Source organism: Mustela putorius, unplaced genomic scaffold (assembly GCF_011764305.1).
Source record: "Mustela putorius furo isolate JIRA1106 unplaced genomic scaffold, ASM1176430v1.1 tig00000174_pilon_pilon_pilon, whole genome shotgun sequence".
Taxonomy (NCBI): Eukaryota; Metazoa; Chordata; class Mammalia; order Carnivora; family Mustelidae; genus Mustela; species Mustela putorius.
This window is the reverse complement of record NW_025421304.1, coordinates 24,217,838-24,506,195: the sequence shown is the minus strand read 5'-3', so window position 1 is coordinate 24,506,195 and position 288,358 is coordinate 24,217,838. Positions and strand designations below refer to the sequence as shown.

Below are 288,358 nucleotides of genomic sequence, written 5' to 3'. Positions count from 1 at the left end.
AGCTTCATGTGGGAAGGAGCCATTCTCCATCACACACCCAGTGCCTCCCACAGTAGATATGGAAACTGAGGCCAGGGACAATGAATGAAGTCACCCAGGGATACCCATCCTGAAAGGGCTGGCTCTGCAACGGGACATGAGCAGTCATGTGCAAGCTCCTCCTCACCTTCTTGACGGATGACATTTGCCACCCAGAATCCATACAAGGAACCAATGAGATGTTATATATGCCAAGGACTTTGCAAACTGTGTCTTGGGAAGATGTTATTTTCTATAAACTGGGAAGGTGAAGCCAGACCACCTTTCAACATCCTTAAAGTACACAGGGGTTTATTTGAATCATAAGCAAAAGTGAGCAGTCACTATGGAGGTCAAGAAGAGCCAATTAAATATATTTAGCCCTAGAAACTAATGAGTGGTAAGACCCTACAGGGGCTCTACAGATGCTCAGGGAGCTCAGCAATGCTTTGAATTCTCTGAAATTGAGAGAAGATTTCCTGTGGTCTAGACAAGCTTGTTCCATGCCAGGCCCTGCAGCCAGGTGACAGTGGATTTCTGCTTCCCCATTTCCATTATGCGATACTAGGGGGTATCCGGGAAAATTCTTTTGTTTTCCATAGTCAGTAGGGTTGTAATTATTATTGGATTACTGCAATTTAAGACCCACACCAAGTGTCTTCTTCTTTCCCCCAGATTTTGACACCTGATAAATCATGGGCACCTGTTTTTCTCAACTTTTTTGAGATGTCTCAAGAGATTTGGGGCTCAGATTCTTTGGTTAGGGGTAATATCTGGTAAATGGGAGGGGGTGACTTCAAGCCTTTCTTGGTTCACACTTTGTTAGAAAGAAAAGTAACAACTATTCCTCATGCATAGTATATTAGGTATATAAGGCATAATATTTTATATCAGATATATGAGGTATAACTAGAATTATAAATGTTGATGTTCACTGTGAGAAATAATTTGCTTGTGGTATTGTGTAAGGATCCCAACAGCCCTCATGAGAGATGTATTATTGTTAACCCCATTTTAGAAATGAGGACTCTGAGGCTCAAGGAGATACAGTAACTCACCCAAGGCTAGAGTGCTAACAGAAATCAAAGATGGTAACTAAGGCTTGGCTGACTCTAGATGTTGAAGCTGACATTGCTATCTGCCACACTATTTCTATCTCTATTAGACTCTGAGCTTTTCAGATGATGAACTTCCTAGTTAATTCCTTCTTTCTCTCTTTCTTTTTTTGGGGTCTTCCATTGCCACTCCAGACTACCACCACCTCTCAGTGGGCATACTATAAAATCCCTAACTTGTCTCCCTTCTCCTCCAATCCAGTCCCCTCTATTTTCTCAAAGGTTTGCTCTAGCTTCAAACTATTTTAATGGGAAATGACGCTTCCCAATACATGCCTGTGAACATTAAGCACTGCTTTCTTTAATGCATGTGTGGTTTTTCTCTCAGGGATTAGGGCCACTCTCAAGACTCCTGGTTCTCAGCTCTGATTCAGCAGATCTGCTCTCTCCTATGCTACTCTCACCGGGCCTTGCTCATCTCCCCTCCCTGAGAACTCTTCCTTCCAGGAGCCTCGGACCAGGATTTCCTCTTCCCAGGTAAAACCACTGATTCTCAGATCGTATGGGGTCTGAAATGGATTGGGAAGTATCATAAGGATGTTCTCCACAGCTAAAAGCCTCACCAATAGGAAATTTAATGCCTCCCCAAACAGCGCATTTTCTCTGGCCACACCAATGTATACAAACATTCACGCATAGCCAGCAGTTTTTTTTTTAATGTTCTTGGTGTGCTAGCCACTCCGCAAACACTGTAGATACTTTAAATCCTCCCCAAACCCTGCAAGTAAGTTTGAATAAACCCACTTTACAGAAAAGGAAATTGAGACTCAAAGAGGCAAAGTGAGTTGGCCAAGATCCCAGGGTTAAGTGGCAGTGCCTGGAACCAAACCTGGGTCTAGAACATGCTCCCCATTCTGAAATGCTTTCCAAATAAACTGTAACCTCACACTATGCAGCATTCCTAGGAAAGGCTCTGCATTTTTGTGCTTTCCATAGCTCCTTTTGCTGACCGCAGTATGCACTGCATGGTCTTTGGTTTTGCCTCCTCAGTAAGACAAACCTTCTTTGAGAACAGAACCTTTTCCATACCTGTTTGCAATAAGCACAGGGCCTAACCAAAGTAGATAAAAATATCTGTTTATCTGGTACATGTGAGACGAGCACTGAGGTTATCTTGATCCATCCATGCTACCTGGATTATGTCTTCCAACCCTTGCAGTAGGTACGAGATTACCTTTACCTCATAGATGATGAAACTGAAGCTCAGACTTCTTCCCATGGCATGAAGACTTCATGTGCCTGTCAGATCATCACAGAACTTGCCTTGTACTAGCGTGACCTGGGTCAACCAGAAGGCCACTCACCTCTTCTTTGACATTCACTTTCAACTGTCCTTGAGAACAGGGTTCAGTCCACGCAATCTGAGGAAGACCTGGACTTGGTTGTATTGAGCAATGTGACTCTAGGTTTAAGGGCAAGTTACATGTGTACATTTCCCCTTTCCCTCCTACTTAGCATTCCCTATGCTTTTTCTCCTAACTACCGAGTTGGGCACACTCTTGCTCCTCCTGAGCCAAATACTAAGTCACATATGGATAGACTTAAACACTGCAAAAATCCTATAAGGCAAATATTACATATTTGGAAACTAAGGCTCAGATAAAAGTGGGTTGTCCAAGGTCACACAGCTAGTGCCAAATGAAACTTGATTCAAATCTGGACATGTTGACTTCTAACAATATTAACTTCCCATAATGTTCTTCTTTTTTTTTTTTTTTTTTTAAGATTTTATTTATTTGTTTGACAGACAGAGATCACAAGGAGGTGGAAAGGCAGACAGAGAGGAGGAAGCAGGCTCCCTGCCGAGCAGAGAGCCCAATGCGGGGCTCGATTCCAGGACCCTGGGATCATGACCTGAGCCAAAGGCAGAGGCTTTAACCCACTGAGCCACCCAGGCACCCCTCCAATGATGTTCTTTAATGCATTTCTTTTCCTCCTGTCCCTGCTGCCTTCCAGAAATATCATACAAATTAGGTTTGAGAAACCCCATCAGGACTTTCTATCTCTGGTTAAGATAAGCAGATCTCTGAACCTGGATTCAAGTCTGAGATTTGCTACTATTAGAATGTGAGTGTCCAGTGAAGGCTGGTTTCCCTTGGTTCAGATTCCACGGACAAATAATTTAATAGCTACAATAGATTAGAAAAGTCCCTATTTGATCCTTACAACAGTCCTGTGAAATAGCGGTTATTATTCTTATTTTATAAATCAAATCAAATAAAAATAACTGGGTGGCAGTTATCAGAGTACCCTCCTCCCAGCATTGCTGTTTCTACTAATGAGATAATAAATAGGGATGTGTTTTACACACGGAATGGGGAGTGCAGATATTGCTGTTATACAGAAACTGTAATTGAACGAGTGGATGTTTGTGACCTTGACTTTGTCTTTCAACATCTTAATTAGAATGTGTTCAGAGGCAATGCAATGCTGGGACACAAATAGGACCCAGGGGATGTGGGTGTGTGTAGGATGGGTCCTAGGGAAGCCACTGCAGAAGACAGGGCACAGGACACAGACTGCAGCCCCCTGAGTGCAGGAGTCAGTTGTCCTTTCTGACAACGAGACGGGGATGCTAGCGTCTGTGCTGGGAGCCCTGTCTCCATCTACCCAGGTCTGGCTTGGGCATGGTTCAAAGGAATAGCTCCTGAATCTCTGCAGAAACGACTTGGCTTTCACTTATGCATGAGAAACCAATGAGCCTTCCTGGGGTATTTTTCTTACAGATTTCCAAGCCTGGCTATTGGCTTTCTGTCACTTCTTTCAGGCCTGATTAACACAGTATAAAATTGAGGGGTTTTCAGCCATTCTTCAAAGAGGAAGAATCAGTTTTCTTTGCTTTCATTCTGAAATAAGCAATTGCATTACCTCCATCTGAATGGAGGCCGGGGACGCAAGGAGGTGGGATCAATACACGGTGTGGAGGGAGGCAGACACGGAAGGACCGATGAACATGGCACACCACTTGGGCAGAGCTGCTGAGTCCTTGACCCAAGGGAATATCAGAGGGGACAGTCAGTGACTTCTCTGAAGCAAAACACTGGCACTGGCCCTGGAAGATGGGGTTTATAACCACAGTGATTGCTAACATCTACTGGGCACGTACAATGTGCTGCACTAAGTGGCGTGAATATCTCATTTAATCCTCACAAAAACCCTGCACGGTAGGCACTGCCACTGTGCCAACTTCATAGTTGATGGAAACTGAGACTTGGAGAGGTTAGTGAATTGCCTGAGGTAGCACGACTGGTGAGGGAAAGCTGTATTAAATCCCAGGCCATCAAAGCCAGAGCTCTTCTCTTGATCAACACACTCTAATGCGTCCAGGGTCGAAGCCAGAGGAACTTCCTAATTGGGCCTATTAGCTCAGCCTATCATTCTGGGAGACAGATGGAGGAGATCTTGAAGACTCAATAAAAGTGTCTTCCTTGGGGGCCAAGAAGCCGTCTTTCGCACTGATGAAAGTCTAAATTCAGAAGTCCCCAGAGGGGTTAGTGTGGTGTGGGGGAAGTAGCACAGAGAGATGGAGGGTTCAACGTGCATCCCAGCTGTTTCCCACCTTGGGACTATGAACCAGGAACCTGATCTCTCAGAGCCCATACTTTCTGAGCTGTGGGATGAGGGTGGTGATACCCATCTGTCAGCAAGGGGCCTGGCCCATTATAGGTAACTAATATCTATTGGCCCCCTTCCTTCTTTCTGGGGGCCCAGATCCCCTGGGGCCTCTGAATATGTCTATGAGTCCACCTTCCACTTTCCATTTTCCCAAAAACTTGGCAAAACACTGCACTCATACAAACAACCTATGGGGAGCCAGACTTGAAGCTGAGGTTCATTGCTCTGGGTTGTGAACTATATTCTGCTGAAGAGAAACTCCACTTAGCAGGAAGAAAGTCTTATGAGGAGATATTTCAGCAGGAAAATGCATTCAGCTTTCCAGCATCAAATTTATGGGCATATAGTAGGAAAGATAAGATTCTTGGTGAAAAGTTTTGTGAACTCCTACATTGGATTCATCTCATTTATCATAGATCAGTGTCCTCCAGCCCTTCCCACCTCCCCCAGCCCCCACCTTCTTTGGACATGCTGCTTTTCTGCAGAATGCCCGTGTGAGACTCACAGTAGTTACCTGACTGCCTCCTTGCGCCGCTGTAGCCATCCTGCCTCCTTAGACCAGACATAAGAAAACCCACCTATGAAGTAAATGACCTTAGAAACCTTACCATTTCTGTGACTTAAATACAAATAAATTGATCAGTTTGTCTAAAATGGTCAACATGGTAGCAAAGAGAAGATTAACTAAGCTCTGAGCATTGACTGAATTAATCTTTTGTGAAGGTTGGCAAGACAGGGTTGACACAGTCCTAAGACAGATGACCTCTGCCCCATACCCAAGTTTCATCACCTCATGCCTACATCTACAGAGGCAGTTCTCAACACTAAAAGCATATTAGGATCACCTGGAAAGCTCTGACAAATCCCCATATTCAAGCCTCTCACCAGATCACATAAATCACAGTCTAAGGATGGGACTCAAGCATCTGTATTTTTGTTTATCTTCCCAATGACACCGATGCATTGCTAAGGTTGAAAACTGCTATTTTCTGGGGGGAAAAGGACTAGAATGATTCAGAGGAAAGGTGTTTATCCTAAACCCCTCACTCACCCTTTTCCCATGACTGTGCTATGGAATTCCCTGACAACACCAACTCTGTTAAGAACCTTGATGGAATTTTCATGTGACTTCATTTCTGAGGTCTGGGTGTTTCAGGATGAGAGCCAGCTGGTCAATGATGTGTGTGTTCACTGACAACAATTCAGCAGCGTTTCTTGGTGTGTTTTAGCTCAAAAGGCTGAAAGATAAAGACCTCACATTAAACTAAGGGGTCTTGCTCTGTCTCCTTCAATCTCCCCAGGCTGATAAATAATGGATAATGAAGAACGGTGCTATTACATGCATAAAGCACTTGGCATCTGCCTCCAAGACAGCACTTTCCATCTAATCTGAGGTCCAGTTCAGCATAAAATCTGTTTGGTGGTAAGGCCAAGCCCCTTTGGAGGGTTCTTTGATACTGCCAAGTTATTCAGTGGAAAAGGGAAAGAACTCAACTCTTGAATCAATCACAGTGTTGGTTTCTAAAGGCCAAAGGGATAGGTTAGCATAGATGGAGTTTCTCTCCCTCGGTAAGAGCAAGACGTGTGGAATCTATCTAGTTTTGAGGGGCAGACCAGCCAAGCTTCTCATAGAGTCCCATCTAAAATTGAGCTCCCTAGAGCTCTGGTATTGTGTTTCTCTCTTTATCTCATCCGTCACAACCATCAAAGCCTGCATGCTTAATTGTTTGTCTCCTTCCGCTGAAGTATAAACTTCACAAAGATGTTACCATTTCTGCTCTGTATCACTTTTGCCTAAAACACTCCTGGCATATAGTAGGTACTCACATACTGGTTGAATGGACGCTGAAGGTGCAGTGTGTAACACCTGCTTTACATCTGTTTCAGAACATGTTTTGGTTCATTAGCTATACATTCTGTATAACTCTTGGGGAATTTAGGTCCTTTGAAAGGTGAACAGGCAGCATGGAGTTGGAGGCGATATTTCCTCTTCATTAGAAATGCCATCTGGGGAACCATGTAAAACTCCCACTTGAGCACAGAGCTGTGCAGCCTTGGAGAAGTCACACCCTCAGCTTTCTGAATAGAGGGATTCCATTCCAACTGCTCTGATCATATCAATGCTTCAGTGAGACAATGCACGGCATGTAGCAGGGGGTTTTTCTACATGGTGGCATAAACTGATATGGGAGAAATAATCAAACATGTGAAATCTCAAATGCAGTGTGGGCTCTTGGGTCAATTACTTAGCTTCTCTGGGTCTCAGTTTCCTCATTTAAAAAATAACCATGTTTAAATGGCTACTTTATTAGAATTTCTGTAAACACAGTGTTTCACAAAGTATGTCCCAGAGAACTAACTGGTCTAACTCACACAGAGAATTAACTGGTCCAATGCCTTATGGATAAAAGGCTCTGTTTGCAAATAGGTTTAAAAAGCACCACACATTCAATGCTTTTTGACAAAGATTCAGCAACAAGTATTTTGATACTTATGTATCTTATGTGACTACGTATATAGATACCTCTACTTATGTATCACAGAGGATACACCAGTGAACTGAAAAGACTTAAATTCCTGCTCTCATGGGATTCATATGTTACTGAACCGAAGGAGAAAATAAACAAAATAAACGAGAAAATACGTGGTGTGGCAGATGATAGCAAATGCTATGGTAAAGAAAAATACAGCAAAGAAAGGAGTTGGAAGGCTCTGATTGGCTCGCATGGTTCCCAAACTCACCCTTAGACAAACTGCTGTTGCAGAAATCTCATGGGCTCTGTGACTGGCCAGGTATGGTCATGCTAAGCTCAGGAGACAAAGTCAGGTTTCAGAAGGAGGCAGGGGACCAAATTTACACGGAAGACATCACCACCTGGCCACTAGACCCCTCATGGAGGACAAATTTTTTTTTTTAATCAAATAAGAATTCTGAAAAATGCTGCAGTGAATAAATATATATCTTCACTTAATTCAGTAGTTCTCCAGTCCAGTTAACCACATGTTTTCATGTAGTATCTATTAATGCTGACAGGACACACTTTGATAAACATCGAGCTGTAAATGTATATGTATATATACATGTATGTAAATGTAAATGTATATGATTTCATCAATCCTCCCTGTATAGTTCATAGTATTATTAGTAAATCTAGATTCTAAATTCTTAAATTTTTAAAGAACTTTCTAGACTGGAAGAACTTTATCTCCCTTTTTATCTCCTTTCCTGAAAGTACGTGTTGGTACAAGTGTCTTTCCTCAAACATAGAAGTTTGAAGGAATTAGCTTCTAAAGGAGATCTACCTCAATGGTTTAGCAAAAGATGTGCAAAGGATAAAATGAATGAATCAGGAATACCTCGTTTTGATATAAGAAGAAACCTTCCAAACTACCTGGTCAAATTAGTCTAGTTTGATGAGAAACTCTCACGATGTTTTATAGAAATGTTTGTGAAATCACAGCCCTGTAAAATGTCATGTCATCTTCCTTGTGACTTTGGGAAATGTCATGAAGCAAGCTATACCAGTAGGGTTCTTAATGCTTCCAATAAAAGTTTCTCATGGAGAGGCAAACAGATATTTACAATTGCTGTTGAGCCACAGGTCACAAAACATAAAGCAGCTGGTTGAATGACAGAAGCAGAAGACCCCAAATTATTCACAGCAGCTGTCCACGTCCATGAACAAGGTCCAGAACTGACCCCATTATCAAGCCACTGATTCATTCCAGCAAGTCATTTCACCCTTTAAGGACACTGGATTCTCTCTCAGTGGACACCAGGATAAGAGTAATGACTCCTGAGGTTTAGGAAAAAAGGTCAGTGAATTTGTTGACTGAGGGACCACTACCAATCTTTTCCTTCAAACAATTTTTTTTAAATAGTTCTGGTTTTCTTTCACTTTAAAATCCAAAGCACAGACATTTATAGAATATTAAAATGTAGCAAGAAAAAGTATGCATAATTTCTCAGCTGAGAAATAACCATTATTAAACTTCTGGTGACACGTTAACTTTTACATGCTTCTCTTTATGGTTTTGTGAAATACACAAATGAGTGTACAGTGTGTATTGTGCATTGGCAAATAGGCAGTTCTGTGTGCTGATTTATCTTAGCTTTACATTATAAATATTGCCCCATGTCATCACAAAGTCTTCTCATGTATCATTTTAATGGCTATATAATAGTCCATGTATTAAATGCACTGTAATTTATTAAATGTTCTATTATAAATAGGAGATGTATGCTGTACCCGTATCCTGATGTTTTGCCACTATAAATAAAACTGATGTAAAGATTTGCACACAGGACTTCAGAAAATATAATATTTAGGAATGATGGGAATTTTAGAATGAAACATATGGGCTAATTGCTGATTTTCCAAGTAACAGAGTTTAGAAAGCCAGTGTTTCCATAGTTATGTCTACTGCTGATGCAACACAGAAATCTGCTTAGATCCTGAGGAAGGGTTTTCTTTACATTGTTGGAGGGAGAAAATTTCAAGAGGTTAAAAAGTAGAAATTACTACTATTTCCACCAAAACAGGAAAAAAGCAGCCATCAAACAAAATCATTGGGAGGGATCAAAACATTGGCATCATTGCAAGGAAAAAACTGACAACTGATGAAGGCAACTGGTAGCGTTCAACTCTCAGAAGTCTTGAAGGCCCTCTAAAAAACAGAAAAGAGGGGTGCCTGGGTGGCTCAGTGGGTTAATCCTCTGCCTTCTGTTCAGGCCTTGATCTCGGGGTCCTGGGATCAAGCCCTGAATCGGGCTCTCCGCTCAGCGGGGAGCACGCATCCCCCTCTCTCTCTGCCTGCCTCTCTACCTACTTGTGCTTTCCCTCTGTCAAAAAAAATAAATAAATAAAATCTTAAAAAAAAAAATCTCAATACCTTAAATAAATAAATAACACAAAAGAGACAGGCTAAAGAAGGGGCAGGAGTAATCACTCCCCGAACGATAGGCTTCTTCACCTCTTTGATCTGTTTTTCCAGAGAGGTTAAGAATGTAGTATATACCCAATGATACTGGAGACTTTGTGATACATAGAGCAATAGAATATAATCGTTCGTATGTGTGTGTATGTTATACATGTACACATATTCTTTTTCATTTTTCCTCAGTAGGTGTCTATTAAGACTTTAGTAAAAAGAGGAGTGCAGGGTGCCTGGGTGGCTCAGTGGGTGAGGCTTCCATCCTTGGCTCAGGTCATGATCTCAGGGTCCTGGGATCAAGCCCCACACCGGGCTCTCTGCTCAGCAGGGAGCCTGCTTCGCTCTCTCTCTCTGCCTGCCTCTCTGCCTACTTGTGATCTCTGTCAAATAAATAAATAAAATCTTAAAAAAAAAAAAAAAAAAAGAAGAGTGCAATTCTTTTGTTGATTACCCAAGTGCAGTGGTGGAGTTGCTAATCCTGCCATAACATACACTTGTTCAAAGACAAAGCTGGCATTCCTAAACAAGTCACACAGACAGATCTCCTGGGGAATGTGCACTGTGCTAAACTTTGCCACAGTAGATCATTATGCTGGTTTTTTAAGCAAATGGAATCTGTCCAGTTAGCTATTTGGTTTTCTGGCATGTCCCACATCTTACCAAGGAAGCGATGGCCTTTTTAGTCTCTACATCTTCAATGAATACTACACACCTTTTTAAGCTTTTCTGCATCATTCACCTGGTGGTTTAAAACACTGTCATTGAGGTCTGGATCACTCACCCACCGTTTCCAATTTAGCCAGAGTGGAACCGGTTAATTATTTTGGAGAAACAATTCCCAGATTTTTCTTTTTCTTTCTCTTTCTTTCTTTCTTTTTTTTTTTTTTTTTTCCAGCTAGGATATTTTTTCCCCTAGTGGGAGTGATTTTTGATGGGTGGTCGAACATTTGACTGTGCACTAAAATCTAATTTTATTCCCTGCTGTTGTGGTAACGTAAGCTTCATTCCCCCGTACTGAGGATGGAAGGCGTCAGAGTGGCGACCTAGCCAATTTCCCATTGATCCTATCCTCATCAATGGGACAGAGTGGGGAGGGAGAACTGACCTACAGAAACCTTTGGCTCAGTGCCCTCAGAAGTCAGGGTGTTAGTTTTCAGCCTCCGCCAGACACCGTGGCCAAGGCCAAGGGTGCTCCATCAAATCTATCCATTTCAATTAAAGGCTAGAGAGTTGGGAAGTAAAATAATCAATTTTGCAAGCGGAACTCAATCATCCTGTCGACACGTTATCTTTGCTCCGGATATACTTGTGCAGGATATGTTTAATATGACTCTCACGGTATTATTCACTGATGACACTTCTGGTTAGAGATTGATCAAAGCTACTTTGTAAAAGTTATCAAGCTAAGGAAAAATGGCAACATTTTTTATGGGTGTGTGTGTGTGTGTAATACAGGTGCATATGTGGTATACAAAATGTCTTTTTGCCAAAGAGTTTATCTGCCATTGAAAATTGCCACATCAAATTTAGCCCTTGTCAGCTAAATTGTTACTTAATGTATATCTAATGCTTCAAATTTGTTGATTAACACATACCCCACAAAGACACAGACTTTTACTAATGCCCTTTCCTTCAACAGTGATGCTCTCAACCATGATTATCCCTCAGTGCAATGCTTTAGTCATTTATTGAGCAACTAGGATGTACCAGGCAGTGCATCTGGAGATATCCATATATTATCTGGTTGGATCCTTAAATGTCTGGAATAGACATAAATTCTACCAGGTAATTGGGCTCAACTTATTTATGTATCCCATTCTATTGTAATTAATTTTTATATTGTTCTTGTTGAGAAGGGATCAATTCAGTGAAAGCAAGGACTGGGTCTACCGTATTTACCACCCTCTAGCATCTAGAAGTGTGTGTCTATTGTTAGACAACAGACAAAACATAGTTACAAAAAGTGACCTCTGAGAGAAGGAATGCAAATGATATTAGCCCTACAACTACAAGAAGTTTACTGCATGGAGGATCTCCAGGCCATAGTAATGGAAGAGGGAACTCAAAAGCAGTCTTGGCCTCTCTGAGTGAAGGAATCAGAACTGAGAGTTTGGAGAGGCCAAGATGGATAGGATTTACAAGGCAGTATTTAAGAGGACTAAAGAGGAAATGAATGCATGGAGATAAGGGGTATACAAAGAGAGCTCTGGAGACATACGGAGGGTCCTCCATAAGTCTCCATCTGATTATTGATCAGTTCATGCATGTGAGGACATGTCCAGAGGCTGGCGAAAGAGCCACCTGGAAAGAACAGTTGTAACAAACCCCGCAGTTCACACGGGGCTAGAAACAGATTGTGCTTTCATGAGCCAGAGTAAAAAATAAGAATAATAATAAGAAAAACCCTTGAGAATATGTGTTGCATTGAATACACGGAAAGAATACCACCTCAGTCTTGGGGCAAAGTAGCTGCACAGTAGAAATATTGCTCTGCACCTACTTAACAAAGCTGAAAAGCAAACCTTGAAAGTATGAAACTGTTTTCAAACAAATTATCTGTATCCTCAGAACAATGCTTAAATATATTTAAAGAAATACAAAATTTTCCTGCACCGGATAAAATAAAATTCACAGTGCCATCCTTCTACTAATAAATTAATAGGCATGCAAAGAAGCAGAAAAAATATCATTCGTAATGAAGAACAAAATCAACTCACAGAAACAGGGATTACACAGATGACAGAAATAATAAAGTCATTAAAATAGGTATAATAAATATATTTCATATGTTCAAGAAAGTAAAGAAGAATATGAACATATTCAGAAAGATATCGAAAATATAAAAAGACCCAAATTGAACTTGTAGTGATAAAACTGCATGAAGTATTTGAAGTTAACATCAGATTAAACACTGAAGAGGTTAATGAACTTGAAGACGAAGTCATAGGTGGTATCCACTTACCAACGACAGAACTGAACTACTTCAAGTGGCTTAATATACAGGTAATTGTAATCCCTGAAAAAGTAGGGGGGTCATTTAAAGAGATAGTGACTAAAATTTTTCCAAATTTGAATAGTACTTTTAACCCCAAATTTAAGAAAGTTGTATGAACCACAAATATAAAAATCATGAAGAATATTATACCAAGGCCATTGTATTCAAATTTCTTAAAGATAAGGAAAAAAACCTTAAAGCATACACGGAGTGGGGGAGAAAGGGCACTGTGTCTAGAGAAGAACAAAAGTAAGAATGAAAACGGAAACAGGCAAGCTAGAAAACAATAGAGTAATGCCGGGAAATTACTTGTTAGGGCAGGGGAGGCAGGGTGTGTCAACCAAGAAGGCTAGATCAGGTGAAGGTATCTTCGAAAAATGAAGGCAACACGAAGCCACTTTCAGAGAGACAAAATAGTCCATCAACAGCAAATCTGCAGTATATGAAATGTTAAAGGTATTCCTTCAAACGGAAGAAATATGCCAGATGGAAATGGGGAACCACAGAAAGGGATGAAAGAACTCCTAAAATGAAGACTATCTGGGTACATATCAAAGTTGCTTTCACTTATTTTTAAAAATCTCTTTAAAATGTTTGATTTTTTAAAGCAAATTAAAAAAAATATTATGTGGCTTATAAATACACAGCAATTTTTATCTTACTTTGTTTTTCCTTTCATAGAAGGGAGACAAACCATAGGAGAGTCTTACTTGCAGGGAACAAACTGAGGGTTGCTAGAGGGGAGGCTGGTGGGGGATGGGGTAACCGGGTGATGGGCATTAAGGGGGGCACCTAATGTAACAAACCCTGGGTATTATATGCAACTGATGAATCACTAAATTCTACCTCTGAAACTAATGGTACACTATATGTGAACTACATGGGATTTAAATTAAAAAAAAAAAAAAAACCTACAACTGCAAAATGTAAGGCAATCATAACACAAAGGCAAGGAAAGAGAAAACAGAAGAATACTTTTTTTAAGATAAAAGATAACCACTATAAACATTAAACCAGCCACTACAGAGAAAATACAAAGGGCTATTGCCAATAAGCAAATAAAAATATCTGAATATGTAAATATATTCAGTTCAATAACTCACTGTAGGCTCCCTGTTTCTGTGCCTGTTCAAATGTCATCTCTATCCGTTTCTGCTCCACAATACCTGGCAAACTCCTACTCATCTTCAAGAATCAGCTTAGTTAACACCTACTCTGGTGAGCCTCCAATGACCTCTACAGCATGCATACTTTTAGAAAAATAATTATGTAATGACTTAGTATTGTTTGTTTCCATGCTAACTCCTTACTAGACTTTAAGTTCTTAAGAGCAGAGGTGATTCATTTTCATCCTCATATCCAGCAAAATGGTGTAACTCTCCCCACAACAGGTCCTTAGCAAACATTTATTGAATGGATGAAGAGACTACAGTCCATGCTTTTATTATCTCTAAATGACCGTTTTGAGTCTTGCCATCCAAAGCAGATTTAACTTGCTAGCTCCTGATGACCTCCTTAATTCTAAAATAATCTTTTGGAAGACTGACAACTCAGGTTAAATAATATGTATTCTTATTACTCCTGAGATCATCAAATATTTCTAGCAAAATATTAAGACTAGCTCCAAGGAGAGCTCATGTGTTATCTAGTTCCAAGAAAAATCCAAGATGTCTTTGACATGTTCTATGAGCCCCTTTCCTATCAATAGTCTGCAAGGTTCCACTCACATGATTCCTTTTCATAAAGTCTTTCCAGTTTCCCAAAATAGAAATTATCTTTGGCTTCTTCTGAACTCCCTTGGTTACCTGCATATCTATTTGACCATCAGTTATAATATTTTTGGATATAAACTGATTCTGTGTGCTTAACTCTCTTCCTAGACTATGAGTTCCTTCAATTTTATTCATCTGTCCGTCCTTCTCTGGACCCTATTGACAAATTTAACATAAGTTCAATTGCTGTCCAAAAAAATGAATGAAGGATTCAGAACACAATATGCACAATTTGATAAAGTTTGTCATAACTCTATGGAACAGTGGGGATCGACTGAACTAAGATTTATACAGGGCGAAACTGAGGCTTAGAGAAAAATGGCAACAAAGTATCTCTGCAAAATTTTTTTTTTATCATTCATCTATAATTCTATACCAACTTTATGAAATTTTAGGACATACTTTACTTGAGATTTCCTAAAAAGAGACCAAAATTCTATTTTTACTTTTGTTTTCTTCTTTAAAAATACTTCTGGAAATACCGTTAGAGAGCTATACTGTTTATCAATTCCCAGGTCATTCCGTTATTCATTCACTTACATATTCTTTTTTTTTTAAGATTTTATTTATTTATTTGACAGGCAGAGATCTCAAGTAGGCAGAGAGGTATGTAGAGAGAAAGAGGAGGAAGCAGGCTCCCTACTGAGCAGAGACCCTGAGATCATGACCTGAGCTGAAGGCAGAGGCTTTAACCCACTGAGCCACCCAGGCGCCCCTCACATATTCTTTCCATACATGTTCACTGAGGGTTTTCTAAGTGCAAGTCATGGTACCACCAAAGGATGAAGAGACAAAGATCAATAAAATCACCATCTCTGCCCTGAATGTGCTTCTGGTGATGGAAAAGAGGGACATAAACAAAATAGTGGTTTCAAACACGTACAGATTTAAAGATATAGGTATGGGGAAGGGATGCCTATCCAAAAAAAAAAAAGTGAGGGGCAGAATGGGTGGGGGCAAGCACAGAGGAGAGAAGGGGATATACAGTAGTAGAACAAATACAACAGGACAGTATCGAGAGAGATGTACCTGCAAATGTAAGTAAATGACAAACAACAACAAAATTCAACTTTATTCTGAAGACAGAGAATCACTGAAGTGTTTTAAGAGAATGACATGTTTATATTTGCATTAACAGAATGTCAGTGAATTGTAGAGTGGGTGTGTTGGAGAGAGAAGGAATCCAATGAGAAAGATAATGAGCTTGCACTGGGATTCATTTTCCTTACCTAGAGAATGAGATGAAAGCAACAGAGGATTCCCAAGGCTAATAATCTATGATTTTCTAAACGCGGTGTCTCTCCTTTGACACGGTCTGAGGGATCTCGGGTATGGCACTTGCCTCTAAATCTCATCATCTCTAAAATGAGGAATTTGGGCAAGGCAATCTCCGAGGTCTCCTTTCACACAAATAACCCATGATCTTAAGACCATTTTCTTTCTTTCTCTCAGGTGATAACAGAAGTGTCAGAGTGTATAAAACAATGCTCAATAATTTTGCAATGGAAAAAAATACAGGAAGATTGCACTCAGATGTCTACTCATCTCCAGCAATTAGAAAGTAATTACACTGCAAGTTTTTAAAAAGTCTCTCCAAACTTGATAGCTCAGCAGAAATTATTAATTGAAACTAAAAATAAACATGTGATCCTCCTCGTGTTCCCCTTTTCTTCTACCCCAGTGTGATATCCCCAGTGAGCCCCTCCCCATCTCAGCAAGTAAGAAAATATACAACGACCCTTCCGTTATTGATTCTTTATTAGAATCATGTGTCTTGCTTGAACAGAAAACTCTGCGGGTGACTGAGGGCTCCCGGTGCCCACTGGGTAATTAAGCCCAGGATTATGAAAGTTGGAATTGCTTACTCCTGCCCTGGAGCTCCTAGAAGACCATCGCAGCTGACCCTAAATGCACATGGTAGATACATCATTTGCCAATGGAAAAGAAAATATAAATTGGGACTCAGAAGTCCAGGCTGCAGAGGGAGGATACCTTGGTTTTCCAGCCAGCTCCACCTCTAAGAGTATGATCATGGGAAAGCTCACAGACCTGTATAAAACTCAATCACTCCTCTAAAATAGTGATAATAGTGACAATACCCACATCATTTGGTGAGTAGAAAATAAGACACTTAGCTCCCTGTTTAATACTGGAAACTACCTCCTTCTGCAATTGTGCCCTCTCACTCAGCTCAACTTTTTCTTCTTAGTGTGACACTGACCGCCTTCCATCATATACCATATAATGCACTTATGTATTATTTTTATGCTTATTTCTCTTTTTCAAAAAAAGATGTATGTCGTTATGTGGGAGAGAGAAAAAGAGACGGCTGGAAGAGGGCGGAGGGAGAGAGTCCTAGGCAGATTCCACACCGAGTAGAGAGCTCGATGCAGGGCTTGATCTCACAACCTTGAGATCATGACCTAAGCCAAAAGCAAAAGTCGGGCACTTAACTGACAACACCACCCCGGTGTCCCAATGCTTACTTATTTCTCCACCACCGTGAAGAATATGCAATCCATGAGGGCAGAACTCTTTGCTTTGTCTGATGATTATCCTAAATGCCCCAAATGTTTCCTGGCACATAGTAGGCACTTGATAAACATAAACAGTTGCTTAATTAATTGATTAACAGTGACTTTGGAAACTAACATATGATGAATGTTAGATTAATTTATTGTCATTGATATCATCATCAAATTCTATGTAATTTGGTATTTTTTGCACTTATCAAGAATTGCCTTATTGAATCTTATTTTATTTGCCCACCATTAATAGCATCTGTGGTTACATTTGGAAGAGATGATGAAATCAGATTTGGTTCCTCTGGACTCAGCATGGTTGATTGCCTACTCTGCCAGGCACTTTGCCACATGCTGAGGAGATGAAGAAAGGGAGAGCTAATTCCCAGCCTTGGAAGCCTACAAACACGGTGGTGATTATTATCTTGCAATTAATGAACTAAATCTGAGGCCTCTAATGAATTCCTTCCTTATCTAATTATATCACCTGTGATGCACACACACACACACACAGATAAATGGCCTTTCCTCTCCTTCTCCAACCCAGGAACTTCAAGGAGAACCTAGGGCAACTTCCATGGCAGGAATAAACAGGGGCTGTTAATTCTCAAATAGGGAAGGACTTGCACAAAGAAATTCTGGCTCAGTAGGTCTGAGATGGGGGCCAGAAATCTATATTTTTAAATACATCTCCAGTGATCCTTTCTCCGTGGGGCTGCAGACTACACATGGAGAAACAGTGAGGTAGATGGTGTATTTCATCTGGGAAACAGTTGTCAGAGAAGGTGATAGTTTTGGGATTCTGGGTATAGTGCTAGGAATCATGAGTAATGTTTGTCAAGGGATAGTGGAACTGAAATATGCATCATAGCTGTCAACAGTGGCCATGGCTAAGGAAGTGACTGCAAATAAAAGGGGGAGAATCCAGAAATTTTTAAGAGACCCAGGGTGATCTTCTTAGGGGGACAAACTTGCTCTGAACATCAACTTAGGAAACAGTAGACTTGCTGCAGAGAACCATCTTGTCACCCTGTAGCTCCTTTCCTTTACTCGGGGCTTTCCAAGAATTAGAGGCATGGCCTAGGGTAAACTGAGGCAACAGATGGTCATTGGCCTGGCTTTCTGTCTGTCTGATTGTATTTTTAGTCTCTCTCTTTCTCTATTGATTGATTGATTGGTTGGTCTATTTGAGGCGCTAAGGGCAGAAATGGGCCCTTTAAAGATAGACACTGATGAGGACTAGGCAGACTTTCCTCTAAAAACTCCATATACAAAAGGAATACAGGTAGATAGAAGTTTAATACTATCTGCATTACACACTTGACTTGAGAGATGTTCAGGACTCCAGATGCTCAATATTCTCACCTGACATTTTAAAAAAGAGAGAGAGAAGTATATAAAAGAGAATGGTTCTTGTATCAGGAACATACCCAAGAGAGCCCAGTGGCTCTCAGGAAAGGAGATAGAGCTTATTAAGAAAAGAACATAACCCTTTCGTAGAGAATCCAGCAGAAGAACCCTGAACCAAGACACTGAACTGGGAGTCTCGGTTTCCCTCCCCAAAATTAAATTTGCTATTATCCCACAGTGTGGTCTTAAGAGGCATCTATTTATAATCCTATCAGAGTCCTTAACCCCCATCTTCTCAGGTGGAGTCTTAGAGTAGACCACAGAGCGGTGTCAGCCTCATATCATTATAGTATTTGATGAACTTGTGAAGAAACCATGTGCGTGAGATTTCTCCCTGCGATATACTGAACAGAGAAAACTCCAGGTGTTCACATAAAATTCACATGTTTCATTTCTGAAAAGCTCTGTCAGGCCCTCCATAGCCAGCCAGAATCAGAGCTCACTCACAGCTGCAGGATGGTTTTATTTTACTGTCTCCCTCTCAACTCCCCTCTCCAACCCAGCATGGACCACCAACAAAGCCTTCTTGTCATAACTTCCCTTGTGCACAAATCGAAAAACTTGATGGGCCACATGCCATTCAAGACCATGTTGCTGTTTCTCAAGAAGAAAAAAGGGGTGTTGCTTCTTTCCCTCCGTAGGGATGACAGTCTTCAGTCAGACCTGAATCTGGTAACTGTTCAAGAGAACAGTTACTTTTCCAGCATTTTCTATGTGACATCCACGACAGTTGTCCATTCTCTTTTTTCACAAAGATCCTGTGATATTGGTTATTTTTGAGGAGGCAGGCTTATAAAGGAGATATTTGTGAAATTGGTGCAAATGGCCTTGGATTCTCACCTCTGGAAGACGAGGTCACAGGTTAACTTACCTGGACAAGTATTTCTTTGTCCTACTGATCGCCGAGTCAGGTTCTGGTATACTGTTTGCTTTCACCCATTTTGTGATTGGTGGAAGTGAAAGTGTCACCGGTGATAATTACAATTCTCTTTTGTCTTGGAATGGTCTGTCTTTACCTTTTCCCATTTTGATATGGAAGAATAATACAACTGAAACAGTTGTTTGTTCAAGTGTTGCTGGTCTGTGGGAAGAGCACTGAATAAGAGGGAGTCAATCATCATCATCTTGGGGGCAGGGGGGATAGTCTCAGAAATGTCTGAGTTCATCTGAAAGTATGTGAGTGCTTACAGGTCAATGTCTGTACTGTATATCACAAGATTCCTGAATTAATTATGCTACAATAAAAAGATCAGATCACTGAAGACAGAGATCTTCAGATTATGAATGAAGGTTGCATTATAACTCTCCGACCCATCTCAGGAATGGTCCAACTTCTTCTTCCTTTTTTTTAAAAGAGTTTATTTATTTATTTGGCATACACAGAAAAAGAGAGAGAGAGAGAGAGAAGGGGAAGCAGGCTCCCCGCTGTGCAGAGAGCCCGATGTAGGGCTCAATCCCAAGACCCTGAGATCATGACCCCTGGTGAAGGCACAGGCTTAACTCACTGAACCACACAGGAGTCCCTAGGAATGGTCCAACTTCTTGCCACAAATTGGAATTGCTATGTGTTGGAAGAGAGCCAAAATCAGAGGAATGGTATGCAAATCTTACACTGGGACAAAGGATTTTGGACTTTAGAAAAGTATACTCCTTTGAGTCAGGGTTAAACTACACATGGCCTGCTTCCCCGTCACCAGTAGGCATCCATGAGGCTAATAAATTTGTTCCAGGTTCTATGAGCCCAGAGCATCCCTGATTCAGAACCAAAAACACATTTAATTATTGCTATTGACATTTTTTTAACAACTTCCATAAGTACTGTAGCTGAAATAAAAAAATACACTACCGTGATATATGTTTATATGATTCCAAATAAAATACCTAATATACAAGAGACTTTTTCTTAAGATAGATCTGGATCTCAACATAAATGAGATTCTTTTTACTTCTTAATGACACTGGGGCATAGGCTACTACGGGAAATAGAACAGCATTAAGACTTGGTTGCTAAGCCTGTCATCGGTCTTTATGAATGGGGAGGGGGGGAGTCTTGGGAAATTTCCATTAACACTCAAGAGGGCAAATAACATCAATCAAATCTGTCCCCCAGAGGAAATATTCAAATAAAACAATTTTCAGGTAAAAATGTTTGAATTTGATAAAACAACAGTAAAGTTTTAAAATAGCAGCTATTTTGCTAGAGTGGCTATAGCCAGAATTTGGCAATTCTCTCACTGTTGGACACACGGAAATCCAACAAAATAAAATTAACTTTATTTTTAATCAAAGTGAATAAAGATGTAGGAATTTAGGGGCTGACTCAGTCAAAGGAAAGTTTCTTGAGGTGATGGCTGATTGAGGAAGAAAAATGTTGTTGAGAAGAAAATGCAGCATCTCTCATTTATGAAACAGCTCACCTCTTCCCTCAGGACTCATGCTGCATCTGATTTGTAGTTTTAAACCAGAACATATATAGGAACCCTCCTAGGTGAAACCTGGACATAAATATAAGGCAGCTACACTGGTGTTGGGAGGAGCAGAAACAGCAGTAGCAGCAATGGTCACACTAATAATGGCAGCAGCGGTTGTAGTAACAGTAGTAAGCGGTTGTAGTAACAGTAGTAACATTGGCGATGGTAATAGCATAGGTACCGCTTCTACTGTGAAACCAGGGTGGGCAAACTGGGAGGCTACCTTCTGTGTCTCTCCCATTGTACAGCCCAAGTAAACTAGTCAGGAGAAGACAGAGGGCTTATCTAAGATCTTAAAAGAAGTAAACAAAACACCCAGGGAGATAATTCAAATTTTATAATTCAAATTTTATAATGTCTTAAAAGACATTAAAAATAGAGCTAGCTGCCCTACAACCAAACAATGGCACTACTAGGTATTTACACCAAAGATACAGATATAGTGAAAAGAAAGAGCACAGGCACCCCAATGTTCATAGCAGCAATGTCCATGATAGCCCTTCAACAGATGAATGGATAAAGAAGATGTGGTCCTGGGCGCCTGGGTGGCTCAGTGGGTTAAAGCCTCTGCCTTCGGCTCAGGTCATGATCCCAGGTCCTGGGGCCGAGTCCCGCAACAGGCTCTATGCTCAGCAGGGAGCCTGCTTCTCCCCATCTCTCTGCCTGCCTCTCTACCTGCTTCTCTGCCTGCCTCTCTGCTTACTTGTGATCTCTATCTGTCAAATAAATAAATAAAATCTTAAAAAAAATCTTAAAAAAAAAAAGAAGAAGATATGGCCCATATCTACAATGGAATATTCCTCAGCCATCAGAAAGAATAAATACCCACCATTTGCATCAACATGGATGGAACTGGAGGGGATTATGCTAAGTGACTTAAGACCAACAGAGAAAGACAATTATTCACATGGTTTCACTCATATGTGGAACATAAGGAATAGAAGAAAGACCACAGGGAAAGAGAGGGAAAACGAAATGGGAAGAAATCAGAGAGGGAGACAAACCATGAGAGTCGCTGGACTCTGGGAAACAAACCGAGGGTTACAGAAGGGAAGCAGGTAGAAGGATGTGGTGATTGGGTGATGGGCATTAAGGGGGGCATGTGATGTGATGAGCACTGGGTGTTATAGGCAACTCATGAATCACTGAACACTACATCAAAAACTAATGATGTACTATACGTTGGCTAATTGAACATAATAAGAAAAAAACAGAACATAAATTTATGATTCTCAAAGCTGTTCAAGAGGTAGGAAATTTGGAAGTCATGGCAGTCTTTGTGGAGCACTGAGACATATTATGTAGCTATGCCTTCATATAAACTAAGAACACTCCTAGCAAGAAACCATGATTTGTGCTCTTTACTGACAATGTATGCAGTAGGTGGGGTGGGGGGAGGGGAGCTGCTAACATATCCTAATTAACAGTTCCTGAGTCTACATTAACATTTTTTTCCTTAGTGGGCATTTATTTGGACTTTTTTTGTTTTTTTTTAAGGAGGCCATAGGACAAAGGAGGTAGAATATTTAAACAAGAATATTTTGAGAGGTGGCAGTGGGAAGGGTTATTTAAGTGTCAAAAGAATCTCATGTGTCCATATGCGTTTCCAATGAAAGATACATCTCCAGCTTGGGTCCAATCTTAAAATTACCCTTTAAGTAAAGCTTTGGAGCTATTGCTGGAAAAAGAATCTAGAGACCTGAGAATCCAGAGTTCTCAAATGTGAGAAAGAAATCCTTAAGACTGAAATAAGAGAGAACAGACATTTCCCAAGAGGGCTATGTGGCAGCAGTCTTGTCTGCCAAGGATAGTGTTAGGAGTTAGTTGGACAGTTAGGTAGTCAGGGCTGGGATCCCCAGTAAGAAAACATGGTGTCAGGACAGGTAAAATAAAGCAGCACTGATATCCTGTTTCATACCTTAGACAGGACCGTACTAACATTCTGCTTTGCAGCCTTTGCAGAAATGACTTCTGCAAAATGTCCTAAAATAAGGCAATTAACTACAAAGCATTTTTCACTACCACAGGCAAGGGCAGTTTAAACATTAGCCCCCAGATGTCAGCCAAGAAAGACCATCAGCACAGAGACATTAATAGGTAGACAGATATGTGACCAAAGCCTCAGCACACCCTGGTTGCTTAAAGAGTTCATAAAAACCCCTAAACATAGAAATTCTGACAGTAGTGCTCTCAGGTCTCTTCCCTCTTTGGGAGCTTTGTACTATTGCTCAATAAACTCTGCTTTCCTACCTACCACTTTTCATCCAGTATAACTCTTCATTCTCCAAAGCAGCATGACCAAGAACTGCAGGCACTAAAGGCCGAGAAATCCTGCAACAATAGTAGAGGGCTAAAAAATAAAGGTTGGTTGAAGAAGTCAACCTTTGCATCACCAACTAACATGGGCTAGGATCACCTGGAATATACAGAAGGGAATCCTTAGAAGATTCCTTAAGGACAACCTAAGGAGATCAATCTTCCGACTTCTGTTTTATGCAATTCCGTGATAAAAAGAGATTAGAAATCAGTATGAGAAATCTCCAGAATGCCATTGGTAGCATATTGTATATAATTATGCCTCAGTTAACAGTGTATTATACAGTGTGTCATTCCTGATATGGTTCCAGCATTCTCTGCTAATCCTATCATCTCTATGAAATCTTGAATTAGAGTTCCTCCACTGATTATCATAAATAGGGAGTTAGGCTAAGGGGACATTAACTGACCATCAAAGTCAAGATCCACGTGTGCGGACTGATAGACTCCACACTGACAAAATGTGTAGCGGCTCATTCTTAAATGTGTAATACTGTGATGATACAGTGTTGCCAGCAGATAGGCAACAGCAGATGCAAACATTTAAAGGGAAAAAAATAATGGAAGGGAACAAGGAAAAGAAATCCATTATTTTCCCCTGTAATTTTTACAGGAAAAAAAAATCATTATTCCTCTATATTAGCTCTAGATCACAGGATCTGAGAATTGTATGACAAAATATTATTTGGAGACAACTTTCTAGATTATCAAAGTATCTTCCGCCAGCTCTTCTCCTAGTCCCTTAAACCACAGCTGCCTTTTTCTCCTCCCCACTGCTCTAACACCTTACATTCCCTTCCCTTGTCCACCTTCCACAACCCATTGACTTATAGCTGGTTAACTCCCCTGATCACCGTGGTCCAAGCCCTCAACCTCCCCCAAACCAATTCTCCCACCCTTATCCTCCCAAGAATCAGACCTTACTAGAATAAAGTTGCTTTCATGCTTTTGGGGAAAACAAAACAACAACAACAACAACAACAACAACAAAGTTAAAACAAAACAAAACAAAACAAAATCCACTAGGTGCCTATCATCTTTAAGGATAGCCCCTACATTCAAGCATTTGAATAAAGATTTCCTTTGCAACCTTGCCAAATGAGGAAAGGTCCCCTTCATGCTTTGTTTTAATGGGTACGGCAGACAGAAAAAGTAGAGGTTCCACCATTATAAAATGTGCTGGGGTTGCCTACAAAGACTATCAGTGACCTTTGGGGCAGAACAATGATATGGAGCAAATTTTAGTACTGTAATTCTGCCCCAGGCACTGCCGGAGTCTGCAGCAGAAGCCTCATGCTCAGAGCTAACTCTACTATTTGGCCTCAGGAAAAGTTTCCTGGCCAAGTTGAAACCCCTGGAGACTAGGAGTGTATAATTTAAGCACTAATATAAGCTAAGAGGGAAAGCAACAATACTAGTGCTCCCATAATGGAAAGATCATTATTTTTAGGTTTGTATAGAAAGCAGAGCCGGCAGCTGTGAGAGAAAATGTACCCTTTGAAAAGAACCTACCATTGTTATATTTAAGCTGTTGGGATACAGCTTTTGACTCAGAGGCAATTGTCATCTGCTCAGAATTACCCCATGAACAGTCACAGGCTTAATGCTTTCGAAAGTAGCAATATACAAACAAAAGACTGAGGCCAGGACTGAGAAGTGTTTTATGACCCATTAGTTCTTTTGTCTGCTAAAGAATTTGTTGCCATACTAAGAGCAGATGGAGAATGATAATGCCACCTTTTAAAGAGCGGAAATTTAGTTTTTTGCTCATAAATATTTACCTGGCAGGATAACAGAGAGGTTAAGTACTTGGTCAAACAGACATCATTTAAAATATTAGGTCTGCTACTCACAACCGTGTGGTTGTCAATAAGTTCCTTACTTTTCTCAGTTTCCAGTTATTTATATGATAACAAATGGACATAATAATAGCATGTCTCAGAGAGATGAGGCATAAAGTTTCATTCACTTTACATATAGTCATTGGCAGCTACTAGTATCAGGTGCTAGAAGTACAACAGACAACAAGACAGAAACAAGATCCCTGCCCTCTTAGAACCTTATGATCTAGTCAATCAGATGAGAAAATAATGTGTCACTGAGCACGGTGCCAGGAGGAAAGCAGAGATATGTATCTACATGATAGGGTTTATTCAATGGTAACATCTCACTATAAAGTTCATTGTGCTTGGGGGTTAAGCTGAGCAGCCTTGGTCCCAGTTCTACTCCAGAAGAATGACTTGGCAGTGTATACTGCCAATGACTTGGCAGTGCCTGGGGCAGAATTACAGTACTAAAGTACTGTAAAGTACAGTACTTGGCCCTGTAAAGTGTCTGAATTTGTTTCCTTGTCTGCAGATTAGGGGCAGAATCTATCTCCCAGGGTTGGGGTAAGGATGAAATGAGGTACCATAGTTTCAGGCATTCAGGAGAAGTTTTTGAATCAGAAACCATCAGACTGAGATACTGACAAATTGATAATGGCAGAAGAGGATTGAATATCTGAGTCTGAAAGCCAGTGAAACAGCTGGCCAATTGTGGCCTTCGTACTACCTGATTACCCTTTATTAACAGCTGCTATATTCCACGTATCACACTGTGGGCTGTGCAGGAGGCAGAAGTGAAAAACACGGCTCTCCAGCTGGGGGATGAGGGAGAGGCAGTCTCATGGGGAAGACAGAGAAGTAAGTAGCTAATTCTGAGACTGGGAGAATTCAGTGGGTGTTGCAGGATAGAAATGAGTGGAGGGGTATGGGAGGCACTGGGATATAGTCATGTCTGACTCCCAGGAAGGATATCTGCCATGCAAGTGAGCAGACCTTTAGAGCAGTGAGTACATTATAAACATAGTTATTCATCATTCTGCAATCATGGATACCTAACTGGGGGGACACTTATTGTCACATATGCATGCCACACTAAACAGGGGGAGAGGACACCCCTCCCCCCAAAAAAAGCATCTATGCGGAATCCACTGGAGGCAAGGCACTGGGCCAGGTGCATTAAACACCTCCCTTGATCCTTCCAACAATTCTGTGAGGGACATGTTTCTGTACTACATTTTAAAGGTATGGAAACTGAGATGTAGAGGGTATAATTCACTTGAGCAAGATCAAATAATCAGTAAAAGACAATGCAATGTATGTATACCCAGATCTTACTGACGGAAATGTTTTTTCCCCCCTAGTATATATCGATGCTCCTCACTGGTCATATATAGACTACAGTTTTCCTTGGGGGAAAAAAGGAATGTATAAACAAAAAAATTGATTCAAAGTGTCATCCAAGAGCAATGCACTATATATGTCAAAGGTTCAAAATAACCCACAGAATTTTCCAGGTGAGTAATTTACCAAAGAAAGTGAGGTGTGTTTCAGAGCCAGTATTCAAATTGTTTTTATGCTGATTTTTGCTTGATCCCTTCACAGGATATAATAGAACATGACCATATGCCATAGACTTCTAAAGGGCATGAGTATACACCTTGATTTTGACTAGGAACCCAGGACATGATTTTGAAATCACTATGGTGGTTAATGAGCATGTTAAAAGGGTTATATCATCTGGAACTGTTCATGAATTACAATATAATTGAGTCAGTTGGTACACATTACGGAAACATGGATTCAGGGAGAGAATCAAGGTAACTAAATAAACAATGTGTGGCCAAGGATCAGGGTCTTAGAAGAGGAGACTAAGTTGTCCCTTGAGAGGTCAACTCACCAAATTCATGAGATTAGTCATCCCAAGTAATTTTCTTTATGACAGATTTATCTAAATTCAACAGTAAGAACAGATGTGCTTAGAAATTCAGTCAAGGCTTGGCAGGACGTAAAAGAATTCTGTAGCTTGGTCAATGGTACTATTAAATCTGATGTTATGTATGTTCAAAAAAAAAAAAAAAAGAGGAGGGTATTTTCTGTATCCAGGAAGAATAATGAGAGAACAACATTTTGTCAATATTGATTCAGTGTTGTCCAGGAAAAGAGACACTAAATATAGCACTACTCATATTCTGGACCCCAAGGAGAGTTCAAGAGATGTCTCGTCTACCCTGAGATGCAAGATATCCTAACATCCTTTTTTGATCTAATTTTTGTTCACAATGAAATAACTGCAAAATGATGTGGATTACTTAGAATTACTGATGTATATATTCTGATTATTTGCAAGGTACAACCTGCAAATATATCATTCTAAAATTAAGATAATTTTATTTTTTTATTTTTATTTTTAATTTTACAAAAAAAAGATAAATATATCTTTGTATATTAAGTGTGAATTATTCCCAAGTGGTCACTTAACCTCTGAGTTCCTTGGCATTGTTTCTGAACTAATGATGCTTTGGCAAGACTCTGGGTCATTATGGTTACACTCAAGCCTACAGCCCAGAAATAACTTGTCTGGACATCTGACCAGCACCTTTAGTGTTAAGATTCTAATTTAAACCCATGTGAGTATCAAAATATCACATTTTCTTTTTTTAATGTAGAAAGTTATTCCCTGTGCCTTAAGCTGGAAGATAGTAGGTGTAGCTCTTTCCCCCTCCCCCAATCCTATTTGGGTGGCTCTTGCTAGGTGACATTCAGCAGTCATACTGCCTTCCTTATATTAAAAGGTACAGAAATGAGGAAGACAAAAGGACCTCTCATCAAGTACTAAACTAGGTGGAGGGAACCATTCATACATTCATACATTAATTTATTTATACTTGCATTTATCCATTCATACACACATTTAAAAAATATACATTGAGCATCTACTATGTGCTACGCTCTGAAGATCCTGAGGTGATCAAAACAGACAAGTTCTCTGACTTCGTGATTCAATGACAAAAGAAACAATGTGGTCCCTACTTTATACAGAGTGGTAATGAAAGGCTTCTATATTAAGGCAACATTTAAGCAAAGACTAAAAGATATGAAGAAATGAGCTACATGAAAAAGGAAAAGGAAAAGAGTATTCCTAGAAGAAGGAAATATCAAATGTAAGGGTATGTTGAGCATGGTCAAGGAACAATGTGGAGTGAAATGAAAATATGTAAGAACAGTAGGAGGTAATTTTAAAGAGTTAAAGGGGACAGGATTATGTAGGACTTTGTAGGTCATGATGAAGACTTTAGTTTTTCCTTGAAGTAAAAGAGAAACTAGTAGAGGCATTTAAATAGAGGAGTAATGTGATGTGACATTTTACAAAGATTATTCTAACTGCTGTGTGGAGAACAGGTTGTTGGAAAGCAAGGTGAACATAAAGATACCACAGAAAAACTGCATTCAATGCTGTGAGAATGACTGTAATCCAGTCATTTGGAACAATTAATTGTGGAACAATTAATCCATGTAGAGAAATCTGTGCCTGTCTTCAGAAGCTAAGCCCATGGGCCCAGGGATAATTTCTGCTGGTTAGAGGGCTGGCCTTCAAGAGGAAAAAAAAAATAGTGGCACATGATCTACGGAAAGAACACCAGTAGAACATTTGCCTGGACTCTACCTGAGGTTCAATAAGTTACCATTTTCCAAAAGAGATTTTATTTATTTATTTGAGAGATGGCAAGAGAGCCACATGAGTGGAGGGAGGGGCAGAGGCAGAGGGGGAAGCAAGTTCTCTGCTGAGCAGGGAGTCCAGTGCAGAGCTCCACCAGGATCATCACCTGAGTTAAAGACTTAACTGACTAAGCCACCGAGGTATCCCCAAGTTATCACTTTTAAGCAAGGTAGGAATAAAAAAGAATAACAATTCAGTCTAGTACACAAAAGGAAACTCAAGTGACTCACTTCTTACCATATTCCTAAGCCCACTCTAGTCAGGGAACAATGTAAATGTCCTCAAGTGGTAAGGAAAAAATGGAGATTCTAAGCTGTCTTTACTAACTGAGAAACTAACTGAGAAAAAGGGAAAGAAACGGTGGGAATCTGGAGTGTCCTTCTTGGGGCTACATTTTAATTTTTTTCCAAAGGTTGAAATGGAAAACTCACTACCATCTTTGGGAGAGAAAGGACATGGCATTAAGAATAGTGTTGGCAGAGGCCAGCTAAGATGCCAACATTTGTGAATACAGTGGCCTTGAAGATGGTACAGATGCAGGAGCATCTGTGATATGGAAAGAAGATGGTGAGAACACCTCAGTACTAGAACAGTGACTCAAGGTACCACAAATACAACCAAGAAAGAGACAGTCAGCAAAATCCTGACTGGAGACCCTGAGGCCATTATTTTCTGTAGTCACTGCCAGATAGTGGACAAGGCACAAGCTGGAATGCAGGTGGGGAGAGTAAGAAATGCACGGGGAGAAGATTAACAAGTGGACCAGATACTGATGGGAATTGGGAGAAGTGGGGTTTGTAGTCTAAAAGAGAGGTGATGGTAGTGGGTGTATCAGTCGCCTCTCAATGATCAGGTAACATATCACAGGTGCATACAATTCTTCCTTCTATCTCCAAGTTGGAAAAAAAATACACTGTGTTGGGACTTACCTAAATGTTAAACTAACAAAAGACATACTTGCTCCATAATCTACCTCGGCTTTATTTTTCCATTCTAACTTGTGTTGTTCTAAAACAGATGCATGAAAAGGTCTGTGTTGTAATAAATGTGGCACGTATCAACTCCTACTAGGAGTTGGAAAGGAGGAAAAAGTACAAGGCATTATGAATAAATCTTGCCATGAAAGGAACTCTGATTCTTAGATAAGATGTAGTGCCATGGAGAAAGAACTGTGCTTGTCATTGCTGGAAAAAGTAAGAATGCAAGCCTGGTGTCTGTAGGGTAGCTGAAACCAGAGTTCTTGGGGGAGAAAGAGTCTGGGAAATAAGATGCATGTGAGAGGAAGGACTTTGAAAAACTCTCTCATCTACCAGGTAATGGAGAAGGCCAAGCATATGTTTGGGCCAGAAACAGGCTCAGAAAAAATCCAAACACTCCACACTTTCACCTTTAGCTGACCCTTAGACTCTGCATGAGTACGGAGACTGAGGCAGAGTTGTAAAAAGTCCATCTAAGCATTGGAAGTGCCCCAAGACAGAGTCAATCTAAAGACTAGGAATGTGTCTATTTTCTTTTTTCTTTCTTTCTTTTTTCCCCCCAGTTGTTTAAGGAAACTCTGTCAAAACACTGGATGACTGGTAAGTAAGTGGAATACAGAATTTAATGGGCATGCATGACAACTAATACAGAATTTACAAAAAGAGTTTAGAAATTCACTAGACAAAATAAACCAAAAACAAAACAAAACAAAACAAAACAAACAAACAAAAACACCCACAGCAAACAGCTACAATAAACCGAGGGGAGATGGAATATCTGATTTCTAGACGTTCCATATTTTTTTAAGATTTTATTTATTTATTTGACAGACAGAGATCACAAGTAGGCAAAGAGGCAGGCAGAGAGAGAGAGGAGGAAGCAGGCTCTCCACAGAGCAGAGAGCCCGATGTGGGGCTTGATCCCCAGGACCCTGGGATCATGACCTGAGCCGAAGGCAGAGGTATTAACCCACTGAGCCACCCAGGCGCCTCAAGGTCCACATTTTATTATTCAATATATCTGGTTTCAACAACAATAAAAATGATGCATGCAAAGATAAAAGAAACTATGGCCCATTCCCACATAAAAAATAAATTAATAGGAACTCTTAAAGATACGGTTTCCCAAAAACTAATAGGTAAGTGGGCAAATAAACTGTGGTAAATCTGCATCGTGTAATATTAGTCAACATTAAAAGGAAATGAACAATCAAGCCAGAAAAATACATAGATCAATCTAAATACATGTTACTAGGTAAAGAAGACAGTCTGAAAGGGCTATATATTATATAAGTCCAATTATATTATGTTGTTTAAAAAGCAAAGCCATAGAGACAGTAAAAAACCCGTGTTTGTGAAGGGAGTGCATGAAAGGGAGAGGATAGAGTGGGTGAAGAACAGGATATTTTACAGTGATGAAATTCTTCTAGGTAATACTGTAATGATGGATATATGACCCTAAGCATTTGTCAAAACTGAGAGAATTCCACAGCACAGAGTGAACCTTAACATATGTAAATTTTAAAAATATTGCTTAGGAGCACATAGGATCCCCGAAATGAAATGCATAATGTGATAAAAGAATCTAACCATTTTATAAATTTATGAAATAACCACATCTGAGTGGAGAAAAGGATGATAATTACATGACTCCAGAACTGAGTAGAGTCCAGAAAGTAAAGGCAAATGGAGGTGTACATAAATACTGTATTCTCATAAATAAGCTTGTTTTCAAGGGGGAGGGCTTATTAATTTTCACACCATCAGATCAACTCCTGGAATTGGACCCTTAAGTAAATCATGCTGAATGGTAGCAGCCAGGGTTCTCACTGTTGAGTGGGAGGTTACACAGAAGCAAAAGGAAGAGGTCAGAATGATCTATGTGGTAATAGCGTATAGTTAGAGATATCAGTAGGAATTCATGCTTAGCTTAATATAGATGCAGCTGGTTTTACATAGAAATATTTATAGATATGTGTATATACACAGTTTTAGTATATAGAATTACATTCCCCCTAGTCTGTCTAAGAGAGTCTAGATTCAATGACACCCCAGTGACAATGAGCACACTGAACTCACAGATGTTGGTTTCTAATACCATTCTCCAACTAAAGGAAACAAAAAGTGTTGGTAAAATGGATTATTTTCAGACAAGACCAGAAAATATACAAGAAGAAGTTGTGTCATCTTTAATGCAAGAAAGTAAGGAAGTGCTGAAGATAAATATCAGTAATGTCAAGGGGACACAGGGGCCAACTGAAAGAGCTCCCAATGGCCAAAGCTGCAACAATTTGAATAACAAGACAAAGTAGTATTGAATTAAAATTAAGAGTATGAGGTAAAAAACTGATGAATCCATACTGATACAAATAAATAATTGAATAAATAAGTCGATGTGGGAAAAGAAACAAATCTTCCATGAAAAAGAATTCCAAATAATTTATGTAGGGGTTCCAAACACATGGAGGTAGAACAAAGCTCCCCATTTCTTTAGTGTGGGTTGTACACAGAATCTTCCACCCAAAGTCTATAGGATGGAAAGGTAGATATAAAGAAGAATAACTTTACAGCACAGACACTTGACAAGCACCATCCCAGCCAGGTGACCAAAATTAATATCAACAGTAATAAGTCATCTTGATAGCATGTATGTGGTCTTGATATGATGAGAGGAAAATGGCACTTTACATCTGTAGTCTTCCTCCCCCAAACACATAACTTCAGTCCAATCATGAGGAAGACATCAGACAATTCTCAATGGACCAGCATTTTAGAAAGTGTCTGAATAGTACTTCTCAAAAATACCAAGATTATAAAAAACAAGGAAATTCTGAGAAACCATCATAGCTAAGAAAAAGAAGCCTGCAGAGAAACAATAATGATATAACATGGTATCCTAAGTGATCCTGGGACACATAAAAGGCATAGGCAAATAAGGAAATCTGAATAAAATGTGGACTTTAATTAATAAAACAGTATTACTTCATTAACTGTTACAAATGCACCATACTAATGCAAGATGTGCATTTTAAGGAAAACTGGTTGTGGCATCTAAGGGAACCCTCAATACTATCTTCACAAATTTTTGGTACATCTAAAATTGTTCTAAAATGAAAAAAAAATTATGCATAAAAAGAACAATGACTAAAATCATTTCCTATTTCCCATAAGTGCCTTTTCCTATTTATTTTACATGTACTTACATAATCTGTTTTTCAGTTATTACATATATATATATGCATTCACTCTTGTTACTAAAAACCTTTTATTTAAAACACTGCAATTATAGCAAAAATATGAATGAAGGTACCAGAATTTACTTAGTCTCTATTACTGTACATTAAAGTATTTTTAAAAATCTTTACTTATAAAACACATCTTCCACATAGTGGAGAAATTCAAGGATTAGATATGGGTGGTTTTTTCCCACTGATTTTCAAAGATGAGTATCAGCGATGTGACCGTCTCAAGGGCAGACAGCAGAAAAGAGTGGGATATGCTAAACACATTGTTTCTCACATTTTCACATACATAAGCTGGCCTACAGATCTTGTTAGTTAAAATGTGGATTCCAGTTCAGTAGATCTGGGGTGAGAGCTGAGGTTCTGCATTTCCAATAAGCTCCCAGAAGATGCTCTTGCTGCTGGGCCTGGGACCCCACTACGCATGGCCAGGCAGCAAATAGCACTTGCCTGGATTCAGGTGAGCTGGATTGTCTGCTTTAGCATTTCTCTTTTCTCTTTCCTGTGTGACCTTCAAAAATCACATGCCTTCTGAGAAGCATATGCCCCCTCTCCCTGCTCCTCCGACCTTGTTCCACTTTCCTCCCTCGGTTGTTGTAATTTAGATCATGAATGTAAAAGTTCTCTGTGAACTAGGAAATACCTAGTATAAGTGTGTTTGTACTCTCTTTCTCTCTCTCTCCCACTGGAAAACTCACTGTGGTAAAGTCCCCCACACTGTACATTACTAAAGTGTCTCAATCACAAAAATGGCAACATTAGCAAGTAAGACATGCATGAAATGGCTGCAGCACCATTAAGGTTCTTACAGCTCTCGTTGCCAGGAGTCAGACCGTTTAATCCTCATTAGGACCGATACCATTAACGGAAGGAGTTAGGAGACATAAGTGGCTATAAAACCTGAGCCTTGTTTTCAAGGAAATTGACATTCTTAGCAGAGCTGGGCAGGGTACGGGTTGTTAGGGATGGTGGAATCATCATTAAGCAAGAGCAAGTCAATCACACTGAAGACGGCAGGCAAACCTTATGTTTTCCCAGAAACGGATGCTCTCAGCAGCATATTCCCATCAGGGGCCCACGAAAACACTCTATCCAAAATAAACAGGCATGTTGGGGTTTGCGTCTCTGTCCCTGGGATGTGAACATGGAGTTGTCAAGTCACGTGAGATCCAAGAGCTATAGATTCTATGCAAACAGAGCCAGTGTAACCTCACAATAAAGGAAATATGCTTTATTTCTTTTACTTAGTTGACTGAAAATAAACCAAATAAGGTAAGATTTTATCTTATTATGAAGACTTTGCCAACACTGATAGATGGACGGCTGGGTGGATGGATGGGTGGATGGATGGATGGATGGATGGATGGATAGATGGATGCATAAATGGGTTAATAAATAAGCAGAAAACTAAGCAAGTGAATAAGTGAAAGAGTGACTGAATAGGCATTTGACAGACCCAATCATTTGGGACTTGGTGAATAATGTGATTACATTTTTAACATGCCAGAAACGCCATTAAACCCAAGATTTTAACTAGTATATGAAGAGTGCAGGCAGAAAGCAGGCAAATCGGATGTACAGAAAGCAGGCAAATCGGATGTACCTATGTGTAGATTGTGAAACTGGGAAAGAAAAGACAAAACAACAAAAACATCGATTGAAGAATCTGTGAGGGCAGGAACCAAGGCTATCCTACCCATGACTGCGTGACCAATATTAAGCATAATTCTTCACATATAATGGGAGCTTGATTAATACTGTTGAATGAATGAATGTACAGGTGACTGCAGCAATTGCTCTAAAACTTTAAAGTGTATGAGAATAGGGGTGCATGGGTGGCTCAGTCAGTTAAGTGTCCCACTTTTGATTTCACCTCAGGTCATGATCTCAGGGTCGTGAGATCAAACACTGCACTGGGCTCCACACTGGGTGTGGAGCAAGCTTAAGATTCTCTCTCTCCCTCTTTCTGTGCCCCTCCCCCTGTTCTTGTGCATTCTCTCTCTCAAAATAAAATAAAAATAAATATAGTATATGAGAATCACTTGTAGAATACACTCAAAGCCTCCATTTCCAAAAATTCTGATTCTGATTCTATCTGGGGTACTTACTTCTTCAATAATTATCCTTAAATGACTCAGATACAGGTGAGTCTCACTGAGAAACCCCAATCAATTCTTTATGAAAAGTTATTTCCAGATGGCCCCAAAGAGGCAGATGTGCCACATGGCATTCTGATACGGACATTTTCATAGCTCAATAGTGAAACTAGATCTTTGATTCACGTTTAAGACTTTGCCTCTGGAATGCTAAATTTGCCAGCCCATTGGCTAAATAGACATTTCTGTAAAGAAGTTATACTGCAGGGTACCTGGGTGGCTCAGTGGGTTAAAGCCTCTGCTTTCAGCTCAGGTCATGATCTCAGGGACCTGGGATCAAGCCCTTCATCGGGCTCTCTACTCCGTGGGGAGCCTGCCTCCCTCCTCTCACTGCCTACTTGTGATCTTTCTCTGTAAAATAAATAAATAAAATATTTTAAAAGAAGAATAAGAAGGAGGAGTAGGAGTAGGAGGAAGAGGAGGAGGAGAAGAAGTTACACTGCAAACTACACTGTATGTTCGAAGATTTCTGTGTCCCAACCTTTTCCAAAATATCAGTTAGTACATATGTTACTAACCATGGATTGACATTAGAACCATCTGATGGAGGCATTTGAAAAAGACCAAGACCTGATGTACACTGTAAGCCAGCAAAGTCACCAATCTGGAGACAGGACTTAGGGATCAGTATGTATACTGGTGTCCTTGATACAACCAGCTTGAAGGTCTGCACCTTTTCTATATCTGCACCACTTTCAGTGTAATAGCTCCTTTTATCTTTTTCCCCACCATTGGTTGTTTTATTTTCTGAATTCTCCTGGATTAGAAGTATTTTATGTCCTGAATTCTGGTTAAAAACAAGGGAAAAGACGACCACTGCATTAAAATGAACTGGAGCAGAAATAAACTGGGAAAGAATTCATTTTTGAAAATTGTAGTTTCATATCATTTACTTTTATTTAATAATTTAGTTTGGCAAAGCCATGGCATGTTCCACTATCATGCAGCTTGGATCTGGGAGGTGGAAAAATTTTGCAAAGCCAATGAGTGACCACTGCTATCTTCCTAGCGTGCCCCTTGAAATGACCATAAGGCCGGGGCTGCTATCCTCAAGTGGGAGAGGATAATTCATGGAGGCATAACCTCCCTTTATTAATTAAAATACATATGTGCTTTATATATCTTCTACCTTGCCCCAAAACAGATTAAGGAAGTTTAAATGCAGTGCAGTATATAAAGAAGACATACATTTGGCAGTAGTCAAAGACACTGAAACAGAGACAAAGGCATGTCCATGCAATGAAGCCAAATATGAACCCACACCAGGATTCATTTCTCCCAGGCTTCGTGGAGGCTCCCAGGACCTCCCCGGCACCCTCAGCCGGTGTGGTCCTCTCCTGATGCTGACTTCATCATGCCATCTCTACCTCTCCCCGGTGACACACCACACCCATTTCCCTGCCTAACATCTGTGCTGCTGTAATATTCCTACAGCTTCTGATGCATCCGAATCTCCTGGAGGGCTTATTAAAACCCAAATTGCTGGGCTCTTCCCCCTCAGTTTCTCATTCAGTAGGTCCATGGTAGGGCCTAAGAATTGGCCCTTCCCATAAATTTCCAGGTGTTGCTGATGCTGCTGGTCTGAGGACCACATTGAGGTCCACTGCTCATATGGTCATCAAAGCATGTGTTCTTCAGATGAAGAGAAACTATTTTTCTTGTGTATAAGGCCCTGGGGTCTTGGCTTCTACCTTCTTCTTTAGGTTTGTTTAGCATCACCATCTCTTAACTCTGTAAGCTCCTACCCCAGTGCCCTTCACCCAGTATCTTAACTGAACCATACTCCCTTTGGGGACAAGCCCTCTGAACATGCAGTTCTTTTTCACCATCAGTCTCATTGCACAACCCCTTCCCACTGCCATCTTCAACATACTAACTGTCCTGTTAACTTATGTGTCATTTCCACAGGAAATCCCTTAGTTTAAATCAGATTTTCTTCTTTAATGGTCCTACAGAACCCTATCCCTTTCCTGTACAATACTTACTTCGATTGATAATTATACATTCATGAGTATGATATATGGATTAATGTCTTTCTCCTCCTCTCTACTCCAAGCACCATGAGAGTGGGAGCCCTGTTTTTTTTTTTTTTTTTTTTTATGTGCACTCAATTATCTTTAGATGCTAGCACACTACTTGGGATTAAGGCAATCCATTTATTTTTAATGGAGTAAGATTTCATACATTTGCTAAAATTGACCTCACATTTAGCTCTAACTTTTCAGCCACAATGTGAAAAAAATATCCAACAACACATGAATTATGCAATTCACAGTCTTCCTCCACATTACGCTGGAGTTTGCAAGGAAATCAAATGTTCCGAATGATCACAGCCATCTCTGATTCTCAAACTAGGGTGGGAATTACATGTAACCCAAACATTCTGGTCAGCTTAAAGTAACAAAACATGCATTGGCATCATCCCAACTACAACCCCATTCATCGGGGTCTTCGCTCCTGCCCTTCACTCATTTCCCAGAGCGGGGCAGGGGAAGACTTCCAGAACATGCCACGGTGGTGACAGCTGGACAGAAGGTGATCCTCTGCAGGTACACTGCTGATGGTAGATGGTCCAGCTTAATCTAGAGTTGATTTAAGAGTCCTCAGAGGAGTAGATGGACTCTATATACTCCAGGCCATACTCCAGGAACATTGTTTCTCTTGCCAAACCTTTGAAAAATATTGGACATCACCAATGTGCTTAAGATTTTACTCCCTGGAAAGGCAGTGGAGGTTATTTTGATCATGTTCCATTAAAAAGTAGAATCCTCTGTTTAATAAACCAGCCCAGATGAGAAGCCTCAACTTCAGACAGGCTGTCCAGGCTGCCTGAGGTAGTCCGGGTTACATCTATGATCATTTTATTTCTCATATTCTGGCCTACCTGATCTGTAAGCCTAAAACTTGCAGGCTCTAAGTGTGTTGCAATAAACTTCAAGGGAGGCACAAAAACTCATATAGTGGGAAGAATCTGGGCCGAACCTGGATAATGGTAACTTGGGTTCAAATCCTGCCTGTGCATGATGGCTGGCTTGATTAAATGACGTAAGCCATTTCTTTCCTTTTTTTTATGAATTTTTTTTAATTTTTTTATTAACATATAATGTATTATTAGCCTCAGGGGTACAGGTCTGTGAATTGCCAGGTTTACACACTTCACAGCACTCACCATAGCACATACCTTCCCCAATGTCCACAACCCCACTACCCTCACCCAACCCCCCTCCCCACCCCTCTGCCCCCAGCAGCCCTCAGTTGGTTACATAAGCCATTTCTAAAACCTGGTTTCCTCACCTGGAAACATTACGTATCCTTTTGAAAGATGAAGAATAAAGAAGCTAATGTATGTAAAGTGCCCAGCTTAGGAAGTATAAAGAAGCTATTTTTGTTGTTTTCCATGACAACATGGATAATAGCTTAATCAGCTATTATTTTAATAAACCCAAAGCCTGACATACCACCACAAAGTGATGTCACAAGAATTTTTCATTTGTGAAGCAAAACAGAATTGAGGCTAAGCCTGGCTACCGGCCTTTGTTCTCATTCCCTCTAAAGCCTTGAGAAAAGACCCAATGGATGCTTTTTAAAATACTAAAATAGAAAAAAGTCATGATTCCCCAGGGCCTAGTGGATAATGAGGCCAAAAAGGATCAGGCTGCCTACCGCTCACAGACCGGAGGCAGCAGAGCAGGCACCGGGGGCCCACCTCAGGGACTTTTGTTTGCAGCAGAGCCCGACAACTGAGGGTGCTCACAGACACCTTGTAATTCAGGTATTAACCTGGCATGTTCAGCTGCCAGATCCTCTCCCCAGTGGTTTCTGCAAAGAGTTTTAAGTTTGTCAGCTCATTTTTCACTTGCAGCATCTAACTCTGGAGATGGCAAATGGTCTTGGGCTGCCCCCAACTCTGTGTAGCGCACACAACATTTTTTAACAGACTCTTCCATTTTTCATATTGCTTGGAGCACCATAGTTAAGCAACACTCACTGGGCATCAGGAGACATGGTTTCGAGTTGACTCTGCCCCCAAAAGAACATTCAAGGAGAGGGAACGGCGTGTGCAAAGCTGTAGGGGCAACCAAAGGGACCTGGGGTATGTATAAAGCATTCAGAAACTCAGTGTGGCTGGAACCTTTGCAGTACTTAAGGTGGTGATGGAGACTAAGGTCACGCAGGGATGCTGGGAACAGACACTAAAGAGTCCTTCTTGTTCTAGGGTTCTTCTTCTCATAAGCCACAAGACATTGGAATGTGTAGGAGAGACATGGAGATGTTGGCACAATCAGATCAAGTTTATGAAATGTCACTCTCACTCGGGCAAGCTCTGTGAGGGGGTAGAAAAGATAATGTAGACAGAAGTAGACAAAACAGGATGTTTCGAAGTAGTTGTTGAAGTAACCCAGATTTTAAAATTTAATGTCCATACATTTTTTCCTTATGTACACATCTTAACCACCCCCTAGCTGTACACAAGCATGCATGTGTGCACACACCAGCACGAGTACACACACGAGTGTGCGCACTGTTTAAACAGAGAAATCAGTGAGGATATAAAACAGTCATTAAACTGAGGATGTGATCTGAATGTGGTACCAACTGGATGTGGGGAGAAATGGGGGGAACGATCAGGCTTTTCCTTTGCTGACTTCGTATGACTGGGTGGGTAAGGAAATTATCATGAGGGAAGCTTTAAACAAATGCCTTTCCCTCAAGGGCCTTGGTTTTACCGTTTGTAAGATGAGCAGATTGGAAGACAGCACTTCATTGGGGGTAGAGGGAGAAAGTGTGACGTCTGCTGCAACCACAGTGTCACTGAAGAGAGCCTGGTCAGCAAGCAACAGCGGCATTTTGGAAGGAAGTTGGTGATTTGAATCTACAGCATGAAGTCCTATATGCAAATGTTTTAAAAACCAGGGTTAGGGGCACCTGAATGGCTCAGTGGGCTACGCCTCTGTCTTTGGCTCAGGTTGTGATCCCAGAGTCCTGGGATCAAGCCTCGCGTCGGGCTCTCTGCTCGGCAGGGAGCCTGCTTCCACCTCTCTCTCTGACTGCCTCTCTGCCTGCTTGTGATCTCTGTTTGCCAAATAAATAAATAAATAAAATCTTTTTAAAAAATTAATTAATTAATTAATTAATTAAATAAAACCAGGGTTAATGTTTCAGGGGACATTGCATCCTTGGATCCTAGGGTACGAATTCTGCTTGATGAAATAATTCTATAACGTGAGAGAGAGAAACCTGCCTTCTCCGTGAACCTGGGCATTTTAAAGGAAGACTCAACCACTCTTCCAAAATGGTGAGTTCTCTGCAGCAAGCATCCATGAGCTGGTTCTCTGGCCTTAGATAGTTTAAATAAATTGCCTCAGCCTTTATTTCCTTGACTCTAAATGGGGCTACTAAGACTGACTTCGTCACACTTTAGTGAGGACAGGATGAGAGAAAGTTAGTAAAATGAGCACCACACCATTTGATATATACAAGAAGTCACTTGAAGTTACTCTTTCCATCCTTCTGTTCAGAGGATACAGTCTCATGTCATGGAATTTCTGAGGATGTAGAGTCAAATAGCCCTGTAGTCTATGGGGACCATAGTTCACATTCTTATGAACCTCAGTAATTAAGTTCCTCAGCCTCAGTTCTCTCATTCATAAAATGGAGCTAGGAGTAGTTACTTTACATGGTTGATGTAGCACAGGCAATAATCTGTTTTTATTTACCTTTGTTTAATGTATGATCACAATAAATTGTATTAGTTGTTACTGAATGAGCTTCAACAGGAAGTTGGGCATGCTTACGAAGGCTTGCTAAGACAAGAACCAAGCCAGGAGAGAAAGAACTGGAACATTCCCTTTAACTGAGTTAATTGGTAATGAGTATGTAGGGGACATACATTTCAAATCTCTAAAATCACTAGGAAAGAAGCAATGTCTAAATACTCTTCTTTTTTGTACAATTTATTATTTAAGAAGATTATAACAAATTCACAGCAAACAACATATCTGAAACACTATGGCACTGATGAGACACCTCAGCAAATATAGTTCTAGATTTTGAGAGAAATAGAAAAAGTAGAAATAAGAATACATAACCTGGGGATGCCTGAGTGGCTCAGATGGTTGAGTGGCTGCCTTCGGCTCGGGTCATGATCCCGGGGTCCTGGGATCGAATCCCACATTGGGCTCCTTTCTCAGCAGGGAGCCTGCTTCTTTCTCTGCCTCTGCCTGCCTCTCTGTCTACTTGTGATCTCTCTTTCTCTGGCAAATAAATAAATAAATCAAAAAAAAAAAAAAAGAATACATAACCTGCTTCCCAGGAAACATAACCTACAAGGAGGTAGGAGTTTGATCAGATTTTAAAGTAATAGGCACATTTGTAGCAATGCACAGAACCCACTTCTTAGCTTTCTTTCTTTTCCTTAGGTGACCAATGCTTGCCTTTGCAAGAATTCCTCAGTTAGGAATACACCCAACAATTCTGACTAAAGAGTTTAAAGCACAGAGTTAACAGAAGATTGCGCTCTCCAAGAAAAGCTCACTCAGAATCACAAAAAGACCCTGAACATCTACAAAACATGGGCCTCCAGTGAGGGAAGCAGAATGCATTTTCTATTTCTAAACAAACTTTAATATTTTTCATCTGGAGTTATTTCTATACTGTCAGCAGAAAAAAATCTTTGCATGTGGTTGTGTATTTATGAGTGAGTTTTATCTCTAAACAGATTTGTAACTAAAAACAGAAATATCTTTTTATGGGAGACAGCTGGTGGGGAGATTAAAGATACACATGGAGAGAGAGGGGGCTCAAATTAACAAACATTCCTAGACATAGAATGTCTGCGAGTATTAGGAATCTTTTAACTTATGACCTCAAAAAAAAAAAAAAAAATCTAATACCCATCAGTTTCCCAGGATAGGTTTCAGCTTATTTGGCATTTAAAGAAAAAAAAAAAAATCTTGGTAAGCCTAATACAGATCTGTAACTCTACAAAATCTCAAGGAATCATAGATAACCTATAAATACTATGTGAACATAAAATTCCTAAATATGCAGCTCCATTTATGGGATTCAGGGAAAAAAAAATTAACCAGTCAAATCAGGCCAATTCTGGGCTTACTTTCTCCCTCTCAGAATACAAAAAAGATGTGCTTCTGAAATTTTGGATTTGATCTCCACATTTCAAGCATCTGCCACATGTTTGTGCTGGAAGTGTACCGGCATTGCAATAAAACCATCCTTGGGTTTATTTCCCAAAGGGCAGTGGCAAACATGAATTTTCAAACCTTATAATTGAAGCTGGGTGAAACCCTTTGAATTTTGCAAACCATTCCCCCAAATTGGATTTACAATTATCAATGATCAAAACAAATCCAGTTATTTTCATCCTAGTCTAGGAATGACTTTTCAAATAAATGGCCAGAACTCAGGCTGGCTTTATGGGAGGCTCTTGTCATTGTTCCAGGGACACGGGTGGTAGAAGGTTTGAGAGTAATTCCTTCCATGGGGTGAGTTCCATGGCCCAACTCATGTGCTTTAAGCTGACTTAATTTTTGCAATTGTCTGAACAAGACCAAGGCATAGAGTTGGCTGCCCTCAATTTTTTTTTTTTTTAAGATTTTATTTGTTTGAGAGAGAGAGAGAGGGTGAAAGAGCACAAGCAGGGAGAGAGGGAGAGGGAGAAGCAGACTTCCCGCTGAGCAGGGAGCCTGATGTGGGACTCAATCCCAGGACCCTGGGATCATGACCTGAGCAGAAGACAGACGCTTAACCATCTGAGCCACCCAGGCGCCCCTGCCATCAATGATTTTAAAAAAGTAAAACTGAGGTTGCAATCATCATGGTTGGCTGATATAGGAAAAAATTATGCACAACCCATTTCCCACCCTTCCTCCAGTCTAGCTGGGTGTTTCTCAAAATTCCATTATTAAAATTGAAGTACATGTTTAACTTGTTTGAAAAATAAATCTATGCCTCTCTCATACATGGAAAACCACTATTGACTGCTACCAGTGGAAGGTCATATACAAAATAAATACATTAAAAGTAAAACAGTGTTAAAAACTGTTCCTTCCTGAATCAGCTCAGTCTGCTCCCTATACTTTTGTGGCGGTTGTTCAAAGCAACTCTTTTTTTTTTTTTTTGTAAAGAAGGCTCCAAGCCCAGTGTGGAGCTTGAACTCATGACCCTGATATTCAGACCTGAGCTGAGATCAAGAGTCAGATGTTTAATTGACTGAGCACCCACGGTATCCCGAGAGGACAGCAACTTTTAATAAATGTTAAGAACAAATTACCAGTGGGGAGCCTGGGTGGCTCAGTCAGGTGAGCATTTGACTTCCACTCAGGCCATGATCTCAGGATCCTGGGATCAAGCCCTGTGTTGGGCTCTGCACTCAGCAAGGAGTCTGCTTGTTCCTTTCCCTCTGCCCCTTCACCCACTCGAGGTCTCTCTCTCTCTCTCTCTCTCAAATAAATAAAAAATATCTCTTAGAAAAATACCAATAAAGCTGTTGAATGGGTTGATGGATTACTGCAAAAGTTATACTTTGACACCTTGTAATATTTACTGGCATGTGGTAATACTCCATGAACTATCAACTCTTCTTTCCTTCCTTCCTCCCTTCTCTTCCTTCTTCCTCTCTCCTTCCTTTCCTTTTCTTTTCTCTTTTCCTCTTTCTTTCTTTCTTTCTTTCTTTCTTTCTTTCTTTCTTTCAGAAGGCTCCATGCCCAGAATGGAGTCCAATATTGGGCTCAAACTCACAGTCATGAGATCAAGAGCTGAGCCAAGATCAAGAGTGGGACACGTAACTGACAGAGCCACCCAGGTGCCCCGAACAATCATCTTCAATACAATCAGTGGCTTCTATTCTGTGCCTGGGGAAATCACTAGGGGACAGCTGCTACTACTATACAGAACTCACTCATTTGATAAAGTACAACTCTTAAAGATCTTAGTAGTCATTAGCCCCTGGGAGTAGATAAAATTGAGATTCTTGATTTCTTGCAGCCCATCAACCCTGCCTGCTTCACCTTCTTAATTCTACTGCTGAAGCCTTCCTTTGTTCTTACATAGCTCCATACTTTTATATACTGTACATGGCTTCCGCGACCTAGAAGACTCTCCTCAAGGCAGCCCTTCCCCCCACAAACATGACTTCAATGGGCTTAGAAAACTTCCACTCACCCACCGGAAACTTTAGAAGACAAACTGATGATAGATATATATGCTACATTTAAAGGACTTCATTAATCAGGAATCATTTCTTTTTAAAAATATTTATTTATTAATTTGAGAGAGACATAGAGAATGAGTGTGGGGAGATGCAGACAGAGAATCCCAAACAGACTCCACGCTGAGGGTGAAGCCTGATGCGGGGCTCAATCCCAGGACCCTGAGATCATGACCTGAGCCAAAACCAAGAGCTTAACCGACGGAACCACTCAGGTGCCCCTAATCAGAAATATTTTCTTGAAGAAATGAAAATGTGAGTGATTATTTTAGCATTGTTTGAAAAACCAAAAATGGAAGTAATGGCAATATCCATAAACCTAAGACTAGCTAAATAACCATGCTTCTGCCATAGAACATAATATTTTGAAGTGGTTAAATAGAAGGGAGCTATCTGTACACATACATGGGAAGATAGCCACCTAGTTTATATAATTTGCTGAGTGTCTCCTTGCTTTTTACCTGAATTGATCAATTCACTCACTGAATCAAAATCACTAAGGAACAGCAGTATTACCCCATATGATAGATGAGGAACTTAGCATATAAGAAGGTGAAGTCATTTGCCCAAGGTCACCCTGTTAGTGAAGAGGCATGATTTAATCCTGGGAATTTTAATGCCCTACATAGTTCTTCTAAATTTGGGGCTGATTGTAGGTCTTAAAGAATGTACATCAAATTGTTAACTTCATTTCCTTGGAAGGCAGTAGCATATTCATACGGGACATCTCTGCATTCCCAACAGAGCAAGGGGAGTTTTTTCTCATTGCCTAATTGGCTGATGTCACTAGGCCCTACTTAGAGGGGAGAGACATGAAAGGGGACATTCCTATTGATGTTCTGGGTCCAAATATCAGGCTCATAGTGTAACTCTGCGAGCCCCACCGTCTGGGACAACTTGCTACGGCAGAACTGGATTCTCACAATCACACACTTATGGATCTCACCTGGGCTCACTAGCTCCCAGTCACGATTCCCCACCACTTCCTGCCTCCTTGACCCCTCATCTTGGCAGTGCTTGTACCTCACTGTTTCGTTTTTACCTCTTTTAAGATGCGGGGTTCTCCTTAAGGTTTTCAGAATATCAGAGTTCAACTTGTCCCCACTTTTTGTGGTGGGGAGATTTCTATCTCTAGAGTAATGCTGAGCTTGCGCTATTGTCCCCAATTCAGGATAGGTGTCACTGAAGGTGATGTCAGCCTGTGGTTTTAATCTTTGGATGCCATCTGTCCTTTTTTTTAAAGCAAAGTCTTTTTATTTCAAAGTGAATAATCTCCCCCAATTTATCTTCTTTGTATGATTTGAAAAAAAAAAAGAGTCTGGTACATGAACCTCTGATACATGGGAGTTTGAGTTTGTGCATGACATAGTTGAAAGAACCCTGGGTTGAGTCTTTGTCTGAGCACTGCAACTGATTGACTCTGTACCATCTGTCTTTTGAAGGTGAAGCAGATAGATATATTCTAGGGAGCTGTTGATGAAATCACTGAGACAGGGGCTGGCTTATCTGAAAGTACATTATAACAACTATTCGCAAATTTATTTTGATAACCTCTCTTCGAAAAGAAAGCTCTGGGCAGTATGACAAGCATCATGAAGTACCACTTTCTTACTGACAATAACCTAATTATTACTATCATGGTTATTATTCCACAGAGGTTTATTTGCAAACTTTAAGTGGCAGGTATTTTTTGTGTGGTTTTCTGCCGGATATCAGGTGTTCCTTTCACTGTCTTGGCTAATAATACCTATAAACAAAGTTGGTAATGAGCCTGCCATTCTCTGAACATTCCCATGATACAGAGTGCCAAAAGATGACTGAAGGTCAAGGGACTGAATTAGGGCCACAAGGTCAGCATCCCTGCTGGACTGGATATAGGGCAAACATTACTATGTTCTTCACATTCATAATCTCTCATACTCTCAAGAAAACGTCAAGGTAAACATAATGAACCCATTTCAGAGACTGAGATATTAAAGATTTGGGAGGTCATGTGATTTGACCAAAGTCATCAGTAAGCGGCAGAACCTATTTCAGACAAACATCTTTCTGATCTATCACCCCAACATATTGTCTGATTCCAATTTCCACAGACAAACCACAAACTTGATTTGGTAGCTTGCCATCTTTGAAAGGAGCTCCTTTGAGAAATCTGAATGCCAAGGAAATTCCTCTTTAATTTTTGGGTTGTGGCTACCATAAAAGGGCGGGACATACGGGTAGGAGTTTGCTTTTCTCTCTCCCAACCACAGCTATGCACTTCGGGAGCTCCCAAACATCGACACTGTGCTGTATCAGCCCGCAGCTGTGGGATGTCTTCCAGAAAAGACGTTTATTTTCACTGACCCTTACTCTCCCATGCTTTAGTTTTGTTTCATTTTTTATGGGCTTAAGTGTGAACAATCACCATCCACATGAAATATTCCAGCTGCTTCTGGAGCCCTTTGGAGTCTAAATTCTGAAAGCCATCGTCTGCCTGCCCTTTTGCCCTTACCCTTCTGTCTCTGAAGGAAGAACCCTAAGGACAGGAACAAGCCTGGGTGGGAAAATATAATCCAAAGACTCCTGGACCCTTGGCAGCTGAGAGGGACTAGCTATTAGGATGATCAGAAGACACAGAAAGCCCTTCCCATCTGCTCCTGTTTATTTCCCTACTGGTCCTCTTGTGAATTTCAAAACTTGCTTCTAAGTGATTCTCATTTGGTCCCAAGCAAAAGGCCCCAATACTTCTGTCAGGAGCTACAAATTTCCATCTGATGAGAAGGGAATGAGATATATTGGATACATTCCCAGTGTGTGGTATTGCATTATGCACTTTAATAAAATTTTTTGAAAATGGAGATAAAATTCACATTGCATGAAATTCACCATTTTCACCATTTTCAAGCATCCAGTGAAGTGTTTTCCAGAACACTCAAATGTTGTGCTCCATCTGATTTCGGAATTTTTCCTTCACATCATCATCCCACTGAATCCCATCAACAATACTGTGAAGCAGATGTTCCGTTTACACCTGACAGATGAGGAAATGGAGACTGAGACCTTAAGTGACAAAGGTTACAAAGGTGTGAAGTGATGGAACTGGGATGTACATACCAGAGTTCCTTACTTCAAAACTTGACCTCAGCCTATTCACCAGACGCTGCTCATAGCAAGGTTACTGTCTACATGGAGATGTTTAATCACCATTAAAAGCTATGTTTTGCTTCTTCTAAGAAACCCAGAAAATCAGATGGAGGAGAAATAGTTGGTGGCATCAAGCTTAAAATCCTATCAGGGAAAAATGAGATACCAGAAGATGGCAATCTGTAACATAGGATGGGCTTAGGAGGATTATGACTTTGACATAAACAATGCAGAGGGTATAAATGAAAAAACCCCAAAAAAGAAAACCCAGAAAGAGTTCCCACCAGAAAGACTACACTTGTGTTGGATCAGTATCTCACTATCTCCACCTTAGTCATATATGCAGATCTCTTCCGTATATGTTACCCTGATGGATAAACAGTCTATACTTTTATCCACATATCAGTAGTTTAGCCAAGAAACTAAGCAGTTTGTATAGGGCAAGGCCAGGTGAGTATAGTTGGGGACCACTGGTTGGGAAGAGTGACTCCAAGTGTGAGGAGAGGTCATGCCAGATGTGTGACCACTTAGCACTGGGGGAGCATGAACCCAGGAAGGAAAGACAAGCAGCAGGAGAGACTCAAACATGGAGGGCTCTGATGTCTTACATCCCAAATGCTGTAGGCAAAACCACAGAAGAGAGGGAAACCTGCACAGCCCCTGAGGCCACACCCAAACTTCTTTTACTTGAGCAACAGGAATCCCAGATGCTTCCCCCTCTGTGTGGGTAACACTTTGTCTCTCAGAGATGCTACCCCTTCATTTCAGAGCTTGGTCCACATGCGAGTAATTATCATCTCCTCTTCTCATGGGGCTGGAGGTGAAAACTGAAGGTGGTCTTCCAGAAGGACTTTCATCTCCCTTTGGATCTAGAGGACTGGCTTCAAGATCAGAGTTATGACTTTCTCCTCACTCCTGGTCAGGAAATTCCCTGGGTTCTTAATCTCCAAGTTTATGCTGGTTTGGGATTTGAGGTTTATATCTGAGCAGTCACCCTCAACTCTGTTTCCTCAATGGTTCCACCTTTAATTACATACACACTTTTTAAATCCCTTACTCTAAAACCACTGTACTTCCCAATTCAAAGCAAAATATTTAAAAACACTCTCTTGAAGAATCAACATAGTAAAGATATTAATTCTTCCAAAATTTATCTATAGGATTAATGCAATTCCTATCAGAATCCGAGCAGATTTGTTTGGAGTTCTGTTTGTTTGTTTGTAGATAGAGACATAGAGAAACTTATTCAAAAATTTATATGGAAAGGTAAAGGACTTAAAACAGGTAAAATAATTGTGAAAAAGAAGAAAAAAGGAGTCATCCTATCTGGTGTTAGGGTAATTATATGGCCACAGTAATCCAGACAGTGTGATACGGGCAGTGGATAAGAAAGAGCAAGGGAACAGAACAGAGAACCCCAATACAGATAGACCTCTATAAATATACCCAAATGATTTTTGATGAAGGAACAAAAGGAGAGCCTTTTTCACAATATGGTACTGGGGCAACTGGACATCCACAGGAAAAACAAACCCAAACAAACAAAAACCTTGACCTAAACTTACAACTTGTATAAAAATTAAATCAAAACAAATCACAAAATTAAATGAAAAATGCAAAACAATAAAACTTTTAGGGAAAAAAAGGAAAACAGAATAAAATAATCAGGATCTATGATTATATTTTAAAAAAGTATTTAGACATGACACTAAAAGCATAAGCTCTGAGAAGAAAGTACAATAAATTAGACTTCATCCTTCATCAAGATTTTTAAAATTTGGCCTACAAAGACCCCAATAAAAATATGAAGAGACAAGCTACTAGGGGAAAATATTTGCAAAACATATACTGGCAAAGGACTAATTTTTAGACTAAAAGAGAATTCTTGAAACCCAAGAGGGGAAAAAAAAAACCTAACAAAAGCAATTCATTAGAAAATGCATGAAAGACATGAAGAGATTTCACCAAAGAGGATATGCTGATGGTGAATAAATACATGAAAAGATGTTCAATGTCACTAGCTAATTGGGAAATGCAAATTAAAATCACAATGAGATATCATTACACACCCATCAGAATGATTAAAATTTCCTGCAAAATTAAATATTCAACTAATTTATATAACTCAGCAATTACACTCTGACATTTATCCTAGAGAAATGAAAAGTTCACATAAAACTCTACATGAATGTTCACAGAAGATCTACTCATAATAGACAAAACCTATAAACAACCCAAATGTTCTCCAACAGGTGAATGGTTAAGCATACTGTGGCACACCTCCCCTAAATACTATGCAGCAATGAAAAAGGAATGAACTATTGTTACACATCACAGCTGGGATGGATCTCAGGAGAATTATGCTGAATGACAACAGCCAATCTCAAAATGGTCCATACTATGTAATTCCATTTATATAACATTCTTATAATAACAAAATTACAGAAATAAAGAACAGATTAGTAGTTGCCAGGCTTTAGGATTGGGGTGGGGGATGGGCAGGCATAGGTGTAAAGGAATAAGAAAGAAGCCTAATATGATGGAAAAATGTTGCATCTTGATTCGACTGTGGTGGTGGTTATGCAAATCCACACACATGATGAAACTGTATAGACCTTTATTCACACACACAAAGTGGTACCTGGATGATAAGGAAAACCTGAATAAACTCTGTGAATTTATCCAAGACCATTTCCTTACATTGACCATTGTACATAGTTATACAAGGTGCCACCATTACAGGAAAGTGGGCAAAGGATATATGGGACCTTCCCGTACATTCTCTGACAACTTCCTGTGGGTCCATGATGACCTCAAAATAAAAGGTAAAAAATAAAAATTCCCAGGAGCAAAATTTCTCTACAAATTGATTCCCATTTTTACCTCCAATGGAGAAACTTGCCTCCTATGTTTCTTTCTCTCCTTAATTCTATCACTTACTGTCTCGTTTCCCTCCAACCAATTCATTCTAATTATTTTCCTGGAGATCTCTGGCAAGGAGTTAGTCTGTTCTCTGTCTACCAGAGGGATTTGAACATGCAGTGCATATTCACCAAACTCTGTCCTGAAGAATGTTAATTTGATTAAAGATATTTGAGTAGGAAAATGGATAACGGAATCTGTTATTCTAATAATTTCTAAAATGTGGAGTGAAACAACTTGCTTTACGACTAAATTTCTGAGAGTCTTTAATAAGGTGATTTACTTCATGAGTCTCTAAGAATGTCAGAGCTCGAAGTAATCCCCTAAGTATCTTTCCACAGAAGCTTTCTTTCAAGGAGCTAATTCATGGGGCTGGTGTTCCATATGAGACCACTTTTGGAAATTCTGCTATGCAGCATATATCCCCAACACCCCTATATGCCCCAATGCACTTACACATCATTCTGTTTATGCACTCTTTCTATGACCTTTGTGCTTCTTCATGATTCATGCTATCGGTTCCATTAAAGTCTCTCTAAAGTCTCATTATATTTCTTCCTCGCGACCTCCCATCCTGTTTCCCAAACTATAACCTTTATTGTTTCATGAGATTCAGTATTCAGATGCACATCTTTTTATTCTGTTTGCTCCATGTTGGTGTCAGATTTCATGGTTTCATTTATCTTCATGGGGTGGCTTTAAATTTGTCTCATTAGTGATACCCTGCTTCTCTAATACCCACTCACATATCCAACCAACAAGTGGACATCTCCATTTCAGTGCTGTGAAAAAAAAAAAAAAAACCCTCCAAACCAACTTATTCAAAGATGAACTGCAATTTCCCAATCATGTTTGTTACATACTGAATGTCTGTATCTCCCCAAAATCCCTATGTTAAATCTCTAATCTCCAATATAATATTTGGAGGTGACACCTTTGGGAAGTAATTAGGTTTAGATGAGCTCATGAGGGTAGGCCCCCCATGATGGGATTAGTGTCCTTATAAGAAGAGGAAGACAGACCAGAGCGCTCACTCTCTCTACCATGTAAGGAACAGCAGGAAAGTAGCCATCTTTGATCCAGAAGAGGAACCCTGCCAGGAGTAGAATCAACTGGCACTTTGATCTTAGACTTCCCAGCATCCAGAACTGTGAGAAATGAATGTCTGCTGTTTAAGATGCTGTGGTGTTTTTGTTGTTGTTGTTGTTGTTGTTGTTTTTTTTTTATAGTGGCCAGAGCTAAGCTTCTACGATTCTTCTCAGTTTCCTCATTTCAGGAAAAGCCACCTCCACCAGCCATTCATCTAAATGAGATATCTGGAAGTGCTTCTGGACCCCTACTGCCCCCCTCTTCAAATCAGAGTATTAGAACTAGTATTTATGGAGCACCAGTACTTTCCAAGTGAATGAGGCAGTAATTACCCATCCCCTTAAGGAAAACATGACTTAGATATTAAGTGCATACTAAAACAGAAGTAATCGCCTTATGTCATAAACCCCTGTCAAACGCTAAAACCCTGAGTCTTTTCATAGCCCCATTCCATTTCCTTTAAACTTCATCTTCCCACCACCTCTAATATCATTCTCCCCCTTCTATTTCCGCTGCAGTTCCTCATGGTTTCTTTCTTAAACACCTGCAACAATTTCCTTAGCTGGCTTTTCACCTCCAGTCTTTCCCTTCTCTATTTCATATTTCACACCACCACCGGATTTTCATGATTTTCAGAAACATTTATTGGCTTCTATCAGACACTGAATTGTTTATAATTTTTAACCTGGAATTTTAAAATTTTAAATGACTTACAATATGTTTCACCTTCTATCTCCATCTGTACATGTAAAATTGCACGATTTCTCTCTCTCTCTCTCTTTCTCTCTCTCTCTCTCTTTTTATCAAGCCCTCCCCTTTCTAACTACTTATTTATATCTATGCTTTTGGTTTACACATTTATTTACTGGTGTCAGAATCTCTAGATTGGAAGCCCTGGATCCTACTCCTAGTCTTTATCTCACTTAATCTTTTAACAAATTGTACAAAATAACCTGAAGAGCTGTTACGAACATATGTAGAGAGGAAAACAGATGGGAAAGAGTGTGGTAGCAAGAAGAGATTAATGTGAATTCAAGTCACTGCCCACATTCAATCTAGAAGGAGCTTTAGAAGTGAGTGGAAGGATGGATGCGTTGATAACAAGCATACATGGAGAGGTGGCAGATCACAGCGTGTGTTACAGAATGAGCCTCAAATATGTGAAAAAAAAAACACAAAAAACAAAAAACAAAAAAAATTACTTAACTTTCTACATCACCCAGCCCGAGATACCAAGCAGGGAGAACTGCCTTTGGTAATCTACTGATGAAGGTATGAAGGTCCTAATGCTTCCCAACCCCTAATTTTCAAATTCCCCCTCATTTCTGCCACCTTTGGAGTAAGACTTGCTTCCACACGAAACAAAAAGATACATTGAAAGACCATAAAACCAAGGGCAGGATATATTTCTCTGCCTCACGAGTGGATTTCCTACAGATTTTAGTTTCCTTATCAGTAAACTGAAGAAGCTGGGTAAAATAATGTAGAAGGCTCACCCTCACCCTGATATGCTGATTCTCTGGGCTTCTGGCTAGGACTCAGCTGTTAGGGAAGCTTTTTGCTCATGTAGCGTCTACTAGATTGACCATAGAGTATCGGGAATCATTTCCTGCATGGGCAGGATGGGACTGTGGAGTCTCGGTAGATCACCTGTATCTATCAGACCTTCCTTTGGGCAGCCCACCGATCTGCTTCATTTCTACTGCAGGTGTGGTCCCCTAAGATGGGAACTTTATTATGGGGCACTCTTGGGATCATCACCAGGGGAAGGGTAGGGAAGAAAGCAGAACTGAACAGATGGAGAAGTCAAGCGCATTGTGGTCTCAACAAAGGATTTCAGTGACTTCATTCAAGTGCAGCTCCAAAACCTGGAAGTTTGGAATGGAGGGATAGGACTTAAAAACATGGTGTTAACCAGACCCTGGTTACAGGCTGCTCCGGTGAAGCAAAGCAGTACTCTTTAGCCGAGACACTTCCAGAAGAGGGCTGGCTGCTGAAAACTGCCAGGGACACTTTCAGTAACTGAGTCACAGGCTCTTTAATCCTAAAAGAGGATCTGGATGGCCCAGTATAATGAAGGATTCTGTTCCCGGGTAAAACATGGTACCTGGAAATCAGTAATGCCAGGTAAACATATAGGTAGGCTTTGTGCTGGCAGCGGTGTTTTATTTTATTTTATTTATTTATTTTTATTTTTTTATTTTTTTGGCAGCGGTGTTTTAGAGAGTAGTTGGAATTCCTGTCTCTTTCTCACTGTGGAGAGAATGATCTGGCACTAGTTACAATTACTTACAGATCCTTCAATATGCTCATTGCCATGGCCATCGGTAGAATCATTTACTGGCTGGCCTGTAACCTCTTTTTCCCAGTTTTTTGTTTTTTGTTTTTTGTTTTGCCTGGCTAATTTTATTTTTCAATTCTCAGGTCACATTTTGGTCCCGAAATAATCATTTTTCACTCTTTTCTGAATTGGATAGCCACTGCTCTTTTGGATGGATTGATTAAAATAGTTGGAACCACGTAAGTGTGACTTTATGGGTAAACAATTTGATGGGATAAATGGTGAAAATGGATGGATTTATGGATGAGTGAATGGATGTACAGGTATCCTCCACTTTTTGAGAGTTTGCTTTCTGTCACATTCATTTTATGAGAGTGCTACATTAGTCCGCATTTTTGCTAACTAAAAGAAAATTGAAATTGAAAATTGAAGCATTCAGCGTTTCCTTGCAGTGGACCATGATGGAAGCTGCATACCTCGAGCAGTGAGAGTGGCCCTGCCAAGCGCCTTCCCCAGAAACCACACTCAACATCTGAGCATCCAGCCACCAGAGCTTTGAACTGTGTCTGCGGCTATCTGTGCTTTATATCCATTTATTTTGAATATCCATTAGCAAGCTGTGTCTTAAGGTATCAGAAAAGCCTAAGAGAGGTTATTTTGGGGGTCCGGAAATGCTAAAACTTTTCCCATATGAATTAGTGGTAATTAGTTCCTTGCTTCATGCCAATTTGGCTTATGAAGGATGCTGAAGGAAGCCTCTGCTTTCAGACAGTATGGGATGCTCTCACCTGATGAAAAACAATACTCTCTGGCCAGCTATCTTGAATTCCTCCCTCTGTTCCTTCTTTTGCAAGACCGAGGAGAAAGAATGAGGTTAAAACTGGAACTTTGGCTAGAAAGAAGAGAAGAAAGTAAAATAAGGTACACCAGTGCCAAAGGGGATCAGTCCTGCTGGGGTCAAGTACACCATGCTCGGGTTCATCTGTTTCTCCGTCCATGCAGCTGTCTCCACCTCTGATTTCCTAGCCTCTGCTCTGGTTCCGCCCAAATCCCACCCATAGTTCCTGATCCAAAAGAATCCTCCTATACTATTCTTTCAACAACCTACCTTATTCTCTGAACCAATTTAATACTCTCTGTCTTAAATAACAGAACTTTAGGTTAAAAAAAAATTTACTGATCACTTATCCTGAGGGAGGAGTGTGTAATGACTTCAAGATTAAAGAAGAATGGCCCAAACTCAGTTCTCATAAGAAATCTATTTTCCGTGGGTGCCTGGGTGGATCTGTCAGTTAAACTTATCAAGTCTTCGTTTCAGTTCAGGTCATGACCTCAGGGCCCTGGGATGAAGCCCCACATTGATCCCCACATCAGGCTCCACACTCAGTGGGGGAGTCTGCTTGAGGATTCTCTCCCTCTGCCCCTCCCCCAGTCTCTCTCTAAAATAAATTAAAACATATTTTTAAAAATTTGTTTTTGTTTTTTAACGTAGTCAGTAACAGTACAATAAGATATTGCCATAGAAGGTGTAAGACGTGTTGACAGCAGGTATATAGTAAATTCTCACTAAATTTTTTAAAATAAATGAATGAATAAAAAGGCTTGCATTTTAACAAACCATCCGGAATGGGTGAATAAAGTTATGATTCAGGAAGACCAGGTTGTCTGACATGAGATCCTGAAACAGGATAATGGCAGAAAAGTCAGAGAACTAGCTGGATAGTTAAGAAAATAGTGCCCTACTGAGGACCACACACACAGCCATATCCGGAATCTATCATCAGTGCATGTTGTGTCAATGCATAAATGATGACAAGGTTTGCACCCCGTCACATCCAAAGCGGTAAATCCACAAATTTAAAGAGTTTGTTTCCTTTTTCTCACTATTTTAAGCTTTCATCTTGAATTTTCACATTTCTCCTTTCCCTCAGTTTGTAGCAAATGCATGTGTTGTACCATTTAAATAAGAGAGCATTTTATATAGCTTTCCTTTCACATTTAGATAATCAGTCATTCCCCCCAAACATATCTATATTAACACATGTTGTAAACCAATTTGTAGCTAGCCTTATACCAAACACATATGAAAGGTGAATTTTAGCAGTTTGCCGATGAAATAAAACAGGTTGAAATCTGAGTTGTCAAACTGCCATTTTTTGGTTCAGGATTGACCAACTGAGGGAGTGCAGGCCTTCTCCTAAGCTCAGGGTTGCACGGTCAAGCACCTCATTTCTTGCCAATTTGTTTTAGACACACAGTTTTGAATTTTGGATTCAAGCATACTCTCACTGGGCTCGGGTTATAAAAGACAACTCATTTTGCCCCCAAAAAACTGTTTTTTTTTTTCACTCCTTGTGCTTTTGTTCATAGGCTTCTTCAGTGACAAATGCTTTCTGTAACACTTCTACCCTATTGCTATTCCAGATTTCCAACGTGAGAATTAGCCATTGTCTTCTCTGTCTAGCATACATCATATTAATACATGTTGTTATTAATGTTTGGCACAAAGGATATGTTTGACAAACATCTATTGAATTAAATAAATGCAGAGCCAGAAGAGAAAATAAAAGACCAGGAAAGGAATGCATTTATAAAATTTCAATGGATGCACACTTCATATTTTTGCATTTTGTTGTATATAAATCTTTACATGAAAAATAATCTATAAATAAATCTATATATATATAAATGTATATATAGATCTATAAATAAATATTAAGCTCTAGTTAGTCATGTGCATACTGAAGTAGTTAGGGGACATGTATAGGTGTTTACTATCTCCTTAAAATGTGTAAAGAAATAGATGGATTGGGGGCACCTGGCTGGCTCAGTGGGTTAAGCCTCTTACTTAAAGACTAAAAAGATAGTGTCTATGGCTCCATTTCACAGAGGAGGCAGTTAAGGCAGTTAAGGAGAGTTTGTAGCATAGGTGAGGTATGAGGTCAGTGAATTAGTTTGTGAATTAGGTGCTCTTCCCAAGGCACTAGCTGCCTTTGGCTTTCAGTCTTGGTTCCCAGTATTGCAGTGCTTTCTCCATTTCCCTTATTTATTAGTCTGTTCTGAACTCTGAAGTTGGAAGGAAGATATATGTGATTTCCAGAGCTTCATTCTCACTCCTCAAATGTATCCTTAATTTATTTCCTGGAAATCCAAATAAATAAAATAATATATATATGAATGATGTAATGGCTTCAGGCCAGAGCTCCCTGTGATCTTGCTACAAATCTTGGGTGGGTTGTTTCCATAAACTGTCCCTGCCCATGCTTCAAAAACACATATCATCCATTATCAATCTCTCAACTTAGGAGTTGTGTTATCATCTCAGATTGATGCATAAATTTTGGGGTAAGAGTGAAGAGAGAGACCACTTGGGTGACCTTTCATGGTTTCTTTCTCCCATTTTGTGAAGATTCTTTTTTTCCTATCCTGTGGCACAACATTGTTATGTGAACCATACTGAGTGCTTAAAAATAAGTTAATGAAAAAAATTGAGTTAATGCTGATTGTCAGAGTCAGCAGGGATCATACTGATTAGTTAATATTTCTATATTCTTTGGTTAATCTTTTCCTTTCACCTTGCTTTTTATCCCCAACATTTTATTATAAGATTTTTTAAGTATACAACAAAGTTGAAGGAATTTTATAGTCAACACCCACATACCTACTACCTAGTTTCCATCATGAACATTTTATTTGCTTTGTAAATCACGTATGCTATCCATCCCTCTGTCCAGCAGCAATTCATCTATTTTTTTTTTTATTTTTTAAAATTTATTTGTTTGGCAGAGACAGAGAGATCACAAGTAGGCAGAGAGGCGGGCAGAGAGAAGCAGGCAGGCAGGCAGAGAACCCGATGCGGGGCTTGATCCCAGTACCCTGAGATCATGACCTGAGCTGAAGGCAGAGGCTTTAACCCACTGAGCCACCCAGGCGCCCCCCATAGACAGTATCTGTTCTTCTTATGGACTTCCTGCTAAAGATGGTGGGCCAGACGTGTTGGTTTGCTTCTGATCCCTAAAAGTTCATTAATATCAGTAAAGCCAAAAAAGTCTAAAAGGGCAAAGAGAACAAAGGAGGAAAGCAAAAAAGAAAAGAAAAATGGAAACAAAGTTTAGAAGGCAGAAAACGCAGGAAAGAGGGAAAACTGACAAGAATGCAAGTAGCAGGGGGAGCGAAGGGACGCAAGCCACTCGGTCTGAGGATGGGAGCGGGTTCCGAAAACAGATGCTGCGTTTGTCTCAGAAGACGCGATGGGTTGCGAGACAACTTAAGAAGCTTCTTGAATGTCTTTATGAGGTTGCTCAGATCCCCAGGTAACCTCTTCCACTCTGTGGGACCAGGTAGCCACCATCCCCCAACTCCAGTAGAAGACTGTGAGGTCAATACTTAGAGAAAGTGAATCAGAAATGCCAAGCTCAGGCCACGAGACCCAGATGAGGATATAAATGTGACCACATACCAAAAAAAAAAAAAAGACAGAGATGAAGTGATTGTCTACAGACTGAAAGGGGGGGGAGGGCTCTGCCTCAAACCCCCTTTCCTTTTTCGGACTTCTGTGATTCTCCTGAGTAATTTTAGGATTGTAGGAGGGGTGAGGGTTCTTTACTGGGAAGACTTAACCAGCTCAATATAAAGGGAAAGATAGATGTAGTGATGGATGGATGGATGGATGGATGGATGGATGGATGAAGTGGGGATGCACGGATGCATGGCTGGATGAAGGGAGGGAGAGAAGAAAGGATGATAGAAGAGAGGGAGGGGTGAATGGAAGGAGGGAGGGGGAATATATACAAAAGAGAGAAATATATAAAGATTGTTTCCGAATGTGGAGAGAGGGAGAGGGAAATGGAATGTTTGACAAGGGGGAACTGGATCTCATCTTCGCCCTAGGAAGTCAACCTAAAGATGAAAACGAGACATCTTAAGTAAGAGCGTATTATTTAGAAGTCTAAAGACAAATACTTCATGAAAACAAGCAAGGGATTTGAGAGCAGCCATTTCTGGTTAGAAGACATAATCTTGGGGAGAGTTGGGGCAAAAAAATCTTAATTTTTGTTATCTATGTTATGTTATGATTGGGTAGCATTTATGCAGATATTTCACTTTGACAAAAATCTATTTAGCATAAGGTTTAGGGCTTATCAATAACAGATTATTGCATATGGGGACAGTGGGGTCCTAGTAGTGAAGATGTAAGCTCTCAGCTAGCTTGTCTGGATTCCTAGTCTGACTCCATTCCTTACAAGACGTGTGGCCTTGGGCAACTTATATACATTCTCATTGTCTTAATGCTCCTGTTTGTAAAATAAAAACAATTTAATAATAAAATATAGGATGTATTTTATAGCTCTGTTTTGGGGATTAGAGAAAATAATTTTGGTGGATTAGAGAAAATAATTTTGGTGAATTAGCACAGTTTCCAGTAGGTAAGAAGTATAGAGTCATTATTATGTGGAGCCATTTAAGAATGATGTTTACACGTAAAAAGGTATAGTAATTAATGAAGGGATACTAAAGTCTATACTGAAAAGTTTGCTGTATTTTTTTAAAAATGGGATAATCCTGGAAATACAGCAACATGTAAACAATGATTTTCTCTTTGTCATGTTTTCTGAACTTTCAAAATATTCTATAGTGAACACATCTCACTTTTTTATAACCAGAAATAAAACCTTGATTTTAAAATGCAAATGAGATCTGGAAGATAAATCTGGCTGTCGTAGGGAGAAATGATGTGAAGATTAAATGAGAAATAGTAACATCTGGTGCATCCAGACAAGATATTGGCTTTGTCCAAAGGTAATATTCTGAAAACAAGGCGACTTAAGCTATTTTGTCCAGTCTAAGCTCCAACTGTGGTCTGGGTCCTGGCAACACATATACCCACCTCCACCAATATCTGGAGCAATTCCTTTATTCATATGTTTGCAAAATTGATAAAAAAAAATTAGTCAAAAATTACTTAGGGGTGCCTGGGTGTCTCCAGTGGTTGGATGATAGGACTCTTAGTTTCAGCTCAGGTCCTGATCTTAGGTTCATGGGATCAGGCACCGTGACTGCGTCCACACTAATCTCAGAGTTTGCTTGTCCCTCTCCTTTCCCTTCTGCCTGTCCTCCTCCAGCGCTCATGCATGCTTTCTCTCTCTCAAATAAATAAATTAAATCTTTTTTAAAAAATTAGTTAAACCATTACTCTTAAGTACTGCTATATATCCATGTTTAACAAGGAGAAAACAATTTAAAAGTATTTATTGATTGGACAGTTAAAGACTCTTAAGAACTGCATATAGCTTACTATATCATTATCTAAAGTGCAATTATGTAAAACACACTAAGAGTTGCTGATTGTATTCCTGATACAAAATTTTCATTCCCTATTCATTAGGGAACTAGTCAATCCTGTTAACAACACTGTCATGGGGCAATCATATTTGCTGAATGTTAACACCTTACTGGACATAGGGTTCGCATGTACCTTTTCCCTTTCAGTAGGTTGCCTTTTCATTCGGGTGATGGTTTCCTTTGCTGTGCAGAAGCTTTTAAGTTTGATGTAGTCCTATTAATTTTTGCTTTTGTTTCCCATGCCTTTGGAGTCAGATCCACAAAGACAGCACTAAGACCAATGTCAAAGAGCTTACCACTTATGTTTTCTTCTAGGAACTTCATGGTTTCAGGTCTTACGTTGAAGTCTATAATGCATTTTGAGGTAATTTTTGTATATGGTACAGGATGATGGCCTACTTTCATTTTTTAGCATGTGGCTGTCCTGTTTTCCGAACACTTACTATATGTTCTTGGTTCCTCTGTCATAGATTATTTGTACATATATATGTGAGTTTATTTCTAGGCTCTCAAGTTTTCCATTGACCTGTATATCTGTTTTTCTACACCATACAATTTGGATTACTATAGTTTTATACTACAATTTAAAATCAGGTAGCATGGTATCTCCAGCTTTGTTCTTTCTCAAGTTTGGCTCGGTTATTTGGGATCCTTTGTGGTTCCATACAAATTTTGTAATTATTTGTTCTAGTTCTGTGATGTATGCCATCACAAATTTGATAGAATTTGCTTTCGATCTGTAGATCATTTTGGGTAGTATGGATATTTTAAGAATATTAATTCTTCTAGTCCATGAGCATTGAGCACCTTTCCATTAATTTGTGTCTTCTTCAATATGCTTCATTAATGTCAAAATTTTCAGTATACCCATCTGTTACCTCCTTGGTTAAGTTTACTCCTGGGTGTTTTATTCTTTTTGATGCAACTGTAAAGGGGGGCAGTTTCCCTAATTTCTCTCTGTTGCTTCATTATTGGTGTATAGAAATTCCACCGTTTTGTGTATATTGGTTTTGTATCCTGATGCTTTACAGAATTCATTTATTAGCTCTACATGTTTTTTGGTGGATCTTCTGGACCTCTTTCCTTGTGAAGCTCTAGCTCTGTTGATTTGCTTCTATTTACTCTTCTTTGTCCTTTTCACATTGATCTGCATTCAGCTGGACACTCTATTGTATTAGAGCCCTTGTACTATTATATATAACATTCCTGGCTTTAGCGAATGTTCCCATTAATGTTCACTTTATGTAACTTAACATTGTAAAGGAAACTTTCTTCCCTCTAAAATATATGCCAGATGTTTTCACTGACTCATCCATTCGTCTATTTTGTCAACAAATAAATACTGAGAATATACTAAGCCCCTGATGTTCTCTGATGAACAAAAAATAAATCCTGACCTCAGGAAGCTTGAAGCTTAGTAGAGGCAAGTTATTTTACTTTACAACCAAAAAGGGGTGAGGCATGCCTCAAGAGAGATAAATACAGGTTGCTTGAAGACATGCCTAAGGAAGCACCTGATTCAGACAGGGTGAGTCAGGGTGGACTTCTTGGGGAAGGAAAAATGTGTATTACCTTCTGTCCCACCTCTCTTAAGTGGAATGCTTTTCATTCTTCCCAGCTCATGCTACATTTTAGCCCTCTGTTCTTCCTGGGACAGGCACAGTTTTCTGATATGAATGTGAGTTATAAATGGGTCTTCCATTGGTCTGAAAAATGATCTTCCTAACACATCAGTATCATCAAATAAGCCCTACATTTATAACAACTCAGGGTCTTCTGTTTAACTGTTTCTCATTCAATGACTCTAAGCAAAATTTTGATTTCCCTAAGGACTTACAAGCACGTCTGTCTTAATGTTTGAACGCAAGTGTTCATGCTGTTTCTCATATAGTAGGTATTCCATGAAGGTTGGTCACATAAGTGAATAAATGAATGGACCACAGAAGACAGTCAATGTCCATTCATCTTTCTCATGAAAGGGCCAGATGAAGTGACTGTCAAGTCCTATTTTAGCTCAGGAATGCAAGTGAATCCTTTCAGGAGAATGTTGGACCCTCTGGGCTTTCCTTTAACTTGCCATCAGGTGCTTCAAAGAAAATACTTCAAAGAGTAAATCAAGGGCTTTAGAATCAAATGCTTATAAACCAAAGGTATGGCAGAATGGACACAGGCCCTGAGTCAAACAGACCTGGGTTCTTATCCTGATGCTGCCAGTTACTAATTGTAAAGCCCCAGTTCGGTTCAGTCCCACTCCCTGGCTCTAGCTTGTATCATTTCCAGAAGAGAGATAGCAACGGTGTGCGTGATATATAGAAGGCACTCAAGACATGTTTGTTGAATGAACAAATTCCACAGAAAACTAAATGAAATAACCTATCTATATCACCTAACATTAATGTTATTAATGTTCAGGTGTTCATTTCCTCCTTCCATGCATTTTGTAATCAAATACAAGTAAATAGGATAACGGCAGGGATGAGAAGTCCTCGGATGTCGAAAAAAAAAAAAGTATGCATCATGTCAAATTTTTATGGGAATGAAACCGCAAGACTTTCCTACTTTCCCATGGAATTTAAATAGAAAAGAACAAGCGAAACGAGACGAGCAATTTATTAATCCATTTCACAATGGGCCCATATTACATTATCTTTAGGGTCCTTTAACAAACAAAAATTAATTTCTAGACCCACAAGTTGTTGGCACATTGATAGACTCCTTAATTACAGAGTCTTTGGTTTAGAAAATAATGATTGATTATTTTAGACTGTATTTCACTTAGTTATGGATGAGACCCTGAGTATTTGCACAGAGAAATTATTTCAAAGTTATTATGATTAATAAGTGTTATAGACAGGATGTCTGAGTTATTGCAAAATCTGAGACAATGAAAATAATTTTCTAGAGTATCTGAAAGGGTTGTTCTGAGGTAGATGACAGGAAATTGGGAAAATGAATTGTGCTTCTGTTTATTTATTCCACAAATATTTACTTGATACTTTCTAAATACCAAACCCTGTTTTGGACACGGACGATACAAAGTTAAACGAGGCATGATTCCTGCCCCAAGAAGATCACAGGAGAATGGAGAAAACCAAACTCCAAACAAATAAATGCAATGTGACGACAGAAGGGCTCTGATGGGAGTTTGGAGAGGGGTATCCAATGGGCAATTTTATCTGATATGCTAAACATACAAACACCACCTCACAAAGATGGCATTCCAACGCTGGAGAGATGAAGAAGGCCTTCCTGGGTGATGAATAAGGGCAAGCAAGGTGTGCCAGATTGATGAAACAGCACGAGTAAGGGTATTGTTATGCTTAGAGACCACGTCCAGGGACTTGGCTATGAAGTGGAGAATACCAACCAGTGAATGGCAAGGATGAGGCTTAGGGAGATAAACTGTCCAGTGGCAGTTTGAAAACAAGTAAGGAAAATATTCACGTCACATTTTAAAGAGACCATTCTGTGCCAACATGAAGCCTGAAAATGGGTAACACTGGCTCCATGAGGCTCTTTGAGAAGCAACATGGATACGAAGGAGAAGGACAATGCTGGGATCCAAATGGCAGTGGAATACAGTAAAGGTAGGGATGACCCTCAGGTTTCTGACTGAGGGTACCTGGTGTTGGGTAGGGAGTGAGGTCATTCATGGAGGTATGGAACTCAGGAACAAAAATAAATTTGATGAACTGGATAGATTTCAAAAAGCAGACCACACGGATCTGAACTACAGATGTTTTCTGTTCATTTGAGATAACTCTTAACTAGATGTGATAAAGTATTTGGTGCAGGAAAGTCTTTGTTTTCAAAGTAGCGATTCAGGTTCTCCCCAACCCTCTTGTTATCATAATGCTAAACAACATGCAATGCTTGATGTTTGGGCATTACCAATGGAATACGGAAGGAAAGAGGGTCAGGTCATTTTTGTGGCGGCTGTTCTTTCTTTGGTATTCACCATATGTTGTAAAAAGGAAAGAGACTCCTCCCTGAGTCACAAGGCAAGGATGTCAAAGGAGATCTGGCCAGGGTTGAAGAAAAATACAGAAACTCATGGACTCTCTGAAGCTTGGTTCCAAGCCCATGATGATGTTCTTAGCTAAATAGGAATAAAAATTATAGGAGAGTACGATCTAACTCCAGAGTGACTTATGTGACGTCCAACTTCTCTCTGTGAGTAGTCCTTGAGATGTCGTTCTATTTGTATTTTGTCTGTCCCTTTTGTGTTCATCTGCATCAAATCCCTTGGCAGGAGGAGCTCAAGGAAGGAACAGGGATAAGAGAAATAAGATGACGCTAGATGGCCAGTTAAAGGGCACACCAAGACAAATATGGTGAAAACAAGCTTAACTTCTGTGTGTAAAGATAGTGCCAGGAATTGTGAAAAAGCAAAAATTCAGAGAGGGGACTATAAAGCCCTGGGCAGACAGAGTCTTGTTATTTTTACTTCCAACCTTTTGGGGCAGTACCCCTTAGACCAAATTCTCCTGGAGAAGCAGCCTTGTGTCCTGGGACCTCCCAAATGGGTTGGAACACTAGCTCAGCCACTTGCTACCTATACAATCTGGGGACAAATTATTAAATCTCTCTGATTTTTACTTAGTAATACATTCTTTCATTCATGGAGGCAGGGCAACACAATTGCCATGTATTAGGCAGTGATTAAATGAAAGTGAATTCACATTTTACAGGTGAGGAAACTAAAATACATAGAGAGGTTACAGGGGGTTCACAGTAAAGACTTGACCCTGAGTCCGCTGATAGTGACCACAAGTATTTTCCATAGGAGACGGTATAGGAAGACATTATTCTGCTTCACAGGAACTCGATTTGGTTCTTTGGAATCACATCAGCATTTTCCCTCTGTTCTTAGATCTATTTAGGGTTATGGGTCTTCAATAGTAACTTGGGCAAAAATATTTGAGTTATTTATCAACTCTCCACTTTGCTTAGGCTCAGCTCTGGCCTAAGGGAGTCAAACCAGGAGCCTCGCTCACCAATGAAGCCCATCAATCATTCAATCCATCCTTGTCCCCAACCCACAGAGAAGAGCTGGAGTTGCTAAAGGGAAATTTGCTATCATTTAGGGAACAGCCAGTGCATAAATATGGTCATTCAAAAATGCATGCCTTTAAAAAAGAAATTGTTTTGCAATAAAAAGAAGTAATGATTATCAGGGCAAGAACCATGAAACAGCAGATTGGAAATAAAATATGCTTTTATTAAGTCTCCATTTCTGTGTGTCAGGAAGAGAAATAAAGAACAGAATACAGAGCTAGGGGCTGAGAAAATACTGCCAAGGGTGGAGTCTAATGACTGTGAAACAAAGACCCAGCTTTGGAGAGAATTAAATATGTTGGTGAAATCAGAATGGATTTTCAAGTTCTCCACTGACCTTACACGCAACACTTCTTCATTTCCTGACTTTCAAGCTCAAGATGGACTCTTTATTTTTTTTTCTTTCTTTTTTCTAATCTCTCTTGATTTCATTTTAAGAAGTACTTAGCCATTGTCAGGCTCAAATAAATCCTCTGATTCATTAGGATTCATTGAGATTTTATAATATGGTATTTTAAATAATACTGCAATTAACATTCTTTGTGCTCTGTGTTTTTATTCTCCGATAATCTTTCTTTTGTCTCACCTCCATGTGCTGCCTTGAAGCTATCCTAGTCAATTTCATATATATGAAATTATACACACACACACACAGACATATGCAGTTTTGCTGGTAGGTTGTTGAGGCTGGAGTGTGACTGCTTTTATTTTGTAGGTCATTGCAATGTCATAGTCACATTGAAATCTTTAGTAAATTGTGCTTTAAGCTCAGAGAAAAGTACAAAAATGTTAATTTTCCTTCTCTCCTATCATTAAAAAACCCCTCATTTTTAGCATCTTGATGAATTTATAAATCAGGCTTTAAGGTTTTATTAAATTTCAGGTAACAGTAAATTAAAATCTCATTCACAGATGCTTCATTAATTTCATTTGTTACCAATAAATGCATCTACATTTCTTGATACATTTGAATGTGTCCTATAAATATATATTAACAATGAATTCCCAGCAAGAAATATAACACATTGTTGTGTAAAGCATATTATAATGACAAGTATTTTTAAAGTATGTGTTTAATACATAATTCAAATTATCAAAATGTGGGTGTATAAATCATAGCAGAGTTTAGAAATGAACTTTTCAAATTTGTATATGTAAATTTTTAGCAAGAATCTTCCTATTTTTCTTGTGAATGTGTGGGTTTGAATAATTACTTGATAGGCATCCACACATATTAATGGTTTCTAAGCATGTCATAATTAATCTGTCTTCCTAAATGTAGTGCGGAGATATTTTTTTCTTTAAATTGCCTTAGCGGCTGCCATGAAAATGCTCCAGCTTATGTCTACCCAATATCCTAGCCCTAGACAGAATATTCTCCTCTTGGTTCAATGAGCAGTTCAGACACTAGGTAATGTGGGTCATTATTTTTGCCTTTGTGTGATTCAGATTGAGCACTCAAGAACTCAGAATTAAGACTGAAGAATTAAAGAACCAGAAACATCTAAGCCATCTTCTCTCCCTGGATACTGTTGCTTTGAATATTTATTCTGAGGGTGTCAAAAATAAGTATCATCTGCAGGGAAGGGGGCTGACATTGGCTCTAAGTAGATGAGATGAGTTCGATCTAGTCACAGGGGATTAAATCTGAACCTCTGAGTGAGTGAGACTGACCCAATTTGAGAAGTGTCTCTGACCAGCTCAAAGTATCCTAACATGAGGAAGACAGGCTAGAGGTAGTGAGTTCCCACTACTGTTAAGTACTGATGTAAAGGCAAGGAAACTACTTGACAGGGAAGGCGGTTTCCTCTAGTTGCCCATAAAAGGTTCTTACGATTTGGTTATTTTATGATTCATTCCTGAGCCCAAAGTCTTCAGAGGAAGGACGGTAACTCTCATGGACTCTTAACAGGTCAAATAGTTTTTTGGTCACCTAAGTTGGTTTTATCCTCTGTGGAATACATGTGGAGTCTGGTACCTCAAGATCTTAGACTCTTGAAGCAGAGAGCTTCCAGACATGTTTTCGGCAAAGACACATCAAGTTAAAGAAACTGGTGTTGAAGGATAGAGAGTAAAAATGATTTAATTAAAATTACAAAGTGAACAAAGGTAAAGCCTTGTTAGGGGCTGAATTTTGTCCCCAGAGATTCTTATGGTAAAGTCATAACCTTCAGCCCCTCAGAATGTCACCTTATTTGGAAACAGGGTCACTGTTTCCAAATTAGTTGGAACATAATTAGTTAAGTTGAAGACATAATTAGTTAAGTTGAAGTCATTAGGATAGCTCCTAATCCAATATGACTGATGTCCTTTAAAAAGAAAAAAAAAAAAAAAGGAAATTCTGAACACCAGGAGAATATCATGTGGAGATTGAAGGTATGTTGCCACAAGTCAGAGAATTACTAGAAACCAGGAAAGTGTCCCAGAATACATCCTTTCCTAGCATCCTGAGATGGAGCATGGCCTTGCCAAATCTTGATCAGACTTAATGGCTTGACCTCTCTTGTAGAATATATCCAGTTCCCACTCAAGTTTGGAGACAGATCAAGAACAGACTTTCTTTTCACCTACAATGATATCCTTTTTTAGTATTTGGACATCTCTTTGAAAACAACACCGTTTATTACTACTTTCCTGAGATACAAAGGTTGAAGTACATCTTTCCTTATTTTCTTGGTTCACATAGCAGACACTGCCTGGCTAAGGAATATGAGCTTTCCCCACTAAGAACAATTCCTGACCTGTGGGGTATATAAACAATGGTGGCTCTGCTACCTGGGTCCCTCTGGACTTTTGTTTATGTTTTGATTGATTTGCAAAACACTTCGACACTTCAGTGACCTAAACCCTTCCCATTGTCAATTCTAGAAAGTAGGCAAGGAGGCTGGTATTTCTATTTCATATTAAAAATGGCCTCACTCATAGAAATGCTAAGTGAACTGCTTATGATCACACAGTAAACTAATGACAGAGTAGGGACCAGTGTATTGGCATTTTGTGCCAAATGATTTTCATCCAGTAGATATCTGCACATGTTTCAATCTTCTCCTTTAATATTTCAAATTGTTTGTTTTCTTTGATACAGGACTCTGCAATACCTATCGTGTCTGGCTTTTGGAGAGGGTTCAATATCTTGGCCTCACTGCCTTCTGGTCTTGCTGTGTGACTCACAAGGTGAATGAAATATGATGAGAAATAACATGTGTACATGCCAGCAGAAACTGCTTTTTTTTTTTCTTAAGATTTATCTATTTTTTTTGAGAGATAGAGCACACATAAGTAGGGAGAGAGGTACATGGAAAGTGGAAGAAGACTCCCTTCTGAGCACAGAGCCTGACACAGGGCTTGATCTCACAAACCTGAGATCATGATCTGAGACAAAACCAAGAATTGGATACTCAACCAACTGAGCCACCCAGGTGCCCCTGTAAGCAGGAACTTCTAAGTCATTGTGCAGTCACAACATGCACGCTCTCTCTGGCATGAGTGGTGATATTCCGAAGAAAAACCTCTCTTAGCTTGAGTTCTGGCATAAAAATATCATGGTGCAGGCCACATCCAACACAAGAAGGTCATATCATGGCAATAATCCTTGGCTGCAAACTATTGAGATCTGTGGGTATTCCCTTAGCATAACACAATGTGAGCTACCTGACAAATATAGACTTCAAAGAAGTTGCCTTCTCTATCCTGCCTCTGGAGGGAAGAAATGGTTTTACTGTTATTTAAAAATCAATAGAGTAAAAATAGAGACTGAATGTATTAGGTAGAATTAATTTATGATGTGCTCTAATATATTAACACAGATAGATTAAATCCCTGAGTGTGATAAGACCTAAAACCAATTGAATATCTACGATGTTTCTAATAAGCACATATTTATGCCTCATTTTCGCTAACATTCTCATGTCAACCCTGAGATGCGGTGTGGCGGAAGACAGAAAGTTTGATCAATTCTTTCCTTTCCTACACCACGCCTTCGCAATGTAACACAGCAGGTCCTCCATATGATGTAAGAGCAAGGAAGTTCTTTTTTTTTTTTTTTAAAATCACATTTCCTTCTTTTGAAAATGTGAAAATTACATCTCAAAGAGAGGAGGATGTTTATTTAAGGTTCCTTATTGAAGGTATGTGAGAGAGGCAGTATTAAGCCCCAGTATTCTCAACATCAGTCCTAGCATAACCGACTACTTCAGTAGAAAGAACTTTCTAGACAAGTGTTGGGTTTGTGTCATCTCCCTCTCATCTTTAACAGCATTAATCAAAAGTTTGTCCATGTATAGAATGCTGAATTTCTCCTATTTTGTACAAAAATTTACTTTTCAACCTTTTTCATGATTGGTATCATCAGGGCCTAAATTATAGACCCATTTTATGATATGCAAAAAAAAAAAAAAAAAGGAGCCCAGGATCTTAAACCAAAGTTGGAGCAGAAAACGCTGAGACAGGATTCGAGGGAATTCTCAGTCATAAGGACATCTGTGAAGGTAAGTGTGTACATCTGGAACTAGTCAATCAAAAACACGAAGTATAAGAGACCAGAGACAAAGGTTAAAGGTAAAAATCTAGCTGTGTTCTCTGAGGATCCAAACAGCCATCACACCTCCCCCCCACCAAACATCCTTATCTGTGGATGTGGACACAGGTCCTGACCTGGCCTGGCCAGCCAGAGGTGGGAGATGTGACATCAGCAATTCAGGGGTAAGGGAAGTGAGGAGGCTGTGGATTTGTCGTGGTAGCAATTAAAAGGTCACTAGAGAAGGTGGTGTCTTGCAACTGGCCTCACAGAAAACTACAAAATAATCCAAGAAGTGAGCACAAGCTGTAGCACCAGTCATCGCCGCAGGTTTGAGCAGGAAGATGATGAGAAGCACCTGTCCTCACATCTCAGAGAAGGGAAAAACAGTACATGTGAAAACATGAGAGAACTGTTTAAAAAAAAAAAAAATGCCCAGAGCAACTGCAGAAGTGGTCTGACATCAATCACTGTTGATATTTTGGTGCGTGTGGTGGCGGGGGTGGGGGGGGCGGGAAGGGAGGGAATCAACTTAAAACTTGAACTATTTCAGGGGCACCTGGGTGGCTCAGTGGGTTAAAGCCTCTGCCTTCGGCTCGGGTCATGATCTCGGGGACCTGGGATCAAACCCTGCATCGGGCTCTCTGCTCGGCGGAGAGTCTGCTCCCTCCTCCTCCTCTCTCTCTCTCTCTCTCTGCCTGCCTCTCTGCCTACAGGTGATCTCTGTCTGTCAAATAAATAAATAAAATATTTAAAACAAAACAAAACAAAACTTGAACTATTTCAACAAGAACGAAAAGCAAACAACAGGGAATAACCTGTAGTGACCAGGAGAGAAGAAGGCAGAAATTCAGGAGAGCAATAGATAGGTCTTAGATTTAAGAACATCATGGATGAGCCCATGTGTATGCTGGCATACAGGTGGACAGGACCGCCTGTGAGGGCACGGGGTGCCAGAGGGTGGGGAAGGATGAGCTAATATTTTAATACAGTTAGGCCTGTGACCTGGTGATTATCACCACTTGTCCCTGGACCTCTTCTTGCTAAAATCACAATTCTTTCTAGACTAGCCCCTCTGGAAGATCTGTATGATCTGATATAATGAAAAAAAAAAAAAGGCATTTGCAGGAATCCTTCCAGCCTCCTGTGGTTTCTCATTCTAATGAAGCTCACCTACAGTCCCTAAGTAAAATCCTAATGACTGAGGCCTTTAGACTCTCTCTTTGAACATTTTAAAGCTTTGCTGAACTGTCTGAAAATTCATTATACTTTATTTGACTTCCTTTTATTGGACAGAAATGAGGAGTCCCTGATGGAATTCTGGAATCAACATATTTCAGGAACTGTGCACAGCAAAGAAGAAGAGAATCTTTAAAAAATGATGCTCTTCTGGAAGGCAGTTAAGTTTTTATACACACTTGTATGTTCACACACACACAAGCATAGGTATACACATCATATTCACGTGGGTATCACTTGTGACATGGTTATGTATTTCCAGGGAAGCCAACTTAGCACACCTTGACAATAAAATCTACTCATCTTTAAAATATCTTTAAAATAAAGCATGCATGGGAAAAGGAAAAAAAAAAACTCAAAAAGAAAGCAATTCAAAAGGGTGATAGAACAGAAAGTAGTAGTTAATTATGATTTATAAACTTATTAACTTGCTAAGCATTGTAACGAACCAAAGAACAAATTTAATTTTAAGTAACATTAAAGAAGCAAAGTTGCTTAGATGAAAACACAAACCAAGAAAATGTATTTAAAGACTAAGAAATCACATTTTTTAAGGAAATAGCCCAAATGTCACCTTTTAATTCAGCTTTCATCCATTTAACATGAACAGAACTAGAACTAATAAAGAATAATAACAACTCAACATTTCCTAGATAATTGTTATTAAGTATAATAATGTGTTTTTTCTTCCTTTGACACAACTTGGGTATTACTTGTAAAAACAAATTACCATGGCAGTTTATAGGTTTGAATTCTAATGTTCTTTATGTACCTACTGTGTACAAATCATGGTCTACCAGTCTATATATTACATATATACAATTAAGCAGAAGAAAGCATCATATCCTCTACTTTGGAAGCAAAACAAAACACCAGTAAAATAATATAGAAACTTTGATATTATAGAAATCACTTGCATAACATGTGATGGCAAAGATAACTTATTACATTTGATTACGTAATATCATACCTAAATTACATTATAACTTTGAACTTCCTTGTTTTGCTCACTAGCATGTGAAACCAGAAGAAAACTGTAGTAGAAAATAAGACAGAGGGCGCCTGGGTGGCTCAGTGGGTTAAGCCGCTGCCTTCGGCTCAGGTCATGATCTCAGGGTCCTGGGATCGAGTCCCGCATCAGGCTCTCTGCTCAGTGGGGAGCCTGCTTCCTGCTTCCTCCTCTCTCTTTCTCTCTGCCTGCCTCTCTGCCTACTTGTGATCTCTCTCTGTCAAATAAATAAATAAAATCTTTAAAAAAAAAAAAGAAAATAAGACAGAAGTTACTTCTTTAGGCATATTCCACTTGCTAGTGATTTAGCACCTGGGAAGTGATTCTTTTTCTATCCAGTCACTCCGATTTTAACGTGAATTGATGATCAGACATAAAGAGAATAAGGATGTCTCTTTATTACTTAATAGTTTTAAGGAGCTAAAAACTTTACATACCCTCACCCTTCATTTAATGAATACTTTTGGAGAAAGCCCAGAGGTTTAGGCTCACTTCCTCATTTTTTTGTTATTGTTGTTTGTTTGTTTATTTGTTGAATTTGAACTCCCCAGGCAGAGGTTATCTGTGACCACACTGAATCTAGCTCTTTCTTTTTCTCTGTTGTTGTTTTTGACATAATAAAATTGTACATGTGCGTACTGAGTACTTATTCTATGTCAGACACTGTGTAAAGGGTTTTATAGAGATAATCTATTTCCTCCAAAAAATAAACACACACACACACACACAAAAAAACCATTCATTGATGGAGGAACTAAGTGTTAGAGACTTTAAGAAGCCTTCCTAAACTCATCAGGCTGCACTGATGTTGCTGGAAATGGATCTCAAGCAGCCTAACTCCATATTGTGTTCTTAAATCTCATTCTGGTACTGCAGGAGGACCCATTTGGTGGATGGGTGGATGGCTGCTGAATGAATCAGTTGGTTGTTTTGTCCACTGGTTTACATGTTGTTCCCAAAAGACTGGGAGCTTCTTGAAAGTACAAATGATTATCTATTAATTTATTCTAGAAGCACTGATGATCTACTACATTCTAGACACTTCTCTGACTTACCAAGCTATACGAAGGAATAAAATAGAAAAGAAAAAAACAAAAAAAACACCACAACATACTGGAGTCTACTTTCTGGTGGGCAAAGAAAGACAAAAACAACTTTATAAATAGATAGTGTGCTTGGTATTATAAAGTTCTATGGAGAGAAATAACCCATGATGTGGGATAGAGAGTACTAGTGATTAGAAGGTAGAGGACCCATCATATAAATGGCCATTAGATGGCTTCATAATAATAAGGTTTTACTAACTGCAGACAAAAGACCAGTTATTGCAAAGGCCATGAAGCTCTATGAACTATGAATATGAACTACGCAGGTGGGGTCAGCAGTTTAAGATGAGGAAGGGCTCCATCAGATAGAACCTGAAGGCCATTTTAAAATCTTTTATTTATGTATACAGTGCCTGATACAGTTACCATTCAACAGACTTACTTTATAATTAAAAAAAAGACTTGACCTTGACATTGACTATTGTCATTTATGGTCATTCATTGTCTCACTGATATAGAATCATCATCAGATATATGAGAGGGCTGGTAATGGATTCCTCAACCTCCACAAAACTGATTTTTAAGTTTCATAAGTAAATTCATGTTAGTATAAAAATCTATTCTTTAATGATTAATAAAATAATTAATCTTTAATCAAGATCAATAAAGTCCTAGAGAGAGATGACACTAGACCAATCATAGATGAACTAGAATATGCTCATGACTATGGTTTTTAAGAATCTGGTTATTGGGCGCCTGGGTGGCTCAGTGGGTTAAGCCGCTGCCTTCGGCTCAGGTCATGATCTCAGGGTTCTGGGATCAAGTCCCGCATCGGGCTCTCTGCTCAGCAAGGAGCCTGCTTCCTTCTCTCTCTCTCTGCCTGCCTTTCTGCCTACTTGTGATCTCTCTCTGCCAAATAAAAAAAATCTTAAAAAAAGAAGAATCTGGTTATTTATGGGTTAATTTAAAGTGTTATATGAGGAATAAAGCTTAACTTATTGACATAGGCTACTACAACATCCACAGCAAAAGGATATGTGAGGGAGAGAGAGAAGTAAAAGAAGAAAAATGATAAGAAATGATTTTCCTAAGAACAGAACCTTGACTTTGGAATGAGTCAAATCTGGGTTTAAACCCCAATCCCTCCATTTGGACATAAGATGACAGGCTGCCTACTACAGACACTCCCATCCCCTTTCGTCCTTGCTCACTTGATCTTGTCTCTATTACCCTATAAATGAGCAGGGTCTCAGGGAGACTGAGCCCACCTCAACTTCATGATCTGATTCTTTCTTGGTCTAAGGTCACACCATGATGGTTTCATGTATCTTGCCAGTTCAAATGTTTAGGTGTGTGTAGGTGTAAGAACTAGATGAATCTATAGTCAGGATCTGGAAGGGTTTCTAGAAAAGTTTTCCTTGATCTTATAGAAGAATATTCCCTTAACTCAGTCTCCAAAGAGGGTCAGCTTCATGTGCCACGCTGCCTTATTTGGACAAGCTACAAGTTAAGGGTAGAAAAATGTGAATGTGGTGGAAACCTAGTCCACTGGGATGATGCTGAGCCCTTGAACTAAACTGTCTTGGACTTGAAACAACAATAATGTCATTAAGCCACTTTCAGATGGGTTTTTTGTTTATTGCAACTGAAAGGTGATTAAGTAATAAAATTCACAACTTATCTAGTAAATCTTATCCACCAGATACTAACCTGATTAACCATGCTAGGAGTGAGGGTACAATGGTAATAAAGTTTTAGTTTCTTAGACCTCCCATGATCAACATATATGAACTAATTCCTCATCAACAACTCTGTTTTCTCTTATCTTATGTAGGTTTTCCCAAAGGGTTTTCACCAACATACTATATGTTTACTTTTCACATGCCATATTCCTCATTATATGGAGAACAAGGTAGTGATTTGGTTGATTTTGTTCACTCTTGTGCCTAGAACTATATCAACAATGTCATAGTCTCTACACAAATGTCTACTGGGAGAATAAATGAATGAAGGTATTAATAACCTATGGTCATACAGAACACATACACAAATAGTTACATTATAAATGAGCAAATTTAGCATTTGTATGCATTTCTGTATTATCTTTTCCTACATACTCATGTATCTTTTTTTACTTTTTAAGATTTTATTTATTTATTTGACAGAGAGAGGGGGGGGAGAGAGAGCGAGAGAGAGAGAGCATGCATAAGGCAGGGAAGCAGCAGGGAGAGGGCAAGGAGCCCAACATATTCCCAGGACCTTGGGATCATGACCTGAGCTGAAGGCAAACGTTAAACCAACTGAGACACGTAGGCACCCCATTTGTTTTTGTATTAATTTGTCTTAGAGAGTGGAAATACTATACTCATTTTATATTCTAAATTAATTCTTAAAGCCAAATCATCTTTATACATGATTTTAAGTTTTTTACATGAGTCTGTGATAGTAGGGTAACCTTCCGTCCAAAAGATGAGTCAAATTTTACTTATCTATCTGCCCATTACTGGACATCAGGTTCTTTCTACATTTTCTTCATGTTTCTTATTAATAAGATGAAAAGCATTTGTATCAAGTAATTTTTTTATTGTTTCAAATACTGTCCTTGGGGGGGGGCACCTGGGTGGCTCAGTGGGTTAAGCCTCTGCCTTCGGCTCAGGTCAGGATCTCAGGGTCCTGGGACTGAGTCCCGCATTGGGCTCTCTGCTCAGCAGGGAGCCTGCTTCCTGCTCTCTCTCTCTCTCTGCCTGCCTCTCTGCCTACTTGTGATCTCTGTCAAATAAATTAATTAATTACAAAAAAATAATGTCCTTGGGATTGGGTGAAAACAGAAGGGAGGGTGGGTTTGAGTTTTCTGAGTGAGATTTTAAAGACTGGTTATATAGCCTTGCAGAAGGGTTAAGCTTAAATATACTCCAACACTGGGTTTCCTTGGCCAGCCTTTAATGTCATACTGATGTAAATGCATTGCCTTGATAAACTCTTTTCTTTTATTACTAGTGCACTGATTGATTTCTCCATTCCTAGCCATTTCTAGAAACACATGTTTTGGTCTTATCTCTGATGCTCCAGAAATAGTGATTTAAAATATATATATTTATGGGGCTCCTGGGTAGCTCAGTGGGTTAAGCCTCTGCCTTCAGCTCAGGTCATGATCTTGGGGTCTTGGGATCAAGCCCTGCATCAGGCTCTCTGCTCAGCCCGGAGCCTGCTTCTCTCTCTCTGCCTGCTTGTGATCTCTGTCTGTCAAATAAATAAATAAAATCTTTAAAATATATTATATATATATTTCTTAAAGGAGTTGGAGCACCCATATTTTGGCGGTCAGTGAGACTCACATGCTTTTCCCTATGGAAAAGGTATAATGTGGAGTAACTTTACTATTTTTAGTACCATTCTCCTTCTCAAAGAATTTAACCATTTATATCAGTCTTTCCATGCCCTGCTTTCTCTCTGCCAGATCAGTTAATATGAGTGTTCATACTGGGTCTTGTTATTTAAGAAAGTGACTTGCATACTAGGGTTTGGGGCTTCTCTTTGTCCCCATGTCAATGTGGGAATCACTGTGCTTTTTTTTTTTTTTTAAGATTTTTATTTATTTATTTATTTAACAGAAATTCCAAATAGAGAGGCAGAGAGAGAGAGAGAGAGAAGGGGAAGCAGGCTCCCTGCTGAGCAAAGAGCCTGATGTGGGGCCCGATCTCAGGACCCTGAGATCATGACCTGAGCCGAAGGCAGAGGCTTAACCCATTGAGCCACCCAGGCGCCCCTCACTGTGCTATTTTAAAGGGAGCACAGACTGAGTTAGTTGGCCACAGATGCAAACACCAGCTCTTAAACACACTAACTCTGTGACTTCAGGTACATTAATTAGTTGGCCTGAATCCAGCTTCCTCAGCTACAACAAAAGTAGAACAATTCATATCTCCCCAGGTTGTGGTCAAGATAGAATGACAGCTTAGTGGGAAGGCACATAAAGTTCCTGGTAAACTGCAGAGATATTAGCTTTCCTTCTCTTTCTTGAACAACCTGCAGAGTATTTCTGTTTGCCATCCATTCCGGTTTCTTGTTGTCATTATGGGAGTTTCTGTCTAAGACTGTACAAAACTACACTGTCAAACTTGAGAGGGCACATGGACTGCTTTTGCCAATGAAATGTAGATAAAGTGATATTTTGTTTCTGAGCAAGAGCACTTTGGTCCCTCATGCTTCGCTATACTCTAGGTCACGATGATGGTAAGATCCCACCATTAGCATGCGGTGCAGAATGAAGGTGACAGAGAATCGAGCTACATCTGACCTTGAAAGAACATGCAATATACGAGAGAACAACAAACATCTATTTTTTAAGTCACTAGGGTTGAGGTACATTTATTACCACAGACTACTCTGACCACCCACCCCATAAAAAAAAAAAAAAAAAAAGGACCTATTATGGTGAGGTGAGGGAAAAAGCAAGCAAACACACGAAAAGTAAACAAAAAAGCCATACTAACTTAAAACCAAAGTAAGAACAAAGCTCTTTGTGAGTTATGAAAATTATTTATAGATGCTATTTGCCCTCAAAGAGATCACAGTCCATTATTCAGCCTATGCTGTTATAAATTATCTCTTTTCCCTTCACACAAGGGAAGATGTTCTCTGACCTGGAAACATGAGGAAGATGTCAAAAAATGTCCTTCTGCCGGAAGAGTATGCAGCGAGGACGGATTTTCCTCATTGTATCCCCATCTCACTCTACATATAGCCCAAAGTGACTGGCTCACTGCACTGTCTGTTATTGTAGAAAGACAAAAAGCAATTCCATGAGCTATTTTAGTTTTCCTAATGGAAAAACTAGATGCTACAGATGAAAGAGTTATTAGAAAAATAAGTCTTAGCTTTCCTATAAAAGCACCCGAAATGTGTGGCACGTCTCGGCCAGTCCATCAGCACTGTGAAGGTGTACATTAACAGACAGGATCTCTAATCAAAATCTATCTTATATTTAAATACCCCTTTTTCCCTAGAAAGTAGTCAAAGGAGAAAGAGGAGACAGAAAAGACACTTAAGGTTGAGTGAACATGTTTCAGCCCGATTTCTGATGCACCCTCTTTGCAAAGAGAAGCCTTGTGGCTGGAAGTCAGCCAGGCCACTCACCCCACTCCATTTTCTCTCCTCCCTTTCCTGACATTAGGGCTCCTCGTCTCCATTCTCAAGTTCTGCTTTTGATCATGTGCCTCCCTGTTCCTGATCCTTGTCATTTCTTCTTCTTTTGTTCAAGCTTAATGGTGATAAAATACATGTAACATAAATTGTACTGCCTTAATTATTTTTAAAGTGTACAGATCAGTAGTGTTAAGTGTGTTAACACAGTTGTGCAACCAATCTCTAGCACCTTTTCATCTGGCAAAATGAAAACTCTCTACCCATTAAATAACGACCCCCCATTCCTTCTCTCCATTCCCTGGTGGTTGTCATGCTTCCTTCCTGTCTCTGAGACTCTGGCTACTCTTGACATGGTGCATATGTGAAATCACACAAATATTTGTCTTTCCATGACTGACTTCGCTTAGTATGATGTCCTCAAGTTCTATCTATATCACAGCAGGTATCAGAATTTCCTTCCTTTTTAAGGCTGACTGATATTCCTCTGCGTGTGTGTGTGTGTGTGTGTGTGTGTGTACACACCGCATTTGGCTTACTTATTCATCAGCTGATGGGCATTTGGTTGCTTCCATCTTTTGGCTACTGTAAATAATGCCACTATGTCCATGGAAGTGCCATTTCTTCTTACTTTGCACTTTGTGCAAAACCTCAGCACAAGATAAAATGAGTTTTCTTTTCTACCCCCAGTCGCATTTGGGCAGGAAAAAAAGAGCAAAGCTGGAAGTGGAAGGAGCTGGGGCATGTGTCTTGGAGATAAAGTCTAAAACATTCCAAAGAAAATCTCAGCAATCAAGGCCCATGGTATTTCAATGTGCTCTTTTAAAATATCAAAATGAATGCAAAAAATCTGTGATAGACAAAGTATAAAAATTATAAGTAAAGAACGGAACAAGAGGGTGCCTGGGTGGCTCAGTGGGTTAACCCTCTGTCTTTGGCTCAGGTCATGATCTCAGAGTCCTGTGATGGAGCCCCACATTGGGCTTTCTGCTCAGCGTTCTCCCACCTGCCTCTCTGACTACTTGTGATCTCTCTCTGTCAAATAAATAAATAAATTCTTTAAAAAAAAAAAAAGGAACGGAACAAGAATGATACATCCACAAACTGTACACAGCCGTATTAGGAACGAAAGCAGAAGAAAAAATTAGTAACACCAATCCTGACTTTATTTAAAATCCTCCATTATGTTAATAATGGAAATTTGCATCATTATGTTTTAATTATGCATCAAAACATTATTTACCTTGATTACTGAGCTTTTTGGTACCTCCTTTAGATAGTGTGATACCAGTGAGAAGAGCCTCACTTTCCACAGCCTAGCCCCAGCCCTGTCAAACAGATGAAACTCATGTTCTTATGTTCCCCCTTGGCTTTATAAAACCAGATCAGGCCAAGCAGTTGCTCCTTTATTACCATCTTTCTTAAATCTGAGAAACAAGCCGGGCTCCATGGTGTAAGTTATCATCAATCTGGCCCATGATCTTGTCAAATACATCATTTTTTGAAACACCCCTTTTGCTGAAAACAAATTTTTCATGGCCAAATTAGTTTTGTAAATGATCAGTCGAACAGAGCCAAACAGATATTACTTGAGAATGTTAGGTATACACATGCTGGATGTGCTGGTGTGTACTGGAGTGACAGACATATTATGAGTCTGAGGTAGCTGGAGCCTGCAGTATTTTCATATTTAAGCAAGAAAGCACGATTTTCAAGGGCAATCCAACTCAGACATCCAGGGAAATGCCTCCACAATCTTGGGGAAGGGATTGCAGTAAGCTCTCTTGGAGAAGATGCACACACCTTATGAAAAGGGAAACTGGCAACAGGCATGCTGACACCGCCTAGAGAATGGTGTCACAACCAAAAGTTGAAAAGAGCTCACGTGCCACTCCGGGAAAATAAAGTTTACACTGCGTGATTTAATATCCACCTGTTAGATAGCACCCAGCTTCGTGAAGAATAGAATAGGAGAAAGATGAGTTATTATTCACAATTCTTTCATAGAAGACATACTTCCACTGACAAAAAAGCACCATTTCACTAATTTCATTTTAACTTACATAAGATCATTATTTAGAGGTGAAAGACAGGGCCAAAGCTGGCTTTCCAACAAGGTAGGAAAAAAAAACTGAGAGTGATTAATTTGAAGGCATGGAAAAAGGCTTCTCTTTCAGCGTTGCAATGGTGAAATCCATTTCTCTGGGTGAGACAATGAAGAGGAGTTTCCTTTTATTAGATACTGGCAGACAGTGGTCTTAAAGACATCCCATTATAAAGAGCAGACAAGGTTTACTGGTTGCTCCCCATATGCCAGACCCTACATTAAGCACTTATGTGGACTATCATTTTTAACATGTATGACATCCCATGAGGTAGAAACTATAATTACCCCCATTTGACTCAAGAGGAAGTTAGGTTCAGTGAGGTTAAGTCATTTACCAAACTCACATATTTAGAAGATGATGGAGCTTGGATCAGAAGCCAGGCTGGATCAGAAGCCACGCTGACTTAAGTTGTTCCATAACCACTGAGGCTAGAACCTCAAAACCTTTGCCTTCAAAGTATCAGCAGACTTGAAAGAGGGCATGTCTAGTGATGAGCACTGAGTATTGTACACAACTAATGAATCATTTAACTCTACATCAAAAACTAATGGCATCCAGCTGACAGCAAGTTCAGGTTGGAATCCAACTATTCTGGCTAGGACCAATGTAAATAATGCTATCTTAAAGGAATGAAAGAGGAACCAATGGAAGTGGGGGCAGAACTGCAAGCATCAGTATAAATAGCTTCTCATTTTTCATGAGCAGAGTGGTCAAAGAGAAGACAAGGAAAAGTACTCCATGCCAAGGTAGAGTTATCATGGTAAAGGTATCACTTCCTAGGAATACAGAAGACTAAATCTACTTCAACTGCATCAAATCCACAAGCCTCTAGAGAAAGAAACTTAAAGGTGAATGATTCTCAAAACTTGTCTGTGCCAAAGACATTGACTCTACTTGGAAAACCTATGTTCTCCTCCATGTTTTTCCATTCCCTTCCAAGAGGGTCATGTGATTAGTTCTGACCACTGAATTTGGCAAAGACTTAGGAGCTAGAGCATGACCTTCAGCTTTTCTTGCTTCCTGCAAGGGGATAAACATTTCGATGACAAAGCTAAAGATAGAGGAGCTTGGATTGTTATTGCAAAGAGAACATTTTCTGAATAATATTCCATTGTATGTATATACTGCATCTTCTTTATCCATTCATCCACTGATGGATACTTAGTTGTTTCCATATCTTGACTATTGTGACCAATGCTACAATAAACATGGTAGTGCACCTCTCTCTTCAAGATCCTGTTTTCATTTCCTTTGAATAAGTTACCAGAAGTGGAATTGCTAAAATACTTCTATTTTTAATTTTTTTGAGGAAAACTCCATACTGTTTTCCTAAGTAGCTGGAGCCAGTACACTCCCACCACCAGGGCATGAGGGTTCTCTACATCCTCATGAAATCTAAAAGAGCCAAACTCATAGATATGGAGAGCAGAATAGTGGTTACCAGAGGCTGGGAGGTGGGAGAAATATGGGAATGGGGGTGGTCAAAGGATACAAACTTCTAAGTTATAAGATAAATAAGTTCTGGGGAATCTAAAGATGAGAGTGATTATAGATAATAATACTGTATTATATTCTTGAAAGTTGCAGAGAGTAGATGTTAAATGTTCGCAACACACACACACACACACACACACACACACACACACACACACACATTATAGGTCCACATTCCAGTCTACTAAATCAAACTTCCAAAGATGTAGCTTGAATCTCTATCTTTACAAAACCAGGGTATTCTAATGATTATCAGTTTTGAAAAACAGTGTCAGAAATACTGTCAGACACAATCCCATTCAGCCTTCCAAACTGTTTTCTCTCTAAAAGCATACCATAATCAAAAGAAAAAGAAACAAAGGAAATCCACAGATATTGAAGCTTAGTCTCGGGTGCCCCAGCATAGTATGGCAAGGAGCAGGATTTGATGACCAATTTTGCTATTTACTACTGGTGTGGCCTTGGCAAATTATTTAATTCTTCTAAATCTACTTTTTTTTTTTTAATCTAGAAATTGGAGCTAAAAATGGCATAGTTGCCTTTTTTTTTTTACAACAGTTTCTACCACATATCTATTTTTTGAGTATGTGGGGTTCTTTTATAATTATTTTTTATTATTATGTTTGGTTAGCCAGCATATAGTACATCATTAGTTTTTGATGTAGTGCTAAACGATTCATTAGTTGTGTGTAATACCCAGTACTCATCACCAGACATGCCCTCCTTAATACCCATCACCCGGTTACCTCATCCCCCCGCCCCCCTTTTTCCTGTAACTCTCAGTTTGGTTGATGGCAGCAATGTCCACAATAGGCAAACTGTGGAAGGAACTGAGGTGCCCTTCAAAAGACGAATGGATAAAGAAGATGTGATTCATATTTATGATAGACTATTACTCAGCCATCAAAAAGGATGAATACCCACTATTTGCATCAACATGGATGGAACTGGGGTGCTTATGTCTCTCTCAAGCAGAGAAAGACAATTACCATATGGTTTCACTAACATGTGAAACATAAGAAATAGCATAGAGGACCACAGGGCAAGAGAAGGAAAATTGAATGGGAAAAAATGAGAAAGGGAGACAAACCATGAGAGATTCTGGACTCTGGGAAGCACAGTTTTCTTCTTGATTGAAGTACTGGCTACACAAATGTGTACATTTGCCAAAACGTATGAAATAATACACCTAAGGTGTGTACAAGACTGAATGTAAGTCTTACAGTAATAAATAGTAAAAGTAAAAATAGAAACAGTACCTATTTGGCAGAGACATTGTAAGAATTATATCAGATAGCCACAGAGAACACTTAACATGATATCTGGCATCTTTTATTTTTTTAGTTATTTTTTTTTCACAGATTTTTATATATTTAACTAACAGAGAGATAGAGAGCATAAGTAAGCAGAGTGGCAGGCAGAGGGAGAGAGAGAAGCAGGCTCTCTGCTGAGCAGGGAGCCTGATGCGGGCGGGGCTCAATCCCAGGACCCTGAGATCATGACCTGAGCCAAATGTAGAGGCTTTAACCACTGAGCCACCCAGGCACCCCATATCTGGCATCTTTTAGATATCTGGCTACTATTAGAACATTTTTTTCTATTATTTTTCATGTACCATTATCAGAAGGTCTTCCTAAGTTACACATACCTAAAGCCATGGTAGATTTGGTAAGTTGTAAAGAGAGCTCAGACTACGTTAGATTGTGAATTGTGTTATCAAAGTATGTTTCTTCACGTTTTAAGTACATAATTTTTCTTTACCAAAACTATTTCATGAAACAAATTTCATATTACTTTGTGAGTTTCTTACAGAATGTTTTGGATTCCAACCTCAGCTTATTCATGATTTAGAATTTTGCAAATGGTGCATGCTCCAACACACAATATATATTTTGTTATGCCTTTGCTCTAATTAATCAAGCAAAAAATGAGTATTATATTTCCTAATGACAACTTTCTGCTGCAAAGAAAAACCTTGCCACAGTGTTAATACATCTATATGGTCGCCTAAATCAAAATGTACAATCCTTAATTCTAATTTCAAGCTTTAATTGCTATGGGCCATAATAATAAAGGATTTTTGTAAAAAAATACATTGTGTGTAGGCTTTCTCTTTAAGAAAAGCAACACAGTATAATGATAGATGACACACAGAAAACCACACGATAAAAAGTATCAAGCATTGCAAATGTGTTTGGAGAGAGAGAGATTAAGTTGCTACAAATTTTAATTTTCTGGAATCCAAGAAAATACACTTAACAATGACAGATTTTAAGGCACAAGTTTTCGTTGTAAGAAATGTATAAAATGTAATATAAACTCTTCCATTGGGAGGACCCCAGGAAATATCTGATTGTTTATTGAGCTTCTATTCTATGCTTTGTTCTAATCTTGAAATTCTAGGGATGATGAAAATGGGAAAAGCAAGCCGCCTTGCCCAAGCAACATATACTTTGTGTAGGGAATGTTGCTTATAGTTGGGGTTTTCATAAATTGCCAGTCTCCTGTCTCTGGAACTCAGAACAATAGCAGCAAGAACAACAAGCTGAGATTAAAACCCTTAAAATAGAACAACTGATAAATATGATCATCACAAAGAGACAAATGACTCCTGGACAACAGAATGATCTGGCTGTATCAAGACTGCTTACACTAATGTATCTGAAGAAAAGTATGGCTATCAAAAGCAAGAGGAGCAGATGAGACAGAGTTACAAAGTATCCCAGCAAGGTATGGGGCAGGAGGTGGGAAAGACAGGGCCTCTGTCCCCTTTGACAGGGATAGTTCTTTTTTTTTTTTTTTTTTTAAGATTTTATTTATTTGTCAGAGACAGAGGGAGAGAGAGCGAGCAAGCACAGGCAGACAGAGAGGCAGGCAGAGGCAGAGGGAGAAGCAGGCTCCCTGCCCAGCAAGGAGCCCGATGTGGGACTCGATCCCAGGACCCTGGGATCATGACCTGAGCAGAAGGCAGCTGCTTAACCAACTGAGCCACCCAGGCGTCCCGACAGGGATAGTTCTATTACAGGAAAGGCAAACAGCCCACAAGTCTGAGGCCACTGGCAAGTTGGATGGACCGTCCCTGTGCTCCCCTTCATTTGTGAGGCTTCCCAGATCGGTAATTATAACAAATCTTTCCAGGCCATTCCTAACACACATACACACTTTTCTTAGTCTTCTCACTATTACCAACTTCATTCACATGTTTAGTTTCTTATGAGCACTTGATATAAGCTGGCTTTCCCATAAGACAATAATAAATATATGTTGAGTATGTACTAATTCCATATGGTTTACATTTTGTTTTTGTTTAATCCTCTTAACAGCCCCCAAACTAGGTATCATTACCCTAACATTATGTGCAACCCAAATATCTTCTCCTCCTTTAGTTTATAAGGTGCAGGGAAAGAATGCAGACTCATAACTCAGTTCCTTTAAATACTCCCCCCCAAAAGAATCCAGTGTCATAAAAGCATTATCAAACATGATAAACCTTACTGAAGGTGTTTGGCAGGAAAATAAGAAGACTTAGATTGCATCTACACAGGGGGAAAAAAAATCTCCATTACACATTCTTCTTCTCTGTAGTCACTTCCTAGTTTTGATACAAGGGGTACAACCTGCATGTGAGATGTAGCAGCTGGGTATAATTTATATCTACCTTGACTCTGACTCTCAATTTTTCACCTCTCAACAATTCAAGATGTTTAATCAAAACAAACCAAAACAAAAATCTGGAGCTCTGCTGTCCTTGAGAAAGTAATTTGGGAACCGTTTTTCTCCACTGAACATTTTCTTGCGTTCGCTATTCATTCCACATATTATTTAGTTGTTCAGAATGGATATGGAACTCCTTTTAGGAGAAATTCTGCTGAATGAGGTTGTCTTCATTGCTTTGCAACTAGTTGGGATTGTGAGCTTCTGTTTTGTCCAGATCTCCTCCACTTAACATCCAGATAACTCAAGTGTTAGGTAAGTACAATAAATGGTCCGATCAATCATCATCTCTGGAACTCGGACAAGACTGAATTCTTGGACTTGCAAAGCTGAAGGTCAAAGTCAAAGTTAGTTTGCCCTGTGAAGTCACGTGAAGATCTATAGTTAGTATCTCCCCAGTGGTACTGCAACTGACCATGTACATCTCCTTGCACTGACACAGGAAAGAAAAGGAGTCACATAGAACATGATTCTGAATCTAATTTTTTAAAATATTTTATTTATTTATTTACTAGAGGTCACAAGTAGGCAGGGAGGCAGGCAGTGGGTGAAGCAGGCTCTCCGATGAGCAGAGAGCCCAATAGGGGGCTCGATCCCAGGACCCTGGGAATAGGACCCGAGCCAAAGGCAGAGGCCTTAACTCACTGAGCCACCCAGGTGCCCACTGAATCTAATTTTTTGATGCAGAGGATAGCTTCTCTAGGAGCTTGAAAGAAAACCCCAAGAATCAGAGAAGTGAATACCAACTTCCTAGTGGTAGTAGCGCTTGAAAGATGGTGAGCAAAAGTGCGACGCTTGTGGGAAAATAGGCACAAGCATGTTCCCTACATTGATCCCAATGAGGCTGGCTATTTGTCTGAATCAGCTCATCCATCATGGGTTCTCTAAGTACCTTGGGGGAAGAAACTATCAAAATTGTTTAGAGCCATTTGTCTTTGGATATAGGCTTAATTTTATTATTCTTGATATACTGATAATAACTCAAAATATTATCTTTGATCTTCCAATCCTATTCAAGTTCTTCTTCTTACCTTACCTCAGGCCCTCTTGATTTCCCTTCTCAAGAAGATGCGTATGAGCCACGCACATCAATTGATCTGTTCTCATGCAATTGTGAGGGAGGTCTTCCTATGAAGGTGTCCACAGAATCCAATGGATTAATTTGAAGAAAAGAATCAGCAGATGGGCTGTCACTGATAATTGTAATCTATACAACCGGCAATGTATAGTTGACACACAAGAAATTACACATTTCAGGAGCAGAGTATCATCTTTTCCCAAAGTAAGTCTGAGTTAACCCTAACATTACTACATATTATTCCCTCCTTTGATCTCCTCTGTTCTGTTCTTTCCTCCCTTTTCTTCCCCTCCCCCACCTAAAACAAAGAGACAACAGAGTTGGAGATCAGACACACAATGGTCGGAGGGTTATTATCTGGCTAACCCTGTAAAGACTGCTTCATCTCCTAGAGCCTCAGTGCCCTACAACTGCAAAATGAAATGGGTAACATTGCCCCTTCAGGATTGCTTGAAAGTTAAGTGACATGGTGTATGCAAAATGCAAAGTGTCTAGCACAAGGACTATGCACTGTTACATAGTAGCTACTCTCCAGAGGGCACCTATTATTAGAGGACTACGAGTAGTAATTGCAATAGTAGCAGGACTATGAGTAGTAATTGCAATAGTAGCAATAGTTTTAACATTAATAGAAATAAACTTTTGTTCAAGGCATATGGGATTCTAACTAGACCTGTAACAATTTCTATGAAAATTTGTACTGGAAAGAGATGGTGGTGCTGTAATAGTCTTCCCTACTTAGAGCACAAGTTCCCTGTGAAATGTGAGAATTTCTGTCAGATGGTCATACACTCTGATTTCCTCTGCCTGAAATGAACCAAAGCTCTCTATTCCGAAGAGCACAACATCTAGTGGCAGAGACCTTTTCTGGCCAGAAATCCTTCCGGAAACTGAGCAGCATTCATGCTCCCTCTCCAAAGCCGCCATCCGTTAGTCTCAGTTTTGTACCCCCTGGGGCCAAGCAAAATAAATCTAATCACTCTTCTTTATGACAGCACTTCAGATATTTGAACAAAGTGATCATGTACCCCCAGAGCATTCTCTTCTCCAAAGTATACATTCTCAAATATTTCTTGATGTGGCTCACATTTCAGGCCCTTCAGTGTCCCGATTGTCATTGTGACATCCAGGACTGAAAACACGAACAGAGTCTGTGGCAGAACACCAAGGGCAGCAAAGCACCTGTTACCTGTGCTGGGTGTTTATCAGTGTGGCTGGCAGTTTCTTTGTGTTAAAACTCATCATGTGTTTGATGAAGTAAAATATCCAGATCTATGATGTGTGCATGTTTGCATAGGGAAGTTGTTATGTATTTTTGTACACATTCCTCCCTCCCTGTCTCTTTTTCTCTCCCTCTCTTTCTGTGTCCCTCTCTTCTTCCCCACCTCCAGTAGAAAAGATCCTTTTAGGCAGTTTCAATTTCGCATTCATGTTATGAGAATTAGATCAGTCTACGTGTAAAGTACTTAGAACAGTGCTGACCTATGTAAGCAAGAAATCAATGCGAGATATTATTCTTATTTTATCTTCACATGCACTGTGACAGGTTCTAGAGATATGCATATATCTGGGGATATGTACCCCCAAATCAAGTACAAAAAAAATGGCTGCTACCCTTAATGAATAAGAGCGTTGGGAGGATTTTGATTTTTTTTTTATAAATTATCAAATACTATATCAGAATTAGGCACATGGTACACAGAACATAAAGGAAGGATATTAAATTAATACTGTTGGCAGGAGAGAGGGAGGGGCAGGGAGAATCAGGAAAATATTTCTGGAGGGTAGGACACTTGAGCAGAAGATTTTCAAATAATGTATTGGAATTACCTGAAGCATGCCTGGGAAAGCTTGTTCTAAGCAGGGGGAAGGGAGTATACAAAGACAACGATGCTATGGGCATTTGGAGATGTGCAGAGTTTGACAGGTTTTCATGCATTTGACTTCAGGATATAGGTGCATTATAAGGTGTTAAATGTCCAGTTTCTAGGAAGTCTTCATCCTATCAGACTGAAGGCTTGTCAGTTTCCATCTGAGAAATGCCCACAGGGGCTGGAATGAGAAAGCTACAGGAGGACCCCCAAGCCCCGCAATGTCTAAGTTGTATAAACGCAGACCTACAGCTTATCACGTAGCACTGTAGTCTCCCAAAATGGGTGTAATAAGATTGAGCCATAATATGGGGAAGGCACCTCCTTTCTACTAACTGATTAGGATGCTACAGCCTTCACTGCTGTGAATATTTTCCGTTTATAACATGATATTTAAAACAGATATTGGCCAAATAAAACCTATAAGTATTCTAGAAGCCACACAACTAACAAATGGAAAGTAAAAGATGTTTATCGTGGAAAAGCAATTACTGGGTGTTGGCATGAGGGCGAGGGGTAGGGTTAGGAGGAAGAGGATAGAGAGAGGACTACAATTTTCAGCTGCTTTCCTGCTTTGAAATCATAGCCCCATTTAAGTGATGGTTTGGCTAAATCTCTCTATGTCTTCTACCAGAATCTTCTGTAAATACGCAAACTTCTGGCTGAAAAAAAGATACCCGTACTTCATTTTATACATCTGCCACATCCAAAACAGTTTTATCTGATGATTGATCATTTTTGTAGTACATCTTCCCATGTTTGCTTCCGTGACTCATCTGACTTAAAGGAATTAGACTGTCTGGGCGCATTTTCCCCCTTCCGTTGATGTAAGCAAAGCTATAGGAGAAGAGCACTTCACACTGCAAATACACATGGTAAATTCTGCTTCTTTTGATAAACATTTCTTAGTCAATCAAGACTTGCTTGTACTAAGGACTAAATGATGAGTATATGTCACAAAGCAGAGAACTATTAATGCAATTTGAAACAGTTAATGGATTCTGCTTTTACTATTTTTCCTTCGTAGTCTATACCAAAATCTCTTTTGAGGAGCTGGCATGACATGTGGGATTTTTTTTTTTTTTCCTTCCTCCTCTCTGTCATTCCTCTTCCCAGCCATCCTTCTTCAAACATCATCTTTGGCACGAAAGGTTAGCACACGTTTATTGAACACCTACCATATGCTTGCATGCTTGAGATACAATGAGGAAGTATCAATAATTATTGGTCTCTAGATACCTCTCAGGGAGAGATGGGAGTGAGACAAGCAAACAGGGGATCGTGACAAGGATCAAATTATACACTGGATTCTCTGGGGCAGGGAAAGGTCAGGGGATATTTTCCAAAATGTGTGATCCCTAAGCTCGGTTCTGAAAAACGTAAGATAATAAGGAATAGAAGGCAAAGGAGTGGCGGCAGGGGTGGGGGGAGCAGAGGGAGAAACACATTCACTGAATATTTACTATTTTTTAGGCACCGTGAATTATCACCTTTCTAACTTAAAATACTTCTCTGAAGTAGGTACAGACATCGTTACAACTTTATAGATGTGGAAACTGACGCTCACAGAGGTAGAAGATTTGCCCACAGCCCATAACCAGGATTCAAACGTGGGCAGCTTGATTTCCAAGCTCATTCTCTGTGCTGAGGAATTGTGCTCCCTCTCCTGAGAAGAGCATGGAAGGAGAAAACTGGGGCAAGCAATGGTGTGGACATATTAGGTAAGAAAGAAACCTGCTGACAATCCCTGGATGCCATGAATAGCAAAGAATTGTTGATAAATGGCCCTACATCGCAACATGAGAGAATCTGACCTCTGCACTGAGCAGTGGGGGTAACTTGAATGCCTCTGTGTATCTTCTGGCCATTACCACTGCCCCAGGTCCTGTTTCACCTGGGTCTCAGGACAGGCCTCCAACTGCACAGAGTCAATATAAATGTATCTTTGGGCATAGTTTTGAAAAACTGTGCCTGGAGTGACCATCAGCAGTAATCATGGGCTTGCTTTTAGAGAGAAATAGAAATGCAGACATCATTCGGGCAAGCCTCCTGATTCTGGACAAAAAAGAAATGGCTCAGAGCTCAGAGTGAGGCAGGTATTTATCTAAAGCTAGAGTTCAGAACCCAGGACTTCTGCTCACAGCAGAGTGATTTACAGTCTTCGCTAAATAAACATCAGGGGGCACTGCCTTCCTGACCCCGGAGGGTATTTGTAGGCACAGGAAAGGAGAGCAGCCTAGTACCCAAAAAGGGCTCATAAAAACTGCAGGCTGGGGAATCTTGTTTCCCACACCTGGTCTCATGCTCACACACCTGGTCATCCCACAGACTTCTCCTATTCAATAACAAGCACCCATATCCACCCAATTGGTTGAGTCAGTCACATGAGAGCGATCCTTGACATCTTTCTCATCATCTTTCTCACCTGCCATGACCAATTCAACATAAAGTCCTGCTTGCATTTCCAAAACACACCTTGTGCATGCATCCCTCTTTGTTGCTGCTGCATATTCCAAGCCAGCAGCCCCCTCCCCTGTTTAACTGCAGTGGATTGCCATGGCCATGCATTCATTCTTGTTTTCAATGGCTCACAGCCAAAACACTCTTCGTCAACAAATACAATCAGATCACCCCTGCTTTAAAAAACAAACAAACAAACAAACAAACAAAAAAACACCCACATTGCCCATTGCATTTGGGGTACAGTTTCCTTGTCTACAAAGCCCTGGATTATTCATCTCTGTGCACTTCCTCAGAGTACATTAAACATCAGGCTTACAAATCTCTTTTAGGTTCCCAAATGCCCCAAATCCCATCTTGCCTCAATGCTCTTACACAATCTACTCCTTCCATGGAATGTTCTCTCCCTACTCTTAACTTTTCTGCATATTTTAATTTTCAGCTGAAAAAGAATACCTTTAACAAAAGCTTCACTTACCTCCCCTTACAATCTCTTCCATATAAATTAGTTCCCCAATGATATTCCCTTGCAGACTCTGAGCAATTACATCACATTTAATTATTCATTTATTAGCAAACTGTGTGACTTGGAGTAAGCCGTTCAATTCTCTGCGCTTTCTCGTCCTTGCCTATAAAATGGGCATACTTTGTAGAATAGTTATCAGGACTGGAATTAAAGCACTTAATAGGCATTCAATGAATAGCTGTGAAAAGAGTTATTCTTAAATTCCATTCATAGCCCAAAACAATACTCTGTACAATGGAAAATCAATCACAGCTTAAGACCCAGGACTAAGATTAGAATAGAGACTCTTCTGGAATACTGCCTCCAAGAAGAAAACTCTGAAACCATCTGTGTATATGCCTCCTGTGCATTCCATTTTGATCTACCTGTGCTCGATGGAAACACCACTATTAGCTCTTAGCCACAAAGGGGCCACTGAAAGAGGAGAAAAAAACATACACAACTGGAGAAAACACTGAAATACAGCTTACACTGTGTAAGTTCATCTGTCTTAAGCTGAAGACACCAAGGAAAGATTTTTGTAAAAAGCTTTCTGCATTGGGTAACAATGATTTCTGCCTCTCCCTTCCCAACACCGACAGTCAACATTCCCAAGTTCATAAAAATTGGAACACAGAGCTCTCTTAAATCCTGTTGTCCAAATCGTAGACTATTTGCAAAGCAAGCCAGTACCAATCTTGAATAACATTTCCAATGGTTCTCCTGGAGCACAAACACATTTAAATGCGTCTATTCACAAGTTTAAAAAAGAATGTAAATGTATGCACATAGGAACATTGAAATAGCCTTCTGTGAGGCCGTTTAATAAGCCAATCTCTTAGTCCACACAGCAAACAAACCAGAATTAGAAATCAGAAGCAGAACTGTCCTTATGCATACCTGTAATTCATTTTAGGAAGTTCATACATTCCAGAAAAGTTGTCTGTATACCACCATTTTGGAAATTGGATTATATTTTTAAAAGCACTAAAGGAGGTGGCTGTTTTAACTAGCATTCAAATGAAACCTTCGTTAAAGTGAAGAATTATTTTTTTGTAATGTGAATAACTGGCATCATTAAATTCACTTTGTAAACAAGGGACACTTGTACCATGTTTAGATTCAAGCAGAGGATCCATCTGCTCTTGGTTTTGGGATTCATTCATTCAGTTAGCATTTTTCATGTATTTGCTATTCATGTATTCATTCTACAAATATTTACTGAGTGCTTACCATATGCCTGGCACTGTATTAGATGCTGAAGATACAGGAATGAACAAGAGAGTTGATATCCTTCGCCCTCCGGAATCTTGTACCCTAGTGGGGCAAGGTGATGATAAACATAAATAAAAGTACACAATACAATCTCAAGTAGATATATATGTCACAAATAAGAACAAAGTAGTCAGGGCGCCTGGGTGGCTCAGTGAGTTAAATCCTCTGCCTTCCGCTCAGGTCATGGTCCCAGGGTCCTGGGATTTAGCTTTGCATCGGGCTCTCTGCTCAGCGGGGAGCCTGCTTCCCTTCCTCTCTCTCTGGCTGCCTCTGTGCCTACCTGTGATCTCTGTCTGTCAAATAAATAAATAAAATCTTAAAAAAAAAAAAAAAAGAAGAACAAAGAAGTCTCAGGGGAGAGAAAGGGATGGACTGCTGGGGACTGGAATGTTGGGTGGGTGCTTCTGCTGATGGAAGAGCCAGGGACAGAGCCTACTTAAATAGGCAAAATGAGGGAGCAAGCCCGGAAAAAGACTTAGGGCAGGGTGCTTCAGGCAGAAGAAGGAACAGCAAATGTAAAGGTCCTGAATCTGGAGTATATTTGCGTTTGAACAATAGCAAAAGGTAAAGTGTGGCTTGAGTGATCCAGGGAAAGGTAGAAGGATCAGCCAGGTACTCAGGAATCACCTGAGTGCACCTGATGCGCCTTCTTGACTACAGATGGGGGTACGCATGAGGCAACTGTTTTCTGTACCAGGAGGAAAGGAACTGAAGACTCAAAATCCACAGATTTCTGCCCACCATGGAAGGGAAGGTTCTCTAAATAAATTAAACACGTGTATATCTTTGTTTCTGTATCCTCCTAATTCTGCTCTTACTTTCTCTGCCTCTATTACCCTTCCTCCCTCTCTCCCTTCCTTCCTTTCACTGTTTCATAACTACGTATTTCGTACCTATTGTGGTCCAGGCAATGTGCCTAGGGATCGGATGGATGCCCTCTGCCCTGGGCTTAGAGAAAAGCTCTCCCTTTCCCCCACACACTCCCCATTCATATCAGAACTGGAATCTGTTGCATGAGCTTCTCCACTGGGATAACTTGTGAGTCAAACACACAGAGGTTGGAATCCCAGCTCCAGTATGTACCTGCCGTATTATATTAGGCAGTGCATATAATTTTCCTGTTGTCTCGATTCTTTCATCTGCAAAATAAGGATAATAACTTTGATGGAATGTTTTAATAATTTCTAGTTTTATTTATAAGCGGGTGATTATTACTACACTACTATTTCTGGTTTTTTCTGCCTTTACAACTTGAACCTCAAAGTTAAAGGAAGGACATTATTACAAGGTTTGGTATGGGGCTGAAACTGTCTTCTGTCTCTTCTAATGTTCTAGAATATTGTACACTTGATTATAGGATATAACCCATGGGACCTGATAACCCAAGATGACCCAGCCTGGAAGGAGGCTAGAAAGCTGTTTGTGCCTATGGGAGATTGTGTTAATGGCCCCAACTTTCATCCTTCCCTGTATCTACACCCCTTGCCATAGAACTTTGAAGTTCCTCTCACTAAAAAAGCAGATTATATATTTCCACCCCTTTTCTTTTGATCTGGCCACGCGGTATGCTTTAGCCAATAAAAGCATAGGCAGAAGGGACAGTTTCCAGTTTTAAGCCCCAAGGGGCCATCCATATTTCTGCATGACAGCATGTGTAGCTGCCATTGCCATGAGAATATACCCAAACTAGTCCCAAAAGGAGGATAAGAAATGCAGGGAGCTGAGCAGTAAACCTGACTTAGCCAAGTCTGGACCAGGCAACCCCAGCCAACCCATAGAAGAGAACAAATAATTGTTATTTTAAGCCACTGGATACTATAACCTAGTATTATTATGGAGACATTTGATATACTATCTTAATTTAATCAAAATATGTTTTTAACAAACTATCAATTTATCATATTTACTGAACTTCTATATTTAATATATCAGGTGCTGAGGATACAGGCCTAAATCAGAAGGATATCATCCCTGCCCTTGGGGAACTTAGAGTCTAAGTGAGGGAGGAAAACAAAGAAATGTTACTGGTCAGAGTTGAAAAGGGTCTGTTTCAGAGAAGGGGGTTGCCTGGAGTCAGGGTTTAGCCTGGTTGACTACTCCTAGTGGTGAAAAGGGGAACTGCATCTATGAGATGCTCTCCCTATAATGAAGTGTAGGACTTAAAAAACGCCAGAATGTCAGCTCTGGAAGGATCCTCCCCTGAACTTATCTTGGGTGAGCTCTCCTTTACAGCTCGGCTCAGAGAAAGGCAGTGAGTTACTCAGGGTAACTCACAGAATTTGTGGCAAATCCAGGACAGGGCCCCTGTCCCCAGGGTAGGCACATCTAATTCTAATACGACCTCAGATGGGTCTTACAGTGTCAGTAAACTTTGTACTGCCATAAAACTCTTGGCCAGATGTTCTACTACTAACACCATTTAAAATAAGATTAATATCCGTGACTATTATAATTCATAATTGTAATATGACTCCTTTCTTGCTCAGGGCATTTAAGGTATGATACTAACCAGACCTCCTAATTAATAACAGTAATTAACACCTTTCATTTATTGAGTCTCTGCTCTAAGCACAGTCTTGATGGCTTTAGATATGTGGGTACATTTAATCCCTGCAACAATCTAGGCACAGATAATAAACCCCATTTTATAGAATTGGAAAGTGAATCTCTTGGAGATAAAGTCAAGTCAAATCATACAGCTAATAAGAGGCAGAACCAAGAATCAGACACAGATCAAAGGCCTGTGGTTTTTCTACTTTGCTCTGCAGACCCAGCTGTGGCCACCTTGATCTGAAATGTTGGTTCACAAAAGGCACTCCTGCTCCATCTTTCTCAATGTTTTCCCTTTGCCTAGAGAAGGCATGATTGGAGCCCACTGATAAAATCACCTCCCCTCTTCGATCTTGCCTCACTTTTTACACCTTATACCGAGGGATGCCTCTGGAGCAAGAAGCTTTGAGAAGACCTGGGGAAGCCTGGAGCTTCTAAGTGGAAACAAGGAACTGACTCAGCAGGGCCTGGCTATCTTCAGAGTCTGAGGAGAGGCACATCAAAGGGAGGAGAGCCTGGTACCTTTGATGAAGGAACCAACAGGAAATTATTAGCCTCATGCTGACAAGGACAAAGACAGGCAAAGGGCCATTTGGGCCTCATCTATGTCTGGACTGGAAGAGGCAGGAAGCTTAAGGGGCTGTTGAATCCTGGCCCCAGAGCAAGGTGATGAACGCTGGCTTCCTCCCTTGAAGAACAAGGTGAAGGAAAGGTGAGGCAAGTTAAGATAAACACCCAAACTTCTGGCTGCCCAGATGAACTGAATCTTTTAATTTAAGCTGTCAGTGGGTTCTTTCTTCTCTCTCTCTCTTTTCCTTTTTTAATCTAAACTGTAATCACACAATACTCCACCCAAGTGCTTGATATGGATTTCTAAGGCAGATCCTAACATAGTCATAAAAAAAAAAATCCCCTCTGAAATGTGCACTTTGTACTGTGTCTATGTGTAGGTGTGTTTAAAATGTCACAAACTGGAATACCTAACTCTAGCTCCCAGGAATTAATCACTTAGAAGAGTGAAAGGGGGAAATTAACTTGCTTTAACACTTACAAGACTCTCCAAAGCAGGCGCCAAAATAGAACTTACTGAATAGACGTATGGTTATCTTTCTATAAGAACTAAAACTCTTAAAAAAATTTTTTTTCTCTAAAATTGCCTTGCAAAATCCCCCCGCCCCAAGTTAGGGCTCAAATGCAGGTCACAGACTCTCACAGATGCCTCATAGGGAATAAAGGTATAAAAGGTTTGGGGGGAGGGTGGAAGGTGGCCTTTTTTAAAGTAACAATTCATTGGATTTTAGTTAAATGTGTAAATTTGTGCAACCACCACCACCATCTGATTTTAGAACATTTTCAACACCAAACAAAGTTCCCTTATGCCCATCTGTAGTCAATTCCTATTCATACGCTGAGCCAGGACAACCACTGATCTGCTTTCTGTCTCTATAAATATGCTTTTTCTGGACATTTATATAAAGGCATCATACAATATGTGGTTTTGTATCTGGCTTTTAGCATGTTTTTAAAATTCATTCATAATGTAACACACATCGGTATTTCTCTTCTTTTTAATGCTGAATACTATTCCATTTTGTGGATATACCACATTTGTTTATTTGGCAGTTGATGAGTATATGGGGTTATTTCCAAATTTTGGCTATTAGGGATAACGCTACTATGAACCTCAGATACATAGCTTTGTGTGGATGTTTTCCACTCTCTTGAGTAGAATTACAGGCCCAGAATTGCTGGGGCACAATATTGCATAGGGCTACGGACCACTGCTAGATACTAGGTTTCAAACTGATTCAGATAAGCTATGAAAGTAGAAATCCACCAAATTCTTACCTTACCTTTAAAATCAGCTGATATTATCTTTCATGATTGGGATGGCCTAAAACAAGTCCTCCCCAAAACAAATAACAAACAAACAAAAACAAACGAACAGAAAATGAAGGGCAAATTTCCATCTAATACCAAATCTCATGTGCCCAGGCTCCTCCTGTTGAACATGCCTCTAAAACGGAATTAACTGAGGGTGGTTTGTTTGTTTGTTTGTTTTTCCTCATGGATCAACAGATGCCCTCTCCATCACAGATGCTGGTCATCTCTGTGTACGTGTAATTAGACTGATGATGGTTTCGCGGTCCCTTTTATGCCCAAGCGGAAATGATGAGAAAATCCTGACAATAGTAATGGAACAAACGCAAAATCCAGGCAGCTCTGAAGGAGAGTACAACTTCTCTCCGGTGTAGGTGTAACTTCATTCATCAGCGAGGGGGCGCGGTGTGAGGACCCCATCACCGTCGCTATGCCCCGCCAGAGCGAGGGGACCTGCGGCGACCGCCTAGGACTCACTGAAAAGTTTTAGGGCTTAGGGCACCCGGGAATGGCAGATGAAAAGACATCACCAGAGGCGCTGAGAGGAAGCTAGAGAGCAGAAGGACTCAGGTCAGGGTCCAGCCTGAGGAGGTGGCCGAGGCTGGTACCACGTGCGACTCACCCGCGCGCTCCGCGGAAGCGCTGGGCCTCCTTGGCCTTGCCAGTCGCTCGCACCTGGTGTGAGGGCGGCGGCGGAGCGCGCTGTCCAGTGTCCAGAGGCCTGTCACCTTGAGGCCTCTGAGGTCTGAGGGTTGAGGGGAGCAGAGGAGCAAAGGCACCAGGCAGTGCAAAGCTAGGACCCCCTTCCCCAGCGGAGGAACGCGCAAACTAAAGGCCACGGCCGCACGACGGACGCCGGACGCGAGCTGCCGGGGCCGGGGGATCCCGGACGCCGCGAAGACGGCGGGCGCGCCGAGGGGGAGGGGCGGCGTGCCCCGAGAGCCCGCCCCGCCCACCGCCCCCGCGCACGCTGCGGGGCGCGGAGCAAACCCACCCAGCCTCGGGCGCTCGCAGCCCGCGGTGTGGCCGCGGCCTTTAGACTGCCCGTTCCGACGCTGGGCGGGCTTAGGTCGCTCCTCCGCCTCGCCCGGCGTTCCGCTGCCTTTCCCTTTCGTGGACCGTCCGAGTCTTTCTTACTCATCCCCGTTTTCCGTTAACTCCTCGGCTTCACGCCCGTCGCCGCGCTCTCCCTCCGCGCCCTGCTTACCCTGCCCTATGCCGGCCCGTCACCTCTCCACCAGTTCCCCATCCTGATCCCCGTCCCTCCTGGAAATTCCTTTCCCCCGTTTTCCCTTGGCGTCTTCATTGTCTTTCCGCCTTTTCTTTTTCCACCACCTCCCTACCCTGGAAACTTGTTCCAGCCAGGGATCCCACCGGGTCACAGGCGCCTCCCTCCACCACCAGGCCCGCGGAGTGTGTGGGTGCCCCCGCCGCTTCGGGTACCACGAGCGTCCCGCCCAGTCCCCGGCGTGATTCCGAGGCCTTGACCCCGGCTGCCTTTTCTTGCGGCGACTCCGCGAGGGCAGGAAGAGGCCCGGCGCTCTCTCCCTCTAACGGGTCCTCCTCGAGGGATAAAAGAGAGGACTGGGGGAGGATGCAGGCCCAGCACCCTCAGGCCCTCTCGCCCCCAGAGCCGCACTTCCCGCAGAGTCGCGGCGGGTGTGCGATGAGGGGGCCCTGAGGCAACAAGTGACGCTGCCTGCGGGGGCCGCTGGTACCTGCCTGAGGCGGGGGCCCCGGCACCCTCGGGGGTGGGTGGCGGGAGCGAGACCGGCTCTGGCGAAAGGTTCCCTGCGCCCCACTCCTCACAAGGCGGGGGTGGGGGGAACGAGAGAAGAGAGAGACGTGGCTCTTCCCAAGTCCGAAGTCTCCCTCCCCAGGTTTCCCTACCCGTGCCCCGAGCAGAGTTTGCGAGAAATGGGGGAGACACAGGGCAAAAGCCGCCGACGTGGAGGGATTTTCGGAAGGTGGGGTGCTAGAGTGAGGAAAGACAATTCCCGATTGCCTCCCCCGCTTGGGCGATGCTTTCTTCCAACCCACCATCCAGGCCTCCCGGGCAAGGGCCCAGCCTGGCCAGCTGGAGCGGATTTGGGCGAAGGAGGAAAAAGGGGCTCCCAACCCCTCCCCGGTTTTCCTCCGCCGCCCTCCCTGATTGGCTGTGCGTCCCTGGAGCCTAACTTCAGTCGCTCCAGACTCTCTGAGCCCCAAGGGAGCCAGAGTGCAGCGACCCGGGCCCGGCCGCGAATCCAGGGGTCGGCATCCGTGGGGCCCCCGGGGGGAGGGGCGCGGACGGGGTCGGCCCCCGCAGCCTCCTCCAGGCCCAGCTTGCCGCGTCTCGCGGCCTCGGCTCCTCTCCGCCCCCCGCCCTTTCCTTCCCTCCCAGCAGCGGCCTCCCTCCTCCTCCGGCCCCCCCCACCCCGCCCGCCACCTCCCCCCGGTTTCTCATTCCTGCCACTAGCGCGCTCGGCGGCTCATTCCGCGGCCGCCGCCAGCCGAGGGGAGCGTCGCGAGCAGATGCCGCGGGGGCCGCTCGCAGCCGCCGCCGACTTGTGAATGGGACCCGGACTGGGGCCGGGGCTGATACCGCTGCGCTCGTTTTGTGCCAGGGACCGACGGCCCGGAGCTGGCGCCCACCTTCCAGGGCCCCAGGTGAGGCTTGCCGCCAGTCCCTTCCTTTCGACTGAATGGGGCTTCTTTTGGGGGGGGGGGTGTCTCTGGATGAGCATGTCTGGGGGTGGGGGGAAGGAGGTCTGACTGGAGAAGATTTCACTAATGCAACGCAGAAACGGGAGGGGGGCGGAGGTAAGAAGATTTGTTTAAAAATCAAAAAAGGAGAAGGGAGCCAGCCAGCTGTGGGCGCGGGCGGCGCGGAGAGCAGAGGCGCCAGATGTGCGCTCCAACCTCTCCCCCGCTTCGGCCTCCTCTGGGGTCTGCGCGGAGGCCGCGGGAGAGGGGCTTTGCGCGGGGCTGGGGCAGAGGCTGCAGAGCTGCGCTCCGGGCGCGCCGGCTGCCCGCGGTCGGGTCTCTGGGGAAAGTCGCCCCCCGCGCGGAGCCGGCCCGCCGGCCCGCGCTGCACCTCTTTCCGAAAGCGGCGACGTGACCGAGCTCTGCAGGGTTCCTACCCCTTCTCCCGGTCCCCGCCGAGCGCTCCCCGGGCTCAGCCCTCCTTGCGCGACCGCCGGGGGAAAACGGGAAGCACCCGGCTCGGATCGGCTGTGGCCCCGCACTTTAATAGGCGATCTTTGGGTCCGCTGACTGCGGCTGAGGGGCGGCCGACTGCGGTGCGCGCTCCGGCTCTCCGGCCGGAGTCTGCTCGGGAGCTCCGGGGACCGCCTGTTACCTCCCGCCAGCCCAACGGAAGGTCCGCGCGCGGCTCAGACTCGGACTCGGCTTGCCTGGGGCTTGCGAAGCCTGCCAGGGTCAACGTTAACTTTGCGAACCAAGCCGTGCCCTAAGCCTGCGCCTCCTCCCGGAGCGCGCCAAGCCTCTCCCGCTCCCCGCACGCACGGCCCTCCTCCCTTAGCTTTGCCCGGAACGCTAGCCGGCAGGACGGGAAGGGCGGCGAGGAGAGCACCCTTTCCCCGCTCGAGCCGGGCAGAGCTGTAAGGAGGGCCCGCTTCGCTATGTGAAGAAAGGAGTCCCCGCAGAAAGTGGGGTCGGGGAGGGCCCCCCGGTCACGCTTCCTTATCCTTTTCTCGCCAAGGCCCAGCTTTCGCTTGGGCGGGAGGGTGTGTGTGTGTGTGTGTGTGTGTGTGTGTGTGTTGGGGGTGGGGGGTGCACAACACGCCTCCCTTTCCCGGGTGAGAGGTTTTCTAGATGCTCGAAAAAGCCCTGTTGCTTTTGCTGATAATGCAGCAGGAATTTCATGGGCCATCGCGCTGCTATTAAGAAATTGCATCTTTTAATTATTTAATAATGCCATCCCTGCATGAGGACGGATTGTCCCTAAGGGATGGGGGTGGAGGGTTGTTCCTGAAACCCTGCTGTTGGGGTCTAGATCTGTCAAAAGTCTTCCCTCGTGTTTCCCCCAAAAGAAATCTTGTTCAGGTGGTTCTGAAATCTTGCTCGGGTGGTTCTGAAATCGTGCCTGCCTTGTCTTCCCCTTCGGATCTTTCTTAGCAGGTTAATATGAAGCAGGGAGTAAGTTTTCCTTTTAATCAGAGGGAAGACGCGATGATTAATCTGGCAAGAGGGTGGATCAATTCTTTATCACTTGGGCTTGCAGCAGACATCGATGGTTTTGCGGGGTGTCTGGCTTTCCGGGGAATGGGACTGTAGACGTGGTCTCAGGGGCGAGGATCAACCAGCATCGCATCAGCGCATTTGCCAGGCTGGGCTCTGAGTGCTGGATCCTAACACCATGGGAGAGGAGAAGGGGCTGACCTTCATTTCATTAATCCCGGAATTATTTTTCCTATATACCCGAAATGCAGACACCAGAACACAGAAGTAGTCGCAGCCCAACCCTAGCTGCAGGGAGCCTGGTCTCCTTCTAGCAGAAGGAAGGAATAAAAGTTGCAAAACAAAGGGACAGAGTTGTTTGTGGTCCATACCAGACAGATCCTGAAGCTCCTGGTCACTAAAGTTCCTTACTCCTAAGCTCTGATTCCAAGTTTTAGAGTTGGCCAGTGGGCCCTGGAATTCAAACCTCCATGCAAAACTGAAATCCTGCCTAGTACAAAGAAATGTGAGTACATTTCAAGTACAGACTAGGGAATGGCATCTTACAGGCCAGGAAAATTGGCTTGAGTGGGAATTATCTTTAGATCTTACTTTTGAAACATTGCAAATTAATGCCTTAAAAATGGGTTGCAGCCAGGCTTTATGATTAGTAACAATTATTACGATCATTTTTGTTGTAATTTCAGAGTCTGCATAAGCTGGCCATTTTATTACATTGTTTAAAAAAAGGGATTCCCCCCCCCACACACACACACCCCTGGAGTTAGGGGATAGGGAGGGAGAATGAATAGAACTAAAACTGGATCATCTGTTGAGGCCCAAACATGTAGATTTACTCAAACTGGGCTTATTGCTTACTAGAAAGAATAGGATTTTAAAATAGTTCTAATTGAAGCAGTGGACCATCTTGATAACACTTCAGAACTTCCATTATGTTCAGCATTCTTATCAGAACACCAGACAGTAAAATTACTAGAAACCTAAATTCTATTTTCAATTAAGATGCAATCTTGTTAATTTGAGAATTAAAAAAAAAAAAAGTCACAGTTCTATTTTTGCAGGGGTGGCAGTGGATGTGTATATTTGTTTATTTGTGAGAGGAGGGGGGGCAGGTTTGGAGACCCATGCCATGATTTGGGGGAATACAGATCAATTTCATGCTCCTTTAATGGACTTGTCTTCATAATTCATGGTTTTTCTTCCTCTTTGAATAGAATTACATGGCTGCCTTGTAAAGATTCTGGTTTTGGGGACCCTCATATGGGAAACGCCATGACTTTGACCTCAAGGCTTGATTTACAATGCCAGAACTACACTCCCATGAGCTTAGTGTGTCTCGGAACCTTGCCTGTGAATGTCTGTGACTTATGAAGTTGACAGTTCACATAAACTTTGATCTGTGATATTCAGATCTATTTTTAGAAACATCTAAAGGAGATCCGCAGGTTTGATTTTAATTTTCCTCCATTTTCAATACATTTATGTAGGCAAATGTTCAAGAAGTATAACCATTTTGTTTATTTATTTTCAATATTGGTTTTTTTCACTTTGATCATAGACGTACCTTATCATTAATAATGATAAAACACTGATCTATGGACTTTGAAAGTAGGTAGCAAACATTTTCTCTTAAACTGTTAAGTTTGCCGAATGCCTGAATTCCGTAGTCTTTTTCCTAGAAAATCTGAGCACTGTGTAAATTCACCAGCCAATGATTTAAGGGATTGAAATGTGGTTGGGATTTTTTTTTTTCCTCCCTCTTATGAAATTAGTCATTGTTTCAGAAAAAAAGTTACCTAGTTCGTTAGGAGCCTCCATTCTAGATCTTCCAAGCATTTGGGTTGTCAACCTTTCCAATCCAATGTTATTCCTCCTAGAACATGTAAAGATCTTTGGTCTGTGTGAGCTAGGGGAGAAACGTCAACAGGTATGTTAAAAAGGAAAAAAAAAAGTAAAGCTGGAGAAAGTTGGACAAATTCTGGCACACCAGTAGTACTAAGAATCCATGAGGAGTCCATCAGGATTACTGTGATAGCCATCCACAGCCTCTTCTATGGGCAGGAAGAACTAAAGAAAACACTCGAGGAGGATAATTAGACATCTTTCTGCTATAATTTTACCCTGACATTGAGAGCCTTGTGCCTCTCTGGAAATGGGCTCCTTCGCGGAAGATTGCACTTCTGGCCACTAGAGGGCAATGGCGCCCTTCTCCAACTTTCTGCATGGGGCCCATCTGCTTTTGAGGGCACCATGAAAAGCGGTTTTGTTACCACCAGCCTTGTCTGGCCCTCTCAGGAGAGACCGAATTCAATCTAGCTATGGTTCAGGCTACCGCCTGAGCAGTTTGTCAGGATTAACATCTTTCTAGTTGGTGAATCTGTTACCTTCAGCCTCTCCTTCCCACCTTGCAGTTTACTAGAAAGTTGGAAAATCTCCTAACTCGAGATTCTCTGAGCAAGAGATGACGAGGAAAGGGGGTGGGGGGAGGTCTGGGCTGAATGAGACACTAGGTCAGCTCTCACTGAGGCTGTGATCTTGGAGGATTTTCTGGCCTTTTTTTTTTTTTTTTTTTCTCCCTGCCAGAAAGAGCATCATTTGAGACTCTGAGGGGAAGCGAATGAATAAAGAAGGGAAATATTAGTGAGATTGCTGTGGTAGCATTGCCTGTTCTTTCAAGAGGTTTTGAAGAGTCTGCAAGACATTTCCAATTTGAAAAAAAAAAAAAAGAATAATGTTTTGATCTTTGGTAAACACTTTGGGGCATGGGGATTTAATAGAACCATAAATGTTTTACTCTTACCTTTAAACCATTCTTGATATTGCTGTAAAAAAAAAAACAACCCTAAATTTAGCAGAGAGTAAAATTTAATTCAAGATTGGTCCTCATGCACTAGAGTTTAATCATTTGACTTTTTTTTTCCCCTCAGTGATATGGAAATTACTGCTTATGATTAAATTGCATATTTCAGGCTGCACGAATTTATATTTGTTACTGTTGGATAGTGTCATTATGAAAGTTCAGAAGAATAATGTAAAAAAAAAAAAAAAACCACTAGCGCTATATTATAATTAAGAGGAAAGCTCTATTAAAAAAATAAGTACTGTCTTAAGTGGATTCTTATTTGTATTTTTTTTAACTGAATACAATTGCCTCCCTGGTGAGTCAGCAGTGCAGTTCCTTGCAGCTCCAAGTGTGTTGGAATGCAAGGGGCCGTTGATGAAGAAGGAATCAATGCAAATGGATTATGGGAAGGAGTATTAAGTAACTCAGTGGAAAGTAAGACAAAGTGTTTTGTAAACCAATGCTCACTCACCACCGGACAGTTTATTTAACTGAAAAAAAAAGAAAGTGCTTTTAAATTGTAAGTGCTTGTGAATAATGCATGTTTGTTAGAACTGGAGGCAAAATTTCATGGTTATTTGGTTTAATTAGTCATCAGACGGTTGCAGAGGTCCAGAATTCTTATTGAGATAAATCATCGTTCTCGTGGTCTGTCAGGTGAAAGTTTTGGTTCAGGCAGAGAATCTGGTATGCCAGGATATTAAGTGAGATAGGAGGATGAGAGGGGGAGGAGGAAAAGAGGTAAGGGAAGCGGGGGGCAGGGGGGGAGTGTGAGAGAGGCTAATGGTGCTGTTGCTGATGGTGGGGCAGAGACTGCTGTCCCTATTCCTTTATCTCCACTCCTGGAGACCCATATGAGGTCCTGAATCCAGAAAGCTGGCATAAACAGCTTTACAGGCCACCGCGAACCGTGGCCCGGGTCTTAAATTCTATTACTTTCTGGCCCTGAGAACTCCTCACAGTACCCTGTGAATTTTTCTTGAACTTTTCTGGTTTTTGCAGGTGAAGAAAAACCTTCCTTCACTTCCTCCACGAATCCCCTTCCTTGCCAGAAATCCACATGACGTGGTCCTCTGCACTAGCATGATTTCACTCATTAAGAATTTGCAGGAATTTCTGGAAGATACTGGCTTTGGGTGTGGTGTCTTCCACGCTATGATGATTACCTAACATAGCAACGGGGGAGCGATGGAGGCTGCTCCCTGGTTTTAGTTTTAGATGCATGAGATCTCTTTTCCGCCACCATTAGGCTCCACCAGTGAGTGCAAACAGTGAGAATTTGGAGTTGCGTCCCTGCCACCGGTGGTGTTTATTCTGTGTAAGAACCAGCACGGATGCCAGCATGGGTAGGCGTATAGTGCTGTGCAAACCATTCCCAGCATGAATCTCTGGGAACGTGTTACCTGTAATTCCATCCTGAACACTCAGGCTACTTCCATCATCCCCGAGCCTGAGGCTTGGCCCAACGACTCAGACAGCAAGACATGAGGGTGAGGAGCGTGCAACAGCAGAACAAGATCTTGTCTTTGGTTAGCATTTTGATATTTTGTTCATCATCACGGACTTTCTCCATTCAACATGGTTTTTAAAATACCGCATTACAGTATTATTCATGTTAGTTACTGAGTTTTTTGGCAAGCCCTTACATTTCGTGCCCAAGGACCGTGCCTCACCTGACTCACCCTAATTCCAGCCGTGCCCAGTCCTTGGATCCTTCTCGGCTCCATCTCCAGGGCTTAGAGGCTATGGGACCGAGATTAAGGAACATCACATTTCTAAGACTCAGACGCCTCATCTGTTGCAATGGAAACCGTAATAATACTCATGTCCTAGAATTGTTGTGACGATAAAGTAAGAATGGAGTGCAGTGCCTGGTTCATGATAAGCCCTCACCAAACACTCAGTCCTTTCGTCCTCTCAGACCTGGGATTTGGTTTTAGAGACTAATGGTGGCAGGTAGCAGTTCTTCCTTATAATTACTACCGCAAAATCCTACACTGAAGATTCCCTTTACATGGAGGCCTCTCCCAATTAGGGATGAATTGTTTATTAGTGCCTCCCTCTTTTTGAATTATTTCATAAGTTTAAGTGATCCGTCCCTCTTCCATTTAAAATATTCAAGAGGCAGTTGAGATTTTAGAGATAATTATGGCTTTTGAAAAGTGCTTGCCTCCTTCTCCTACCTTTGCATTTTCTGTCTGTTCATTCTACATACGGGTTGCCTGATAAGTTGCCCTGAAGTAATATCTTACTGGGAAAGTTTGCTAAGCGTGTGATGTTGAGATATTCATCACAGGGTCTGCTTTCATTTAAAAGGGGCTCATTACTATTCCAGACTAGCTTAAATGATAATTAGCCCCATGATAAATCGTCTCCATTTCAAGCATATTCCTGTTTGTTTTTCAGGTTAAAGTAGTTTGGGAATTTAAGGGGGTTGAGCAGTGACCATTCTGACTGATGAAGAGACTGCGGCCGGAGAAGCCGTTGCCTGCCTGTGGTCTTCCTAAGGTCCAGGCCAAAGCACAGTGATTTGGTACAGCCTTGACAATGACAGAACCCCCTCATCCATTGCCCCTGCCCCCTGCCCCAGCCCTTAATGGTTTTCCAACTGTTTTCACACTCAGTGGCACCATCAGCCTGGGCTTTCCAAGGCTCCTGGACCTTCCGGGTTGTCCTGCTGTGTCCCATCTGTAGCCTTCTTGTGTCATGTGTTTCTACCCCAGGCCCCAAATCCCTCCTGGGTATCCCTTGCAAGGAAAGGAAACATCTCCCTGTGTTTGCCTTGAAAACGGAAGGGAGAAGAGCCAACTTGTTGATTTCCTACCATGTGCCAGGTCTGTACCTGAGACCTCATTTATTCTACGCACTCACCCTGTGGGGAGGGTATGAGCATCTCTGTTGTGCACATGGGAAAACTGACTCTTGGGAGGGTTCTGGTCCCTTGTTTAAGCTCCTGGGGCTTGAGGAAGGAAAGCTGGGTTCCCCAGTATGTTCCGAATGCACATGCCTAGAAGCTTTCTGCTGTGTGTGCAAGCTGGGGCTCCCCTAGATTTCTAGAGAAAAACAGCTGGAGCGAGACCTGAGCTGACTGCTCGGACCCCGTGCCCCTATCTACAAAAGGAACTTCTGGGATCTTCTGGTCTAACTATTCTTTCTGCCTGTTTTCTATTTGTCATTAATCCTGCAGCTTCGTAGATGACCTGATGACAGCCTGCTAACTACCTCTTAGGGAACCCATCACGCTAGCCATGACTACTAACTCTGTTCATTAAAACTCCCCATCACAGGAGGACGTGAAATACCCCTCTTTTGTAACTTTCTCCCAATAGTTACTCTTTGCCCCTGCTCTCCATCACTATTTCCTCCTCCTGACAGCCCTGCAAATATTTGAAAATCAGTATCAGATAATATTTAAAATCTAGGATTTATTGTACATTTAGCTAGTTTCAGACACTGGGCTAAGAACATTCTATATAATATGAGACTTACCCATAGTGACTCTCTGAACGGGTAAGATTATTGCTAGGCTCTTACAAAGAAAAACAAAACAAAACAAAAACCTGAAAAAAACCCTGAATTCCCAGTGTTCTGCAAAGTAATTGAAAAACATAGGCCCAGAGCCTTTCATTAAAATAGGTGACAGAGAACTTGGACCTACTACTTCCTGAGTGAGGAGTAGACATTCTACTTTACCAAGTAAGAATCAGATGTGTGATGTCATTGGATTTATCAGCTATTCTGGCCAACCTTCAGTTAGAGATAAGGGTCCAAGGACCTAGAGAGGAGCCACGATTTGCCGAAGATCACATGTTCATTTAGGGCAGATAAAGCAAGAACTGGGCAAGCTTGGCTCTTAACTCAGTCTCTTAGCAGTGTCCACATGCAATTTTTTTTTAGACTAGTTTTACTGGTGGTCTGATTTTTATTTAAACCTATCACTAGGTCCATTATCTATCTGCCTGTCTATCTGTCTATCTATCTATCTATCCATCCATCCACAGAAAGATATAACCTCTTATGTCATTAGGCAGTTAAGTTATGACGGCTATAAATGGGACTTTCCGTGAATCTCTGTTTGGAAGTCATAGTCAACCAATCCAATGCCATTTGATAGATAATATTTTGAAAACTGTAGCACTTGACCTTGGCCTTCAGGCCTGTCCTACCTTGTAGTCCCTATCATTACTATCTCCATCCTATGTGTGCCTCAATAACAAAGGAGAGTGGCATCTTATCTTGTCACCTCTGGCAAGCGTTCATAGGGCTCCCTGGCAGGGTGTGGCTTGAACTTGATCCCAAACCCATTTCTTTTTCAACTACTTTAATGAAAAGCTCTGGGCTGGGCACATAGAAATAGTCAAGTCCTAAGGCCTTCCCTCCGGGAGCTGCTATACCAGTGGTACCAAACATACTATGTTCAAGGCTGCAAACATTTAGTGCAGCAAAGGAAGTACACATAAGTGGGGCCACAGGGCCGATGAGTCCCAAGCAGTGCGGTGATCCAGGGTGGTCTGGGGAAGGAAGGCATTTGTGGCTACCATGTACTGATGATGGTGGGGCATCCTTAGTGATACAGGGTGCATTACCCCTAGTGCAAATCATCTAGGCATGGGGAACTTTCCTATTAGAAAGACTTCCTTCTATGGAGCCAAACTGTCTCTCCAGAGGTCACATTCTTTGATACAAGCCTTTGATGCTACGCAGAATGGATGGAGTTCTCCCACATTGGTTACCCAGTATTTACTGTCTTCCAGGATGTCTTCTCCCCAGTTTTCACATCTCCAGCGTGAACACCTTATTCATGTTTGCTTCAGCCCTCTGCGGAGGGAAGGACTGAAGACAAAATTCCAGGCAGCTAAACACTAGACTATACCCTTCTTTCCCCACGCTTCTTTTATTGCAGCCCGAGGCTACATCACATTAGCTTTTATTGCCAGTCACATCACCCAGAGGACTTATGCTCCATAGTTTGTTTGTTTATTTGTTTTTCCTTATGTGCTGCTGTTAAGTCACATTTCCCCACCTGTCCCTGTGCACCTAAGACATGACAGGCACCTTCCGCCGTTGTTAGCACGGGATCCGGAGTCAGACTGCCCTGCTGCAAACGCTGGCCTTGTCCCTTCTTAGCTGTGCAAATCATTTTAGCCATTCCTCCGCTTCCCCATCCAAACGCTGGGTTAGTAATAGCTACCTTATACCGGGGCTCGGGTAGCAAACACTATTAATACATACACATGCTTAGACCAGTGCACAGAACGTGATTGCTGTCACTGGTGTCTCAGTTCTATGAGTTGCTTTACTTAGTTACCAACCTCGCTTGGTAAAAACAAAACAACAGCCGCAGTAAAAATAACAGTAAAGGAGCAGGGGCAGGAACTTTTTAAATAAGACACTCCCTTTTCAGTGATTCAACAGCCTAGAATACACTATTCTACATGTTAGTCGTTCCTGGGCATGCGTATCTGTCATCTGGTTTGCTTGTTTGCTTGGCTGCAGAGCAGTGGGACCCCCTCCTGTGTCTGGAGAACAGCTCACAGTAAGACTCTCCGTAGAGAGAAGAACCCTCCTTCCGCTCCAGAGGCCTGAAGGACCAGAGTGGCTTCCCTGGCCCTCCTGGAAACTAGAACACAGATTCAGCACTAACTTCCCCGTGTGTTTTACATCTGGATTCAGTATCATATATATATATATATATATATATATATATATATACACACACACACACATATATATATATATATATATATATGCAGACATGAATGCATACAGACGCAAAACCACTGGCCATGAAGCACTCACTCTGAGTGCTGTGGCTGTGGTTGCACCAGTCTCTGATTTCTGGGGCCACCGGGGTGGTAGAGCAAAGCTGTAACAGCCCGTGTCCAGCAGAGACAACTTTGGGGTCCTCACCCACCTGTTCCATGGGAGTGTCTTATCTGTGATCTGGCTGTCTCAGGCTCTTGGCATTCCTCTCCATTTTCCGAGCCTGCTTCTCTAGCCTTCCCGGAAGAATGGTGCTACCCTAAGTCCGTTTCTGAACTGAGAACTGAAAGAACTGAACTAAGAACTAAGCACTGAACTAAGAAACCCAAAAGGCTTCGTTTCCCTGCTCATTTTGCAAGACTATTGTGAGAAATCTTACCCACGGCAGTACTGAGTGGGGTATCTGGCTTTTGAGCTCCTTTTGAATGAAGGGAATGTTGATAATTAGATGCTAGGGTGTGAGGGTAGAACAGAGGCAGCCTTTATTAAACATTGAATAGTTTAATTTGGGCAAGAAGTAGGCAAAATTTCAGGACCTAGGCTGAAGCCTACTGATATAGCTTAGTAGATGGATTTCTGTGGGAAGCTGTGGCAGACAGCACAATAGCTAGTCACGTGGACGGCCAAAGATCTGTTGGAAGGGACGGGGCAGGTTGTGTGGGCAAGTGGCCCGTGGATGCTGGCCACGGAACCAATGCTAAATTCCCAGAGAATATTATCCAGAGGAAGCTAAAGCCAGATATAGGGACAAGAATCCAAATTGGTTCCCCAACCCAGTGGCAGCCAGGTAGTGAGGTGTATGCGAAATTCAGAGCCAAACATCTTGGAGAAGGCAGGAAGGAAAACATAACTCTCCAAGCATTCACGGGAGTGTCAAAGATGCCCCCCATAAAAATGGGCTAGTCTCCCTAAGTCATATCCTAGCTTCTGGAGGGGACAGCTCCCACGCTGTCCTGGCAGCATGGGCTCTGTGTTGACCCAAGGAGACAATGATCACATGGCAGTTGTCAGTGCTTACAGCTGGGCGATTTGGGGCAGGAAGGACACACAGATATAAGCTGTCTCTGCAGTTCGCCTCATACCATCCCAGGACAACTTTCCTCACCGACCTTTGTCAGAAATCAGCGTCACCCCGTCTGGGTGGCTCGGTCAGTTAAGTGTCTGTCTTCGGCTCCGCTTAGGATCCCAGGATCCTGGGATCCAGCCCCAAAGTTACCAGGCTCTCTGTTCAGCCGAAGTCTATTTCTCCCTCTCCTCCCTGCTCCTGCTCTGTCTTTGTCTGTCTCTCTCTCTCTCAAATAAATACATTTTTTAAAAAACAAAAAAGAGAAAGAAATCAGCATCACCTTTCAGGGAGGGAAGCCTTCGGAGCAAGCTCAGAATTTCAGATCTGTCTAATGGGCCAGGTAGTGGAACACAGAATGACTTTGATTTTGTGGCTGATGAACCACTGGCCACACCTGACTCTGTTATCACCAAGCTGCCTGGGACTCTTGGAGCCATGCATTTCAATTTCCATGGGATGCTCCCTGATGGGTCACCATGGACACCCATCCAGACCAAAAACCACAGATGCCTAACCGAACAGGTGAAGCTGGGTGGGCACCTGTGTTAGTAGGTATCAACTTTCTTTCTTTTTTTTTTTTTTTTTAAAGATTTTTATTTATTTATTTGATAGACAGAGATCACAAGTAGGCAGAGAGGCAGGCAGAGAGAGAGGGGGAAGCAGGCTCCCCGCTGAGCAGAGAGCCCAATGTGGGGCTCGATCCCAGGACCCTGAGATCATGACCTGAGCTGAAGGCCGAGGCTTAAACCACTGAGCCACCCAGGCGCCCTAGGTATCAACTTTCTATTCTCTATAAAAGCATGCATATTTTAAGGTTTTAAATATTTAAGCACATATTTAAAGGTACTATAAAATATTTTATTGACAATAGCAGCAAAACTGTATTTGAAATCCAAACCCAAGCTGAAAAATCAGAGGTTATTTCTGCAAACAGTTCCAATTCACAACCTTTTGACCTAAAGCACCCCAGCAGTGACGGGAGACTGTTCTTGAACCGGCTTGCTCCCCTACCGACTTCATATATGGACACGGCTGTGGTGTTAAGATACAGTTGTCATTGTTCTATTATTCTTGGGAACCTAAGAAGCAGTATATAAATGAAGTGTCACTATTAGTATTATTATCTTAGAGTAAAAATTGCAATGTAGCAGTTAAAGCTGGGCACACTTGCCTTCGAAATAATGCATGGATGATTCTTGTGTTTTATTCATCGCTGCTGCTCTAGCAAACATCGCAAAGAATCTTCAACTTCAGCAAATCTCAGCAGTGCCTTTGGAAGCATTAGTCAGGAGACTAATGTAGCCAAAGAGGCTGTGTCTTTGACGTGAAGGATGGGTCCCGTGGAATTATTTCAGCTGCCCTCTCCCACCAGCCCCGCTGCTGTCGAGCCTTGCATTACAAGCCAGAGAGGCCCCCAGTTTTCACTTAGAGAGTCATGCCTCGTGTCCTTTTCTTATTGGCTGTGTAACATTTTATTTCTCACGAACGGAGAAGGATCGCCTGTCAGCAAGTTTGCTGCCAATTGCTGACGAATTTCCCCTAATAGGCTGCCAGGTGATTCCCTCCCTCCAGGCCGACGAGCTTAGTGCCATCTGACGTTGCTGATGGATAGCTACGGGAGCTTGGGCAAGCCAATTAACCTCGGTTTCCTCATCTGTAAAGTGGCCTTCGGGGTCCTTTCTAAAACGGTCTGACTCTCATATCTTCCACAAATCCTTTGGCAAGGTGCTTTTTGACTGTCAAATCTCAGCATTCTAGAGAAAGCCATGCGAACAGAAACACAGGAGGTGAGAGCACAGACCAGGTTTGCCCAAGCACAGTATGCCAGCAAGTGATAGCGGACAGAGTCTGCCTGCGGGGTAGTAAGTTCAGGACTCTGTGGAGTACACTGAATGCCGAATTCAGGGCTTTGGACTTCAATCCCTAGCCCCTAGGGAGCCTCTGAAGGGTTTGGAGTAGGGGAGTGATGTGTTGAATGCATTATTAAATGATTTCTGGAACAGCATGGAGAATTACTGAAAGAAGGAACAGAGACCCTAAAGAGGGAGGCCAGCAGGATGGGGGTTACAGCAGAGATGATGAAGCGGGGATTAGGGACTAGGGTGGGGCAGCATTCTCACAATCGCTGTTGTGCACTGAGCACAACACTGTATGCACATCCTGCGCAGCGATCCCCATGAATTACCTCAGTCTGTCCTCACTACAACCTCAGGGAGGCGGAAGCTATAATTATGCTCATTTATAAAACATAGAAACCAAGACTCAGGATAGTTAAGCCACTTTCCCCAGTGTTGTGTGGTTTATAAGTGGACAAGCAGGGATTTGAACAGATATTCCATGTTCTCCACGGCTCTGTTGTAGGGACACCGAGGTAAGAGACTTTGAGCGGTTCAGGAGACTTGCTGCTGATGATTGATGAGGAGTGGGGATGGATACTTGGTGACGTGCAGACAGAGTGCCCTGCACTTGACCTTCCAGGGCTTACCTCTTCCCATCTTCCCAAGCTCATAAACAGGAGATCCCACAGATAAATCGTTGCAAAGGATTTGAACTCAATTGACTGAAAGAACTAGAAAGCTTTTCCTGTGGTTCTTCTAATAGGATTGATGGGTGCTTGGCTTTCTCCCGATCCGGGGATGATTTGAGGATGACACAGAGTGTTATGTTTTCTGTCATGGGCTCATCATACAACTTATATACTTGAAAAGATGGGTTACACAGAAAACAAGTTATACTTCTAAAATCCATGTTTTCTTTTGAAATTTTGGTTCCTTTCCAGTCCTGGCATAGATGAAGATGCCCCAGTAGTGTCATTTTGAAACAATTATTTTGCACCCAGGATTTACAGGGGGGTGATTCTAGGGGCTGTTGAGAGAAAGCCCATAAAGCCAGTCTTCGTCCATCAGTGGGCACTCGCCACTTCCTGTCACGTGACTCCATGACCTGGTGAAATGTATGGCAAAGGTGAGAGAAGAGAGTCACATTGTATCTGTACTGATGCATATGAATAAGGACCCGGGCTTCTGAGAGATAAAAGAATTACCTACACCAGAATATAAGAGGCTGAAAGTTTGTCAGTCTAAGCTAGAACTTAAGAACAAATGAAATTGCAGACACCAACATAGCAAAGTCTGGTTCAGAGAGACTAAGGCCGTGGGGACTTTGTGCTTGGTATTTCTTTATCTTCTCTAATATGCTGGGAGTAGTTTCATTTCTGTATCCTCTTGATCTAGCCTTTACCCATTCCTTCTTTTTTAACCAAATCACTGTGAGACAAGAGATGGAAACTAGCTTCCCTTGTCCAGACTCAAGTTCTCTCTATGGTAAAAAAAAAAAAAAAAGGTTATAATGGAAAATTGCCTCCCCATAGGAGAGATCTGGAAGAACAACTGTGTTCTGTCTTAATAGTAAGGAAAAATAAATAAATAAATAAATAAAAAGAAAGAAAGAATTAAAAAAACAAACAAACAATGAAAAACATCTCTCTCTACCCAGCTTGACCGAGAGAATACATGTATTATTCTCTTCCTAACCCAGCTCCTGGGGTTCAGATTTTTACTTGGACAATGAAAACCAAGTTGTTGATAGGCTGTTGGGAACTCAGGACTTCTTTCTTCATTCTGGCCAAGAACCTCCAAAACCTGTCCCCTGACTCATTTAAATGAGTGGTTGTAAAAACAAAGGCAAGTAAGAAAAGCTTTGTGGATAAGAATGTGAATTGATTAAATTCATGGAAATAGCATCACTCTTCAAGGATTGCCTGTCTTTGCTGAATGTTGAAAATATTGATACTATCTCCAGTATTGTTTCCCCTATTTTTACATTTGCATGGGAAATGATTTGATTAACATTTTCTCTGAAGAGGGTTTCCTTCCGAGCAAGGTACATTGATGGTATCAGTTTGGCCCATGGAGCAGGCCTACCTTACCCCCCCAAAGGCTGATTTGGATGCAAAACAGAGCTATTTTGGAAACTAACATTACCTGTATTGTTGAGTCTTTTTTTGAGGCTCTGTTGGGTTTGCTACAGGAGAGCATTGAGGATGCCATTCACGTGGCGTGCATTGTGCTAATACGACTTTAATTTTCATGTCAAATTGGACAAGAAATGAGTTTGTCAAAAATAATCAAGCCTATTACAGAGGTGCCAGGTTGGAGAGTTACTGAGATGTGACTATTACTCTGTGACGTGACCTTGTGTTGTGGGGATGTGTAGATGGAGGTCATCTGGCTGGCTGGACCCAGGTACTCCCCTTGGGAAACTCCTAGGGAACATTCCTCGACACGGCTCAGCTGGTTAGGAATATTCCCGAATCTTCACAATGACGTGGCTTTTGGCTCTGTCTCATTCCCAGTGCCCTGCGGGGCTCCTTACAAAATCAAAACCAGACCAAAAATGCTTTTTTTTTTTTTAAAGATTTTATTTATTTATTTGACAGCAAGAGATCACAAGTAGGCAGAGAGGCAGGCAGAGAGAGAGAAGGAAGCAGGCTCCTACTGAGCAGAGAGCCCGATGCGGGGCTCGATCCCAGGACCCTGAGATCACGACCCGAGCTGAAGGCAGAGACTTAGCCCACTGAGCCACCCAGGCACCCCCCAAAAATATAAATAGTTCAATCTCTATGAAATTTATGCTTTACCATAAATGAAAGATAATGTGACTTGAGGCTAGGTCCACATAGGTGGGCCCAGAAATCCAACTGAGTGTGAGGAAGCACGGGGAAGAAAATATAGAAGGGATTCCATATACGGAGCCTGTAGGAACTGATTTTAAGCCTTTTAGTTATCTATGAGGCCAGAATCCTTTTGACTTCACATTTCGTAGGGGAATTTTGAATCTATTTCCCCAGAACACTCAACAATTCTCCCGGACTCCAGGATTCTACCAATATGTCCAAGTTTCCCGAGTCCATTTAGGTTCCTCTTCACCTGTTAGGGTCTTTCTTTGGAGCTGAGGGGGCACAGAATGCCTTGAACACTATATCCTGTCAGCGCTCTGTTGTGCCTTTCAACAATAGACGTGGATGTTTCCTGTGGCTTTGGCGTGTGCTTTAAATTCACTGTCTCAGGGGCGGTTGGGTGGCTCAGTCAGGTAAGCAGCTGTCTCTTGACTTCAGCTCCAGGCAGGATCTCAGGGTCTTGGGATGGAGCCTCAAGGACTGCTCCGTGCTCAGTGGGGCGTCTGCTAGAGATTGTCCCTCTTCCTCTGCCCCTCCCCCAACTTGCTCACTTGCTCGCTCTCTCTCTCAAAGAAATAAATAAATCTTTTTAAAAATCCCTTTATAAAATTCACTGTTTCACTCAGATCTCATGACAGCAGTGAAACCTGATCTGAGTGACTAAAAATTCAAGAGCTGAAGGGGTTCAGACTAAAAGCTTTCAGATTCCACCGCCACCAGTTTGGAGCAGTGTGGCCAGGCGTCTCTATGAGTTCTTTTTGCTTCAGTTTCCTTATCGGCACCACAGGCATGACAAGGACACGTGCAAAGCCCAGTGAGTACTTGATAAATGTCAGCGACAACCCTGTGAGTGAGACGTGTATTTTTATTTCTGCTCTGCAGAGAGGAAGCGAAGGTGCACTGAGTTTGCACGTCTTACCCTGGTTATAGAGCCAGGAGCGACAGCGTGGACTTTGTATCCAAGTTCAAAGGCTCTGAACCCTTTGTTTTGCTCTGTTCCTTCCACTCAAGTTTACTAAGCTATTGTTTCTCTATTGTTTCTCTCTTCCACACCAAAACCTCTCCCTGTCTTTTTTTTTTTTTTTTTAATTTATTTATTTTAGAAAGAGAGAGAATGTATGAGCAGGGGGAAGGAGAGGAGTAGAGGGAGAAGGACAAGCTGATCTCAGAGCCTGAGGCGGGCTCAATCCCACAACCTAGAGACCATGACCTGAGCCAAAATCAGGAGTCAGACGCTCCATGGACTGAGCCACTCAGGTGTCCCCGGCCTCCCCTAGATTTGAAGAAAACTAGTTTTCCATCACTTGTGAAGATTTCATGCTTTCCTTTTAAAGAAATTGACATAAATAGTGGTCTCTTTCCCAGGATGAATCATATTTGCGTAACTGTGAAGATGTTAAGAACTCAATTTTCTTCAACAAATCCTTTGTTTTTAAGCTTTTACATGTTTATAATTGAAATTCCAGGAGGATAGCTCTTCAGGCAAATGTCCTTGAGACATGGGACACAAGCCTTAGCTGTGAGCTGTATCTGTAATTTTAACTTTTCTCATAGTCCAGTTAAAAAAGTAAAAAGGAAATAGGTGACAACGTGAATGATGCGGTTTATTTAAGCCAATATATCCAAAATATTATGACATGCAATCAATATAAAATTATTAATGTGCTATTTCTCATCCTTTTTTTATACGAAGTCTTTGAAATCTTGTATGTGTGTATGAGTAACACATCTCAGTTGGGGTGAGGCACATTTCAAGTTCTCAGTAGCCACCTGCCCTTAGTTAGATACTGTATAGATACTGCAAGTTGTGATTTTTCTAAGGACAATTTATACAACGAACAATATTTTAAAAGACTTATTTATTTCGGAGAGCGGGGAGAGGGAAGGGCAGAGGGAGAAAGAGAGACTCTGCAGCCATCTCTGAGCTGAGCACAGAGCCCAGTGCAGGGCTCGATTCCAGGGCCCCAAGATCGTGAGCTGAGCCAAAACCAAGAGTGGGACACCTCACTGACTGAGCCCCCCAGTGGAGCACCACTGTGCCCCGGTCTCAGGACCTTCTAAACCACAGCAGCAGGACCCACCTTCTTGGGTTCATTGCAGCTCTTCTGAATCTCCCAAAGCTGGACCTAATCAAAGGGCCCACAGAAAGGGGATGACCAGAACAGGGTCATTCTTATCAACAATCAAAGGTAATCATGACTTTCAAAGGTCCGAGTGAGCTAGCACGGACATAAGCTTCAGACCTGGCAACCTGACTTTCAGATGTGGGACACCTGTGAGTAGAGATGGCCCTGAAGCAAAATACATAACACTAAAAATGTGTTGTCCCTCCATCCACTAAGCAAATATGCATGGGACACTGATAAATTAATTAGGCTGGAAATAGAAGGGTGGCCGCGGTAGACAGCTTCCACTCTTACAGACCTTATAGTTTAGTTTGAGGGAGTAGAGAATAAAATACAAACAAATGAACAAACTATTTTTCAGTAGTGGTAAGTGTGATCTTTTACTGATGAGGTAAAAAGTCTTTTACACATGACAATGCGATGTGTTAGGAAGTAACTGGCATTTGAGGATGACAGTCACTCTCTCTGGCCATCCCAGCTGAGAACTGCTGGTACAAATGGGGATGATGCTTGTGAAGATATTTACCATTATTGGGGCCTACAACGTGATGACTAGGAAAGGAAGAAAGAAGAAGGAAAAAGAAAAAAATAAATGAGGAATAAAAATGACAAGGAAGGAAGGGGGCACCTGGGTGGCTCAGGCGTTAGGCGGCTGTCCTTGGTTCAGGTCATGATCCAAGGGTCCTGGGATAGAGGCCTACATTGGGCTTCCTGCTCAGGGCAAGTCTGCTTCTCCCTCTCCCGCTCCCCTTGCTTGTGTTCCCTCTCTGTGTGTGTCTCTCTGTGTCAAATAAATAAATAAAATCTGAAACAGAAATGACAAAGAAGGGAGAGATAAGAGAGGGAAAAAACAGGACAACGTTTTGGCTGACACGTTTTGTAAGTGATGACAGGACATCCCAATAACTATCCTGAGAGAGAGCTGGATGAGAGTTGGATCCCCTAAAATTGAAAGTGAGCTCCAAAGAGGGAAAGGACCTTGACCAGCATCACAGGTGAGTTCAGGACTCTTCCAAGAGCAGAATCTGGGCCTCTGGTATGTCACGGTACCTCCTTGTTCACACCCAGGTCTCCTGGTGGACTTTCATTGCCTTTATTCCAGGGAAGGTCCTCCTTAGTGAGAATGTGTTAGGAAAGTTGTGTGCATCTCTCAGAGGTTCTGAGAAATCAGTGAATGTGTAGAACAAGCTTGTATACGTCAATGGTTGGAATAAATAAAATTATTAGAACATAATTCCTTTGGTTAATGGATAGAAGCTTGGGGATGATGCCTAATAGAATATAGCCCCCACACATCTGACGGATGCTTTGCAGGGGAAAGTGATCAGATTCTCACTTGTGACCCAAAAACAAACAAACAAAAAAAGTGATGAAACATCCATCTCAGGAAGAGATATTTACATTAAATGCGTTGATAGGAGATATAGGCTGTCCGTGGAAGGACTTTTCTCAGGGGGCGTTAAACATAGGAATTTGTCTACCCATCTGGGGTCTCCCGATAAATGCCAGTCTGGCGGGAGGTTCCTCTGGTTGTCCTCTCACTTCAACTGCCCCCAAATTCAGTCTCTTAGTTTTTCTTAAGATGCTTCTCTGTCTCAGAAAAAGAGAAACTTTTTTCTGAGTTACCTCAGTTGGACACCCGTCTCAGCCTTTTCTGTCAAATATTGGAGATTCTTAGTGCTGTTTTCTTTAGTCTTTTATTCCAGACATCTTCTCTTCTGTCACGCTTTTTCACTGGGATGATTCACAGACTTCATAGCTTCACCTCCTGTCCTAACGCTGGCGAATCCCCAGACCGCATTCCGAACTTAACTTAGCAAACTTTTAAATATGATCATTTCCCTGTATTCCATATTCCAGTGATATCAACGTTATCCACCAACGTAGCCAAGCAGAGGCAAATGAAAATACAAACACAAGTCCAAGGTGCCTCATTTCTGAGACCTCACGTCTTGTCTACGGCCAATTACTATTGATCTGTTTTCGGACTCCTCTCAAAATAAGGACATTTTTCTGATTTTGCTATTGTCCTGGTTTCATCCTTTGTCATTTCTCTTGTGACTTTGAAGATTCATCATTCTCTTACCTCCTTGCTTCCTGCCTTTGATCAGAGCCCCATGACCTCCTTTAGCCCCAACACTTATAGCTTCTTTAATACTTGGCACATAGCAGGTTGCAGTGGCTACAGGTTACAGAAATCTAGCCCAGAAGAGTTTGAGAGAAAGAAGTTTTGGGCTGTGTAATTGGGAAGTTCATGAGAGGTCTAGCTTCTGGCTGGACTAGATACAGGGCTTCACAGTTCCGAGAAATCTGTCCTACGTTTCCACATGCTGGAAACTTGGAGTCTTAGTCTCAGACTCTGTTGCTACTGAGGGGTTTTCCCACATGATAAAAACAATGACATGACCACCACCGGTGGTCTCAGAACATGCTTATACTTGAGGTTTGCAGAAGCAGGAAAGAGCTGTCCCTCTTTCTCCATATCAGAAAATTCCAAGGAAGGACTGAGACTGCCTTGAGCCCCATGCCAATTTCTGAGGCCATTTTCTCTCTCCTGTGAATACTCATAAGGACTCAACTTGGGCCATGTGTTCATCCTTGTGGCTGCCAGTGGGGTTGGGACAGAACACAAAGCCCCTTTAAGACATAGAAGCTCAGAATTGTTATTGGATAGACAGACAGATGAATGGATCAATGAAATGGTATTTGGCCTCCCTAAACCTTTACTGTGTTTTAGTCCACATATGTCTGCATTTATGCTCTTTCCTCTCTCTGGGAGAAGAGACGCATATCATCTTGCAGTTTAGGGTTCATTTTGGTACAGCTGTCTATGTGTTGGTTCTCAGTGGCTGTGGATTCCATGAAGCCTAAACCAGGATACCATCTCACAATTCACGGTACCCAAGGATGGTTGAGTAAAAGAGTAAGTTACTGAACATATAAATGAGTGAATGAGAAAATAGAGGGTTACAAGGCATTTCTGTAATGTTGGGCATTCTGCTCAATACATCCTTTAGAATCAAAGTTTTCAAAGTGACCTTGAAGGGCATTTGATTTATTTACATTTGATATTCATTTTATAGTTTTAAAGAGATTTAGGTGCTGATATTTAGAGAGATTTAAGGATTACCCTTAAAATTGCATGACATAATGATAGTGGCATCAGGAATAGGGCATCAACCCTTTTAACTCCTAGTGAGGTGCACTTTCTATTACACAAATCTCTCTTCTCAACTGATATATGTTAGATAGGCACCTACCTTAGCCTATGTCCAAAGGAGATGCTCTAGGGGATAGTAAAAATGAAAAGACGGAGCACCAATTTTCCAGCAGCTCCCAGCTGAATGAGGGCAATTTAGTCAACGTCCAACAGCATGACTGTCACCTATCCAGAGAGGGACTGTCATTCGGGCCTGCTGCCTCGATATTTTCTTGCTATCCGAGGAGGACTTCAGTATTTCGTGTAACTGGACAACCAAAGTTGTCTTACAGAACATCGGAGGATATGTCAGCTCTGGTATGTTTGTCTGCCAGTGTCTCGTGTCCAGGGAACTTAAGCATAACAAGAAGAACGTCATGGCACCTGGGGATGCATTGCATTTCTCAGATTCTCTGAAGAGACCGCCCTGGCCAGGTTGGTTCTTCCAGCAGTGGCTTTGCCCCATTTCCTGGCCGTCTCTTCTACATTTGATCTCTTTTGACAACATTTCTTTTCTCCATTGAGTCAGACAAGCTGAGTTTTCAGGTTCGAAGGAAAAAAAACCATACGGGTTGCCATTCTTCTACTGATATTCCAAACGATCCTTCTTGGAGTTTGGAGGGCTCACCTGCTACCTCGTGATGATTTCTGGTTAGATTATTATTCTAGCACAGCTTCGTTCCATGGGAAAAATCACATAAGAAACGAGTATACAGACTCATATTCTGAATTTGCTCTTATGATTTAAAAGTTATGCCTCAATTTCACCAACCGAAAGTCCTCAGTAGTTAAAAAGGAGAGCTGTCAGGGGCTTCCTGTGGAGGGCAGGGGGGGCTCTCAGTGTTTTGTTCCTTGTTATAGGGCTGATAACACGGTCATGATCCCTTAGTAAAAATACACAGAACTATGCTCTTCTATATCTATTTTTTTTTAATATTTAAGAAAAATTTAAAAAGTAAAAGCAAAAAAAAATTAATAGTAATATTTATACCCCTAGAGAACAGGGATTATAAGCCTGGGATGATTTTTTTCCACCAGGGAGTATTTGTCAAGATCTGAGACATCTTTGGTTGTCACCACAGGGTAGGGGTGTGCTATTGGTATCTAGTGAGAGAGGCTACGGATGTGGCTAAACATCCTAGAATAATACACAGAGCAGCACGCCCTGCCCCAAACAAATAATTATCTGGCCCATTAGTGCTGACATTCAGAAGCCCTGCCCTAGAGAGTGGAGATCCATCTGAAAGATTAATTTATTCTGAAGGGCCATAGCAAGCACCATTCATAGAAACTTGTATGGTAGATTATATCTTTCTTTCACAGTTGAGGAAACTGAGGCTCATAGAAACCAATCCGTCCAGAGTCATTCATTTAAGAACCCAAGAAACCAGAACCTTCCTCTTTACACCAGTATATTCTGTTGCCTAATATCACTTCTCCAGCGCAAAAATCATAATTTGAAAACTGACACATACTTCTCTCCACAACTAAGATGCTTTTTGTGTAGGACAATCAGATAAAGGCATTAATGAAAAGAGACTTTACAGAGATAGCATTGATATGATCTTCTGCAACAATGGCTTTGTAATAAACTACTATGAATTACTTTTTCCAAGAACTTGTAAAAAAATGTGCAAACTGGAAAGCATCGTGTTCTTGTTATTGAACCAGCTGAAATTTGACCTTTGCACATAAGTAAGAAGACTGTCATTCAGGGGAGTTTCAATGCATTTCTGGCTGCTATCAGGAGATTGCCGAACCTCTTCTCTTCCCCGGAGTATGAAGTTGTCTGGAGTTTCCTATCTGTCAATGCCGATGTACACATCGTCTATCAGTCAGGATGCACTGAGGGTAACAGAACGAGGAGGATACACGTGTATTCGGAGACTTATTGGAAGGTGAACTGGCTCAAACCATTGCGAGGGTTGGCAAGGTACATCAGAGGTTCACAGGACAGGTGGGCAGGAAAGACAGACAGGAGCCTGAGGATGGGAGCCGTAGCTGCCGTCCACAGGTGGATCTTCCTCTTTCTTAGAGTAAATTCACTTCTGCTCGGAAGGGTTTTCCGCTGGTTGAGTCAGGCCCACCCAGACTATGGAGAATAATGTTCACTTAAAGTAAACGGGATTATAGACTTTAGTGACATCTACAAAATATCCCAATTAGTGTTGTATAACGGGACTAACACCTAACCAAGTCGACATGTAAAGCTGATCACCATGCACAGTGAGTATAATCTTTTTGAAGCCAGAAGTTATTTTAGATGGTGTAGTTCAGTTCTCAGAAAGTAGGAGTGTGAAGGAATGTAAACTACACTATTTCTCCGAACAGCGTGAAGATATGGTGGGCCCGCTCCATCTCGCTATATCTCATCTATTCTCTGTATTTGGAGACACTTTTCCTCCCCCCCCCCCCCCCCTTTTTTTTTTTTTTTTTTTGACAGAGAGAGATCATAAGTAGGCAGAGAAGAGGCAGGCTGAGAGAGAGAGGGAAGCAGGCTCCCAGCCAAGCAGAGAGCCCGATGTGTGGCTCAGTCCCAGGACCCTGAGATCATGACCCGAGCCAAAGGCAGAGGCTTAAACCACTGAGCCACCCAGGTGCTCCTAGAGACATCTTTGTCTTCAACCCATTACTTGTGATTTGGTCTTGAGCCTCGCTCTGACATCACACTGAGAAGAAATACAGCAGACTGGAAAGAGCTGGGAGTAAGGCAGATGGGGACTCGGACCGCAGCTCTCTTCTGTAGGAGCTCTGTGAATGTGTGTATTACTTAATCACACTACAGATGACAGTAATAGACTGCCTCTCATGTTCTGGGGAGATTTGCTGGAGAAACACACAGTGGGCGGTAATATAGGTGCATGGATGTATAAATATATGTGCATATATGTACAGACACACATTTGTGCTGTAGTTACTTTAGCAACATCCATGTATCCAACAAAATATCTACCATGTAATAGCCACGGTGGTAGGTACCAGGCACACAGAGGTAAAGCTATCATAGTCCTTACCTTCAAAGTCCTAATAGTCTGGAGGAGAAAGATATAATTAAATTGGTAATTTCAATGTGTTCTGATACATGCTATAATGTATACACATTTAGAAACATTAAAAAGGCCCCTTGAATGTTGAATAACTGAAAGCAAAATTAATTAGCTAGAAAACTGTTCTTTGAATATATGTTCCTTTGGATAGATGTTAGGACCAACTCTTCCTTCATAAGAAATTACTATTTGTTAGGGTTTAACTAAAGGTCTGGGCAGAGAGCCAGGAGAAAGGTGATTGGATTCCCAGCGGTTGGCCACATGAAGAGTTCAAACACTATGGCCTATTTACTTGTCCATTTATTTATGGCCTTTCCGGTTCTCAGGAGGTGTTGAAGTGGCCTTCATAAATACCAGCAATGTGCTAAGATTTCAACAAAGGAAAGATTTAAAGAAATTAGGATGAAGGAAAATTAAGTAAGGTTGAAAGATAGAACAAGGGACTTCCCTGAAGAGCACACCATTATTTATGACACAGAGCACTGTTTCTTAGTAACCAAGCAACTGGAGAAACATCAAGAGTTATATACAACCACCACAAAATAATAATACAGTAGTGTCCAGATGAGACAAAATATTTTTTGACTTTGAGACCAGTAGAATTTCTCCCAAAGAGCCTTATAAAGAGACCAGTGCCTTTAACAATTACCCAACCAAAACTAAAAAGCTGCACATGCACATGGTGCATATTTACTTACATATGGTTATATATGGATAGATATATAGGTGCATCTCTAGAGTTGCTTAGTACACCCATCCAGCTCAGTGGTTAAGAATCTTAGTCAGTGACATTGCCACGGGATTTGTAGGGTCATGTCTCAGTTCAGGCTCTCCCCTACCTTCCTCTCTGTGTTCTCCATGGCTTTTTGCCAGGAGCCAAGGTGATATGGACTACAAATAGAAAAATAATAACCCAGTGAACCAAGGCTGCTGAATGTTCCAGAACCGCACTACGCTCAGAGCCACCGAGAAGCCCTGAGTTCTGGGCACCTGTCAGTTGCTTCCTGGAGTAGCTTCAGACAAGAACTTTTTCCTCTGTGTTCACCTACCTGGGAGTGGGTCACTGGGCTTTGAAGAGTCTTGGGGCCTCAGAAGTAAATACTGAGCAGGTACAACATCTGAGATGGGTTTTGGCCTTTAATCTCCCATGAACTCTTGATAAAAGAGAAACTGCTGTCATTACTGGAAGTTTGATGAATCTGTAAAAGATACATCACATTACTACAGAAATGACATTAACACAGGATTCTATTCATTTATTTCTTTCCTTCTAATTACCTTCTCTCAAGGTGAGAAGGAACAACTGTCCACTGCAAAATCGTGGTTCATGGGTCTCTGCATGAATGAGATCTGTGATCTGAACTGTTACAAGAGGACTCGGGAAGTGCACCTTTGAACTTGGTGAATGGACACCTGGCACCTGGTCTGGGCTTTGCCACGTGGCTTTGGCCATGTTCCTCAGCTCCTGTATCCTAGGTGTCTCTATCAGTAGGAAGAGGATAATAATAGCGGCCCTTCTTTACTAAGGTTGATGTGTCTATGGCTGCATAAAAGTATTATTATACTTAGATATAAATCTTAGATATACTTAGATATAAAGGGGTCAGGCAGTACCAAAGACAAAGAAGAGAGACCCTATCAGTTGGGTTCAAAGTATTTTTTTCTCTGTGGGCTCAGTGGGAGTGAGGGCCTCCTTCTCTGCTCTGGGCTCAGAGATGGCTGTCATTAGGCAGCTTAGTAGGAACTCTGGCCTGGGAGTTGGAAATTGAAAAATTCACATCCAGATTCCGTCATTTTACATAAACTTTGAACACATAACTATCCCTCTTGGGACATCTGTTTACATATTTTTTTTTAAGTAATGAAGTTAAACTTGGTGACCTCTAAGAACCTTTCCAGCTCTGAGGGACTACAGTGTACCATTTACAGTGCTGTGGAATAGGGACTTCTGAGTGAAAACGACAAACCCAGTCATCTGTAAGCATTCTGTTGGAAGAGGCAGAGGGCATCCGTGATGGGACAGTCTCAGACTGGAGTAGTTGTAAGGAAATGAACAGAGTTGAGTAACAGAAGAAGAGGTGAAAAGCATCTTTCTTGCGAAAGAGAGGTGAAATGGGTCATTCCCTCAGGAATATTTCTCAGAGGAGATGACATTATTTGATCTTCCTCTTTATTCTTACAGAGTAAACAGTTAAAATGACATCTGAAAGAACTTTATCCTCTGCCAATCCATCTCAGCGTTAGTGGTGGAAGACAGAATGGCTTTAGGAGAAGGTTTCCTGTCTTAATTTATTTTTTTATTTTTTTATTTTTTTTTGGAATGTGTGAGGTATAAATAAAGGAAAGTGAATAGAGAAGGATCTTTACAACTAGAGCAGGAGAATGAATGAATGTTTGCTGAGCACCTACTAGGTGCCTGACCTTAAGCAAAGAGCTGAGACTAGGGTGTTTAATTATCTAGACTCTTCCTGAAGAGAAGCCTAGCCTGGAGGGAGAAGAAGCATATAGAAATAAATATCTCTCTTCCATGGTAACAGTGGTGGTGGGAAGGATTCAGGATAATTCAGGACATTGGTAATGGGGCTGGTTTGAATAAGTATGAAGCAGTTCACAAAAAATGCTAAGGATGAGTGTTTAGGTGAAAAATAAACCACCAAAATTATTTTGAAATAATGATGTCATTTCTGCTGACATTTCTGCTGAATATTTTACAATACTCATCTCACTTTTTTTAAATTAATACTAAAGAAATATCTTAAAATGTTAAAATAACTACATGTATCAAGTATTCAGCATAGGAAAGAAAGAAAGAGAAAGAAAGAAAAGAGAAGAATTCTTAAATATCTAACAAAAGAGATTGGTTAAATAAATATGGTATGTTTTTATGATGGACTATAATTGTCACTGGACATAATAACAAAGAATCTGTTGCTACATGGACATATGCTTAGGATAAAATGTTAAGAGGTGCAAAGTAAGCCACTGATTTATCTATTCAGTGTGATTTCAACTTTCTCCACACACAGCAGAGGATGGAAGGGTATGACTCTGAAATAGCAATCATGGAGGGATGATATGATTAATTATTTTCGTTTAGTTTTAAATTTTATTCTTTTTTTATTTTTCATTACCGCACATTCGTACTTGAGAAAGAAGCACATTGAAAACTGTTGCAGATCTGGGGGTATTTGATGAAGAATGGAAGCGCGGTTCCTTCTAGTTCAGTCTGTTTCTGATGAATTAGTTATTATTCCTCTGGAGTCGAAGCTAAACCTTGAGTTTAAAAATAAACCTTACATTTTGTCTTTAATTCAAAGCTTTTGCGATGCTGCAATTCATTTTTACTGTCCACAGTTTTTTTTTTTTTTTCCCCTTTCGACATTTAAATGAAGCAAGAATAGAAAGCATATGTGAGTTTAGAAAACCTGGTTTTGTTGTGTATTTCTGCTGGCACTCAGGAAGAGCTACAGAAAAGGACGGAAGGTCTTTTGAAAATAAAAAGGACCTTAGCAGAGTCATTTCATGGCTGAGAGCTCTAAAGGCTTAAAGATGAGGGGTGATTTGCCCATGGTCATGTGACTGGTTTAGAGGGGACATTAAGCATCATCACAGTGCAGATGGGGAGAATAAGACTAAGAAGAATTTGGCTCAAGATTTGTTGTTGTTTGGCTTGTGATGGTGGTGATGGTGAGATGGTGATGACAGTATGTAGGAAGCAGAAGGAGGGATAGGGCTCATGCTCAGTTCAAAGCTACAGTATGGTCATTGTAAGAGTGTAGAACATTCAGGATATATTCTTTGAATAGTGGAAACACAACGTCAGAAAGGAAATTATAAACCTGATACCAAATCAGGTGGAACTTGAAGTCTGGGATTTAAGCTCTACTATTCTGTGAGAACTCAGAACATGTCAATTTTCCGAATAGAAGTGTTTCTTTCCATATCTAAATTTTAAAATTCATTGTGCATATGTTCTGCGATTTAAAAGTAACAGTCTTTTCCATTTCTCTCATTCTGTTGCAGATTGCAATCCTACCATGTCATCAAAAAGTTATTTAGTGACAACTTATGGGAAGCCAAAAAGTTTCCTATAATTTGCATATATTTTCCACATTTGGAATGTTAGTGATTAAGTTTTTTTGTGTTCACTTAAAATAATATATTATTATTGAAAATAAATATAATAATAAATGCAAAATGTTGGCTCTAACGGCATATGCTAAACACTTGCACCGTGCAGCACAGCATATGCTTAGTTCTTCATTAAGAGATTTTAAAATAACTCGTATTTAGCAAGAATACATTATCTTTTATTCAGAATTAATTATATGCTGTTTTGTGTACCATAATTTAAAGTGCTACCCACTTCTAATATGTAATACGCAAAAGAAACTATGGTTACAATTCATTAGAATTGGCTTCTTTCCTTTGCAATTTAGTGGCATAATGAATACATAGAGCTGAAATGCTATTTGTTACTTGAATCAAAAGTTACATGAAGTGCTGATAACTAACAGTTACAAATCCTTCATTTTTTTTTAAGTCACAGCATGCCTCAGGAGAATGGACTAAGTCATGGGAGTAATTCATGCATAATTAGTTATTTTACCATGTTTTGATAGTTTTAAGAACAAATTTCTAGAAAGGCGATTGGAAGGAGAAGGGAGAGGAACATGTAGACATCATTTTTGTATTATGAAAACACTGTGTTACTTAATTGTTCGGTATGCCCAGACAGACAGCACTTTGAAAGCGAACTCTGACTTTGTGCAAAGGTTTTGATTCTAGGTGTCTGTTAAATCAAGGTAACATACCTTCTTAAAAACGAAACCCCTGTCTCAAAAAATGACCTGGAGATGTGTTAGTTGTCTGGTTAAGTGTGTATACCCTTTATCTGATCATCTTCTATCTCAACTATGTTTTTTTTTTTAAGATTTTATTTATTTATTTGACAGAGATCACAAGCAGGCAGAGAGGCAGGCAGAGAGAGAGGAAGGGAAGCAGGCTCCCTGCTGAGCAGAGAGCCTGACGTGGGACTCGATCCCAGGACCCTGTGACCATGACCTGAGCCATAGGCAGGGGCCTTAACCCACTGAGCCACCCAGGCACCCCTCTCAACTATGTTTTTAGTGCCTTGAGATGTTAATCCTAGCTGGAGTAATACTGCTCTTGATTGGGAGCCTGGTGTTGGGAGTCCAACTTTCTTAGCTTAGGGAAGGCTATTACTTGGGCTGCATGCAACTGGCTTATACTGCCACTTTAAGCCTTATTTTTTACCAAGAATTTCAATAAGGGAAGGCCATTTGAATGATACGTTACCTTAACTAAGCAGAATGAAAGGACAAACACAGCCAAAGTGCATCAAAAGTGAAAATGAAAATTCTTAAATGCAGTTTCCATTTTTGAACTATATGATGACATCTTGATTTTTTCATTAAAAGTGACAGAACCTTGAATAACAATACTAATATTCATGCTGACCAGGGTAGAATGAGATGAGTGCTCTAATACTTTGCTGATGGGATTATAAATCAATACCAGAGGGCATTTGGCAATGCTTTTCTTGAATCGAACCATTTTCCGACCCTTTGTCTTTGTCGTTTTACCTCTGGATATCTAGCCTAGGAAACACTCAGAAACACAAAAATTGAATCATGAAAACGTGTTCTTCCAGGTGATTTCTTATAGTATATTAATTGTACCTTGATAAAGCTATAAAAATGACTCCACTTTTTTTTAACTTACTGGAATTAAACATAAAAACATGCTAAATGACTACCCCTCCGAGGAGATCTTTAAATAGTGACAGTTCAATCATACAACCTAAATTTGAGAAGTCATTCATCAGATTTAGGAAGAAAAGTCTCAATAACGGGGGAAAACCACTTGCGTTATCTATCATCAGGTGCGTGATAAAAAATAGCATGTTAATCACAATCTCTCCTTTGACATTTTTTTGAATGGTTAAAATAATTAAAAGGTAATAAATCAGCATGGTAACTAATGATAGTTATGATAGGGTGATAAGATTGTCCATTTATTATCCTGCCATTTGTTTATGTAGTCGGTCAACTTTCTGCAGTTTATTTAAAGCCCCTACCTTTTCAAAATGCTCTTCCTTGAGGATTAATTACTACTAGAAATCAGGAAAAAAGGCATTAATCAGTGTCAAAGGGAGGAGACCTCACACACAGATATCGTAGCTATGTGGAAAGACGGCACTGCACACTTTCTAGGAGATGAAACAGTAGTCCAAGATTGTCCTTACCTGGCCAAAGGATCCAATTAAACAGGACTGGTGAAATTCACCAACCTCATTCTCTCAGTCATGGTGATTATGGGTCAACCCTGAGGACACAATGTGGAACAGGCTGCATCAGAAACAACCCACCTAATGCCAACGATTTACATAAACTCTAAATTTCTTCACGTTTAGCCAGCAGCGGGGCTTTTCATTTCCATCATTTCTATCCACTGTAATCAAAGTGTTAAGAGCTTGGAATACAGAATTTGCACACTACGGCTGCATGTGGTGGGTGATTGGCGTTAATAATCCGGCCCTCACTGTTCGATACCTTAGCATGGTCAGGCCCTCAGTTCTAGTTCAGGATGCAGAAGTGTTTCCTGCAACTTGTTAACACAATTACACAGTCCTCTGAATTACAGCAAACATTTCTTATACAAAGTCACTTGCCTAGTGTCTATGGTAGCTGACACTTCATAATTCCTAAGGGAAGATATGAAGTATTAGACTAAATTCCCTGGTTTCTGAAAGGAAGGGAAAGTGATTAAGACATCGAAATTGCTCCGGCTACGGTGCTGTCGTTGTTGGAGGAAGAGATACTGTGTCAGGTGCAAAATGTAATAGCTCTGATTACCCAGTACCTATCTTCTGGGACATTTCCAATTCACACCTAACTCTGAAGGCTGCTCTAAATCGAAAGATTCCAGAGTATGCTGGTCTAGGATTTTCTTTCATCTCAAATGATCTCATTTTTTCTCATTTAAAATTCACTCTGAAGATCCTAAAGTCGAATATTTGACTTAGATGTTTCCATGAAAAAAAAAATTAATGCACTTTCTCTCTCTTATAGTCTGTTGTGGGATATCTAAGCATATGCTATTCTGTGGGATACCCAATCTCCAGACAGAACCCTGGCTTTCAAAGCCAGGGGTCATGGGTCATACCTCCTTTCATGCTCTGGGACTTGTCTGTGTGTTACAAGGTTTTGCAAGGGGTGGTCTGCACACCATCTGCTTCCACGTTACCTGGGGGCCTCCTTCCTTCAAATGAAGTGTCCACAGCCTTCGCCCAGGCCCACACAGCTGCAGGTGGGCTCTGAGAAGCAACATTTATAACAAGCTTCCAAGTAATGGGGAAGCCTGCTGAAGACTGACAAAGTGTTGCGTTAGCTTGCTTTCCTTTTCAGAAAGCCTCCACCCTCACTCCCATTCTTTACTTCTTAACAGTTTTCTTGGCAGAGGATCGTGAATTCGCCGCAGCAAGAATGAATAGCCACCCTAATATCCCGGAGCCAACAGGAGTCTAGACTTGACATTCAAGCTGTGCTCCCTTAACCTGCGGCATCAGACATCACCTCGGGGTGCTGTTAGAAATGCATTTTCGGAGGGGCGCCTGGGTGGCTCAGTGGGTTAAAGCCTCTGCCTTTGGCTCAGGTCATGGTCCCAGGGTCCTGGGATCAAGCCCCACATCGGGGGGGGGTCTCTGCTCAGTGGGGAGCCTGCTTCCTCATCTCTCTCTCTCTCTCTCTCTCTGCCTGCCTCTCTGCCTGCTTGTGATCTCTATCTGTCAAATAAATAAATAAAATCTTTAAAGAAAAAGAAATGCATTTTCAGAGCGGCGCCTGGGTGGCTCAATGGGTTAAGCCTCTGCCTTCGGCTCAGGTCATGATCTTGGGGTCCTGAGATCGAGCCCCACATCGGGCTCTCTGCTCAGCAGGGACCTGCTTCCTCCTCTCTCTCTGTCTGCCTCTCTGCCTACTTGTGATCTCTTTCTCTGTCAAATAAATAAAATCTTAAAAAAAAAAAAGAAAGAAATGCATTTTGAGAGACCCACCCTGTGACTTTCTGAATCAGAAACAATGGGTGTGGTTATACGAAGCCGGCCAGTGATTCCGATGGTTTGTAAATCTTGAGAACCGCTGGTCTCAAGAGTTGGTTTTTAGTCTCCAGTGCCCGGTAGCCACATACCTTCACTTACACAGGTCATTCACCTTCCCGGTTTCTATAAAGGATGAGACAGCTCTTTCCTGCAGACCATAGTTCCTTTTAGAGCATCTCACATACTGAGAGATCCAGAAATCCAGAAGAGATTTTTGACTCCATGTCCCAGGCAAATGATGCCTTTAAAACAGGTAATGGTCTTACCAGGGAGATAATGGTTTGGTCTTTTAAAAGCAGCATCAAAATAGCATGACAAGACCTACTGGGCTTTACACTGGATGACAGGCTCCTGTGTTAAAGCTAGTTCGGTTGAATCTTGGTTTTGACATTCACCAGCTGTGTGGCTTTTGGGAAAGCTAAAGATTATCTGGGAGCTTCACTTTTCGTATGTGAGAAAGAGTATAATGATATTTTCACAGAGTGATTTGGAGCATTAAATGAGGCACTGGAAGGAAAGTGCTATGCTGAGGGCCTGGTAATCAGCAAATGCCCCAAGAATGTTGTAAGACATGTAACCATGGATATGCATTGTAGTCTCTGGACCTTTAGTTCCCTCATTTTAAATTGAGAGTAATTGTCATGCCTCAAAGTGGTGAGTTTCAGCCATAAACTGGAACTTAGTGTATCTCTGCAGCTACAGAATCTGAGGTTTTCCTATGAAAGACGAAAGGATGGAGAGTGGCCTCTGTGGATCCCCAGCCTCCGGGACTGGTTTTAGCACCTGTTCAGCTCTTGATGAATAGATTACGTAAGCAATTATGCAAGCTAGTTTCAGAATTCAGTGCTACGGTCTTTGGCTAATATTCTCAACAAACCCAATGAGGAAGTCCAAGTTACTTATCTCATTTTACAGAAGCAGCACCTCTAGCTCGGAGAGCTGGAGTAAATTGACTACAGTGGCACTGGGTGACAACTCGGGTTATCTGACTTCGGGGCTCCTCTGCTTAATTATTCCGCCATGGTGTTTTAACCTCCGTGTGACTCCGGCTGGTAATCTCTAGCAATAAGCAGCAGGGATGGGCAAGGTTAGAAATAATTTTTTGAAGCACCTGCGGAAAACACAGGAAAGTAAATTATGAACTTAGATGAATCAGCAACCTTTGTTTTTGTTTTTTTTTCTTAATTCAATAGCTATAAGCTAATTAACTCCTCGCCAAAGTGAGGAGAGAGATGCTTTTTATTTTGTTGCTAATAGTATTTTAAACTATGTTCTTGTTAGATATAATACAGAAAGCACATAAAAACAATTGTGCAGCTGAGTACATTATTGTCAGGTGAAAACTTTTGAATTCCCTCCTTTCCACCCCCGAATCCAGGAGGTAGAACCTTGCCAGACACGCCCGAAACTCCCAGGGCCTTTCCTCTGAATGAACCTGACCATTTCCCTCACCTCCCCATTGCCAGTGCATACAGCAGCTCCAAACACTATCATTTATTCTTGCCTGTTTTTCTTTTTTTTATCTTCAGAGAGACCTTTTGAGTTTTTTTAATCTTTAAGTGTCCCTCACCCCAGTCATTGAAGAAATGGAATAATTTATCCTATAAGAAGGGTTTCTCAACCTCAGCACTGTTGACATTTTGAGAAGGATCATTTTTTTTGTTGCTGTGGCAGTTTTGTGTTTTGTAGGTTTTCTAGCAGCCTCCCTGGTCTGTACGCACCAGATACCCAGTCATGACAACCAAAAATGTCTCCAGACACTCTCAAATGTCCCCAAGGGGCTAAAATCGCCTCTAACAGAGAACCATTGCTATAGAGTTTCCTTCCATCCTTTTAATTTTCTGAAACTGGATCCTGCATGAGAGTCTTAATTAATCAGATTCGGATTCAATTTTTGCATTTGTTTTATTTATTCATCGCCAAGACTGCTTCCTAAAGGTGGTGTGCACGTCCCTCTGGAGGCCCATTATTTCAGCGATTTCTCTGTTTTGCGGTGTTAGCCACCACTGATGCCCGGTGTCTAGATCCTTCTAAGGGGTGACAGTGTGTTGTTGACCCGCCAGTTCTGTGAGCCCTTTGCCGTTGAGTTGACAGAATATTGGTATCAAGGGAAGCCTGCCTCAGCCATGTTTGGGTTTCCAGAATGGTTCAAGTGGGGAAAGTTTCCCCTTTTCCTAGGATATCTTTAATCTAACAGCCAGCCTTTTCCATTCTTGTCCTGCAGAGAGCCACTCTTCTCAGCTTTCAAGACCCAGGTTTTCAAATGAGTCAGGACTCGTGTGGCTCCTTGGCTCCATTTCATGGAGTCTGTCACTCCTGGACTACTCAGGCTGTGTATGAAACTTACCAGGTGGGGGATAATAATGGGTTATCGTGGATTCCCATGTCCCTTCTCCCCCACTAGTCAGTGAGTGAGGGAAGCAAGACTGTCTCTCACTGTTCCTTTATTTCACTGCCTAGATTTGAAGCAGGCATCCTGGCACCTTGGAAAGAGCACTGGCTTTGCAGTGAGACAAACCTGGACCCGAACTCTAAATCTGAAAACTATCTGCTGGGTAATTGAAGTCTTTGGGCTTCAGTGTCTTCACTGTCAAAACAGAAAAAGTAAGGTCCACAGAATTGTCTTTAAGGATCGAGTCATTTGGAAACAGTGCCCATGGGAGACATGTTCAATACACACTTACAATGTTCTTTCCTGTTATAATAGTAGCTTCTATTAAAGAAGTACTTGCTGTGTGCCGTCCTCTACCATGTAGGGCCCCTTGTGTGTCTTCTCATTTGATCTACCTGCAGTGCCCATATCCTGTTGTACAGGTAAAGAAAATGAGGCTTACAGAGGTTAAGTGACCTGTCAAAAATTTCCAAGCTGATGTGGGTTGGCTCTAGACTGAAAGTCAGACCTTCCTGATGCCAAAATTCTTTCTATTATTTCCTAAGCATTCTGCCTTTAATTGAGTGTTAATGTTTGAATGAATGAATGAATGAATGAATGACTAAATTAATGGATATAAGCAGATAACACCAGAAGTTTATTAGCAAAGAATTCCTTCCTCCCAGAGGGCCTTATTTCTCCCGGAATTCAATTCAATGTGGACTTTGCATTTCACATTTGGGTTGGGGCAAGAAAGAGTAGAGCCATGACTTTGTTGTGGAATTGGGTGGTGGGCGGTGGGACGGGGAGGGGGGGGGGAGTGGAATGTCAGGCATCCATTCCGACTTCTCCGACCATCCAGGGGTGTGGTCTGCATGTTCCTCACCTGTGCTCAGACACTGCTTGGCCCTGCTTTTCTAACCAGTTGTTCCCCTCTCATGATGAGGGACTCACCAGTCTACCCTGCCCTATGGGCTGTACAGCACCATGGACAGGGCTCAGGTCCTGGTCCCATCTTTTCTTCCTCTCTACATAGCAATCACTTGTTAAAGTGTGAGAGTCCTAGTGAGCACCTGGGCAGACAGAGCTCAGGTGAGTCCCCCATCAGGGTGCCATTGGGAGTTTACCTGATGTAGCTCAGGAAGCTGAATTCTTGAAAAGGATGTGGGTGGACCAGCAGCTCTGGAGTTTACCTTAAGGGGTGGGGAAGGTGAGAGACTGTTATTTAGGTGAGCCCCGGCTGAAATGGGAAGCGGTAACACCAGAGAAGCACTGGGCATGGGACCTGGACTCGAGTGGGTTGCCAGCACCTTCTCTTTCTTTTGCTCGTCTCCCTCTCTGTGTAGGTTTTGTAGGACATTTCCTTGAATCCATTCTTTGTCTCTCCACAAGTCACATCTATGTTTTCAGTGGCTTTCAGAACACGTCTATAGCACACACAACTATTTGAAATCAATACCTTTTGTCTCAGAATATATTCAGGGTGAAGATTTTTGAGTGATATTGATGTCTCTATGGTTTGAAGAATACAAAAAAAAATATTCAGGTTCCCTTTGGGGTGTTCTGGATTTTGATACCGACCAATCACATTCTATAGTGATAGATAACCGAAGTAACCCACCATTTGATAGGCTCTGTTGCATCGCAGTCAACAGTAGATCCTGCCTCTCTTGTGTGAAAGCCATCCTGTCATTACCACTACACAGAATGGTTCATCCTTGGAATACCATTAAATTTTTATACCCATTTGCAGAATATGTGGCTTGATGGGTCAATTTAAATATTTAAAAGAAATATTGAAATTTTGAATATAGAGAGGTATATATCTGCACTATTATCCAATATTAACTAGATTCAATATATATATACACTATAAATATATGCATTTTAATATCTAAAAGCAAATCATTTGAGAGATTGCTGTAGTAAGAAAATACAATGCACTACAATCCAGCAAAGATTTACTGAGTCATGATTCTAGCCCAGGTCCTGCCATTCCATAAAATGCTGTAGATACAAAGATGAATAAAGTAGGACACCTGCCCTAATGAAGGTCATGGTACATCAGGGAGCCAGGCAAGCGAAGAAACACTCATTAAGGGGGAAAAAAAAATCACAGAGAAACGAATGGACAAATTAAACTGCCAACTTTTGTATATCAAAAATACCATAAGCAAAATTATGACTAAAGAGGACATAGGGGAGATCCTCAAAAGAAATAGGACCTAAAGAAGTATTCTAGTATTTGAATAAAGAACTCTTATAAAGGGATGAGAAAAATACCATTGCCTCATGAGGAATTCAGCTGTGTTACTATTCAAAGAAAGAGAAATCCAGACAATATTGCCTTTTCACCTGTAAAAATAAATAAATAAATAAATAAATAAATAAAATATCGGTGGGTAAAGGGATTGTTACCATGAGGGGACAGAGAGAAGTTAATGGACATTCTATTACCATGCTGGTAGGCTGTGTGAATTAAAATATCTCTCCTGGAATTAATCTGCAAAATGTACATAGAGGTTAAAATCTCACCCCTTTGGACCCAGTAATTTTGCTTCTAAGCAACCATTTTAAGAGAATGAGCGAGTTTATGGACAGAGATTAATGTATAATTATGTTTGCTGCATTGTTACTTATACTAGAAATTTTTAAACTACCAAGTAGCCCAATAGTTGGGGACTGAATGGTTATTTAGTTTATTGTACATCTGACAGGCCACTATGCTACCATGAGAAGCAGGATCCCTAAAGAATGTTTAGTAGAGGCAAAGTTAGAAGCAATAAAAGAAAGATCTCAATGGTGTAAAAACAAGAGAAAAATAGTGGGAGGAAATGTTTATTTTCTCATTTAAGCATTTCATTTCCCAAAATTTTGACACCCAGTATGCATTATCTGATAATTAGAAAAATATCAATAAGTAAGACCTAAGAATTGTATGGGTAATCATAACGAAATGTGCAGTCAGAATTATAAAAAGCAAAGAAAGGTTTCCAGGAGATTGATCAATTAATTCCACTTGACGAGTCAGGCAGAGAAAGCCGGAGAGAAGCGATGGGTTTTAAGGACTGAGATAAAATTTGCCTCATGGATCAGGGAAAGAAGGTCCTTCTGTTTCGCACTGTGCAAATGATGGCATAAACATAACATAAACATACCTGTCAGGATGAAAGGATGAGATTGATCTGGGGTGACTGAACCGTGCACTCGGCAGGGCAGAGGGCTCCGCTGAATCAAGGAAGGTGAGAGACTCCAGGCTGTGAAGGGCTTTCCATTTTCAGGCCATGCTAAGGAGTGTAAGCATCAAAACCTAATCACGGAATCTGGGAGACTCACGCCCGAATGCTGATTGGAAAACACAGACCCACAAATACATGGACGCCTCATACCCAGGGTGAGATAGATTTCCCTTCAAGTATCAATGTCAAAGCATGCATATAAATATATATATATATATATATATATATACAAATAGATATTCAGAAAGCATCTTGGGGCAAAACTGCTGTTTCCTCTATGATAAAATTCAAAGAAAACTGTGGTAGGGAAAAAAATTACCTATTTACAAATACTATTTTTTTTTCTTAGGGTTCATTCTTTCCTGTCCTTCAAGGCTTCCTACCCTTGAATAAATCTGTCGGAGAGGGTTTTCTGATCAACCTCCTATAATAGCTGTTCCTTTCTGGTTTGTTATCTATTAGTAATCACTAATGTAATTATAAGCTTCATGCAGACAGTGAGATTTATCGTATATGTCATTACAGCCCCAGCTCCTGGTATACAAGGCAGGCTCATTAGTAGTTGCTGCCTGAATAAATATCACAATGTCTCCGTGCATCGAAGGCTTTGCCAACATTCATACGGTTGATGACAATATCTGCAACTTCACATGACCGGAGCATTCTTCATTTTTCAGGAATAGCATAGGCATATTATACTGGGCTGATGTCACTTTTCCCTTACAAGCCGGTATTCATTTTGAGATCATTGCTAGGATAGTGACTACATTGCTTGAGCTCAGGAGTCAGCAGCTCTGAGTTCTACCGAAGCCTCTGCCCCCAGTTCCCCAAATGGTGTTAGTTCTGTTTGGTTCCTTCAGCTTCCCCCTTCCCCCGCCACCCTGGCCCTGTACAATGAGAAGCTGCACTCAGTCTGAGTTGCTGATTCCAGGATCCCCCTGCCCCTCCCCCACCAGGAACCTCTATTTCTTACCTGCTTCACGACTATGCAAAGTTAAGCAGAAAGCAGCACCTGATAAATGCTTGATGACTTATTGATCCAAATGCCTATTAGACTAGAATTATTTATATTTTGAGATGGATAACACCATTGTAAAATGTTTCTGGAAAACAAAACATCAGTTTCTCCCAGCGTGATGGGAAATTTTTTTTTTTTTTCCAACTGTGTTTAAATAGGGAAATCCATGGTTTCCTTGGGGATTCTATGCCTTTCTTTCTTTTTTAAAGAATTTATTTATTTGACAGAGAGTGAGAGAAGGAGAGAGAGCACAAGCAGGGGGAGGAGCAGAGGGAGAGGGGGAAGCAGGCTCCCTGCTTAGCAGGGGACTCGATCCCAGGACCCTGAGATCATGACCTGAGCTGAAGGCAGAGGCTTAATCCACTGAGCCACCCAGGTGCCTCATTCTATGCCTTTCTTAGGCATAATGGCATAACATAAAGTATTGTCTTCACTGATGCTAATAATGGAGATGGTTTATCACTACTGATATGTTAAATGTGTCTGCTGCCCCCAGGAACATTAATGCATCACATGTGTCAAGCATAGGACAGAGGCTGTGAGCTCAATAAATACACACATGCTGACACAACAGTAGTGATCTGAGGACTGTTTCTCTATGCAGAAAAACAGCAGAGTGAGAGCAAGAAACTGTAAGGTCTTGAGGACAAACACCATCGCAGATTTAGCTTTCTCGATCTGACTCAGCGTCAGGGAGAGTGGTTTGACTTTTCATCTATTGTCCGGATACATATAAGAAAGAAATGTGCAGAAGAATGAACGAACGATGCCATAATTTGCTTTCAGTCCTAATGGCTCTCCTGGGGGTGGGGGAGGGAAGGCTAGAGCAAGTGATCACAGTCTGAGAATCCGAGGATCATCATAATTGCCACTTTCTGCTTCGGAAACACTTAAACGAAACATCTCCGTGTTTCCGTATCTGTGAATGAAGCTGCCGTGGGTGTTAAGCACACAGAGAACGTACAGATGCGTTTCTGGCTAACGTAAATTGAAGCAAAAGTATCTGAAAAGAGTCCACTTTATCCCTGATAGGCAGAGGTAAGATGCTGCAAAGTCTTGAGGATGAACAGAATAACAAACTCTGTGATGTTAAAGCTCTTTTATACATCCCATCAAATATTTGTGAAACTTGATATGGCTGAGTTCTGTAGCTGTGTCATGGCTTAATATTTAATTTAAAAGGATTTCCTCCTTTAAGCATATTGTGTTGATTGTAAAACCTGCACAGTTCCTCTTAAGGTATCTCATAATTTGCTTCTGCCTTGTCTTGACGACATGGAACATGTTAGGAGAGTATGTGGGTGAGACGTAGCCTTCGTTAATTTTCTTTTTTCTTTTGTCTTTTCTCAATTGTCATTGTGCTTTTGCATTAGACTACAGCTTGTACTACTGCTTATATAATTAGACCGGGCAATATCCTCATTTCCATTATTCTTTTTACATTAAATCTTGACTTTTCTGCCTTTTAATTTTATATATATATATATATATATATATATATATATTCCACGCCCCCCGAGTCAAGAGAGGAGGATGCACACCTACAATGAGATTCTATGTGCTGCCAGACTCTTCGCTCCATCATCTCATTTTATCCATGCGTAATCATCGATAAAAATGCTTATACCCATTTTTTTTTCTCAAATAAGAAAAACTGACATTTAGAGAGATTAAATGATTTCCAGGTGTTCGGAGGTTGGAAAGGTAGTCGGAGGTTACACCTGCTGGCTTCTTTACTTCGTCGTGACCTTTGCACGGAGTATTTGCTTAGGCATGAACGCCTCCGGGACTTTCCCCCACTGAGAAATAACGCAGTACAGTGAGAAGTGTACGGAATGCACAGTCTGGAGGGTATGGGTTCCATTTATGTCTGAGAATGCCCTTTGTGCCTGTTGCCAGGTGCTTAGACTCATAAGTCTCAGCTGTCCCTCAGAAAAAATGGAGGGCACCAGAACTCTTTCCAGATGTCTATAGGATTAGAAATACCACAGATCCCCAGGATGGGCTGGATCAGCGAGAGCTGTTCCTGTCTCTTTTTCTCCAGCCGTTCTCTATTTTTACAGGCTGGGAGCCATTGATGGAGGTTATTGATGGCTTCTCCAGGTGAAGAAGCAGCTCAGCGAGCCTCAGAGAGGGAGGGTTTTCTTTTTCGGTCTGCCGGCGTCACCCTGTGAAAGAGAAAAGAACAAGCAAAGACAGCCAGGCCTTTCAAGCTGGGATGCAGGAATTGGAAGAGGGGTTTGTAGGAGATAAATCAAAGGAAATTGTCGAGAATTGGTACAAACGAAATTTGAGCTTAACAAGTGCTGGAGTGGTGAGGCAGGATTTGTGCTCCTTTTGCTGAAACACAATTACTCTACCTCACAGGGGAAGGGAGCTCTTTTGCAGACTGTCAGAGGCACTGGGCCACTAATTGCCTTCTACCCGGGACCAGAGACTCCTAGCCCTTCCCTGATGCAGAGCGCTAGGCAGTTGCTGTCAGTCCCACTTCTTTCTTCTCACACTTCCTTTAACAAAAATCAGAGGTCCTGTGTGTTGAGTCCCACCCATAAACCAGGGGCAGGGTACACGAGGTGCTTGATGACACAGAAGAGGGCTGATTACAAATAAGGGTACATCCCTGGAGCTTATTAATGTCCAACTTCCTAGGTGCTATTTTGGGGACTTTGGGAAAAGTACTGTTATTGTTCATGCATCATATGTTTGTATATATGAATTATCTTACAACAGCATTTCACCCTCCTTAGGGACCTTTCTTTAAACCAACTTTCATGATAGCCCCAAGAATAAGACCTAATCGTCTCCATTTTATAGAAGTGACAGCTTAGAGACCGCTTATTCAGAGAGGTTCAACATCTGCTCCTAGGTCACACAGCTCATCCATTCAATGCCATGTCGTCTACACTGGCCTTGTGGCAGCGACTCCTAGTCCAGGGACAGTATCCTGGGGGCATCGGGCTGTGTCCATGTCATCAAAACAGATAAATCTCCAGGGATGCATTGCTTGTTCGAGGTAGATTCTCCCGAAATACTCTTTTGCTATCCCGTGAAAGGCAGTGATTCAAAGATCCTTGCCAAGGGATCATCATAAATCCTGTTTAGACAGAGAAATCCCTAGAGGAAGAAGGCTTCTTTGCAGTGGCCCACAGCCTGGAGCAATAGTGTCCAGAAGAGGAAAATTTGCAACAATGCTTGAATGGGAGCCGAGGGGCTTGTTTACATGGGCAATGGCGCAGATGTCCTGTAAGTGGGATTTGATGAAGAGTCCCCCCTGCCCCACATGGAGAGTGGGGAGAGGGCTTTCAGACAGCGTTGTCTAAGAGGCCACTGTCATATGTGGATTCTTGTGATCCTCTGCCCGAGTGGTTATTTCTCTTTCAGAGATCAGCAAGCCTGTCTCATGTTCTGCCCCTACTGCAGTGAAAAGTCAAGGCCTGGCTGATAGCCATTTGGTTCAGCCCTCTTTCCCCTTCCCTTTATCTCTCCTGCATGGCCGTCCGGCAATGCTCACCCCCACGTCATGGCGAGTTGAGCAGATTTCCAGCCACCCAAAGCTAGGGTCCGCCATGTGGAGGACATGGGGCGGTGGGTTGCAAGGGGGGGGGAGGAGGAGATTGCACACGTGCGCACGTCTACAGGGGTGCTCAGTCCCTTTCTAAGAAGACCCCTAGGGACATGCATTTTAATAAAAAAAAAACATTAACCATTTCTTCCACCCAAGGATGGAAGAGGATTTACTCATTCCCTAATAATTTTTGCAGCATTCTGTACAATAATCAGGAAAAGTTTATAAAGAAAAATACCCTTTTGAGCACACACACACACACACACACACACACTCTAAGAAAGGCTTGGACCTCGAAATAGGAGGGAAAATTACAAACAAGGAGCCATCATGGGAGCTTCTTATTAATGCTCAACTTCTCCGGTGCTTGTTTGGACTTTGGGAAGAGTTCTTTTGGATGTATCTTCCATGAGTCAGTATGGCTAGTCTCAGAGCAACAATCCCGTAAGGTAGAGACCATTAGGATCACATTCCAGATAGAGAAACCAGGGTTCAGAGAGATGAAGTCACTTGCCTGAGGTAGCATAGCTAGTAAGTGATGGAACCTTCTCCCGAACCTCGGGTCCCTAGAGTCCAAAGCTCTGTGCGCTTGGTTGTCTCTTGGAGTTTCACTGAATGAGCATGGAAGATGGGTGATTCAGGTGTTTTGAACCAGAGCTGTTTTATTCCCCCAAACTTGTTTCTTCTGGAGCCTGGGTGTTTTTGCAGTGGTGACCAGTGCACAGCCCCATCCTGCCCCAGCTCTCCCATCCACGCAGAGGAACAAGGGAAACAGAAAGTTAAATAAACTCCCCAAAAGGCACTCCCTGGGAGTCAATGGGTATTTGCTTTATTCTAGTTGTTTGATTTAGAACAAAACAAAACAACAAATGTTCTCTGCCTCTGGGTCCAAGGATTTAGCTGGGGATTTAACAACAGCAGTTCCCATGAATAATGAAAACAGTTTCTGGGTTGTCTGCAAACAACCGGGACATTAAAGGGACACACCAAAACGAAACTCAGGTGTTTGCTTCTTCTTGCCAGTGTGGCAAGGCTCAGCAGCCTCTTGGGCATCCCCTGGGCACTGGGCATCACCTGGAGATGCAGGACCTCAGCTGGAGCAGAATCTGTGCTCTCATAAGGCCCCCCAGTCCTAAGAGTGGGAGCAGACTCTCTAAGGAATGCTGGAAAAGAGGAGGACTTTCCTCCCAGCCAGGACCAGGGCCAATATGAGGTGAGTGATTCATTCTGGGTCCAAAATGTAAGAGTGCCCAATAAGGCAGTCATCAGCATAATCGGTATTTAATGTAATATTTTAAAAATAAATTTTGAGGGTTTGTTTGTGTTTTTTGTTTTGTTTTTTTATTTGTTTGTTTTTTGTTTGTTTGTTTTTGTTAAGATACTTAAGAGATCTGCAGTCTTCTCCTTTCTGGTTCCTTGATGGGGAGAGAGCAGGAGAAACTACTGGAGGCGGTCTGGGAGCTTTGGTGTTCTTTTCTCTCAATAGTCTAAATTTTCAGCAAGTGAACTTGCATGGAATTGTTTCCATTTTGATCTGCATCCCTCTATTTCTATTATTGGATTTTCAACAACTGTAATTGTACGCAAGGCATGTTGCTTTATAACCTGAACGTTTAGGCTCCAAGTTCAGTTCAGCCTCCGAACATACCTCATGCTAATGATGATGTTAATGATCAAAGCAGGTAGCATTTATCGAGGGCTTGCTAGATAGATGCTAAGTGTGTTACAGGCATTAACTTCTTTAATTTTTACAAGAACTGTATGAGGGAGGTACTGTTTTAATCTCTCATTTTAGTAATGAGGAGATGGAAGTGTACCCAGAAGTGAGATAACTTGTCTAAGGGTAGAAGGAGGTAGACATCCAATCCAGACGACTTGCTGCCAGAGTCTACCCTGCTTACAATCTGCAGTAGAATAGTGTAAAATGAATTTACATGCTATTCGAAGTTCTGAAGCAAATTTATGCACACTTTTTTCTTCAATGGGTATTAGGTTGCCAAGTTTTTTTAATTCCGAAAATCTGCCCCTTTTACATTTTTTATGTTAAAATGCTCTTTAAAACAATGAAATGAGAGTTGATCCATGATGGTAGCTGCCTTTGAGAAATATCCATGAAGTTTCTGTTGCAGTTTTCTTTTTAACTGGGCCAGGAGGGGAGAAGAGCAGAGGCTGTCAGTTCTAGGGAAAACACGCATCCCGGGATCCTCGCTGTTGGGCCGGGAACACCTGGGAGTGCAGTTGGGCGACTTTGGTTGGTCCCGCCCTGTCCCTGTCTTTGCTTCTGATCTGTGGGCTGTGCGGCAGTCCCTGCATGGGCCTCTCCGGGCTGCTGTCCGTGTGGCACTCATTAGCAGTGGGTGTGTGTCTCACCACAGTGGCCCATTCACAGGCCTGTCAGCAGTGCTAGGGAGCGGGCCGTCCCTCTGGCTGTCCTGGGAGGCCACTGCTCTGGGCTGTCCGGGACAAAGCAAGGCTGTACCCTCTCATGGCCCCACAGCATCAGCTGTTCTCCCAGGAGATGCTCTAAGATCAAAGAAGAAAGCAGGCGTTTGGGTATGGCCTATTGTCACCCTGGATCCTGCCTCTCAAGGAAGACCGGAGGCGGCAGCAGCTGCTCAGTGACCTTCGTGACGGTGGAGTGAGTAGGCACTGGATTTAACAAGCCTGGCTTCTCCATCTGCCAGCCTAAGGCAGGTGCCAGAGACACCGCCTAGCCCAGACAAGGCATGGGGATGGTGACAGAGAGATCCCAGCAATGTGCACTGGCTCTTGGGGACACAGCGTTTGGTCTGGTGGTGTGGTTTTATTTCTGTCTTGCCTGGGTTCTGGCCCTCCGTTCCCGGGTGCGCATTTGCCGTTTCTGTGCTCGCACTCGGGTCCATCTCCATCCCATTCAGGGGTTGCTTTTAATTCTGGCTTGGTCGCTGCTTCCAGAACCGTGGCTCAGCAGCTTGGCATGGACCGTTGAGCCTATCTTAGGAGTTTCTGAGAGTTTGTTCTGGTCCATCTGAGAGAAATAGCGTGGACTGGGTCCCGCTGCCAGATTGTGGAGGCTGGGGACACGTGCTTGGGGCACTATTTCCATCTTCCGTCTTTGTCTCATCTCCTCCTCATTAAATCTTTTAGGTCTGTGGAGTTGACTACCAATTGGTGCCTGACCTAGTTCCAGAGAACCACGGCGTCACCCCTTGCTCATCATAATAAAGAGATTATACCAGTTCACTGTGATTCAAATTGGGCTCTGTTATTTTAGAGTCATTTCTACCTTCTTGGACTAAGGGTATGGGCATGCAGATGTGTGTGTGTGTGTATGTGTGTGTTGTGGCAGTTGCCTAAATGAAGGCTGACATTTTCTGTTGCTATATTGGGACTCTGCTTTTGGACAACAGTGCTGTGGTCTTGCATGGAATAGTTAATGGGCTTGCTGGTTTCCCTGAATTGATCCTCTTTCATTTTCTCCTTGGAGCACTTTCTCTGGAGCAAGGTTCTCACGTCTTCTGCTCTTGGTGTCAGCTCTGTTTGCCTCTTTTCTGCCAAAGGGCACCACGGAGTTACTCAAAGGACCTTTTGAACTGTTCGTTCAATGAATGAAGCGCTCATTTGGGACAGTTACTGGGACAGTGCATGCTTCCAACTGGTCCCCGCTGCCCCATGGCTGGGCCATGACTCAGGCATCTGGCTTTTGCCTCTGCTGATCTCAGAAGCCATGTGGGAGGTTGGTTTTGTTGGCGTGTCCCAGAGTCTGTGACCTTTTCATCATCATTTTACTTTGCATTTTGAAAGATACTCCCCCCAAACAAGCTGTATTTATAAAGTAATAACCGATCTGTGTTCTCACTTTTAATTAATCATATGTACATAATTGCCAATCAGAGCTTCTAATCAGTATGAGTTAATCAGTGTTAACATTTATTTATTTTACTAAGCACCTTCTATGTGACTGACCTATGCCAGGTGCTGGAAACAGAAAACTGAACAAGATTCGGGCTTGGCAGGGGCTTCCAGTAGGTACTATTCTTGTTAACTTATCATTTTAGTTTGGTTAAAATATATGAGCCCCTCTGTGTGTTTGGAGTGGTACGGAGTGCCTCGCAAATATCATCTTGACTGACCTGTGAGTTAAGTTTCACAGGTGCCACTTTTCAGATGGGGAAACTAATCCTTGTAGAGTTGAGTCCCTTGCTCAAAGACATACATTTAATATATATGTATATTTAAGGAGTCTTCCCCCCAGGGTGGAGCCCCATGCAGGGCTTAAACTCATGACCCTGAGATTAAGACCTGACCTGAGATCAATAGTCAGACACTTAACCAACTGAGCCACCCAGGTGCCCTGAGATACATTTAATTAAAATCAGAGGCAGGATTTGAACCCAGGATTGTGAGACCCCAAAACCTTCCCATGGAGATTATAGTCACAACTTCTTGCTTCCTTCCACCTCTTTCCTTCTGGACAGGTATTAGCTTTTGTGGGCAGGAGAGTGCCCTATGTCCTTACCCACGCTTTCTGGTTTCTGGCTTAGTGTCCCCCTACCCCTGCCCCTGATTTTGCTGAGATATAATTCACATATAATGCAACGACTTGATATACATGTATTTTATGAAATCATCACCGCCATCAGTTTAGTGAACATCAATCCCCTCCCGTAGTTACACATTTTTTCTCTTGTGATGAGAATCTCTTGTAAGATTTACTCTCTAAGCACCTTTTAAGTATACAATACATTACTGGTTGAAGTCTCTGTTTATAGCTTAGTTTGATGCCTATGAAAATGTGGAGTACAGAGGAGCGTGTGCCCCCTAGAATAATGGAACTTTGAGCTTTCTAAGGCATTCGGCTGACTCACTTCCTGATTGTTTCGGTTGGAGAACTGAGGCTCTGAGCAGCTGGGAGATTTGGTCCTGGCGTAAGAGCTTGGGCTTGAACTCAGCACCCCTGACGTGCAGGCTAGTTGTGTTCTTTACAGCCCTTTCTTTGATTCCTGGCTAATTTATTGTGGGCTAGGTGGCAAATCTCAAGGGATGTTCCTTGTAACTGTATCCAGGCTTGAGGTAAGAGCAGCCAGAATTAGGTGATGATGTCAGCTCATTAAGGCAAGGGTCTAGTTTTGTTCATCACTGGGTTTCGAATCCCCAGCACGGCCCCAGGAATACTGTGGGTGGTCAGTGGGTATGCCTTGGATGAAGGAACTGGGAGAGATGAAGGGGCCTGGGCCTCCAGGATAACCAGCTCATGTTACCCATTTGGTAGCTGCTGACCTTCCTTCTTGGATTCTCCTGCACCAGAGGAGATTTTAGAATCAAATTGATGGTATCAGTATTTCAGTTGGCACGTCAATGATTTAGTCATTTTGTATCATAAACTGTTTTTCTCTTCCAATTTTGGAATAAATTAACTGCTTCTTTTGCATCTTGAAGCAGAGTAGTCTTCTAGTGTTTGCTTTTTTGTTTCGCTTTTGGGGGTTTTTGGTTTTCGACGTGGGGAGTGGTTTGGCTATATAGGAACGTGGGGCAGGTGCTCAGTCACCACAGCACAGGTTCACCTTGGGGGTGGCTGGCTCAGAAATTTACCCTGCAAAAGAGATGCTTCTGGCTGCATGATGAGAATTTATAAAAGTAAAAATTTGTGTCCAGGGCTGATAATTCTTTTTTTAAAAGAAATTATGTAAGCAATGAGGAAGAAGTAAGGAGAAAAATCACCCACGGTTCATCCACTCTGACTCACTGTCATTTTTTCCGTCCCTTCCAGTACTCAACTTGGGGATATTTTTGTGTTATTGTCACTGGAATAAAGATTTTCTTTCCTAATGAACGAAATTGAAATGTCCAACATATTTTTCCACATTGCTTTACAATTTACGTAATTGTGACTTCGGGAAAGAACTGCTGTCCCATGCAGGGCGTGCCCTGTCTTATACACTTTCCTATTACAACAGGGCACTTTTGACTTTACAGGAATAGCGGGATATGATTTTTGCAGGGAATATGCATGAAAAACAGAGTTGGATTGTAAGATTGGCCATAGCTGGAAGGCCCTATGCTTCTATCATAAAGTTATTCCATAAGAGTCTGTTCCCCCAGCTCTAGTGCCCTATTTCCCTAATGAATAAAGGATGCTTGAAATATGCACATAGAGAAACCTGGAATTAATCAATATCATGACTTTTTTTTTTTGTAATTTAAATAATTAGGATGAATTTAGGAAGCAAGCCTCTTCCCTCATTGGGAGAAGCGTTTTCCTCATTTCTGAAACTAGGTGGTGTTGAACCAGAAGGCAGGGCAACAAAAACCTTACAAATGTGACAGCTTAAGGAAAGTGAACCTGGTCTTTCAAGTTTCTTCCTGGTGGGGGGGAGAACAGGAAAGGCAGAAAACTGTTGAAAGGGAATCTCTGTGCTCCCTGGCAGGTCAACTCTTGTTAGGATTAGTCCTTTAATGAGGTCACCGCGTTTGAGGGGTGGCCTCAGCAGAAAGGGGCTGGTAATGAGCCGACTTGGAAGAGAAAGGCTGTGAGAGCTTTCATGAACTCTGCTTGCATCACAATTTGGCAAGGTCACGGGAGAGAATCTTCTTGAGGCCACTAAAAATAGATATAGTCTCGGAGATCCAACTGGGCTGCCATCTCTCTTTGTCTGCTCTTTAGTCACATCTTATTTGGGGAGATCTCTTCCTTCTCCACGCCCACCTACCTCCTTCGTAACTCTACATTTGCTTTAGATCAGCTGCCAGAACCCATGTGCCGGGGAGGACAGGGGAGGCAGGACATTCCGGGACCTCCTGCTCACCTGGCTGCTTTACCTTGTGCTTATATCCACTCTCCTTCCCTCTCTTCTTCCTTATCCCTCCCTCCTTCCCTCTGTTTTACCCTAACCTGGCCCCTCAATCCCATTCCTTTCTCTCTGCAAGGAGACGGCACTTACAAATACTCTACCTGTCACAACTAAATACGTGAGAGGAAGAATGAATGAATGAAGGGTCAGATTTCCAAGAAGGCCGAGTTCCAGTGAGAGATCAGTGGAGCTAGGAAGGCTTCTGCCTCCCTTGACAGCATATCCCACTACTGCTCTACTGTCCTCTTCCCACACTCTGGTACCCCAGCCCCTCGTATGCCATCCCTTCACTTCACCTGTGTGTTCTGTCACTGTCTAGCCGTCTGTCTGTAGTGGTATACATCTGTCCATATCTTAATGTGCACCTCTGTTCACATGAGTTTCTGTAAGAATTCAAAGGAGCCGTTTAACTCTTAGATTGACTAGTTCTATTTTCCTCTGTCTTGATTCTGTAGATTTCATTCAGATTTTTGTAAATAAAATCTGACCCCAAACCCTAATATGTATAAAGTGGATAAAACATAGCTGTGGACTGAGAAGAAGTAGGAAGACGGTGGGGATCCCAGAACCTCCCCATCCTGGCCTCACTTACCATAGTTCCTGCCGTCACCTCTGGGGTACCCGGGAAGACTGTCTTGGGATCTGTGATGTCCCTCCATCTTCAAGACTGGGTCTCTGTGGTTAAGGTTTGCTGTAAATGCAGACGATTGCATAGTAAGTGCTCTAGGAGCTGTAACCAATGTGAAGACAGACTTTCTGCTTTTCACCAGCTCATGGGGATTGGGGTGGCAGGCAAATGGCTGGGAACACGATTCCCTAGAACCACAAGGTGTCGGGGGCCTTGAGGCCTGAGGGACTGATGATGATCGTAAGCTGCCATGTTGCCTCTCATCCTATCAAACCCTGAGCATCCACTCTGAGCTGGCCTGTGTGCGCTGACTGAGGAAAAAGTCATGATCCATCTCTGTTTCATTAACCTTTTTAAATTTTCTGTGTCCTGTATCACTAGTTGGCTGTTTATTCTTCTGTTCATTTTCTAACGCTACCGCGGGATGAACACTCTGCAGGGAAAGCAACCCTGTCTCCTACTCTAATGACTTCACCTGTATCTGGCACGTAGTAGATGCGCAAGAAACATTGATTGACCTGATGAGTGGTTGATAAGAGATGATGCTGTGATGATTTGAGAGAGAGAGAGAGGGAGTGTGTGTGTGTGTGTGTGTGTGTGTGTGTGTGTGATGTTGAAAAAAGAAGGTGGGTTATTGGGAGGAAATAACTTGGCCAGGGCCTTAAAGGACAGGGAACATTCTTGAAGAAGAGAAGGAGAATGTGCATTCTGTGCAAAGGCAAAAGTAGGAGCAAAAAGTTGGGAGGTGTGAGGCATTATGGTAAGTTGAGCAAAAGTCATTCTGGGAAGAAGCTGCTCCAGGTGAGGCTGAAGGCCTGCTGGCTCCTTACTGAAGGTCCGGCCCTGGGGGAAAGGAAAGTGATGAAAAGGGACAGAAGTCAGAGTGTAGTCGGGGGTACCTGGGTTTTCACCCTGACAAGGGGGTACCTGGCTTGTTACCCATTCTCTGTGTCTCAGGTCTCCCCACTTTCCCATAGAGGTGATGGATGTTACCATTTGAGCAGAGGACCCAGAACAAAGCAAGGCTTGGTTATTATCCAACGCAGAGGAGACCAGACCCAGGAGCCCTTCAGTGTTTTGAAATCTGGGGCAGGCCAAGCAGACCCGTGGTTCAGAGAAAGCACGGAGCAGCATGTGGAGGATGGGCTGTCCCCATGTCCTCCTGGGAAGAAGATGTTTCTCACCCCTCCCCCACCTCCTTCCCTCACCTGCTGGAGACTCAGAATCCTCACTGTGCTGGTGCTGCTGGAAGCTGCCATCTATTCTGGTTCTACGATGTGTACACTAAGGGTGTGTGTCAGCTGCCAGAGGCAAGGTCAGGGTGGTGGGAACCATGGGCTGAGGAACTGTCTGGCATCAGTCTCTGGAATGGAACTGAAGACCAGTTTTGTCTTCGTGGGCTCAGAATCCCTGTGCCTGGTTGTGTGTTCTTGTCCCATTGTGTGACACAGCCCCAAGAGGGATATGACTTCTTTGCCCGAGCTCTGCGTATGAACCTTCATTCAGATCACGATTTCACGCCGTCATTGCTCCTTTCCTCACTTTTACTATGGAAGGCGGTGCTTCATGTTTCCGTAGTGTCTACATCTTGGCAGGCAGCCCCTTCAACTTCCTTTGGAATAAAACTGGGTATTTGTAAAATGAGTGCATTGAATGATAGGGAGAGTCCAGAGGTAGAGTCTGTGCCCTGTGGGTTTTCAACCTAGTTTCTTTTCCATGAAGACCTAGATTCCTGGAGAGCTACTAGACTCTGCTCCTGCCTCTGTCACCAGGACTGGACTGACCTTAGTCACTTCCTTTGAATTTCATTTCTGCCTTTGGGAGAGGGTCAGAGTCCTTCCTCACAGTTTTGACCACACCTGCCCAGCACGAGGTATGGGGCGGATGCTGCAGAGACATGCGCTGCCGGAGCAGGGTCTGCTGGGCTCTCCTCTTCCCACTTGGGGCCTCAGCATCTCCATCTGTAAAATAATCATTGAGTCATTCATGGTTTTCTTCAAAATATTGAGGAACCACCCACACAGTTATTTACTTAATATTTTCTTTTGATTCTGTTTTTCTTAAATATTTTTGAAGCAAGCTATCCTTGATGATAGACTAGCACTGCTTTTGATAAATGGAGAGTAGCCCCAAAATTGATATAGCTAAAAGAAACAGTATAATTGAATCTTCTCTGAACCTGAGATTACCTTTTCTAAAAAGAGAGGTTTGTTCGGGAATTACTATAAATGGAGACTCTCTTTGTGGAGATCTGGATTGAAAGAGAATTGCCTACATCCTGACTCATAGTCATTTAATGCCAAAAATAATTGTAGTAATTTGTGGGAATCCTATCATGTCAGGCACTACACTTATTTCTTTAATATTTCTTTATATCAAATCCTTATAGCTGAAAACTGATAAATTTTTGATCCTGGTGATGCTGACTAATAATATTTAATGAAAAGTAAATTTGTGCCAGCAACAACAGCATAATTTGTGCACATTATCTCATGGGTCCAAAGAATGTCTATTTTATAGGTAAGAGTCCTAGCAATAAAACTGGTTCCCAAGTGGGAATGTGCCTGCCGGACCTGAATTCCACCCCCCGGTAGAGGCTATGCTTACTTCCATCTAACTCCCTTGCTTGGCTCTCCCTCCATTTGATTACTGACATAACCACTTGGTTTGGCCCCTGGACAGGATGTTCTGTCTTTCTGCGAGGTGACCAGATCATCTGGTCAAGGATTATGAAGCCTAGCTGTATCTGCTTATAGCCACCCCAGCAGCTAAAGGGAGACCCCTAAAGGGAGACTATATCCTGACAGTCTTCTGCACATGAAGCGTCCTCATAGAGATGGTCTTCATTATGGTGCCAGGTTGGGCCCATAAAAGACCATTAGAGAGGGAATAGTTCCTAGAGATCCCTCTAGCTCAGGGATCCCCTGGGGTGCTCTGAGTTCTGCAGGAGGATGGCAGGCTGCTTTCAGTGAGGGAACTGATTATTCCGATTATAGAATTCTGTAGACTCAGAAAAGGAAAGAAACTTAGTGACCATCAAATCCAACCCAGTACCTGATGTCAAACTTGATTTTGTAAGTTGTCAGGTAAGAAACATGTTTAAAGTATTTCCAGAGATGAGCAACCACGAAGTGAATTGTGTGTATGTGTGGGTGTGTGGGTGTGTAGCTTTACACATTTACAGTATCAGACAATTACAGATATCAAAGCCAAGAAGGTATTAAAAAAAAAAAAAAAAAACCTGCTCCAAAATCCAGCCTGGTTTTCTTGGATGAAGTCATAAGATAGACATTTTCTTTTAAAGATTTTATTTATTTATTTGACAAAGATCACAAATAGGCAAAGAGGCAGCCAGAGAAAGAAGAAGGGAAGCAGGCTCCCTGCTGAGCAGAGAGCCCGATGTGGGGCTCGATCCCAGGACCCTGGGATCATGACCTGAGCTGAAGGCAGAGGCTTTAACCCACTGAGACACCCAGGTACCCTAAGATAGACATTTAATAAGTGAACATTTCAATGGAAGATGTCCCAGAGCCTCCGATTCAAGTACTATTAATAGGACATTTGCCTGTCACTTCCCTACCATGGACCCAAACCCAGTCTAGAAAGATGACCCAACTCTACACAGCTGTTGATAATGCTATTTTTGTCATTATTCTTGGTTCTTATCAATGGAATTAGTAAAAGTAGACTTTATTTGTAATTATTTGAGTAGTAAAAAAAAAAAAAAAAGATGAAAACAAAAGAAGGCAAGATGTGGAACCTTGAGGGTACATGTGCATCTAGGAGTCTGGGAGGTGAGTTCTGGGGGAACAGCCTAGATAAAGCTTTCTGTGGGGATGCTGATTTCTTGATATTGGCAGGTGAGTTTTCCCCAGATCTTCAGGAATGTCCAAATTTGTGCATACAAGTGAAGAATTTTATTCCGCCAATAAAGAGCAGCAAGCTATAACTGAGACATTTTAATGGCCTGCTTCCCCTGCCACCCCTGAATGAATCCGCTGAACTTAATGAGGCACAGTGAGGAAGCAGAGTGCCTAGACTCACTCGCTGGCTCGTGTCAGCCCCTCTGTAGCCAAATTCGCATTTGTGCCTGAAGAAAATTCTAAGTCATCACCCACTGTGGGCCTTCCGAAACGCTCGTACATAGGTAAGACCTTGGGATCTGGGACACAGTTCTTCATTCCCTAGCTCGACTGTTCCAAAGCTAACTGGGCGCCCTTAATGTGCCCCTTGTAGCAATAGATATGCAACGGGCAAGAAAACACACAGGCTTTTTCCTTTGTGATGCTTAGGAATGTTATCCGTGTGTCCACTTTCTATCTTAAGGATCAGGGTCTCCGAAGAGGTAAATAGCATTCTTTTTCCTTAGCTTAATTGTACATTGCAAAAGGGCAATCTGGCTTGATTTGGAGGAAACTTGTTTTTGTTTCTTGCCAAGCAAAATGGCCCCAGAGAGAATGCTCTCCTATTATAACGTAACCCGTTCCCATGGCTGTGGACAGCGGGGCTTGCTTTCTTCCCTTGAGAGGTAATAGCAGATTGTGACTCCTTCCATCAATCAGCAAAAACTGCTCTGTGTGTGTGTGTGTGTGTGTGTGTGTGTATGTGTGAATATTTCTTTGACTCTATGATTAAGGCATTTTTCAAATGCGTTGATTTCTTGGCTATATGGAAGTTCCCCAATGTTGATAATCCATGAGTTATTAATTCTTAGACCTTCAGTTACATACTGTTCATCATTTCTTTGGAGGGGTCTCGTCCGTGGTTGCCCTTTCTCTCTCGCTCTCTCTCTCCCTGGATAATTCAGTAGTCTGGTAAAGTGATCTAGTCACTGGTCACTTAAAAAAAAGAAAAAAATCACTGGACTACTTCTCTAAATTAGTGCTCTAATTTACGTCTGCAGAGAACAACTGAGTATGGCTCTTGGATGAATTGCTTTGGTTTAAACTCTTATGTCCAAATCCTGGCTTCAGTGCTTTACAGCTCTGTGAATGAGGGCAAATTTACTCCACCTTTCTTATCGATTTCCTAGTTATGAAATAAAGAAAATCATAGTACCTGATGTATAAGATTGTTTCATATATGTGTATATATATATGTATATATATATATATTTGTATTTCATATATATATATGTGTGTGTGTGTGTGTGTGTGTGTGTGTGTGTGTGTATACACACTTAGCCCAGGACCTAGCACATGACAACCTCTCAGTAAACGTTAGAAATCATCTTTGCTGGCTTGGATTAACTTGTGTCTACAGAACACCTGGCTCCCAGGGGTATAAAAGAGCTGAAATAGTTCGCATCGTGTGTACATGACTATAACCGTGCCCTTAAATCCTCAAAGATGATTAAATGCTTCACTTGGCATCTGAAGTATTTGGGAAATATCGATCACATTTTTCAAACTCAGTTCTTACACAAACACATGGATTTACCATCAGTCAGTCAGGAAGAACCTATTGGTTACCCAGTCTTGTTAATAGCCAATTGTTTGCAAAATGATAATCTATTTTTAGGTATAGATATTAACTGCTTTAGAAAACTAACAAAAACAGCTCAAGGCTGCGTCATTTGGGCCAAGTGAGGACATCATTACAGTCCTTAAAAAAAAATTACAAATTATACAAATATACAAAATATATCTACTTGGTGTACTTTGACACCAAGTAGATAAAACAGATAGATTTTCATTTTAAAAATTTTAAAAATACAGTTTTATGGTTGTTCTCCATTTAACCAGTACCATTCATCTATTTGTCCAATAAGCCAGGCTCTGTAGAGGGTTGGCCTGCTACTGACCCAGGCCAGACAAAAATGAGTGTAAGATATTACATCTCATCTTTCTGTCTTCGAGAAGCTCAATGTTTCCTTGGATGCAACATTGGAGGGGGCAGACAGACATCATAAAAAGGAGCTCTCCCTGGGGGAAGAAATGGAGAGGAACAGAGGTGCACGGCCTGCTGAGATCAGGGAAGAGCAAGCCTTACCTGGGCAGGAGATAAGGCTGGGAGCAGACCAGGGAGAAAAGCAGAAGCTGTGTTAACCAGCACAGACCTCTCCTGACCCGACAGGGAACCATTTAGAGTTTCCATATTGTCAGATTTTCGTTTCTTTTCTTCTTCTTCTTCTTTTTTTTTTTTTTAAACGTAAAGATTGTTGTCCTTCTAGGAAGTGCTTCCATCAAGAAAGGAGTTTCTGTTTTTTCGTGTGCATTGCTGTCAAAGGCTGAGATATGTATTCGTTCACAACAAGAAGATAGATAAGCAAAATAAACTGCAGGAAGAGACATAAAGGTTCTGGGCATTTGTGAATGCAGGCACTCTGCTTGCTTTGTTTATCCCAGCGATTCTTTCTAGAACTTTACCCGCTGGCTGTAACGGACATCCCGGAAACCTTCCCGAAGCTGGGTTGTGTTTATTTTTGCTTGCTTGACACCTCTCCTTCCCCTCAAAAGGTTAAAATGTAAAATTGCTGGCATTCTAGGGCAAAATAAAATATACTCTCTTGAAGAAAGCCTCTTTATTTTACTTCTATTGTCAGTGTTCTCAGGTTCTATAACAGTATATAAACAGACCCCATGTATATTTGTGACTTTTATGGTAGATGTGCTTAGATTTCCCCCTTATTCTGAGGTTTTATTCCTTTTTTATTCAGGAAAGAAACCACCAAGGCATAGCGGGAAGGCAGAGCCTTAGGATCTGGGGAAACCTATGTTTGAATTCTTATTTTATTATTAGCTAGCTTTGGTGCATTGGGTAAGCTTTGGTTCCTTCTCTTCTAGGAGGCAGGAACCAAGTAAAACAAGCCCCTGCCAGGGCTGTGGGCAAGACTAATGAAAAGAAAATTGCATGTAGAAGCACCAAGGCCATGTATATGGGGGGTATGTAGTAGGTGGCCAATAAAACCGGAGCTTCCAGCATCAACGACTGTTGCTATGTTAACGGAGAGAAATCGAAAGGACCGACCACATCATTTGGGCAAGAAATAGGGATAAAATGTAGAGTAGCAGGAGGCTTGCTCATATGCTAGATGACAGTTTGTTTATTCATTTCCCAACGATATTACAAAGGCTGTGAATATTTATTTAGTTCTGCTCCCAATAGTCCTTCTAATAGGGAATTATTTGGGTACAACGAAAGACATTTGTAAATGCGGCTGATAAGACTGGCATTGGACAAGGAGTGTTTTGTTGGACACAAGAATTCTATTGTCCCCGGCTTCAGTTGTCAAGTGCCCGGAGAACCCAGAATTTATGGTGGTAGCACAATGGTCCTTTCAGGGCCCAGCGAAAGAGCTGTGAGATCCCGCTCCCCGGCTTTTCAGGGCTTCTAATCTTTTTATCGGGCCTGGACAATGCCGGATTCAGCCGCTGCCTGAGCCTCCTAACTGTCCATTGGCCGCCAGGTATTGTGCGGTAATTACCATGGTGACAATGGACTCTCTCTACGCCCGTCCATCGGCGCTTTGGAAAAACGGTGAAGGTTGTCACTTTGTATTAGGGGCCTCCAAAGGCATGGCTTACTTAGAAAAACTGCTAAAGAGAAATAAAGATAATCGTGTTAAGAGTTTGATTTAAAGGGCCGCTGTGTCAAATCCATTTGGAGCCCAGGACGTCTTTTCGGATGTTTTCTTGGACTTACGGTCAGACGTGGGGGGTCATCCCCGTGCAGGCGGTGCAGAGTCGGACCCTGGAGATTTTGCAGGAAGGCATGAGCTATGGGAAGCTGAGAGCCCTTCACATTCAGCCGGAGCAGAAGTCCAAGCTGAGCCCGTGAACTTTGAGGGATCCCCGGATTTCTTTGAGGCATAGCTTCTTCATCTGAAAAAGACTGGCAGGGGAAATGCTTACAGATTAATACTCAGTATGTGTGATATATGATAGATACCGAATACATGAATACAAGCTCTGAATAGACGCTTGTACTTCTCCCAGAGGGCGTTGTGAATAGCAAATATACCATAGAAAGTAAAACTAAGTTTTAAATCAGGCACAATTTGTACCTTCGCAATCACAGCTACTGATTATTGAGTGCCCACCCCAAGTGGGGGTAGTGCGTTTATTATCACTGTTCTTGACAGTCATCCCGCAAAATAGTTGTTCTTACCCCCATTTTCTAGTGAGGAAACAGAGACTCAGGGAATTCGTGCTTGCCCCAAGTCAGACTAGCTCGGAAGGTGCCAAGCATGGATTTTACATCGAATGTCCCCTCACGTTCGATAGCTGACTGCTCCTCACCCACCCTCATTTCTTTCCAAAAAAAAAATTCAAAATCTACAAACCTGTGTTACAAGATGTGTTTCACCATATGGTTTGGAAACTTTGGCAATAACAGGAGAGAGAAACACCCTTGATGACTATTAATTGGGTGTGATCATCCCATCAGCAATGTCAGGGACACGTGACATGTACCATAGGAAGAAGCCCCTGTTCTAGCTGGCCCTGACTCCAGGGTGCCCGGAGTCAGCGACCAGCTGCTGCCCCTTCTCCCAGCCACAGAGCAAGAAACAGACACAGCAACATCACCAAAATGACGCGGTCTTTCCAGTACAACAGAAAAGCATATGGTCTTTGCTTGACTTCTTTGCCGCAACATGGCAGTCCTAGAAACCTGGTATTTCATTCGTTTATTTAATAGTAATCTATTTAATCATAGTTTGTTTCTGTCTGCTCCATACCAAAGTACTGGAAATTCCCTGTTGTATTGTTTAAGCAAATAAGCAATTTGCTGAGTGCCTGGGTGGCTCAGTTGGTTAAGCGACTGCCTTTGGCTCAGGTCATGATCCTGGAGTCCCCGCCCCCCACCCCCACATTGGGCTCCCTGCTCAGCAGGGCAGACTTCTCCCTCTGACCTGCCATGCTCATGCTCTCTCTCTCTCTCCCCCTCTCTCTCCTCCTGACTCTCAAATAAATAAATATATATTTTTTAAAAAGTAAAATATTTCTCGGCTAATGTATTAGAGGGATAGGCATGATTTACCCCAGGAAGCAGGTCTCACTCTGGGCTCTTAAATCTGGCAGGAGAGGAGTCTCGGTTTGCTCGCTGGTGATCCAGTCCGGTCAGGCTGTTTCCTTGCTCTGGGCACTGGGCACTTATGGCTTAGCTGGCTTCTTCATCTGTAAAATGGAGCTGTCACTGTGTCCTTGGGCTTCCCTGCTCCCCTCAGTGACAGCTCTTTCCCTTTTCACCTGCCCCCCCATCCCCTACCCCATGCTCTACCTACCCCAGCATTGCATGCACAGAAGTGTCCCAGGATCCTGTTGATAGGGTCACTGAGGTGGGGACTGTTCTCATTGAACACACGTAAACTTTCAGCCCCGACCCTCCCTGAACCCAAGAACCACACGTGGTTGTTGTCCCTGTTCTCTGAACAACGATCTTAGCCCATGGCTGGCCTGGCTGAAGTCCACATTCTTGAAGATGACCCGTCCATGTACATTGACAAGCCAAGGCACTTGATTTGGAGCAGAGATCCTCAGAGAAGGGACAGCAGTGTGACTCGGGAGCCCAAGGGAAGCCTATGGACTTGCGTGTACTAAGCGCTCAGAGCTCAGCAGGAGATACCTGCCACAATCACACCCCCGCCCTTCCCTGGCTTTTCTCCTTGCTCTTTAGAGGCTCATTGAGGATTTCTCCATCCTGCTTGATACCCTGGGCTTCACAGTGTTCTTTCCCGTGATTTCTCGATCTCACTGCAGTCATCGATGGCATGATGTGTCTATACCCCTGGGAGGCTCAGTGCAGCACTAGAGAGAGCTGGTAGAAGGCATGACTTATACTGGGAGCAGCCCAGTCATGGCACACAGGCCTTGAGAAAGGAAGGGGAGACTCTGAGAGTAGGTAGGGGTAGATGCCATGGGGCTAGGTTGGATTTCCATGGCTCAGAAGGGAACACAGGATTCCAGGTCTTGGGGAGTCATGAGAGAAGAGGGAAGATGAACATTCCAAGCAGGAACCCCAGTGCAGAAAGAGAAGACGGGCAACATACACGCACAGAGCCCTCAGACCCAACAAGCTCTCTTCCCATCCACTCTGCTGAAAGCACAGAAACGGCTAAGATTCCTTATGTCATTGTTTTCTTTTCTAAGAAGAACGGTGCAGTTGTATACCAACATTTTCCACAGAACCTACCTCAAATGTTTGCAGTCATCGGAATGCATAGACAATTCACCCAGTTCTTTTTGCTTTCCTTCCAAAGCTCTTAATTGTCTATGCGGGCTTTTGGTGAAAGGAGTTTTATAGGGGATATTTTGCAGGGAGGTAAACAATTCGAGGCAAAGTGGGAGTTCAATTAATTTTTATGGATTTGAGAACTTTGAAAAGCACACTGGCTACAACAGCTACGGCTGTGTCATTAACTGACTGGATACCGGGGAATGCAGAGAGAGGGAGCACAGGCTCTCATGCCTGCACTGCTGAATTTAGGTCTCACCTTGGCTGTTATTGGCTACACACCTTGGGCAGAAGTCTTAGCCTTTGAATAGTGGGGTGAGATACCCAGGTGGGCTTATGACAACCAGAGTGGTGATAGACATTGGTGAGGCCGGGGACAGATGTCTGTTCCATTTACGGCGTACTAGATATCCCCTGCTGAGTAGCATACTGTCCCCAATTTAGCAGGTTATCACAATTCACCATTACCTTTTATAGTTGAGTTTAGTGAAATCATCTGGGTGGTTTTAACGTGGGGTCTCTCACGCTGTGTAGTCAGATGGCTGATCGCAGGAAGGTCTGACTGAGTTGGATGTCCAAAATGGCATCTTTGCTCACCATCTGGCACCTCAGCTTGGGTGCCTGGAAGAGAGAGGTATGGCGGGGCATGTCTCTTTCTATCCATGCAGCTTCTCCACATGGCTGCCTGGAGCTGTCTCACAGTATGCTGGTCTAGAGTGTTCAGACTTGACATGACAGCTGACTTCTCCCAGACGAAGCCTTCCAAGAGCACAAGACAGGCTACAAGGTTTCTTACGACTCAGCTTCTGAAATCACAGTGTCCCTTTGCTTTGTTTCATTGGTGACCCAAGGACAGCTCAGATCCACATAGAAAGAGACCTGGGGCATGGATATCTGGGGAGTATGGTTCATTTGGGAGGGAGTCATTTTTGGAGACTAGTTCAACATGTAATATGGTTGCAAAGTAGGGTTCTTCATCAATTATGTGTTCTATGACTTGTCCATGTGGATTTTTCTCTGACTCCACGTTCATCTGGGAATAGCCCCATAGCTATTCTGTCCTCAACATCCTGGGCATAGCACATAGTAGGACATTTTCTTGTTTTTTCTAGTCACCAAATCAAGATGTGATGGGCACATTTGAGATTTATAATTTATTTCAGTCCTTCGCCAAGAAGGGTTTTTGCTTCCTGCTGTTGTTGGTGGTGTTTGTGGAAGGCATGGTGTGTGAGGAGGAGCTGTCTGAGGGAACCAAGATGAGATGAGGAAAAGTGTATTTGGAAACAAAAAGGAAGCATAATAAATAAAGTCAAATAAGAAGCTATCTCAGTTATTTCTTTTAAATATTTTATTTATTTGAGAGAGAGAGAAAGCAAGCAGGGGAAGGAACAGAGAGAGGGGGCGGGGGAAGGGGACAGAATTCCAAGTAGACACCCCTGAGCGCAGAGCCTGACATGGGGCTCAGTCTCACAACCCTGAGGTCATGACTTGAGCTGAAACCAAGTCAGACGCTTAACTGACTGAGTGACCCAGGTGCCCCAGAAGGTGTTTCATTTCTTAATGCAAGCTGGGTTGATCCTAGAAGGTAGAAGCCCTAGAGATGAAGGACGTTCAAGAAATCCTTTACGCCGTTGTGTTAGAGCGGTGCCAACTACCGTGTTCCCTGGTTCAGTGCCTCAGTTTTTGAAGGCGACAGCTGTTCAGACCCTCCGTATTCCTCTCTTCATTCACTGAACAGATCTACATTGAACAGCTGCTCTGGGCTAGGAAATGTGTTAGACACTTTGGGAGATATGAAGATGAATCAGACCAGAATCCAGGCAGAACACAGCCCCCACGCAGAAATCCAGAGTGTGCTGTGGTGCGGGAGGGGGCGGAGAGAAATGTAGTCTTGATGAAGAATTGAGGCTCTGTCAGCCCAGGGCTCAGCTCTGCTGGTGTAGGGATGACATCTCCTATCACCGCCACCACCCCTGTCACTCTTTGCCCTTGAGACTGTCATTCCATAAGGCTCTGGCAGCTGCAGAACAGTGTTCTCCCTTGCAGAGGGAAGGTACCTACTTTGGACTTAGAATGAGTGTTTTCTCAGAAACTGGCTCCAAGAGTTGACATCCCCACTACGGGTTTGAATGTGACATCCGTAGAGTGGTGCAAGAAGTTGGATGGATGGCTGCTTTATCTTTTTATCAAAATACCAAAAACACATATATAGTGAGTCACATCACCTTTTGGTAGCTCTAAACCCATGGCAAGTTTTTTCCACTTTTCACACAAGTGTGACAATTAGTTTACATCTCTCTCTCCACGTCTGGACTATTCTCCTCTAAGGGAGATGTCTATCTACACAACTGTGTGTCCCCAGTATCTAGGAGTCTAGGAGTGTGTCATTTCATTGACTCATGTTACCTCTGTTTAATAGCAATCCTTTTTCTTTTTGCAGAAATCCCTATATTTTCGGCTCAGCGACCCCGGGGTGCTTGTTCCAGTTGTCCTTTGTTGAGTGACCAATCAGATGGGTGGAGTGTGTTATAGAAATTGGCAGCAGGTATCCAATGGGTGAAGAAGGTAAGATGGAGCTACTTGACTATACAATGACTGTAGGCATGAAGTGACCGCCAACTGGCCCCTCCCTCCAACCTGCCTTTGCTTAAATCTGCACTAAATGGAAAGCAGCGTCTGAGAAGGAAGTTGGCCTACTGATTTGGGCTTTGAGGGATGTGATTATTCCCTGTTGTTCTTGGATTCTCTTTACTGAACACCTGTTATGTACCAGTACAAGGTTGATCATTTTTGTTGTTGTTTGGGTTTTTGAGGGGGAGGGATGACTATAGAAAAGTCAGAGGAGAAAGAAGGAACTGAAAGGCATTCTTTAGCAAAGACTCAGCTGGGAGGACTAAGATAATTGACATGTTGCCTTTTCCTCCTTTTCTTCTTTTGAAGAGAATTCTATAAATAAGAACAAGGTGACTTATATCCCATGGCCAGGAGGCTGAACCTTTCAGACCTCAAAAGGCAGACTGCAAGATCATAAGCCAAAAGGCTGATTTCAGCTGTGAGGCCCACTCTGCCACTCATATGCCCTGAGATTAATGAGCTCTTTTCTGGGCCACAGGGTAGTTGGACCTAGGGTCATTAACAGTTCTAAAATTTTAGGATTTTATGACTCCATTGATCTCCTCTATCTTCTCAGTAGTAACTAGAGCTATTTTTATAGGCCACCCAAATATCCAGATAGAAACGCAAGAATCAATTCTAGGGGCATGACTCCCTACATTTTAGGGTTCTAGATCCATCTGTCCATAGGTCTATGGCTCCTCTCCATGGGGTAGTCCACCAGGAGCCTTAAATGCAGAGGCCAAGTACAACTCATGGTTTTCTCCTCTCAACCCTCACTTTGTCCTGTGTGTCAAATTTCAGGGTAGCATCAAAACTCAGTGGGATCAGAAACATAGAAGGGGTGCCACACGTCTCTCAATCAGACGTGAAACTGCCAATGGCAGTTTATTCCTGTTGATTCCTACTGGTGCTACTCTGATGATCTCTGAAATTACTTTTTTTATTTCTCTCTTCCCCACTTACTGTCATCCTCCAAACATTAGCCTGATCCTCTTTCTCCAAAGTTATCACAATTGCCGCCTGACAGGTCATTTTGTCTCTGGGGTTACTTCTTCTCCAGCATGATATGCCTTCCATACAAATACTAAAGAGTGTCCCTACATCCAGGAAGTATGTTACTTTCCCCCTTAATCTTTTTGGTGTCAGAGATCTGATTCCTTAGTAAGTGTCTAGGACCCCTTCAGGGATAAGGCCACTATTTTGCTGTCCAGACTCATTTCTCAGCCATTCTCTCTGCAAACCCAGCCCTGCCTAGACACATCCATTGTGGGATCCACTATAGGGCACACCTGTCACTTCCCCAATGCCCCATGGTCGCACTCTCTCTTCACAAGCCAACTCTTACTCACTTATATCTTAGCTTGGACTTCACTATCTTTAAGGAATTCTCTCCAATCCCTGAAAACTGAGCTATGGGTGTTTCCTAGACAACACATGGGTAGTCAGAGGTTATGTGATCTATTGTGATTTCGACAGAGGGTTGTAACTGTTTATTTAATTACATATCTTCCCGGCTAGACCTGGAGGTTCTAGCCCTGGAGGGCAGGGCTTATTTGGGGGAGCACTGTATTCCTAGTTGCAACCACTGTATCTGGCCAAAGTAGGTTCTCAAAACATAGTTATCAAACATATCAATAGCGACTTTTAAGTATATTTTGAATAGAATATGAGAAGGGGAGCTAATGTTACAACAGAGAAAAGTCATAATAATGGCAGTGCTTAGTACACATCAGGGTACTTATTGAGTGCTTAGTACACATCAGGGAAATAAGATATTGAAAGGCATCACATCCCACAATCCTTGCAAAAACCTAGTGTAGTGGGTACTCTAAATGTCCAAGATTTGCTAAGTGAGAAAACTGAGTCTTAGAAAATATAGGTAACTCGTCTATGGCCATATTGGCATAATTTTTACTCTCGGAAATTTTTATCTTTGAGAAGTCTGATTTTAGCTAAAGCTGATAGATTTAACCACTCCCCTCTTTTCTCTTAGCCCTGAATGAATCTGCTCTGTTAGGGACCAAAAAACAAACCAACAAGTCAGTACCTGTCCAGGAGGCAGGCCTTTTCCCCTGCCTCCCACACAAGCTTCTGTGACAGATGTGGTTGTCCCCTGTGACTAGACTCGTAAATCTTTGGTGATTTTCCAGGTGTTGTACCCTCCCATGTGAATGTGAATCTGTTTGAGAACACAATTTCAATTCGGGGAGCTCCCCGAACTCTTTCTCCGGTGCTCTGGTCCATGCTTGTTACAGAATAAACCGATGAATGAGAACGCTCTTCAGGGAGCAGAGCGGCACATCCCTTCAGAGACACCCATAAGATCTGGAGTGTCTGACTGGTTCCTCTCAAATTAGCATATTTTGCACTCATTTGCTCTGAAGCCTGGTTCAGCAGATGAGACGCAGCTCTCCTGTAGACATGTCTGAGAGTGACGATCATCTCATTGCTGCCAAGCCAAATGGGTCTCTTCATTTCATTAGCCTTGTGAATTCTTCAGTAGAACACGCGACTGACATTTCCTATTTTTCTAGATAATAGGGACAATTAGAATGAGGTATCAATGAAGCAGAGTCAGAAGCTAAATAGAAAGTACTTGGATTTATCTTCTAGGAAACATGTTAGTTTTGTTATTTTTTTTTTCCTACTTAGAAATTAAGAATGCCTAGTTAGAAGAGTCCTGCATAGCTTTTTCCAAGGAGGAGAAGAAAAACTATTCTAATGCTTCTAACACCCTTGAAACACACACACACAGCATGGTACAGACAGAATGGCTGTTTGATCTTTCAGGCAAATATTCTTTTTTTTCCAGAGAGGTTTTTTTTGTTGTTGGCTTTTTTTTTTGTTTTGTTTTTTGTTTTTTGTTTTTCCCCTTGAATAAAGGGAAGACTTGTTCATGATTATACTGTAAGGTTTTGGAAGAACAAAACAAAATTAACCAACAACTTAGGCTGCAGACTCAGATTCTTGATTCCCCCTTCAGTTCACAATAACAGCGTTTCTTTTCTTCTTCTTCTTCTTCTTCTTCTTTTTCTTAAAGAATTTATGTATTTATCTGACAAACAGCGAAAGATTGTATGCACAATCAGGGGGAGCGGCAGAGGGAGAGAGAGAAGCAGGCTCCCAGCTGAGCGTAGAGCCTGACATGGGGCTTGATTGCAGGAGGCTCAATCCCAGGACCCTGGTATCAGGACCCCAGCCAAAGGCAAATGCTTACCCCACGGAAACACCCGGTGCTCCAAGGGCCGCGTTTTTGGAAAGTACCTTGGTGTGCGGTTCACACAGCAAGAGTCAGAAGGGCACTTCCCTTTTCCTTGAGGAGCTAACAGTCAAGTTGCTCTGTATAAAGTGTTCAAAATCCAAACAAGAAGGAAAAAGAGAGTGATGGGGTAGAGAAGAGAGAAAAAAAGAGAGAGAGGCTTTTAACAAATGGTAGGGAAGTTGTTCAGGCTCGCAAGATCAGCTCTCCGGCTGACCTCCGGGGAGATCCATTCGAACTCTGTCCCTGGCACACATTTCCCTTGGGTCCATCCGCAGCACAGGGGAGGACGTGCCTGGGTTAGCCACAGACTACGGCTTCTCAGCCTTGCTGCCTCACTGGGCTTTTAGAGTAGGGCACTGGGGCACAGATAGGAATGTCTTCAAGTGAAAAAGATTTGCCCTTATATTCATAGAATCTTCCACACATGGTGATTCTGCTGAGTGATCATGGGCAGGGGCCAGTGGTCCCAAGTCACCCAATATCTTTTATTTGCATAAAAATCAATCCCAAAAAGCCACTTTGAAGGGGAGGGGTGCAGCTCATCTATGCTGAAGTCTCCAGCGAGCTCTGCTTTGTCGCTGACAGTCTGAAATGCTGGCAGCCTGTCTTCCAACCCCCTAGCCTGCTGGGTCTGTCTGTGAATGCACATTTCCTATTTCGGGATGTAGGCCACTGTGGAGAAAGAGGCCAAGTATCTGTCTTTAGCTGGTGTCACTTGGATAAAAAAAATAGACACTCAGTCCACTCGCTGACTCCTCTGCAGATCGTCGGTGTGTATAATGTGACTGGCAGTCCCGCTGTCGATGAAGAATTACAGGAAGCTGGGCAGCACGAGGGCCCTATCTTTGCCCGAATCCGTATCGAAGACACACACGGCAGCCATAGTGGTGGCTCTTTCATCTCACTTTATTTAACTAATGATGAACAACACGCAGAGGCCACTCCCGTTAAGAACAGTGAGAGCGGAGACTGAACGCGCATGTCCGCGCTTTCCATCCATGATCAGGCTGGACGCCACCAGAACTTTGAGTGGTGTGTGCAGTCATCATAGTTCTTTCATAGATGCGGACCCTGAGGTTCGGGGAGAGTACAGTCAGCCTGCTGAGGGACATGTGACTAGCAATGGATAGAGCCAGGGTCTCTCCTCTGAGCCCTGACTCTCCTGGGTCTTCTGTTTTGCCTTCCAGTCTTAGCGAAGTTTGAGGGCAATCTATTAGAATTTTTTTAGTATGGCCATGTCCTAAATCTCCACTCGGCTTATAAGGAAGTCCTAGCAGCTTCTGGCGAATGCACTAGTACGCAGCTCGGTGTGTAACACTGAGCGAGAGCTAACACGTCGGGAGAAGCGAAGAGAGTGCTGGGTCTGTTCACTTCCCAGCCATCTCTCGAGAACTGTTCTTGTTTTAGTCATTGAACGAGATACTGGAGCTAACACCGTGGGCCAAGTGTACACCCGTCTGGGGTTACAGTAGTGGAACTGAAGTCATGCCTTTGAAGGCCCTTCCTTCTTGTGATGGAGCCAAGCTGGCTGACAAACAACCATGGTGCTCGCTCCTTCTAGACAGGTCTAGGCTTCCATAGGACTACAGGGGTGGGGGCCTGACTCTGATAGAGGAAATCAGGAGAAGCTTCAGTGGGGAGGTGACCTGTGTATGTAGACACAAAGCATGAGTAGGAGGTTACCGGAAAAGATCAGGAAGTATGTTGCAGTCCAGAAGTTGGAAAGAAAGAGAGAGAGCAGTATGGAAGTTCTCGAGCCACTCTTTGTCGTGACTGGGTGGTTTGTTTGTTTTCTTATTTATTATCTGTAAGTCAATAAGACAGTTAAATAGATGAAGAGGGTATGAAATTCAGAAGGTGATAAAAGTTCTACAGAGAATTCAGACTCCTTCAGTGCCTATCATCTCATCCATGAATTTCCTGCCACGGAGGCAACTACTATTTTTGGATTCCTACGTGACTGTCCAGAGATTTTCTGGATAGTTACAACCACACATATCCACAGAGTCACTTACTCCACATCTGTACGTGGGTATCTAACTATAGACACTGTTTTGCACACTGTCCTAGAAAAAGAAAACTTCAGTAAGTGTTTTCCCTTATTCGTTTTACTCACGCTCCTCGGATTTTAAACTTTTTTAAATTAAGAAAAATTACAAACCTGCAGAAAGTTGTAAAAATAATACAATGACTTCTTATAAACCCTTCATCGGAAATGACTGATTTTTTTAAATCATTTTGCCATGCTCCATGCAATGATTGTACAGATTTAATCCGTAATTAAGGTACAGCCTGGATGTCAGTTACCCAGAGAGCTCCAGAGCCCTTCCTTCCTGAGACAACCCAGGTACACGCTGAAATCTAGAACATATCCACTCCATGTCAGTTGCTCTGATGTGCCAAGAGCAGCAAATCCCCCTTCAGGATAAGGATGTCTGGAAGGGCCCTTCTTTGCGCTGCTTGATACCCACCTTGTGCTCAGTTTGGGGAAAGGTTTTGCCCTGTCTTGTCAAGTGCTCCCTCGGCAAGAGGTGAGTGTCTCTCGGGCCGGGGAGCATGCGTTCCCCACTTACCTTCTGGACCCAGTGGTCCAGGGTGGGAACACACAGCCCTGGTAAAATCTGATCACTTCATTTCCGACAACCGGCCATTCAGATAGTGACTCTTCTGTTCTATTTGTCAGCTTCAACAGGGCCACCCCAAAGGCTGGTGTAGGATTCCCTCCTTTCAAAGATCAAAGCTCCTGAGCACTGCTCAAATTATCTCTGCGTTTCCTCTGGGCATCTCATGGCAAGGGAGGGTTTGTATTCTACATGAGAGGGACTTTGAACGCTGTAACGGGCAGGAAGTAACCCAAGAAGACAGTGTGGAATGGCTTTGCAGTCAAGGGCTCTGGGCCTAGGAGGATCGTTTTCAAGTATCCATTCATTCACTCATCAAATAATGACTGAAAGCCTTCGTGGTACTCTTTCATGCTTTGTGGCAAGACCTGTGCATACTCTTTGCAGACTGTGATGGTCATCTGTGGGGTGGCGGACATACAGACATACCGCAGCTGAAGAAAGCCGGCAAACCTGAAAGGGATGGGGTAGAATCTCTAAGGAGTGGCTTCCTGCTCATCCACCCATTCATTCATACATTAAACACGTTATTTATTGACTGTTTGCTCTGTCCTAATTCCAACATGTGCCCCTGTGAATAAGACCATTGTTGTTCCTATTTTAATGGAACTCATATGCCGGAGGTGGGGGGGCTGGGAGGTTGTCCTCTTGACCTCCCTCTAAGTCTACCTATTTCCTTATGTTCCATCAGGGAGATTCAGCTGCTCCCACTGTTTCAGGACAAAAAAATCAGGCCATTGCCTGTCAGCCCTTCCTGGCCTCATGTGATTCTGAAGCCAGAGAATCACCATTTCCTCCGGAGGCTACTAACCCAAATTACCCTGTGCCCTGTGGGGGACTCAGAGCTCAAGGAAGTTTGAGAGTGCAGAGGAGGAAAGGTAACAAGCCATACTAAAATCTGCCACCAATTAATTGTGTCTGCTGAGGATCTAGACGGCTGTAGCCTGACACCTGGCAGATGCCTCTATTTGGAAGCTTTAGAAAAATTGTGGAGGGGCCAGTGAGTTCATCTTTTCAAGAGGCTCTGAATTTTAGACTCTAAGTACATATTCCAAATGCTGTTAGGTTGCCACAGCAACAGTTCTTATACATTTTTTTTTATAAAGAAAATAAATTGTAAAAATTCCAGCCATAGACTTGGAAGGAAGGGCAGGGTGAGAAGGTGCCTCTCTAAATGAATGTCTAGTAAGTTTCCCCAAGAACTGTGTTCCTGTCCTTAACAGGTACTGTTTGGGACCTCCCAGAACTCCCCAGTTTCACTTCAGAATCTCCACTTGAAAAATGGACCCAGGAGGATTGTTACTCATTGTCCCTACCCCGTTTACATCAGGCTTTGGGCAAAGAAAGCAAAAGCCTTGATCGCTAGCGTGGTTTCATTGGCCTCAAGGGTTGGAGCGGAACCTGCAAAGGCAGTCCGGGCTCACAGGGGACCGGCCAGAGCGGCAGGCACTCCAGCTCCTAGGAGCTCATCCAGCTCTACGCCTGCTTCCCCAGTTTTCTCCTCCAAGCTGCTGCAGGATTTCTCCAAAATCCAAATCATATCAAGTTGCTTAAGTCTAAAACCTTAAGCTTCAGAAGACCACTGGTCCCTTGCAGGATAACTTAAGCTTCAGAAAAGCATGGTCCCTCGCAGGATAAATTGTAAGACTGCCAGGATCCAGCCTCCACTCCCTGTCGCCTCCTGGAGCCCCCGTGTCACCCCCCCCTTACCCTCCTTCCAGTCCACAGCTTACTGCTGGCAGCCCAGCACCTCACTGGGACGCTTCCCTCCCGATTCCTTTGCACAAGTTTTCCTTCTCTGCCCCCATTTCTCTGGTTGTGCAGAGAAGAATTGTCTTTGGATGACGTTCCCTGGCCCCGGGAAACAGGTCACTTCTTTCCCCTGAGTGCCTTGGCCCCTTGGGGGTCTCAACATGCCTTCCATGGGCCCCAGGCACCTTCACCTTCAAGATCTCCTTTTACCATAAAAAATATATATATTCTATGACTGCTTTGGTATAAAGATGAATATAATCTTTTACCCTGAAAATCCAATTAATTTCCCTTCTGACTTTAAAAGAAATTACAACTGGTATGTGAGGATATGGAGCAAAGGGAACCCTTGGTGGGATATAAATGGAGGTCCCTCAGAAAATTAACAATAGAACTAAGCTATGATCCATTAATTCCACTCCTGGGTATTTACCCAAAGGGAACAAAAATGCTACCTTGAATAGATAGATGTGCCCCCATGTTCATTGCAGCATTATTTACAATAGCCAGGACATGGAAGCAGCCTGAATGTCCATAGACAGTCAAGACAATGTGTTGCGCACAGAGACACACACACGATGGAATATTACTCAGCCACAAAAAAGGAAATCTTGCCATTTGCACCAAATGGATGGACCTTGAGGGCATTATGCTAAAAGAAATATGTCAGAGAAAGACAAATACCATATGATCTCACTTATATGTAGAGTCATAAGGGGGAAAAAAAAAAACAAGTAAAACCAAATTCATAGGTGCAGAGAACAGATTGGTGAGGGTGGGAGGGGGTGGGAGGTGGGCAAAATCGGTGGAAGGCAACCCAAAGGTAGAAAGTTCCCTTAGTATAAAATAAATAAGCCCAGGCTATGCAATGTACAGCACAGTGACTATAGTTAGTAATATTGTATTGCATATTTGAAAGTTCTTGAAAGTTCTCATCCCAAGAAAAAAAAATACAGCTGTGTGTAGTGACAGATGTTAAGCAGATTTAGTGTGGTGATCATTATCCTATATAAAAAAATATCAATTATTATATTGTACACCTGGAACTAATATAATGTTATATGTCAATTATACCTCAATTAAAAAAAAAAAAAAGCAGGCACAAAAACGTTCCTGTGAGTCCCTAAAGTGTTAGGGACCCCAGGCATAGTGCCTAATGGAGAAGTCGGTGCGGCATTCCTCTGTGACCTCATTGCTATTTGACTATCTACAAGTCTGCAGGATCTTTGAGGCTAGAATCTGGATGTTTAATGCCAGGTCTTCTATCACAGTGTGTGGGGTATGTGTGCACACTTGCTGAACAGGCCTTCGGAGGAAGGAGACGTGGTCTCCGTCCTCCTGGACCCTGTGCCGCTCAGAGTTTTGACTGACGTTCCCAGATAAGACAGGGCCCACTGTCTCAAGTCCATTTTCAAAAGGGACAACATCTTCTCTTCCCACCATCTGTACAGCCCTTCCTTGTGCTCCCCACATCGACCCTGTGCATGGACGGTCTCCGTCTTACTCTCTGGGAGAATAAATAGAGGCTCAGAGAGCTTACAGCAGAGTCTAGGACACAGAGCTGTCTCCTGCTCAGGGTCCCACCCAGTGTGTGGTGCGAACCACAATGCTAAGCCTCCTTTTCCCCGAGGACACCTGCCGTTGCCCTCACACTGCAGACTTTCCAATCCAAACTACCGCCCCTTCCTTTCCCATACCGGGACCTGTAAGACACAGTGGATCTCAGCGTAGGTAGAGAATCCACGCTGCGGTGCCCTCCCCTGTCTTCTCTTCCCTGGAGGACTGGTAGTCCCAGCTAGTGACATACTGTTGGTAGAGAACCTGCAGCTCTCAGCCCCTTCTGGACTTGCCTCACGTGGCCATTCCGGCCAAGATCATAGCCCCTCCTGGGGAAGCCCACATCTGATGACTGAATCAGTAGGGGTTTGGCCATTGTGATTCTGCTCAAGATCATTACAAAGGGCCTTCCTAGCCCAGAGCACCGCGCAGGGTTACCTGAGGCTGTGGCCAGCCCCCACGCTCCCCCAACTCACCTTCTCCCTCTGCCCACTCCTGCTTCCCTTCCCTCATATTCTTCTCGAGGGCAGCCCAGAATGAGCATCCCCACATGAAACCCCATCTCAGAGAACTTAACTTGCCAGAAACTCTATGGAATATTTTGCAGCAAGCCCTCTCATTGTCTGCATGAATACACCAGATTCATTTGTGCCTTCATTGTTTTCACCGAATGTGTATTCACTGGATGCTTAGCACCAGCTCAGCACCAAGATACAGTAGGAAGCAAGACAGAAAAGGACCTCTCGTGACATGGAACTCAAATTACTTCGACTCTGAAGACAGATTTTAATCCTGTTTCTGCACTGAAATCGTGCTTCTGCCAGAGCTTTCTGGCTGCCCCTGAGCTTAGGTGGAGGACAAGAGAAGTTTCCCATTGAGCTCTGCTGATTGCTGTGCGGAATAAATCCTGCTTGCAAGAATGTGGGAATGGCCTTCTCTTTATCCACGATCAGACTCCTCCGCTCCCTTCGCTTGGCCCTTTCAGAGGGCCCGGAGTGAGGTCTAGGTGAGGGGCAGGAGCTGGAACAGGAGAACTGGGGCTGCGGTGGCCGCCCAGGGTATCGAGAGGGAGGTCAGAGATGCACACGAGAAGGCCTGCAGGAATCAAGGTCAGGACCAGGAGCTGAATTGAAAAGATGGAGGGGAGGCAGGGCTGGGTTTAATTTGCAGCCGAGTGGAGTCAGGGCTTGGAGAGTGATCACCATTGCCCTTTATCATTCCTTAAAAATAGCTCATGACCTCCATCTCAATCAGAACAAAACGCAGACCCTAACCGCGCTACAGTGCTGCCCCTAGTGCTCCCTCCCTACCTCTGTGTCCCTGCCTGGTCCACTCAGCTACGCTGCGTACTTGCTGTCCCTTGAACTGGCTCAGCCCTTTCCAGCCTGCAGGGCTTGGCCCTTTGTGTCCGCGGAGTCCGAGTCTCTTCCCATGCCTGGCCCCTTGTCATCATTCAGGACCCAGATTGAATCTACTACTCACCGCACCCCCGTCAACCCCCACCTACCGGAGGCTGTTCCCCACGCCGGCACCTCACCTGCCACCCACGCCCACTCATTCCATATTTCATCGTTCTGTCTAATCCTTTAAAACAGCCATCACCATCTGTGAATGCTTTTTTCTTTCGTGGGTTTTCTTTTTTACCGTCCTTTTTCTCAATGAGATTCTCAGCCCCAGTGTTTCACAGACGTCGTCTGTGGGGTCCCCGCCATGGCCTCAACACCAAGCGGGGCCGTTCACACTAGTCGCCGTTCAGGCAGTATTTCTTTTCTTTTAAAGATTATTTATTTATTTATTTGACAGACAGAGATCACAAGTAGGCAGAGAGGCAGGCAGAGAGAGAAAGAGGAGGAAGCAGGCTCCCTGCAGAGCAGAAAGCCCGATGTGGAGCTCAATCCCAGGACCCTGGGATCATGACCTAAGCTGAAGACAGAGGCTTTAACCCACTGAGCCACCCAGGGCGCCCCTCAGGCAGTATTTCTTAAGTGAAGGACAAAGTTCCAAATGTTTCCTTGATGGGTTAACAGGAATATAACGGTCAGGGTGTCTGTTTTCAACGGAGGGGTGGCGCGTGGTTTCCTCCATGCTGCTGAGTTGAACAGAATTTTCAGACACATCTCTCTTCCCCTCATTCTCTCTCTGTGTCCCTCCTGGGCCATCCGTCGGATTTGAGTGACGTCCGTTCCTGGAGCACTCCACTCTTGGGAGGCCAACAGCTGCATAATGGCTTCCCCGTGTGTGCATCTGTGCATTAACACAGGCCTTTTGGGCCTGCTCCGGCTTGCCTGACCCATCTCCCATCAGGAGAGAATGTGCATCCGTAATACTCTGGAAAATTAGGGCTGACATGTAGTTCGGTACCCAAAGTGGTTTCACTCAAGCAAACACAGAGAATAATAGCCAGGCACTTAAATGCTTGAGCAGGTATCAATCAGAAGAACATTCCAATAATCCATGTTTATAAAGCTCGTTAGTATGAATTTTTGAAATAGCACTTACTCCGCGTCCTTCTTGACAAATGGTATTTGTCGCCATTGAGATAGTTTATTTCAATTATGCGCCGGTGTTGGAGGGAGAAGCTTTGTGACAATAACACGGCAGAAGACGTTCTTCCTGTGCTTCTATCACTATTCCCGTTGCTAAACTCGACTGGACAGTTCATTAAGATGAAAAATTAACAGCACATGCTTTGGGGAGAATAATCATGGAACATGACAGCTTGCGGAGGCTTCGGCATTCGGGGAAGCGCAGAGATGACAAACACGCTGGTCTTCAGAAGAAGTGAAGATTGGCCAATCAGTCAGAAGCCACGTGTTTACCAAGCACCTCCACCTGAGCAGAGGAGCTGGGGGAACAGAAAATGCAGGAATCCTGGCCTTTGAACTCCACGAATATACCATCTATTTGGAAGGGCTGGAAAGAGTCCAGCTGTCAATCTGGGAGCCCCCGAGGAGTACACATCAAACGCCTGACACTTTGGTGCTGATTACAAGTCCAGGAGTAATGCAGTGTGGGCCTCCGAGATTTCAAAGAGCTTGAAGAAGTGCAAGATGTTGATTAGCAAACTATGTTCTAAATAGAGCAGCTGCTCGTGGCTAGGAGTTTGTGTCTAGGGGGTGATGAAGATGTTCTAGATCTAGGCTGTGGTGGACTGATGCTCAACTCTGCAGAAACACTAAAAGAAATCCTGAATCGCTCACTTTCAAAACGTCGACTTTATGATATCTGAATTTTATCTCAAGCAAACTGTTATTTTTTTAAGGAGCCTACAAATTCTGCACGGCTAAACTCCAGTAAATTTGTTATATGCTCAGAGAATTGGGCTTAGTTCAAATAGATGAAGGGGGTGAGGCTGATTAACATCGGTAGGAAGGAAGGATGTACCCGTTTTACAGATGAGGAAATGAAGAGTCAGACCAGTTCATGACTTGACCGTGAAGCCATACAGCTGGCAAGTAATGGGGCTGGGACCTCACCTCCCAGACTTTTTGGCTCCAGAGCTCAGATGCTTCTCACCCCACTTTGCTGGGGCCCAGAAAAAAACAGATTCTAGAATAAAGTCATAACATGAGTGGCAGCAAAGATAAGACAGTTTTGCCTCAGGAAAAGGATCCTCCCCCTTTTCTCTGTCATCAGTTCTTACAGCATCCCTATCTGAGATGATCAGGAATGGGTGTGCCTGCAGCTGTGGAGGTGGGGTGCATCTCAGGAGAAAAGGGGGCGCTGAGTGAGGAGCACTGCACCGCCCCTCCCCCCGCTTCCAGGCATTCAAAGTGCCCCTGCCTCCGCTCGGGTCTCTGTCTCTCCCTGGACTTGTACGTGTCTCCCTTTTCTCCAATGCAAGCCAAATGTCTAAATGAGACCATAGCAGTGTGGGATCCATGGATGTTTAGTGGCAAGGCTTGGAATTAGGTATCCTGTCCGTTAAGGAGAGACATAAATGCTGTTTCTTTACTCCTCTGTGGAAGGAGCAGATGCACTTTTCTATTGTAAAGCACATGTCTAGATTAAAGCCACTTAAGTCATTATCTCCCCTGTAGTTAATAAGAGAGCTTTTGATGTCATTCTCAGCTTACTAGTGTAAATAATGGGTCAAATTCTCATCCTGTTGGACAGGATGGAAATCTGACTCAAGATTTGTAAATACTGCTGCATTTAATTCATTTTCACGGGGACATTTGCTTCCCCAGCAGACAGTGGAATAACAGCATCCTGGGAAACAGCCTGTGCAGGAATCAGGATGCATTAACCTAAGCAGTGAGATCAAAACAAAAGCTCTGTTTGCCATCTCCCGCCAGAGCCCAAATCCCGGCAGTCCCTGCTGTTTGGCTGCATTCAGGAAGCATAAATAAAATTAGATCCTCACGCAGTAAGGAGGAACGGGATTTACAAAAGGGAAGTCTTAAGCAGCTGACATCCTCTTTTCCCATTGACTTTTTTTTTTCCTTAGCTCTAAAGGAGTTCGAAGAACAGTAAAATAATGATAGTAATAATAACAACAATCATACTAATTAAAGATTAAGACTTCCTGCAATATATCCTTGCCTATTTCAGAGTATCTGCTCTTTGCCCTCAATGAAGGTTGACTCCGAAGTGGGAATGCCTGGGTTCTGATCTTGTTTCTGCCTGCTACTTGCCAGGCAAGTGACAGCTGTTGTGCTCATTTGGCTTATTTGTCAACAAAGGGGTGATTATAATACCACCCAATGATCAGTGTCTACTCCATAGGGATTTTGTGACAACCGAAGAGGGTATAACCTCTGATGCACTGAGACCAACGCATGTCACCCCGAAAGGTTCCCCAGACACGACTCCGGGTGGTGGTGATGGTAATGTGTGAGTCTGTACAATTCCAAATAACCAGGTGTTTCCAAGAGTGGGGCTGTGTAAACAGAGGTTCTCAGCAATTGATGGAATCCAGAAACAGAGGTTCTCAGCAATTGATGGAATCCAGGTGAAAGCCAGATTTTTCTGGCCTGCGTGTGCCTGCAGTCTTATGGGGGAGAGCCGACTTCCTGCTGAGCTGACCCTGGGACCAGCTAGTTAAGGCGGCAACCGGCAGGCCTTCCCCCTCCGGGCACGCTGGCCCCCATGGGCAGGGTCCTTGCTTCTCCTTGCAGAAGGGCCGAGCTGTGCAAATGCCCCCACGAAATACAGTGTGTGAGTCAGGAGCAGAGTTGCGGAAAGAGACAGCCAGCCCGGTTGGGATTTTAGTTCTGCTTCTACCTGTGCCCTTGAATGAAACAGCTACTCTCTCATGCTCATGATTTTGTTGTTGTTGTTTTAATGCAACAGGAGACTGTGACTCTCTTGACTCTCACCGGGTTGAGGAAGGCTTTGCATTTTTAAGTTGTGACATTGCACTGGTCCCCCTCCTTCTCCAGCACATGATAGCACAAGCCATGGAGTCACGCTGGGTGCATCGTTTCTGCGGCCCGTGAGCTGGCTGCCGTGACTCTGGCCAGGTGATGTGACCCCAGGATGCTTCAGCTTGCTCATCTGGTAAATGGGTGCATTTACCATTGGCTATTGCTGTTGTAACAGACTACCACAAACTTGGTGGCTGAAAACAATACAACTCTATTATCTGAGAGTTTGGGACATCAGAAGTCCAGACAGGGTCCTATGGGTTGAAACCAGGTCAACAGGGCTGGTTCCTTCCTGGAGGTCCTAGAGGAGAATCTTATTTCTCATCTTTTTCCCGAGTCTCAAGGCTTCCTGCATCCATCCCTTAACTAATGGCTTCTTCCTCTCTCTTTAAAGCCCATCATGCCACCCTCTGCTTCTCTCACCACATCTCTTTCTCTGTCCCTCCTGCCTCTGTCGTGGAAGGACCCTGTGATTACGTGGGGCCCAAGCTACTCTGCCCATCTCAAGGCCCTTAATTTGACCACAGAGGCCTCTTTGCCATACAAGTTGGGCCCACGAATACTGAGAACTAGTACACGAACATCTCTGGGGAAAGGACATTATTCCTACTCATGGGCCTGTTGAAAAAAATCAAATAAGAGAATGCATGTAAAATGTTGAGCGCAGGTTCCTAACCCAACAAATGTTTATGCTCCTCATCAGACGTAGTGATATTGCCATAGGCTTACTCACCTCCAGGAGCCAGCCGGGGATGACCGCAGTTGGAAATGCCACAGTTCTTCTCTCTGGTGGAAGCCGTATCCCTGTTTGGCAATGGCTGGAGGCTTCCACTCACGAGTCCGGAAAGGAAGCCCGTCTGCCAAGACGGGTTTGTTGGCAGAGCACGTCCTGCAGCAGGGCTAGCTTGGCCGAGGCGAGCCTCCTAAGTATCAGCTTCCTTATTTGTAAACTGAGGTGAGGACGAAAGGCTTGACTTGGGGGTTTTTCCACTGAAGATCTATGAATGACAATAATTGAGCACAGGTGAATCCAAGAAAAAATAAAAGGGCAAGTTGGTTGATGTTAAGCTATGTTTACTGGCTTTTCAGGGAAAACAGCCCATTGCAAAATAGCAGCCTTGGAGACAACTCTCACCCTCTCCAGCCGTGAGCCTTGATGAAGGTTCCTAACTGTGGGTGCTCCCGGCCAAGGCTAGGCTCTGCCATGACATTTCGGGGAGCCTGGCACCGGCCGCATCCTGTAATGAATGCAGCAGCAGATAAGCGAGGGTCTGAGCTCAGGATTCAGGGGGGCCTGAATTCTTCTATGTCAAAGTCACGTTGTTCATGGATCAAGGATTGAAGAGGAGAAACGTGGAAAAGGGAAGACGCCTACTGTGTGCCGGCACGTCTTCGTGTCATTTAATCCCACCACTTTGCCTTGTGCAGGGGAGCATTTTATCTCCATTTTTCAAACGAGAAAACAGAGCCCGAGAAAGATTGAATAATTTGCCTGATGCCTCACAGCTGGTAAGTGGCACGAGGAAAGGGAAATTGAATTAATACTTCACATCTAAAACGGAGCTTCTAGGCTGTCACAGCAGGCCCTGCCTCCGCCTGAACGAGCAGGTCTGCTCTCCACGGGATGGGCCAAGTGGCAGGCCACGGGGCAGCCCCTGAGCCTGCCCACCGCCCCACAATGGGCCGAAAGCTAAGGCCATGGCATACTGTGTGTCAGCGTTTTCTCTTTCACCCAAAATTTTTACAAAAAGCATCACCATCTGTCCAGCCTTCTTCTTTGTGGCTCCGTCTTCCTATCTCAAATTCAAACTTTTCCTAGTTATTTTGGGCAGAGGTGAATGATGGATGTTCGCAGAGTGAGACCTAAGCATCCCAGTGGTCCCTCTTCCCTTCATAGTTAACCTTCCGCGGGTGCCAGACCCAACCTGTGGCTCTGACTGTCTTCACCCAGGATGCCTCTGGAGCTGTTTTGGGGAGGCGGCGGGGGCGGGGGTGGTGGTGCCTGTGTTTTGAATCATTTTAGAAATGGCAAGAGTATGTCTGGGGAGACTATTGGAAGCTTGTCAAACACACCCAGAGACAAGGTGAGTGTGAGGAGATGATGCCACCAAACGTGGGTTTGTGGCTCAAATGAGTTGGAGCTGAAGTTCTCCTGGAACTCAGAAGCTTCTCCATCAGGAGTTTTGGATGCTGGGGTTCAGGTGTTTGCAGCAGAATCAAATCTCATTAATTGCAAACCACAGTTCCTCGGAGCGGGGAGCATAGGTAACTTAAAAGCAGGTGCAGTAATAGATCCAACGCCTCCGTGAGTCCCAAGCGGAAGGAAGCCAAGCCTTGCATCAAGTACACATTGCATTTCTAACCTGGGGCGAGCCACGGTGAAAGTCAAGAGGCTCTGGGAGCAGAGAAAAAAACAAAACAAAACTCCATAGCTTTTTTTTTTCCTCCAAGAGAAAGGTTGTACTCATGAGGCAGGACACCTTCAAATTAAATTATTAAACGTTAAACCTCTGAGACCAGATGGTCAGCAGGTCTCTCGAGTTGTTTGACCTTGAGGGAGTGACTTCTCACAGCCTTGGTGTCTTCATCTCTAACCCCATTGGGCTGTGCGCCGATTAGCTAAATAAAGCCAGCAGAGCAGAGTGCTCAGCTTGGTGCTGAGCACGGAATAAGCAGACAGTACCTGGGAGCTACCCCTATCATGGGCTGCTGTTAATCAGCTATGTCCTTCTGAAGGCGAAGCATCCGACCGGAGGCTGAATTGGGGTTGATTTTGGAGCTTTCCACTCCCTGTTGGAAACTGTGTTCCCCACCAGGGATTTTTTTTTTTTTTTTTCCTTTCCTGGGGTAGGGTTTTCAGGCTAAGCCCTCCTCTCAAGACTGCAGCCTTCAGGTGTACTAGCATCTCCGAGCATTAAAGAGTATGACTTATTCCTTCATTCCCCATCAATAAAATGAGGGTAATAATAACCCTTACCTCTGTGGGCTGATGTGTAAAATGAGCTAATGTTTGTGAAAGCCCTTTGTAAATTACAAAGGGCGATAAAGTATGAATTATTATTGTGATTGCTCTATTCCAGGCAATTCATAAACAATGCAGAAAATTAAGGATGCGTACTACTGGCATTCAAAAAGCATTTAAGCCTTTTTAAGTATATAGCTATAAACTATCAGCAGATGGGTTTGACAATATGGTCTTGAATCCGATTTAAATATTGGTAACCGCCCACCGAGAGTGACTTTCTAGCTGGGACAGTGCAGAGGTGCGAGCAGGCAGTGGGGCACCATGGTTAGCTGTAAGAGCTCTGGTCTCACCAGGCTCAGGTACCAGCAGCTGATGCCCTTTGTGACTTTGCCTTGAGTTACCAAAGGTCTTCTGATCCTCACTTCCCTCTTGCGTAAAATAGAGATACTAATACCTGCCTCACTGCGTTGTGCTGAACAGTCAGTAAGATACTGACCACGAAGCCTTGGATGTATTACCTAGTGCAGGGGACCTGGAAACTTCCTAATTGAGTCCCCTTGCTGCTCTGATGGACAGATGTTCTCTCTTGCCCCTTAGGCCCCTCGTTGAAATGCTAATCAGGGTTAGAGTCTCTGCCCTCAGCTGGGCTCCCCACAGGCTCCCTGAGATCACTGCCACCTCACTCAGCTCAGCAGCCCACCTCCCAGTGCCTTACTTGCTGCTGACCTTCAGGCCACCAAGGTCAGCTCCGACAGGGCCAGATCTCTGCAGATTCCGGTGCCTGCTCCTGATAACCATCTGTGTGGTGGGGGGTGCATGGGGCCAGGGAAGACCGTGTCTTCAAGCCAGTGTGAACACCCAGGCCATGTCCGTCCAATGCTCCGGGGCCTGTCTGGCCTCTAAGGACCTTATGTTACCTGCCGACTCTGTTCGGACAGTCAGGTATAGCCCTGTCCACGTTGCTTCAGCAATAATCAGAGAAATGTAAAATTGACCTTAACACTATTCAGTTCTAGAGGCCAAGATTTTGAAGCTGATAATAATAATGGGTAGTATTTATTGACTACTCGCTATTCACCACACACGGTATCCAGCTCATCACAAGAAATGTATGGAATCCTCACAAGGCAAGGAGGAGTGTGCTGTACTAGTACCACCAGTTTTTCAGATGAGGCCACAAGAGGAGGAAGAGCCAAGGTTAGCTTTCAACCCAGGGTTCCTGGTGGCGCCAGTGGGACCAGCTTGCTGGGACAAGTGTCCTGGAAGCAGGGTGTCAGAGAGGAACGGAGAAATCACCCAGTTCAGAATGCACTGTGCCTTGCCCCACCCATGTTAGTGTCCTGGGGCTTCCAGAGGAACAGAAGGCCACAAACTAGGTGGCTTAAACAACCGAAATTTACTGAATCACAATTCTGGAGGCCAGAAGTCCAAAATCAAGGTGTGGGCTGAGTCGACCTGTTCTGAGAGCTGCGAGGGAGAATCTGCATTCCTCCTAGTTTCCGATATCCTCTGACATTCCTTGGTTTATAAATGGTGCCCCCGCCTCATGTCCATATTCCCCTGTTTGTAAGGACACCAGTGAGACTGACGTAGAGCCCAGCCTAATGATTTCATCTTAACTTCATCATTTGCAAAAACCGTGCTTCTAAATAAGGGCACTTTCACGGGGACTGGAGTTAGGACTTCAGCATCTTTTGGGGAGACATCATTCGATGATAATCCTTTCCCAGCTCTGCTTCCCAGGTGCCCAATATCACAGCACCTGCTGAAGATAAGGTGATGGGCGGCACACACATGATCCCCATTGTAACGGAGCTTTGGTGATGTTCTCCAGCAGAATTTCTACCGCGAGCCTCTCTGGTACTGCGGCGAAACCTCTTATCGGCAATTCCAAATGGCTCCTCTGAGGGGACAAGAGAAGGTAGCTTCATCACTCTGAGTAAATCTCAAGACAGCGTAATTAGAGACCAAAAGTCATCTTTGATTAACTTTATTTGCATGTGCACATCTCTAATTCATCCACTGCTTTGCAAAGTGACGTGGGATTTCTTGAAGTCTAAAACTGTTTGTTTGTTCTATTTTTTCCTCGTTTACTGGTGGGTGTCACCCTAGGCCTCCCAGACCAAGTGCCGCAAGCAGGGTGATTTTACCAGGGTGCGCCACGCCTTAGATGGAAGAATGATTCGCCTGTGCTCTGTTTAATTAAGCCTCACTTAATGGGCAAACGTTTTCTTTAACAAGCTTGCTGTCACCTCTTCCGTTCTTTAAGGCAGTTCCCATCAGGGGGAAAAAAGAGAGAGAAAGGAAAAAATTTCTCATTTGCTCGAACTCGATTGGTCTAAGGAAAAATGTGGCTGTCGAGAAGGTGCCTAATTGCCACTGTGATCGTGCACTTATTCTCTATTTAGTCTCAGGCTTCTTATTGAAACGCTAATCAGGGTTAGGTCTCACCTCTTGATGAATGATTTTGTAAAAACTTGATATTCCTCCGCTTAGCTGGGAACGTCTGCGTGCAAGTGTAATGCCACTCCGACTGAATGGGGAGATAACTAATGCCCTTAATTTTGCAAAGATGGCTCTGATTTGGTACATACAGTGCAGATCAGGGGAAATCAGAATGAAATTAATTTCCTTCTTTGCATAGACACCACCTCGGTTATCTCGGGAGCGACTTTGCCTTCGCCGTTGTCGCTGGGGATGATCTGGAGAATGCTTGGCACGTGTGCGTGGGCTTATTTCCTATAGCTGGGGTCAAATCTAGGTTATGCCATTATATCTGATGTCAGAACGTGAGGGCTTAAGTTCTCTGATTTTGTTGCATTCGTCAAGTAGGAGATATTACACGAGACCATGGTAGGGAGTGTCATTCTTGTTCATGTTCTCACATTATAGGTACACAGTGTTTATTCCTTTCTCTTTATTCCCTGCCCCTCCCCCACCCTCTTTATTCCATGCCCCTCCCCCACCCACCGGCCCTTGAAAGTGGGACACAGGTTGTTGTTTGGAGGTTCTCCCCCACTCCCCGCCGCCCACCCACAGCAGTCACGCGCTCATTCTGAACCTGAGTCTTGGGCTGCTTCTCGGTTCTAAGGCTTCACACATCCTGTTGGAGAACGCATGACTGAAGCAGATAGCCACTCATTTGGACAGCTGCGGACATGTGGCTATTTCTGCACGGAGTGGCAACCGAGTCGCTACTGACTTTCCGACTTTGCAGGCAGCCGGGCAGGTGTGAATCCAAGCACTGGCCGGAGAGTGGACGTTATTATTCATTATTATGTAAGTGCTGTTTGTTATGTGTGTAGATGCGGTCTACACGAGGAAGCCGGCCTACATGTCCTGCCCCACCATTTCCCCTTTCTTGAGCGGCTTCTGCATTTTTACTGTCTCAAATTCCTGTTGTTACATGAACACAGACTCTGATTTCTTGTCTGAGAGGCTGGCTACTGTCGCTCCTATTGGCTCGATTGCTGTTCTTACACTGGGCACATCTCATCGGTTCTGACACATCCCTTCACAGCTTCATTTAGGTTTATCAAGTACATCTTGTCTTCCCCGAGCGTCCACGTCCCTGGACCCTGTTTTATGTGAGTCTCCACTGAGCTCTTTCAGCAACTCATACCCACATCAAAGCACCTTTCATGACATGTTTACTATTTTCTGGGCTGCCTCCCAGCCTGCCACCCACCGTGACTCTCCGGGAATCGTGAGCACCGTGGTGGGGTCTTCCTGCCATTGCCTCTTCTTGGCTCAGTATCGGCTTCCCACCTCATGCTCTGGGTGTGTTTGGTGGATGCATTTAAACCACTTTTTTTTTTTCTTTGCGTGCCTGTGAACAAACATCCATAAGAGTTGCATTCTTGAAAGCTGCCTCTATGGTACGTGCTCCTAATATAAATGATCCTGACCCCAAGATTTGGGGATTGGTTGTTTTCTGAGAACTAGTGTCAACTCAGGATGAAAGAGAACATTATTCCTAATTCCTTGATCAATTAGTACTGCAGATAATCCTCTCATCCCTAGGCCTTTTTTACTTTTTTACACAGTAGGTCATCCGTCAATATCCAAGGGCATATTCCATCTTCTCCAGGGAAATCAAAGATCCTTCCTTGGTTCTCTCTGACCTCAGTTATACTGATTTAAGAGTTTCCAAACTGTCAACATTTCCCCAAATGTGATCTCTTCTGCCCAATGATGATGTTTTCCTAAGGACGAGGCAAGAGCATTTTGAGTTCACATAGAAGATATTTGGAGAAGATTCTGGGATTTTAGAAAAAAATGACTTGAGGCTTGGAGATTGGCTTGCCTCATCCAGTATTTAATTTTTACAAATGACTTTCCACTTTATCAGACAAACCCATGACTTCCAGTTAAATGTGGATTTCAGATTTTTAAAAAAATAATCATTTTAGTATAAGTGTGTCCCTCCAAATTCTATGGAACATGATTTTACTCATGAGAATGAGTGCTGTTTATCTGAGATGCAAATTTAATTGGGTGTCCTGTATTTTTATTTGTTAGACCTGGCACCTCTGGGTCCCACAAAAGTAAATGACGTGGCCATTATGATTTAATAGACTTGACATTGTGGGAATGATAGGGTTTGAAACGCACAGACTTTCTGAGTCTCAAATGAGTATTCAGTCCTAAGTCATATGATTAGGAGTGGAAATTGTTCTACTTTAGTGCAAAGGGCTTTTTGCAAGCTTGAGATGACTATTCCTAAAAATCCATCTCATCTCAGCAAAGCAAGCATTGGTTCAACATGGGGTACAACCCAAGAGAAATGAGCCATATGAAGACAGGGAACTTGCAAAGTCTTCTTGTCACTTCATTGCACCACAGCCTGACTGTAAATGCCTGGTGAGTTCCCAGGAAGGCTAGGTTCTCTCTTAAAAATGCAGGGATTTTTTGCTGTATAGGATATCAAGAAAGTGACCAAGGACCTGTTTGGAGGAGATTCAAAGCCACACGATGGTATAAAGGCACACAATGTAAAGTATCCATTAGCTAGCATTCATGATGTCCACTTATCTTCAATATAAACTTTCAATTCCCCATACAACTAGGGAACTGATGGAACTTTCTTTAGCCAGGTATAAGTGAAATAATTTTCACTATTCTACTATAATCTGAATTTCTCCTTTTTCTTGTGATTTTCATTTCCAAAACGGCTTCACTGGGGGAAAAAAAAATCACATTTTTATTACATTTTGCAGGGGAAAAAATGTCTTTTTATGCACACATTTCAATATCTGTACCAAGTTTGTGATTTGTAATTATTTGAAGAAGGCTTTGCTTCTCTTAAATATTCCTAATGAAATGTCTTTGTGTTGTTGTTGTTGTTGTTTGGGGTTTTTTGGTCTTTTTTTTTTTCTTTCTTATGACTCCAGAAACACTTTTTTCCCAGCTTTTGATTTGGGTCTTATTGGTGTTTCACTTTGAATTTTCCCAAAGCAATGCCTCTATCCCCTTCTCCTGCCCCAAACCCTCTACTTTGCTTACTTTATGGTAGCATCAATTTTTAGTTTGAAAAGTCATTCTGTTTTTTGTGGGGGAACACAGTCACCATGATACAACCTTGCTTACCACTTAAACCTTTGCTTCTCAGCCATAAGATCTTCATGTTGACCCAGGCCCTGAAGGTTGGGCATCTGTTGGAGCCCATGTATAAACTAGGAAAAGACTGACGTAAGAAAAGGATGTAGATTATATATCAACCAAAGTTTCACTTAGTTCCCTCCGAACAGGACAAAGCAGGATTTGGCAGCACCTTACCAAGAGTCCGCCCTAAGTTCCTTTGGAATATCTTCGTTGCGAAGTGAGGAAGGGAAGGGAGGTGCGGCATAAGCATGTGGGAGTGTGTTGGAGGTTGTGTAGCTAGAACAGCTCCAAAGCAGTAGAAACTATTAAGAGTCCTTGATCTGGGTTGGTGCAAAGTGCGTCCATCTGGAGAAGGAGCACAGTCACTGACAGAGATAACTTAGATATAGGCAGGAGGCAAGATCATTTACGGTCTCCTCTGTCCAGAGAGAAGTGGGACCTCAAGCAGGAGGTAAACATGCTAGAGTCAGGAGCAGACCCCAGGGAGAAAATTCTGGCATGGTTTTGGTGGAACCTCAGAACCCTTGGCAGTCCAGTTGGGATTCTCAGCAAAATCTTGGGGAAGATGAGATGGAGAATGTCGTACAAAATGAGATACAAAGTTGGCTTCAGAGGAGGGTTGGGGTGGAAGCTATGGTACTTTCCTCCCATTTCTATTGTGCAGAAATCTACCCATCTTCTATCCAGATCTAGATCTGTTCTCCTTTATGAAGTGGCCACGCCATTCTGAGTGTATCTTGACACCTCTTCATGTTTATAGTTATCATTGATTTTAACGAGCTAACTGAATCTGGATCTGTTAGTTATTTTCTGAGTGTGTCCATTTGTCAGATCAGCTAATGCTCAAATTTGGAATCTCTCTCTGACCCCTTCCTTGTGATTGCTGGCTAGGCTTGATTAGATTGCTGGATTTTAGATCCAAAAATGCCTACGTGTGGTACAGATGGAGGATTCGAACTAAGACCTTGGGGGTGCACAGGGCCCATGACTGGGATACCCAATATCATGGTTGTATTAAGAAGCAGGAACAGGTTCTGATCCAGGAGACCAAGCCATATTTCTGAGGCCTCATGGGCCATCATCCTTGAGATGCAAGAGTGGGCATTTCCATCACGGATGTCTTGCCAAAAAGGTAATAAGTCCTTGATGGCAAAGTTCATGATGGAGCAATTGCTTTATTATTCCTTGTTCATCTGCTCCTTGGTTAAATGAGGCAGTTGTGATCTAAAGGCCTTTCCCTTACTGAGCGAATCTAGAGAGCGCTTTCTCCAATGGTACCACGGATTGTGAATTTGCCCTTCCAGTAAAATCCTTTTGGGAAGAGGTGCTTAGCTGATCCATGTAAGATGACTGAGAGCAATGGCAAAACTTATCCCTGGCTGCACATTCTTCTCCTTATGGAGACGAGCTGGCCTGGGGAAAGGTCCATTAGGACTGAATCACACTGGTGCTCTATAAACCGATTAAAGTTTTATATTACTTTGCTTGTTTATGTAATTCTATAAACATACAAATGAACAAAGACAAGCTAGTGTCACCTCCTTTCCTGTTGAAAACAGGATTGAGTCTCCTTCACAGTGCAGGTACTGAATTGACCAGCGGCGTGTGTCGTGGTTGGGTGACAGCCACTCTTCCTGTCACAGAGCAATTCCGGGCTTCACTTTCATGCCCTCGGATGAAATATTGACATGTGGGACTTGTCTCTGCCACCGTGTAACTCCTCCTTCCCTGAGCGACATACCCACTCTTTCCAACAACCATTAGCTCATGAGATCTCACAGAGCTACCTCATGTTGATCTGGCTCCTTTGTTAGAAGATATTTATTGTCTGGCTGCCTTCCCACGGTTCCCTGCATCATTTGCTTTTTATTAATCATTAGCACCTCCTTTGGAAGCTGAGGCAGTGAAAGATGCAGAGGAAAATTTTGTTCTCTTGTGGAAAACATTATGAGGGAAACGTTTGAAAATCATGCTTCATTCATTCGAGGACTATTTGGAAGAGTGTGGCAAGGCTGGGGAGCATCGGGGTGAAGGCAAATCCTCGAAGGAAACATCAGAGGAGCTGGTGATGGTTGAACCTTCAGTGAAACACCCACTTCCTAAAACTCCCAGTACTTATGTGTTTCTTGTGGGCAAAGAACATGTTTCACTAAATTCACAGCATTTAAGTACTGCAGAAAATCCTAGGCTCCACAAATATTTTTTAAATGGTTGCTGTGTGGAATAAAATCTAGCTGAGTTCTGACTATCCACACTCTCCCACCAAAAATTTTAAAAATAAAAAAAAAATGTAAAAAAAAATTAAGACCTCCATAGGAAAATTACAGAGAAGTTCAACATAAAGGCAGATAGGCAGGGCCTTCCAAATGGACTATATATGGCTTCAAGCCCCCTTTTCGGGGTGAACTGGTCATAGGAACTAAAGTGAGTGTTCTGAAAGTGAAGTGCCCCCCCCCCGCCGGCCATTGTTTCCTTATCTGGACAATGGACGCGATGACACAAAACTCCAGAGGATGCTGGTGGGGGGCGGGGGAACAGATCATAAAGAAAGCATGGGAAGCACTTGGCACCGTGCCTGCCACACACTAGGTGTTCAGGTATGCCCTTCCCCAACAAGCAGAGGTTAAGAGGAGAATGGGTGCTTTGCCAGGATGGCCTCCTGGAACTTCTCCAGCCAGGAAAGCCCAAGCCATCTCATGTGACCCGTTCCTGGCAGCTCTGACCACACTTCCCATAGTGTTCCATTCCTGTCCCCTATTCCAGATTATTGAAAGACCCTGTATCTGCAGAAGGCCTTCTGGCCTGGATCCCTACAGGGTCTGGGACTCTAGTCTATTTTCACAGCTTTTCTTGTTGAATCGGCCGTCCCTCCTCTCGCCACCACACACACCGTCCCTCAGCTGAGGAGCTACATCCGGGATCCGCATCCTCACAAGTCAGCATCACAGAATCCTTGTGGGTCCAGAAGCCAACAGAGAGGGTACCCAGGTGCAAGAAAGGAACCCATTTGCAGCATCTGACAGCTTGTATCCCCATCAGAGAAAAGGGATGTAATCGCATTTCCTTCCTGGAACATTAAGAGGTCATTTGCGTTTATCTACAACTACATTACATTACTAAAGTCTAAAAGGCCGAGCTTGAAAAATGACCCAAAGAAATGGAAGTTGCCGCTCCTGTCGGCGTTTTATGGTCTCCCTCCTCACCAGGGCAGTGGATGTTATGTTTTTACAAAGAGCTTCCCTACCTATTATCTCTTTCCACCCTTCCATTAACTTGGGAGCCAGCGAGGTCAGGCATCTTTCTACTATTTTTGTCATAAGAGAAAACAGACTCAGGGAGGTGAAGTGAGTTGTCCGTTGTCAGTGGCCCCACGGTTCCCTGAGCTGCACACCGTGGCCCCCCCAACCCAGGAGATCATGGGCCCTGAAGCAGGAATTTCCTAACCCGCTCATGGGCTGAAACAGTGAGTCTGTTAGGTATCAAGGTCTCAGAAGTGGTTTCTTTTCTTCCTTTGTTTTTTTGAATGCAGCTGAACTGCTTTTCTAGGACACATTTTGCTTAATTCGGCTGGGCTTCTGTTTGCTGGGGGATATCGGGCCAGGAGGTTCAGCTGGCCCTGCCTGTTGCAGCCCATTTCCTCTTAATTTGGGGGGCATTCTGCTGGTTGTCTTTGAAGAGTCATCCATCCTATCCAGCCCTTGGTTTTACCAATAGGAAAACAGAATTCTAGACCACGGGACATTGCACAGTGAGTTTGTGGCTGACCTAGGAATGCCTAGTGCAGTGTTCTTTGTATACCTTCATTCGCTCATCATACCAGGTGACGATGTTTTAGAGACTAAGACCAACACAGACTAATAGAACTCTTTTCTATGAGAGAAATGACCACGGAACCCTTGACATGGGGCTAGTATATTGAGGCAGTAAATTTTTAATTTTATTTCATTTAAATTAATTTAAATTTTAAAAAACCATATGTCTAGGTTGCCACCATTCTGGATAGTGTCGCTCTAGACCAATGGTTCTCACCTTAAATATACCACAACCACCTAAGGAATTTCAAAAATGGCAATTCCTGGTTTTCAGTTATTTTGCTTGGTGTTAAATAAGGCCTGGCTATGGGATTTTTAAGACCCCCCACTACATCTACTATGCAGTCAAGTTCTAGGGACACTAGTCTAAATGTTAAGCTTCATAAAGGACTGCGGCCCTATCAGCTATATGCATAATTATACTCCGTGCTGAGGAGTCAGGTATGTTCCAAATCTTAGAGAACTTCATATATCTTAGGGAAGAGGAAAGCATAATCAAGAACAAAAGATATTAGAAGTGCCCTTATTAAATTTCTTAAAAGGCCAATATCATCCCAAGGAGTGGAAATGGTCACTTCTACCTGGGCAAGGGAGAAGAGGCACTCTCTATGGTAATGATTTTGGTAATGAATTATAAATAAGATACATATTTTTTTCCAGAAATGCATTTATAGTAGTAGATGTTTCTGCCAGGCAAGTCAAAACTCACGTCTGTAATTCACAATAGGATTAACCTGGGATTATGGAAAATCTAATTAAGTGAACCATATTATCTGAGACCCACAAAAGACACTTAACGTTGCCTTTGAAAGTCCTGTCTGCCTGAAAGTGTTCAGCATATGCTTCAGAAAATGCTCTGCACATGTACAAGGCACTTGACTGGTTTGCTGTATCCCATTACTTTTCTTTTATGCTCAACTTTTTTAAAAATCCCATTACTTTTGATAAATGACATTAATACATCTGAAAAGACAGAATCGGGCTTCAAAGATTGGATTATTTGAAACTACAATGAGATCATTATGAGGCTATTGTTGGTGTCTGCTTTCTAAAAATAAAGGGAGGTAAGAAAATCCGTGGCATATGTAAAGATGCCCCCCAACATAAATAAATAAATAAATAAATGTGGCAGTTTAGTCTACTCTTACCATGATAACATGGTTTGGGGAGGTACGTTAGAAAGAGACCTTTAGAAGCCCACCCACACTCTGGTAAGAGTCAAGCTTCCAGTAATTGAAAGCAGCTTGACTTTCTGCATTCCTCACTTCTGTTCGGAGGCTGATTACCCTGGTCGGATGCATGTGGACCACCGTGGACTGGGGTCACAGGCTGGAGGTCGCAGAATTCTGAAGTCTCGGTAGTGGTGATTTGAGGCACTCTCTCCCCTTATTTTAGTTTTAGTAATTATTTCAGAAAAACCACATCAAGCCCTTGTCAGTTATTAAGACCACCTTGGGATAATTCCTCCTCTTCTTGTTTATACTTAAAAAAAAAAAAAATTCTTTGTGGAAAGTGGTTCCTTGCAGATTCTGGCAATAATATGCAGATTGTTTTCCTTCTTCCCGTTCTCCACTGACAGTCCTTAAAGAGAGCTCCCAGGTCCTTATTTATGAATGCCTTTTCCCTTATAGAATATGGACGGTTGTTTACACAGAAGTCGTTGGCAAGGGAGAACTGCTTTTACTCTGTGTTTGGGGAGCAAGAGGGCAGGGTAGATGCTGTATAAATTATCTTCCGCTCCATGCTTTCTCTTTCTTGTTTCCTCTACAGAGTGAGGGCTTTAGGTTTTGTGCACTTTGTTTTGGTTATTTTTTTTTTCTATTTTGCACAAGCTGCTTGTCATTTCTGTATCTCTTTCCCTATTTGTCCACTGAAGAAAGAATAAGAGAGGAAGGTCTAAGGGAGGGTTTCATGTAGTTCTGAGACTCTAGCCATGAATAATACAGCAGAATGCCCAAACTGGAAACAGAAAGGGTAACACGGATAATACCTACTCTTGGAAGAACTCAGAAACTTAGCTCTACCCTGACACTTTTCATTGGAGCCTCCGTCCATTGGCTTCACAAGCTTTAACCCACTTAAAACCAAAGGCATGTGCTTTATCCCCAAACCAGCTCCTCTCCTCCTGAAGCCAGGAGCAGCAGTTTCATCTTCAGACTCTGGCCTCACGCTCTGCCCTTCTTGGGTTGTCCACTTCCCTAGGCCCTACACATGTACATAGTTTCCAGAAGGGCACCTTTACCTCTACCAGAGGCTTATATTTCCTATTTAGAGCCATGTTATCTCTCTCCCTGAGTGACTGCAATGAATCCAGGAAGTCTCTGTTGACCACATCCCCTTCTCTCCAGATATGCTAGAATCCTCTACTGTGCTGTCCTAAATGGTAGCCAGTAGCCATGTAAGGCTATCAAGCTTTCGAAATGTGGCTAGTCCAAACAGAGATGTGCTGTAAGTTTAAAATATGCACTGGGTTTCGAGGTCTTAGGACCAAACAAAAACAAAAACAAAAACAAACAAACAAAAAAAAACTGGTGTGTGTGTGTGTTTGTGTGTGTATGTGCAATATCTCCATAATCCATATATTTATTACATATTAAACTGATACTATTTGGGGCATACTGAATTAAATAAAAAATATTGTTAAAATAAATGTACCCATTCTTTAAAACTTTTAAAAATGTGGTATCTAGATTTGGCTCGGGTCATGATCTCAGGGTCTGGGATTGAGTCCCGCATCGGACTCTCTGCTCAGCGGGGAGCCTGCTTCCTCCTCTCTCTCTGCCTGCCTCTCTGCCTACTTGTGATCTCTGTCTGTCAAATAAATAATTTTTTTTTAAATGTGGCATCTAGATAGAATTATACATGCAACTCCCATTATATTTCTATTGGAAAATACTGGTCTGCTTTATCTCATTTCCCTCATTCACTCGTGTCGTATGTAACAATTCCTGTTCTAAGTATTATTTTGTTTAACTCCTCCTGATGGACAGCCTCTCAGAGCCTTCCATTAGGCTTGCATGTTATTGCATGTGGTATGTGTATGGTATGTCATATCCCTGTATCCAGGGCTTATAGTACATATTTATGTATTCTTGTTGAAGGAACAGAACTCCTCATTTATCCTCTTGATCACCTGCAGTGTGCCAGACCATGTCAAGTCCATACAAGAGTCTCTCCATGCATCATCTCCTTTCATTTTAACTCTCCCTCTGAGAGTGCTTCTCTTGTTCTCACATTTTCAACATGGCGGCATGGAGATTCGTGGAGGCCGAGTCATACACCTAAGGAAAAAGCCCTAGCTCTTGAGCTCTAACGCTCTAATCCCTCTGACTGTTGAGCCCATGCTGTTAACAATTGCGTCAGAACTCCCAGTTCTCATGCTACTTTCTCCTGTATACCTTCGACAGTTTGGATTCCATCAATCTCTAGATCTGAGTTTTTGTGGATTCCCATTGCCCATTGGGTGAGTTCTGATTTCTAAAGTTGGGATCAAAGCCTGTCACATTGACAGGGGTCTGTATTGCCTAGTCCCAGAGAACATCACTGCCGTTATATCTCATGAAAGTGTAGCCTCCTGGTGTGCGTGGAGCAGTCCTGCCAGCTAGGACCCAGACTTTTTTTTTTTAATATTTTATTCATTTGACAGAGAGAAATCACAAGTAGGCAGAGAGGCAGGCAGAGAGAGAAGGGGAAGCAGGCTCTCCATTCGGGGCTCGATTCCAGGACCCTGGGATCATGACCCAAGCTGAAGGCAGAGGCTTTAACCCACTGAGCCACCCAGGCACCCCAGGACCTGACTTTTTAAATTAGGTGCAGCCTCCCTCTAGGGAAGGTTGCTCTGTCTCAGCACAGCATAGGCTCAACAGGCTCCAGTAGACACGAAAGACCTTGATAGGCTTGATAGGCTATTGTTAGCCTCCCATTTTATGGGAAGGTGAAAGTCTCAGGAAGAAGATTTTTTTTCTAAGGTTACATAACTGTTCAATGACAGAATCTTTGCTAGAACACAGGTGTCTTGACTTTTGTTGTGAAAGTCTCCCTATGGCTCCAGTGTTTCTTGGATATTCAGAAATGAAGAAGGCATTTTCTATGTATGAACAAATGACCTCCACAGCTAGAGTACTTCATCCTTTATCAGAAGAACCACCAAACATTTTCCTATTGATTATTGTGGTTTACTAGGTTTGCTGTCTTGAGGGTAAAAGAAAGCATTCAAGTTGGCTCACTTATAGGAGACCTATTGTCATTTGATGTATGGAAACTGAGAAGCAGGAGATCAGTATGGTGGGCCCCATGGAGACAGCAGGTGGAGGGCAGTCCTTCATTGCCAAGATTTTCAGAGAACCAGGCCACATGTCGTGCTGTTTACCTGGCTTGGGGACAGAGGCGATGTTTGTTTCTGTTTGGTTACTAACTTGCTTGCTCATAACCTTGATTTCACCAAATCTTTGGCCACGGAGGATGACTACTCCATCCCCCAGGCAGCCCATCACCTTCCTGTTTCAGTTACCCCTCTCACGGAAACACGCTTCCTGTTTTCTTTCATTCAAGTTCCCAAGTGGATCTTGTGCGCTCAGCTTGTCCTTATGAGCCAGATGACACAGTTTAAAACAATCACTGATCAATTTAAGGTTTGGTTATTGCTGAACTAGATGCAGTTCAATCAGCCGTGGTTCAGGATGAGAATGGAAGCTTTACATGGTGGAGATTGCAGAGATGATAGGTGTTTACATGGAAGAAGCAGGAGTGGGCAAGGACCAGAGGACTGGAGTGATACGGTACACATTCAATCTGCAGAGATGTGCTCCCCATTTCCTCGGTGCTGGGTACCTAAGTCCCGCTTGCCCCGATCCCATTATCCCATTATTCATCTGCTTAGAAGACTGTCTCACCGTTGTTGGAGTACAGTCTCCGTACAGAACAGAGATACACAGCAGTCTGTGTATCCCTGGGGTCCAACCCAGGTCTGGCACTGTGAAAAGTTATTGCTGAATGAAGGAACTGCAAATGAAGCGAGCTTTACAGATATTTACTGCTCTGAGACAAAGGGAAATTTACATACAGGCCTCTGATACCACAAATGAAGTTCCATCATGTTGAGCATCTGTTTATCATTGCCATTTGTGGCCTAATTTTCCCTCAGGTGTTTTAGATCATGCAAAAAAAAAAAAAAAAAAAAAAAGAAAAGAAATCTTTCTCTTTTCACGCATTCATATACAGTGTTTATTCACAGTCTGAGATGACACAGCTGACATGATTTCCTGTATGTGTTGATATATTTTATTCATCCTAATGATTAACATTTTAAAATATTACAGTGAGAAAAAGACTGTCTTAAGGATTGAGTAGAGCACAAAAAAATAACTTCTTCATTGCACACGTTGTATTTAATCATCTTATTAATTATTTGAAGAGATAAATAAATAATCATGGAATGATTCTACATGTTTGGGGCCTGGGAACTGAGTTGGATTCCAATGACACTTTGTGGCCATGAGAGCCTGAAAACATAGAGGCTGATTTTACATACTTGAAAAATAAATGAAATTCATATCTAACAAAGATTATTTTCAATATCGAATACAATTTTGCAGCTGAGATGATCCTCGAAGATGGATCATGCCCTCTCCTTATATCGAAGATGAGGGGAACATGGGCTCCCAGAGTTTGGGAGTCCGGTAAAGCAAAAACATGGGTTCTGTTGTCACATAACTTGAATTTGAATAGCAGCCTTGCTAGTGATTTAGGATGTACCCTTGGGTGATTTACTCAACCATTCTGAGCCTCACTTTCCTTGTAGATAAAATCTGGGTGATATTTACATATAAGTTGTGGTAAAGATACAATTAAATAATAAGTACCAAGCCCTAAATATACTGCCCACCACTAGAAAGATCAAGCACTGGGTCAAGGATAATCTCTACCATCAATACCTAAGGTCATGTAGCCTGTAAGTGACAGGACCAGGATTTGGACACAGGTCTGCCCAACAGGAGGCAGTGAATGATCTTTTTCACTTTCAAAGCTGACACTCACGTGGTTCTCTATTTCTCTAGAAGAAGAGAATCAGACTTACATTGCAGCAGTTTTAAAATTTCCACTCACCCTAGAGAACGTTATGGTCACTGATAAGGGGTCCTATTGGCCACATACTTTGACATTTGAATTTAGTATCAGAGCTGGAACAACAAGACCCTTTTGCAGTCTTGCCTGTGTGTTTTGCACCTGAGCAGAAGTGATTATTACTGCAAGCTTATGCTTTGCTCCAAAGTGTAGAAATCAGGGAAGAAGAAATATGATTCAAAGTTCTTATAATACTTCCTCTCCCCATTCTCTGTGATTTCCACAGACATGGCATAATTCCTGTGATTTGATTTGAAACTAGAGACCAGCTCAGTGCTGAGTGATGAGATCTGAACGGGGAATAAAATATGCTTGAATTAATTTGCATAATAGAATCCGATTGGTTACAAAGCTGTGTTTGTTGAAGTGGAGAGCAGAGCCCACAAGCTCCCCCACAAGGGGACACTGCGCATGCAGAATGTGGAGTTTCGAGTTCTGGTGCGGGCCTCGATAATATTCTTAATGTAATGATAACCTGTCTTTAACTGTAAATTAGCTCCCTGGAAATGAAAAGAACAGGTCAGTCTGTCTGATCCTTCCAGCTCTGTGGGGAGGAGAAAGCTGAAAAACCAAAGCCACTTGCTTTCTGCTAAGCGCTTTCCTCTTTCTTTCTCTACCCGATAACAATTTCCAGCAGGAGTCCAAATATACTTAAACACCCGTATATGTCATTTTCTTTCACGGAGACAAAAGCAGGCACAGCAAGAGGGTTTTATGCTCAAGGCGCAATAGCTTATGACGGGCTATCTGCTCTCAAGATAGAGGGGCGAGCCTTCCACTTAGAGCTGGTGGTTTTGCAAATCCATTTTCCTGTCATGTTATTACTCCTGTGACTTTCAACAACATTTATTTTTCCTTCCAAGCAATATGCTCCCACTGTAAAATAAAGTCCGCCTATATGTTTTAGTGGAACCCCAACGCTTAGACATCCTGGCATACCGCTAGAAAGTGCTTTAATGGAAGGATTGTTTGAGAGTTGCCTCGGGAGTTTTTATTGAAACCAATTAGAACATTGATATATTTCTCTAATTATGACCAATGTCAAGGTCTTCATAGGAGGGCTGCCTCCTATTAATTTTCATGTGTGTTCCCTGCAAACTCTTTACTGTTGAATACATCAATCAGATCTCTAGATTTTAGAAACATTTCTTTAAAAAAAAAAGAAAAAGAATCTTTCTGAACACATTTTTGAAACATATACATTTAGAAATTCTGAAGCAGGGCGTTTAAAAATAAAAAGCGAAGATTAACTTTTGTGTCATGTGTTGTTTAAAGGCCTGGTTGTACTGTGCTGTTGATGGACTGATGTAATCACTTCCTGTTCATCTTCCCTTCGGTCTCTGCTATAAAATGTGTTTTATCCTTTTTCTGGTTTGGTTTTTAGTATTTTAGTCACCACCAGTGCCACTAAAACTTAAATTGCTATCATTTTAAGACTGTTACATGTGTGTCAGGATATGTGTCTATATTAGCTCTACAGTCTTCTCTTAGAAAGGCAATATGGCACAGCACTCCAGGGGAGGAGGATAGAGGTCTTGGAGCCAAATATCTAGGGTTCATGTCCCAGATCTTCCACTTGCTGGGTCTGTAACCATGGACGAGTTATTTAATCTCGCTATGCCTCAGACTGCTTACCTATAAAATAGGAATAGCAATAATACTACTTGTGTAGGGTTATTGTGAAAATTGGATGACTCACCTCATGGAAAGCATTTAGAAGAGTATTAGGCAGATCATAACCATGGATGAATATTAACTATTATTACTATTTTTACCAGCCATACTATTATATACCAAGTTCTAATGTTGGTTTACTTCAGGTGCCTTCTAGGTTACAATACCCATATCGTAGTAACCGTACCATTTCCTTATGAACTCAGGCAGAAACAAATGGAAGGAGTTGGTATTGTTCACTGATTAAGAACACAGACACCAGAGCCAGATGGCATGGGTTCAAATTTCAGCTCTGCGATTTCCCAGAAGCATAGCCTTGCACAAATTGCTTCGTTTATCTGGGCCCCAGCTTCCTCAACCTTTATAATAAGAATATTGATAGTACCTATTCATGTTTGTTATAGAAATAAATAGCTGAATTATTATTTGTAAAGTTATTAGAAGAGTAGTTAGAAAAAGCTTTTGCTAAGTGAATTTTCATTCTGAAAGTAATTTTTTAAAATTATGTCTTAAAATTCATCTTATACATACCTGAGGCTAATCATTAAAGTAACATTACATATTACATGTAGTTGTATAAATACTTCCAAATAATGGGTCCAGTGAGTTCCTTTTAAAAGCAAGTTGGTTTTTCTTTTTCCAAGAAAAGAGAATAGATAATTTCATCTTTTCAGTAATGCTTTCATTGTTTTTTGGGTCATGGAAACTCTTAAATTCATTAGTATCAAGCTAGAATTTTTTTATCAAGGGAAAAAAGTTGTCATCTAGTTTTAACACTTCTGGTGTCAGAAATAATTGTGCTTTACAGCAAAATGGCAGCCAGAAGAAAGAGGTGCAGAAATATGAACTTTAATTAAACCCTTTCTTTCAAATACACTTCACAGTTTATATGCAAGAATAATTTATCACCATGTGAATGAACACTTAATACTTGGCATGGTGTAAAATGGGCAGGGATCTTGTCACACCATATGGTCTTTGCTGTTTCTTCTTCTTGAGATTCTTTGGTGGCAGTATCAAGTTTGCACTTGAAGTATGGGGTTCAAATAATACATTCAACTTTTACTGATGGCTTGCTTTCAAAAGCTCAGCATTGGACCTATAATCGTGTGTAACATATAATCCCAATCATAAAGATCATCCAGTTTAGTAAAGAGATGGTGTATGAATCAAAAGAAATTCCCAACAGCCTCTCGCTGGCGTTCCAACCATCAATATGAAGCTGGGAGCCATTTGTAGACATGTCACCCAATGGCTTCATTTTGGAGAGAATGTACCAATACAGAAATGACGAGGTCCCATGACAAGCTATTGGCAGATTCTTGACCATATATCTTGCTTCCTGACTTAAGCCGAGGGATCTTCCTGCTGCTTCACATTGACTCATTTTAGGATCTGACTCCTCCTGGGGTCCCCCTCTGTGTTTTTTTCACACAATCAGTTTGGATAGCAGGCAACAGCGTTTCATGTATTATTGCATCCCCGAGTCTGAGGATGAAGCCATTCAATGACGATGCCATCTGTTTAATCTCTCTCTCTTCTACACAGTCTTTTCCATACCCTGAGATGTCTGTCTACACCAAATATTGGACTCCCTATTCCTTGAAAAGAGACTAACATCAAAGACTGTACTGGGGGCAGTGACGGACACCTGAACTTATCTGCACATTTGTGGCCTCCCTAGACACATTTTGCCATATGACAAAGGAAGTAGAAAGGGTTGGGTTGGTGAAGTCAAAGGCCATCAGAAGGAAAAATGTTCTGCTCCAACAGATTAGAATTTCACCAAGTCTAGACTACTAAGACCAGATGGCTCTGGCATCCCCATGTAACTCTTACTTCTCAGTTCCTCTCTGAGAGAAAGTGCCTTTTCTGGGCATCTCCATCTGTAAGGCCAAAGCACCTCCTTCTACTGAGTGAGACTGAGGGCTTGAATTGTGGCACTCTAGGAAGAGAGGAAGAAACTCAGACTGCGTCCATGCAGCCTTATATGAGTGCAGCAATTCTTGTCATACCCATAGCTCAGATGAGAGCATACCTAGAGGCTCAGAATGCCTGACTGGCGGGCCTAACATCACCTATATTATAAGATATAGAAGCAGTGTTCCAACCCAGGTCTCTCTGATCTCTAAATCTAGGTACATTCCACTATGCCAAGATTCATACTCCTTCCTTTATGTTCACCTCCCTCCCCCCACCACCACATTCATACTAGATAGCTAGGAATTAAATGATTTTGTTTTCTACAATGCTCAAGAAGCTCACCAGTTTCATTTAGACTCACCAGTGCTGAATTGAAGTGTCATCCTCAGTATCAGAATGTTATGCTCTGTGCCCAGCACTCTTCTGAGCTGTCTCCCATCGATAGTAGGCATGGTAATGGGGATTGCCGGGTTCTGGGAGCTAGACCTCCAGTGGGAGTCTGGATGGCACACCAAGAGAAAAGGATAATAGTTCAGAAGAAATTGCAGGGTGCTAACCAATTCAGAAGAGGGGAACAAGCAAGGGAAGTTCCATAGGGGATAATTAAGTTTCCAGCAGCAGCAAGACTAAGTTTAGTAAAGAAGTCCAGGAACCCAAGGCAGAAATTAAAGACCAGAGTAACTGTAGGTTAGAAACCTACAAGGCGCATGGAAGGCCCATCGTTATACTGATGAGTAGGTGAGCCGTGGCTGGGAGCCAGGAACAAGACCTTTAGATCAGTAGGTGGGGTATGCTCTTTTATTTTGCATTTCATGGCTGGAAAAAGCTTGTAAAGTTTCTGTTTTAAGACTGCCAAGTTAAGGAGCTATCTTCAGGCTCTTGGGTGGGCCTTTGATCAAACAAGAGCCAATGGGATTATTTGTTAAGTCACAGCATAGCATTCACTGATCCACCAGGAGGACTTGGTCTGTTATTTCACTGACAAGTGTCTTAGTGAGCATAAGTGTTTTCTTGGGATCCGTCCCAGCCTCCTTTCTCTGGCAGGGTCCATTGCTGCTTTTCTCCTCCTTACACCATTCAGTCATGCTGACCAGTATGGGGACGTGCTGTGCATTATGAGGACCTCTGGACTTTGGAGCATGCTGTTCCCTCTGCATGGTCATCCCATCCACTCCCTTCTGATCACAGTAACTCTGACTTTAGGCTGCAGCACAGCCATCCCACATTCAGGGAATCTCCCATAACTGTCCCCACTCTCTTCCCTGTCCTCCCTTAATCCCCATCAGTTAGATGTTCTTCTCCTGGATGCCCGTAATGCCCTAAGTTCCTCTAGGGATGGAAACGTACCCTAGTACAAGTATGATCAATAACGATAACCGATAAATATGGAGAACTTGCTGTGTACAAGACACTGTACTAAGGGATTTAGAGGCATTAATCATTTAATCCCTGTGTCGACATTTCAGAGAGCACGATTAGCATCCCCATTTCGTAAAGGAGCAAGCTGAGCTCAAGGAGCTGTCATCTTACCCCAAACCCCTAGTAAGGGAGTCAGTCAGGGGTAAAGCGGACACTGAGACCTTGGAGCTGAATTCCACAGCACACAGAGCGCACACATTTATCCTCATATAGACCTCGAGGGTCATCTTTGTGTAAGAGTTTATCCCACCTGCGACACCTGAAGTTGCGAAAGCAGGGACAATTTCTTGCTCAGCCCGCCCCCTGCTCCCCCAGGTGTGGTCCACTCTTTGATGGAGTGGGGTTGAAATGAATTGGGGACATAGCCTGCGGCTAATCTGACCTTTCTCTCTTCCCGCAGAAGCCTACTGGGGAAGTGGGCAGCCCTGACGTGATGTACTCAGTGAGCAGAGACATTCCATTCCAAGAGAGGTCTGCGTGACGCGTCCGGGAGGCCGCCATCGGCCAGGCCCGCCACGGGGTTGCTGAGAGGGGCGACAGCCGCATTCTCCTGTGCCTACCACGTAACCAAAAATGAAGGAGCACTACTGTTTACAAGCCGCCCTGGTGTGCCTGGGCGTGCTGTGCCACAGCCAGGCCCTCACCACCGAGCGGCGGGGCCACCTGCGACCCTTGTTCCACGGGCACCATGAGAAGGGCAAGGAGGGGCAGGTGCTGCAGCGTTCCAAGCGAGGCTGGGTCTGGAACCAGTTCTTCGTGATAGAGGAGTACACCGGGCCTGACCCTGTGCTCGTGGGCAGGGTAAGGCTGCTGCTCTGCAGTGCTTATTTCTCCCTCTCACCAGTCCAGCAGGAGGGTCTGGTCAAGAAAGAAAATTCCTGGGGGAGAGGGGGCACTAATGACCTTCAATAAGAACCATGAAATCATTGTTCAAACATATTTCAGCCTTTCCGCCCCCATTCATAGACTTATCCATATTAAGAACACTTGTGTTTTCCACTTAATATACCATTAAACTCCATTTTTAATGACTGTGCAGTAGTCCACTGAGTTGAAACCATTATTTATTTACTCATTCTCCCAACGGAGGGCATTTGGCTGACCACACACCCTACCTCCAAGGTGGATGCCCCTTCCTTGTGCTCTGAGAACCCGCCCTGCTCTTTGTGAGAGCTTTCCCTTCTGAATTACACGGGTCTATTTCCCTGTCTCCCTCCCTGGACCTGACCAGTGTCATTCTGTGTCCTGAGGTCCTGGTACTAAGCCCAGTTTTGGGAAGGCCTTGGTCAATATTTGATGAAACGGATGTGTCTTAAGAATGGGTGGGATTTTATGTGCTTTAGCTCAGGGATGGCAACACCCAGTTAGGATGATCTGAGTGTCCTCCCAGTATTTAAGACTGCATTCTCTGTGTACCCCCTCCAAAAAGGGGCAAAGGGTAGGCATTCTGAAATATGTTAAAAAATATATTGCCTGTTATCATTTATTTTTAAGTGTGCAGCCATCTTTCACAGGATAATGGTGTTAAGAACAAAGAGATAGGTGTTCATCTGCATAAGAATGAAAGCCCACTGTGCTCTGGGGAAGAGCTAGGCCAATGGTAACCTGGATAAAATATTCTGATCTTGAAAGAGTTCAGAGACTAGTGGAAGAGACACACCTACCTAAGTGATTAAAACACACACACACACATGCGCGCGCGCACAGAGAACAGGATAATGAAGAAATTCAACAGAAATTATTACACATTTACATGGGAATGTTTGGAAAGGATGGAGGAAAGTTTCATAGAGAACATGGTAGTGACCTGTGACTTGAAAGAGGACTCGGAGTTATCCCGTGAAGGGAGCAAAGGCCAAGGGTAGCTCTGAGGCGAGCTAATTTCTAAGCCTCCTATATTCCAAGGAGTTATTTCAGTTGTTCTTTAACATGCGAACAGCAATGCATATTTATGTAATTGACATATTTGGAAGAGGTTCATATTAGCATCTCAATAATGTTGTTCCGGGTTGGGAAAGTGCCTTTTCAATGCCAGACATACCAAAAGAATTTCATTCATGTATACCCAAAAATGGAAAGACTATACCCAAAATAGAAGTCGTCTGGGGGAAATGGGAACCCAGGGAAATAATTGGCATGTGAATTCCCTACATGAGGAGATGGGCTCTGTGCCCAGAGAGGAAGACGAGACTTCAGTCATGGTGGGGGCCGTTGCAGCCTGAACAACATGGGGAGCTGTGCGTGAATTGTTCTGAGGATATAGAACCTCCCCGCCTTAGGGACTATCTCAGTGGGGAACAGTGTGTGTGTGTTAGGGTGCGGGACTGAGAAGAGACAGGACCTGGAGAACCTTTTCCTTATCACTGTGGAGCAAGCGGTTGACATGCCCACTAAAAGGGGAATATAGGGCAAAACATGGAGAAAAGTAAGCAGTGAATGATCTTTATATATAGGCACATGGGATTGAGTGTGAGATGTCAGATTGGATGGGGGAAGAGACAAAAGGGGCTGGATCCTGTGGATCTTCCTCTTGAGATACTGTGGATATATAGTTCCCTGAGAACAGAGGGAGTAGACTCGATGACCTTTGATTTGACGACATTCAAGGTTGAGCGCTTTACGCTGCTCTGAAAAAGTAGATTTTGGCAGGCAATGGACTTTCAGATTTCTTGCAGGAAACACAGTCTGTGTCATGCTGTGCTCTGCAGAGGGGGAAGCCATCAGTCTTTGGCATCAGGAATTGGCTATATATGCCTCGGCAACTGGATCCCCTGATAGGATTGAATGGTTTCCCAAACTGCTTTTTGTGTGGAACCTAATAAATATCATTGTCAGTTGTATAGGTCATCTTTGTTGGAGAGAGAAAAAGGAGAAATTTATATTCAACTTACAAATCTGAAAACAAAATAGAGGAAAAATAATGAGCACTATGGTTTTACTTTTTTTTTTCTTTCAGTTATTTGGTTGATCATGAACTAGAATCTGTAATTCTCAAGAAACTCGGCCAAACTCACATGTAATCCATGAAAGCCCCTGGAAACTTCCCTTCTAGACACTCCTATTAAAATAAGCATTGATTTCCTTGTTTCTCATTCACAAGACCAAGGCCCTAACTTATGCCAGGTCTGAGGCAGACAAAAGAAACAAATAACAGTCTGTGGGGGTTGGGGAGGAAGCCAGGGGAACCACGTCAGGGATCCTGCCCTCACTGTGGAAATTGTATGAAGACTGGGGCAATCCTGTTCATCCTTTGGAGGTCACTCAATAGCTTCATATTTTACTCACAACTATTCACGAGAAATGCAGTAACCATCATTTCATGACAATATGTAGCTGGTTATGAATAAGAAGTTCTGAAAGAAAGTTTTTTTTTTCTTTTAATTTTTCTGAGACACACTGTGAACTAAAATCAAAATAGTCTTCCTGATTTGTGCCTACAGGTACCCCCCCTTCCCTCACCACCCCTGAACTGAAGTACTTGGGTGTTTCACTGAGCCACGGACTGCAGATCAATTAGATACTTTTTGAGAAATTGAAATAACACATTTTTTAAAACAGTGTATTGAACCTTGCTTTGTGATTCTGAACAAGCTCTCTGGACCTTGGTTTCATAACAGTAATATTAAAATGGCATTAATAATAATATTAAAATGACATTTACTTATAATATCAGTACTAAAATGTCATTGATAATAAGAACTATTATTATTATTAGAACATTATTATTATTATTATCATCATCATCATCATCAGTGCCTTTTGAATAAAGCTTTCTGATTTATACTGAGGTTTCTTACATAGTAGGTAGAACCATGGGTTTTTTAGCCCTTCGGCTATACTTGAAGCCCACAGAAATGGTAAAAGCAATGTTTATCTCTTCCGACAAATGGCATAATGAGGGCAGAGGAACTCAAATTAAGATGGAAGCTTTAGACATTGAAGTTATATTAAGAGAAAGTGAGGAATTAATTGCTACAGAAAAATCAGATGTGGTCTTTGGGTGAGATCCACACAGAACAGAATCAAGCAAGGCACGGGATGGGTAGTCAGGACCAGCCAAGTGTGGATTTAGGCAAGTACCATCATGTCTCTGGGCTTTGTCAAAGGAAGCAGAAAGAACCTAAACATGTTTAAAGTTCTCTCTATTGCCTAAGAAGTTGCATTCCTATGAATCTATCCTACCCACACAATGCCTGTGATCAGAATGGGAGCTTCCTCCCAGCAGCCATGTCCCCAGACCCTCATACCTCATGCTCCTCACAGAGGGTCTTCTGGAATGGTCTGATCAAGGAATTGCTTGTAGCAACAGAAGCCTGGAAGCAACCTCTGTGACCTTTGGCAGAGGACAGCTAAAACGAGGTGATAACATCCACCCAGTGGGTGAGGTCGATCTGCATGTATCTGTGTGAAAGACCACCTGAATTTACTTTTATAGGAAAACACCAGAGGTGGAGAGTGACGTGTGCACTATAGCACTTTATTGCATAAAAATAAACCGGGACATTTATGTATCTCACTGTACAGATATTCTAGCATATGTGTAAAATATATCTTAGAGGATTCACAGGAAACTGGTAACAACTGTTGTGTGTGAGCAGAGAAATTGAGGGAGTGGGAATCAGAACTGAGAAGACTTACTTATGGCATAAATGTTTGTGTTTTTAAATTTTTTATGTTATGTACATATTTCTTTCAAAATAAGTCTATTAATATAGATGCATATGTATATATATTTTGTTTGGGTGATATTTGTGCGAATGTGTGCGTCTATTTTGTATGGGTGTGTATTTGTGAGGAAAGCATGAATCTTAGAATTTAAAAAACTCAGGGTTCAAGTTCGAACGCTGGGTTCACTGCACCCAACTGTGTGACCTTGGCCAAGGCAAGTATCTTCTCTCAGATTCCATTGCTTCATCTGTAGAAGTGGGTGACAGCATCTCCTTCTCACAGTGTATGTGAGTGTGTGCACATCTGTGTGAGTGTGTGTGGAAGGTACTACAGCAAACAGTGTGCAAGTGAGACTCTGTCTCCCCATGGCCTCCCTCATGGAATTAAAAATCTCGATTTCTCTTTTCCTAGCTTCATTCCGATATTGACTCTGGTGATGGGAACATTAAATACATTCTCTCAGGTGAAGGAGCCGGAACCATTTTTGTGATTGATGACAAATCAGGGAACATTCATGCCACCAAGACATTGGACCGAGAGGAGAGAGCCCAGTACACGCTCATGGCACAGGCGGTGGACAGGGACACCAACCGGCCACTGGAGCCACCATCGGAGTTCATTGTCAAGGTCCAAGACATCAATGACAACCCTCCTGAGTTCCTGCATGAGACCTACCATGCGAATGTGCCTGAGAGGTCCAACGTGGGTGCGTACGGCTGGGGAGACCTGCTCCATCTACAAGTCTGGGTTCCTGTGGGTGGCAGGGGCTGGTGCCTGCTCTCCGGAAAGTCGAATTTATACTGCCTCTTCTGTGGCATAATGACAAAAAAAAAAAAAAAAATGTTATCTGTGTAGTTGAAGTTTCAAATATTTAAAACAGACCTGAGATTTTAAAACCTAAACTTCTAGGGGCGCCTGGGTGGCTCAGTGGGTTGAGCCACTGCCTTCGGCTCAGGTCATGATCTCGGGGTCCTGGGATCAAGTCCCGCATCGGGCTCTCTGTGCTCAGCAGGGAACCTGCTTCCCTCTCTCTCTCTCTGCTTGCCTCTCTGCCTGCCTCTCTGCCTACTTGTGATCTCTGTCTGTCAAATAAATAAAGAAAATCTTAAGAAAACAAACAAACAAAAAAAAAACCCCTAAACTTCTAAAACATAAAGAAGTGTGTCGGAGTGGCAAGAACATGACGGCATCCAGGGAATCCTGGCTCTGACCCTCATTGGCTGTGTGACCTGGATCCAGTTCTATCTCTCTTTCTGTAAAATGTCCCTTTTGTAAAATGGAAAGACAATTTCTAGTCTTGCTGGATTAGAGGCAACGTAGTTCAATCACTAGCTCACACTGATGTCTGTTGCAGTCACGATCATGTTAATATTTGTTGCATGTAGACATCATGCTAATTAATGATTTCCATGGTGTTCTTGCATTTCATTTTTGCTATGATTCATCTTTACAGTGAGGTATGTCTTATTTGACATATCTTACAGAGGGGAAACCCAACCCAGAAATAGGTTAACTGATTTATCCAAGGTTATCTGAGCTATTAAGTGGCTCCAGAATACACAATGAGTCATGACATGCTGTCACGATCTGTTAGAATAATTTACAAGTGGATGTGTATTTTCATCAGGCCTAAAGACATGCTGCATTGTTAAAGGATATTTCTCTGATGGATTTCTTCAGGTGGCTACCTTCTCCTGGCAGTAACTTTTGTTTGGTTTTATAGAATGCATGCCGTTGTGGTCTGTTGGGAAACATGCCTCATACTGAGAAGGGTTTATGTTTCAGACAGTGATCAGGGCTGCTCTGATCAGGGAATGAGTCTGGTTATATGAATCAAAGACTTTAAAGCCTGAATGGACTTAAGAATCATCTGGGCCAAACTGCCCATTTTACAGATGAGAAAACCAAGCAACAAAAATAGGTACTAACCTGCCCAAAATAGTTAAGAGATGGAAGTGACCCCAAACCCCTAAGCTCTTTCCACTTTGCATGTAGAATTTGGGATTAAAAAAAAAAAAAGTCTCTTTTTTTCTCCTCTGGATAAAGTCAGACTTTTCTCACATTTTATGAAGGTCAGGCTTCATTTTTTGTTTCTCTTCCCTGGCCAAGACCAGTCCTTTAGTCTCACGGTATTTGCCTAGGAATTTTAAGGAGAAAAAAGCAGACATGAACCAAATCATTCAATAAGAGACAGTAGCATCAGCAACTGAGCCAGAAGGAAGGCCTGTCATTCAAGCAACACTCCAGAGGAATCTACATTGTCCTCACCTCCAGGAGCCTGCTGATGCTTCAGGCTAACACCCAGACCTTCTGTCACGGCTTATAAGAGTAGAGTCTGCTGTCAGTGCTGTGGAGGTGGCCCTCACCAGCCAGAGGAACCTAGGCAACCGGTCACGTCTTTCTCAGTTTTCATTTGATCATCTATAAAGAGAGGATAATGTAAACTGCATTGAGGGTTAAGTAAAATAGATGGAAAATACAAGGAGTCGTAATGGATTTAGTGGAGTTCCAGAAGCAAATGGAGCATAGAGATTTAATAATTTCCTTAGCTCAACCACAATAGTAGAGAATAGAGCCTACTCTCCTTTCAAAACCCTCAAAGAGTGCCTGATTGTATGGAAAGAGTTCAGAAAACTCGTTTGCACAAAATAATGAATTACATAAAAATAATTAAGGAAAAGGAAGAATGACTTATACACCATATACAAATGGCTGACAATCGTAAATTAAAGGGTTGACAGAGGCTGTGTGAATGGGATCCCAAGCCTCCCACCCAGAACCTAGCCCCTGTGCCAAAAATATCAGAGAAACCGTGGGTTTGGTTGGTTGCTGGATGGGCATTTAATTCCTGACTCTGGTCATAATAATCCACTTTGCAAAATAGATGGTAACATTTCCGACTTCTCACATCCAGTTTCTCAAAATGCAGTAGATGTAAGCATGAGGAGCTGAGGTAGGCTGGCAGAACACATGGAATGTGCCGGAAACAGTGCTTGGAGCAGAAGCATTAAATGCCTTTTCTCTTCCTCTGGCCCTGCACCCCGTTCTGCAGTCCACACTGTGTGCCCTCAAGCCCTTGTGACCATCAGGGAAGAGAGGCTCTGCTGGGAGCAACAGAATTCCATCCTCACTCCTTTCCCTGGTTCCTTCGGAACCACCCAGGTGTATGGGTGGTTTCTGTTAAATGACTACCAGACCCGTTAGAGGTGGGAAGATGCAATTTTCATGTCACCAGGGAACGACATTCTGTACAATATTTATAGCCATAAATTAATTAAAATGTAGTATTAGGAGCTATTTTATTACATGCAAAGCAACAATAAAATGATGTATTTATTGCTCTGCTACAGATGGAAGACTGCTCTCTGTCCTTTTATGAAAAGCAATTCATCATTAATTATCCTTTATTATACTCTTTGGGAGGATTTTTATTTAATTATTTGATATACTGAACATTTCAATTGCATGGGTCTTAGAATGTTTTCGCAGTAATGTTATTATTTTAACTACTAAGCATAGCACAATGTACTTGGAATTTAGAAAGTTCCCTTTGAAGCTACGGAAGGTTTTTGTTTGTTTGTTTGTTTGTTTGTTTTTAAAGAAGACAAGTGGGAAGGAAGAAAAGGAGGAACAGAAAAAGATTATTTTACATCTCAACCCCGGAAAAGCAAGCATGTTACATAGTTGCTGGGCTTTTCTTTGTTTTTAATTTTAAGATGAAACTTTGTAAATTAGAATATAATTCAAAACGCTGAGAGAGTGTTGCTAATGAATTTATTTCATTTTTAAGGGACATCGGTCATCCAGGTGACCGCTTCAGATGCTGATGATCCTACCTATGGAAACAGCGCCAAGTTAGTATACAGCATCCTGGAAGGACAACCCTACTTTTCAGTAGAAGCACAGACAGGTAGCGTGCAATGTCGTTGTGATCCGTGACACACTGTGGGTGACCAGTCCGGCCCTACTTCCGAAACCAGCAGAATCTCAGTCTCCTCACCTATGAGAAAGGCCACCTCACAGGGTTGTTGAGAGGTGTAGACGCTATGTGTGCACGTGCCTGGGTGTGGTTAGTTTCCAATGAACCTTATTTATTATTGTTTTGGCCTCTGTGTCACCATGCCACAATAATAAATATAATCTTAAAATACAACTTTTATATTAAAATCGTATCTTAAAAGTCAATTAAATTTAAGGGCTTCTCTTAAAATACTTGAATTTTATCATAATTATCAACAAAGGATCCCAGGGAGGACACCATAGAACTTGAGGGCTGATCTGAAAACTGGTAGTTCTCAAAGCTTGTTTCGAAGCCCGCCACGCAGGACGGTGGGAATGGGTGTTAATAATGTTCCAGTGTGTTTGGGACATAGCACATTCCCTCCACTGTGCTTACGGATTCCCAAGAGGTCTTTCCAGGAAGAAGGCTCTGCATGGCTCTTACAGGAAACAAATGGCAAACCAAAAGAGTGAAAAAATACAATCACCCAAACCAAGTGGTTTCACTTCATTTATTCTGAACTTTATTCCAGGATCCTTTTATTAGAATAAACTCTGCAATCCTGTGAAAATTCTAGTCTACAATAATCCCCTAAACTGCTTTCTTCTGCTTTTTCTATAATATACCCTGTATATTTGAAAGATATTTATTTACAAATAATCCACATTTGTTGGTATACTTAAATTTATATGAAATATATATTAATATGTATACACAGAGCCTGTCAATCAGATATTTTGTCCATTTATTATATATGATTTCCAGTGACCTATATAATTATTTATCTGTAGCCACGTTGCTTCAGAGCATGGCTTATGCAGCTTCTTGCTATGATTCCATCCAAGGCATTTGCTCTTTATCCTTTCCAGATTAACCAAGGATAAATGTAGGATTTCATCCAGATTTTTGAAATGTTGAACACTAGTGGAGGAATTCCCAGTTGCAACTTTCATTTTTCCCAAGGACTCATAGTTAGAAATCATCAATTTGAACCTACCAAAGTATCTAACAGATCAGGAAAACGAGACTCAGTGTGTTCAAGGGTGTTGCTGAAAAATATAGACATCAGGGCTGAGAGACGGACAAGGGTGCTCTCTTTCTATTTCCACTGTAAATGTTACCGCATCTACAGAGAGGAAAAGCTTGCACCTGTTCCCGAGAGATTCAAGTGAGCATGGTTTTCATACAGATGGTGTGCTGATATCCAGAGATCATGTAGAATTCATTCGCTTAGCACCGTTGTCAGTGATGGGTGTCAGTACTCTAAATATTTGTATAAGCATTGTGTGTATTTTTAACTCATTTCGCTCTCTCTTCTAAAATTTAATAATTACATCTTAACATATTGCATGGAATACATGCTACCTACTTTTAACCTAAAGCCTAAGAATTGTATACTGGGAACAGACGTTCAGAAGATTCTGCTAGCATTTCAAAAATGTGGGTCTAGTCATGGGTCTATTCATGGATATCCATGCAACGGGCCCTCAAATATTTCAACCTTTAGGATTTTGAAGTGTTGTGCCTTTTTTTGTTTTAGTGTTGTTCTCAATGAACATATGTGATGTTTCCTGCTCGCCTGTCCAGGTATCATCAGAACGGCCCTTCCCAACATGGACAGGGAAGCCAAGGAGGAGTACCACGTGGTGATCCAGGCCAAGGACATGGGTGGACACATGGGTGGACTCTCAGGGACAACCAAAGTGACGATCACACTGACTGATGTCAATGACAACCCACCAAAGTTTCCACAGAGTAAGTAGGTGGGCTTGGCTTGCATGTTTTAATGGGGCCACAGACAGCCCTTCTCTGACCCCTTCCGGCTTTACTCAGCTTTCAAGAAGAGATCTGTAAGAATGGAGTCTCTTTATCATTCATGCAAAAAATGGAAACAAAAGCACTACAATAGCAACATAAAAAAGTGAAGGTGCAATAGACGTAGTCAGAGGAAAAGGAGACCTAAAAAGTTCTATGACCCTGGAAACAGAAAATCTATTTTGCTGGCTTTTTCACTAGATACTGGCTATGCAATCTAGTAATTCATTAACCTCTCTCTGTCTCAGTGTTCTCATATCTAATCTGGAGGTAATGAGAAAACTGAATGAGTTATCTTGCTTTAAAACAGACTGCCCCAAACTTTGGGGTTTAAAACAATAATAATAATTTTTTGTCATGAGTCTGCAATTTGGGCAAAACTTGGAGGAGACCCCTTGTCTTTGTTTCCATGGCATCAGGTGAGGATGGCTTGCTGAGGCTAGAGGACCCATTTCCAAGGACGCTCACTTATGTGGCTGATGAGATGGTGTTGATTTCTCTCCATGGGTAGCTCACCAAGGATTGGCTCCGATAGGTTCTGAAAGCGAGAGCCCCAAGGATATCAAGCAGAACCTGTATTGCCTCTTGGGACCTAACTTTAGAAATCACATGCCACCATCTCCACTGTAATCATAAGACTGCCCAAATTTAAGGAGAGTTCTTGTAGACCCCATTGTTCAATGGAAAGACAGTCAAAGTCATGTTGAAGGAAAAGCACTTGGGATGGGAGATATGGCTTTGACCATTTTTAGAGAATACAGTCTTCCACAGGTCTTAATTAATAGAATGTTGTTAGAACTAAGTAGGCTAGTTAAAACCTTATGGTATCTGGCATAAGTTGTTATAATTAAGTTGTTATTATTATCTGGGGGATTGTGATCGTTCTACAAAATTGATGATTGCTAAGGGAAATAAAAGAAGAAACGATTTTGTAAGATTATTAATTATCATAATTACAACAACTACCATCATTTAATGAAGACTTACTACTGTGGAGTATCTCTATAAGAGCCTACATTTTACAGATAAAACTGAATTCTGTGACCAGTATAATAAGTTGCCCAAAGAATGTAGCAAAGCCATCCCCAAAACAAAAAATATCCAGTTAAAAATAGTCAGAAAACAGGAACAGAAGACATACAGATTGCCAATAGACATGTGAAAAGATGCTGAACATCACCCACCATCTAAGAAACACAAATCAAAACCACAATGAAGTATCACCTTACATCTGTCAGAACACCTAAAATCAAAAACACAAAAAACAGCAGGTACTGGTGAGGGTGTGGACAAAGGGGAACCCTCTTGCACTATTGGTGGGAATGCAAACTAGTAAAACCACTGTGGAAAGCAGTATGGAGGTTCCTCAAAAAACTAAAAATAGAACTATGCTATGATCCAGTAACCGCACTCAGGGCATATACCCTTCAAAATATAAAATCACTAACTCAAAGGGATACAAACACCCCTATGTTTATAGTACCACATTGGTCACTACAGTAGCCGAATTATGGAAGCAGCATGAGTGTCCATCAATAGATGAATGGATTAGAAAAATGTGGCACTCCTATATACAATGGAATATAATTTAACCACAAAAAGGATGACTCTTGCCATTTGCACCAATATGAAAGGATCTACAGAGTGTAATGCTAAGTGAAATAAGTCAGAGAAATGCAAATACTGTATCATCTCACTCGTGGAATTTACTAAATAAAACAAACTAGTAAAAGAAAATAAAGAGAGAAACCAAGAAACATATTCTTAAGTCTAGAGAACAAATTGATGGTTACCAGAGGGGAGGTGGGGGGAGGGCATGGCTAAAATAGGTGATGGAGATTATTCTGCACTTATTCTGATGAGCACTGAGTGATGTTTGGAATTGTTGAAACACTATATTGTACACTTAAAACTAATACAACACTGCATGTTGACTATACTGGAATCAAAATTAAAGATGTAATCAAATTTTAAAAAATTAAAAATTAAAAAAACAAACAAACAAGAAAGTAGCAAAGCCAGAGCTTGAACATAAATCTGTTTATGTATATATAGATAGAGACAAAAGTACAGTGTGTTGTAATGTTGCTGATGCTGCTAGTACTTGGGGGAATCATCACTAGATTAGGAGAGTATCTGGTAGAGCTTGGGAGTTTATTGTCAGAGAGATGGCACTTTTTACAAACTGGGGAACAAGGCAGGGAAACAACTATGGCCCCAGGAAGGCACCACGGTCATTCAGAGGAATCCAAAGACGAGGGTCTGTGCAAGGGAGATACTGAGATAGAATTACAAGGCCATAAACAGTTCTCATAGGGTCCCAGACGAGATGAAGAAAGACTGCTTTACCTGGTCAGGCACAAGGTTCAGCACCCCAATAAGCTTAAATCTCCTATGGCATTCTAACAGACTACATGCTCCATATCTACACTACAAAATTGTTTGGCAGGTGGAAGGAAAAAGCAAACATGACTATTAGCAGGCAGCCGTGAATGCCCTTGCTCACATGTGACGATATAGGAAAGTTCCATCACTTTGGTACAGATACTAATTTCATTGGCATGAATTCAAATCAGTTTTGCAGAAAATCGGATCAGAACAGGTTTCCGTAAACCTTCCTGTGAATTGGTAGTTACCTTCTAAGACTTATCAACGAAGACTACACTTTCCACTTGTCTTTGACTATCAGATTATGATGTAATTAAGGAGCATATGGGTCAACCTGAAAGCATTCAAAACCACATTATATAGATAAATATAGACAAGAGTACTGGAACAGATAAAATCCATGAAAGGAAACCTAAAACGTATTTAAGTAATTTGTCCAAAACCACTCAACTTGGAAGTGGTAGGTTTGGAAAGGTTTGCAACCCTTGTTTCTCTGTCTTGTTTCACACACAATATTTTTAAAATATGAAAATGCAGATAAGATCATCTCAAATCCGGCTTCTCTACTGAAAACCTTCCAGTGGCTTCCACCACATTTAAACAAAACCTGAAATCTTTCCCATCTCCTGCAAAGACCTTTTTACATAGATGAGCCCTAGCCTACCTCTGTGCCCTCACCTTTTACAGAAAGCTCCAGCAGCACTCCATCTTGCTTCTGTATGTCTTCAGCATGTGCCCACTTCAGGGTTTTTGCCATTTGTTTTTTTTTTTGCTTTGTCTATAATTTTTATCCCCAGAGATTCGCATGATTGATTGCTAACTCTCTTCAAGGGAGTTCAGATGCCTTCTTCTGAGAGATGTCTTCTCTGACCGACTAATTCTAAATCAATCTCAATTCTCCTTCTTTCTTCTTCTCACACAGACACTGAGTGTCTGTGTACACACTCAAACATACACATCACACATTCATATGCACACTCACACTCATACATGTATATGTATACCAGATGCTCACACACAGCCAGACATGCATTCACACATGCACCAGCCCCCTCACAAACCATCACACACACACACTGTCTCATTACCCTCTACCGCTTACACTACTTTATTTTTCTCCCTGGCAATGATATAGATAGATAGATATACATTTGCTTCTTTTCCTCTTCAGTGTGCCTCAGTAAGGGAAGAAACTTGATGATTTCATTCACCACTGAGTCTCCAGGGGCTAGAGCTGCACCTGGCACGCATCAGGTTCCCAATAAATATTAAATAAATATATATGGACAGCCCACACTGTGGGAAACTTTCCCGATAAGGCAGTGTTTATTGATCAAACGGTGAGGAAGGTGATGTAAGAGGAAAGTCAACTAGAGAGTTAGAAGAGTCATAGCCTTGAAGGATAAAATTTGCTTTTGATTTTTTAAAAAATATGGAGCTATAAGTTTGTTTTTGTTTTTGTTTTTTTAAGAGAAGGATGTGTTTCTGGGTACTTGGAAGTGCCTTGAAATTAACTTGTAGACCATCCTGAAGACATGAAAAGAAGTCTTTGCTCTTTGAACATATAAAGACATACGCGGTCCTCCATCACTTCCTGATGGGAAATGTAGCTGAGTATTGTTTTCCTTTCTCACATGTGGCAGGTGACCCCACCACATCACCCTGGACCCCGACACTGTTTCATCCTCCTTTGTAGAACACATTTCTTTGACAAGCCGTCCGTGTGGGATCTTCCTTCCCATCCATTCACTTCTTTCATGTTTTCAATCAATAGAGAGTTCAATTTCAAACCCTTTGAGAAATTTATTGGGATTCAATGAAATCTAAAGTCGTACCAGCTGCCAAATAAAAGAGAAAATAAAAATAGATGTCTTCTTCTTCTAGGCGTATACCAGATGTCTGTGTCAGAAGCGGCTGTCCCCGGGGAGGAAGTAGGACGAGTAAAGGCAAAAGACCCAGACATTGGAGAAAATGGCTTAGTCACATACAATATTGTTGATGGAGACGGTATGGACTTGTTTGAGATCACGACGGACTATGAGACACAGGAGGGTGTGGTCAAACTGAAAAAGGTGAGTTAGAGTGAGGCCGCAGGTATGTGAGCAGGCCAGCCAACCCTGCCAAGGCAACACTGCAGGGAACGCAGAGAAACGAGAGTATGGACAACAGGGGGCTGACGCGATACTGCAATTCAACTCCCAGTTCTGGGCCATAACAGAACTATATCCCCTTCTGTTACTGCAGAGGGAGCTAACAAAGGGGCTGTGGCTGTTGCCAACTGCCTGGGAGTTTTTCTGTGAGTTGGCACCATTTTCACACAGAAGGGTAGATAGCTAGATAAATCTAGATTTTGGACAAACATCCCTGGGCACATAAGGGGTTCCTCCTTTGACTCTGCCAAGCTAACTCTGTTCATACTGGCGGCTCAGAGGCATTTCCCATCTGAAGCATCCAGGGGCCACGGCCTTGCTGGGCCCTCTGAGAAACTGGAGCCAATCCTCTGCTTGATTTTCTCTCAAAACTGAGCCTGAGAAACAGCAGCGATAGACCTTCCCCCACAGTCAGCTGAATGGTCCCTAAAAATGTGTCTTGGAATTGACTCACAGCAAAGAGGAGTTTATTGTTTGTCCTCATTTTATTTTAAAAATCTAAAATGTACTCAGCACTCAATATAGGCTAAATGAAGTCTGTGCATCTTACAAACATTTCTTCTTCAAGAAAAATCATATAAAGTAGATAGTATTGTCCCCATGGGCAATAGTACCTCAATTTAATTATGTGGAGCCTGGGACTCAGACGGATTAAATAATTTGATCTTATCATAGTCACACAGAGCAGGTCATGGACATGAAATTCAGACCTAGGGCATTCCGGAACAACGTCCTACTCGAGACATTTTGGAAACAGCTGGGCCAGAAAAGGATTATAAAGAAGCCAGATAAGATTCAGTTTCAAGTGAAGAAATAGTTACGATATTTTCTAAAATGGTTTTTCCCCCCTGATTTACCACTTGAGAAATCAACACCTCTCTATCATCAAAGTGTATGGAGCATTAAATCTGAATTAGATGATGGGATTACCTTGGTTTTAATCAAGCATTCATTTTCAACTTGGTTTTGTAGCATGAATATTAAGCTCCTTGGTGTGATGGGAAAGATTGGACTGTAACACTGATAAAAAATTAATTTAGAGAATCAATAAAGAGGCCAGTAGCTGGAGAGCAGGCAGGAGTAGGGTCGGGGAAATTCCTGGAGGAATCTTTTAGTTAGGGAATCGGAGAGAGATGTGCTCTCGGAAGCTGACTTTTCGCAATACTTGCAAACACTTTTGGGTTTGGGGAATATTCTATGGGTCACGAAACAAAGAGAAGGCAGAAGGTGACTCTTTCGTAAAAGAATATGGAAGTTGAGGTAAACTTTGGATACTTGGAAAAGTCAACATTAGTGACAAGGAACTAGTGGCCGTGGCAGCCTAATCATCGACCACAGAGGGCTGGGGCAATCCCTCCCTCTGGTTTTCCTCTAGAAAAGTAGCTGAGTGACTTGTGTGTTAGCACAGAGCTGTCAACTTCCCTTGTTAATTAATATTACTATCCCTTCTGCTTGACACTGATATATGAGCACTGACATCAGCAATTCCTGCTTCCCACCCTTTGCTGTTCAAGTAATTGGGTGGTTGGTTATGCTAAGGTTGTCACCTGTTTTCAATGTATTCATGGTATAAACACGTACTGTGTCTCTAAGATCCTGAAACATTTAAATCACCCCATGGAACTCACACATCACAAATGAGCTCTCTGCATATGATTAATTTGCACATTTCCCCCCAATTCAGGGTGTTTAATTCCAGGTGAAGGAATAATTTTCTATAAAGCACTGAAGTCTAGGTTTAGGGCACATGTTATGTTATTTATTGGTAAAAGAATATTTCTGTTATTTCATTGGTAAAAGAATATTTGCTGGAACTTGTAGCACAAAGTTCCAATGTCCACCAGGAAAGAAAAGAATTTTGAGGGGTCAATGTAACTGTATAAAATGATGGAGCCTATGGAAGTCATTATATATGATTTAATAATATAAGAGAGTACAAAAAGAGATCATGGATGTATTTTTCTCTTAAAATATTCTTTAATATGGTATTTTTACTCATTTCTTAATTCATTCACTCATTTTTCTACCAAGAGTTATTGAGATCTTATTCTTTTAAGCAGGCCCCTTGTGAGAGGCTGGACAACTAAAGGTGAAGAGATGGAGTCCTGGCTATAGGGAGTTCACAATTTAACAGGACAGTTAAGTGAAAAGATAGTTGAAATAGAGTAGGTTTTCTCAGCCTGGCTGGGTGTATTAACATTTCAGGACCAACGCTTCTTTGTTGTCCAGGGCTGTTCTGGACATTGTAGGAGAGTAAGCAGCATCCCAGGCCTCTCCTTGCTAGATGTAAGCACACAGACTAGTGCACCCCACCTGTTGTGATGATTTAAAAATAGCTCTAGACATTGCCTCATATCCCTGGCATGAGGTAGAGCAAAATCGCTCCCCAGTTGAAAACCAACCATAATAAAGTGTCATAAAATCTATGAATATGGGTCATGAATGACTTTTTATACAAGTAAGAATTTACTCCTAGAGAAGTAGGAGTTTACCAGATAGATAAGGAGAGGAAGCCACACCACCCCCCACGCCCTCCCGCCCAATAAAAAAAGAGAATTCCTGAGGGTTTAGTACTGTTAAAAAACAGGACGCATTTAAGAAACTTGAATAAGTTCAGTCTTGAGAGTTTGGGCTGGATACTGTGGGACGGATTGAAACACTGTTGTTGGGATCCAAGAGAGAAATTACAAAGAAATGAAGAAGGCAGAACAGGTTAGGGTGAAGAATTTAAGAGATATTTAGGAGGTAGAGTCATTCATGTATCAAATAGCTTAGGAAGCAATACATATTTCTTGAGTATTGACTGTGTCAGACACAGTAAGTGTCAGGGGTGTAATGGTGCATAAGAGAAAACCTGCCCTCAGGATATCCAGACCGTGTCTATGTGGTTAGCTGAAGAACCAGTGCGAAATAAAAATGAAACATGTTGGTGGCTTGGTGGACTTGGGGAGGAAAATCCAATGTGTTCATTGCAACGCCCTTGATCAAGCAGGTTGCTATTTATGGAACAGAGATCCTGGTGTGGTTTCTGAGCTGTTTCCTTACTATCAAATAAACTCCTTGTAAAGCAGTATGAGAGCAGCATTAGAAGACATTTTAAATATCCCCTATTTTAATAAAACTATTTTTATGTCTGAGTATTTTTTTTTTGTATTCTTTACCCACATGTATATACACACTGGCATATAACATTTGACACAGTTGCAATCATAGAGTGATCTGATTTGTTAACTTAATGTCACATCATAAACATTTTACATGCTGTTATATAATATACATAATCATTTTTAACGACTACATAACATCCCATCCTATTGATAGACCATTATTTCCTTAATAAAATCTCACAGTTGGATTTGGTGTTTTGTGTGTATGTTTCCCCTGATTAGATATAACACTTTATTATATCTGACAGACACCATGCATTCTTGAATATTGTTTGTGTTGCTTTTCTGTTGAATTGATCCCTGAAGGAGAATTCTCAGAGGTAGGATTAGTAAACTAGGGGTTACTAAGATTTTTATGGTTTATGTAGTGTGTTGCCTCATTCAGCTTTATTTCAACTACTTATAACATGGATATAAATGTTCAGAGGGGAAACTACCTTAAATCGTTTTTTGGAAAGAGTCAAGGTATACATCGTAGGTCAATGCGGAAAGGTGGTTCATCCAACAGCCCAGTCCCTCATTCACTCAAAACAATCAGTGTAGATGCTCACTTGGTACAGCCAATCCTGGGGAACGGGGAAGCAAAGATCAACCAGACTCAGCAGAGTCCTTTGGGATGCTCCCTCCCTTACCCTGCCACCTCACCACCTTCCTAGTAGGGGTGAGAATAAGGGACTGCAAAAGGGCAGCTCAGGGAAATTGACTCCACAAGGCAGTGAGGATTGGGCTGACCACTCGAAGACTTAGTCAAATCCCACCAAACTAGGAAAGGGCATTGCAAACAAACGTTTGCAAGGATCTGAGGAGTTTTGCTTGGAATCTGAAAAGTATCATTTGGACTGCAGCGTGACTGCCGTAGCCTCAACATCAACCGTGCTGTCCATTGGAAACTGTCTATGGCTCTGGGCTCTGGCCCCTAGCCATACGCCTAAATCCAGTTCAAAAAGTTCTGCTCTGAGAGCATCACCGGGCTACCTGAGATTAGAAAGTCTCTCCTTACCTGCTCACAGAACTGTCATATACCAGTTGTTTATGTTGCCTAATAATTGGAGATGTTTGAGATATTGCAGCAGTCTCGTACCCGCAGCCCATAAATAACATTCCTTTCTGCTGCTCAGTAACCCAGAGAAGGAGAAAGGAGTTGCTGAGTCCCAAAAGGGTGGATTGGCCGTGTCCGATTTTCCTTCAAGAAGAAGAGTGTTCCCTGAGTCTGGGGTGTTGGGGCGGGAAGATGACAGAAAATGTTTGATTGCATTCATTTCTAGGTTACCTTCCATTTATGGTAAGCACTTTACAGAATGGACTACATCATTTACTTTTGTAGTGTTTTAATATGTTTAATATTAATATTTAATATGTTTAATATGTTTAATATGTTTTAATATGTTTCTCCTTCCTGAAATTGGAATCATCCTTAGTTTTGAGCTTTGTAGAATTAGGTCAGGACTAAACCCCATGATTAGAAGCCCATTCACAGGAAGTGTGTGCCAGGCAGTTGACAACAGCATGGCAGGCAGATGCTAACCTTAAAAGACCCAACTCTTTCCAAACATTTGGTAGTTCAGCATCCTCCTAAGTGCTAATTAGAAAGTTCTGTTTCCTAGGCATCCAAGCTTGTTTCCCTGCCAGAGTTGTACTTTTCACCTTTGGCTGATTGACTCACTATGCCTCCTCTCATCCAGAAACACAGAGTGTTTACCATCAATTTCTCAATAACAACAGTCATTCAAATATGACTTCTCAATTTTTCTTGAATCTGTGTGAAATCTATACTGTTGATTTTTTTTTTCTTGAAGTGGGTTTCTTTTAAACGTATATGCATTCTTTTAACAGGAAAACATTATTCTCACTGTCTTAGGTCACTTGCCATAAATGGAAGGTAACCTAGAAATGAATGCAATCAAACAAAATGATGTCATTACATTCTATCTAGACAGTTGTATCACAGTCTCTCAAAAGGGGATTAGGAAGCATAACATATATGTTAAAAAGTAGCACTATACTGAGGTATACTGATGTATCCTTGAGCTGTTTGGAATGGACAAATTAGAAAAGGAATACTAGTGTTGATATGTGATTTAATAAGTTAGTTAATGTCATTCAACAAATCCATCCACCAAAGTTACCCATAAACTACCTGAAGTCCTCTTAAGGGCCCCTGTTAGTCAGGGTCCCAGACTTTGAAAAATGCTACATGGTTGGAAAATTAAAAATTAGTCTCTCAGTACGATTAAGCCAGCTGTGTGTGTGTGTGTGTGTGTGTGTCTGTGTGTGTAAGAGAACAGTCACCTAACAAGACATACTTGTGCTGAAATTCAGTGGGTTATTTTTATTACCAAGATTCCTAGCACTTTACAGAATGGACTACATCATTTACTTTTGTAGTGTTTTAATTCCTCTCCTTAGATGATTTTAGTGAGTGATTTGGACAGCCTTCGTGTTGTTGTTTTAGAACGAAGTTCATTTTCGATGATGTGGTCTTTCTGTGTCTGTTGTGCTCCTGGAATTACCCATAGAGCGCAGTCCAGTTTTCAGCAATTGATTTGTCTGATTTTCTGACCAAATGGCTCAGGTAATTGGATATTGAATAGACACTGATTTTCTCCCTTTGAGGAGCTATTCACTCTGCCCTGTAAAACAATCCGGTCTCTCTCCTCTGTGATTTTTCTTTTTCAAGGAACCGGTTGTCAGTCTTCTCTTCTTCTTTCTTGCCAGCCTGTAGATTTTGAAACCAAAAGAGCGTACAGCTTGAAGGTAGAGGCAGCCAATGTGCACATCGACCCAAAGTTCATCAGCAACGGGCCTTTCAAGGACACGGTGACGGTGAAGATTGCAGTGGAAGATGCTGACGAGCCCCCCATGTTCTTGGCCCCAAGTTACATCCATGAAGTCCAAGAAAATGCAGCCGCTGGCACGGTGGTTGGGAGAGTGCATGCCAAAGACCCCGATGCTGCCAACAGCCCGATAAGGTACGGATATTTATTTAAAAGCCTGGATGAAGAATTTTCAAGGCAAGAGGTTTTAGGAAAGCCCTGAGGGAAACACATCCTTCAGTTTCAAAAAGGGTCCAAGATGATCTGGTTCAAGGCAGTGTAAACAAGATTAAGATGTAGAAGACGGGACTTTGACTCCATCTCTGCCACTGACTTTTGGTTGGGCTTGTTCAAACTACCTCATTTCTCTCTCAGCAGGTTTGCCAATGTGTACTAGGTGAGGCGGCTCTCAGTGGGGCCTATCTCAGGGAGCTGTGTTGTAGTAGGAATAAGGATTATGAAGTAATTATTGTAATTATAATTTATTGAACATTCTTCTATGCTCCAGTTACTCTATTATGTGTGTTAGTAGTGGGATCTAATGTATCCTGTCAACTTTATTTCATAGGAATTATTGTTGCTATATTGTTTTTTTCTTCTTTTTTTTTCATTGCACAAGTCTTTATTGAGCACCTGCTATGTGCCCAGCCCTGCGGGAGGTGCATGGGGGTACAAAACTAGAGGCAGAAATAGCAGGGACCTTGCCAGGTGATGTGGGGGCCGAGGTGTTGGGGCATGGGACGCTGCTGCCAGGCCTGGGACGCTGCTGCCAGGCCTGGGATGGGTGCACACAAAGGCTGTGGGTGTCCCGCTGGAGCAGGGAGCGTGCGAGCGCCACGAGGCCGCGGCCCACTCACCCTACACGAAGGCGAGCTCCGGGAGCCCTGCTATATTGTTGCTATATTGTTGCTATGGGGGATATGGGGTCTCCATGGTGCAAAGTGACTTGGCCAGTGACACAGCCCGTGAATAGGGAGCTAGGAGAGCAAGCTCTGTCTATCTAAAGGCTACTGAGACCTTTGAAGAGATAACAACAGGCCACACAAATTTAGGCTGCATTTATCATTAAGAATCTATCTTTGTAACTTAAAAAAGCTACTTAGAAAAGTGATTCAGAACCCTGCCTCCTCCCACCCCCTCCCCCGCCGCCCTGCCCCCAGCCCAGTGTGTGTTAATGACTGAGGAGGCTAATGAGGAAGAGGACAGAGATGAGAAGGTAGGAAGATAGCCAGAGAAGGCGGGTCACACATCAGAGACGCCGAGGGGACAGGAGTGCACAGCTGCCTGGAACCTGTCCCTGGCTTGGATTCCGGCAGGTTTTTATGTGTGAATAGCCCTTTCACTGTTTTCTTTTTCTTTCTTTCTTTCTCACTTTTTTTTTTTTAATTTTAAGATTTAGTTATTTATGAGGGAGAGAGAGAGAGAGAGAGAGAGCGCCAGAGAGACGGGAGGAAGGGCCAACAGAGATGGACAAGCAGACTCTGCACTGAGTGGGGAGCCCGATGCAGGGCTTGATCCTACAGCCCCGAGACTGTGACCTGAGCCAAAATCAAGAGTCAGATGCTTAACCAACTGAGCCACCCAGGCGCCCCACCCTCATTCTTATCTCCCTGGACTTCTTCCTCTGCCTCCTCCTGGTCTGCCTGCCTCCAGTTTCTCACCCACCTGTCTGTTGTCCTACGGCCAGACAGCATTTTCATGCACACGCCCGAACATCATAGCTTTGGACTTCAGTTATCAGTGATCAAAGTGTTCCCCCTGGCAGCTCCCTCCAGAATTACCCCAACCCCTCTTATTTAGTGTCAGGCTCTTCTTGGAGCCTCTCCACCCGGATTCCTGCTGGGGCCTGCTCATCTCTGCCCTTTTCGGTCTACTTTGGCATCAGACTCTGAGTGGCAGCTAAACTGGACCACTTCCTATTCTTTGAAGCACAACCTACTCTCTCCTGATTCCTGACTTTCGCATGTTCTTCCTCACCCAGGGAGCTCTGCTCCCGTTTCCTTCAGACCTGCCACATGGTACCCATGTCTCCCGTCTCCACTTGGGTGTCACCCTTCCAGGGCACCCTACTGATGGCTCAGATGCAGGTTCCACCTCACAGAGCTCAGCACATAAAATCATAGTGACTCTTTAGGTCATGCATTGTCCTTAGCACACTCAAAGAGCATCAGGGACTGTCTGGTTCCAGGGTTGATAAGCTAGAGCCCACAGGAAAAATCCAGCTGCCATCTGCATTTTGAGGAATCTCTATTCAGTTTTTCATAATGGCTCTATCTTGAAGAGGTATCTGCACTCCCATGTTCATTGCTGCATTATTGCCAATATCCAAGACATGGAAACAGCTTCAGTATCCATCAATGGATGAATGGATAAAGAAAATGTGATGTATATGGGTGTGTGTACATGTATATATAAATTATAAATATATATGTGCTTAATATAAATTTATATATACACATATATGTATCTGCATACATATTTAAGTGTATATATATATGTGTGTATATACATGTATAGATGGATTATAAATTAGGCTTAAAAAGACAAGGGGATCCTATCATTTGTGATAATTTAGATGAATTTGGCAGATATTCTGCTAAAAAAAAAAAATAAGTCAGACCCTGAAAGACATACACAGCATGATACTACTTATATGTGGAATCTAAAAAAATGTGAAACTTTGAGAAACAGAGGACAGAATGGTGCTTTCCAGGGTGGCTGCCCCTAAGGGGTATGGAGATGAGTAGATACGGATCATGGGGTACAAATTCCAGTTATAAAATGAGTAAGTTCCAGACATCTAATATATAGCCTGTTAATCATATTTAAAAATGTATGCTTGCAGTTTGCAAACAGAGTCCATCTTAAGTGTTCTCAACACACACACAGAAAATGGTAACATGAGAAGTGATAAATATATTAATTAGCTTGCCCATGGTAATCATTACACAAAGTATACTTCTATCAAAACACAATATAGCATACATTATATATAGACCTTTTATTATTTGTCAAACATACCTCAGTAAAGCTGGAGGAAAAAAAGTAAACAAATCTGTCATTAAAAAAAAAAAAATTGTTGTGAACAATGGAGTTTTTCTGTTGACACTGAAGAAACTGAAGAAACTGCAGAACGGCCTGGAGGAGGACCGGAAGGGAAATGTTGTTAATTGCCTTTAAATTCTTGAATGTTCTCTTTTGGGAGAAAGGAGGAGAATTGCCCTTAATGGGTATCTTCTCAGCCCAAGACAATGGGTCGCATTAAGTTATTGAAATCAATCCTCAGACATCCTTTGATACTATGACTGCTTTGGATGCACTAGATGGAAATACTGAGTCTCAAAGGGGTGAAATGCATCTGTCAAAGTCGCACAGCCCGTTGAGTATTGAAGACTGGACTTCAGTCCAGATCCGCCTTCAGTCCAGTTTGAGCCTCTTACTCTAGCCCAACAGTCACCAATGAAAAATCTCCCAAGAAGGTTTGAGTACAGTGCTATCGCTATGCAGGAGGAAACATTGTATAATGACTGAGGGTCGGTGTAACAACACCTTTAAACTACTCAAAACTGTCCAGGCTATAGATTTTAAATTAGTTAACTTAGAATATCTAGGTACATTAGCAATGCTTTGGGAGAGTGATGACGTAAAAACACTTGAAACAACTGCTCATTTCCTCTGTGCCTCATGCCTCCGGAATCCACATCTGCGATTGGTTATTTGGGTCATGTTTTCAGTGGTAGCTGTTCTGTGCATGTAGGCAATTTCCGTGTCTATAATTATCCAAAGATGCTCAGTACCGCCCTTGAGCCCCCCTTTAACCACTCAGTCCTTGTTCCCCAAACAAATGATAGAACATTCAAATCTTTTATGAGGTTTGCCTCCTGTCCTGCTGTCCCCTCTACCTAAATTTCCCGTTTATCTTTACTGGGACAAGAACCTGTGTCCTTGGACATGTGGTTAGGACACGGTAGTGTCAACCAGACTCTTAGCTACATAGAAATTTTGCAGATCTTTCTTCTCAGACTCCAAAGCATGAGATACACTTTTGCTCACTGTTGGCTTTGGGAGATATCCTCTCTTCTTAGCTACCTTGGCAGTAATCTGTTCATGCCTGAGACAGCAGCACCCTGGGGTTTTCACCAGTCTTTGATCCTTGACCAGGCAGTGGGGGCTCCCTGAGATGCATCCTTTTGACTTGGACCTTTCTCTCTGTCTGTCCCCTCCTGTACAGCATCCCTACCCATGCATGACTGAATTGAATTAACACTCCAGATTCTCCGCCTCAGGGCTGATCTTTCTACGTATTTCTACTCTGTATCTAGTCTGCTGTCTGCTGTGAATTTTCACACGCTTGCTTTTCTCCTTCACTGGCTCACTCATTTTTTAAAAAATTATTTTTGAGCTCATATTTATTGTGACACCCTTAAAAATATTAAAAAAAAAAAAAAAGTAAACCTGACTCCACATTGATTCTGTGAAACCTGAGGTAGAGCTGACTTGTTAGTCTCTTAGCGTGGAAGCATATCCCTAGTGGAATTCTGTCCTCTCCTTGCTAAGCTGCCTTTGTGTTTGTGTTTCTCAATGTCGTCTTCTCTGACACTCAGGTAGGGAACTCTCTAGGATTCTCCCAGCCTCCTGCCGGTGCTCTGTTCATCACACAGTCATCTGTCCCCGCTCTCACTCCTACACCACCAGCTCCTGGACCTCACCTCACTGAGAGCCTCACCACGTCTCTGCCTGTCCTCTACTCTCTCTCTTGCCCACTCCTTATGAATCATCCCCATGGCAGATTCCATTTATTTGTTCCTCTGATCAAAAGCCTTCTGTGAGTTTTCACTGGCTGTAGGTAGGATGAAGGTCATACTCTGTAGATTGACATTTGAGAACTTCCATGATCTGTCCACAGCAAGGGACAGCAGCACCAAGAAAAAGAAGAGCAGCCATGATTCGTTGTGCTATCTACAGTCTGCGAGGTGCTAGGTTATGTATCTTATCCTGTATCATCATTTCATGTAATTCTCTAATTCTTACAGATAAGCTTAAACTCTAGGTCCTGTTAATGTTCCTGTTAAAGAGATAAGTCAGTTGAGTTTCAAAGAACTTAAGTGGCTTTTCCACTTAGATCATCACCCAGCTTAGATGTACTGGAGCATGAACTTTTATCTAGGACTTTACAAAACCAAAACTCATGCCCTTTGCTTCCAGGAAACAGCACTTTGCATTGTTAATTATCCTTCTCCCTGTGAGTGTGTCTTGTCATGCCAACTAGATAGTAAACTCCCTGGTAGCAGGTGGAAAAGAAATTCTGTTATTTTTGCCTCCTTTTCACAGAGGGGTATCTGCTGAAAGCTATGTTACTGAGCCTCTCTGACATTTATGAGGGGTAAATGATTTATCTTCAGTTTCCTGACTGGGGCGGGAGATTCCTCATTCCATTCCCGTAGGGAGCTTCAGTGTCTAATGACATCATAGATGAGCTCCTGTCTTTGATACTGTGAAGTGCAGCTCCATGTGGGAGACTTCTGTGGAAACACCATGATCTAGAATCGGAAGATCCTGATTCTAGCACTGGCTCCCCCAGAAACTATAGATAATTGGCCATTTACAAATCCCATCATTTGTAAATTGAAGGGATTAAAATGTCTGACGTCCATGGTCTTTGCCACACCTATAATATATCTTGGCTTTTATGACCCTTGATGAAGGCCTTCAGACATATGTATTCTGTAAACTTTAGGAAAGCACAGCGAAGCCCTCCAAGAGCAGGAAAACACCCAGTAAACTTAGGAAGCCCAGTATAACTCCCAGAGTTAACTTAACCACCTTTGCTCTTCATTTTGGAGACAGTTATGGCAGAGTGAAAAGGAAAGGGACTTTGGAATTCAACAGACTTATTAAAGCCAGGACTCCAGTTCTTAAAATTCCAGGTGTCCTGGGCAAGATATGTTAACTTACCACACCTCAATGTAGACCATTCTTCTTGTTCCATTCCCTCCTCCCTTTGCCATAAATATAGTCCAGTAATATTCTGGAAAATATTTTGTCTTTTATTAGAAAAATGCAAATTTTCTAGAGGACAGGAGTAGCTAAAACTTTCCAGCTATGCTATTAGGCACAGCCCATTACGAAAGTGTGGGGAGAACGTTCTACAAATGATTGACCAAGCCCACTTTTCATGTTCACCATGGAACTCAGAACGATGCTCCCTGGGAACCCCTAAAACCAAATAAATTAAACTAAATAAATTCATTCATCAAAACAGAGTTAGCATTTTTCTTTAAATAAAGAGAAAACTGATTTTTTAGGATCATAAATGATCCTTGATGATAAATTTAGATAAACTTAAAACTGTTTAATATTTAATATTGTAAAAATCTAATAAAGGTCTGATACATTTGTGACTTTCACCGTAGTTTGGGAGCAAGGCAGTCCCACTTCCCAAATGCAGTTTCATAAATATTCAGATGGTGGGTGATTGTAGTAAATATGAAGAAATATGCAACATGTCATTACACTTCTCAATCAAATATATGCTAAACAGCTCTTTCATTCATTGTACTGAATAAAGAATTCCAATGTGGCAAAATGATTTCTATAAAAGATTCATGTATGAAGTTAAAAAAGTAAATTTGATTAAAAAGGAAACCTAGCTCAAGCATTTCATTGAAAAAGTTGTTTTAAATATAGCATGGAGAAAATATTCAAATATTAAGCTGCTCAGAATGTCTCTGTCTAATTGCCTCATTTACATTCTGCTTAGGTATTCCATCGATCGTCATACTGACCTCGACAGGTTTTTCACTATCAATCCAGAGGACGGTTTTATTAAAACCACAAAACCTTTGGACAGAGAGGAAACCGCCTGGCTCAACATATCCGTTTTTGCAGCAGAAATCCGTAAGTATTCTCCAACGGGTTTTGATTCTACTTTACCAAATTTTATTCCATCAGACTCTCTATATATTCTGGAAAATGACAGACAGCTGAGATCGAATATATTTTTCAGTCTTAAGCATATTTTTTCAAACTTTAAAATGTATTCTTGGTTATCTATCAAAGACGGCATATAAACACGTTGAGATATTTTCTTTTCTTCTTCTTCTTCTTCTTCTTCTCCTCCACCACTACTTCTTCTTCTTCTTCTTCTTCTTTGGTAGAACTGGGTATAGTCTTGGCATGTGAGTTGATAGCCCTCAGTAGCCTGGAGCTCATAGCCATCACCAAAGGATTCCCCACTTTATGCTGTCACTCAGGATTGTTTAAACCCAGAGCAGTAGAACACTTAGACAAGATTTGCAGATGCTTATTTACCTATAGACCAGCCGTTCTCAAGCTGGCTCACACACTGGAATGTCATGGAAGGCTTGTATTTACGTCTGAATTCTCTTCTTTCAGACAACAGGCATCAGGAAGCCAAAGTCCCCGTGGCCATTAGGGTCCTTGACGTAAATGATAATGCTCCCAAGTTTGCCGCCCCTTATGAAGGCTTCATCTGTGAGAGCGATCAGACCAAGCCACTTTCTAATCAGGTAATAATGCTTTCTTTCCTCTCCCTTGGCTATAAACGAGGTACTTGGAAATGGGTTATTCTTGAGAGCTTCTCCTGGAGATGCCTCCCACTGCCCCAGAGGGCTTCAGAGCCCTACTTCAGCTCTGTAGCTATGTTCTCTTGTTAAACCCAGGTTTCTCGCCAGCCAGGAATTTTTGAATAAATGATGTGGCAATGTCAGCATGATTTATTTATGGGCCACCTTTCTCTTTCAGCCAATTGTTACAATTAGTGCAGATGACAAGGATGACACAGCCAACGGACCAAGATTTATCTTCAGTCTACCCCCTGAAATCATTCACAATCCAAATTTCACTGTCAGAGACAACAGAGGTTCGTACCAAGGTTCCTATGCATTTGGAGAAGTAGAAACAGAGAATGAATGGCTTTTATATTGCAGAGCACAAGTGTTCCCCCTAATCTTAATAATGCCTCTCTGTTGAAGAACAAACAAGAAGTAATAATGCCACCTTTATTTTTGAGACGTGTGGGCTCATTTGGTGCATATGAATAAGTGAGTAATTTTATTTTACTCTTTCTATTGGCTTTTGATATTCATGAAGCAGTGGGAAAACCAACTGGGGAAGCTTACAGGGTCAATATGCAAACAACTTCATTTATCTTTTTTTTAAGAGGTTGATAAACCATTGGGGGAAGCATGGCTCTATGAATATTGATATCAAGTAAAGCATTAAAAGAGATTAGTTCAGCTTTGTAAGGCGATGTAATCTTTGAGCTGGCCGTCCTTTCCAAGCATGGTTTTAATGCAGTGTGGTTGGGTACAGAGCTTGAAACCTAAAGGTGGTTGCAGAATTAGATCACCTGAAGGTCATGAACAGAGCATCATTTGGCAACTGTAAACATGGCAAAGTTTAATATCATTCCTGCTTCTCATTTCATCGGCGAGGTTCTAGACTCACAAATTATTTGAAGTAGTTGTTCTTGTGGTATAGGACCAAACTGATTGAGTCCCTTGACAAAGTTGGTAGTGAGCCAGGATAAAAAAATAGGTTTCTCGACTTGGAGCCAGGCTATTTTGGTCTGCAGCTGTTCCTCTAAGCCAGTGACAATGCAGGTCTATGGAAATGGGAAGACAGATGTCATCATTTGACATAGGAGTAAAAGGTGGTCCTCCTGAGTAGGCTTTCATTAGCCACACACTCGCTGTGCACTAGGTTATGGATTGATTGCTTTCCCAGTGACTGAGAGCGGGCTTAGAGGAGCTTAAGTTAACCTCCTAAGTATCATCACTTTTCCCATCACTGTTATCACTATCATAAATCCCAGCAGCTGTGCTCCAGACACCATACCCAGACACTTCCGACACTCTCTCATCGCATTCTCTCAACACACCGTAGGTTAGGGTTTATTATCCTTCCCACGAGAAGATGAGGAAAAGGAAACCCAGAACCATCAAGTAACGTGCACAGTCAATCAGCCACCCACTTGTTAGACCTAGAGGTTACAGCCCAAACCATTGGCTCTCCTGAGTGGATTATTAAAGTAAAGGATTTCCCCATGCTGCTTGGAGTTGAGGAGGAGGATCTAACATATGTTATTATTACTTCTGGACCTCATTTGAGCATTTACTTATGGCTTTTTAAAATCAAGCACATATCAAGGGCCACCTGGGTGGCTCAGTCAGTTAAGCATCTACGTTCAGCTCTGGTCGTGATCCCAGGGTCCTGCGATGGAGCCCTGCATCAGGCTCCCTGCTCAGTGGGGAGTCTGCTTCTCCCTCTTTCTCTCTGTCTCCCTCTTCCGTTCCAATGCTTGTGCTCTCCCTTTCCCAAATAAAGAAAATCTTAAAATAAATAAATAAATAAATAAATGAAGCACACAGCCAACAAGACTGTGGGATAAACTGTCCTAGGTGCCATGACAGACTTTTCTCTCCTGATGCCTTGCTCTTTGCCGCGGTCCTGCTCTTGAGAGCCTGGGTGGGAAGGTAATTATACAAGAGACCTGTGTTTTCACGGAACCCTATAAAACAACTGTCCTTCACTTTGTAAATGATTCCTACCATTTTGAAATAGAAAAGTAAAAAGTAAAGTGCTTGGAGTGCTTTAATTTTCTATTTTGTCTAGGGCTTTTCTTTTACTTGTTGGCTTCGGTTGATGGGCACCTGTGAGTGCCTTAAGCACCTTTAAGAGATAACTCTACCCAGCACTGAGATAGATGAATAGTTCTCAACTACAAGCTCACGTTCCTCTCGGGCTACAAGTGTATGATATAGGAATTTCCTTTCATAAAGCTACGTTTCTCCAAAATAGGGAGACCCTGACATGTAGTGGCTATGTAATAAGCGTTTCTGGAGCTGAACTGAAGAAGGTACCATACATGATGTTTTCATAATATTTTCTACGATATGCGTACACTTCAATGTGTGGGAATCCCTGCCTTCATTCTCTGAGTTTTCTTAGTCCCCAAACTCTTTTGGGATCCCATGCTAGGTTGATAGATTACTACACTGACATAAGCCTAGGCTTTGTCAGTTTGATGATGAAGAAGACACTTCTTATACAGTAGCTCAGCATACATTTAGTTTTATCAACAACGGGGTGATGGACTCATTTGTCTGGAAAACACTGCTGTTCTCACGTGCGTCTTATGCCACCCCCTCTTTTATGGTCTGTCGGCTCGGATATTTGCGGTCAGCAGGTCAGAAACACCGGACGCAGCAGGTGTTTCTGGGTTTCTCTCACTGTGCCAGCTTGGCCTCCATCACATGCCGTGTCTTCTTTGTTTTCATGTGTGCCATAATATTTAGCTGCTGCTAACCCTCTGAGAACATTATACGAAGACATATTGTTCTCTAGGGAGTTATAAGTATGTTACTTTGTCACACTTCGGGAATGCCATTGGTATTTTCAAAGAGATTCTATTACCATGGATGAGCCAGTCCAGTACCCACTCCGTCTCCCCTGCCTTTCCTTGTAAGAGTCTAATCCTGTGCAGTGCCACCACTTTTGCAGGGAATTGCTACTTTTTAAGAAAAATGACTTTATTAACTATGGCAAACAGTTAATGAAAACTCCCATGTTTAGAGCTATTACAAAACCTTAAAGCAAATACAGTCCTATAATTATCATTTAATAGAGTCTCTTTCTGCTAGCTCCTAGAAGTAATTACATATTGAAGTAATCCAAAAGGAGTAATCACATTCCACATCCTATTAATAGCCTACTGAGTTACCAAATTTCTCGGCTGAGACTGTTTTCCATAGAAAACATGAGATAATGGTTTATATCATGCTGAGTAAAAGCATCAGGTTTCTTTCTCCTTGAGTGTTTACTTCCATTATGCCATGTAAATAATCAGGATTGTGTTTGCCTAAACTCGGCATAAGCATTACAGATCTTTAGAAATATGAGGAGGGAAGCCATCTTAATACACCCGAGCTTTCTATTTCATTTTCCTTTACTCTATTCTGGAGCCCAGTTTAGCAGATGACTCAGGAGGCAGCCGGTGAGTAGAACACTAGATGACTCTTCAACATTTAAGTCCATCTTGGGCTGTTAATATCAAGAATGGTGCTGTTTGGGCACTATTTGGGCACCAGAGCTGACCTGCCCCAGTTTTGAGGTGCATTTACTTTGAAAATAGCCTTATGGCATCACTCAAAACACAAGAAATGTACAATGGTTAAGAAAAGGGCAAAGAAAAAAAAATACTAAGAATAACTCTCCCCATCTATCTGGCTCTTCATTAGTTTATAAAAGCTTTGTCATGACCATTGTTTTACTTCATTCCTCAAATAGCCTCACAAGGCTCAGCGTGAGTATTTTTATCCCCATTTTCTGGATAAAGAAGGAGTATGAGACATTAGGACCTTCAGAGACTTGCCCAAGGTCACACTGCCCATCAGTGAAATAACAAACAAACTTGGTTTCTTGGAAGGTGCCATCGGCTGTATACACTATACAATGAATATAAAGTTCATGTCTTTTCTAATTAATGCTTAAAAAAAAAACTTTGTTTACCCTGTAGTCAAATAATAACTATCTTCAGAAGAGGAAAAACCTGAAATTCAATGTACCAATCTAAGGTTCTAAGAGAAAGTGAACAGGGGACATATTGTACTTCGGGTTGAATTTTAATCACAGCCATAATAATTGTAGTAACATATATTTGCAAAGAATTTTATGATTTTTCTTCTACTACATACTTAATGCATATTCTTTGTGGAAAAGTTAGAAAATACAAAGAAGCAGCAATGTTAATACCAATTATAAAATAACTTCATAATATGCTATTCAGAAATATTCACTGCTAGTTTTTATTTCTGTCCAGGTTTTTTCTTGACATATATGTATATATGATCTCTAAAAAAGGCCATCATAAAATTCATGTCCACTTTTTTCCCACCTAATACATGATACACATTTACAAGCATCAATATGCTTATGTCAACATCTTCTAAATATCTCCCTAACTTCCACTGTAAAGGTGTCTGATCTCAACTGAGCATTGTGAAAGTATATTGTCTTCACACACCTTTGCCAAATATCTAATTAGTATTTTAGGATAAATTTCTAGAGTGGAATTATTGGATCAAAAGCCTTTGATACTTAATTGACAAACTGCCCATCAGAAATACGTATACTACCAGAAACATTTATAATACCATGAGTAAAATAGGTGGGGGTCTCATTTCCTCAAGTTCAAGCCAACTCTAGATATTACAACTCTTTTTGACAACTTGTTAAGTTGAAATATAGTCACATTTTAAAATGTCAATGTCTTTCATTATTAACCAACCTGGGATTTTTTTAAAAAATAAGTATGGATCATTTATTTTCTATTCTTTTTCTTTTGTAAATTGGCTATTCATGTTCTTTGCCCATTTTTTGAATTTTGAATTATTGCCCAAATTTTGAATTTTGAATTTTTGAATTGTATATTCACCAATTTGCAATTGATTTTTAAAGTCTCTTCATCTTCTAATGTTATTAAGCTTGGACCTGTCATACCTACCACATAGACTGTCTCAGTATTTCCATGCCCTTTCAGTTCTGGTTGGCTGTGTTTCATAATTATAGACGATGCACTTTTGGTACTAGGTTTTCTCTGTTTAATACTATCTTTAGCAAGGGTTTCCTCATCCAAAATAGATGTCAGTATTCACCTATATTTTCTTTCTTACATATCTCCCATTTCAACCATTCGTCCATGTGAAATAAATACATAGCCCCCATTTGTGGACCATTACCTAAATATCATTTAAGAAATAATTGGTCATTCCCACCTGCTTCATAACACTATCTTTATTATCATCTACCTTACACAGTACACTTGGCCCTTGAACAACACGGGTTTGAATGCATGGGTCCACTTATACTTGGATTTTTTTTTAAGATAAATATAGTATACTACTATAAATGTATTTTCTCTTCCTTATGATTTTCTTAATATTTTCTTTTCTCCACCTTACTTTATTGTAGAAAAACAGTATATAATACATGTTATATACAATATATGTGTTGATTGACTGTTAATGTTATCAGTGAGGCTTCTGATCAACAATACGCTATTAGTAGTTAAGTTCTGGGAAGGTGAAAAGTTATGAGCAGATTTTCGACTGCATGGTGGGGGTTGGTACCCTATCACCCATGTTGTTCAAGGGTCAATCATAATAGATTTTTTGGAATTTTAATTCTTACAATTCTATTTACTCTAGTGCTGGTATTATAATTTTCTTTACTATTTTATATACATATATGTTAAAACCTGATGGATGCTTTCTCCACATTATTTTCATTTTCTTACTCTTATTACTCTTAAATTTTGGCTTTTTTGCTCCTTCAGATAATTTTCAGAATTGTTTTTCAGGTGCCTGAGAGATATCTTTGGGAATTTTATTGATTTTACCTTAAATTTATGGATTAATTTAAGAACAAAAAATTTTTAAATATTCTTTCCATCCAGAAGCATGATCTGATTTTCTACTGAATCAGTTCTCTTTTTATTGACATCAGGAAGGTTTTGTAGTTTTCTTCTGTGTATTTCTTATTAAGCTGATGGCTAGTTACTTTATATTTTGGATGCTGTTGTGGAGTCAATTTTTAAGTTATGTTTTCTAAGTGAATATTTTTAGGATAAACTATAGCTATTTTAATTAATTTATTATTGGACATTGTTCTAAATTGATATAACTTCTCAACTAATTTTCCTGGATTTTCTAAGGAGACAACTACATAAAAGGGAAATCATGACAATTTGCTCTGTCTTTTTTAACATTTGGTGATTTTTGTTTTTGGTCTATTTGCATAGACTTGTACTTTAAAATATGTTAAGTAACAGCAATAATAATAGCCATTCTTGCTTTACTTGTTACTTAGGAGTTTCTAGAGTTTCACCATTAAGTATAATATTGGCAGTAATATTAAAATTAAGAGTTGTGTTGTGGTGTGTGTGTGTGTGTTAGGAAATTTCCTTTCCATTATTGTTTTAATAAAATAACTGATGTTCAGGGACATCTGGGTGGCTCAGTCAGTTAAGTGTCCAACTTTTAATCTCACTCAGGTCTTGATCTCAGGGTCATGAGTTCAAGCCCCACGTTGGGCTCCACACTGGGCATGGAGCCTACTTTAAAACTAAACAAAATAAATTAAAAAAAAAAATGGATATTCAATTTTTATCACAATTTTTGGATTCTAACCAGAGAAGGGAGTATGATTTTGCCCTTTGACCTAATGTTTTGTTAAAGTAATTAAATTGAAATATCCTAATATTGAAACCTCATATTTTTAATTTCCAAATCTCTTCTTCCAAACAGTGATCATTTGATAAAATATAGAGGAAGAGCATGGGTCAGCGATTAATGCTTGGCTTTACTCTTTATCACTAGACGGGGAACAATCCTAACATGAATATTCAACACATAATTAATCCTGTTACTGTTTCATTTTTTAAAAATTGTCAATTATTACATCAATCCTAACTCATATACTGAACTGCTGTTTTGAGAGAAGACAGCACCAAATTACTGGAAGGTGGGGACAGTTGGAACACATCCCAGGTTCTGAGAACCCCCGTGTTGCACACTCTCCAATAGGCCATCTTGACTCAAGTTTCAGGCCTATCAGATCATGGGGTTATGTAGCTCCAGAAACACTGCTTAATCATTTGAGCAACAGAGGACAGTTGCAGGAGCTTACAATAAGTTCTTACTTTAATTTTTTATTTTTTATAAACATATATTTTTATCCCCAGGGGTACAGGTCTGTGAATCACCAGGTTTACACAGTTCACAGCACTCACCAAAGCACATACCCTCCCCAATGTCCATAACCCCACCCCCTTCTCCCAAACCCCCTCCCCCCAGCAACCCTCAGTTTGTTTTGTAAGATTAAGAGTCACTTATGGTTTGTCTCCCTCCCAATCCCAAAAAGAAATACTCTTAGGATTTTCAAGTCAACAAATTGACGAGGAGTCCTTTAAACATTATGAAGCAGCTTGCCTATTTCGGTTGAACTTCTTCACCTACCCCTTGATGTTTCTTCCATATTTTGTTCATTATGACTTCCATTAAAAACCAGGTAATTTCACAGATCCCCGGTTACAGTCTCTTCTTTCCATCTTCCACGATCATGGGAAAATGAGCTGTTTTCATATACTTTTATCTGCCAGGAATGAACTCCTCCTGCTTATTCCTCCTCTTTAAGATTTCCCCATAAATGTTTCACTAAAGCGAAGCTTTGCAGGGTATCCCCAGCCCACCTTGAGTGCTTCCTCTTCTGAGGAAGGAACACTGCATTAGTTTTTCTTCTTTTTCCATATCTTGCATTTTTTTTAAAGATTTTATTTATTTTATTTGACAGACAGAGATTACAAGTAGGCAGAGAGGCAGGCAGAGAGAGAGAGAGGAGGAAGCAGGCTCCCTGCTGAGCAGAGAGCCCGATGCGATGCGGGACTCAATCCCAGGACCCTGAGATCATGACCTGAGCCGAAGGCAGTGGCTTAACCCACTGAGCCACCCAGGCGTCCTCCGTATCTTGCATTCTAAACACTCATTCCCTGTTTGTCTTCCACAAGAGCATGAGCTCTGTGGGGGCAGTGTCCCAGCACTTAAAATAGTGGCTTGGCCAAATGTAAGGATTAAAATGAAAGAACGACTGGGGAAATTGGTGATCGTGCTTCAGAAATTTCAGGGATCCATTATTATTAGAGGAAAAATGACTATATTATGACACCACCTTATATATAAAAAGACACCACCTTATAACCCCAGAATGTTCTGAGGAGTCAATAGCCCATAACCCACCTCTTCTTTCCATTCATCATTCATTATCTCACAAAGGTAAACTGGACATCTAGGGCTTGGATTCAGGAAGAGATAACCTTGAAAGGTGTTCAATTTGCACCTATATTATCAAAGATGAGCCAAGTTGCACATCAAATGAGCTCTAATACCTGATGATGCATTCAGAATTAACTTCGAAGTGCTCAAAAAAAATGCAAAAACGAGACCAAAACAACAACAAAAAGTGTGCATGTAAAGCAGATTTGGCTGAGTAAATTGGGACATCCAAGACAGATTCACCCCATTAGAACAACTGGCACGAAGCTTTTTTCCTCCCCCACCCGCCTTTTTTTTTTTCTAAGCTTAGAACATTTTTTTTTTTTATGAGCAGCATCAGATAGCATCCAAATATGCTTCTGTTTTTTTTTTTTTTTACTTTTATTATTTAAAGATAGCCAAATAGATTTCTATGGAACTTTTTTTTCTTCCTCTTAATTGCTTCAATATGGAAGATGCTCTATTGGCAGATCAAAATGGCAGATGTCTTTTAATGTGCTGCCATTTTCTCTGTGTAAATAATTATGTTCCTTTTCTGCCTGAATTTCATTGCAGCAGTTTGTCCATTACAACACAGCTTATCTGGGAGCTCACTCCCTCCCCAGCCCAACAACAACAAAAAAAGATAGGTCATTTGGTGGAACAGACATATTCTTTCAGGGTTTCCTCTGGTCGCTGATTTAACTCCTGGGATTTCTCAACGCACGAAAAGACCCTAAATGTTTATATCCCACTGTATTCCTTGGTATTTTCCTTGTCTTTTTTTTTTTTTTAAGATTTTATTTATTTATTTGACACAGAGAGAGTACAAGTAAACGGAACGGCAGGCAGAGGGAAAGAGAGAGAGAAGCAGGCTCTCCGCTCATGCGGGGCTCAATCTCAGGACCCTGGAATCATGACCTGAGCTGAAGGCAGCTGCTTAACCACCCAGGCACCTGGTAGTTTCCTTGTCTTAAACCAAGAAATACTTAGGCAATATGTTTCTTTTTCCCTCCCCATCACCAAAGAGAGAATTATCCTCATACAAAAATGGAGGAAGTGTTAATTTCAAGGGAAGTGGCTAATTACGACAAAGAAAAATCTGTTAATACTGACCAACGGTGCACCCTTAGATATCTCACACACATAGTTATTTCTACAATGTTATTTGTTATAATTCATGTTTTGCCAATCACTCAGAATCAAAGGTGCTAATTCAAGGATCGTGATGATCCTTTTAGTGTGCAGCTTCTTAATCCAGTTGCAAGCCATTATAGCCATCAGAGTCTTGGGTCAAACAATTTTCTTTATTAATATGTATACACAAGTTATTAAGGTTATCTTTGAGCATAAGTAATACCAAAAATATAGATGCTACAAACTTGGCAAGTTTTATTTGAAATTGCTATTATTTCAGCCCCAGCGATTGAAGATGGCAAAGATGGCATCGACAATTTCAATTAAGTTTTAAATAATCATAAATCTAAATGAGTGTAAAAAAATCTAAATCACTAGGAGCACCTGGCTGGCTCAGTTGTTAGAGCATGTGACTTTTGATCTTGGGGTTGTGACTTCAAGTCCCACACTTGGGGTAGAGTTTACTTAAAAAAAATTAAATCTAAATAATTAAAATTTCCAGTGATGTCTTTTGTAATTGTGTAGCATATATACTTCTAAAAGTATTAAAGCATAAAACTCCATTGAGACTTCTGACACACATACTATGTATATACACATATATATATGATATATACAGATACAGATATATATCCACTTATATCTCACGTGCATGGATACTTTTTTCCATTATCCTGATAGAGCTATTGCCACATTTCTAGGGAAAATGGAGAGGGCCCAGAGGAAAGTAATCAAATAATGATTATTCTGCTAGCAACTGCATAACTGTCTTCAAGTATGTGGGAACTATTTAAGTGGTAGATAGACCTACTTTGTCTCAGGTGTGAGCAGTAAGGGTACAGTAGGTAGATCTGGGTCAGAAATGAACAAAATAAGAGCAAGGTTTAGCTGTAATTCTCCAGATGTTTAACAGTCTCCATCTGATCAGGTTGCAAAATGACAGAAGGACAAAGGAAACAGAGTGGCCAAATCAGGGCATCTTAAGAGCTTTAGTGAAGTTACTGAGGGGACGGATTCCCTCACCTTAGGTCAAACCTTTCTCCTGACACCATGGTGAGACCGCAATGTACTAAGCCTTTGCTGTAGTGGTTTCTCTTTTTCAAATTTTTAACATGCAGGGTCTATGCCTGTATGATGCCCATTTTGCAAAATTTTGTATCAGCCAAAAAACCAGTATTTCCAGTGTCAGAGAAAAACAACAACAACAACAACAAGATACCACGGCTTTCAGCATGGGGAAGAGGGCACCCAGCGTGGTCTATCACTTGAGGACTGGTTACCCATCATAATTTCCCTTTCTAATGTCAGTTGTATGTGTACCTTCAATGGGCTACATAATCATCATCATCCTATGTTTGCATCCCCACACTGGTACCATGGAGACCATCATTATCAGGTACCTTTATCTTTTGTTGGTGTAATGACAAAGTATGCAGGGAAAAACAGCATGTGGTTAGAGAGTCCAGGTTATAGACATGGCAATTTGAAATCTGAATTTATTTTCCATTAATAGAGACACTACAATTTGTACATGACTTATACTAGTAATGAATGACCCCATTTGCAAGATTTTGCCTAAGTGGGGGGAAAATGAAACTGGTTGTGTGTCTGTGGCCAAGGATGGGAACACTGGGTGTCAAGGATGAAATAGCGAGGTGCTTGAAAAACATTATCTTACCACAGGAAATACCGTGCCCAGGACTGAAAAGCGTGAACTGTGTTCTTACCTCTGGATGATGAGCCCTTCTGCGGAGGCAGTTGCATTCCAAGCTGTGATGACATTTCCAGGAATTCACTTTCCTCTCTCTGCCAATAGGCTTCTCTTCCTCATTAGTTTATTGCTCAAAGAGGATCGCTTCCAGGAAAGAATTAATATTTACTGAGCATCTCCAACAGTCTGTCGCTGTGCTGAATACCTTTATGAATGGAATCATTTCAACATTTAAAATGATTAGTTTCCTGGGTGAGAATGGAGAAACAGGACATTGACTTAATAAGACTAAAATCAGGCAATTAATATGTAGACGACTCAAGATTCAAACCCAGGCTTGTTTGACCCCAAATACTGAAAGATTTGCTCTTTGGATGTTTTATAAAGGAGAAGGATCTGTGAAATCTCCTACTGGACATTTCAATATTGATAACAAATGCCTTATTCTCCTCATCATGGGAGCCATGGTGCCAGTTTGACACTCCCCTGAAAATGTGTCCACCTGGAACCTGTTTTTACCGATGGGCCACCCTAAACCTGAGGAATGTGTATGTCCAAAGTGAGGGGACACTCTCAAAACAGATAGGCAGTGGTTGCTAATTTGGATGACAGAAAGTCTGTGGTCAAATTTAGGATGCACAACTGATTTCCAGAATAGCGGTTTTTGTTATTATGGCTAGTTAGTTTGTTTTTCAATTTGTTTTTCTAGATGCATTTTCAATGAAGTTCCTGCACATAGTGGGGCTTTTTTGGTTAGTAGATCAGTGATCAGAACGGACCACAAAAAAGACCATCACAAGATGGAGCACTGACTCCTCTAAAATGCCCATTCCCCCCCCCCAAAAAAAAGCTCAGTCTCCCCTTGGTACTCAACCATTTGGACCTAGAGGGGAAATACTTTACTCATTCAAACAGTATCTACCACCGCAGTGCCAAACTGGGCTGGTTAGTCACGTTTCTAGCCTACACATCTGTCTACTGCTCTCTAGTTCACCAGCTCTGGAGGATGTCAGTACTGGGTGTAAAGTTTTCTGGTAGAAGGATTTCCATGAGCCCTGGGAGAACCATGACTTTTATTATGTTATTTGATTCCTGGGAGGCACGCTTGATATCAACCAGTGTCCTCATTTTAAAGATGAACAAGTGAGGCTCTAGACAGGAGAAATGACTCATTTTAAAGCGTGCAGTTAGTGTATGCCCAAGAAGAGACACTCAGTCCATTTCTTTCCCACCTTTTAAATTCATCTTAAAATCCATATGTGAAACATGTTTGGCTAGAGGCACTTTTTAAAAAAGTCTCAAGATTTTACAGGTCTGTTGCTCAGAGACTGTAAATGGTCGTTCATCTGGGTCCTCCGATGAGCTCTTCTGTAATAGTTTGAATGTGTCTGAGGGGACTCGCTTGTTTGGAATATGAGACATCCTGCATTCACAGCTTGTGTCCTGCTCAGATCCATGTTTCAGTTACTGTCATGTGTAAGCCGGTGTGCTGTGATCTGTGGGTCCAGTTTTTCGTGGATGGCACACTGAAGAATAGATTTGAATTTGTGCCTTCTACGTGTTTACAGAAACAAAATGGTCAGTTTACATGTCCTCCAACCCAACACCCTGGGTAACAGGGTGTGACCCAATAGATAAACTAAATAAATGATCCTTGGGGATCATATCAGAGAAGTGTATTTGACCAAGTTATTTAAGTAATTCGCTCTTCCTCTTTGATTTTTAATTTTCACTTTTATTCATAGTGACATTACTGACATCTTATATCATTAAAATGGGAAAGATATTGTCACTTATAATTTATGAAAGTCTTATCTGAACTCAAAAAATATATGAGATAGGAAAAATAACATATTTTGAAATAATTTATTATAGATGTGTAATTTTTTTTATAATCCATAGGCATAGAACAATGGTATAGGCTGGAATAGGAGAGAACAGTCAGGAAACTGAATTTTCAGTTAATAGTCTCTTTGGCCATTTTATTTATCTGTTTTCATGACTTTCCATAGTACACTTAATGTTTTCCAGTGACAAGAACAATATATGCCAATCATACAATATTCAGAAAATGCAGAAAAGAGGGCTAGGCATTCAGTCTTGGTTGTTTTTTGTTTTTTGGGTTTTTTGTTTTGTTTTGTTTTGTTTTTTTGAGGTGTTGGCAATGAAGGGCAGGGAATCTGTCATTATACAGCTTGTCAAAAACCAGTGCATACATACACCTTACCTTCTGCAGTAATCAGAGTATCTGCTCATCCCTCAATCAGACTGAATCTACCTTTTATATTTAATATATTTTATCTGACAGAAAATGCATTACATTTCCCTTCACCTAAAATATATCAATTTAATTTAAAGATTCTAAGATATTTCTTCCTATGACAAGAGTTAATTCAGGGTACTGTCAGTCCACTCAAAACCTGATAGCTATTGGGCAATCATGTTGGTCATAACATTCAAATTGCTGTAAGTGACTGATGGTAATGATAAACAGAGGCAAATCAGACTGAGGATCTCTGGGTGGGTGTGTGTGTGTGTTTAATTTGATAGAACATACTCAAAACTTCACCTGTTACTTAATTTTCCCCCAGAGCATACAGCCTGGGGAGAAATACTGTTGGTTGGTACAGATCTTCAGGAAACATGCTGATGAAGTAGTTGGGGGGGCTTAGGTGACAAAAGATTGAGAAATATATGGAAAACAACATCTGGGATTTTGGTTAAATCTTTCCCAGAATACAGTTAGGCCATTGTTCAAAAACATTTATTGAATGTCTATTGCGTGTCCAACACTAGAGAGATTGAGATGAATTCTCTACCCTCCGAAGTCCACACTCCAGGTGAGGTCAAAGTGGATATTTCAACAGGAGATGATGGGAGAGGTCTAGAAAGGCCTCCCTGATGTGATAGCTTTTGGGTTCAATTTTGAGGCGCGAGGAGTTTACCTGTCATGCCATGAGGAAGAGCTTCCTGGTGCCATAGGGCAGTGGCTAGAAAGGCATGTGCGAAGTGTGGTATGCTTGGGAAGCAGAAGAAAGTTCTCCTGTCAGGCTGAACTGGGACATGGGGAACAGATGGGACGTGACCTTGAAGGCAAAGTCAAGTCTTCAGATGAAGGAAAAATCTAGTGATTCACTGTGTAGAGGTGGGTGGTGTTGTGTGGACCACAAAGAGAACTTGGAATTGTCTGGGCAGGAGGCACGACATGTTGAACCAGGTGGTGGATGGTGCTTGAATTTCAAAGAAACTATAAATCTGCTACCGGTTTTATAAAATATTTTCTCTTTAAAGATAAATATTTTCCTTTAGGGCTTGCAAGTGGGTTTACAGTTTGGGCAAGGTTTGAGTGTGGACCGGAAATCTCTTAAACACACACATACACACCACACACACAGAAACCGGCCAAAGGTTTTTCATGAAGTAGGAAAGCACAACCATGAAAAAAGATTTTTTCTGTTTGTTTTATTCTCACTGTCAATTATATATTTAATTATCTGCCATACTCACATAGGGTATGTGGTCCACGCCCACACTTCACTGTGGTATCTGATGAAGGCGACACCCAAACAGAAAACAATGTGGCGAGCTTCCCAGTGGGGGCCTTTGTATCTAGGAAATAAAAACGAGCCAATTTGTAAACTTGGTTCCAAAATACGGAGACACTATTCTGCCATATCAGATGACTGTGGCTTCCACAGATACGTAGATGAAAGATTCTTGTTGTTGACCTTGGTGACCAGAAAGAGCACCCCCTCCTCTCCCAAGCCGAACGCACGGATATTCATGCCATGATTCCGGGGACCCCGCTCTGAGAGGAAATGTCTCTGCTCTCCCAACAGACAACACCGCAGGGGTGTACGCCCGGCGCGGAGGCTTCAGTCGACAGAAGCAGGATCTGTACCTCCTGCCCATCGTGATCAGCGACGGTGGAATCCCGCCCATGAGTAGCACCAACACCCTCACCATCAAGGTGTGCGGCTGTGACGTGCACGGCGCGCTGCTCTCCTGCAATGCCGAGGCCTACATCCTGAACGCCGGCCTGAGCACGGGGGCGCTGATCGCCATCCTTGCCTGCATCGTCATTCTCCTGGGTAAGGGGGCTCCGCCGGCACCTGCGGGAAGGGTTTGGCAATCGGATGCCCGTCCTTGAAACGTGTATTTCTGGAGTGCGGGCTGGTTATGCTGGATGTGCCATATCCCTTGGCTACAGCTGGGGACAAGGCAAAGGTGGGGCCTGCTCGGGCGCACTTTATGGCGGGGAGCAAAAAGGAGACAGGGTGAGCATTCTGAGCAAAATCAGGGGACGCGTATGATGAGCACATTGCCGACATCATGGGATTGCGGAGCAGCAGCCGTCGGGGGGGGGGTTTGCAGGGGGACATCTGACAAGGTTTTGCAGAAGAGGAAATTAGGCAGAGGGCAGGTGTATGGGCAATAGTTTGCCTTAGAAGAGGAAAGAAGAGTTAGGAACAGAAGGAATAATCATGAGGCCAAAGACATGGCATGAAGGACTCAAGGAACTGGACGAAGCTTGGCCTGGCCAGGCTGGAATTGACTCCTCCTCTGATTAGCAAAGGCAATGCTTGGTTGTGAGCCTCGTCTTATGGGAACCCCTAGGAGGCTTTTCCTACACTTACATCTCATCTCTGTAAGAACGGCAGTGTGCTCATGCTGGTAACACTTACCACTGCTGGGCTTCCGGAAGAGATCACGTAGGAGAAAAATCAGCTTTCAAACCCAAGGATTTCTGACATCAAATTCATGCTTGTCCCATGATGTTTGGTTCTCCATTGAATGAGTTGGGAGGGCGCCCAGCTGCAAAGGGAAGAGTCAGTGAGTTTAGGTCAACCAAGAGTTCTTGAGAATTATCTGGGTACCGGGGCACTGTGTCCAGCCCTGGGGGAGAAAGGGAGCTCTCATTCTTGCATCTCCCAGTGATGGTGGACCCAGAGGGGGCTCTTGGACCCCTTGCCAGGTTCAGGCACAAACGTTTTCTTTAGTCTAGACAAAGTCAAGTGTGGGAGAGGGTTCTCATGGAATATTGTAGAAGCCTCTTGTGGGGAGATGGAGGATAAAGAATTAAGCTGTCTCAGCTTTCCTTTAAGTGTGGTTCTGCCCACTCATCCTAGGTTGCCTGAGTGTCCTAGAATCGCCTCTCTCAAGGGGGAGATAGAGCTGCTTCCTTTGGGGTTCAGCGGATCCTACCTTCCTGTGTTTAAATAAATAGAGGAGATTTGTCTCCTGGGGGTCATTTTAAACTTCCCTCCTTCTCTACAGTGGTTTAAAGAGAACCCAACCACAGTTATGATAAGATTTCTTACTAAGGTAGAGTAGGATCACCACTCCTGCCCCCTCCTCCAAACCCCCAGCCCTCTGGGCAGGGGGGAGCCTCCCTTCCCAGGAAAAGGTAGGACCTGTGGTCTCGGATCACCCTAATTCGTAAGTCTGGAGAAACAGCTGTCTTCACTTGGAAAAAGAAACCAACATAAGCCATTTTTAAGAGGCTGCAAACCAGTCTATTTAGAATCTTCCTAATTCTTAGAAGGATGGCTTCCAAATAATGTCAGATTCATTTGTAAAAAGCTCAAAATAGTTCCAACTTGCCGGCTTGTTTGGATATCATATTTTCCTGGCAGCATTTTGCACAGGAAGAGCCAGGTGCAGGATGGTTTTACACATCTTTGGGGATTCCAGGTAACACTCTCGTTTCGTAGACTTTCAGACTGGTACCTGTTCTGAGCATGTGCATATCATGCCTTCGGTAAGCAGAGTCCTCCTCGGCAACAGTGGGGGGAAATCAAGGAATACTGTGCTTAACCTGTGCTCACTTTCTTGTGCTTTCCTTGTAGTCATCGTAGTGTTGTTTGTGACCCTGAGAAGGCAAAAGAAAGAGCCACTCATTGTCTTTGAGGAAGAAGATGTCCGTGAGAACATCATTACCTACGATGACGAAGGAGGTGGGGAAGAAGACACGGAAGCCTTTGACATCGCCACCCTCCAGAATCCAGACGGGATCAATGGATTTATCCCTCGCAAAGACATAAAACCCGAGTATCAGTACATGCCTAGACCTGGGCTCCGGCCAGCACCCAACAGTGTGGACGTCGATGACTTCATCAACACAAGAATCCAGGAGGCAGATAACGACCCAACTGCCCCGCCTTACGATTCCATCCAAATCTATGGTTACGAAGGCAGGGGTTCGGTGGCTGGGTCCCTGAGCTCCTTAGAATCTGCCACCACAGATTCAGACTTGGACTATGACTACCTACAGAACTGGGGACCTCGTTTTAAGAAACTAGCAGACTTGTACGGTTCCAAAGACACTTTTGATGACGACTCTTAACAATAACGATACAAATTTGGCCTTAAGAACTGTGTCTGGCGTTCTGAAGAATCTAGAAGATATGTAAACAGGTATTTTTTTAAATCAAGGAAAGGCTCATTTAAAACAAGCAAAGTTTTACAGAGAGGATACGTTTAATAAAACTGCAAGGACATCAAAGTGGTAAATACTGTGAAGTACCTTTTCTCACAAAAAGGCAAATATTGAAGTTGTTTATCAACTTCTCTAAAGAAAACCACTTGGCATACAAAATATTTAAGTGAAGGAGAAGTTTAACGTGAACTTACAATGAAGGGAAATTGTTTATGTGTTATGAACATCTAAGTCTTTCTTTCTTCTTCTTCTTCTTTTTTTTTTTTTTTTTACTTGTCAAAGAAGCTTCCACAAAATTAGAAAGGACAACAGTTCTGAGCTGTAATTTCGCCTTAAACTATGGACACTCTATATGTAGTGCATTTTTAAACTTGAAATATATAATATTCAGCCAGCTTAAACCCATAAAATGTATGTACAATACAATGTACAATTATGTCTCTTGAGCATCAATCTTGTTACTGCTGATTCTTGTAAATCTTTTTGCTTCTACTTTCATCTTAAACTAATACGTGCCAGATATAACTGTCTTGTTTCAGTGAGAGGCTCCCTATTTCTATGCCATTTTTAATGTATCTATTTGTACAATTTTAAAGTTCTTATTTTAGTATACATACAAATATCAGTATTCTGACATGTAAGAAATGTTACGGCATCACACTTATATTTTATGAACATTGTACTGTTGCTTTAATATGAGCTTCAATATAAGAAGCAACCTTTGAAATAAAAACAGATTCTTTTTTAATTCTGGGTTTCATTCTTAACATTGAAAAATTTAAGTATTTCTAATGACTCATTTATATTTCTAATTTAAGATAATTGTGATCTTTTCATAACCCTATTTATGAGCTGTTGTAGTCTGCTGCTTTTATGGTTTATTTAAAATCAAATCTGTTTTGCAAATGTTTTTTTTTTTTTTTTCAGACGAGATTCTGTAATACCGTGTAAAGCTTTCTTGTACATTCTTTTAGCTTCCTGGCTTTCCTCCGCATACATCTTCTGAAAAAGAAGGATGCTAAAGATCTAGGTCAGTCTCTGATTTTGCAATACTTGGTATATAATAGGCGTTTATCTTGCATATCAGTAATTCAGTGGCTATAAGAGATGAATCCATGAGGGACCAAACTGATCGGAACTCGAAACTTCCAAGATACAGGTTTTATGCCCCACACTGAGCATTTGGTAGTTGAGGGAGTGAAGAGTCAAAAATATAAATCCAGTCAGACATCTGATGTTATTCTATTTTTCTCTACTTTGATTTTGCCAGGCTATGAAAATGACTCTGACACTTGAAACTGCTTATTTTTTTCTCCTATGAATGTAACTTGTCATAAAATAATGTGGCATTTTAAATTTTGATAAAAAAAAAAAAGCAATTCATATCCAAATCTTTATTTTAAAATATGCTTTGGGCAGTCAGCTCAGAACGAAGGCAGGGACCATGGTGGATTCTGAAGGTCAGTTCAAGTTTGCCTACTATTCCCGGAAGTCCCATCTAGCTGCCTGGGAACGGGACTTCCACGAAAGACATTTCACCTGTTCAGCTGGGCCAAAGGTCAAAATGTAGCAATACTCGGGGAAAGATCACACAAAGTCATGCTACAAGTGTTTTCCCTCTTTCCCCTAGACACAGGGCACATGCTTTCTCCTGGATTGCAGACAATTTTTAGATTTATCTCTCTCTTTTTTTTTTAAACTTTATTGTGAAAGTTTGTTTCAAGCATTTCCTAATATCCTGCTACATCCTATTTTTTTTTTTTTTTTTTTTTTTTTTAATTTTTTTATTTTTATAAACATATATTTTTATCCCCAGGGGTACAGGTCTGTGAATCACCAGGTTTACACACTTCACAGCACTCACCAAATCACATACCCTCCCCAATGTCCATAATCCCACCCCCTTCTCCCAAACCCCCTCCCCCCGGCAACCCTCAGTTTGTTTTGTGAGATTAAGAGTCACTTATGGTTTGTCTCCCTCCCAATCCCATCTTGTTTCATTTATTCTTCTACCCACTTAAGCCTCCATGTTGCATCACCACTTCCTCATATCAGGGAGATCATATGATAGTTGTCTTTCTCTGCTTGACTTATTTCGCTAAGCATGATACGCTCTAGTTCCATCCATGTTGTTGCAAATGGCAAGATTTCATTTCTTTTGATGGCTGCATAGTATTCCATTGTGTATATATACCACATCTTCTTGATCCATTCATCTGTTGATGGACATCTAGGTTCTTTCCATAGTTTGGCTATTGTGGACATTGCTGCTATAAACATTCGGGTGCATGTGTCCCTTTGGATCACTACATTTGTATCTTTAGGGTAAATACCCAATAGTGCAATTGCTGGGTCATAGGGCAGTTCTATTTTCAACATTTTGAGGAACCTCCATGCTGTTTTCCAGAGTGGCTGCACCAGCTTGCATTCCCACCCACAGTGTAGGAGGGTTCCCCTTTCTCCGCATCCTCGCCAGCATCTGTCATTTCCTGACTTGTTGATTTTAGCCATTCTGACTGGTGTGAGGTGATATCTCATTGTGGTTTTGATTTGTATTTCCCTGATGCCGAGTGATATGGAGCACTTTTTCATGTGTCTGTTGGCCATCTGGATGTCTTCTTTGCAGAAATGTCTGTTCATGTCTTCTGCCCATTTCTTGATTGGATTATTTGTTCTTTGGGTGTTGAGTTTGCTAAGTTCTTTATAGATTCTGGACACTAGTCCTTTATCTGATATGTCGTTTGCAAATATCTTCTCCCATTCTGTCAGTTGTCTTTTGATTTTGTTAACTGTTTCCTTTGCTGTGCAAAAGCTTTTGATCTTGATGAAATCCCAGTAGTTCATTTTTTTCCCTTGCTTCCCTTGCCTTTTGCGTTGTTCCTAGGAGGATGTTGCTGCGGCAGAGGTCGAAGAGGTTGCTGCCCGTGTTCTCAAGGATTTTGATGGATTCCTTTCGTACATTGAGGTCCTTCATCCATTTTGAGTCTATTTTTGTGTGTGGTGTAAGGAAATGGTCCAATTTCATTTTTCTGCATGTGGCTGTCCAATTTTCCCAGCACCATTTATTGAAAAGGCTGTCTTTTTTTCCATTGGACATTCTTTCCTGCTTTGTCGAAGATTAGTTGACCATAGATTTGAGGGTCTATTTCTGGGCTCTCTATTCTGTTCCATTGATCTATGTGTCTGTTTTTGTGCCAGTACCATGCTGTCTTGATGATGACAGCTTTGTAATAGAGCTTGAAGTCCGGAATTGTGATGCCACCAACGTTGGCTTTCTTTTTCAATATCCCTTTGGCTATTCGAGGTCTTTTCTGGTTCCATATAAATTTTAGAATTATTTGTTCCATTTCTTTGAAAAAGATGGATGGTACTTTGATAGGAATTGCATTAAATGCGTAGATTGCTTTAGGTAGCATAGACATTTTCACAATATTTATTCTTCCAATCCAGGAGCATGGAACATTTTTCCATTTCTTTGTGTCTTCCTCAATTTCTTTCATGAGTACTTTATAGTTTTCTGAGTATAGATTCTGTGTCTCTTTGGTTAGGTTTATTCCTAGGTATCTTATGGTTTTGGATGCAATTGTAAATGGGATTGACTCCTTAATATCTCTTTCTTCTGTCTTGCTGTTGGTGTAGAGAAATGCAACTGATTTCTGTGCATTGATTTTATATCCTGACACTTTACTGAATTCCTGTATAAGTTCTAGCAGTTTTGGAGTGCATTCTTTTGGGTTTTCCACATATAGTATCATATCATCTGCGAAGAGTGATAATTTGACTTCTTCTTTGCCGATTTGGATGCCTTTAATTTCCTTTGTTGTCTGATTGCTGAGGCTAGGACCTCTAGTACAATGTTGAATAGCAGTGGTGATAATGGACATCCCTGCCGTGTTCCTGACCTTAGCGGAAAAGCTTTCAGTTTTTCTCCATTGAGAATGATATTTGCGGTGGGTTTTTCATAGATGGCTTTGATGATATTGAGGTATGTGCCCTCTATCCCTACACTTTGAAGAGTTTTGATCAGGAAGGGATGTTGTACTTTGTCAAATGCTTTTTCAGCATCTATTGAGAGTATCATATGGTTCTTGTTCTTTCTTTTATTGATGTGTTGTATCACATTGACTGATTTGCGGATGTTGAACCAACCTTGCAGCCCTGGAATAAATCCCACTTGGTCGTGGTGAATAATCTTTTTAATGTACTGTTGAATCCTATTGGCTAGTATTTTGTTGAGTATTTTCGCATCTGTGTTCATCAAGGATATCGGTCTATAGCTCTCTTTTTTGGTGGGATCCTTGTCTGGTTTGGGGATCAAGGTGATGCTGGCCTCATAAAATGAGTTTGGAAGTTTTCCTTCCATTTCTATTTTTTGGAACAGTTTCAGGAGAATAGGAATTAGTTCTTCTTTAAATGTTTGGTAGAATTCCCCCGGAAAGCCGTCTGGCCCTGGGCTTTTGTTTGTTTGGAGATTTTTAATGACTGTTTCAATCTCCTTACTGGTTATGGGTCTGTTCAGGCTTTCTATTTCTTCCTGGTTCAGTTGTGGTAGTTTATATGTTTCTAGGAATGCATCCATTTCTTCCAGATTGTCAAATTTATTGCCGTAGAGTTGCTCATAGTATGTTCTTATAATAGTTTGTATTTCTTTGGTGTTAGTTGTGATCTCTCCTCTTTCATTCATGATTTTATTTATTTGGGTCCTTTCTCTTTTCTTTTTGATAAGTCGGGCCAGGGGTTTATCAATTTTATTAATTCTTTCAAAGAACCAGCTCCTAGTTTCGTTGATTTGTTCTATTGTTTTTTTGGTTTCTATTTCATTGATTTCTGCTCTGATCTTTATGATTTCTCTTCTCCTGCTGGGCTTAGGGTTTCTTTCTTGTTCTTTCTCCAGCTCCTTTAGGTGTAGGGTTAGGTTGTGTACCTGAGACCTTTCTTGTTTCTTGAGAAAGGCTTGTACCGCTATATATTTTCCTCTCAGGACTGCCTTTGTTGTGTCCCACAGATTTTGAACCGTTGTGTTTTCATTATCATTTGTTTCCATGATTTTTTTCAATTCTTCTTTAATTTCCTGGTTGACCCATTCATTCTTTAGAAGGATACTGTTTAGTCTCCATGTATTTGGGTTCTTTCCAAACTTCCTTTTGTGGTTGAGTTCTAGCTTTAGAGCATTGTGGTCTGAAAATATGCAGGGAATGATCCCAATCTTTTGATACCGGTTGAGTCCTGATTTAGGACCGAGGATGTGATCTATTCTGGAGAATGTTCCATGTGCACTAGAGAAGAATGTGTATTCTGTTGCTTTGGGATGAAATATTCTGAATATATCTGTGATGTCCATCTGGTCCAGTGTGTCATTTAAGGCCTTTATATCCTTGCTGATCTTTTGCTTGGATGACCTGTCCATTTCAGTGAGGGGAGTGTTAAAGTCCCCTACTATCATTGTATTATTGTTGATGTGTTTCTTTGATTTTGTTATTAATTGGTTTATATAGTTGGCTGCTCCCACATTGGGGGCATAGATATTTAAAATTGTTAAATCTTCTTGTTGGACAGACCCTTTGAGTATGATATAGTGTCCTTCCTCATCTCTTATTATAGTCTTTGGCTTAAAATCTAATTGATCTGATATAAGGATTGCCACTCCTGCTTTCTTCTGATGTCCATTAGCATGGTAAATTCTTTTCCACCCCCTCACTTTAAATCTGGAGGTGTCTTCGGGCTTAAAATGTGTTTCTTGGAGGCAACATATAGATGGGTTTTGTTTTTTTATCCATTCTGATACCCTGTGTCTTTTGACAGGGGCATTTAGCCCATTCACATTCAGGGTAACTATTGAGAGATATGAATTTAGTGCCATTGTATTGCCTGTAAGGTGACTGTTACTGTATATGGTCTCTGTTCCTTTCTGATCTACCACTTGTAGGCTCTCTCTTTGCTTAGAGGACCCCTTTCAAGATTTCCTGTAGAGCTGGTTTGGTATTTGCAAATTCTTTCAGTTGTTGTTTGTCCTGGAAGCTTTTAATCTCTCCTTCTATTTTCAATGATAGCCTAGCTGGATATAGTATTCTTGGCTCCATGTTTTTCTCGTTTAGTGCTCTGAAAATATCATGCCAGCTCTTTCTGGCCTGCCAGGTCTCTGTGGATAAGTCAGCTGCCAATCTAATATTTTTACCATTGTATGTTACAGACTTCTTTTCCCGGGCTGCTTTCAGGATTTTCTCTTTGTCATTGAGACTTGTAAATTTTACTATTAGGTGACGAGGTGTGGGCCTATTCTTATTGATTTTGAGGGGCATTCTCTGAACCTCCTGAATTTTGATGCTCGTTCCCTTTGCCATATTGGGGAAATTCTCCCCAATAATTCTCTCCAGTATACCTTCTGCTCCCCCTCTCACTTTCTTCTTCTTCTGGAATCCCAATTATTCTAATGTTGTTTCGTCTTATGGTGTCACTTATCTCTCGAATTCTCCCCTCGTGGTCCAGTAGCTGTTTGTCCCTCTTTTGATCAGCTTCTTTATTCTCTGTCATTTGGTCTTCTATATCACTAATTCTGTCTTCTGCCTCATTTATCCTAGCAGTGAGAGCCTCCATTTTTGATTGCACCTCATTAATAGCTTTTTTGATTTCACCTTGGTTAGATTTTAGTTCTTTTATTTCTCCAGAAAGGGCTTTTATATCTCTCGAGAGGGTTTCTCTAATATCTTCCATGCCTTTTTCGAGCCCGGCTAGAACCTTGAGAATTGTCATTCTGAACTCTAGATCTGACATATTACCGATGTCTGTATTGATTAGGTCCCTAGCCTTCGGTACTGCCTCTTGTTCTTTTTTTTGTGTTGAATTTTTCCGTCTTGTCATTTTGTCCAGATAAGAGTAAATGAAGGGGCAAGTAAAATACTAAAAGGGTGGCAACAACCCCAGGAAAATATGCTTTAACCAAATTAGAAGAGATCCAAAATCGTGAGTGGGGAGAAAGGGGATAAAAAGAGGTTCAAAAAGGAAGAGAGAAAAAAAAAGAAAAAAAAAAAAAAAAAAAAAAAGAAAAGAAAAAAGAATTTTAAAAAAGAAAACACCTAAGAAAAATGTAAAAAATATATATATATATATATATTAGATAAACTAGTAAAAAATCGTTAAAAAAAGAAAAAGGTAACAGTTAAAAAAAATAAAATTTTACCCGAAGGCGAGAAAAAAAAAAAAAAAAAATGAAAAAGAAAAAATTAAATTAACTGCAAGACTAAAAAAAATCACAGGAAAAAAGCCATGAGTTCCGTGCTTGGCTTTCTCCTCCTCTGGAATTCTGCTGCTCTCCTTGGTATTGAAACCGCACTCCTTGGTAGGTGAACTTGGTCTCGGCTGGATTTCTTGTTGTTCTTCTGGGGGAGGGGCCTGTTGTAGTGATTCTCAAGTGTCTTTGCCCCAGGCGGAATTACACCGCCCTTACCCGGGGCCGGGGGTGAGTAATCCGCTCGGGTTTGCTTTCAGGAGCTTTTGTTCCCTGAGCGCTTTCCGTAGAGTTCCAGAGGACGGGAATACAAATGGCGGCCTCCTGGTCTCCGGCCCGGAGGAGCCGAGAGCCCAGGGCCCCACTCCTCAGTGCGCCCTCAGAGAACAGCGCCCAGTTACTCCCGTCTGCCTGACCTCCGGCCGCGCTCCGAGCTCACCGAGCCTGCGACCGGTTCAAGGTAACACGGAGCTGCGAGATTACTGTCGGCTCTGTCTCTGTAGCCGGCTTTCCCGTTCCAATACCCGCAAGCTCTGCGACACTCAGACACCCCCGATCCTTCTGTGACCCTGCGGGACCTGAGGCCACGCTGACCCCGCGTGGGCTTCGCCCCGGTTTAGCCTCTGGAGCGATGTCCCTCAGCGGAACAGACTTTTAAAAGTCCTGATTTTGTGCGCGGTTGCTCCGCCGCTTGCCGGGAGCCGGCCCCTCCCCCCGGGGTCTATCTTCCCGTCGCTTTGGATTCACTTCTCCGCTGGTCCTACCTTTCAGAAAGTGGCTGATTTTCTGTTTCCAGAATTGCTGTTCTTCTTCTCTTCGATCTGCCGATGGATTTTCAGGTGTTTGCAATCTTTAGATAAGCTATCTAGCTGATCTCCGGCTAGCTGAAGCAGTCTCAGCTTGCTACTTCTCCGCCATCTTGACTCCTCCCCTCTTTTTTTTTTTTTTAAAGATTGTGAGGGTATGTGCACGCATGTGAGCACACTTCTGCTACATCATCATCTACTGCTCCTTTCACCTGAGAAAAACACCACTGAATATCGTTCCCTCCTCCAGCTCCTGCCATGTTGCGCTGCAAATGGTGACCCTGCTGGGTTCCTCGGGGTCTCTGCTTCCTGAACTCACCCCCCTCACCTGGGGATGGGGGGGTAGAGAGGGCGGATGGCGGCGGATGGCACCTGTGGGGGGAAAGGGCGGGGGTCAGGGGAGAAGGAAGGAGGGGCGAGCAGAACAGCCAGCAGGATGGTGGATTTCGCTCTGGGGCTTCCCCGCTCTCGCTCTTTCTCCAGCGGCGGCGGCGGCGGCAGCTACGACAGCGACGGCGGCGGCAGCGGCAGCCATCCTATTTTTTATGACTCAGTGAAAATGCATAAAAAGAGAAATGTTTCTATGAAGTGCTCACTTTCATTTTCCTTTGCATTTAAATCAAATTGTCTGAACCCTTCAGTGGAATAAATTCTGTGGACAATGTCACTTCGGAATCTTTCATTTCAATGAAGGATTGCACATTCTCAATACTTTCATAATTGCAGGTTTTGTTCATTTTTTTATATAGTTTTTGTAACCCAAAGAATATTTTGCTAGATTTGCACAGATCTCCAATTGAATTTAAAATAAAGAAATAATTCAGAAGGAATATGAATAGCACTTAAACAAGAGTACAGCTGTAAGTAACCCCGTCACCACGGATGATCCTTTTTGTCTAGAAATGTATTTAGATTAGATTTGACAACTACGTTTTTACATTTTTATGTTTAAGTTAAAAAAAAAAAAAGTTGTCTAATTTTCAACAGTTAAAAAACTTGTTTTCCTTTTTTTTTTCCTTTTTATCTTCTCTTTTTTACTTTAAGCCTCTATTGTTTGTAGAACCCTCTTAGAAGCTTGGAAATAAAATGTCTTTCCTGACTCGTGGAGTCCTCTTTCATTTGGAACATATTGCCTTAAAAGTAATCTTCATTTAAGTGGTTCTTCCTTATTTCAATATAGAGTAATTACTGCTTTATGACATCGATTCAGCTAAAGAAGGAATACTGCTCTGTTCTTCTTGTCCTTGAGCAGTGGCTTTTGTTTACATTCATCATCCATCCATTCATTCAAACATCCATATCTTACTTGGTAGACCCCACTAGTGACTCTGGGATGCCCAAAGAATTTTGCTACTTTTCTTGATACTTTTTGGTCTTCCCAACCCTGCTCCAAATTATCTATCCTGTTGTAATCACCTATGCATTTCTGCACCCACCCACCTTCCCAGACAGTGCAACAGGACACCTTCTCTCCCTGAAGGCTGCAAGAACAAAATACATAAGAGATACAACGGGACATGGTAAGATGCTGAGGAGGGTAGGCCAGTTGCAGCAGTTTGGGACAGATCTTACATTTAGCCAACTTATATCTCATAGGCCAGTGTCCTGGGGATGGTAGAGAGGACAAGAGACAGATGATCTACATGGCTTGGAGAAACTGACTAATGATATACATTCACCGTGCCCAGAGAGTATCACTCTGCACAGCAGGTGGGATCTGGTCCAAAATATTTTCAGTTGTGCCCAGGTAATTGTGAGTATAATTCACCTCTTTTTGAGAGCCTCTGGAGGATAATGGTGGCAAGTAGAAAGTAGGAGGTGAATTGGGATCTCTGAGCACAGGAGTGGGCAAATCTATGTGGTAGGCAGTATAGGGGACAGATTAGGAACATCTATACCGACAGGTAGTCCAAGAGGGTTTTTATGAAAGCTAAGATATAATGAGGACCTAGAATAATTCAGTAAATAGGGGATGGAAAGGAGGTGAGGCTTCTGTACTTCTCCACTGTCATTAGCCTGGTCTACACCATCCTCACCTCTGACCTGGAAGGACTAAGACAAACCCATAGCCATTCTCTCTGACTTCCAGCTTCTTCTCCACAAAGAAGGCAGAAGGATATTAACATACAAGTCAGATTCCAAGAGTCCATAACCAAAACCTCTTCACTGGCTTCCCATAGTCTTTCAATAAGTTCCAATTCCCGTACTCAGTTGCTTTACGTAACCAGGACCTGCGAACCTGTCCAAATTTATCTCCTCCAATTTTCCTTCCAGTGCACTGTGGTCCAACCACACTGGCTATCCATCAGTTCCTTGTACAGACTAAACGGGCCCCCTTTCCAAGCAAAGTAGGCCACACTTTGTTGGTTTCCTTTGTATCAACCGCAAATCTTTCAACTTAGTTACCACCTCTTCCTGTGTGTGTGGGTCTAACTGTCACTGCAGAGTGTAAGCTCCAAGGGGGCAGGGATCATGCTTTCTAACCACATGCCAGGTTCTTTGCATGGTTCCTGAAACACCATAGGTATGCAAGCAATATTTCCTGAATGGAAGACGGCACATCAATAAGGCAGATTATCCAGATGTGAGGGTTGTTTGGAGAATGTCTGTATGATTTTAAGTTTCTTTATCTGAGAAATGGAGTGAATGGTGATCTTGGTGTCTGTGGTAATGAATCCAAGAGGAGAAGTGGGTTTGTGGGAAAAAAGTTGAATTAAGTTTGGGCTGGACTTTAAACTGGAGGTGCTCATGTAACAGATAGGACTGTCAAGTACGTCACCAGAAATTAGGATTTGCTGCTAGCTCCCTACACAGGTGGGTTGGGCATGTAGAGTAGGAGTCATCAGAGGGCCCTGAAAGTCTCTGGAGTGACCATGTTTCTAACTGGGGTTCACTATTCTCTGCCCACTGAAAGGTGTATTTTGATGGTGAAGTAAGTCGGCCCCTTTGGGGCAGGCAAGTAATGCTCACTTTAGTTTTAATAATATGGATAATTAGTAAGCATAAACCTTATCCATGTATGTCAAATGCTTTGAAAAATAAGAAGGGCACATTAATTAATTCGATAATTCTTTTCTTCAATTAGTAAGGCTTTTTTTGAGCTCTTGCTGTGTGGGAGAGCACATACTAGACGTGAAAAACCGATCTCATTCCTGTGAGAAGGCAAAGTATGGGCTATATTGGCAGAGATGGTGAATGAGAGGCTAAGTGTCTCTCCCAAGCATTACAGGAAGTGGTTGTCAAACTGGATGGGAATGGGTCCCATGTCCTCCACCTCAGTCCAGCAGTTTAGCCTTTAAACTTAGGTTAAAGAGCCAACAACGACATTATTCTTCATCATCAATGATGGGGCTAAGACAGTGGCATAAACTGTAAAGATGGGATGCACACTTCCTCCCCCCATGGGTTTGGCTTCTTAGTTTGAACAGCCGTTGGCTACAGAGCTAGACAACAGGATCTAGTTAGACCTCTCATTGCCTAACCCACCTTCTGGATCCAAACCAATAGATGGGACAAGACCACACATTGTTTCAGCTGGGTTCTGCATGTTTCTACAATGCAAATGTTGAAAATCAAATATATATATATATATATATATATATATATATATATATATGTGTGTGTGTGTGTGTGTGTGTGTGTGTGTTAAAAAAAATGATTAGGCATTTTATAGCTGTTTGTATTATGCTTCACACAGAAATTTGATATTTTATCCTATGGAATTAAAATTGCGTGTTGTTTTGTTTTTGTTTTTTTAAATCAACATCAGGAGTCTCCATCAGGTCCCAATGGCCTAGGAGTGAGAATTGAATTTTTAATCTTGCAGACTAACTCAACTAATCAGTTTTTTAATGATCACAGGCTACCATCTCCAAAGGGACTTCTTTCTTTATTTCAAGTGTCCATACATTTTAAACATGATTTGATAGTTCTTTGTCACTTTAATCAACTAACTAATTAACACTGCTTGGTTAACTGTCACAGGTTCACAGAGGCAATGCAATGCTCCTCTCACACCGCTCAGAGCTCGAATCTTTAGCTCAACAGCGAAAGCAACATACCTCTTGTTGGGAGTGGCATTCAGCATAGGCCGGTGCATAAAATGGCTCCACTCTGACTAGTTGTCTGACTTGAGACAGGCATCTTGACCTCTCTGAACTTCATTTTCCAATGCAAATAATTTCCACATTGCCAAGCTTGGCAAAGGATCAATGAACTCCTATTTCTAGAGCCACTACCAGTTCCTAGAACAGGGGAAAAATAATAGAAGGAAATGATTTTAATTTTAGTGTCCACATATCTTTTCCCTGTTCCAGATTTCAGGATGAAGTAAGGGAAGAATTTACCAGCTCCTACTTCCCACTTCCTCTTAAAAATCAATTTACTCTCTTGTCTCTCTCCTAAGCCAATAATAGAACATAACTTAGCACATGGTAGTTCAGTTGAGGCAGAGAACGAGCAAGTTTTCTACCACCAAACAAATTTTTTTTAATGACTAATTATCAGATCAATGAATTCACTTCTGTTTGATTGCAATATGTAGCATAAAACTGGCAAAGCAACAAGTAAAATAGCTTTTAAATATTTTATTAGAAGACAATAAGTAAATTCACATGATTATGAATTGTATTTAATTGGATAGAAATTATGTATCATATGGTATTTGAAATTTGGATGAGCTTACCAAGAGTTGCAAAAACTGACATTTCTAATATAAGGAATTTAATATTTGATATATTTTTGCTCATTTGTTAAAACAATGGTGCTCCTTTTTTATAGACATAACTCTGAAAATATTTAGATTCAAAGACATATTATTTCATTAGAATAGTTTTCTTTCATAACAACTCTTATAAGTTTAATTTAACCACAATTTTTACTTCATTTAACACTCCGAAAATTGGAAATTATTTGATGCTATGGTAAATTTCTCCTTTTTTGAGGCTTTTTTTTTTTTCTTTCCAAACACTAACTGGCATATGGAAAAAATAATAGTGCTTGGAAGTACAATTTTCAAATAACTTTCTGTTATGAATTAGTAATGAGATGGTCAGTTTGATAATGCTGACGTAGCAAATTAGATTAGCCCTCCTGTGGGGCACCCACTTTTCTCTCCTACATTTTGGATTTTCAGCGCAGAAAAGGCAGTAAGTAATATTAGGGGCAGAAATAGCATGAAGGCTGGATAAAGGGAAATAAACTCTTCCTTTCCTAGTCTAGGTTTTATAGAATTCTAAACTTCTAGAAATAGATAAGAGAATTTGCCTTGGTATCCCTCCTTGCTCCGCACGGTCGTGTTTTGATAGTATCATTATAATGATTTGTAGTTAGATTTTATGTGACTTAACATTCCTCCCAGGAAAATCACCCAACACACAAACTCAGATCCATCGGTCCCACATACTGAATGGACAGAAGTGCTTTCAGGTGATATAACTGACCTGCTAACCCTGAAAAAATGTGCTCAGTTTCTGTGGGTCTCATTTTCTTGATACGATAGGGATACGTAATCTCTGTCTGGCATGGCTCCAAGAATTCCAGAAAAGGATGACCAAAATGTATAAACTGCTGCACGAATGAATGATTTTATTGTTGCTGTATTTGGACTTTTTCCTACTGTCAACTGGCTCTTTGCAGCATCTGTAAATGCTTCCAGAATTAACCTCAGATCCAGAAGCAAATTTAAAGGACTCTGGATTCTCTTTGGAAGAATGAATCTGTTGGCCCAGAGTAGGCGTTAAAATGGGGACTGCATCTTGGTGGTATTCTTGGCAGGGATTATGGCCCCAGGGGTTCTCTGCACCAGCAGGGAAATAATGACTCCTAGACCCAGGTCATGAGGACTCTTGATCCCAGCAGTCCACTTCCGGGGTGGAATGTGCATTTCTGATGGTTAGAAGAAATGGTTTTAAAGTGACATTGAATGGCAATACATTTTAAAGGGAGAGAGGTGCTCCCTTTTAGTCTACTAATCAGATAATCTGCGCATAATTCTCCCTCTGTCTAGAATCCACTTCCCCCTAAAGTGGCTCATTCCAGCCTCCTATTCCCTGTCTGCCTTATTGCCCGTCTGTCATTCTCCACAGAATAATGAAGACTGCCTACTTTGACCAAACTTTAATCAGGCCCCTCTGAGTCCTCTGTCCCTATAGACCTGAACTTGGCCATTCTTCTGTCTTTGTACAATCTGTTTCAAAAGAGAATCCTGCTAAGTCATTGTAGTAAAAATTCCCTACCCTTAGTATCTGACTACTCTCATTCTTAATCACCCTAGTCTAAGTTCAGCAAGAATCCTGTTGAGGAGGTCTATCAAGAATCCACCTTACTGGGGCACCTGGGTGGCTTAGTACGTTAGAGCCTCTGCCTTCGGTTCAGGTCATGATCCCAGGGTCCTGGGATGGAGCCCCACCCACATAGGGCTCTCTGCTCAGCAGGGAGCCTGCTTCCCCCTCTCTCTGCCTGCCTCTGTGCCTACTTGTGATCTCCGTCTGTCAAATAAATAAATAAAATCTTAAAAAAAAAAAATCCCTCCTTACTTAGATGTTTCCTCTTAGTAATTTTCTATCCACTGATTCCCCATCTGCTTCTGTGATGTAAATCCCCACTTGCCCCTGCCTAAACTGGACCTGAGTCCCTGCTCTCTCCCCTACTAGAAAACCCCACTGTAGTAGCCCTACTTGAATAAAGTGTGCCTTACCATCTTTAATAAGTGCCATGGATAATTTTTTCTTTAATAAGAGCACATATTATTTTCTGATATTTTTATCTTCTCAATGCATTGAGAAGATACATTCACTTTCAGTAAATGTATTTACTCTCTAGAATGTAAGCTTCATGGGGAGCAAAGACTATCATTTTTACTGTGTATCCTGGAGGCTAGAATAGAGCCTGCTATGTTGTGAATATTCAATAAATAATTGTTGACTTCTTAGGGGTGTTGGTTAAATTTTTATTGCTTGATCTAATGGAGCAAGGGCTAGGTTGAAGTTGTGTATTTCCTTTTTGGAAAGGGAAATAAAATCTCAAGATTAAAGTTTTCAGCAGCAAATCTCTAGCTAGAATTTAATAAAATGGTTTTCTTTCCATGTATTTATTGAGCAGTTACCTTCCGTACTATGGAGAGTTTTCTACTCATAGCAAAACACAATGTTTCCTTTTAAAATTGTGATACTGCAATTTATAATGAGAAATATTATGTTTAATCTTCTTCCCCTTTCTGGCAGCACTCCTAAAACCCTTTAGATTTCTTAATTGAGGAAAACAACCAAGGTGGCTTGTTCAGTTAATGAGATGACTTTTGGACCCCACTTAAGGATGAATTGTCGAGAGAACCAGCCATTGGATTAGAGGGTTGGAACTTTAAGGACCCCTACCCAGACCTCTAAGGAGGGGAGACGGGCTGGAAATGGAATCAATCACCAATAGTCAATGGCATAATCATGCCTTTATAATGAAGTCTCCATAAAAAACAAAAGGACAGGATTCAGGGAACTTCCAGGTTGGTGAACTCATGGGGATTTGGGCCGAGTGGCCATTCAGGGAGAACATGGAATTGCTAAGCCTTTTCCCCAGACCTTGCCTTATTCATCTCTTACATCTGGCTGTTCCTGAGTTATATCCTTTTATAATAAACCAGTAACCTAGTAAGTAAAATCTGTTTTCTGCATTCTGTGAGCTGCTCTAGCATGGTCATGGAGCCAGGGAGGAGGGTTGCTGGAACTTCTGATCTATAGCCAGTCAATCAGAAACACAGGTGACAACCTGGGTTTGTGGCTGACATCTGGAGTTGACAGCATGGAATGGGGACAGTCTCACTGATCTGAGGCCTTAATGTGTGGAACCGGATGAGAAAGCTCACCCAAAACTTCAAATTAAAAGCCTAGTGTTGATAATGCTTATCATTATTTATTGGCTCATTCAACAATTATTTAACATATCAATAAGTATATGCCAGGCACTGTTCTGGATTCCGGGTGTACAGAGCTGGACAGCACAAAGCCACTGCCTTCAATTGGACTTTGATGACAGTTGGGCGGTGGGCACAAACAATAAACACATACACAAGCATTCATTATGTTGAATAGTTGTAAGTGTAACGAAAGGGAAAAAATGAGATAAATAGCCAGAAAGGGTCTCAGTAACAAAGACTCATCATTTTATATAAGCAGATCAGAATAGTGTCAGCATTGAGTAAGACATTCGGCTGCTGCCTATAGGTTGCTTGTTGATGGGGTAATCTTCCTGTCCCCCATATTAAAACTGTCTACTTAAGATAAATATAGATTACATAAATAGCACATCTGTAAGTCAGGTATGCTGAATAGGCAGAGAGTGGGTGGTGAAGGGCAGTGTTGAATTCACTGGTAGCCTGCGAGTCTGGACAACGAAGATGGTGTCTGGTCAACCCATTTTATGACTGAGAGCACTGACGTTCTGGAAATTAAGTTAACTTGCTTCTAGACTCAGAGCACCTAGAAGAGGATCTGGAAAGAAAATGAACTTCTCCGACTTGTGACCCAACTCTCAGTCCTAGGAAAACAACTCCAAAGTGATACCAGCCATCAAGCCGTTTCTTACTGAAGGGAAGAAATGCTCAGATACAAGAATGATCTTTCTTATATACCCACCATTGCTCCACGTAATGTCACTTCCTTGGAAAGCTTTTCAGTGATCTGCTTATATAAAATGATGAGTCTTTGTTACTGAGACCCTTTCTGGCTATTTATCTCATTTTTTCCCTTTCGTTACACTTACAACTACTCAACATAATGAATGCTTGTGTATGTGTTTATTGTTTGTGCCCACCGCCCAACTGTCATCAAAGTCCAATTGAAGGCAGTTGCTTTGTGCTGTCCAGCTCTGTACACCCGGAATCCAGAACAGTGCCTGGCATATACTTATTGATATGTTAAATAATTGTTGAATGAGCCAATAAATAATGATAAGCATTATCAACACTAGGCTTTTAATTTGAAGTTTTGGGTGAGCTTTCTCATTCGGTTCCTTCTTTCAGTCCTATTTATTAATAGCAATGACGCCAATCAAATGAGGATCAGAAAGGGTATAACCACATCACTCCTTTAACACAGGGACTTCAGATACTGCTGGGTAGTAGTTGATCGGCAATTGTTAACCCCGTTAACCCCATATGAGGGTTGCCCTCTAGCTCTTCTAGCATCTGAAAAGCCGCAGCACGAAAAGCTATGTATCCCCAGTGCCAAAAAAGAGACTCTAAATGAAGGGACGATAGCCCTATGTGAGTTGTACAAAGGGATCTTCAGGCTGGTTTTGCTCAGGGCACCAATGTCTAAATGAAAGAAAGTGTCAAAATCCCATTCTAATGACCCACAAGGACTTGGAAAGCTTTGCTGTGAAGTGAGTTTCTAGTTAATGAGATGGGTTTTTGTTTTAACTATGATGGATTATTAGACCCAGACTAGTTGGGGGAAAGGAAGCTACAATAGTTGTTAGTCATTCTGCTAAATATTTAACATCTGCTCTTACCTGTAATTGTGTGTAACACACACATGATTCTCCCTCTCAGAGAGCAAATGGACAATTTATTGGCAGGCTATTCTGTTCTAGAAATTGGAGCCGTTTAATATTCAGAGTGATTCTCTTTCAATTGTTCTACGTTATGGATCAAACTCCAAATAGACAGTATACTTCAGCTACCACTGATTATGTGGGAATTTTTTTTTCTTAATTTCCAGCAAGATGACTGAAGTCCTAAAGACCCAAATATCTCCTAGCCATTCTGTGTTTCTTTGTTTGCTTATTAGAAACAAGTAGAACCAGGGCACTCATGTGAGGTATTACTACCAACCATGGTGAGCACGTGTCCTGGTTCTTCCCAAGACAGTCCTGGTGTTTGTAGTTGTACAGTAATTTTGAACAGTGCTCCCTTTCATTTTCCAAAGTGACCCACTATGGATAATCATTTTTATGGTCCTCCTACCAATAATTTTGTCCCGGTGTGTTGAAGTGTGATAGGTTTCCAAAGGCCTGCAGTGATTTTTCCCACAAATGCAGAAAAGTGATTAGCTGCTCTAGGAAGGAAAGAAGAGAAAAGGAACATAAGCCTTGATCTTATTCATCTTATAGAAATATTCTAGCTTATCAACTTCTCTTTGTAGGTTTAAACTTTAAGTCTGATTTAAAAAAAATTAACTTAACCCTCTTCCCTAAGATATAAAAATACTAGGGGGAAAAATATTAGATTCATATGGTTTATACAGTTTTATGCTTCCTGTATTTAACACAGAAGGAGTATTCAATATCAACAAAAGGGTTTTCAAAAAAAATACTTAAATTTCTACACAGTATTACATTAAATGGATGAATCATCACTTATTTGTATACTCTATTAACAATACTTATTAAACACCTTATTACAACTTGAGCACTCATCAGGGTCCGGAGAAAACAATAATAGCAAAATAGACCAAGTCCCTGCCTTCACATGGATTAAGTTCTACTGGGGATGATCAGGTGATAATTAAATCCTGACACAGGCATATAACTTGATAGGAAACTTGATAGGACTTGCTTTCTCCAAGTAATAAATGTTCTTCTGGCTTTACAGTTTTTGCTATTCTTGATAACGTCTTGCCCTTATCCAAGACCAATTGATTCAGAGTAGGATAATAGTTACACACCTGAATATATATTTTAAAGCAGCACCTTATCTAGCAGTATCTGATCCAGATGTAAAAGGAAAAAATAGTAATGCTGACTGTATTTTAAAAGTTGATATTTTTTTCATCATGCATTTTTTGCATTAATTTTTATTTTCTGAACAAATTTGGATTCAACTTTATTTATCTTGGTAATTGAGTTTTTGGTGCTCCCTAAATTTTGCACCAAAAGCCAGCGTCTCAGGGGCCATTCCTCACCCCTGGGATTCTAATGCTTTCGTGATAAAGGCTGAGCAACCTGTTCTAGTGACTGGTCTAGGCCAACATATCTCAAATTTACATGTTCATGTGAATCAATTTGTAAAGTGATTCAGAAGGGCCGCAGTGAAGCTGGAGGTGATGTGTCTGTAACAAGCTCCTAGGTGATGCTGTTGTTTCTGGTGTATAGACCACATCTGAGTGATAAGGTTCTCAGCTATTCTGAAAGGTATAAGATAAAACGTATGTCATATGCACACAGAACCAGAGTGAATGCTATCCCACTGAAGGCAAGCCCCTTCCACATGGAGTAAAGGTAAAGTGGATAAGGGAGCTCTCTGCGGTGAGTCATTTCATCACCCCCAGGACTCCCCATTAAGTAAATTGAGATGTGAAAAGTCAGCAGCTCTATGTCCAACACTCCTCTGGCCATTACTATTGATCAGGGTATGATATCTTTCCTGCCAGAAGGTGACCCAAATGCAGTTGCTTGGAAATACCATTGGCTGCCTGCCTTACTTTATATCCCTGTTAAAATATTTCCTTCAGGTCCCCAGTCAAGCCCACCACTTTGGAATGAAAAAGTTCCTCTCAGGTAGCTGTCTACAGGCAGGACACCCCACCTAGAGGAAATACTATCTTAACTCGGTTACGTTGGTGTGATTCCTTTAGCCCAGGGTGGGTCGAGCTGCAACCACCAATTCTGACTGGGAAAGGGTATAGGTTTATATCTGAGACCACATTGTTAGTCCTGCAAGAAGTATTATTTTCTTTTTTTCTTTTAAATCTACCTAATCTCTGTGAGGTGTGTTCATTCTGCCAAAGTGGAGTAACAGAACCCCAGCCATGGTTACCCATGAATTTCCCTCTCAGGGTTGCACTGGAATCCAGAAGCCTTCTGTAAAATGGAGCAATGACCTTTGATTTCCCCCTTTATGTAGTTTCAACAAACATCTTGCTTGTGCAAGCCACTCTGGTCTGAGGAACTGGGAGTCCTGACTCTCTAGAATATAGAACACATCTAATGTGTAGGGTCTCATTTCTTCACTCACCCCATCTCCTCTGACATATATCCAATTCCTTGGGGTCATGCCAAAGGATAGTCTGTGGGTCAGCATGGTCAGATGGACATCACATCTTTCATCTTAGTAGAGAGTGGAGGCGAAAAGTTGAATGTCTCCCTGTCAGCTGTTATTATTTCTACATTGGGTTCAATCTTTTACACAACAGTTTGAAATAATATTTGGCTTTAGGCTATGTCTGCTTTCTCCTGGGCATATCTGCTTGAGGCCAGTAGCGCAAAACATTTTGGCAGCCTCTTTAAAGACAATAGAGTGGGACAGAAAATATAAGGAGAATCAAGTCTGAATAATATTTAGCAAAAATATTCTACTGTATCATTCTGGTGACGGGAGGGGACAGAAAATAAGCATGATAAATCAGTAAATCCATATATAGTTATAGTTATAGTTACGGCTAAAGCTATATAGCGTTATACAGTGATAAGTGGTAAAGAGAAAAAAATAAACTAGGGTCAGTGGAAAGACATTTTCAGGTGGAAGAGAAGGTGCTCAAATTTTATATAGCCTGGCTGGGAAAAGCCTCAATGAGAAGGTGGTACTTGAGGAAAACCCTGAAGGGCTGAGCAGCTAATCACACAGACATCTGGTATAAAAGTATTTCAAGTAGTGGGAGTAGCAGGAACAAAGGTAACTGAACCAGAAAGGCAAAAGATAGAGTAGGGAAAATATTTATTGAAAGAGGGCAAATAATTGTCATATATTCAATATCCAAACAACTTACATAAACCAATAAGATACAAACCACAAAAGAAGGAAATGTATCTAATGAAACATAAAAATCATGTATGTATCTCCAATTAGTAATCAAATAAGTATACCCTCATCTAAAGTAGCATTTAAACTGCTCTATTTCAGTGAAAACAAGATAAAAACAGAAAATGTGACAATTATAATAATAATACTGGCAAGAATTCACAGAAATAAATACCTTAATGTTTGACAATGCAAGTGTAAATCGTTATACCTCTTTGGAAAATTAATTTGGCAAATTTCTTCATGAGCCAAATTGTCATAAGTGGGAATTCTTCCTCTGAAAATCTACCCAGAAATGCCACCCAAATATGGAAAAATAGATGTTTATATACATTCACAAGAGTGGACATTGGTATCAGAAGCAAATTAAATGTCCAGCATCATGCTATGAGCTCAGTAATTGTGGCACGTTCTTTCAATGAGGTAATACGTACCTCTTAAACCCTTGGATTCAAAAGTGAGTCAGTAACATGGTGACATGACAGATGGTCTTGACATGTTAAACGGCAGGGGATAGAGTCAGTTTATAGCATTATACATGTATATTGACTAGAGTTTAAGCTTTAAATCATCTTCACATGTGTGTATGTTCCTGTGTTTGTGTTTTATTCCTCCTCCACGTGGAAGAAATGATGGCCTGTCTACAGTCAGAGTTGTTCAGAAAAACTGAACCAATAGGACTAGATACACACACACACACACACACACACACACACACAGAGAGAGAGAGAGAGAGAGAGAGAGAGAAGAAATTTGTTGGCTTGCAAGTCTAGGCTTGGCAAGTCTAAAATCTACAGGGCAGACTGGCAGGCTGGACATCTAGGGAATAATTTCAGTTTGAATCCAAAGGCAGTCTGCTTGCAGAATTCCCTCTTCTTCTAAAAACATCAGTCTTTTTCTATTTAGTTCCTCAACTGATTGGACTAGGCCCACCACATAGTGGAGGGCAATGTGCCTTGCTGAAAGTTTACTGATTCCAATGTGAATCTCAGCTTGCCTGGGTGGTTCAGTTGGTTAAGTGGTTCAACTCTTGATTTCAATTCAGGTCATGATCTCATTTTTGACCCTCGTCAGGCTCTCTGGTTAGTGAGGACTCTGCTTGAGGACTCTCTCCCTCTCCTCCTGCTTGCTCTCTCTCTCCCTCCGGCCCTCTCTAACATAAATAGTTTTTGTTTGTTTGTTTGTTTGTTTTAATGTGAATCTCATCTAAAAAATACCTTCTCAGTCACGTCTAGAATAACGTCTGATTAAATATCTGGGTACAGTGGGTGACCTAGCCTAGTTGACACATGAAATTAATCACCATGGCCTGTAATAGCTCAAGGGGTACATAATGCAATAGGTCCATAATGCTAGAAAACAAAATGATAGCTCCAGCAGAATCCCACAGAAGACTGGACTGGCTTGGAGAAGGTGGCAATCCCTGAGCCCATCCCAGGGGGCAGAGATCAGGCTATTCTGGTTGGAGAAGCCCACATCACACAGTGGGTGGCACAAGTGGCAGCCCCAGTTTCACTGTATGAGATGGCTTTCTTGGGGGGGAAATGATACAAGAAGAAGGAGGACAAGACAGTGCTGTTGAGGAGCCACGAGTTCTGACTCGAGTTTACTGCAGACGTCCAAGCCAACCACAGAGACCTTGCATGATGGCTTTACTGTCTTCTCTTTGTAGCCCTCTTATTTCCCAAATACAGACCTTTATTTGTTCAAAAGAATGAAGGGGGAGATAATGGATTTCTGTCTGCCTTGGTCATACCACAACTGTAGAATTGTTTCTAGACATGAAAACCCCAGTTATCAAAAAACAAAACAAAGCGAAACAAAACAAAAACAAAACAAAACACATTAACATCTGTCTAAGTAGCAAAAGATTTTCAGATCACTTCAAAAGGATAAGGGCAAAAGATTAAGAGTCCTGTTAGATTAGAAAAATAGACCTGTCTGGACATGTTTAGGACAGATAATAATCCCAAAGATTATCCTGTGGGGTGGGGTTGGGCTTCCTCTAGGTGGGTTTTTGGGTGGGAATAATAATAAAAATATATATATTCTCAGTGTATGGAAGGACTGGGGACTATGGAATGTATGTCTTTGGGAAACAATAATCTCCTCATTTTTGGTAGTATTTAAAGAGATATTACAGGTTCGTGGGTGAGAATATTGCTCATCCATATTGTCCAGGATTAGGATAGAATCTAAGGGTCCATTTTTTTTTTTTTCAAGATCTAAATACTCTTACCAAGCTCAGGAAAGTTAGGGTTGGGTGGGGCTATTATGGGAGTAGTGCAGGGGGTATTATAGGGCTTAAATACCTATATTTTTCATTATAACAATGTGTATTTTTATATAGCCCCCCCTTTTTAAAGTAAATCCAGCTTTTTTCCTCCTCTGCAAAAAACAAACAAAACAAACAAACAAACAAACAAACAAAAAACCCTGTGGAAATTTAATATAAAAATATTTAATATTTTGCCTTTTTGCTTTTCTTGCAGCATATATTCAAATATCCCATCTCACATTTTCAGAAGATATTGCTCATTTTGACAAATTGCCAAGAAAGGGGACATTTGAAAGCTAATTTCGAATTGTTTTTCCATAAGGCTTGGACCCATAACTATTCAATGACTTCATCTCCTCATGATTTATAGGCAGAAGTGAGTCAGTAGTGTTGTCCAACTAAATGATGGTCTCTCATGGATTTAATTCTCACATATTCTTTCAAAATGTGTACCTTTAAGTCTTGACATTTGTTAAATGCTAAAATCATATTACTCATTTACAATGAGAACTTTTTGAGAAAAATAAGAAATTGAAGGCAGCAGACACAAAAATCTATTTATAATATATATGAAGAAATGTTAAAAACCAATTTGGTAAGAAGGGACCTACCAGCTTCAGTTCCTGCTTTTCTAGGTCCAAACAGCCAAGTATTGACAATTTCAATATAGAGAGAATTAGGAGGAAGAGGTGGAGGAGGAGACAATGATGAAAAAGAAAAAGATGAGAAGAAAAACTGTAAAATTAAATATTAATTAAATAACAAACTAAAGGATACATATTTTCAAATATACAAATTGAAAATATGAGCAGCAATAATGATGAAGATCTCAATTATAATGAAAATATCCACATGTAAAAAAAGAACATCAACTATCCTTCATACCTTATATAAAAATTAACTCAAAATGGCTAAAACTTCTGAATGTTAAGGCTTAAAAAAAGGTGAAGGAGGAAATATAGGAGAAGATACTTGGACCTTGGGTTAGACAAAAATTTTTTAGCCTGATCCATAAAGGAAAAATCTGGACAAGTTTTACTTCATCAAAATTACGGACTTCTGCTCTTAATGAGAGGACAAGTTGCAGCCTGGCTAAAAAAAATAGTACACTCACATATTTTGTTAAAGGACTTGTATCCAGAAAACCTAAACACCTCTTTGTTTGTTTGTTTGTTTGTTTTGTTGTTGTTGTTGTTTTTTAAAGATTTTATTTATTTATTTGACAGACAGAGATCACAGTATGCAGAGAGAGAGGAGGAAGCAGGCTCCCCGCTGAGCAGAGAGCCTGATGTGGGACTCCATTCCAGGACTCTGGGATCATGACTTGAGCTGAAAGCAGAGGCTTTAACCCAGTGAGCCACCCAGGCACCCCACCTAAACACCTCATAAAATGCAGTGATTATAAAACAACCAGACTTTTTATTTTTATTTATTTATTTGTTTGTTTTTTACAACCAGACTTTTTAAAATGCATGGAAGATCTGAATGGATACTTCACTAAAGAAGGTATGTAGGGGCACCTACACACCTAAAGAAGGTATGTAAAGCCACCACAGTGGCTTTATTCATAATCACTAAAAACTGGAAAGAGCTTAGAATGTTCATAAACTGGGGAATTAGAAATAAACTGTGGTACATCCAATAACAAGAAGGAACTACTGCTACACTTAGCAACATGGATGAATTTTTAAAGCATTTATGCTCAGTGAAAGAATCTGGCCTCAAAGGGCTACCTTCTGCATGTTGCCATTTATAGAACATTTTTCCTAAGGCAGAACCATAGGGAAGTAAGCCGACCAGTGTTTGCCAAGGGTTGGGGGCTGGGGGAGAACCTGACTACAGAAGGAGATGGGGGAATTTTCTTCTATGTCTTAATTACAGTGGTGGTGTGGTCACAAGATTGTATTTGTTAAGACGATTAGAGTGATGTGCTTAAAAGCATGAATTTTACTGCACCTAACTTACAGCTCAATAAAATAAATGGGGGAAGAAGAATTAGGCTACGACACTTGTTGGCCTTAGTAAACAGGAATGTCTCTACCCTGTGCGGCCCCAGAAAGTGGAGACCCAGTCACTTGGTATACCTATGTGTACTTAACATGGGGCAGGCCTCCTGTCAAGGCCAGACAGCTTCTCAAGCTGCCAGCATGGATTCCTCAACTCCCATTAATCCCATTAAGAACAAGTCAATTACTTTAATTTAGATTCCTGATTGAACTATAAAGTGCACTCCATCTGCTTTGTAGACTAAGCAACAGGCAGGCCGACACTTTCAGAGACGAATCTGCTCCAATGCTCATATTGGGAAAATGGGCAACAGAAGATGCTGGCATCCGACCTCCAGTGAATTAGGGAGGGCTCTTTCACACCAAGTGAGAGAGGCAACATTTTCTTGATATGTCCATTTGTCACTTGTAGGCCCATCTGGCATTGGTGGGGGTGCAAAAAGGTGACTGTATCTATGAATACGACTGATAAATGTCATTTCCATCATCACTTTGTACGGTTCCTCTCCAGACTGCCAGGCTTGCCCCAAGCAGTCCTTGTCCAAGGATTGCTCCTGGTGTGGGCAGAAAGGGCTGTTTTCTAACCAGTAGCTGTGCACTCACATCTTACTCTCTACTTTGCTTAAATTAAAAAAATAATAATAATACATTGTGTTGGGGTTGGAGACTTTGCTTTTTGACCAAAGCACAACTTAGAGAGTCTTATAAATACTAAAGAACTCCAGGAGGAAAGGATTCAGGGAACTCTCAAGTCCAGAAAGCTATGTGACAAAATCAACTACCAAACTGGGTCTCCCAGGTACATGGATTTTGTCTTTGCTCACTTGGTTTCTTTACCTTGACCATCCTCAGAAGCAGAGTCTGCCTGGCCAAGCTGGTCATTTGCAGCTTTGGGGGTCTAAAGTAAGGAGGAGGGTGGGAGATAGAACACAAATGAGGCTCTTAGGATGGAACCAGGAGAAACATTGTTCAGGGAGAGGCAGAGAGAGTCAGGGGAGAAGTTACATGGTGGAGAGAAAATGGACAGAGCTTTATTGCCTGATCCACATTCAAATTAAGTCAGGAAACAAAACAAAATGAAACAAAACTGAATTGGCTTACAATTAATTTAGGTTACTCAACTTTTGTTGCTTTCAATTCTTTTTCTTGTTCTGCTCTAAATTTTACCAGATCTCTGAGCTCCAGTCACAACTATGATGGGCTTTTTGCCTTAGACCTGATCAATACCTTGCTTTGCCCCTGTTCTTTACTCTTTCAAGTAATGGGCCACTGAAATATTGGCTTTACCTTAGAAATGTTCCTGGCTTCTTCTTCATACAACTGTCATCACTGTCTTATGTGAAGAAACTTTGAAACAGCCTCCTCAACCATCTCTCTACCTACCTAGTCTACCTCATTAATCCTTTTCCCACAAGAGTGCTCAAAAAGATCTTCCTAGAATGCACATCAGATTAGGATTGCCAGTTGCTTCAAAGTCAACACAGCTTACAGAATGAGATAGAAACCAACCTCTAGCAAGGTAGTTGTGACCTTCCATGATTTAAATCCAACCTCTCCCATCCTCATCTCCCACCAAGCACCAAGAAAGACTGATCTACCAGAAGTCCTCAAACCAGACCAGGCTCCATTTATGGCTTCTCAATGTCTTTGGACATGCAGATGCCATTGCTTGGAATGTTCCTTCTGTCTACCCAATCCTCCAGTTTCTGCTACTGCTTCCTTTTCACTTCAAGGCCTCATCTCCTTTCTGGAATCTCTCCTCTATACTTCTTTGTCATCCTAAGTTTCTGACCAGCCTCTCTCCCTCAGCATCCATACAAGAGGATGTTGGACTAAATTAATATTAGAAAAAATATTTCTCCTAAAAGGAACACTATTACATGGAATACATTAGCTTCTCTTTGTCTCAAATCCCTTGTTCCAGAATAACATCTTAGTGCTAAGAAAAGGTCATTTAAAAGTTCTACTTGAGTTTATTTTTCCTTATCAGCTCTCCCTCTAAATATTAGGTCCCCGACTCTACCCTTAGTGAGTTATGCAGTCATCTTTTAATAAATGCCACAGCACAAATTATGACCTACTTTTTTAGACAGATGTATTAATTATAATTCCTAAATCATAAGATATAAGCTTAAAGTGTACAACTCAATGTTTTTTAATTTATTGACAGGGCTTTGTGGTGATGCGCACAATCTAATGTTAGAACATTTTCAGCCCCCTCAAAAGGAGCACTGTGTCCATCGGCAGTCACAATCCATTGCCCCAAGCCCCAGTGCAGCTCCTGCCTCTCATCAATTGTCAGCCTCCATGCATTGTCCTATTCTGAACACTTCGTATAAATCGATTCATACAATATATGGTCTTATGTGACTTTCTTATATGTCTCATATTTTTTCATTGGAAATAGGACATTTAGATAATGTATTATAGCAATATATTTTTTCTTGCATGTCTTATAACTTTTTGGTTGAAAATTAGACATTTTAAATAATATGTTGTGGCAACTCTGGTAACTCATCTCTCCCAGGGGGTTATTGTGGTTGCTCATTTGCTTGGTCATGAATTTGTTTTGTGACTTGGCTGAATAATTCCGTAAAACCTTTTCCCCAGTAGTGTGCAGTTTCTGATGTTCCACTCAGACTCCCCCAGTCTCTCCCCCAACAACCCTGCTTTTTAAAAAAATATTTAGACAGTGTTTGCCCTGGGTCAGCGTGAACCATGCATTGGTCAAAAGTTGTGCATAAGCCCCCTGAGCCAGTTGTATTTTTACCCTTTAACACTGTACGTGTGTATGGTCTAGAGGTTGCTATCAGAGTTTAAGGAATATACAGCATTTTGCCCCATGTTCAACCAGGTCCTGGTGGATGGGAAGTTCTCGCTCTGACCTCTCCTGAGAATGTGCCTCTGCGAGCATGCACAGTCTTCCAGACTGACAAGGTTGAGCACGGTTTCATCTGTAAGCCTGGTTACTTGGGAGTTGCCTCTGCATCAAAGTACCTGGCGTTTGGTCAGAGGTTGTGTTTAAGCCTCACATGCCAGACAGGCTTCTCTGCTTTCTGTGGATGGGTCAGTGGGTGGTTTGAAAAATTCTTTCAAGTTCTTTCCTGCTTGCTCCTGAGTGGGTTTAGCCTAGCACAGGTGCAGAGCCTTCCCGACTTCCAGAATCGACTATGATCTGGGCAGTCACCACAGCAAGGTGGTTATCACCAGGCTAAAATGAGGCAAAGATTGGGGAAAAAATTCTCAAACACAAAGCCAAGTCTCAACAGGCTGGGAAAGAGAAAGGCAAATGCAGGAGTGAATGTAACCTATTATTCAAGCACAGAGTAACTGCTGACCTTTAGCCTGGTGTGTGTTCCTTTGAAACTTTTCAAGATGTCTGCCCAGCATCACGATGTCTGCTCCTTCCTGTTTTGCTATTGACAATGGAGCTTTGTAAATCCATTTTTGCTGCTTTGATTAATAATTTTATGAATAACAGTGAACATGTTTCCTTAACAACAACAACAAAAAAGAATTAACTATGATCTTCCATTCTGTCAGTTTCCTTGGTTTCTTCTTTTAAGCATCTGTCAGCTCTGCCAATTAAAATTGTTCTTTTGCTGGGGAATGAGCCCACTGAACTACTTATTCCACCATTTTAGAAGTCCTGGAACCCCCTGTCTAGGACGGCACTGAAGTGGAGGTGAGGGCGAGTAGCTGATGGACGGTGGTGTGGACAGGAAGCAGTCTTGACCCATCCACGTGAAACAGAGCTTCCCCCCAGTAGTAAAGGATAGGTGGAAGGCTCCTTCCTCTACCTATCCTTTACTACTATCCCAGTCACTATTCACTGGGATAGAGCACAGAGGCTTTATGACATGGGCTGGGGATAAAAAACCACAAGCAGCCTGCCCCTCCCAGGTGGGCTGGTAACTCCGGACTCTAAGTGCGGGGAGGCAGAGACTCTATCTTCGTGGGGAGCAGCTCTCCAGAGCGGAGTGCTCAGGAGAGAGTTTCTGTTATATGGAGGTAGAGAGAAAGGAAGCAGGTCCTAGCTCAAATACCACAGAATTTTGTTTTTTGTACTGAAATTTAATAAATTTTCTTAAATACATATTTCTTCATTTGAGTATGCCCTTGGGAAATTTTCTGCACACTTTAAATGATTATTTTTGTTTCATTTTGTTTTGTTTTATAATTTCCACCAATTAAATTATTCTTTTGCTGGGGAATGAGTCCCACTGAACTACTTCCTCGACCATTTCAGAAGTCATGGAATTATTTTGTTCCCGTAATAAGTACATACTATACCTAATTGGGGAATGAGTGAATGCTCTTGTCCGTACGTGATCTCTATTTGCTTACCTTATCACTTTGATTTTATCTATATAAACTTCTATCTTTTAAGCCAGGATTCCAAATTTACCCCTCTCCCAACACACTCAGTTTCCATATATCATTCTGTTCTTCTTATGAAAATAAATATAGTTGAGTATTTATCGAGTTTTCTTAAATCCTTGGCTTTACTTTCTCCGTAACAGATTTTTATGTGCTTAGCATATGGAAGGAGCTTGATAAATGTTCGTTTCCTCCCTTCTGCTTCTCTCCTTCCTTCCTTTCTTCCTTCCGTCTTTCCTTCCTTCCTCCCCTCCCCCCCTCCCTTGCTAGACTATTTGATCTTGGAGGGTAAGGACACCTACTTTTCTTTCTCTGGATTTCCCATAGACATGGCACTCTACTTTTCAAGTGGCGGCCACTCAATATATGTCTGTTTATTGATTAGTTACACAAAGTGGAGGGCCCATGCTGGAGTTCTTCCAGAGGGATTGAAAAAAGAGAGAAAGTGGTAAGAAAGAGACCCCCCATGAGATCACGTAGGTTTTAGCAGTAGATCCAACTGTGGAGGGGGCTCCTGGGCAATCTCATGTGGTTACCTGGACGAAATGTCATCCTCGATAATCAGAGGTACAGGAGAGGCAGAGGCAGTGGAAGTCCTGGGCAACAATACGTTTATCATCATAAAATCTGGGGAGAATGAATGCATGGTCATTGCTAAATAAAGACTGCAGGAGTTGATGAAAATCTTGCCACAAAACTTTCGGGGATAGCAGAAAGGCTTGCAGTATAAGGTGCAAAGACCTTTCAAAAAGAGCTGGTATTTGCATTTATGGAGCCCAAACCGTGGGGTTTGCCCAGAGAGAAGGGCAGGTAGGAGTAGCAGCTGCATCAGAGCAGAGTTTGGACTGAACAAATTGGGGCTGTCTCTCGAGCACAATGCAAGGTTCAGCATCACCAGACAGGCTACGGAAATACGTATGTTTATTGTATGTTAAAATAGCCAGACTCTCTGTGCTCCGTGGGTGGGCTGGATGGAAACGACCCTGGCCAGGAAGGGAGTAAGTTGGCCTTGATGTCTGATGTTGCATGCGTGTGTGTGGGCTGAGAAGACTCAAGCGCATGTAATATTTATGGAGACCAGAGTCTGATAATAAAGGAAAACAAATGGAGACATCTGGGTTGTGTGCCTCTATGCACAAAACATGGCCCTGGCAAAGAACAATCTAAACCTTTTGATGAAAAAACTTTGCTTACAAATTTACTGCAAATATTATACATTAAAAAAAATAATGCTTGTCCGTTCAAAGTACTTAGAATATTCAGTAAAGTAGAAACATAAGAGAAAAAACGATCCACACAGAATCTGGCTGTCAACGTTTCTGCTCCCTTCCCTTTCCCCCACCCTACTTCTTTTTGCTTTCAGACTATTTCATATGAAGTTTTACCTGCTTATGATCATATTCGATGCACATTTCTACCCCTGGCATCTTTCTTTTCACAATACATCAGAAGCACCATTTTAATGGCTGCATAACAGTCCATCACATGAATGTGTTATCACTTAATAATTTCTTTCGTTATCTATTTAGTTTAATATTGTTATACCAATAGGATGGGAAACTATGGTTTGATAAACATATTTCTGTAAATACATTTGTGCATACTTATTTTCCCCTATGTCTTAGGTTATTTCATTTGGATGGATTTCCAGAAGTGGAAATGCTAGATCATAATAACCCTGTATGAACATTTTTAAGACTCTTGATCCATTAATGCCAAATTGCTTTGCAAGACTTCCGTATCAATTTATATTTCCATGCAGTATATGGGAGTTGTTAGAAAGATAAATATTAAGACACAGAGAGTATGCCAGAGTTCCTAGATAAGAATTAATGGAATGAGCTGCTGGGTATCACCCAAGAGATAAAAAGGAATAAAATCACATCAACGATATACAAATAGAGAATATTCCTGGCATACACTTGAGTAATAAAGGGTGCTTCTTCTCAGATAATCACCTTTATTCAAGAGCCAGCCTCTATGATACCACTCTCACGATACCTCCCCACATTACTCCAGTCAAAATGGTTTCCCTTTCCTCATGGATAGTCCTTCAGAAATTTTTTTCTGATCCCTTTTATTGAAGTTTAACTCTGTCCGCAGCACCTACTCAAGTTCAGGTTCATCGGAGTATACGTACAATGTTTGTTGAATTTAATCTGTATGTTCACAGGCCATGGAAATACGAAAAGAAAAGAAGCAGGAAGAAGGTTAAGCTGGGAATGCATATGTGGGAACAGGACAAAGTTAGTGAATTAGTTTATTGTGCAAGGTTGTCTTTCTCTATGGTCATGATGAGGAGACTCCTGGAATCAAGATTTTCTGAAGCCATAGGACCCCCTGAGTGGCTCAGTCCACTAAGCCTTCAGCTCAGGTCAGAATCTCAGGGTCCTGGGATCGAGCACCACATTGGCCTCCCTGCTCAGTGGGGAGTCTGTTTCTCCCTCTCCATCACTCCCCCAGCACATGCTCACTCTCTCTCTCTCTCTCTCTCTCTGGCTCTCTCTCAAATAAGTGAAATTTTATAACTTCTTATAAATAAAAATAATGTTTTCTGAAGCCATTAGGGAGGAGAGGCTAAGTAAACTAGTGAAGGCTCAGGTCATCTCATGTGTGGAGGCATAAGACTGAGTGAGTAACTCAGACCTTGAGAAAGGTGCTGGTGTCTGTGCACTGTGTTAGGGTCTCGTGGTAGTCATAGCCAGACCACACTCCTGTATGTGGAGCTGGCGATGGGGGTGGGACAGTGTTTCTTAAATAGGTACTCTAGCTCTAGCTCTCAACTGCTTGGGAAGAGGGCATCCCTCCTGAGTAGGAAAGAACCAGAATAAGAGCATCTTATTTCTGTAGAGGCAATCAGTGTGTTCAGTGCCCTGAAGAGGAAAAAAAAAGTAGGCTGTACTTCGTTCCACTAAGATAAAGTCTTCAGTACAATGTTCATCCACATTGTTCATGCCCAGCTGTGTCTGGGCAGTCCTATATGGATCTCAGGGAAGATGCTTACTCTAGGCCCGGAGGAATGGAAGCTAGAAGAGCACAAAGAGGGGACATGCATAGAGTCACCATCAAGACACAGCATTGTCCAGGCAAATGGTGACTTCTTCAGGGTCCCTTCCAGGGAGTGAGCTAAGGTCAGCACAATGAGGAGCTGCAGAAAAGGCCATGGGACCTGTTCTTGAGCAGACCTGAAGCACTACCTTGGGAACTCATCAGGAAGACCACATGACTGCATTAGGCATGACCAGTTTCCAAACATCAGGAACAAACATGTGGAAGGAACTGTGATTACTGTAACTCATGTCACACAGCAATATAATAAAGACAAGAAGAGCTACTCTGGGGGCGCCTGGGTGGCTCAGTGGGTGAAAGCCTCTGCCTTTGGCTCAGGCCATGATCCCAGAGTCCTGGGATCGAGCCCCACATCAGGCTCTCCACCCAGCAGGGAGCCTGCTTCCCCACCCCCACCCACCAACCACCTGCCTCTCTGCGTACTTGTGATCTCTGTCTGTCAAATAAATAACATAAAATCTTAAAAATAAATAAATAAATAAAGAGCTGCTCTGCTCAGGCTCCTCCCCTCCCCCAACTGCAGGACTTCCACATATGTAGACTTAGTAATTTCTCACAATTACCTTATATGTACTCTAGATATTCATACATTTTTCATGTAAAGAGATGACTCATATAGTTTCTATTAAACATAGGTATTAATTTCGGGGTCAAGAAATTCAGAATCTGGCCACCTATAAGGAAAATTTCAAAGAAAAGAAGAGTAAGAAATCTTAAAGGGAGAGAAATTGATCTCTCTGTTACAAGTAAAAAAAAGTAAGATATGAAACTTATGAACTTAATTAACCAAGATACTAGAGATATAGACGTGCTGGAGATCTATGTACATTTACAAAATAAAGTGAAGGTGTTTTATTAAAATACCCCTTGGGTCAGGATGATATGGTTATACGTGATTGGATTGTTTTGTGCAATGTTGATTTGACACATTCACTGCTAGTGTTTAAAATTAAAGCAGGTGATCTTGAAATGGAAAGACAAAGGCCAGCTTGGAAAAAGAAGACTTCTCAAGATGTCAAGAAAGCTTTTCAAGTTATCTTTTAGGTGTGGGGGAGAAGATGTGGATATGATCCACTCAGAGGAAGGAATGATAAAACTTCAAAAATATGGGCATTATTAAAAAAATTGATGAACAACAGCATATACTGTTGAGAAAAAAAGCTTATGTGTGTAATATATATCTCTTTTAAAATAAAAACATTATCAGGATGCAACTGATTGCCTTTAAAGTATATGAGAAGTATACAGCTACTTTGAGAAGCTGCTATCATTATCAATGTGAGTTAAGACCTCTTTTCTCTGATTGAAGTTCTCTTGTGCTTCTAAGTCACTCTATCACAATAATTTCTTCTAGACAGACTCAGTGTCTGCTCTGGAAATCCCAACTTTAGCATTTTTACTTTTCATGGGTGTTTGGGAAGCGTAGACCACAAATCCATGCAGGAGAATAGTTTGTCCTTTCAAAGTGTTCTTCATGAATATTCGTTTCAGTAATGTATCAGTTGTGGAAGTAAGTCCCATCTACAAATGTACACTAAAGTAGAATTACCGTGGTTCCCTTCAACTTCAATATTTGATAGCCCTGTGAATCAAACAGAAAATAAATAGCCCCACTGGTGAGCTTTGATTGACATAGCCCATCTATTTTGGGCAAAGTTCTGTGCTCAGCATGGGGAAGGCAGAATCAATAGAACTCGAAAGCCTCAAACCCATCTTGGAGATGTTTGAATGCCCAAATGGAAATGTTGACCTTTTCTTGTTGGAAATTCACTCCCCCACTTAATGAAGCTGTAGCTGCAAAGGAAAGTGCATGGTTAGCTGGAGTCAGAAAATAATTTTATACGGATTGGATGTGGATTATTTCTGACATCATATTCCATACCCGGAACCTGTTACTCCAGACCCTCATTAGAGGGCATAACCTTGAATTGCCTGGTCTCTAGTTTCTCTCTGAAGCAGAGCCCAGAGAAATGAGATTTCAGGAAGACTCACTAAGGGACAAGGGGACAAGTCACCCATCCATTCTCCACGGGACTCAAAGGTGGATCAAACAAGATGTTGAAAACCTATCACCTGGGAGGTTGCAAAGGAAATAAAAGAAAAAAAGTTTAAAATTCTGGCTTCTCTCTACTTTCTGGGAAGGGAAACCTGACATATTCCTGAATATGCCTATCTTAGAAATGGAGGTTGAGGACACAGCTGACCTGGGGTCATGGTGAGTTCCAGAGATTTTTTCAGTGGAAGCCCCGACAGCTGGGGGATAAACAGATTGCCTCGATTTCCCTAGTATGAAGTGTGTGGTCCTTTGAAAAAGTTCCTAACTGTGAGGATACCAGAGCTGGTAGGAGCTTCTGTCTCTTTTGATATGATGAGTGTGTCACTCAGTGGGAATGGTTGGCCCCTCCAATCCCTCTGCATTGAATCTCAACAGAAAGATAGGAACTTTTTTCCCTGAGTTCAGAATACTCCAACAAAGGCCAGGGTCAGAAATGGTAAGGAAACCAGATCTAGTTGGTGTGTGTGTGGGGGGGGGAAGAGTATCATTTTGTTTGTTTGTTTTTAAAGGGTCAGGCCAGAGTTGACCCAGAATGAGTTGAGCCATATTTGGAGGAAGAAGCATGAGCTCCTTGTCCCCAGAAGTGTTCAGACACCTGAACTCAGAAAGACTTCTTTACAATGTATCAAGATGTGTCAGGAAGCAAGAACGGGCAAAACAGTGCTTAGATTCTGCTATGGACACTTTAGTCTTCCAACTCTGAAACTTAACATCACCAGCCATAAATTGAGGATTTAGAAATGCACCTCCCTCAGAGAGTTCATAAGAATTGAATGTGGGGTTGGATGTGCAGTGCCTAACAGGGCGACATCTAGAGAAGGACCTTAATTAAAGTTCATCTCTTCTCATCAACTATCCAGGTCTAACCAAAGCTTCACAGTTCCTGCAGTTGTGATTAAAATTTTCAATGTATAACGTCCTCCAAGGTGTCCACCTGAAATATCTCAGGAAAGAAATGTTTTAATAGGTACACATGCTTACAATGGTGATATGCTGACATTTAAAAGAAGTAATACTTGAACTGAGCATAGAAAAAGGCCAGTACCCCAACGTGACTGCCTTGCATAATCACTGGACCCTGTTCCAGTTCTCAAGGCAAGATTATGCACCCGAGCTCAGCAGGGCACCACCGGTTTTATTTGCAGGTAAAATCGAAGCCCACTGCCAGTCATTGATTTGCTATTGCTCTGTTTGATGAATGTCACAGTCAGGAAGGAGAAATAAAATTCTTCTAACACATATAGACCTCTGGTAGGCAAGAAACTCGGTCCTCAGGGAGCACTATCCAAATTAAGTCCTGAGTAGAGACACAAAGTAATCACCTTTTCCTTTGATTCCTAAGGGGTATTGGGAATATTACAAAATATCACTATAAAGAGTGTAAGCCATTTGCTGGACATATCTTCATTCTACAAGTTAACGCAAATATTTCATATAATCCTAAATAAAACATCAAAAAGAAATGTCCTGCAACACAGTGAAGTTACTATGATATATATTTGGACATATACACGCCAAGTAGTGGTTTAAAGAATTAGGAGATGCTAGCTCTTTTGGATATAAAGATCTATTATACAGCAGCAAAAATTAACACAGCGTGGTGCTTGTACAAAATCATACCAATGGATCAGTGAGACAGAAGGGGAAAATGTGTATGTGTACTTACCCATATGACTTCAACTTATCATTGTGTAATTGGAGGGAAGGGACCATTTTATAAATGATGTTGATAAAACTAGCAATTCTTTGAGGGTATAAATGTCAATAAATCTTTTGCATTGACATATGATTACAGAGTCCTGATGGGTAAAGGGTTTATGTTTAAATAATTCCCAAGCATTGAAAAGTAAAGTGAAATGAACAGTTTGTGAGGTCTTCCTGGGGGAAAATACTTGTAAATTCTGAAGTGGTAAGTCTTAAAGGAAAAATCCAACAGCTTTATCCCCATAAAATGAAAATTTTCTCTATATAGAATGAAACAAAACAATATAAAAAGTCAGATTCAGAAAAAGGTGCTTAAAATCATCAGTGAAAGTGATGATATCTAAAATACTTATACAGGGACGCCTGGATGGCTCAGTTGGTTGGGCAGCTGCCTTCGGCTCAGGTCATGATCCCAGCACCCTGGGATCGAGTCCCACATTGGGCTCCTTGCTCAGCAGGGAGCCTGCTTCTCCCTCTCCCTCTGACTCTGCCTTCCACTCTGTCTGCCTGTGCTCGCTCTCGCTCTCTCTCTGGCAAATAAATAAATAAAATCTTTAAAAAAAAATAAAATAAAAATAAAATACTTATACAATATGTATTTTAATAAAATGATCCCAGATTATAATAGATACGTTAGAGAAAAATTCTCAGAGGAGGAAGAACAAATTGTAAGCAGAAATGAGGATACAGATGTAATGTTTTTATCTGCTATATAACAACAACAACAACAACAACAAAAAACAGAAAAAAATAGAGTATTTTGGTGTTTTAAATTTGTGGTCACCTGGTAAATTGTCATGCTACAGGGAGATGGGGAAAATCAATGAAATATTTTGGAAAGTAGTACACAAACCATCAAGAGTCATAAAAATATTCAAGTCCTTTGAAGGATTTAACTGAAGAATAGTAAAAAAGTTTTTTTGATGGCAAACCATACATCTGTTATGGAGTTAATGTCTGCAATATTTACACAACTCCTACCACTCAATAACAAAACAAACAAACAAACAAACAATCCAGCTTAAAAATCTATCATCAAGACCATTTCAGACAGATGGCATAAGATGTCATCCTCACAGAAAGGTGGGCTATCCATTATCAAACTTCTTTTTTTAAAAAAATATGATTTATTTCTCCATTGATTTAGCTATTTTTCATTTCTTTCTTTTTTATCATTTCTAGTGTATAGATCTTGCACCTTTTTTTAAACTTCTAGCTCAGTATTTCCTGTTTTCTAGTGTTATTATAAATTTTTAAACACTTCCATTAGTTTTTGCTAACATGTAAAAATACATTTGTTATCTTTGCATCCTATGACCTTTTTAAGCCCACATTCTATTTATTTATTTATTTGTTTGTTTGTTTGTTTGTTTATTCCAGTGATCAAGCTTCTATTCTTAGTTCCACGTGATCATGGGCTTAGTACATACATGTCATCATTCCACTTTTGCCCCGGGTGGCAAGAAATGTGTGTCACCATCACCACTTGCAGATCAGGAAACTAACTAGGGTTTTGGCTGTTTCTTCTTACCTTGATTCTCGTTCCCTCTGGCTCTTGACTGTCTTATCCTCCAGCCTTTACCAGAGTAGGGGCATCAGGAGTTCATTAGTGTCTTTTTTTTCTTCTTCCTTTATTCAAAAGCAAGATTAAGAGATGCTTGATTGTTTGGTTTAAACTATCTGCTGCTCCAATTTAGTTTTTCAAGTGCCTGTTCTCTTTGAGCAAAACCACTTCCTAAAATTACTCTCTGCTTTCTAATAGCACACTCAGCATATACAAGAGATCATGCTTTTGGTGTTTTTGTCTGTTTGTTTCTTTGTTTCTTTTTTTGTGGGGGTGGAGGTATAAGTTTCCTGTGTACCTTTCTGCTGCAAAAATTACTCCATGGACCTGCCCATCCACTTGCCTGTCTCTTCCAGTAAACCACAGCGCTTTCGGACAGATGCTGAATGGTTTTGATAATTGTGACTCTAGCATCTCTGGCAGTCCTTAATCTGTAACTAAATAATTATTGAATGATGAAGGAATGAAGAGACATTGTTTATAGTTCCTGTCCTCTGACAATAAAGTTAAAGGTCGTGTTCTCCCTCTGACACACACGTCCTCTCAGACAGAAGGTCTGAAAAATAGCTAGGAGGGACCTTTAAGAAATCTTATGGTCAAGACCTTTGTTTTTATAGATGTCTAAGAGTGATGGTGAGAAGCATCTTAAGTCACAGGGTACCCTGGAGCAACAGCTAGATAGCTAGATAAATACCCTCTTTCTATATATTTATATTAACACACACATGTATCTGCCAGCATGAAGACACACATGTGCTTTTATGCATCCCGTACCATGTGCATATAGAGATGTATACACACACACACACACTTTTAAGCTGCTTCACATTTAAAGAAGGCTCGCTGGATGCTAACTTCCTCTCCCCATCTTCTCAGTCACTCTCTTTGCCCATCCTGATACACACACTTTGTTAACATCTGAGGGTCAGCGTTTTAGAGATTCATCGAGGACACTAGGACAGATGCCACGGAGACCACCCAGAGATACACTGTGGTAATGCAGAGGCTGCGCGTGACAAAGCCTTAGGCAAAGGCAGCATGGCCAGAAGGGTTCTGATGTAAGGTGGGGAGGTGGGGCATTCCAGAGGTGAAATCAAGTTCTTGTGCCTTCACTTTGGGGAGGTGATCGTGCCTCGGGTTTGTCAGTGATAGCCCTGTCCCCAGCTTGTGGTGTACTCTTCAGTGAGAGACCAGAGGGGCCTTCCTTGAGGAGGTCACATACCATGAAGAATATTGTTTCCAGTTCTTGAAAACTTGAAGCTGCAATTCATCAAAAAGTTCTGTAATTTGAGGTGCTCCTTCACGGAGCAGATCGCCCCCCTCCCAAGTAAGCAGACCCAACTGCTGGTGACACAAAACAGTCCTTCCTCTGATAAATGAAATCATGCATTCCAGAACAAATCCCCAGGCGCCTTCTGCCTCAATTATCTGTGGATTCTTCCTCCTGTCTCTGGTCTCCCCTTTAACACCATCTGTCTTGTCTCTTATTTGTCTTTGAGTAGACAGAATGATCTTTTGCTCTCTTCCTGACCTTTGCAGGCCAACACACTGCCCCAGAGGAAACTCTGAGCTTTCCGTTTCACAAAGGACTTCCCCGATGTTTTTGACCTTGGCCTCACTCCTCTAAAGCAGGACTTTCTGACAGCCTTGGCCAGGCTCTTATCTCTCCAGTCCAAGCAAGGGTGTCAGAATGTCCCAGGGAATCATTAATCAAGGGCCCCATCCTGACATCAGCTCGTTAGAAGCTCTCCGGTGCCTTGAGTGCATCTGGAGGTCTAGGCAGACCGCACTGGGCTGCTTTTATCCACAGACCCGTCCTAGAGCAGCAAGCTGATTGATGGCAAAATGGAGAATTAAACATTTATGTGTGGAAGACCAGAAAGGCACAGGAAGAAAGAAATGTAAGTGCACATGCCTGCTGGAGGAACACCATCCATATCAACACTTGGTTGCCCTGAACAACGTCCATCTCTCTCATTACTATATTCCTGTAAGGAAAACGCACCTCCATATAACATCCATCCCAGGTTGACAAATCCTATGAGGCTGTTGAGTTGTTTCTCCAATGAGACAATTTAAAAAGTTGCCTTTTTTTCCCTCTTCCTTTAAGATACGTTCAAGTGCTATCTTCTCCAGTGTGTTTCCTCACCTCTTCTCCATAGGAGGGAGAACCTCTTCTCCCAAAAATAGTTGAGAATCAGCCACCTGGCTTCAAATAATACTCTGTGGGTTGGGAGAGGGAGGAGGAGGCCCACTTTGAATGTATGTCATGATCAAGAGTGGGCACACTTATTCTAGGTGGGGCTGGAAGTGGGAGAGGCAAAATTCATCTCAACAGAGAAAAGAACTTTGTAACAATGCTGGTAAACAGATCAAATGCACATGGTATTTTTCTAACTAAAGGGTGCATCAATTTAATAAATTTGATAGAGAGGTGAGCTCTTTTATAGGAAGTAAACGTACGATGCTGATGTGCAGAGAAGAAGTAGAAAGGGTTCACATTTTTAGCAAGAGTGGCTTTCAGAGCTCAGTAATTCTCCACAATGGACATGGTGAGCTGGTGACAGAGCCTTGGACTACAAAGGTCGAAAGGGATTTTCTGTCGATGTAACCTGATTTTTATGTATTTAAAATGTCAGAAGGGGCTTAGTTCTCTTAGAATAAAGACCCCATGGGCTTAGTTTCACTGTGTGAATAGAAGAATAGGTTTAGGGATCCCAGGTGAGAACGTTCAGTAAATGGTATTGGTCATGTACTACCCATAAGACTTGGGTCTCATACATGCTTCCTTCTATCTTCACAACAACTTGAGAAGAAGGTGCTATTCTTAAGAAGCATTTTCTATTTTCAGGAAGCATCATATTTTCAAGCAAAGAATCTTTTTAAACATGCCTTCTTTTTATCTGTTCTAAAATATTTCCATTGAACATCCTTGTCTTGATGTATGAAGTTTGGTTCATTGTAGCCAAAATCTCAGTAGCTCCATTGTCTGTGATCTTATCTCCATTTATCCTTTGCCTTTTAAGATAAACTTTGCCATTCTTCACAGATATATTCACGCACACACACAGACACACACACTATAGGACTAACCGTATTGCACCATAACTGTTGATTTATGGGGCTTTTCACTTCTAGAGAGTGTGAGCAAAGTCTTGATCATCCTTGGATTCCTAGATCTTAGCATGGTTCTTGGAAAAGGATATATTTAAACTGCTGAATGAATGAATTCATAAATGAATTTTAACTTTTCTCTTTGGATCTTCTGGGCAATAATTAGCTTCAGTGACAGGCATAAATAATACTGGGTAAAATATAATGGGATTGCAAGGCCCATCATTCCATACTAGGATAAGATGATTCTTTGATTTTTGTTTTTGAATCTTCTTTTAAGGAAGCAATTTCAGATTAATGGAATGCCTTTCTGCCAACCAGTACACATCATAAAATAAACCAGAATAATTTATCATAGTTTTATCTCAGCTCTAACCTGTCATTTGAAACACAATCAAATATGAGTGCATTTCTTGACGATAATGAGTGTGGCTTAAGGGGGGAAACCGGGTTTCTGTAACTCGGGCTCTCTCCAGGATAAGGTAGTACCACGCTTCTCGGAAACTACATCAACAGCATTATCCTGGGGGTCCCCTGGAGACACACCTACTCACACATGCATTATGAAGGGTCTACTCTATTCTGCTGTCTGATGGGCTGGTGGTTAGTCTTCGGTTTAGTGAAAACAACTCTTTGGTGTGTGATCTCATATACAAATGGCTATTTATTCTGGGCTTTCCTCTACCCCAACCCATCAAACAACATCCCTTAGAGATTTCTCATTGGGTTTTAATGTATT

General features: G+C 41.8%; 1 protein-coding gene across 1 annotated transcript; it reads left to right on the top strand.

The window, feature by feature from the left end:
• The first annotated feature begins 99,459 nt into the window (after positions 1 to 99,459).
• CDH11 (cadherin 11) lies at positions 99,460 to 247,435 on the top strand. Its single transcript, XM_004744300.3, has 13 exons — positions 99,460 to 99,669; positions 162,313 to 162,437; positions 200,970 to 201,370; positions 205,649 to 205,943; positions 209,028 to 209,147; positions 210,825 to 210,992; positions 215,325 to 215,512; positions 221,473 to 221,726; positions 228,331 to 228,467; positions 228,966 to 229,099; positions 229,335 to 229,452; positions 244,088 to 244,339; positions 246,098 to 247,435. Exons 3-13 carry the CDS (start codon positions 201,143 to 201,145, stop codon positions 246,592 to 246,594), a joined length of 2,391 nt encoding a protein of 796 aa, XP_004744357.1. The 5' UTR covers positions 99,460 to 99,669; positions 162,313 to 162,437; positions 200,970 to 201,142; the 3' UTR covers positions 246,595 to 247,435.
• Positions 247,436 to 288,358: the final 40,923 nt, after the last annotated feature.

Excerpts from the sequence above, each read along its gene's own strand:
- CDH11 (XM_004744300.3), top strand. The coding sequence starts at position 201,143 with ATGAAGGAGCACTACTGTTTACAAGCCGCCCTGGTGTGCCTGGGCGTG. Across the intron at positions 228,468-228,965 it reads CGTTTTTGCAGCAGAAATCC|ACAACAGGCATCAGGAAGCC; the intron begins GTAAGTATTCTC and ends CTCTTCTTTCAG. Across the intron at positions 229,453-244,087 it reads CACTGTCAGAGACAACAGAG|ACAACACCGCAGGGGTGTAC; the intron begins GTTCGTACCAAG and ends CTCTCCCAACAG.